General features: G+C 55.5%; 14 protein-coding genes and 1 pseudogene across 22 annotated transcripts in view; 11 read left to right on the top strand and 4 right to left on the bottom strand.

Annotated features, from left to right (window-relative positions):
• Nucleotides 1–31,718: 31,718 nt before the first annotated feature.
• UBE2S (ubiquitin conjugating enzyme E2 S) lies at nucleotides 31,719–36,176 on the top strand. Its single transcript, XM_004455465.5, has 4 exons — nucleotides 31,719–31,966; nucleotides 32,540–32,687; nucleotides 33,857–34,047; nucleotides 35,708–36,176. The coding sequence occupies exons 1-4, from the start codon at nucleotides 31,964–31,966 to the stop codon at nucleotides 36,035–36,037; spliced, it is 672 nt and encodes a 223-aa protein (XP_004455522.1). The 5' UTR covers nucleotides 31,719–31,963; the 3' UTR covers nucleotides 36,038–36,176.
• Nucleotides 36,177–47,718: 11,542 nt separating this feature from the next.
• RPL28 (ribosomal protein L28) lies at nucleotides 47,719–49,896 on the bottom strand. The gene is made up of 5 exons (XM_004455467.5): nucleotides 49,743–49,896; nucleotides 49,331–49,419; nucleotides 49,114–49,237; nucleotides 47,931–48,049; nucleotides 47,719–47,843 (listed from the first exon to the last, which is right to left on the bottom strand). Exons 2-5 carry the CDS (start codon nucleotides 49,409–49,411, stop codon nucleotides 47,754–47,756), a joined length of 414 nt encoding a protein of 137 aa, XP_004455524.2. The 5' UTR covers nucleotides 49,412–49,419; nucleotides 49,743–49,896; the 3' UTR covers nucleotides 47,719–47,753.
• A 1,021-nt stretch (nucleotides 49,897–50,917) lies between these two features.
• Nucleotides 50,918–55,545, top strand: TMEM238 (transmembrane protein 238). The gene is made up of 2 exons (XM_058280849.2): nucleotides 50,918–51,624; nucleotides 55,460–55,545. The coding sequence occupies exon 1, from the start codon at nucleotides 51,106–51,108 to the stop codon at nucleotides 51,616–51,618; it is 513 nt and encodes a 170-aa protein (XP_058136832.1). The 5' UTR covers nucleotides 50,918–51,105; the 3' UTR covers nucleotides 51,619–51,624; nucleotides 55,460–55,545.
• Nucleotides 55,546–56,889: 1,344 nt separating this feature from the next.
• On the bottom strand, nucleotides 56,890–59,122 carry TMEM190 (transmembrane protein 190). The gene is made up of 5 exons (XM_058280848.2): nucleotides 58,096–59,122; nucleotides 57,766–57,801; nucleotides 57,396–57,521; nucleotides 57,231–57,315; nucleotides 56,890–57,152 (listed from the first exon to the last, which is right to left on the bottom strand). Exons 1-5 carry the CDS (start codon nucleotides 58,202–58,204, stop codon nucleotides 56,927–56,929), a joined length of 582 nt encoding a protein of 193 aa, XP_058136831.1. The 5' UTR covers nucleotides 58,205–59,122; the 3' UTR covers nucleotides 56,890–56,926.
• Nucleotides 59,123–67,341: 8,219 nt separating this feature from the next.
• Nucleotides 67,342–74,760, top strand: GARIN5B (golgi associated RAB2 interactor family member 5B). The gene is made up of 11 exons (XM_058280847.2): nucleotides 67,342–67,502; nucleotides 67,629–67,783; nucleotides 67,858–68,116; nucleotides 69,761–69,788; nucleotides 69,972–70,036; nucleotides 70,113–70,225; nucleotides 70,298–70,350; nucleotides 70,438–70,523; nucleotides 70,608–72,397; nucleotides 74,489–74,572; nucleotides 74,662–74,760. The coding sequence occupies exons 1-10, from the start codon at nucleotides 67,353–67,355 to the stop codon at nucleotides 74,514–74,516; spliced, it is 2,727 nt and encodes a 908-aa protein (XP_058136830.1). The 5' UTR covers nucleotides 67,342–67,352; the 3' UTR covers nucleotides 74,517–74,572; nucleotides 74,662–74,760.
• Nucleotides 74,761–75,005: 245 nt separating this feature from the next.
• Nucleotides 75,006–75,934, top strand: COX6B2 (cytochrome c oxidase subunit 6B2). Its single transcript, XM_058279178.2, has 4 exons — nucleotides 75,006–75,120; nucleotides 75,264–75,411; nucleotides 75,591–75,691; nucleotides 75,769–75,934. The coding sequence occupies exons 2-4, from the start codon at nucleotides 75,282–75,284 to the stop codon at nucleotides 75,820–75,822; spliced, it is 285 nt and encodes a 94-aa protein (XP_058135161.2). The 5' UTR covers nucleotides 75,006–75,120; nucleotides 75,264–75,281; the 3' UTR covers nucleotides 75,823–75,934.
• Nucleotides 75,935–80,330: 4,396 nt separating this feature from the next.
• On the bottom strand, nucleotides 80,331–119,254 carry KMT5C (lysine methyltransferase 5C). Its single transcript, XM_071209455.1, is given in 10 exon segments — nucleotides 80,331–81,488; nucleotides 81,785–81,969; nucleotides 82,075–82,211; nucleotides 83,743–83,762; nucleotides 83,856–84,019; nucleotides 84,826–84,935; nucleotides 85,321–85,353; nucleotides 85,355–85,487; nucleotides 85,662–85,903; nucleotides 119,163–119,254. Coding segments are annotated over 9 exon segments (1,386 nt in total). The 5' UTR covers nucleotides 85,772–85,903; nucleotides 119,163–119,254; the 3' UTR covers nucleotides 80,331–80,994.
• LOC101446111 (popeye domain-containing protein 3 pseudogene) lies at nucleotides 91,323–92,533 on the top strand (annotated as a pseudogene).
• On the top strand, nucleotides 116,641–123,544 carry TMEM150B (transmembrane protein 150B). 2 transcript variants are annotated; one of them, XM_058280845.2, is made up of 8 exons: nucleotides 116,641–116,858; nucleotides 117,586–117,661; nucleotides 118,751–118,810; nucleotides 118,887–118,954; nucleotides 119,137–119,264; nucleotides 120,820–121,003; nucleotides 123,081–123,309; nucleotides 123,438–123,544. In XM_058280845.2, exons 1-7 carry the CDS (start codon nucleotides 116,681–116,683, stop codon nucleotides 123,287–123,289), a joined length of 903 nt encoding a protein of 300 aa, XP_058136828.1. In that variant the 5' UTR covers nucleotides 116,641–116,680; the 3' UTR covers nucleotides 123,290–123,309; nucleotides 123,438–123,544. The 2 variants fall into 2 exon arrangements, with proteins under 2 accessions (XP_058136828.1, XP_058136829.1); XM_058280846.2 differs by lacking the exon at nucleotides 123,438–123,544 and having other exon boundaries at nucleotides 116,759–117,288; nucleotides 123,081–123,337.
• Nucleotides 123,395–168,017, bottom strand: BRSK1 (BR serine/threonine kinase 1). Of its 3 annotated transcripts, XR_009181671.2 has the most exons (20): nucleotides 167,671–168,017; nucleotides 166,010–166,104; nucleotides 165,834–165,919; nucleotides 164,053–164,193; nucleotides 134,557–134,673; nucleotides 134,444–134,477; nucleotides 134,301–134,369; nucleotides 131,673–131,819; nucleotides 131,329–131,360; nucleotides 131,003–131,173; nucleotides 130,226–130,323; nucleotides 129,903–130,062; nucleotides 129,677–129,737; nucleotides 128,991–129,360; nucleotides 128,527–128,575; nucleotides 128,306–128,429; nucleotides 127,457–127,655; nucleotides 125,930–126,019; nucleotides 123,826–124,042; nucleotides 123,395–123,533 (listed from the first exon to the last, which is right to left on the bottom strand). XR_009181671.2 is itself a non-coding variant. In XM_058280841.1 (19 exons), the coding sequence occupies exons 1-19, from the start codon at nucleotides 167,804–167,806 to the stop codon at nucleotides 123,888–123,890; spliced, it is 2,334 nt and encodes a 777-aa protein (XP_058136824.1). In that variant the 5' UTR covers nucleotides 167,807–168,017; the 3' UTR covers nucleotides 123,395–123,887. The 3 variants fall into 3 exon arrangements, 2 of the variants coding, with proteins under 2 accessions (XP_058136824.1, XP_012379021.1); XM_058280841.1 differs by having other exon boundaries at nucleotides 123,395–124,042; XM_012523567.3 differs by having other exon boundaries at nucleotides 123,395–124,042; nucleotides 165,830–165,919; nucleotides 167,671–167,783.
• Nucleotides 168,018–172,768: 4,751 nt separating this feature from the next.
• On the top strand, nucleotides 172,769–186,780 carry HSPBP1 (HSPA (Hsp70) binding protein 1). Of its 3 annotated transcripts, none has more exons than XM_004454165.5 (8): nucleotides 172,769–173,026; nucleotides 173,366–173,666; nucleotides 176,830–177,034; nucleotides 180,416–180,640; nucleotides 182,611–182,766; nucleotides 182,903–182,999; nucleotides 183,161–183,272; nucleotides 186,335–186,780. In XM_004454165.5, exons 2-8 carry the CDS (start codon nucleotides 173,460–173,462, stop codon nucleotides 186,407–186,409), a joined length of 1,077 nt encoding a protein of 358 aa, XP_004454222.1. In that variant the 5' UTR covers nucleotides 172,769–173,026; nucleotides 173,366–173,459; the 3' UTR covers nucleotides 186,410–186,780. The 3 variants fall into 3 exon arrangements, with proteins under 3 accessions (XP_004454222.1, XP_004454221.1, XP_004454220.1); XM_004454164.5 differs by having other exon boundaries at nucleotides 172,929–173,026; nucleotides 173,369–173,666; XM_004454163.4 differs by lacking the exon at nucleotides 172,769–173,026 and having other exon boundaries at nucleotides 173,310–173,666.
• Nucleotides 186,781–189,770: 2,990 nt separating this feature from the next.
• Nucleotides 189,771–216,953, top strand: PPP6R1 (protein phosphatase 6 regulatory subunit 1). 4 transcript variants are annotated; one of them, XM_058280835.2, is made up of 24 exons: nucleotides 189,771–189,910; nucleotides 201,919–202,151; nucleotides 204,105–204,291; nucleotides 204,406–204,543; nucleotides 204,667–204,732; nucleotides 205,784–205,896; nucleotides 205,966–206,079; nucleotides 207,130–207,292; nucleotides 207,378–207,530; nucleotides 207,615–207,749; nucleotides 208,169–208,233; nucleotides 208,318–208,433; nucleotides 208,526–208,611; nucleotides 208,846–208,935; nucleotides 209,180–209,277; nucleotides 211,386–211,443; nucleotides 211,527–211,696; nucleotides 214,571–214,704; nucleotides 214,810–214,957; nucleotides 215,047–215,114; nucleotides 215,442–215,523; nucleotides 215,848–215,958; nucleotides 216,037–216,111; nucleotides 216,194–216,953. In XM_058280835.2, the coding sequence occupies exons 2-24, from the start codon at nucleotides 201,925–201,927 to the stop codon at nucleotides 216,195–216,197; spliced, it is 2,601 nt and encodes an 866-aa protein (XP_058136818.1). In that variant the 5' UTR covers nucleotides 189,771–189,910; nucleotides 201,919–201,924; the 3' UTR covers nucleotides 216,198–216,953. The 4 variants fall into 4 exon arrangements, with proteins under 4 accessions (XP_058136818.1, XP_058136817.1, XP_058136816.1 ...); XM_058280834.2 differs by lacking the exon at nucleotides 189,771–189,910 and adding an exon at nucleotides 190,722–190,796 and having other exon boundaries at nucleotides 207,166–207,292; XM_058280833.2 differs by lacking the exon at nucleotides 189,771–189,910 and adding an exon at nucleotides 190,722–190,796.
• A 747-nt stretch (nucleotides 216,954–217,700) lies between these two features.
• TMEM86B (transmembrane protein 86B) lies at nucleotides 217,701–220,499 on the top strand. Its single transcript, XM_004454179.5, has 3 exons — nucleotides 217,701–217,870; nucleotides 218,793–219,036; nucleotides 220,037–220,499. The coding sequence occupies exons 1-3, from the start codon at nucleotides 217,835–217,837 to the stop codon at nucleotides 220,417–220,419; spliced, it is 663 nt and encodes a 220-aa protein (XP_004454236.2). The 5' UTR covers nucleotides 217,701–217,834; the 3' UTR covers nucleotides 220,420–220,499.
• A 10,006-nt stretch (nucleotides 220,500–230,505) lies between these two features.
• On the top strand, nucleotides 230,506–267,579 carry PTPRH (protein tyrosine phosphatase receptor type H). The gene is given in 24 exon segments (XM_058279176.2): nucleotides 230,506–230,653; nucleotides 231,695–231,728; nucleotides 231,939–232,205; nucleotides 234,546–234,716; nucleotides 234,769–234,816; nucleotides 243,281–243,547; nucleotides 244,873–244,953; nucleotides 244,956–245,138; nucleotides 253,996–254,262; nucleotides 255,677–255,943; nucleotides 257,061–257,327; nucleotides 257,642–257,908; nucleotides 258,582–258,881; nucleotides 259,195–259,461; nucleotides 261,414–261,492; nucleotides 261,605–261,652; nucleotides 263,907–263,997; nucleotides 264,580–264,670; nucleotides 264,767–264,843; nucleotides 264,937–265,071; nucleotides 265,311–265,433; nucleotides 265,618–265,781; nucleotides 266,835–266,970; nucleotides 267,056–267,579. Coding segments are annotated over 24 exon segments (3,963 nt in total). The 5' UTR covers nucleotides 230,506–230,602; the 3' UTR covers nucleotides 267,338–267,579.
• A 351-nt stretch (nucleotides 267,580–267,930) lies between these two features.
• The window catches only part of SYT5 (synaptotagmin 5), a 5,761-nt gene continuing 733 nt past the window's right edge, over nucleotides 267,931–272,958 (top strand). Inside the window, 13 exon segments of the mRNA XM_071209453.1 lie at nucleotides 267,931–269,027; nucleotides 269,029–269,086; nucleotides 269,665–269,673; nucleotides 269,676–269,836; nucleotides 271,489–271,608; nucleotides 271,685–271,747; nucleotides 271,749–271,853; nucleotides 272,124–272,141; nucleotides 272,143–272,215; nucleotides 272,218–272,291; nucleotides 272,507–272,621; nucleotides 272,774–272,874; nucleotides 272,877–272,912. Coding sequence (XP_071065554.1) covers nucleotides 269,007–269,027; nucleotides 269,029–269,086; nucleotides 269,665–269,673; nucleotides 269,676–269,836; nucleotides 271,489–271,608; nucleotides 271,685–271,747; nucleotides 271,749–271,853; nucleotides 272,124–272,141; nucleotides 272,143–272,215; nucleotides 272,218–272,291; nucleotides 272,507–272,621; nucleotides 272,774–272,874; nucleotides 272,877–272,912 — 954 coding nt within the window. The 5' untranslated portion in view covers nucleotides 267,931–269,006.

Genomic DNA, 272,958 nt, shown 5'->3' with positions numbered 1-272,958 from the left:
TGAATTCTTTGGTTATCACCAGAGTGGGGTGGTGCGGTAGTCCATCTAAGTCCCAGGTTTCATCATTAGCGAGCCCTTCCCCACCCTCTCCCTTCCCACCAGTGCCTTAAAATAGCTGCAGAGGGATGGCTGCTTCCCCCCCCACCAGCTTTCCCCTCTCAAGTGTTAGTCTGCAGGTCACCCAGGCTGCAGTGAAGTGCTGATGTCAGCACGTGGTCACCACCTGCTGGATTTCACCTCCTGACACTCGTTTGCTGGGCTGGAGGTTTCTGGGGTGGGAGTGTGGGGGGGTGGTAGGTTGAAGGGCTGGTTCCACGGTCCATGGACACCACTGAAGCTTGCTCGTGTACTCTTAGTGTTTGACAGTAGATCCCTGGCGGGTGGGACGGCAGGGCTGCAGGGCCTGTGAAGCACAGCCTTCCCAACAGAGCGCTTCCCGGCGGATAAGCTCCCCACACCCCCATAGAAGGGCCCGGCTGAAAGCACCATCGGGGAGGGGGGCGTGGGCCCACATCGAGCTTGTTTTAACCTTCATTAAGACAGTCGCTCTGCTCTCCAGAGCATTTGCGCATATCTAGAACACTGTCACATATTTCTAGAATCCTGCCTTCCTCTTAATCACCAAAGGATGCGTCAGAATATCATGAAAATGTTAAATATATGTATTTCTATTTTGTTGTAAGTATGCAAGGTAGAGGAATTTAAGAGTGACGTAGGTGGAGGGAGACCATACAGTTTACACCCCCGTCTTTGCCAGTGCCCCCTACCCAAAATTCCTGAGGGGGTGTGCTTAGGGGCCCGTGTTTGTGCCAAACGACCTTGTCCTCCTGGCCATGCTGGACAAGCGCTGGATCTCCTACCTGGGAAACCGAGCTGTGAGCTGGGCTCAGCCAGCCGGATTCTCTGCTTGGAATCTGGAACTGGTGCCCAGACAGAAAAGGGCAGGCACGTTGGCTAAGGCCGTGACGCGCCGCGGGGTGTGAAGGTGGTGGGGGAGGAGCTCCACCACCAAACGGGCAGGAGTGGCCGCATCTCCATTTCAGAGCCCTGCAAGCGCCTGGGGGTGGGGGGAGAGGAGGCTGGCAGGCTGAGGGAAGCAGCGATAAGCTGCTCTCCCCATGCGGCAGTCAGCGGTGGGCTCCAGCCCCTGAGCAGCTCACTGGTGCCAGAAGGAGACCTAAAAATCTCCTTCACCAAGACCCAAGGTGGGCGTGGGCCACCTGCCGACCACGGCTTCGGAAGAGCTGCTTCAGATCCCCGGGGCACCGGCTGTGAGGGTGGCCGTGGCTCCAGCCCACCATGGACAAAGGGGAAGGACTCCAAGCCCCTGCGCAGCTCACTGGTGCCAGAAGGAGACCTAAAAATCTCCTTCACCAAGACCCAAGGTGGGCGTGGGCCACCTGCCGACCACGGCTTCGGAAGAGCTGCTTCAGATCCCCGGGGCACCGGCTGTGAGGGTGGCCGTGGCTCCAGCCCACCATGGACAAAGGGGAAGGACTCCAAGCCCCTGCGCTTGCCGAGCTGCGGGGGGCGGGAGAAGGGCTGCGCAGCTTTGGGGGCCGTGGAAGAAGCTCCTGGGGCCCTCTGCAGCCCCTCCCTCGTTCCGCCCCCTGGGCAGTCGGGAGCCTCTGTGGGCCCCTGGACTGTTCTGGCCTGGGAAGGACTGACTTGGGAAACTCCACTCTGGTGTACCCCCTCCCAGAATTTGCCCTCAGGCAGAAGCGGCTTGAGACAAGCAGTGTAGGAAACAACTGACCCCGAGGGTCTGGGGCAAAGGTTTTATACCCAGTAGTGGACCACCCAGGAAAGGGTGTACTCCTGGAAGTCAAGGGGCGTTCAAGCGCCTATGGACAGGGACCTCCCAGGGTCACTAGCAAGCACGAGCCAGGACACGCACAGGCCCTGGAAAGACAGCGCGGGAAGCAGGTGTGGCTCAGCTGATAGCGCGTCCGTCCACCACATGGGGATCCAGGGTTCAAACCCAGGGCCTCCTGACCTGTGTGGAGCTGGCCCATGCGCAGTGCTGATGCACACAAGGAGTGCTGTGCCATGCAGGGGTGTCCCCCGCGTAGAGGAGCCCCATGCGCAAGGAGTGCACCCCGTAAGGAGAGCCCCCCGTGCAAAGAAAGTGCAGCCTGCCCAGGAGTGGCACCACACACACGGAGAGCTGATGCAGCAAGATGACGCAACAAAACGAGACACAGATTCCCAGTGCTGCTGACAAGAATACAAGTGGACACAGAAGAACACACAGTGAATGGACACAGACAGCAGACAATGGTGGAGGGGAGGGGAGAGAAATTTTTTAAAAATTAAAAAATTAAAAAAAAAAAAAAGATAAGGGACCCTGCACTTGAAAATGCCTTGGGCAGACCTTCCTGGTAGAAGGGCTGACACCAAGAAAATCTCTGTCATATCACCAGCTGGTTACAAACCCAAGAAATAAATCCAAGAGTTAATACTTGAAAATATTAAAATGTACAGTGTGCAACAAAAGGTTACATGACAAACAAGAAATGATGGCTTGTCCAAAGGAAAAGGATTAAAAAATCCAGAAAATATCAACAAAGACATACTGGACAAAGACTTTTAAAAAATGATCTTCAGCGTGCCCAATGAGATGAAGGAAAACATAAAGAACTAAAGGATTGGGAAACGGACTTTGGCCCAGTGGTTAGGGCGTCCGTCTACCATATGGGAGATCCGCGGTTCAAGCCCCGGGCCTCCTTGACCCGTGTGGAGCTGGCCATGCGCAGCGCTGATGCGCGCAAGGAGTGCCGTGCCACGCAAGGGTGTCCCCCGCGTGGGGGAGTCCCACGCGCAAGGAGTGCGCCCGTGAGGAAAGCCGCCCAGCGTGAAAAGAAAGAGCAGCCTGCCCAGGAATGGCGCCGCCCACACTTCCCGTGCCGCTGACGACAACAGAAGCGGACAAAGAAACAAGACACAGCAAATAGACACCAAGAACAGACAACCAGGGGAGGGGGGGGAATCAAATAAATAAATCTTTAAAAAAAAAAAAAAAAAGAACTAAAGGATATGAGTAAAGCAGTGAATGGACAAAATAAGAACCTCCATAAAGAGACAGAAATTTTAAAAAGGAATCATTCAGAACCAGTGGAGTTGAAGACCACAATAACTTTAAAAATTCCCCAGAGGATTTCAACATCAGATTGGAGCTGGCAGAAGAAATAATCAGCAAACTCAAAGACAAGACAATTGAAATAAGTCAGGCTGAGAAGCAGAAAGAAAAAGAATCATAAAAAGCAAAAAGAGGGAAGTGGATGTGTTGAACTGATATAGCATCCACCTACCATACGGGAGGTCCAGGGTTCAAACCCAGGGCCTCCTGACCTCTGTGGTGAGCTGGCCCACACGCAGTGCTGCCATGCACAAGGAGTACTATGACACGCAGGGGTGCCTCCCACGTAAGGGAGCCCCATGCCCAAGGAGTGCGCCCCGCATTGAGCCACCCAGCACGAGAAAAGCATAGCCTGCCCAGGAGTGGCGCTGACACACAGAAAGCTGATACAGCAAGATAACGCAGATTCCTGGTGCTACTGAGAATACAAGTGGACACAGAAGAACACACAACAACAGGGGAAGGGGAGGGAAATAAATAAAACAAATCTTTAAAAAAAAATTTTTTTTAAGCAAAAAGAGCCTGAGACTTCTAAGATGACGTCTAACATACCAAGACATGCATCAGGGGGCAGGGGGAGTCCCAGGGCAAAAAGAAAGGGAGAGAGGGACAGAAGGAATAGTCCAAGAAATAATGACAGAGAACTTCCCAAACGTAGCAAAAAATGTAAATATGCACATCTAACAGACCCAGAGAACACCAAACAGGATAAACTTGAAGAAAGCAGAACCCACAACATACTGATCCAGCTATTGAATGCAAAGGACAAGGAGCAAGATCTGAAAGCTGCAAGAGAAAAGTGACATGATATGTACAAGGGAGTCCCAAAAAGATTAAGTGCCCATTTCCCTTCAGCAGGCAAGAAGGCAATAGGTTGAAACACTTAAAAGTGCTGAAAGGCAAAGCTAGTGCAGCTCAGTGGTCTGAGCACCTGCTTTCCATGTATGAGGTCCTGGGTTTAATCCCCAGTACCACCAAAAACAAAAACAATGAAAAACAAACTGAAGGGCTGAAAGAAAGCAATTGTCAACCAAGAATTCTATACCCAGCAAGACTTTCTTTCAAAAATGAGGGAGAGATTAAGATGTTCCCAGATAAGCAAAAGCTGGGGGAGTTTCACCACTAGACCTGCCCTACCAGCAATGCAAAGGGAGTTCTTCAGTCTGAAAGAAAGGGTCCTAAACAGTGCTTCAAAGTGGCATAAAGAAAGACCTGCAGTAAAGGGAATCATTTGAATAATTATAGATGCCAGTACTATTGGGTTTTTTGGTATGTAACTCCACTTCTTATGCACAAAAGGTAATGATAAATCTGTAGTTTGGGATGTAAAATACACAAAGATATAACTTGTAGCAAATAGGATGGGAGGATATAGGAACTTTGTATGTGTATATGTTGCTAATGATGTCAAGTTGGTATAAAGTCAAATACAATTGATACGGATTTAGGATGTTAAATTTTAAATCCATTATAACCACAGGGAAAACAGATGGAAAATATATCCAGATCTGCATGAGAAGGGACTCAATATGGTACAATACAAAAAATCAAATAAATTTGAAAGTAGGCACTAATGGAAGAATTGAAGGACAAAAAAGGTATAAGATTTACAAAGAAAAAATAGCAAAATGGCAGAAGAAAGTCATGCATTATCAGTAGTGACTTTAAATGTAAATGGCTTAAACTCTCCAGTCAAAAGCAAGAGATTTGGGGAGCAGATGTAGCTCATGTAGTTGAGCACCTGCTTCCTATGTATGAGGTCCCAGGTTTGATCCCCAGTACCTCCTAAAAAAAAACAAAAACAAATGAATAAACCAACTCTCTTTGGGGAGCAGATGTAGCTCAGTGGTTAAGCACCTGGATTCAATCCCTGCTATCTCCTAATTTTTTTTTTAAAAGGAAGAGATTTGCAAAATGGATAAAAAAAAGCGTGACCCACCTATATGCTGTGTACAAGACACTCACCTTAAGTTCAAAAACGTAAGTATATTGAAAGTGAAAGGATGGAAAAATATATATGCCATTCAGGCAGTAATCAAAAGAGACCTTGAGTAGCTCTACACTAATATCAGATAAAATAGACTTTAAGTAAAAACCAGTTATGAGGGACAAAACAGGTCATTATATACTGATAAACAGGTCAATTCAACAAGAAGACATAACAATTATAAATATACATATACCTAACAGCAGAGCCCCAAAATATATGAAGCAAATACTTATGTGAAGGGTGAAATTGATGGTTCTACATGTGTTTAATCAATTTTATTGATACCTATTAATAAAGCATATAATCCATCCAAAGTGTACAATCAGTGGTGTTTTGTATAATCACATAGTTGTGCTTTCATAGCACTCAATATCATTATTAGAGCATTTTCATCACCCCAATAATAATAAAAATAAACCAAAAAAAAGACAAAAAACTCTACCTCTTAATAATCACCTCTCAATCTCTCTGTGCTTCCCCTGCCATATATAGCCTCTATTTAGTTTCATCTAATTTATTTGTATTTATATTTCGTATAGATGGAGTCAAACAATATGTAGTACCTTTTGTCTAGTTTATTTCACTTAACATATTTTCTATTTTTTACCCTTAATGGGATATTATTGATATATTGCTCTATACTACTGTCCATAGTTTGCTTTGGTTGTATTTTTCCAGATATAATAACATTAACGTACATTTTTTCAGTTTCAAATAAAAAGTCTTATATATGCAATATTACCCATTTTCATATTTCACATGAGGTTTTGCTGTGCTATACAGTCCCATGTTACATTTTTTAGCTTTCCTTTAAGTAATATACATGACCTTAGATTTTCCCTTTCAACTACTGCCATAGCCATATAATAGCACCGCTAGTTTCAAACACTATGATTGGGCTTTCACCATTTCTAACCATTTCCCAAGATTTACAAACAACTTTTTTTTACCAGTTCTACACAGATGAACTTTCAATTTTCCATTCTCTAACCTCATTCTATTTTCTGGTGACCTATATTCTACTTATTAACTCCTTGAGTTTCCACAATATATTTAGTTCATAATAGCACAATCATACAGTATTTGTCATTTTGTGTCTGGCTGGCTTCACTCAAAATATTGTCCTCTAGGTTTATCAATGTTGTCATATCTTTCATGATTACATTTCTTCTTACAGCTGCATAATATCGCAGTGTATGTATATGCCACAATTTGTTTATCCATTCATTGGTTGATGGACATGTGGGTTGTTTCCTACTTTTGGCAATCGTGAATAATGCCACAAGGAACATTGATGTGCAGATATCTGTTCATGTCACTGCTCTCAGTTCTTCTAGATAATTCAGGGTCATGTGGCAAGTCTATATTCAACTTCTTTAGGAACTGCCAAACAGTCCTCCACAGTGGCTGTCCCATTCTGCATTCCCACCAACAGTGAACAAGTGTTCCTATCTCTCCATGTCCTCTCCAACACTTGAAGTTCTGTCTTTTTAATATTGGCCATTCTGATAGGTGTGAAATGATACCTCATTGTAGTTTTGATTTGCATTTTCCTAATCATTAGTGATGTTGAGCATTTTTTCATGTTTTTTTTTTCTTGCCATTTGTATTTCTTCTTTGAACAAGTATCTATTCAACTCTTTTGCCCATTTTTTTAATCAGGTCCTGTGTCTTTTTATTTTTTATTATAGCATCTCTTTATATATCATGGATATGAAACCCTTATCAGACATGTGATTTCCCAGTATTTTCTCCCATTGAGTTGGCTGCCATTTCACCCTTTTGACAAAGTCTTCAGAGTTACAAAAGTGTTTACTTTTGGAGGTCGCATCTATCCTGTTTTTTCTTTTGTTGTTTGTACTTGGGTGTAAGGTCCAAGAAACCACCTACCACAAGATCTTGAAGATGTTTCCCTACACTTTCTTCTAGTAGTTTTGTGGCCCTGGCTTTTATATTTAGGTCTTTGATCCATTTTGAGGTGCTTCTTTTATAGGGAGTGAGATAGGGGTCCTCTTTCATTTTTTTGGTTCTCCCAGCACCATCTGTTGAAGAGAGAGTTTTGTCCCACTAACATGAACTTGGTAGGTTTGTCAAAAACCAGTTGACTGTACAGGTGAAGGTTTATTTCTGGGTTCTCAGTTCTATTCCACCGATCCATGTGTCTGTCTTTACACCAGTACCATGCTGTTCTGACCACTGTACTTTGTAAGACGTTTCAAGGTCAGGAAGTGAGAGTCCACCCACATCACTCTTATTTATCTCCCCTCACCCCCCACTGTTTTTGCACTCCCTGTCTGCTCTCTGTACCTGTTCCTTGTGTGCGCATCTTCTTTTTAGGCGGCACCAGGAACCAAACCCAGGACCTCCCATGTGGGAGGGAGGCGCCCAATCACTTGAACCACCTCCACTCTCTGCTTCTTATGTCTCTCATTGTGTTTCCTCATTGTGTCTCTTTGTGGCATCATCTCATCGAGCCAGCTTACCACACCAGCCCTTTGCTTCAGCTCGCTATCTTGCTTCCCCCATACACTTTCATTAGTTATTGAGCTTTGTAAGCAGGCATTGAAACATTACAATGTTTTGTTGCACCAATTTTTAAAACTTTTAAAGTGCAACACATGTTATTTTTCTGAAGCAAACCAAAGATAAATTTCTCATGTTTCTTGCTGTCTGCTCTAGTGGCATTTGAGGGAGAATCTTTCATACATTTGTAGTGAATGAAAAATAAACCTGATTGTAAATCCTTCCTTTAAAAAAAAAATCTGAAACCATGTACCAGGTTTTTGGTTCAAATTGTGTAGCATACATTAAACTTTAAATTGCATTCTATTAACTGATAGGAATATATTTCTGTAAACACAGTTAAACTTGAAAAAATTCCTAGAAACATACAAGCTACCTACACTTTCTCCAGAAGAAATAGAAGATCTACCCAGTACAGTAACTAGTAAACAGATTGAAACATAATCAAAACACTCCAACAAAGAAACCCAGGAGCAGATGCCTCTGAGGGGATTTCACCAAACGTCCCAAGAAGAAGTAACACCAATCCTGCTCAAATTCTTCCAAACAATTGAAGAGGAGAGAACATCCCTAATTCATTCTACAAAGCCAGATAAATAAACCACAAGAAAAGAAAATCATCTCTCTTATGAATAAAGATGCAAAAATCCTCAACCAAATACTAGCAAACCAAATCCCACAGCACATAAAAAAAAAATTATATACCATGATCAAGTGGGATTTATCCCATGTATGCAAGGGTGGTTCAACATAAGAAAATTAATTAACGTAAAACAGCACATTAAGAGAATGCAGGGAAACAACCACATGATCATTTCAATTGACACAGAAAAGACATTTGATGAAATCCAGTACCTCTTCCAAATAAAAACACTTAGAGGGAAGCGGATGAGGCTGAAGTGATTGGGCTCCCATCTGCCGCGTGGAAGTCCCAGGTTTGGTTCCTGGTGCCTCCTGGAAAAGAAAAACAAGACAGCAAGCTGACGCAAGAAGATGATGCAACAAGAGACATGGGGAGGAAAACATAATGAGAGACACAGCAAAGTGGGACGTGGAGGTGGCTCAAGAAATTAGGTGCCTCCCTCCCACATGGGAAGTCCTGGGTTCAGTTCCTGGTGCCTCCTGTAAAAAGGAAGATGACACACAACAAATAGACACAGCAAGTGCAAACAATGAAGGGTTTGGGTGAAATAAATTAATTAAATAAATCTTTTAAAAATAACACTTAGAAAAATAAGAGTAGAAGGAAACTTCCTCACCGTGATATAGATGAAAAACCCACAACTAACATCATGCATAATACTAAATGGTGAAAGACTGAAAGTTTTCCCTCTAAGATCAGGAACAAGACAAGGATGCCCACTGACACCACTGTTACTCAACCTTGCACTGGAAGTTCCAGTTAGAGCAATTAGGCAAGAAAAAGAAATAAAAGTCATCCAAATTGGAAAGGAAGAGGCATATACATGGTTCTATATTCTAAAAATCCTGAAAAATCCACTCAACGCTCCTAGAGCTAATAAATGAATTCAGGAAAGTGCTGGGGTAAAAATCAACACCCAAGTGTCAGAAGTGTTTCTACACACTAGTAAAGAACAATCACAAGAAGAAGTTGTACTAGTCAGCCAGAGGGTGCTGATGCAAAACACCAGAAGTTGGATGGTTTTTATGAAGGGTATTTATTTGGTGGAGCTTACAGATAGCAGGCCATAAGGCATAAGTTCCTTCCCTCACCAAAGCCTATTTGGAGCAGGATGGCTGCCGACGTCCGCGAGGGCTCAGGCTTCCTGGGCTCCTACGTTCCCAGGCCTTGCTTCTCTCTGGGCTCAGGGTACCTCTCTTCCTGGGGCTGGCTTCTCTTTCCTCTGTGCGCTTACTTTCCAGGGCTCCAGCTTAAGGCTTCAGCATCAAACCCCAACATCAAAAACCCTCAACTCTGTCTTTTGCCATGTCTTTTACCTGTAAATCCCCACCCACCAAGAGGCGGGGACTCAATGCTCTAATCAAAACTCAATCATGCCCAGGTACAGATCAGATGACAAACATAATCCAGTATCTATTTTTGGAGTTCATAACTATATCAAACTGCTACAGAAGTCAAGAAAAAAATTCCATTTACAAGAGCAACTAAAATAATCAAATATCTTAGAATAAATCTAAACAAGAATGTAAAGGACTTGTACACATATAACTACTACAAACCAATAACTAGAGTATTTGTTAGAAGAGAGCAAACAAGATCTGAACAAATGGAAAGACATTTCATATTCATTCATCTCGAAAAAGAAGAATGAAGTTGGAAAACTCACACTTTCTGGTATTACAACTTATTACAAAGCCACATAAGAAAACAGCATGGGCCTGGCACAAGGATCGAATAGACCAATGGAACTAAATTGGGAGCTCAGAAATCAACTCTCACATTTAGAGTCAACAGACTTTTTTTTGGTTTTCTTTTGTTTCAATTTTTGTTTTTGTTTTAGGAGGTACAGGGGGTTAAACCCAGGACCTCTATGCGGGAAGCAGGCACTCAGCCATTTGAGCTATACCTGCTCCCCCAACCGGCTTTTTTTTTTTAAGATTTATTTATTTCTCCCCCTCCTCCGCTCCCCCCCCCCCCCATTGTCTGCTCTCTCTGTCACTCGCTGTGCATTCTTCTGTGTCTGCTTGTACTCTCATTAGGCGGCTCCGGGAACTGATCCTGGAATGGGAGGGAGGTGATTACTCTCTTGCGCCACCTCAGCTCCCTGTTCTGCTCTGTCTTATTTTCTCTGCTGTGTCTCTTGTCGCGCCATCCTGCAGCGCCAGCTCTCTGCGCTGGCCAGCACTCCTGCACGGGGTGGCTTCCTTCTGCTGGGTGGCATTCCCATGCAGGGGGGCACTCCTGCGCAGGGTGGCACTCCGCGTGGGCCAGCTTGCCCTCACCAGGACGCCCTGGGCTTTGAACCCTGGAGCTCCTATATGGTAGACAGCAGCCCAGTTGATTAATCTGTTTCCCCCACAACCAACTTTTGATAAAGGGGCAAAGACGACTCAACTGGGAGGTAAAAGCCCCTTCGACAAGTGGTGCTGGGAGTAGGAATGAAGGTGCCCATCTCACACTGTACAGAAAATCAACTCAAAACGGATCAGAGGTCTAAGTACAAGAGCCAGGACTCTGGACCTCCCAGGGGAACACGGAGGAAGCAGCTTCAGGCTCCCTGTTAAGCGACGGTTTTCACAGTGGTCTTTACACCCGAAGCACAAGCAACAAAGAAAGTATAGACAATAGGGACCTCATCTAAACTGAGAACGTTTGTGCCTCAAAGGACTTTTATCTTGAAAATAAAACAACCTGCCAAATGGGAAAAATATTTGGAAAACGCATATCTGATAAGAGTTTAATATCCAGAATATATAAAGAAATCCTTCAACTCAAAAACAAAAAGACAAAGAACCCAATTTTAAAATGGGGAAAAGGCTTGATAGACATTTCTCCAGAAAAAATGTACAAATGGCCAAAAAGCATATGAAAAGATGCTCAACATCATTAGCCATTAGAGAACGGCAAATCAAAACAGCAATGAAGGAAGTGGATGTGGCTCAACTGATAGACCATCCGCCTATGACATGGGAGGTCCGCGGTTCAAACCCCGGGCCTCCTTGACCCGTGTGGAGCTGGCCCATGCGCAGTGCTGATGCGCACAAGGAGTGCCCTGCCACGCAGGGGTGTTCCCACATAGGGGAGCCCCACGCGCAAGGAGTGCACCCCGTAAGGAGAGCCACCCCACACAAACAAAGTGCAGCCTGCCCAGGGGTGGCACCACACACACGGAGAACTGACACAGCAAGATGATGCAACAAAAACAGACACAGATTCCCAGTGCCACCAAGAATGCAATCGGACACAGAAGAACACACAGTGAATGGACACGAGAGCAGCCAATGAGGGGGAAGGGGAGAGAAAATAAATAAAATAAATCTTTAAAAAGCAACAACAACAACAACAACAACAACAGTGAGGAGGAAACAAATGTGGCCCAAGCGATTGGGCTCCCGTCTACCATATGGGAGGCCCCGGGTTCGATTCCTGGGGCCTCCTGGTGGAGGCAAGCTGGCCGGAGCTGTGGAGAGCTGATGGCCTGTGCCAGAGCTGGAGCAGCAAGATGATGCAACAAAGGGAGACGAATGGACAGAGAGCAGACAGCAAGCACAACAATAACAAGGTAGAGGGGGCGGATAATGTAAAAAACAACAACAAAAAACAGGGAAGCAGATGTGGCTCAAGCAACTGGGCTCCCGTCTACCATATAAGAGGTCCAGGCTGCCCCGCGCAGGAGTGCTGGCCCACGCAGGAGTGCTGGCCCATGCAGGAGTGCTGCCCCGCGCAGGAGTGCTGGCCAATGCGGAGGGTGGAGCAGCAAGAGGATGCAACAGAAAGAGACAGAGGGTGGCGGACTTGGCCCAGTGGTTAGGGCGCCGTCTACAACATGGGGGGTCCACGGTTCAAACCCCGGGCCTCCTTGACCCGTGTGCAGCTGGCCCCCACGCAGTGCTGATGCGCGCAAGGAGTGCCGTGCCACGCAGGGGTGTCCCCCGCGTAGGGGAGCCCCACACGCAAGGAGTGCACCCATAAGGAGAGCTGCCCAGTGCAAAAGAAAATGCAGCCTGCCCACACGGCGCTGCACACACGGAGAGCTGACACAAGATGACACAACAAAAAGAAGAGGACAAAGAAGATGCAGCAAACAGACACAGAGAACAGACAACCGGGGTGGAGGGGGAGGGGAGATAAATAAATAAATAAATCTTTAAAAAAAAAAAGAGAGACAGAGAGGAGAGACAATAAGAGACGCAGCAGGCCAGGGAGCTGAAGTGGTGGAAGAGAATGACCACCTCTCTCCCACCCCAAAAGGTCCCAGGATCGGTTCCCAGAGTCTCCCATTAAGAATACAAGTAGACACAGAAGAACACACAGCGAATGGACACAGAGAGCAGACAATGGAGGGAGGGGGGAGAAGTTTAGTAAAAACAAAACAATGAAGGGAACAGATGTGGCTCAAGCAACTGAGCTCCTGCCTACCACATGGGAGGTCCCAGGTTCATTCCCAGTGCCTCCTAAAAGGAAGATGAGCAGGCAACAGACAGACACAGCAAATGCAAATGAGGGGTTGGGGAGAAATAAATAAAATAATCTTAAAAAAACAACAACAGTGAGGGAGCGGAGGTGGTTCATGTGATTGGAAGCCTTCCTCCTACATGGGAGGTTCTGGGTTCGGTTTCTGGTGCCTCCTAAAAATAAGATGGACAGAGAGCACAAATAATGAACGGGCGGGGAGAAATAAGTAAATAGAATAAATCTTTAACAACAACAACAATGGAATACCACTTCATACCCAATAGAATGGCTACTATTTATTTTTTAAAACTAGGGACTCAAACAGACATTTGCACACCAATGGTCATAGCGGCATTATTCACAATTGCCAAAGATGAAGCAGCCCAAGTGTCCATCAACTGATGATGGATAAACTAAATGTGCTCTATACACACATGGAATATTATTCAGTGGTGAAAAGAAAGGTTCTCAAACATGCAACATCATGTTGAGCGAAATAACCAGACACAAAGGGACAAATATTGTGTGATCTCACTGATATGAAATACTAGAATAAGCAAACAGTCAGAATCTAGAATATAGGTTATGAGAGGATGGGGTGGGGTGGGGATAGGGAGTTAAGGCTGAAAATGATGGAGTTTTAATTTGGGACCATGGGAAAATTTTGGTAACAGATGATGGTGACGGTAGCATAACTCAGTGAACATAATTAATATTATTGTATTATATATTTGAATGTGATTAAAAGGGGGATATTTTAGGTAGTATGACTGTTACTGAATTTTTTAGAAGTCCGTGGAACTGCACAACACCGAGTGCAAAGCCTAAGTTAAACCACGGACTACTGTTAAGAGCACAATTCTAAAAATGCGCTTTCATCAGCTGTAACAAGTGCCCACCCCAGTGCAAGGTGTAAGCAATGGGGTGGGCTAGGGGAATCCCGCCCGTGACGGTGACTGTTCTGCAAGCCCACCACTCCTCCGGCGGTGAGGTGCGGTGAGAGGCAGCTCCCCCGGGCAATAGACAGGGGTCTTCTGAAAAAAGAGAAGCATGAGAGGGAGGGGAGTAGGGTGTGGAATGAAAGAGGGAAAAGGGAAAGGCTGGGTGAGGGTCCACGGCGCCCAGAGCGACAGCACCACAGGGACTTCTGCCTCCGGCCGCTGACTTCCCAAGCCCAGCTGGACACGCCAGAGGGGCTGGACGCGCTTCCTTCTCTGTCGTGCCCATTCACTCACTCGCTCAGCGGAGAGTTCTGGAGCATCTGCTGTGGGCCAGGCACCGTGCTGGGCGCTGGGACCCAAGAGTGAATAGCACGGAGCCCTGGTTCCCAAGGACCACGTGCGCCCTCACAACAGCAGTAACTGTTAGGGAATAATTAGAAAATCCAGAAAATCAGCCTCTCCTGAATCTTTACAGCTCGGCATCAACTGCTATTTGCATTTGCTACATTTCCTGCAGACTTTTATCCTCCTGTAAATAAACAAATAGGAAGGTAATAATGCAAGTGAGCTATTAAAAAACAATGAGGAAAGCGGATTTGGCTCAACAGATAGAGCGTCCGCTTACCACGGGCCTGCTTGACCTGTGTGGAGCTGGCCCACACGCAGTGCTGATGCACGCAAGGAGTGCCCTGCCACACAGGGGTGTCCCCCGCATAGGGAAGCCCCACGCACAAGGAGTGCACCCCGTAAGGAGAGCCGCCCAGTGCAAAAAATGTGCAGCCTGCCCAGGAGTGGCATCACACACACGGAGAGCTGACGCAGCAAGATAAGGCAACAAAAAAGAGACACAGATTCCCAGTACCACCGAGAATGCAAGCAGAGAAGAAGACACACAGCAAATGGACACAGAGAGCAGACAACTGGGCAGGGGGAGGGCGGGGAAGGGGAGAGAAAAATAAAACAAAACAATGAGAATGTTCCTTGTGCACTGGCATATAATTTCCAAGACTTATTATGGGGAAGTGGCAGTAGCTCAAGTGATTGAGTGCCTACTTCTATATAGGTCCGGGATTCAATCCCTGGTACCTTCTAAAAAAAAATACATATATATATATATACTTATTACGTATGAAAGCAAGACACAGAATAGGTATATTTACTGACTAGTTGTGTAGCACATGCTAGGACTGCACTTCCCTGTCCCCCCCTTTTTTTTTTTATTCATTTTTTAAAAATATTACATTCAAAAAATATGAGGTCCCCATTCACCCCCACCTCCCCCACCCCACCACTCCCCCCACAGTAACACTCTCCCCCATCATCATGACACATCCATTGCATCCGGTGAGTACATCTCTGGGCATCGCTGCACCCCATGGCCTGTGGTCCACATCATAGCCCACACTCTCCCACGTCCATCCAGTGGCCATGGGAGGATATACAATGTCCAGCAATTGTCCCTGCAGCACCATTCAGGACATCTCCAAGTCCCAAAAATGCCTCCATATCCCATCTCTTCCTCCCATTCCCCTCACCCAGCAGCCACCATCGCCACCTTTTCCACACCAATGCCACATTTTCTCGATTATTAACCACAATAGTTCGTGAATAGAATATCAGTAAGTCCACTCTAATCCTTACTGTATTCCTCCTTCCTGTGGACCTTGGCTTGATTGTGTCCATTCCACATCTATGTCAAGAGGGGGTTTAGATTCCACATGGATGCTGGATGCAATCCTCCTGCTTTCAGTTGTAGGCACTCTAGGCTCCATGGTGTGGTGGTTGACATTCTTCAACTCCATGTTAGCTGAGTGTGGTAAGTCCAATAAATCAGAGTGTAGGAGCTGAAGTCTGTTGAGGCTCAGGGCTTGGCTATCATATGGCCAGTCCAGATTCAAATCCCCTAGATATATCTTAAACCCCAGCACCAACTACAATTCCAGTAAAGTAGCATGAAAGGCTTGTGTAAAGAGATCCCATCTGAGTCCAGCTCCACCACACAGAAACACCAGCTCCAAAGAAGGGCCAACTGACATGGCAGTGAACTCCATCTGCCATGACCATAGAACCTGTGGGTCTCTTTAGCCCTCAAAAGAACCAACACCTGGGGTTGTATCTACTTTATCTGTCTCTGAGATTCTGCCTAGGTGTGCACAAGGGCAATCCCTCTGACAACCTCCAGACTCTCCTCTAGAGACTCATAGCCATATAAACTCATTTGTCCTCTCCACCTCCCCCTTACTTTAGGTCAAACAGCATTTTTAACTCCTGTTATTATATGTAGACAGGTATATTCTGCTGGTCCACGTTGAACCCCTAATTCAAGGTCATTCTCTAGTTACATCATCAGCTGGTACTTGGTAGTGACCCCTCGGTTCCCTGTCCCCTTGAAGTTAACAGTGTCCATGTCTCTTGCTTTGGCCAATGAAATGTGAGCAGAAGCGTCAATCCCAGGGAGAAGCTTGGAGAACCAGTGTGTGATTCCCCACGTTTTCTTTGCCCCCTGCTTCGGGAATAGGCAGTATTTTGGGCAGATCAGCCAGGGACCCAGAGTAAGGACAGTGATAAATGGAGACCTCAGTCAAGCCACGATGGACCTGTAGCATGAGTGAGAAATAAACTCTTTTTGCTTTAACAACCAAAGGTTTGGAGCTGCTTGTTACTGCAGCAGAGCATAGCCTCTCCTGGCTGATAGAGGGGGACTGGGGGCTGGGGCTTTTCATTGTGTACTCTTTTGAGTTACTGAATTTTTACCTCAGTAAAGGTATGACCTATTTTTTCTTAGGTAAACAAAATTTAAATTTAAAACAAAAACAGAGAAGGCTTTTCTGGCTGCCAACGTCCTCATGGAGCATATACCTGGCAATGAAAATGAGTACAGGGTGACAAACTTCCCGCTTTGCGCTGTGATTCCAGAGCACTTTTCACTTTTCACGCGGCCGCTACATGCCAGCCAACTACTCTAAAAAAGTAGCTCAACCTCTAAAACAGCAATCGAATCCACAGATGCCATACTTTGTATGGGTGAGCCAAGGGTGAGGCCTGACCTAAGCAGCTTTGCCTTGCATTAGGCTTCTGTAAGCTTACATTTCCACCATGTGCAGCTTGGCTGTCGATAAACAGCCGCAAAGCAGCTATTCTTAACCTGTACTTGACTGGGTGGGCTGGCAGATTTCTGAAACGCAAGCCAGATGTTGTGTGCACGTGGTTCTTTCCATTGTTAACATTTCATCACATTGCTTTACAGTGTTCCGTCCATATAAATGCTCTTTTCTTCCCCCAGAATCGTTTGAGATTCTGAAGGACAAAGACCCACGATGAAAAGATCACAGCCAGGAATTTAACACTGATAAAGTCCACGTTCAGCACCAACTGTCCCAGTGTTGTCCCCATGGCGATCTCTGTCACCACCGGCGCCCAGTCACCGCGCCTCTTTCGTCTCCGTTGACCTTGAGCGGTCTCTGCAGTCTCCGTCCTCGCGACCTTGACACGTCGTGAGAGTCCAGCCAGGCCGCTTTGCAGTGTCCACAGCTGGGTCTACCTGCTGTTTCCTCCTGACACGGCCCCGGCCCTGTGGTCCGGCTGGGAAGCCACGGGAACAGGCTCTCCTCCCCGCCGCCTTCAGGGGCCCTGTGCCGCGGGCGGTGCCCCTCCTGGAGGAGTGGGCTTTGACCCCTTGGTCACGGCGCAGGGAAGGCGCTGCTCGCCTCCTCTGTGATAGCAAGGAGCTTGGCGGCAGATACTCTGACGCTATGCCAATATCTTCTTCCTCCAACTTTCGCCTGCTGGTTTGGCCTCCGCTGACGATCCCCTACCTGGATCTACTCTTATTAAGATATTTGCCAGACGACGATTTTCTAACTTCCTCGCTCCTTCTACATTTAGTACTCAGCATTTGTGCGTCATTTCTCAGGGAAGAAGCTCCAGTACTGTCAGCAGATTCTGAGACGCCCATGATTCTAAGAACAAGGACAACAGTTTCACCAGAGTTTCGGTGACGATTGTCCCAAGGATGGCGAGGGGCTGTGCCAAACAGCAGCCTCCTGCCAATGGAGAGGGGTCGTCAGGGCAAAGGACGACTCAGACAAGTCCAGCCTGGTGAGAAACGAGCCTTTCTTTAGGGGTCCTCATCCTTGGCGGTGGGCTGAGAGACTGGGTCTTATAACGGTTGCTCGAGAGTAAAAGTAGAGAGAGGAAAGGGGCTTATTACGGCACGGGAGGGCGCCATGACTTCTACAGGATGCCCTGATCACGATCAAAGAAGCCATGTTCCTCACGAGGGAAAGGTCAGGTAGCTTCACTGACTTTTTAACATTTACTGATTCTCAAGCATTTGTCAGCTGAATCTAGCCTGCAGTTTAATTTAAGAAAAGGGGAGATGTGGTTCAAGCAGTTGAGTGCCTGCCTCCCACAGGGGAGGTCACGGGTTTGGTTCCCGGTGCCTCCTGAAAAAAACAAATACAATAGCAAACAGAACAAATGAAAAAAGCCAACTCAGGGAAGCTGATGTGGCTCAGTAGTTGAGCACCAGCTTCCAACATGCGAGGTCCCGGGTTCAATTCTTAGCCCTAGTACCTAAAAAACAATAATAGGGAAAGGTGCTCAACCTCGTTAATGATTTGGAAAATGAAAATCAAAACTACAATGAGGTATCATTTCATACCTGCCAGAATGGCCCCTATGAAAAAGACAGAGAACTACAAGTGTTGGAGAGGATGTGAAGAGCTAGGAACACGTATTCACTGTTGGTGGGAATGCAGAATGGGACAGCCACGGTGGAGGACTGTTTAGCGGTTCCTAAAGAAGGTGAATATAGGTTTGCCATGTGCCCCTGCAATACCACTGCTGGGTATATACCCAGAACTGAGAGCAGTGACACCAACAGACACCTGCACACCCATGTTCACAGTGGCATTATTCACAATTGCCAAAAGTTGGAAACACTCCAGGTGTCCATCAACCAATGAATAGATAAACAAACTGTGGTGTACATACATGGTGGAATATTATGCAGCTGTAAGAAGAAATGAAGTTGTAGAGCATATGACAACATGGATGAACCTGGAGGATATTATGTTGAGCAAAGCAAGCCAGACACAAAAGGACAACTACTGCATGATTGCATTACTATGAACCAAATATGTTATGTAACATATTGTACAATTAAAAAAAAATTATAGGTATCCTGTACAATTAATTGATAAATGTATGTTTTTATTCAACTGTTTTCTTTTTAGTTTTAGTTTATATTTTGAATTATTAAATGTACAAAATAAAGTTTAAAAATTTAAGGAAAGGACATTAAGAGCTGGGGGATGCTAAGTTGCCTATGCCACAGCTATCTAGAGTATTCTGTTCCAAGGTATAGGATGTTTTTTTTTTTCCATTTCCTATCAATAGCCCTTTGAGGTGCTGCATTTTTCCTACTATAATCAATACTTTGCAGAACATCCTTTTGCATATGACTTGGTATGGTTACTTGGTTTTCCTTTGACTTAGTTCCCGGGATGGGAGCCTCTGGGCCCAAAGGCGCGAGCGCTTTGAAGACGATTCTGCCCAATGTGAGCGGCTATCCCGGAGGGCTGTGCGGAGGCGGTGCCAGCAAGCAGGACGTGAGAACGCCGGCTGGCTCCCTCGCCAGCCCTGGGTACTGCCCGGGAACCGCGGTGGGCGTCAGAGGTGCTGGCTTCGCAGGCGTTAGAGGAAGCCCCACTGCTTCAAGTGCCTTTCGGAGCCGGCGCGCCGCCTCTAGAGGGAGCCCGCGCTCCACCGCGGGCAGCTCCACCGGAGGGCTCTGCCCGCACGACGGCTCTGCCCACCCGGGGGCTCCCCACCCGGGGCTCTGCCCGCCCGAGGGCTCTGCCCACCCCGGGGCTCTGCCCGCACGACGGCTCTGCCCACCCGGGGGCTCCCCATCCGGGGCTCTGCCCGCCCGAGGGCTCTGCCCACCCCGGGGCTCTGCCCACCCGAGGGCTCTGCCCACCCCGGGGCTCTGCCCAGCCGAGGGCTCTGCCCACCCCGGGGCTCTGCCCGCCCGAGGGCTCTGCCCACCCGGGGGCTCTGCCCAGCCGAGGGCTCTGCCCACCCGGGGGCTCCCTACCCGAGGGCTCTGCCCACCCCGGGGCTCTGCCCAGCCGAGGGCTCTGCCCACCCGGGGGCTCCCTACCCGAGGGCTCTGCCCACCCCGGGGCTCTGCCCAGCCGAGGGCTCTGCCCACCCGGGGGCTCTGCCCAGCCGAGGGCTCTGCCCACCCGGGGGCTCCCTACCCGAGGGCTCTGCCCAGCCGGGGGCTCCCCACCCGGGGGCTCCCCACCCGAGGGCTCTGCCCACCCGAGGGCTCTGCCCACCCGGGGGCTCCCTACCCGAGGGCTCTGCCCACCTGGAGGGCTCTGCCCAGCCGGGGGCTCCCTACCCGAGGGCTCTGCCCACCCGGGGGCTCCCCACCCAGGGGGCTCTGCCCACCTGGAGGGCTCTGCCCACCCGGGGGCTCCCCACCCGAGGGCTCTGCCCACCTGGAGGGCTCTGCCCACCCAGGGGCTCCCCACCCGAGGGCTCTGCCCACCCGGGGGCTCCCCACCCCGGGGCTCTACTCACCCGGGAGCTCCCCACCCGGGGGCTCTGCCCACCCGGGGGCTCCCCACCTGGAGCCCTGGGCACAGGAAGGCCGTCAGGGGCCATCAGGGGCGGCCACGAGCAACGGTGTAATCCAAGAGGAAAGCACTTTCTCGCGGGAAGACCCTGGACCTCACCTGGCAGAAGGGACAGCAGGTGAAAAAGGGGACCTCACCAGGCCTGCTGCGGGCCGGCGGCGGGAAGCCCGCCACACCCAGGCCTGCTGCGCGTGCTGGCCACCCCGGACCCCAGGGCGGGGGACGCCCTCCCGGGGTGGTGGTGACCCTGGACCCCCGGACCTGGGGCGCCCTCCCGGGGTGGCGGTGACCCTGGACTCCCGGACCTGGGGCGCCCTCCCGGGGTGGCGGTGACCCCCGGCCCGTGGGGCCCCCCCGGGTGGGGCGCGTCCTTCCCGCCTCTGCGCAGGTGTCCCGGGCTCAGAGCCGCCCCCTCCACTCCGTCCTCAAGGACAGTGTCCTGGTCTGTCTTGGGGCACCGCGTCCTCCACCCCCTTCCAGGAACCCAGCTGTTAGCTCGGGCTGTCCCGGGTTTACCACAGAGGGTCCCACCCGCGGGTGCCCATCAGACCTCGGCAAGCGGCAGGTGCCAGCGCCGCCGAGGCGCCGCTTACCAGGGCCCGCGGAGCGCCGGGTTGCCAAGCGAGGCCGCGTGTCCGTGTGTCCGGGTCAGGGGCCGGGGGCGTGGGAAATGCACAGCGCCGCGTGAACGGTCGTTGCTCCGGGGGGAGCTCGGGGCTGGCGGGGAAGGCTACGGCGGCTCCTCCAGCGCGCCCTTCTCGCTCGTTTTAACCTCCTCTCGATTGGTCTGACACACTGCATTGCCAGTACTGTGGGACTTTCACCACTGCCCATGCCCAGACCACGTTCACCACCCAAACCAAAGCTCACACCCATGTAGCCGAAAGTCTCCTTTCCCCTCCCTCCACCCCGGCACTCACTACTCTGCTGTCCCCAAGAATTTGCTTATTCTAAGTATTTCACAGAAGAGAAATCACACAATATTTGTGTTTGCGTCTGGCTCATTTACCGCAACACGATGTCTTCAAGGTTCACCGTGTTGTGGCGTGGACCAGCGCTCCACTTCTTTCCAAGGCCGGATGACGTTCAGTGTGTAGAGAGACGGCAGTTTTCCCATTCCTCCGCGGACAGACACTGGGGTTGCTTCCACCTTTTGGCTGTTGTGAATAATGCTGTAATGAACATTGGTGGACAAACAGCTGTCCGAGTCCCATGCTCAGTTCTTTCCGGTATCTACCTAGGAGTGCAATTGCCGGGTCATGCCGTAATTCTCTGTCTAACTTCCCGAGGAACTGCCAAACTCTTTCACACCGTGGCTGCACCATTTGACATTCACATCAACAATGGACGAGGGTTCCTATTTCTCCGCATCCTTGCCAACACTTATTTTCCGGTTGTTTTGCTTGTTTTTTTTTTTTTAAATAATAGCCATCCAACTGGTGTGAAGCAGCATGTCTTTAATAGCTAATGACGTTGAGCATCTTTTCATATACTTACTGACCATTTGAATATCTCCTCTGCAGAAATATCTATTCAAATTCTTGTCCCATTTTTCAATTGGGTTGTCTTCTTTTGTTGAGCTCTGGGAGTTCTTTATATATTCTGGATATTAAACCCTTATCAGGTATATGGTTTCCAAATATTTTCTACATTCTATACATAGTCTTTTCACTTTCTTGATAATGTCCTTTTCTGCACAAAAGTTTTAAATTTTGATGAAGTCCATTTTATCTAGTTTTTCTTTTATTGATTGTATTTTTGGTATAAAATCTAAAAATCCATTGCAATTACTCCATTACCACCTTTTTTAAAAATTCAGTTGCTTCTTTGTAGTGTATGATTTTAAATTTTAAATTTATTTTTCCCCACCGCCTTGTTGTCTTGCTCTTACTATGTCTTTCATCTCCCTTGTTTCTTTTTTTAGGAGGAACCAGGAACTGAACCTGGGACATCCGATGTGGGAGGGAGGCACCAAATCGCTTGAGCCACCTCCATTCCCTGCTTCGTTGTATCTCTCATTATGTTTTTTTTCGTTCTTGGGTCTCTTGTTGTATCATCTTGTTGCATCAGCAGCATGCCACGCTTACCTGTCACGTCAGCTTGTTGTCTTGCTCGTCCTCTTTAGGAGGCACAAGAAACCTCTGCTCCCTGCTTTGTTGTGCCTCTCAGGCTTTTGATTTTTTTTTTTAAGATTATTTATTTATTCCACCCCCCTTACTGTCTGTTCTCTGTGTCCATTCACTGTGTGTTCTTCTGTGTCTGCTTGTCTTCTCTTTAGGCAGCACCAGGAACTGGAGTGGGAGAGAGGCACTCAATCTCTTGCACCACCTCAGCTCCCTGGTCTCCTGCGTCTCTCACTGTCTCTCCTCTGTGTCTCTTTTTGTTGCATCATCTTGCCACACCAGCTCTCTGCATGGGCCAGCACCCCTGAGCAGGCCAGCACACTGCACAGGTCAGCATTGCACATGGACCAGTGCTCCAGTCAGGCCAGCTTGCCTTCACCAGGAGGCCCCAGGAATCAAACCCTGGGCCTCCTATATGGTAGACAGGAGCCCAATCACTTGAGCCACATGCACTTCCCTCTCATTATTTATTTTTTCTTCTCTGTCTCTTGTTGCTTCATCTTGCTGTCATCTTGACACACCTGCCCATCATGCCAGCTCACTGTCTTCTTTAGGAGGCACTAGGAACCAAACAATGGACCTCCCATGTGGTAGGCAGGAGCTCAATCACTTGAGCCACATCCGCTTCCTAACTTCTTTCTTCTTTGCTTTAAATTTTTAGTTTTTTTTATTACCTTTGTAATTACAATTAACATCTTAAACAAGGAACATTCAGTTTGACTACTAATCTAGTTTCAGAAGTACACAAACTCTCTACTCATATATATTTCCTCCCCCCCTTTCATTGTTATTTTCTCAGATTACATCCTTGTACATTGTAAGCCCATGCCCACTGACAGAGATTATGTTATTTTACATATTTGCCTCTTATTTGAGCAGGGGGGGTTGTTACAAACCAAAAGTACAATAATACAGGATTTTGTTTACCTATGTAATTATCTTTACCAATTCAATATTTTTTTATTTCTTCTTACAGTTTTGAGTTAGTCTAGTTTCCTTTTATTTCAGCCTGAAGGACTCCCTTGCACATTTTTTGTTGAGTAAGTCTTCTGGTAATGTATTCTTTCAGCTTTTGTTTATGTATAAATGTCTTAATTTCTCCTTTTTTTTAAAGGCAGTACTGTGGATTGAATCCAGGACCTCATACGTGGGAAGCAGGCGCTCAATCACTTGAGCTACATCTACTCATCATCTCCTTTTTTTAAAAGTATTTTTTGTTTATTACTGAGTCTCCCATCCTGAGATGGCTCCCTTATCTACCTGCTCGTTATCTGCTCATCTTATTTAGAAGGCACTGGGAACCAAAACTGGGACTTCACATGTGGTAGACGAGGGTCCAACTGCTTGAGCCAATTCCACTCCCTGCTGATTGTGTTGTCTGCTGGCTCCAGTGTCTGCTGGCTGCAGCAACCGCTTGTCACAGCACCTGCTCATTGCAGCAGTTGCGGTAATTGCTGGTTGCAGCATCTGCTCATCTTCTTTAGGAGGTATCAGGAACCGAACCTGGGACCTCCCATTTGAGAGGCAAGCACCCAACTGCTTGAGCTACATCGGTGCCCCTTAAATTTTTTTCTTATTTTTTTTCTCCCCAACCCCTCACTGTTTACACTCGCTGTATCTGCTCATCTTCTTGTTTCTTTAGGAGTCACTGGGAACTGAACCCAGGACCTCCAATGTGGGATGGAGGCACCTAATCACTTAAGCCACCTCTGGTCCCTGCTTTTGTTTTGTCTCTCATTATGGTTTTTTTCCTTGTGTCTCTGCTGTTGTTGTGTCATCCTGCTGCACCTGCCCATCGCACCAGTTCACTGTCTTCTTTAGGAGGCACTAGGAACCAAACTGTGGCCCTCCCGTGTGGCAGGCGGGAGCCCAATCAGTTGAACCACATCCACTTCCCTCTGCCTTCATTTTTGAAAGATATTTTGCCAAATATAGAATTTTTGGTGGACAGGTTTTTTTTTTTTTTCTTTAAATATGCCATCCCACTGTCTTCAGGACTCCATGGTTTCTGATGAGAAATCTGCTGGTAATCTTATTGGGGACTCCTCATTTGTGACAAGTCACTTCTCTCTTACTGCTTTCAAAATTCTGACTTTGGATTTTGACCATTTTGCTAAAATATTGTCTTGGTGTAGACTCTTAGAGTCTATCCTGCTTGGAGTTCGTTGAGCATCCTGGATGTGTATAATCAGATTGGGGAAGTTTTCCACCACAGTTTCTTCACATGCTTTTTCTTCCCGTCTTGTCCTCCTTCCAATGATGTGTATGTTGGTATGCCTCATGGTGGCCCCCGGGCCCCTTGGTGCTGTCCATTTTTCTTATATTTCCTTTCTGTTCCTCACCCTGGATAATCTCAGTTGTCTTGGCTTCAAGTTCACCAGCCCTTTCTTCTGCCTGTTCAAATCTGCTATTGAATCCATCTAAAGAATTTTTCATTTTAATTATTGTACTTTGCAGATCCAAAATTTTTGCTTGGTCCCTTTTTTAAAATTTCCGTCTCTTCATTTTGTTCAATGTTTTCCTACTTTCCTTTAATTCTTTGTATGTGGGTTCCTTTAGCTCATTGAACATATTTAAGAAGTTGATTTAAAGTCTTTGGCGGGAAGTGGATTTGGCTCAATTGAGAGAGCATCCACTTACCACATGGGAGGTCCAAGGTTCAAACCCAGGGCCTCCTGACCCGTGTGGAGCTGGCCCACGCGCAGTGCTGATGCGCGCAAGGAGTGCCCTGCCACGCAGGGGTGTCCCCCACATAGGGGAGCCCCGTGTGCAAGGAGTGCACCCCGTAAGGAGAGCTGCCTAGCACAAAAAAGGTACAACCTGCCCAAGAGCGGCACCGCACACACAGAGAGCTGACACAACAAAGAGACACAGATTCCCGGTGCCACTGACAAGAATACGAGAGGACACAGAAGAACACACAGCAATTGGACACAGAGAGCAGACGACTGGGGGGGGGCTGCAGGCAGGGAAGGGGAGAGAAATTTAAAAAAATTTTTAAATGAAGTCTTTGGCTAGGGAAGTGGGTGTGACTGAAGCAGTTGGGTGCCCACCTACCACATGGGAGGTCCTGAGTTCAGTTTCCAGTGCCTCCTAAAGAAGATGAGCAAGACAGAGGGCTAATACAATGGGCTGGTGCGGTGAGCTGATGCAATAGGATGATACAGTGAGGTAACGCACCGAAGAGACAGTTAGGAAACACAATGAGAGACACAACAGGCAGGGAATAGAGGTAGCACAAGTGACTGGGTGCCTGCTTACCACATGGGAGGTCCTGGGTTCAGTTCCCAGTACTTCCTAAAGAAAGAGAGCAGACAGTGAGTGCAAACGGGGGGAGGGAGGGGTTGGTTGTGTAGAAATAAATAATCTTAAAAAAATAAAATCTTGATTCCAGTGTATGAGCTTCCTTAGGGATGGTTTCTGGCAAATTCTTTATGAATGGGCCTTACTTTCCTGTTTCTTTGCGTGGCTTGTACAATTTTGTTGAGAAATGGACATTCTGAGTACTGTGTTGTTACAACTCTGGGAAGGCAGTTCCCCCACTCCTCTGGGAATTATCAGATTTTATGGTCGTTGAGGGCTGGAACCGTCAATTTATAACTTCTCAAAAACGTTTTTGCTCGCAAAAGGGGATGGAAAGAAAAAAAGAGAGGGAGAGGAAAAAAAGGTGTTGCCTCTTTGAGGTTCCTCTGCCCCACAAGGTACTACACATTGCTTGACCCCATCTATACAAATATAAATACAAATACACTAGAGCGACACAAGCAGACCAGCAACTATGTTCAGCAGGCAGAGCAGAGAGAGGCTGAGCGGTGACGAGCTTTCGCTTGTCTGATTTTTCCGTAATTATTGGAATAATGAAAACGCTCTAATGATGATTGAAGTGATGAGTGCACAACTATGTGATTATACCAAACACCAATGATTGTACATTTTGGGTGAGTTGTATCCTTTATTAGTATGGAACCATAGGGAAGACGACCTGGCCCAGTGGTTAGGGCGTCTGCCTACCACATGAGAGGCCTACCACATGACCCGTGTGGAGCTGGCCCACGCGCAGTGCTGATGTGCGCAAGGAGTGCCCTGCCATGCAGGGGTGTCCCCTGCGCAGGGGAGCCCCATGCGCAAGGAGTGCACCCCGTAAGGAGAGCCGCCCAGCGCAAAAGAAAATGCAGCCTGCCCAGGAATGGTGCTGCACACACGGAGAACAAGACGACGCAACAAAAAGAGACACAGATTCCTGTGCTGCTGATAAGGATAGAAGCCGTTACAGAAGAACACACAGCAAATGGACATAGAGAGCAGACAATTGGAGGAGAAGGGGACAGAAATAAATAAAAAATAAATCTTAAAAAAAAAAAAATAGGCGGCGGACTTGGCCCAGTGGTTAGGGCGTCCGTTTACCACATGGGAGGTCCGCGGTTCAAACCCCGGGCCTCCTTGACCCGTGTGGAGCTGGCCCATGCGCAGTGCTGATGCAGGCAAGGAGTGCCCTGCCACGCAGGGGTGTCCCCCGCGTAGGGGAGCCCCACACGCAAGGAGTGCGCCCCGTAAGGAGAGCCGCCCAGCACCAAAGAAAGTGCAGCCTGCCCAGGAATGTGTCACACAAGGAGAGCTGACACAAGATGACGCAACAAAAAGAGACACAGATTTCCGTGTCGCTGACAACAGAAGCAGACAAAGATGTAGCAAACAGACATAAAGAACAGACAACCGGGGTGGGGGGCGGGGTAGGGAGAGAAATAAATAAATAAATCTTTTTTAAAAAATAAAAAATTAAAATATGCAACCATAAAACTGACTTGATTTAAAATCGATTCCACTGCCGCTCTTCTCTGAGAGGGGTTGAATCGATGGCCGCCGCAGACCCTTGCCAGTGACCCGAGTAGCTGAGGACATCCGTGCTCTGCCACCAGAGGCCTCCAGCTGGGCTTGGACCATCCGGCCTTCCGGCCCTCTGGGCTGCAGTCCCCACCGCTGCCCACCACGCAGGCCAGGCTGGAGGGTGGGAGCCGCTGCCAGAAAGGCCAAGTGGAGGGACCAATTCTCAGAGCTTCCTCCTCGCCAGCTGTTACTTCTTACACTTGTGTGACTGCATGATTTTCCCTCCAAGCATGTACTTCTTTTTAAATTTAATACAGATAAACCAAAGAAATGAAGATTAATTCCCAAAACTAGAACTCAAAGTCAAGACAACTTAGATTTTATTGAACAAAGTAAATTCCCAGGTTACTAAGGTTTAACGAAGAAAGGGCAGCCCTGCCCACCGCCCGCCCTCCCACTGCCAATTCTGGACTCGTAAGCTGATTCCTACGGCCTCCCGTCCCTAGGCGCCTGCTGCTCAGTTCTCAGGTCTCCACATTCTCTCTCCACCCCCAAGGCTGCCACCCCACCTAAGCCACAGCCTCCGCTCCCAGATCTCCAGCGCTCCTGCTGAGCCTCCCCGATCCAGTGCCTACCCAGCAGCTCTGAGCTGGAGTCTCAGGAGGCACCAAACCCAGTCACGCCTCCCAGTCAAGACTCCTCCACGGCTCCCCGAGCCCAGGCCTTCATCACGGCCTTCAAGAGGCAGGGACAGCCCCTCTGCCCACCCCTCCTGGCTCAGACACCCCCCGTGGTTGGTGCTCTCCCTGCCAACCGCTCTCCCTGCCCCCGGCCTCCCTTCAGTTCCTCCCATCACAGAAGCAGTAGTATTTTTAATAACAGCCTTGAGGCAAAATTCACATACCACACAATTCACTCATTGAAAATGCGCAATTTAGTGGTTTTTTAGTATATTCACAAAGTTGTGCAATTATCACCACAATCAACTTTAGAATATTTTCATCACCTCAGCTTTAAAACCGTACCTATTAGCAGCCACTCCCCATTTCCCACCCCACTGCCAGCCCTCGGCAACCACTCATCTGCTTCCTGTCTCTCTAGGTTTGCCCGTGGTGGACATTCCATATAAATGAAATCATGCAATATGTGGTTTTTTGTTCCTGGCTTTTCACTCAGCATAAAGTTTTCAAGATTCATCCTTGTAGCATTTATTAATACTTCACTCACTTTTATTGCAGAATAACACTCCATTGTACGGCTATGCCACATCTTGTGTCTCCATTCACCTGCTCATGGCCTTTGGGCTGCTTCTAGGCTACCGTAAATAACACTGCTATGAACGTTCATGTACGAGATTTCGTGAGGCCGTGTGTCTTCATTCTAGGGTATACACCTAGGAGTGGGGCGGCTGGGTCACATGGCACCTCCATATTTAACTTTTTGAGGACTGCCAGACTTTTCCAAAGAGGCTGTACCTATTTTACACTCCCACCAGTTCGAGGCTTCTGCTTCTCCACATCCAAACCAACACTTATCTGTCTTTCTGAGCATAGCCATCTGAGTCGATGCGACATGGCAGCTCATTAACCCTGATGGTTAATGAAGTTGAATATATTTCATATGCCTACTAGCCATTTGTATATCTCCTTTGGAGAAATGTCTATTTGGATCTTTTGCCCATCTTAACTGTGTCATTTGTCTTTTTATCACTGCGTTGTAGGAGTTTTCTTTAGATTCTAGATATACGTACCTTGGCAGATATATTTGACATGTCCCATGCCCCCAGAATGGTATCTGGTACATAGTAGGTGCTCAACAAATCTGTGAAGGAGTGAACCCTGCCTGAGTCTCTGAGGCACTCTGTTAGGGGCTGAGGACAGGGTCCCTGTTCTCCCAGGGCTGATCTTCTAGGGGGAGACAAAGATAAACAGGTAAGTAAATAACTGCAAATTCTGGTAAACCATGAAGATCAAAGAAGGGGGAATGGAAAGAGTGTGGGAGTGAGCTGAGGGATGCTTCTCTGAAGGAGTGCCACAGGAGGGAACTGCCCGCTGGGCACGGGGAACGGCAGCTAACCCCGGCCTCTGCCGGCCTCAGGTGAGGAGCCTCGCCGACGGGCACCAGGCCAGGAGAGAAGCCCCACAGCTGGGGAGCAACTGCCCCAGGGCTTCAGGGCCTCCGGGCAGTTTGGGCTTTACTCAAACTGCAAGGGGGTGGGGGGTTCTCAAAGGTTTTAGCAGGGGCTGGGCATAGCTTTAAGCAGATTTTGTAGTTTTTTGGAACACGGCCACACCACTCGTGTGCATACTGGCTATGGCTGCTGTCAGCTGGGACAGACCGGATGACCCGCAAAGCTGAGAATATTTACCACCGGCCCTTTCTTTACAGGACAAGTTCGGGGACGTTTTGCGGGGGCCCCTTTCGCACCCCGGGATGATCTCACCCCAACGCTGCTGACTACTCTTCTCCCCATGCCCATTGCCCAGTCTTGCTGAGGCCTCCATGGGCCCCCCTGGACCACCACGGCTATCTCCTTGGCCTCCCTGCTCCTGCCCACTAGTCACAGAGGGGTCTGCCTGGCTCCAAGGCCGCCGGCGCATCCCTCCAGGACTAGAACGCCCCCTCCCCAGGGCGCGAGGGCCTGCCGTGATTTGATCGGCTCCTCAGCCCCTCCCCGCTGCCTCCCACCCTCCGCACTGGCCTCTGGTGGCCCCTGCCGGCTCCTTGGCCAGGTCTTAGAGCTCACTTCACTGGTCACTCTGATTGTATGCTTTCCCCCATAGTGCCCGCAGCCCCAAAGCCTTCCTCGGAAAGGCCTTCTCTGCCTGGCCAAGGTAAAACAGGAGCCGCGTCCCTCTCCAGCCCCCTAACCCTGATTCACTGTCCTGCAGAGGCCACCTCACTGGCATGACAGTGCCTGCTTCCTGTGCTGCCTGCCCAGCTGCCCCGACAGGGGCGCCCCGCATTTCACCCTGTGTACCCGCAGCATACACCGCGGCCACATGGGTGCTCAGAAACCGTGGGCGAGGTGTCCACAGTGGAGCGGAAGGACGGCCGTGACGGGTCACGTGTGCAGCAGGGCGCCCGGCACGCGGGGGCCAGCGGGGTAACAGGCACCGCCGCCCTTCGCAGCATTGGGGGGGGGGGTCTCTGCGGGGGGGCCTGGGGACCCCGCCTCCGGGACCCCGGGGTCTCTGTCTGCCAAATGGGCCTCGGCAGTCCCCGGCCAGCAGGCGAGCACTCAAGCCCCGGGGCGCGAACAGCCCGCGCGCGCGGGCCCTCTCCCCGCACGGCGGCGTCAGCAGACTCTGTGCCTGCCGCCCTCCTTTTCTGGGGTCGCTCTAGGAAGCTCCAAGTCAGGCCCAAATGTTGCTGCTCCTGGGAGGGCCGGGAAGGCCGTCAAGCGAGGAGGCGCTGCGTGGACGGCCCAGCCCTGGAGGCCACGTGCCTTCCGTCCTGCTCGCGGGGGGCGCGCCGAGGCCGGCAGCGGGCTCCCTCCCGGCCACTGTGCGCCCACTTTCCAGGCGGAGAAAGAGAGGCCCGGCGAGGCCCGCGGCCCGTCACAGGCCGAGCAGGCGGGATGAGGCCTCGAGCTCCGCGGCCGTCCTTCCCAGGGCCCATGCTCTCGCACGGCAACTGAGGCCCGGCGTCCTAGGCGAGGCCGGGCAGGGGCCTGAGATCACACTTTGGAGGGCCACGCCGTCCAGGCCGTCAGGGTCATTCTGCTTGGCCTTTGAACCTCCACAAAGCAGGCTCCGGGTCGTTCCCAGCACAAAATGGCGCCTCGGGGAAAACCTCGGCTCGATTTCCAGCGCCCACCCCACCGGCAGGGGCGGGGCCCGGGGCGCCGGGCGCATCTCATTTGCATATACAAGACCACGGATTTCGTTGGCCGGGCGCGGATTGGCCCGGGCTAAGCCGGACCCCACTGGCCCATCACATTTCCCCGCCTCCTAGTACCGCTTTCTCTGTCAGGATTGGCCCGTGCGAGGATCGTAACGCTGTCTCACGATTCTGCGTCCCTATTGGTCAGAGCGCCTTCCATCATCCATTTAAAACCCCCCGAGTCCCGCCCCCTACGCCCTGCTCGGGCTCCCAGATTGACCGTTACTCGCGGGCACGATTTCCTCACCGGGAGGACACGCGCGCGTACGCTGGGCCGTGGCTGCGTCGCGTTCAAACGGCCCAATCAGCGGCCGCATCGTCTCCCGCCTCGCCTTCGCCTCTTCTCCGCCTTCGCAGCCCCTCCATTCTCCGAGGGCCCCTTCCCGAGCCCCGCGCGTCCCCACTGGCCGGCCCGGCGTGTGTCCCCTCCCCAACTTCTCTCGCCGTTCCCCGTACCTTGCGGTGGGGGTTGGTGAGAGAGTCGAACGCCGAGGAACGTGCGCGTTGACGTCACGGCCCGAGGCGCGCCGCCGCGGGCCCGCGGGGGGCGTGGCCTGCGCGCTGGTATAAAAGCGCCGCGCTGCGCGCGCGGCTGGCTCAGTGCGGCCGAGCAGGAGGCAGCGGAGCAGCGGGCCGGAGCGCGTCGGGGCGCGGAGGCAGCGGAAGCGGAGCGAGGCCGCCGGCGCCTCGCCAGGGCCGCAGCGGCAGCAGTTGGGCCCCCCGCCCCGGCCGGCGGCCCGCAGAGCGCAGGAAGGGGGCCGGGGGGACCCGCCCCCGGCCGACCGCAGTCATGGTGAGTGCGACCGGCCAGGCCAGCGGGGGGCGGCCCGGGACTCGGCGGAGGAGGGGGCGGAGTTGCAGGGTGCTCGCGCGGACGGCCTGAGCGATTTGAAGGCCCACCCGGGGGTCCCGGACCGGCGGCGGGCCCCGGGGGCGGGGCAGGGCCGGGGCGGCCCGCAGGCCTCCTGGCGGGGAGGGCCCCGGGCGCCTCGTAGCCGGCCCGTGGGTGTCACCGGGAGCCAGGACGCTCCGCCGCCATCTCCGGGCGTCAGCTGGGTTCTCGAGGGCTGTCCTACCAAGATAAGGTGGGAGGAAGCCCCGAGTAGGTGGAGCCGCTGGGGGTCGGTGAAGGGGCTTCAGGGGGCTCTGGAGGCTTCTGGGAAGATGGAGCCACCCGGAAGTTCTCTTGGAGATCTTTTCCCTCTTCTAGTGGGATGTCAGATGGGGGGTTTGAGAAGCGAGGGACTAACAACATCCTGAGGACAGCAGGCTCTAGAATGGGGAGGCCCTGGCACCCCCAGATCTTGTGGGGGCGGGGGGTCAGACTCTACTGACCGCTCATCTCCCCTTTACTGTCGGTACCCAGAACTCCAATGTGGAAAACCTGCCTCCCCACATCATCCGCCTGGTGTACAAGGAGGTGACGACGCTGACTGCTGACCCACCCGATGGCATCAAGGTCTTCCCCAACGAGGAGGACCTCACCGACCTGCAGGTCACCATCGAGGGCCCCGGTGAGTGTCGGCAACCAAGGAGGGTGGGGCGGCTTCATCCTTAGAACAGGTGGCTGAGAAGCACCCATCGTAGACTGGACCTGCGCCAGGTGGAGGCCTCGCTGGCAGGACAGACAAACCTCTTACTCCCGAGGTGCTCAGTCTGGGGGTATGGGACCCCACAAATGACGAGTCATTCTGTACCTTTTCTTACATGAACAATTCCCGCTTGCTGGGGGAGCATCCACTGGAGCCCTGCTTATGTGGGTGACGCTTTCAAGTATGGCCTCTCTGGCACCTGAAGGCTAGGTAGGATTTAAGTAGGAGAAGGAAGAGGGGTGACACAAGTGAAGTCCTGGACGGTGGGCAGATGCTCTTCGTCAGGCTCCTGGGGACATGGTGGAGAGAAGCCGGCCCAGCGGTGCAGGGGGACGGGTGCAGTCGGTCGCAGGTGCTTGTGCGTGGCTATGTTAGCTTCCACAGAGTAACCCGAGGTGTTAGTGGAGCAGGTGGCTGAGGGACGTCGTCAGGAGGGCATCGAGGTGGTGACACTTACGGTGATGCAGTGCTGCATAAGTCTAGGGGTGAGGGTGGCAGAAGGGGAAGACAGAAGGAGCTTCACAGAAACAAAGCATTGAAAAAGTAGGGAAGAGATGTTTCTCTTTAGGGAAGCATTTCAGTGCCAATCCTATGCCTCTAGGGAGTCAGGAGAGGAACTGGTGGGTCTAAAGAGGTTCTTTCTGACTGGTGGGGAGGCTTGGGTTGCCAGGGGGAAAGGAGTCAGGTTTGGAAGCCCTGGAGGTTTGCTTTTGGGATTGGGGGTACAGGGCCTGAGTCTGCAATGACTCCCACATTTGGGGGCCTGGGCAAGTAGGTAAATGAGAGCATTTACTGGGGGAACAGCAGTGGCATTGACCACTTATTTTCTGTGGGACTTGCAGAAAGGCGGGTGGGTGTGCAGGTGTGCAGGTGTGCGGAGCAGTGTGCGACCAGGACAGTCAGTGGGGAGGAGAAGCGCGGCCAGGGTTGGGTGGTGGGGGCGTGTTTCCTGTGGCCCCTGGGAGCCTGGGTCTGTCCTCGGGGGCATTCCAGCCTGGGCGAGGAAGAAGCAGCCTTGGGAGAGCGGACCTTGGGGTCGGCTTGGGTGTGGGGAGCCCTGACTGGTTCTGACCGGTTCCTTCTCCGCACAGAGGGGACCCCGTACGCTGGAGGCCTGTTCCGCATGAAACTCCTGCTGGGGAAGGACTTCCCTGCCTCTCCACCCAAGGGCTACTTCCTGACCAAGATCTTCCACCCCAACGTGGGCGCCAACGGCGAGATCTGCGTCAACGTGCTTAAGAGGGACTGGACGGCGGAGCTGGGCATCCGGCACGTGCTGCTGGTGAGTTCCGGGGTGAGGCCACCGGGGCCCTGCCCCGTCCCAGTTCTTGCTACAAGATGAGCTCTCAGCTGAGGGAGCGGGGGGTTCCACGTCACACTCCAGGCATCTGGCTGTTCTGGAAAACTTGGAGAAAATTGGCAGTTGTGGTCTTGGGGCAGCCAGTGTCGCTGTGCTGAGTCCCCTTCACAAGGAGCAGGTCCTGGGGTGCGGAAGGGGCACTTGGCTCACAGGGCTCTCCTCTCGCTCCACGTGCCCTTTTCAAGCGTGCAGGTCAGTGGCGGTTAGTCTGTTCATCAGGTCTGTGCCACCTCCACTGTAATCCCAGCACATCCCTGCAGGTTTTGCCTCCCAGGGAGACGTTTGGCCATTGGAGCTGCGGGAGTGGGTAGAGGCCAGGGGTGCTGCTGCGCCTCCTGCGGAGCCCGGGCAGCCCCCAACAAAGCCCCCCAGCCCCAGGCGCCATCCGTGCTTCAGGCTGACCCAGCCTGCCTTACAAGAAAATAAATGTAACAGGGCGCAGGACAGGTGCCTGAGGAGCTGGCGGGAGAGTGGGGAACTGGGGGTTCCTGCAGGAGGTGAACTCAAAGGTCAGCAGGCGGCTCCCCTTCCCCTCCCCGGGTGGCAGCAGTGGCTGCTGAAGGGGGGTGGAGGTGAACTCACTAGCTCCGGGTGTTTCCGGTGCCCTCCAGGGCTGCAAGGGGCTCCTGCAGTCCTGTGGGCAGTTCTGGGCCTGCCTCGGATGAACCCCAAGAGGGGATGAGAATGGAGATGGACAGAGCCAGGGCAGGTCCCTGGATCCCCGTCGTCCCCGGGCATTTACAGCCTCCCAGTCACCGGCGCACCTGGTGCTGTCTCGGCCAGCAAGGGTAGGGGCCAGGGCGCCAACACCCGTCCTGAGGCTTCTCCAGAGAGCGTCCTCCAGGGCTGCTGGCGGCCGGGCTTCCAGGCGGCCTCTGGCTTGCCTCTGCCCGCAGTCTCCTCTCCAAGAGGGGTTCCCACCCCCTGCTGCAGGGCCCCCCAGCTTGCTGCTTGGGCCTCTGGGGCCTCCCCAGGCCAGGGCGCCTTCTCTGAGCCGGACTCCTGTGGAAACCAGGGAGAGCGCTGGAATTGTCTGTCAGGTTCTGTGGGAGGACAGCACGGTGGGGGTCCAGCAGCCTCGGGTCTGTGTTTAACAAGCACTTGCAGTCCAGCCCTGCGGCGCTGATCGGGTGGGGCCCAGGCCCTAGGGGCTGCGCGCTCGCTTAGAGCTGCACAGGGGCGGGCAGAGCCACAGCAGCTCTAACAGGGCTGCGCAAGTGACTAGCTGGCTTGGGCTTGCTGAGGGCCGGCCTTGGCGCTTTCTTAGCGCCCAGCAGGGGCTCTAGAAGCGTGCTGTTAAGCCATCCGTCCAGGCTTGCCCACAGCATCGGTTCCTTCCACGCACATTTCCCCAGCGCCAACTACAAACTGTCTCTGTCCTAGCGGAGGTGGAGGGCAGAGGATCCGGCGGGTCACACACTCAGCACCTTTACAGAGGCAGTGCCGCCAGTGGGGGTGGCGAGAGGCTGTGGGGGCTCCGCTCGTAGGGAGGACAAGACGGGGTGAGCTGGGCCAGCATGGGAGCCTGAGGCCGGCCCTGCCGCTGGCCTCTCCCACGCTGACCTCAGGCCCCGCCCCACAGACCATCAAGTGCCTGCTGATCCACCCCAACCCCGAGTCTGCGCTCAACGAGGAGGCGGGCCGCCTGCTGCTGGAGAACTACGAGGAGTACGCCGCGCGCGCCCGCCTGCTCACGGAGATCCACGGAGGGGCCGGGGGCTCCAGCGGCGGGAGGCCCGAGGCCGGCCGAGCTCTGGCTGGCACAGCCGCGGCCTCCTCCACTGACCCCTTGGCCCCCGGAGGCCCAGGAGGAGCTGACGGGCCCATGGCCAAGAAGCATGCGGGCGAGCGTGATAAGAAGCTGGCAGCCAAGAAAAAGACGGACAAGAAGCGGGCACTGCGGCGGCTGTAGTGGGCTCTCCCTCCTCCCCTCCCTTCTCCCCCAACCCCGCCTGTCTCTCCAACTCTGTCACTAAGTTATTTAAATTATGGCTTGGGTGGGGAGGGCATGGGGGCCTGGATTTGTTTTTCTAAATAAAGTTGGAAAAGTGGCTGCTGGGCCTGGTGGGCTCCCAGGACCGTTGTACCTCCGCGCTGGGCTGTGGCCTTCGACGTCTCCACCTAGCTGAGCAGGCCCAGGGTGTGGAGGTTCCAGCCGCCTCAGGGCTGCTGGGGTGGGGTGGGCATGCCGTTGCCCCTCGGGAGATCCCGGATCTCACGTGGAGGTGGGTGGGCCCCCGGGCTGCCTGTCCTGGGTGGGAGCAAGGTGCTGCCCCCCCAAGGCTCCCATTCCAGCCCTGGCGGGGATGAGCTGGTTGTGCGCCCCAGGCCAGCACAGCATGCCTCACCCACAGGCCCGCGCTCAGCCCGCCTCCACCTGCAGGCAGTCACGGCCCTGGTGGGCTGTTGTCACAGGTCCCAGGGGAGGAAAGAGCCGGGGCAGAAACAGGTGGGAGCGGGCCCTGGGGAGAAGCCAGAGCCAGCTCTGACTGGTGTTGCTAAGAACAGAATTTCATGGCCCCAGTGCCCAGCCTAAGACTGGGAGACATTTGCAATATGGATAGTCACATTGCTGGGATCCTGAATACAGAGCAATATGGTGATCAAGGAGAAAAGACAACAATGAGGCAAAATGGGCCAAGAATAGGAACAAGCAAGACAGCCAGGAAAGTACAGTTACCATAAAGCCAGCATCTCAGCTGGAGGTTGGAGATGAGGTATTCCAACATTACCAGCTTGAGGGGGGTGGAGGGTGTATGGGGACCTCATTTTTTGAATGTAACATTAAAAAAAATTGCCAGCTTGATATGGACACGGGGCAACAGAAGTGTTAGGTTGGTGCAGTCGCCTGGGAGAGCAATTAAGCGGTTTCTGTTAAAAGGGAAGATGTGGCCCCCTACAGTTTAGTAATCGCTTCTAGATGGTTCCACATGTGGGGACAGAGTTGATGGACAGCAGGTATTTACTACCCAAACCCTGAGGGGGAAAGAACTGCAGGAGAGCACAGTATGATTCCTTTCACGTGGGGTGGAAAACCAGGCAAACCAGTATTGCTTCCAGTTTAGGGACACTGGCTTTTGAAGAACACGCGTGCACACAAATTCAGAAGTGAAGAGGCTGTTATGCGGGGAGTGTCAACTATTTTTAAGGTTTTCAACTGGACTTAACAGTAGAGAATAATAGAACAACTTCCCACGCCCGTCCCAAATGCAACAACTCTCAATATTGTCTTAACAGCTTTGTTGGTGTAACACCTATTTTTTTGCTGTAGTATTTTCAAGCAAATCCTTGAAGCATTATTTTACACTTAAATACTTCCATGTTTCTAAAAAATAACTCTCCTTTAAAAACCTTGGTAACATCACGTCTAGCATAACCGTAATTCCTTAATACCCTCTAAAACTAAATCTATGCTCAAGTTTCCGATTGCTCAGACCTTTACTATGTTCAAATCAGTATTCAAAGACTAAGCCTTGCATTCGGTGGTTGTATCTCAAGTCTCTCTGAATCCAACACCACAAACACACACCCCCTTTTCTTTTCCATGCTCTTCTTTTCCCTCAAGTTACGTGGGTACATACGTGCTAGTCACCTACACCGTTTTTTATGTTTGAACTATTCAATAATTTAAATCCATTACCAAGTAACAAAACATGGGTAATTTATTTTGGACAATCTATTCCTGGAGATGGAATTACCTTTCTTGAGTAAGAATGAAAACTTAAAAGCTATCTAGGATGCTCCCTCCTCCCACGCTGGACAGCCAGTAAGATATTGAGGCAGTGATGTGTGACTTCTGAAGCGATGTCACAGAAGCCACTGTGGCTGCCACTCTGCTTCCTGGCTTTGGGAGAAGCCAGTGGCCGTGTTGTGAGGACACTCAAGCTGCCCATGAGGTCGTCAGCCACGAGTGCTCCATCTTGGAACCACATCCTCTGGGACCAGTCAGGCATTCAGATGTCAAAGCCCCAACCGCCACCCTGACTGCAACCACGGGAGACTGGACCCAGGGCCACGAGCTAAGCCACCCCCAGGCTCCTGATCCACAGACACTGAAATAATGTCATTTTAAGCCACTAGGTTTTGGGGTAATTTGTTACACAGCAATAGATGCCTAATAGAGTCACCTACCTTTAGAACAAATATACATCACTATTTCGAGGTATTACTAATAGGGTGGAATATGGGAAAAAATACATCTAATGCAAATTATGGGCTATAGTTAACAATAGTGGGGTTTTTTGTTTGTTTTGTTTGGTATCATATTTTTGTTTTAATTATTGCACAACAATTTCCACCTACATGCAGGTCCCAGACAGTGCTTAACATAATATCTTTTTTATTTGTTTGATTGTTTGTTTTTAGTTTTTTTAGTTTTTTAAAATTAAAGTTAATAGATCACAAGGAATGTTACATGAAAAAACAAAAATCAAGAAACATAAGAGGTTCCCATATAACCCACTCCCCACCCCCACCACATCATTTTTGTAAATTGTATTTTTTGAAGATATATACATCACACAAAAAGTTACACTAAAAAATATAAGAGGTTCCTGTTTACCCCCCACCCCCCACCCCACTCCTCCCACACCAACAACCTCCCGCATCATTGCAGCACACTCATCACACTCCGTGAACACATTTTGGGGCACTGCTGCACTACAGAGAAAATAGTTTACCCTGTAGTTCACACTCTCCACCAGTACATTCAGTGGGTTATGGCAGGATATATAAGGTCCAGCATCCGACCCTGCAGTATCATTAAGGACAACTCAAAATCCAAAAAATGCCCCCACATCACATCTCTTCTACCCTCTCCCTGCCCTCAGCAACTACTGGGGCCACTTTCTCCACCTCGATGCTAAAATTTCTATTACTCATCACAATAGTTTTATACTAGAATATCAGTAAGTCCACTCTAGTCCATATTTTATTCCTCCATTCTGTGGACCCTGGGATGGTGATGTCCCCTCCACCTCTAGATCAAGAGGGGGCTTAGCTTCCACATGGGTGATGGATGCAATTCCTCTGCTTGCAGTTGTAGGCACTCTTGATTCCCCGGTGTGGTGGTTGATCATCTTCACCTCCCTGTTAGCTGACCTGGGTAAGTCCAACGAACCGGAGAGTAGGAGTCACCACTCTGCTGAGGCTCAGGGCCCAGCTGGAACATGGGCAGTCCAGAGATTCAAGTCTCCTGAGTATGGACCATCCCTAGCGCCAACCACAGATTCAGTAAAAGTGACAGAAGAGGTGTGTGTAGAAAAGTCACATCAGTCCAGCTCCGTCACACTCAGGAGCACAAATTCCAAAGTAGGGCCCTCTGACATGGCACAGAGCTCCACATCCATCTGCCATGACCATATACCCTGTGGAGCTCCATAGCCTTCAGGAGAACCAGTACCTAGGGTTGTATCTACTTTGGCTCTCTCTGGGGTCCTGCTGAGGTGTGCAATAAGTGTGACCCCTCTGATGACCTCCCGACTCTTTTATTCAAGGTCTCTTTCTAGTTGCTTCTCCAGTTAGTGATTGGTAGTAATCCCTTGGCACTAGAGAGGCTCATCCCCAGGAGTCATGTCCCATGTTGGGGAACAATAGTGTTTTAATAGTCTTCAATTGTGACAAAGTTACCACACCGATGCTAAGTGTTAAGGTGAGAAGCAGATGTGGCTCAAGCAGTTGGGTGCCCACCGACCACATGGGAGGTCCTGGGTTCAGTTCCTGGTGCCTCCTAAAGAAGATGAGTAAGATAGCAAGCTGATATGACGGGCTGGCACAGTGAGCTGATGCAACAAGATGACACAGCAAGAGACAAAAGGAGGAAAACATAATGAGAGGGAAGCAGATATGGCTTAAGCAATTGGGCTCCCATCAACCATATAGGAGGTCCATGAAGTCAAGCTGGCCCATGTGATGAGATGGCCCACGTAAGGTGGTGGCCCATGCATAGTGCAGCCTCGCACAGGAGTGCTGCCCTGCACAGCAGTTCTGGCCCACACGGAGAGATGAAACAACAAAAAGAGGCACAGAGGAGAGACAATAAGAGACGCAGCAGACCGGGGAGCTGTGGTGGCGCAAGAGAATGGTCATCTCTCTCCCACTCCAGAAGGTCCCAGGATCAGTTCCCAGAGCCACCTAATGAGAACTCAAGCAGACACAGAAGAGCACAGAGAAAGCAGACAGTGGAGGGAGGGAGGAGAAGTAAATAAATCTTTTAAAAAACACACAAAATGAAAGACACAACAAGCAGAGAGCAGAGGTGGCTCAAGTGATTAGGTGCCGCCCTCCCACAGGGGAGGGTCCTGGGTTCGGTTCCTGATGCCTCCTAAAAGGAAGACGAGCACACAATGAAGAGACACAGCAAGTGCAAAACAAGAGGGTGCGGAGAAATAAATAAAATAAATCTTAAAAAAAAAACAAAAAGCAATTCAGAGAACAACATGAATTGATGTCTACCATTGCTCATCACACTTAAATGTTAATATAATATAGGTGAAATATTAATATGACTTAAAATTTTTAAATATGAACCCTTCCCATTCAGTTAATGGGCTTAAGTTATTTGGACCAATCAGATTGTTAAAAAAAAAAAAATCAGAAAGTGCTAAATCAATACCATAAAAGCATTAAGTTATTGACAAGATAGTAAGGAATATCTGGGCCAAAATGAAGAAGAAATCTTAGGTGTAAGATTTTAAGGTTAATTTGCCCTTAAGAAATTTGCGCATGTTTAGCTAGGACCCCCTCCCCGTTTAGCTAGGACCCCCTCCCCAAATGGTAACTCCCAGGATAAGGGTGAGCCCAACTAAATCTACACTCCTTCCTCCCACCTCCAGGGGTGCGAGGAAGAGTGGACTCGGGATTAAGCAAAGCAGATGAGAAGCAAAGGAAGGAGTGAAGGAAAAAGAAGGGAAGAAAACCCAAATCAGAAGGAATGCACATTTTCAGCCCAAAATTTTATCACGAGGGTGGTCTAAGAATCTCAAGCCTTGTATTTAGTATAAAGTGTTTCTACATGGAAGACGCAAACGTAATTCCTTTCTGAAGAAGGCATCTTCATTCTAGGCCTTGGGATACCTGTTCATATAACTTATCAAGGGCAAAGAGATGTACACAGAAAAATAGGACATCACAAGTGAGAACCAGCAGAAACTGACCCACAAGACAACAGAGACTGGAACAATCGGAACCAAATTACAAAACTACCATTCGCATGTATTTTAAAAACATTGAAAAGGCACTTGAAAGTTAAAAGAGGGAAACGGAGGTGGCTCAACCAATTGGGCTCCTGTCTACCATATAGGAGCTCCAGGGCGTCCTGGTGAGGGCAAGCTGGCCCACACGGAGGGCCACCCTGCGCAGGAGTGCCCCCCTGCATGGGAATGCCACCCAGCAGAAGGAAGCCACCCCGTGCAGGAGTGCTGGCCAGCGCAGAGAGCTGGCGCTGCAGGATGGCGCGACAAGAGACACAGGAGAGAAAATAAGACGGAGCAGAACAGGGAGCTGAGGTGGCGCAAGAGAGTAATCGCCTCTCTCCCACTGTGGAAGGTCCCAGGATCAGTAGAAAATGCAAGCAGACACAGAAGAACACACAGCAAAAGGACACAGAGAGCAGACAAGGCGGGGAGTGGGGAGGGAGGGAGGAGGAGAAATTTTTAAAAAGTTAAAAGAAACTATGAAGAGGAATGTAATATATTTGAAGTGAAATTAAAATGTCTAAAAATAAAAATGATCAAGATTAAAAAACTGAATGGGACTGGCAGTGTTTTGTATGTAGCTGCAGAGCAAATTAGTAAACTGGAAAATGGACTAGAAGAAATGAACCATAATGCACACAGAGAAAAAGAAAACAAAAATACACGTGCAAAATCTTCCTAACTTTTGGAATTAACACCCCACTCCAAAGCAAACTATAGCTCAAAGAATAATTTACAAGTAATATTAGAAAATATTTTGACTTGAATTATATTAAGGGCCAAAATTTGTGGGATGCATGCCTCTAAAACAGTGCTCAGCAGGAAATGTTAGCTTTAAATGCTTACATTAAAAAGAAGAAAGGCTTAAAGTCAATGAAATCAGCTTCCCAGCTTAAAAGGCTAGAAAAAGAAATTTAAATGCAAAGTAAGGGAAGGAAATAACAAAAAGCAGAAGATAAGAGAAAATGCAATTTCCCAATATTAGGAAAGGGATATCACTGTGGAACAGTGATAAACTTAAAAAAAAAAAAAAAGACATTAAAAAAAAGGTGGAGGCAGATATCATGGATAATTCAATGGCAATAAATTCAACAACTTAGATGAAAAGGACAAGTCACTTTAAGAAACACAAATTACCAAAACTGACAGAAGAATTAGAAAATCTGAATGGCCTTATGCCAATTAAAGACATTGAATGTGTGATTTAAAACCTTCCTACAAAGAAAACTCCAGACCTACATGAAAACTCCAGACCATGAGAATGGTTAGAAGTAAAAAGACTGGTAAACTCCACGTATTGGCAAGGCTTGGAGAACTGCAACTCCCATTCATTGCTGGTGGGAACACAAAACGCTGCTTTGTTGTTGTTTTAAAAAGACTTATTTTACTTCTCCCGCCGCATTGCTGACACCCCCCCTGCTCCTCCTCTTAGGAGGCACTGGAGCTGGGCCCGGCCTCCCGTGTGGGCAGGAGGCACCTACCGCTTGAGCCACTCTTCTCCCCAGAATACTACTTTAAAAGAATTTGGCCATCTCCTATAAAGTTAAAAACACTTTCCATGACCCAACATTCCACTCCTAGATACTTACCCAAGAAAAGGAAAGTATGTCTATACAGAGACTTGTCTACACATTCTCAAAGAAAAACTAGAAATAACCCAAATGTTCATCGACAGAAAAGTAAACAAATTATGGCTGATTCAGCAAAATATTGACGCACACAACAGGGATGGAACTCAAAAGCACACGCTGAGCTGAGCAGCGCAGACAGCTTGAATCCCCTTACGTGGAATCTTGAATAGGCCAAATCAATCAATGATGACATGACGGGAAGCAGGTCACTGTGGCGGGGTGGGGCTCTAGCCGGGCAGTGAGGTGCCTTGCGGGGGAGGAAACATTCCCGATTTTTATGGTGGCGGTGGTTCCATGGGTGCCGCATTTGTCAAAACTCATTCAAGCCATATACTGAGGCGATTAGAAACTGGAGGAAGAGACTTCTCCAAAGGGGAGACGCGGAGGGCCGGGCAGGGGTCCCGGCAGGGGTGCCCAGGCGCGAGGGCGCCGGCGCGGGCGCTGCGGCTGGCCCGGCCCGACACCTGGTCGCCTGGGGTGGGGAGGGCTCCGCACACCCCACTCTGGGGGAGGCCCGGGGGCCCCCTGGCGACCCCAGCGGGGAGGATTGCTGGAACGCGACGCCAGCGCGGCCCGGAGAGGAGACGGGCGCTCGGCAGGCCCCCGGCGGGGGCGGGAGGGCCGCGGCGGCGCGCGCAGGCCCGCCGAGGGCACGGGGCTCGCCTGCAGCCCGGCAGGAGCCCCGCAGCGCCCCAGGGAGAGGGCCCGGCGCGGGGCGAGCGCCCGGGGGCCGCGGCACAGGCCGGCCGTGCCCTGCGGCGGCTGGCGCTGCGCCCACGCCCCCCCCCAGCGCGGGGGACAGCGGGCCACGCACGCCCCGGACCCCCGAGAAGGGCCCCCACCGACCGCGGGCCACGGAAGCGCTTCCCAAAATAAAACCGCAAGGAGATGCCACTTCACCCCCACTAGGTGGCTTCCCCAAAGAAAGGGGAAGTAGCAGGGGTGGGCGAGAATGGGGCGAAACGGGGCCCTCGTGCGCCCCGAGCCACGGGCGCGGTAGCAGACGAACGAGACGGCGCGGGGCCGTGCGGGGGCCCCCGTGCAGCACCGCGCAGCGGGGCGCAGGCCTCTGTCCCGGGCTGTGCAGCGACAGTCGCCGCCCAAGGGTGCCCCAAGGCAGCCTCCCCGCGGCACCGACGCTGGGCAGGACCGCTGCGGGGTGGGGGCCGCCTGGGCTGAGGCCGCTCGCCGCCACCCCGGCTTCTACCCGCCCGATGCCAGGGGCACCTCCTCCCTCAGCTGGGACAGCCAAAAATGTCTCCAGATGTCCCCAGTGTCCCCACAGGGCAGAACTGCGGGGGCGAAAACCACTGCCCTAATGAAGCTTAAGCAAACCAGCAGGACGCGACTCATAAAGAAAGCGCGTCTGTGGCGAGCTCACCCACAGACCTTTCCATGCTCAATTTTTAATTTTTTTTAAGATTTTACTTTTTATTTCTCCGCCCCCCCCCCCAGTTGTCTGCTCTCTGTGTCCATTCGCTGTGTGTGCGTCTGTGACTGCTTCTATCCTTATTAGCGGCACCGGGAATCTGTGTCTCTTTTTGTTGTGTCATCTTGTTGTGTCAGCTCTCCGTGTGTGCGGTGTCATTCCTGAGCAGGCTGCACTTTCGCGCTGGGTGCCTCTCCTTACGGGGCACACTCCTTGTGCGTGGGGCTCCCCTACGCGGGGACACCCCTGCATGGCACGGCACTCCTTGCGTGCATCAGCACTGCACATGGGCCAGCTGCACACGGGTCAAGGAGGCCCGGGGTTTGAACTGCAGACCTCCCATGTGGTAGGCGGACGCCCTAACCACTGGGCCAAGTCCACTTCCCTCCATGCTTAATTTTTGCACCATGTAAATGTATAATCTGATGGTTCAGAATTCTCTATGCGAAACTTAAAATATAGTGTAGACATGAGAGTGGACATGGCTCAATTTATACAGCATCCGCCTACCAGATGGGAGGTCCAGGGTTCAATCCCCAGGCCTCCTGGCCCGTGTGGAGCTGGCCCTCGGGCAGCCCTGCTGCACACAAGGACTGCCGTGCCACGCAGGGATGTCCCCGGCATAGGGGAGCCTCACGCACAAGGAGTGCACCCCACATTGAGCCGCCCCACGTGAAAAAGCACAGCCCACCACTCCTTGGGGGCTAGAAGGGGAGAGATAAATCTTTTATTTTTTTATTTTTTATTTTTTAAAGATTTAATTCCCCCCCTTCCCCTGATTGTCTGTTCTCTGTGTCTATTTGCTGCGTCTTGTTTCTTTGTCCGCTTCTGTTGTCGTCAGTGGCACAGGAAGTGTGGGCGGCGCCATTCCTGGGCAGGCTGCACTTTCTTTCGCGCTGGGCAGCTCTCCTTACGGGGCGCACTCCTTGCGCGTGGGGCTCCCCTGTGCGGGGACACCCCTGCATGGCACGGCACTCCTTGCGCGCATCAGCACTGCGCATGGGCCAGCTCCACACGGGTCAAGGAGGCCCGGGGTTTGAACTGTGGACCTCCCATGTGGTAGGTGGACGCCCTAACCACTGGGCCAAGTCCGTTTCCCTTTTTTTTTTTTTTTAAAGATAATAGATGTATATATTAGTGTAGACAGACACAGGAAGACGTTTGCGATCATTTGAGTCCATCTGCTCAGAAGAATTTATGATAAACATTCATTAATTTTGTGGGTATGGCCAGCCAGGCTGTGCTCAGGCTCCGCGTTTGGTCCTTGAGAGTCTCCGATACCTGCCTGTCAAAGATGAAGGACGGAGGCAGAGGGGGGTGAACTCGCCCTCGGCCACCCAGCCCAGGAGAGGTGGCCGAGGTGTCGGCGCAGATGGAGCCGCAGCCCCCGCTCGGCCTCTCCGGGTCCTACTCTGCATCAGGTGCAGGACACTGGGACACGGCAGCCAAGAGAACAAGCCCTGCCCCCAGGGCCCCATTTCACACACAGGACACTGAGGCGCAGCAACCTGCCCCCATCCCCACGAGGTCTGGCACTGAGCGGCCACCAACCCACGGCTGGTGCCTTCCCTGGCTTCTGGCCAGGGGTGGCCTGACCTCACTGCGGCTGTTCCTCAGCATCTTACAAACCAAACTGTGTCCCAATTTCCATGCCAACGTCTATCACTAGCATGAGGTTTAGCCTGGCAGCTTGTCCCGCGTGGGGCAAGGGACATTGGGCTCCCCGCAGCAGGGCAGTCTTGTGGGCCAGGCCTGCTCCCTCCAGTCCTGCCTCGGTGCCCCGACCTCAGGCCTGCCTGCCAGCTCACCCACCCCATCGGTTAGCTTCTGCAGGTACAGGCCAGGAGACAACAGATGAGGAAACTGAGGCATGAGGTGGGGAGGGCCACGTTCCCCAAGCCACACGGGGAGACAGGATTTAAAACACAGGTGGCCCAGCAGGACCGTGTGGGCAAGGGGCTACCTGACTGCAGCAGCTGTCAGCAAGGAGCCTGCCCAGGGGACATCCGGCGTGGTGCGCAGTGGTACTAGGGAAGTGCACTGTGCGTGCCAGGCCAAGGTGGTTGATGAGGGGAGGGTCCCAAGCAACTTTGCTCTAATCTGACCCTTCTGAGTGGGTACTGAACCCAACCCGAGCGGGGCAGAGTGGAGGCAGGGGGCTGGGGAGCAGTGTCGGAGCCCCGCTGCTGTGAGGCCTGGGAGACGAGGGAGGCCCCAAGCGGGGACCCAGATGCTGAGGGGGGAGGTCGCAGTCGTGAGCCAAGTGGGCGGCTGGGGCACTGGGGCGAGAAGGCGCCATCCTGTCCCAGCAGAGATCCTGCCTCAGGACATACCCGCAGAGCCTGGTGCGCTGGCCGGGGGTGGGGGTGGGGGGCAGGCAACGGAGAGAATCCGGATAACAAGGAAGCCGGCCTCGGGGGTGGGGGTCAAGGCGATCCAGGCAGAGATGAGCAAGGCCCAGGGCTGGGGAGTGGCGAGTGACACCAAGTAGAGCCCGAGCCTGGCTGCAGGGAAGGCTGGCTGGGACCCCACTGCTGCAGGGGCACGAGGGGGACACACAGCAGGGGACAGCCAGGACAGGTGGGCCAGCCCTGTTCTTGGCCAAGAACCCTAGCCCTGCCGCCTGCCCCCCAGCTGGTGTCAGGGACAGGGACAAAGCTCAGGGAGCTGAGGAGCGAGCCATCAGGCCAGGAGTAGGGCACAGCTGTTTCAGTGCCCCCCATCCCACTGGAATCCTGGGAACACTGGAAACCCCGGGGGACACCAGAGGCCAGAGAGGAGGCTGTGAGCTGTCTTCAGGCCAGAACCCACCCTCCTCTCGCGAACCGAGGGCCTGTCCCCACGCCAGGGGCCCGAGGGCCTGGACCAGAGGTCAGAGCTCTGCTCGCACCCCTTGGCCCGCCACAGCCACTCAGACGCGTCACCAGGGCAGCCAGGGAGAGCAGGTCTCCTGACCGGGGCCAGCCTCCTGTGGGCTGCAGCTGGCCAAGTCCGCCGGGACCCCACGCCTCACAGGATTCAGACTCCATTCGGGAAGACCAGCAGGCGGCTTTGCCGCGTGCCACAAGGCGTGGGGGCCCACCCGCCTGCTCACCTAACCAGCAGCCCTCTGGCCCACCGGCCTCTTCCCGGCCTCAAGGTCTGCAGGACGGGAGGAGAGCGCCAGGGGCACGCCAACAGCCAGGACTTTTGCCACAGGCCCCGGCAGCCCGGGTGGGGTGCTCCAGGGGAGTCCTGCCTGCCCTCCCTGCCCGCCCACTTGCCCAGTGCCCGGTCCTGAGACCAGAGCGCGCTGGTCACAGAACCCGCGGGGCAGGGAGACGCACAAGGAGGCCAGCAATCCAGGAGCGCAGGACACCTTTATTGGGGGTGGGCTCAGGAGCTCTTGGTGGGGCGGGCCCTCTTCCTCTTCACCATCACGGGCTTCTGGCTGCGCAGGATGGCACTGGCTCTGCGGATGGCGGCCTGGGGGCGGGTGACCGCTCAGACAGCCCCTCCCCCCGGGGCAGCCCCTCGCCCCCCCAGGGCAGGCCCCCTTCCTCCCCCCCTCACCATGCGCAGGTCCGGGCGGTACTTGTTCTTGCGGATCATGTGCCGGATGCTGCTGAGGGTGGCCCTGGCGTTCTTGTTGATGGTGGTCCGCACGTAGGAGGTGGCCGGCTTGCGCTGGCCTGGGAAGGGCAGGCCCAGGTTCAGCCGGGTGGTCCGGGCTTTGCTGGCCTCCAGCGCCTACCCCCACCCGCCTGTCAGACACCTGCACGGCGACTAGCGTCCTCAAATAGCACCTCCACACCTCCACCTCAGAGGGGGAGCCTCTCGTCCCAGGCCACACGCACAGTGGAGCCACAGGGCCACCTGCCTCCACAGCGCCAGGGACAGAGGGCCAGGCAAGGCGCTGGGCAGATAACGCCACCGGGAGGGCAGTGCCCAGGGAGAGCCCCCTGGGCCCAGCGCCGCCCGCTGTGGAACAAGCCCTGGCTCTGCTGCAGGGATCAGCAGTGAACACCCCTGACGGGGTCCCAGAGCAAAGGACCACATAGCATCTGGGGGTTCGACCTTGGCTTTGCCTGAGCTGGTAGGTGGGCAAAACCTGATGTCCCGTCCCACACCAGTCCAAATCCTTACAACCCAGGAAGACGCCTATTAAACAACCCGAAAAACAGCAACAGGAGCTTTGAAATCCAGTCGCCAGAAAGGGGTCCAAAGGCCAGGGGGCTCTCGCTGCTGTGTGCACAGAAGAGCATGTGACACTGGACCAGAACCCAAACCAGCCCCATGAGGGACTAGGAAAGACTCACAGACCTTCTGAAACACCCGAGCAGATGACAAACGTGGAGACAGAAAACCCCGGCTCAATCCCCCCCACTAGATGCTCAAGGGAGACCTTCAAAAGGCCCATGTGTGCCAGACAGCTGGAGTGTGAGGGGGCCGCTCAGGTGCCTTCTGAGGCCACATAGAGACGGGGGTTCAAGCTGCTCAGTCCTGATGCCGCCGGTCACCTGCCTGTTTGCTCGCCTGTGGGGTGTGTCCATCCCACACCTGAGCACATCCTGCTCCTGTTACCAACGTTCCAGCCAGTCCTCACGAATCCCCACCCTCTGGGAAGTTCAGGCCCCAAGAGTTTCTTCACTTTAAAGTAGAGGAGAAGGGGGACCCTGCCTGGGGTCTCGAGGCTGGTAAGGCAGCCGCGACGGAAAACACTTCCCGCCCCGGCCCAGGCCAGGCACATGCTCACCCGATCTCCGCTTGAGGACCACCACGACCCCTTTGCCGTCGGCCGCCGGCTCCACGCCCACGGTCTTGCGGTGAATCAACCCGTTGTAGCGGAAAGAGTTGCGGGCCTTGAGGTTATTGGGCTCCTGGAAAGGACGGGTCATTGGGGGTCGTGAAGAGGCGACCGGGAGGCCCAGCGACCGGACCCGGGCCGCCCCCCCGCCCCGGGCCGCACTTACGGTGCTGTACGTCTGCTTGTTTCTCTTGATCAGGAAACTGGAGCAGTTTCGCACGACCATCCACTGCAGATGCGCGGACATGGCGGCAGCTGCCGAGAAAGGGGCCACGTGAACGACCGCAAACGGAGGGGCCGACCTCAGGCGACCGGGCCCCGTCCGGACACCAGGGAAGCGTGTGTCTGGGAACCTGGGGGCACGGGGGAAGCCCTGGGCGCGGAGATCTAGAACTCCGGCGGGCGGGTAGACCTCCGGCGGCGGGGTGAACTTAGGCTGCCGATAACTGCGGGGAACTGGGGGCGGGGGGCAACGACCGACTCCACAGGCCTCCTGGCGACTGGGGGAGCAAAGAGGGAACCCAGGCGGGGAACACGAGATGGCGGCCACGCCGGACTGACGAGCGCCCCACGCTCACCTCCTCTCCCCGCGGCGGCCGGAGACGGAAAGAAGCCGGCCGGGGGCGGGGCGACGCCTCTAATACCGCGCACGCGTTTCCGCTTCCTCTGCGGGCGGGCGGAAGCCTCCTCGCCCCGCCTCCTCGGGGGCTCGGGGATGTTCGGCTCTTTCCGCCGACCGGATGCGCCCGGGTCGGGAATCCTCGAAACTCTTCGGCTACAGACTGTAGGGCGTATTCTCGGTTGTGGAAATCCATCGTTCCGGGGGTGGTTTGGAAGTTTTCGGAATCCTACGGCTGGATTTCCGAGCGGAACGGTCCAGTTAGAGAGGCCCCGGATCCCCCGAGCCCCATTCCGCAGCGCTCGGCACACGACGGGCTCTCGGTAAACGTTTGTTTTATGAATGAATTTGTGAATGAGGGAACTGTTGTCCAGTTGCGGAATCTTCGGATGCTTCCGGTCTTCTTCGTAAGCTCTCGGCTATTCCCGATGAGGGAACCGAGGGCAGGCCGATCGTCTTCGGAACTCTCCGGAAACATTCCTCGTTGGGGCGTCCGCCGGCCCTTATCCGCCTGGGCACGGTTCGGGCCTGCTCGGAAACACTCGGTCTCCATTCGGCCACGCTCGGAACCCTTCGGCTGAGCCCCTCGGCTTCCCTCCCCCAGGGTCCCCTGAAAATAAAACAAACTCTTAAACAGTTCTGGGAGTTCTGGGAGTCTGGGGAGAACGTAGACGGAGCCTTCTTGCAGGCCGGCCGCCCCAGGGGAGCGTGCACTTCCTCACAGGGCGGGCTGCTGCTGGGGGGACGAGAGATTGGCAGTGGAGGCTCTGGGTGGGGCTTGGGGGCTCGGGGCCGGGACTCCCCGCCCCGGCCTGCCCTGTGCGCCCGGCGCGCCCCGGACGCTGCCTTTCTGCCGTCGGGGTCCCCTGGCCTCCCCGACAGGGGCTTAGCCGTGCGTCCGCGCGGCCTCCCCTCGCCCGTCTGCGCCCTTGCGCTCTCCCCGGGGGTCCTGACCGCGGGGGCCTCGGGGCCCGGGGTTCTCCAGGACCCTGCGCTCCGGGCCCGGCTCGGAGGCGGCCTCTCCCGTCCCGGCGCAGCTGGGGGGCCCGACGCCTGCCTCGCCCCGGAGGCCGGCCCTGAGCCGAACCGGCGGCCGCTCTCCGCGCAGCCCGCGCCGCGCCCCTGGACTCTGACCGCGGGCTCCCGGGGGGGGCGGGGGTCCCGGGCCGCACCCCCTGCGCGCCGGGTCCCCACGGGCCGCGCCCCGCCCCGCTCGGGCCACCGGCGGGCGCCGGGCACACCTGGCGCCGTCCCCGGGCGCGCCCCGCCCGGCCGCACCCCGGAGCGCGCTCTCGGCCGGCCCAGCCGCGGAGGTGCAGGCCATGGCGGCGGCGGGCGCCTCGCCGGGCCCCGTGTCCGGAGCGCCGGGCCCGCCCGCGCCCGCGCCCGCGGCCGGCCTGGGGCGCTGCCGGGCGGCGCTGCTGCTGGCCGTGGCGCTGGACGTGGCGGGCATGGCGGCGCTGCTGACCGGCGTGTTCGCGCAGCTGCAGGTGCGCGGCCGCGACTTCGGCGACCTGCTCATCTACTCGGGCGCGCTGCTCGTCTTCCTGAGCCTGCTCGGCTGGATCCTCTGGTACACCGGCAACATCGAGATCTCGCGCCAGGAGCTCGAGCGCGACTACGGCCTGCGGCCCTCGGCGCTCGCCCGCCTGGCGCGCAAGCTGTCCCGCCGCTGGTCGGCGCCGGCCTCCGGCCCCCGCGGCGGGCCCGGGGCCCCGGGAGCGCGCCGCCCGGCCCGCGCGCCCCCGCCGTCGGCCGCCGGCTCCCGCCGCGTGCGCCTGCAGCTCGCCACGCTCGAGGCCGGGCCCGGGGCGGCGGGCGCCGGCACCGAGTGACCGGAGGTGAGGGGGCTGCGGGGGGCGGTGGGAGAGGGGAAGGAGGGGCAGACCGAGACTCAGAGACGCGGGAAGGTGGAGAAACGGAGGGGAGAGGTGGAGACAGAGACGCTGGGGAGATGGAGACAAAGCAGGGAGTGCTGGAGAGACACTGAAGAGAGATGGAGAGGTGCTGAGGAGGAGAGACACTGGGGAGAGATGAGAGACACCGGGAGAGATGAGAGATGCGGGGAGAGATGGGAAGACAGTGGGAAAGGTGGAGAGACAGGGGAGAGATGGGGAGAGAGACAGCGGGGAGCTGAAGAGGTGGAGAGACAGCGGTGAGAGGCAGAGAGACGGGAGAGATGAGACACTGGGGAGATAGATAGTGGGGAGAGATGGAGAAACGCTGGTGAGATGGAGAGATGCTAGGGAAATGGAGACTCACTGGGCAGAGATGGAGAGACTGGGGAGATGGAGAGACGCTGGGGAGAGGGAGAAGGAGCCAAATGAAAGGTGGGAGAGAGGACGGGGGACTGCACCGGAGGAGGAGGAGATTTCAAAGGGAGAGTCTGAGAGAAGCAGAGCCGCAGCGGTTGGAGATGGAGTGCGGACGGCAGGGAGGTGCGCAGATTTGGGGAGCGGGCCGGTGAGGCCCCCCTCCTGTGGAACGGGGAGTCAGCCCAGGTTAGCCCCCAGCACGGGGCCTTGCTGCACGCCCACTGCCAGGCAGGGCCCGTGTCCGCCTCCCACCACCGGGTTTCGGTGGCCTCCACTCTGACCGTCCCTGCCCCTCAGTGGAGGAAACCGGACCAGAAAGGCCTACAGCTTGTAAGGGGGAGCTGGGATTCTCCTGACACGGGCTCTAATGAGAGAGGGGACCTAGTGAGGACGACAGCCGAGGCAGGAAGGTGGCAACACAAGAGGTGTGAGACACAGGGCAGACGCTGCCATTCCGTCTCCTCTGTCCCTTGGCCGGCCCTTCCATCCCTTTTCCTAATCGCACACACTCCAGGTTGCCCTCCTCCGCTCAAAGCCCGGCTGTGGCTACCCACTGCCCTCTGCTTGGCTAAGTGTAAGCACTCACCTTGACGTGGACCCCCACAATAGGGCCCCTTCTGCCTGCTCTACTGTTCCATCCCTCAGCCCACAGCCCACCCCTCTTCCACACCAAGACCACTGTCCGTGTTCTGCCTTACCCCAGGAAAGCCCTTCCTGTTTCTACTCTGCCCAGAAAACCCACGTCCTTTAAGACCCAGTCAAGATCCCTGCCTGTCTCTGGGCCTCTGTATCTTCCGAGTTGCCCCATCATTGCTTGCTGGTATCACTGGGTACCACATCTGGTGCTGTCTCCCCATCCTGACAGGGAGCCCCTTGAGAGGCAGGCTTGGTTCTCATCTTTGTCCCTAGCATTGCCAGCAAGGAGGATGAACTCAGGACATCAGAGGTTGCTGATTGGGTAGATGAGTGGGTGGGTGGGTGGGGGATGGATGGGCTAGTGGATGGGTGACTGGATGGATGGGCTGATGGATGGATGCACAGGTGGATGGGTGAGTGGTTGAATGGGCAGGTGGATGGATGAGCTGGTGGATGGATGGGCAGGTGGAACAATGGGCTGGTGGATGGATGGGTGGGTGGATGGGTGAATGGTTGGATGGGCTGATGGATGGATGGGCTGGTCAATGGATGGGTGAGTAGATGGGCTGGTGGATGGATGGGTGGATGGATGGACTGATGGATGGGCTGGTGGATGGTTGAGTAATGGGTGGATGGATGGGTGGGTGGATGGGCTAGTAGATGGTTGAGTGGGTGTATTGGTGAGTGGATAGATGGGAGTATGGGTCAGTGGGTGGATGGGCTGGTATATGGGTGGGTGGGTGGATGGGCTGGTGGATGGATGGGTGGATGGATGGGTGAATGGTTGGATGGGCTGATGGATGGATGGGCTGGTCAATGGATGGGTGGGTAGATGGGCTGGTGGATGGATGGGTGGATGGATAGACTGATGGATGGGCTGGTGGATGGTTGAGTAATGGATGGATGGGTGGATGGATGGGCTAGTAGATGGTTGAGTGGGTGTATTGGTGAGTGGATAGATGGGAGTATGGGTCAGTGGATGGATGGGCTGGTATATGGGTGGGTGGGTGGATGGGCTGGTGGATGGGTAGATGTGGTTGGGTGAATGGATTAGTGAGTGGATAGATATATCGAATAGATGGATAGATGAGGGATGGGTAGATGGATGGCCTGGTTGATGAGCAGGAGGTTCGGGTAGATTTGTGCCTGGATGGGCGGAAGAAGAAATGGATTCACAACAGAATCAGTTTCTCAAATAGGGGTTCTGTGGAATAAATAAACCCTAATGTTCTAAAACAGCTTTTACACTTGAACCCATGCCCCTCGGCGTGCACGCGGAACACACTGAACTGTTCCGTGAGAACTGAAGAAACGGCCACCCGCATCATACTCTATGTTCTGTGGCTCTGATGAGGACCCCGTTTAAGAAAGGATGAACGAGGGGAAGCGGCCTCTGACACAGAATTTGGCAAATAATGCCGAAATAGCCGCCAGTGGTTGAAGGCCTGTCCACCTGCCCCCAGCGGGCCACACGGCTACGTGTCCTCCACTGCTGGGCCCACCAGCAGAGACTTGGACTAGGCCAGCTTGATGTGGGCCCCTCTTGGAAGGAAACTGCCCCCCTTCGTGAGGAGGGTGAGGGGCTTCCAGCTCACAGAGGGCCCAGTACTGGAATTGTAGCTGGGGTGCCCACAGGTCCTGGGTGGCCCCCCTCTTCCCTGGGGCTGAAATTACGGGAGCAGACACGGAGGGCGACCCCGTTGCCCCACACACACACTTTGTCTTCCCGACTCTCCCCATCATTTTTTTTGAGGAGGGACCAGGCATTGAACCCGGGACCTCGTACATACGTAGCAGGTGCTCAGCCCTGAGCTACACCTTCTCCCCGTCTCCCCTTCATTTTTGCTCTTTGTTGCTGGCTCTGTCTCTCCACCTGTCTCACTAGCTCTGCATCTGCCTTTCCTTCTATATATCTGGGCCTCCCCCTCTCCTTGTCCCCCCCTTCCCATCTAGCACAACTGGGTCTCTCAGGCATGCTGGGATTGCAGGGACTGGGGGGTGGGGGGGCAAATGAACAAGTGTATTAGTCAGCTAAAGGGGTGCTGATGCAAACTACCAGAAGGCTGTTGGCTTTTATAAAGGGTATTTATTTGGGGTAGGAGCTTACAGATATCAGACCATAAACGTAGGTTGCCTCCCTCACCAAAGTCTATTTCCACGTGTTGGAGCAAGATGGCTGCCGGCGTCTGCAAGGGCTCAGGCTTCCTGGGGTCCTCCCTTCCCAGGGCTTGCTTCTCTCTGGGCTCAGCTCCTCTGTTTTCTCCACAAGGTCAGCTGTAGACTATCAGGTGAACAGCTCTGTCTCTCTCCCTGGGGTTTCTACCGTTGTCTAAGGAGCCATCTCTCTTCCTGTGTGTTCTTTTCCTGGCTCGGGTGCTCTCTTCCCAGGGCTTCAGCTCAAGACTCCAGCATCAAACCCCAAATCAAAACTCCAACATCAAAACCCCCAACTGTCCTTTGCCATGCCTTTTACCTGTGAGTCCCACCCACCAAGCGGCGGGACTCAGCACCCTACTACATGGCCCAGTCAAAGCCCTAATCAAAATGTAGTCACTCCCAGGTACGGTCCGGTTTACAAACATAGTCCAGTATGTATTTTGGAATTCATACTACACCAATTACTACAACAGGCATGTGGGTGTGGGGGTAGCACAGGAGGCAAGGACTCCTCCTGTACCCCCAGCTCTGAGCCCAGAGAGGCAGCTGACCCCCCTCCCTCCTGCAGGTGACTCCGCCCATCAAGACCCGGACGCAGTGGACACGCCTGCCTGGGCCCTTCTGCTCCTTACCTGGATAAATGGCTCTGCCTCAGCGCTGCGTGTCTGTCTGGGAGAGGGCGGGGCGGGGCGAGGGGAGGTCGCTGCCCACCCCGGCTGGCCAGGCCCCCAGAGGGACCACCGTGCCCTAAGGAAACCCGCGGCCAGGGGGCCTCGGGAGCCCAGCGCCGTGCTGGTCTTTACAAGGGGCCCGGGGCAAGGCTGTCGGGCCCAGGAACCCCTTGCTCATCCCTCGTATCTGCCCGTGTCAGTCGGGTCCTCAGAGAGGCAGACACCAAGGCGGGCAGAGAAGTCCTGGAGGACGTGCCTGTGGAGGTGTGCGGGGGCTTCAGACCCGCAGGCTGACGCCTGAGGAGGGGGCTCAGGGTGTCGGCAGGGGCCCAGGTCCGGGGAAGCACCGGCCCAGCTGTCCGTTCGAGGGGCCTGCTCCAGGACCCACAGTGCTCAGTCCCTGGCTGGGGACAGCCCAGGGGACTGGGGGCAAATTCTGGGGGTCCAGAGGGTGGGTGGACAGGAACTGTGGGCAGCTGTGCCCCCATATTAGGAGGGCTGAGCCGCCCCCAGCCTAAGCACCCCTCAAATGCAGCCTCCCCAGCCCAGGCCCCTCAACCCAGCCCCCCCAGTCCAGGCCCCTCAATCGAGCACCCCCAGTCCAGGTCCCTCAATCAAGCCCCCCCAGTTCAGGTCCCTCAATCGAGCACCCCCAGTCCAGTCCCCTCAACTCAGCACCCCCAGTCCAGGCCCCTCAATCAAGCACCCCCAGTCCAGGCCCCTCAATCAAGCACCCCCAGTCCAGGCCCCCCAACCCAGCCCCCCCAGTCCAGGCCCCTCAATCGAGCACCCCCAGTCCAGGTGTCTCAATCAAGCCCCCCCAGTTCAGGTCCCTCAATCGAGCACCCCCAGTCCAGTCCCCTCAACTCAGCACCCCCAGTCCAGGCCCCTCAATCAAGCACTCCCAGTCCAGGCCCCTCAATCAAGCACCCCCAGTCCAGGCCCCCCAACCCAGCACCCCCAGTCCAGGTCCCTCAATCGAGCACCCCCAGTCCAGGCCCCCCAACCCAGCACCCCCAGTCCAGGCCCCCCAACCCAGCACCCCCAGTCCAGGTCCCTCAATCCAGCACCCCCAGTCCAGGCCCCTCAACCCAGCACCCCCAGCCCAGGTCCGCCTCAAGCCAGCCCAGGCCCCTCCCCTAGGCCCCCAACCCCCTCATTCTGGCCCAGACCCGTCCCCCCACCACCCCCTGTCTAGGCCCTCGGTGATCAGGCCTGGTCCCCTCAGTGGCTCCCCCGAGCCCCTCCCAGGCCCACGCACTCACGCCCTGCGCACGTCCTCCACCCCCAGCCGGCTGTTCTCAGCGAGGAGAGGAGACGGTGCAGCTAGAAGCTGTGGCTGTATTGCGCCCGCCTGGGGAGCCCTAGTCCTCCTCTTCCTCCCCGCCCTCTTCTTCCCCCTCCCCACCTTCGGTGAGCACCGAAGGCTCCACCGTGCCCTCCGGGGCTGCCAAGGGGGCCGCGGTGGCGACCGTCGGGGCCACGCTCTCCGTGGCGCGGTCCTTGGACAGCAGTGACACGGTCCTGGACAGGTGGCATTTGCCCCGGAGGAAGCCCGGGACGTGCAGCATATCGCGGCGCTTGGCCCACCTGCAGGGGAGGGACACACTCAGCGCCCACGCGGCTCTTTGGGGGCGCCCCCGGGGGCCCCCGCCCCGCCCCACTTGCCAGAACAGGCAGACGCTGGAGATGAGGAACAGGAGCCCGCCGCACGTCCAGCCCAGCGCCCACATGTGCTTCCTCCGCATCGTCTCTGCAGGGGGAGGGCGTTGAGGACAGGGGCCCGGGGGTCCCGGCCGCCCCGCCCCGGGGCCCCGGCTGCCCCGCACTCACCGTCCGGCCGCTGGTGGTAGCAGACCCCGTCGCGGTAGCAGCACCGGAGGCGCAGGCAGAGGTTGGGGTTCTCGATGGCCGCCTGCCCCCCGCAGCTCTCCCGGTCCCACACGTCCCCCTCGCAGCCTGGGGACCGCAAGCAGGCGCCTCCGTCCGACCCGAGCCCGCGGAGCCAGGGGGTCCGGGCCGGCTCCAGGCGCTGCCCACCTAGCGCTTGTCTGGTGCGGGCCCCAGAGGCCCCGGCCCCCAGCCCTCCCCCCGCAGCCCCAGGTGCCCCCTCCTCCCTCAGACCGAGGTACCCCCGCCCCCTCCTCCTCTTAGACCCAGGAGCCCCGGGCTCGGCCTCTCAGGCCCCAGGGTCGCAGCTCACTCCATGGGTAGAAGAATCCCTGGATTCCATTCCCGTCTGTGAGAGGAAAAGGGGGGCGCTGGGCACTGCAGGGAGGCTGGGGGCTCTGCCGCAGCCCCGGCCCCTCCGCAGCCCCCCAGCCCCTCCTCAGAACCCCCAGCGCCTTCTCAGCCCCCACCCTCTCCACAGCCCCTTGACCCTCCCCACAGCCCCCCCACCCATCCTCAGACCCCCAGCACTCTCTGCAGCCCCCAACCCTTCCTCAGACCCGCGACCTTCTCCACAGCCCCCCGGTTCTCTCCGCAGCCCCCCGCCCATCCTCAGCCCCCAGCCCCTCCGCAGCCCCCTCACCTACTGAGCCCTGCATTAGCAGGAGAAGACCCAAAGCTGGGATCCCAGAACCCACCATGTTGCCTCCCCAGACCCCAGGGCCTGTGTGGGGAGAGGCCTCCACAGCCATCACCCCAGCAACCAGCTCGCCCCGCCCAGCCCCCCGGTTCCAGGTTCTGTTGCTAGGGAGGTGCTTCCTTGGCAACCAGGAGGAGGGGGCTTGAGGGGCGGGGGTCAGGCTGTGGAAGAGCCCCCTTGGCAGCCTGGGTGGGAAGGAGAAGGCTGGGGAGGGGGCTCCAGGGTGAGGAGCTGCTGGCCCCAGGCGCCTCCTTGGGCAGGAGAGGACCCTGAGACGCCGGGCTCACGACAGCGGGTTGCTGGGAGCTGCCCCCCGCAACCAGGGAGGGGCTCTGAGGCTCAGAATGCCTCACTGAGCCCCATTGTGAGGGAAGGTCTCCCCTGGCCACCGGGGAGAGGTCAGCAAGCGGGGGCTGGGGGCTGGGGCACGTCCCAGGGACCCCCTCACCCACCCGAGGCGGGACTTGTGGGGTTCGGGGGTCTCCGGTCCCACCAGGCCTGCTGCCTAGGGGATGTTTAGCGGGGGGTGGGAGTTTGAGATTCGGGTGACGGTGCCTGACGAAGTCATAGTGGTGGGAGCCCCTCTCCAGAGAGCCCCTGCCCTCCCCAGGTCTGGGTTTCCCCCTTCAGTGGAGTAAGAGGCCAGTCCGGGGATCCTGAAGCTTCCCTTTTGGTCTCCCCCAGCAGTGGGCGGGGGGCTTGGCTTCCGAGGGGAGGAAGCTGGATGGGGGCCCCGGTGGGACCTTGACCCCCAGTTTGCCCACTCCGGACGTCCAGCCGACTTGGCGGGCAGCGCCGAAGGAGCCTGAGCCCCTGCGGGCGGCCCGTCTCTGGGTGTGAGGCAGCAGCGAGCTGGGGACCCAGGCGCCTGTGCTAGAGGGAGGAGGGGATTTGGGGGGTCAGGACTGCAGGGTCGGAGGGAGGAGGTGCCAGGACCCCGGTTTCTGGGGAAGCCCCACACGGCTGACCCCTGCCCCCCCTCCTGTCCCTCCGGCCCGTGTCCTGTAAACATGCTGGTGGGTGCTGAGTGGGCCCCGGGCTGCCTCCGTCAGAGATGACACAGGGCAGAGGGGGCTCGGTGGGGGGCCGGGGGTGGGGGTCAGAGGGGTTGCGGGGCTGAGGCCGTGCAGCTGCTGACCCGTTTCCTGTGTCAACATCATCTGGACCCACTTCCCAATTCCCGGGATTCCGCAGGGATCAAGGAGGGGGTGGGGAGGCGGGGCTGCCCTGCCCTGGGCCGCGGCTTGGGCTGGGGGGGCCGCCGGCACGGCCCTCACCGCTAATGACAGGTCTGGGCCGCCTCTGTGGCCGGCCTGCCCCGTCACCCCCCAGAGGCCAGACAGGACCCCCCAGGGACAGACGGACACACAGCCTGGGACCTGCTGACCTCACACCCGGCCCGCCTCGCCCAGGGCCAACACATGCCCGGGGACCCCGGGAGCCTCTGCTGCCTGCCCCCCACCCCCGGTCTGTGCACCTCGCTGTTTCTGTGTGTCACAGTCATCGGGCCCTTCTCGGGATCCCCTGCCTCCCCGTCTCTCCTCGCCTTGGCTGTCGCGTCTCGCCCTCTTGCCCGCAGGAGGGGCTGGTGTCCCCACCCCGGGGACACCCTGGTGTCCTGAGCAGAGGCCCTCCACCCCACCCGCCGAGACCTCAGCCGCCACACTGACCCACCACCCCAGGGCAGGCAGAGGCAGGATGGGACTGGTTCCCAGAACCCCAGACCCTCCCCACACAGTGCTCCCCAAATTGCAGAGTGTCGAGACGTTTTTCTGCGCCTTCCTGAAACCAGGGTTTAGGACCTGGAGGGAGAAGGGGGCCTGGACTCCAGGGTCTGAGGGAGGAGGGCTGGGGGCCTGGACTCCAGGGTCTGATGGAGGAGGGCTGGGGCTCTGAGCTCCCGGTCTGAGGGAGGAGAGCTGGGGGCCTGGACTCCAGGGTCTGAGGGAGGAGGGCCAGGGGGTCTGAGCTCCTGGGTCTGAGGGAGGAGGACTGGGGTCTAGGTTCCTGGTCTGAGGGAGGAGGGGCTGGAGGCTTGGACTCCTTTGTCTGAGGGAGGAGGGCTGGGGGCCTGAGCTCCCAGTCTGAGGGAAGAGGGCTAGGGGTCTGGGCTCCCAGTCTGAGGGAGGAGGGCTGGGGGTCTAGATCCCTGGGTCTGAGGAAGGAGGGCTGGGGGCTGGACTCCCGGTCTGAGGGAAGAGGGCTAGGGGTCTGGGCTCCCAGTCTGAGGGAGGAGGGCTGGGGGTCTAGATCCCTGGGTCTGAGGGAGGAGGGCTGGGGGCTGGACTCCCGGTCTGAGGGGGGAGGGCTGGGGCCTGGACTGCTGGCTCCCCGTCCTGGTGGGGACTGGCATTGCCACAAGGCTATCGTTGCCCCAATCTCCTCCGGCCAGTCCATCCCCCAGGCTGCTGGCCTGAGTCACCTTGGCTGGCCTCACCGGTCTGGGGGGCGCTACGTCAGCTCTCCCCTCACTGACGCAGCCTTGGGCCCCCCACGCTGACTCAGCCGGAAATAGGCCCCCTGAGGGGCGGGGACCCAGTGGTCAGGAGCCCTGGGTCTGGGGGGTGGGGGGGGGTCAGGACTGGGCAGAGCCCCTGGGGGGCCCTCGAGGGGGTGGCATGACAGACCGAGCGCTCTCACCTGAGGGGATGAGCTCATCCCCCACCTGGGGGGCTGTGACCTCACCTCCCTGGGGCCCTGAGCAGGCGGCCCCCCACAGTGGCGGGGGGGTGGGGTGGGGAGGGGAAGCCTCAGAGCCCCCTGCCAGCCCAGCAGTCTCAGAGTCGGGGAGAGGGGCTGGGGTCTGCTCTGCGGTTGGCATGGCCACCCCTCAGTTTCTGTCAGGCCTGGGGCCTCCCCTGCCCCTCCCTCCCGCCTCCCCCTCTCCGGGACCACCCCCCACGCCCCCCGGCCTGTCCACGTCTCTCCAAGGCCCCCCGTCCAGGTCGCAGGCCCCTGGGCTGAGCTGCAGTCCCTCCATGACTGTGGTCCCTGCCTCAGTGTCTCCGTGTCACCCGCGCTCTCCCGCAGTGTCCCCTTCTCTCCCAGTGTCTGTCTGCCTGTCTGGATTTGTTAATAAACCTGAGGGGCAAGGACAGCGGCTGAGCCTGACTGCGCGCTGCGTGAACGCGCTCACGGTGCCCTCCCGGTGGCGTCTGGGGAGCTACTGCCTTCTCCCCATTTCACAGAGGGGGAAGCTGGAGGCGCGGGGCTGGAGCCGGTGCCCAAGGCCTGCCCAGCGTCCGACGCCCCTCGGGGCCCACTCCGTGTGGTTCTGTCCTCTCCACCTGCTTCATGGAGAAAGGCTGTCGGGTCCCGTCCCTACTGCTGAGGCCCCCTGCCCTGTCGCCCTGAGCTCCTCGGCCTCCTGCTCCTCTAGAGCCTTGGTGCCTGCATCCCCTGCTCCGGGCGGGCGTCTCCACGCGCCCCGTGCCCTGCTCCCCGCACCCTCCCCAGGAGAGCGCCCTGGCCGCCCCCCTCCGGGGTCTGCCTGGCCCGGGTCTCCTCGTCTCCACCCCTGCGTCTCCACGCCCCAGCGTCTCCGCCTGCCTGGTTCGGTCCACCTCCACGTCCCAGTGTCCCGTCTCTCCATGTCTCTGTCTCTCTGTCCCAGTGCCCCGCCTGCCTGTCGCCAGGTCTCTCCCAGCGCTCCATCTCTCCATGTCTCTGTCTCTCTGTCCCAGTGCCCCGTCTGCCTGTCACCGGGTCTCTCTCCCAGTGCTCCGTCTCTCCATGTCTCTGTCTCTCCGTCCCAGTGCCCCGCCTGCCTGTCGCCAGGTCTCTCCCAGCGCTCCATCTCTCCATGTCTCTGTCTTTCTGTCCCAGTGCCCCGTCTGCCTGTCACCGGGTCTCTCTCCCAGTGCTCCGTCTCTCCATGTCTCTGTCTCTCTGTCCCAGTGCCCCGTCTGCCTGTCACCAGGTCTCTCTCCCAGCGCCCCGTCTCTCCGTGTCCCCATGCCCCGTCTCTCCATCTGAGTCTCTCCCCCACGCCCACAGCTGCCCAGCCCGGTGCCCTGTCGCCCCATGGCTGCCTCTCCCAGCTCGGCCCCCTGCCTCCCGTCTCCCCGCCTGTCTGGGTCCCCTCGGACCCCCACCGCGCGGGGCCCCGCTCCTGAGCCGCGTGTCTGCCTGGGCCAGCCGAGGAGGTGGAGGGAGGGGACGCCCATGACCTCACCAGCCCCTCTCCGACCACCCCCCCTTTCCCTTTTCAACTTTTCCAACTTTTCCTTCCGTGCCCTCCTCGGAGTGCGAGGCGCTGAGCCCTGCGAGGCCGCCGGCTCCGTCTGAATGGAAAAGGCAGGCAGGGAGGGTGTGAGTCAGGATGTGTCAGGCCACCCTGCCCCCCGCCCGCCCCGGCCCCCTATATAACCCCCCAGGCGAACACACTGCCTCAGTGCCGCGGCCCTCGCTGCTCACCCGCGCACCCGCACATGCCGCCCCTCCCCAGGCCGCGGCCCAGCTGACCCGCGGGGCTCCCCCGGTGGCGGACAGGGAAGGGTTAAAGGCCCCCGGCTCCCTGCCCCCTGCTCTGGGGAACCCTGGGCCCTGTGGGGACATGAACAGTAAGTTGGTTCAAGTTCCTGGGGCGGGGGGGTATGGGGAGTGGAGGGGGGGTGCAGGGAGGGACCGGGGCGGGGAGGGCCGGGAGCAGACGGCGCGGAGGGGCCGGGAGCCGGCAGCAGCGACAGGGCGGTCCGGGGCCGAGGGCGGCGGCGCGGGCCCTGCGCAGACCCGGGCGCCGGGCAGAGGCGGGGGCGGCCGCGCAGGGCGCAGCGGGGCCAGGGGCCCGGAGCCCCGGCGGGCACGGAGGGGCCGACCCCGGGAGGGGATGCCAGGCGCCGGGGACGCCCGCGGCGGCGGCGGCGCGGCGGCCCGACGGGGAGGCCCCGGGGGGGAAACGGAGGCACGGCGGCCCGGCGGCGGCGGGAGGGAGAAGGCGCAGCGTGCGGGCGGGAGAGGCGCCGCCAGACAGCTGCGGCCCGGCCGACGGCGGGAGCCGGCAGGGGCGGGCCGGGGGCGTGCGGAGGGAGCGCGGCGGCCCGGCGCGCGCTGATTGGCCGGCGGCGGGGGATGGGCGGCGGGAGCCCCGGGCCCCGAGCGCGGCCCAGGTGCGCCCCGGGCTGCTCCCGGGCGCTGCGGCGCGGCCCGCCGGGGCGGGGGCGCGGGGCTGCGGGGCGGGGGTCCGGCCGCGGGCCTCGTCTCGGGCGGCCTCCCCTGCCCCCAGGCCGGCCCGGGCTCCCGGGGCCGGGGGAGGGGGCAGGTTCTGGCCTGTGCCTCCCCCCTCACGCCCCGCCCCGGGGCCCAGATTCCGGCGTCCGGGGGCGGACGGGAGACGCCCGGCCGGTCTACCCGCCCCGGGCCGCGTCTGCTCCGACGGGCGGGGCGGCTGCCGGGCGGGGGTGGGAGAGGGGCGCCCGCCCGGGCCCTGGCACCAGCCCTCGGGCGCTCCGCGCTCGGACTCCAGACCCCCCAGCCCCCTCCGGCCGCAGACCGTTCAGCCCCTCCGGCCCTCCTCCCTCAGACCCGGCAGTGGGCCTGAGCGCTCTGTCCCCCCCGCTGCCCCAGGTGTTTGCCGCCTGCTCCTGGTCGTGCTGAGCCTGTGGCCAGATCGAGCTGTTGCCCCCGGGCCGCCCCCCGGGCCCCCGCGGGCCTCCGCGGACCCTCGGGCCGAGCTGGACAGCACCGTCCTTCTGACCCGCTCGCTCCTGGCGGACACCCGGCAGCTGGCCGCCCAGCTGGTGAGAGGCCGCAGGGCCCGGGCCCAGTGCGCGGGTGACCAGGGCGCAGAGGCGGCTCGCTGCCCGGAGGGCGTCGGACCCCAGGGGGAGAGAAGCCTGGGGCGCCTGGGGAGGGTGGAGGGAGCCTGGAGGCTGGGCGGGGTCCGCTCATTGCTGCTGCCTTCCCCACCCAGAAAGACAAGTTCCCGGCAGACGGGGACCACCACCTGGAGACCCTCCCCACGCTGGCCATGAGCGCGGGGGGCGCTGGGCGCGCTGCAGGTGAGGGCTGGGGAAGGGCTGGTGCAGGTGTGGCGGAGTGGCGGGTGAGGGCTGGCAGAGGACACAGCCTGGTGCCCCTGACGCCCCCTCCCCGCCCCGTGCCCCAGCTCCCGGGCGTGCTGATGCGACTGCGCGCCGACCTGCTCTCCTACCTGCGGCACGTGCAGTGGCTGCGCCGGGCAGGTGGCCCTTCTCTTCGGACCCTGGAGCCCGAGCTGGGCGCCCTGCAGGCCCGGCTGGACCGGCTGCTGCGCCGGCTGCAGCTCCTGGTATGGCCCCCCGAGACCTCAGGACACAGTCCTTAGACCCTGAACAGCCAGCCCTACTGCAGGAAGCCTGCCCGGAGACCCCAAGTCCACCCCTGCCACCCCTGCCACCCCGGGACCACAGGGCCGCAGACCCGGGTCCTAGGCGGAGGCTCCAAACCACACCCCGAGACCCCAAGACCGCATAGTCCATGATGTCATGATCCCGAGACCCCAGACCCCCAGGTCCTTCCCGGAAACTACAGGCCTTGTGCCCAAGATCCAGAGACACCCGTCCCCCCGCGTAAATGCCAAGACTCCAGACCAGAGCCACACCCTGATGTGCGGATACTGGGGCCCCCAGACGCCCCAACGCCAGCCTTGAGATGCTGGTTCCCCACACCTGAACCCTGAGATCTCAACCCACAAGACCCCAGCCCCCGAGACTCTGGACCCCCAAACCCCAGGACCCTGGCTCTGAGCCCCAAAACCCCAAACCCTGCCTAGGAACTCTTAAGATCCCCAGGCGGTGGCTTCCAAAACCCCAGACCCAAGACCCCGAGACCCGGAGACTCCAGCCCCCCGTTTCTGGCCTGACTCCAGAGACCTAGGACCCCAAATTCCGGACTGAGTCCTGAGAGCCCCCTGGGCCCCAGGCGGCCCTCACCCCAAAGTGGCCAGGCCTAACCACGGAGACCCAGCCCCCGCCGAGCCCCCGCCCCACCAAGGCTTGGCTCTGGAACCCCAACCTTTGGACCCCCTGATCCCGAAGCACTCCCTGATGCCCAGGTACTCCAGAACCACGGGGCCCCGATTCTGTCCGTGCTCTGAGCACCCCTGCCCGGGACCCTCTCCCACCCCTGGCCTTTTGCTGACCCTCCTGTCCTCTTCCCACAGATGTCCCGCCTGGCCCTGCCGCAGGCGTCCCCGGCCCCCCCGGCCCCGCCCCCTGCGCCTCCTGCCTCCGCCTGGGGGGGCGTCCGGGCGGCGCACGCCATCCTGGGGGGGCTGCACCTCACCCTCGACTGGGCCGTTCGGGGGCTGCTGCTCCTGAGGACTCGGCTGTGACCCGGGCTGAGGCCACGGCCACCCCCAAAGCCACGTCTTATTTATTTATTTATTTCTGGGCTGGGGGGCACGGCGGCCGGACGACCCTCCCCCCCGTCATCTCCCCCTGGTTAGACCGGGTCCCTGGAGGAGACCCGGGTGGGGGCATCTGTGCCTTATTTATACTTATTTATTTGAGGGCGGTGGGGGGCAGGTGGGCTCGCGGGCCCCCCAGGAGGCGGGGACCGGGGCCCCAGGTTTTTGGTGCTCCGCCAGTCTGGCCACGGTGTCTTCCTAGCCCCCACCTCTGGGCCTGGAGGAGCGTATGTTATTTATTAAACAATTCCTTTTTTGTTGGGGCGGGGAGGGCTGAGGAAGGACCCCTGGGTTTTCGTATGAACATGAGACACCTTTGCGAGGCGCAGAAGGGGAAATTAAAGGTGTCAGACACGCCAGCTGCAGGGCCGATTTCTCTGGGGCCTGGGTGCAGCGGGGGTCCCCGAATCCCGGGGACCCGCGAGGGGCCAGCCGCCACGGGGTGAGACCAGGCCGAGAGTTACTGAGGGGCAGGGGAGGGGCCACTGAGCTACGTGGGGCGGGGTCTGAGTCTCTCCCAGAACATCCGTAAATGTTCCATACATGTTGAAATGGATGAAAGAGGCTTCCAGAAGGTCACCCCGGCCCCCGGTAGCACGCTTTTGGGAAATCCTGCAGCTGGACAGAGCAGCAGGCTGCGGGCTGTTGGCCTCGGCCGTGTTGACAGCAGCTGTGGGGGACGCTTGAGTAAATTATGGGGTCTCCACATCATGGAACACCGTGGAGCTACTAAACGGGACGCACGGGAGCCTGCTTGCGACGTAGGAAGCTGTGTGGAAGATCAGGCTGCCCGACCACGTGTGTGCTTGTTTATGGATCTACACGGGTTAAAACAACAACTCCCGGAACGAAACACACTAAAAGGCTGATGACGCTGGCTCTCTCAGGCTCCAGGGTGAGGGGTGGCCTTGTGGGCGACTTTCATTATTTGTGCTTGAATATCTTTTCCGGAATTTCTATCATCACTGTGTATTTTGCATGACAAGTTTTCACAAAATAAACACTATTTTTGGAACTACAGAACACTGGTCCCCAGAGCCCTCGAAAGAGTCACAGACCATTAGTCGGATGCCTGCCCTGGGTGCGGCCTCACACGTGGGGTTCGGCTCGCTGGATTCCCCTGGGCCCCCAAATCGCCCCCATTTTACAGGCCAGGAAAACTGAGGCTCAGGCAGGGGAGCGGGAGGCAGGGGGGGCGCCCGTCGTTGGAGGTCGGGGAGCTAGAGAGAGATGTGCTGGAGCGCGCGTCTTGCTCGGCGACCAGTCATCCACCCAAATGTGGCCCACGTGGGGAAACTGAGGTTCAGGCAGAGAGGGCAGGGCTGGGCGTGGAATTCGGGCCTCCCCTCTTTGAGGCACAAGCCCTGCCGCTGGTCATCCCCGCACGACAGTTACGACGCCCCTGGGCCTCGCGCTGCCCCCGGGGAGGGTCCCAAGTGCAGATGGGGGGGCGGAGGTGCCTCAGCCTGTTCTGGGGTCCCGATGGGCCCACCGGGCCCCCAAGAGTCTGGGTTGGGTTCCGAGAGGAGAAGGGACCCCATGGGCCCTGCAGAGTCCCCAGGAGACCCCTGTGTCCGATGAGGTCACAAAGGCCCCTCCAGAGAAGGCTCCTCCCCCAGCCAGGGCTGTCCATCCCTGCGGGGGCCGTGACCCAGGCCGAAGCCTCCCAGTCCCGGGACGCGCCGCCCCCTGCGGCCGCTGCGCTCCGGGCACCTGCGAAGGCCGAGGCCGGCGGGCTGGGGGGCCGGGCGGGACGGACACCTGGGTCCCGGGTCCCCGAGCCCACGCCCCACCCGCCCGGCCCGGAGCCACCATGAACCGGTTTCGGAACATCAGGTGCCTGCGGCTGTTCCACAGCCCCCCGAAGTGGGTGCCCACCCTGGGCCAGCTCCAAAAGACCCTCCAGAAGGGCGAGTACCTGCCGCTCCGCCCGCTGCCCATGTTCGAGAGTAACTTCGTCCAGGTGCCTGCGGCTGGGAGGGCTCGGGGGGAAGTGGGACCGGGGCGCCGGGCAGCTGGGGCGCAGGCTGGGGCGGCGGGCAGCGGCGGGCCGAGCAGTGGCCGCAGCCCCTCTCCCTGGCCACCCCAGGTGACAAACCACGGCGGCCCAGTGTACCTGCACCACAGAACCAACCGGCTGACCATGGGCGTGGCCGCCTCCCTGCCCGGCCTGGTGCTGCCGGACATCCTGCTGCTGGCTCGGCCGCCCGAGGGCGAGGAGTCCTCCCGCCTCGACCTGACCAGGTGCCCGCCCCGCCCCGCCCCCGCTCCCCCCCACGCACCTGCTGCTGGACGCGCCCCGCCTCCCGCCTCCCCAGGATGATCCCCCTGGACCTGGCCCACCTGTACGTGCACGACCTGGCCACCTGGCGCCTGAAGCTGCGCCTGGTCACGGGCCGTTACTACTACCTGGAGCTGGACGCCCCTGACGAGGAGCTGGGCTTTCTGTTCGACCGCTGGATCCGCCTCATCGACCTGCTCCGGCAGCCTGCCCGGGCCTGGGCCCCCCGGACGCTGCACTCGCCACCGCTGGAGCTGCGCCTGTCCGCGCCTCCCGCCTCCACCTGGCGCCTCCAGGTGGGGCCCTGACTCCACGGAATCCAGGGAGCCGCAGGGCCGGCGCAGGATTTCAGGAAGCCGGAAGGAGCAAGGGTCCAGAGCCAAGTCCAGGGTCCCCAGGAATGGGGCTGGGGGCTGGACTCCTGGGCTGAGGGAGGAGGGCTGGGGGCCTGGACTCCTGATCTGAGTGAGGAGGGGCTGGGGGCTGGACTCCTGGGCTGAGGGAGGAGGGCTGGGCCTAGGCTCCTGGTTCTGAGGGAGGAGGGCTGGGGGCCTGGGCTCCTGGGCTGAGGGAGGAGGGGCTGGGGGCCTGGGCTCCTGGTCTGAGTGGAGGAGGGCTGGGGGCCTGGGCTCCTGGTCTGAGGGAGGAGGGCTGGGGGCCTGGACTCCTGGTCTGAGGGAGGACGGGCTGGGCCTAGGCTCCTGATTCTGAGGGAGGAGGGCTGGGGGCCTGGGCTCCTGGTCTGAGGGAGGAGGGCTGGGGGCTGGACTCCTGGGCTGAGGGAGGAGGGCTGGGCCTAGGCTCCTGGTTCTGAGGGAGGAGGGCTGGGGGCCTGGGCTCCTGGTTCTGAGGGAGGAGGGCTGGGGGCCTGGGCTCCTGGTTTGAGGGAGGAAGGCTGGGGGCCTGGACTCCTGGTCTGAGGGAGGACGGGCTGGGCCTAGGCTCCTGGGTCTGAGGGAGGAGGGCTGGGGGCCTGGGCTCCTGGGCTGAGGGAGGAGGGGCTGGGGGCCTGGGCTCCTGGTCTGAGGGAGGAGGGCTGGGGGCCTGGGCTCCTGGTCTGAGGGAGGAGGGCTGGGGGCCTGGACTCCTGGTCTGAGGGAGGACGGGCTGGGCCTAGGCTCCTGGGTCTGAGGGAGGAGGGCTGGGGGCCTGGGCTCCTGGTCTGAGGGAGGAGGGCTGGGGGCCTGGGCTCCTGGGCTGAGGGAGGAGGGGCTGGGGGCCTGGGCTCCTGGTCTGAGGGAGGAGGGCTGGGGGCCTGGGCTCCTGGTCTGAGGGAGGAGGGCTGGGGGCCTGGACTCCTGGTCTGAGGGAGGACGGGCTGGGCCTAGGCTCCTGGGTCTGAGGGAGGAGGGCTGGGGGCCTGGGCTCCTGGTCTGAGGGAGGAGGGCTGGGGGCCTGGGCTCCTGGGCTGAGGGAGGAGGGGCTGGGGGCCTGGGCTCTTGGTCTGAGTGGAGGAGGGCTGGGGGCCTGGGCTCCTGGTCTGAGGGAGGAGGGCTGGGGGCCTGGACTCCTGGTCTGAGGGAGGACGGGCTGGGCCTAGGCTCCTGGTTCTGAGGGAGGAGGGCTGGGGGCCTGGACTCCTGGTCTGAGGGAGGAGGGCTGGGGGCCTGGACTCCTGGTCTGAGGGAGGACGGGCTGGGCCTAGGCTCCTGGTTCTGAGGGAGGAGGGCTGGGGGCTGGGCTCCTGGTCTGAGGGAGGAGGGCTGGGGGCCTGGACTCCTGGTCTGAGGGAGGATGGACTGGGCCTAGGCTCCTGGATCTGAGGGAGGAGGGCTGGGGGCCTGGGCTCCTGGATCTGAGGGAGGAGGGCTGGGGCCTGGACTCCTGGTCTGAGGGAGGAGGGCTGGGGCCTGGACTCCTGGTCTGAGGAAGGGACCTGGCCCCCTGAGCTGGTTGGCACTGGTGATGGCCCCTCCTGACGGCCCCCTCCCTGCCTGCAGACCTCATCTTCCCACTCCAGATGTGCAGGTGAGCAGCCCTTCTGCGTCTTCCCACCCCCTCCTGGTGTGGACAGAGCTCTGACCCTTGGGCTCCTCCTCCCTCCCTCCGCCCCCTGGCCGAGCCCTCGCGGGGTCTCCCGTCTGCCTCTCCCCCTGCCCCCAGCACGCCCCCTCCTGAGGGTGCAGACCCACCTGTGCCCCTGTCTTCCAGGCATGGCCGCCAAGGGCACCTTCCTGTACACGACGGTGACACCCCAGAGACAAAGGAAAGCCAAGGTGACGAGGCCCCGGCAGGTGGGTGAGGGTCCCAAGCTGCCGCCGGCCCCTGACCACCCCTCCCCGCCCCCGGCAGTCTCTGAAGCGCAACAGGGTCAAGTCTCAGGCGGTGGGTGACTCCGAGCCGCTCCTCTGGTCGCAGCTGGAGTTGGCCAGCGTCAGGAAGAAGTCCAAGCACAGGCATGAGAAGTAGGCCTGGGCGCCTGCGGGGGGCGGGGGGCGGCGGCCAGACACCATGGCCCCTTGAATCCGCTCCTGCAGGTGCCGTCCGGGCCGCGCCCTTGACCGAGGGCAGACCGAGATCCAAGTTTCCGGTAATGCGTGCCCCCACCCCTCCCCACCGGCCGCGGACCTGCCCACCTGCCGGCCGCTCCCCCGAGGCTCAGCGCGATCCCCCTTAGGGGACTCGGAGGAGCCCAGCCTCGTCATCCGCACCATCTTCAGCATCGTGTCCAGCACGGCCAACCAGAGGCCGTCCTCGGTCAAGGCCAGTGGCAGCTGGGGACGGCCTCCTGGGGTGCGGGGGAGGGGCTGCGGGCGCAGCCCCTGACCCCTCCCTGTGCACTCACAGAGCACCACTTCCGAGACCGACGCCCGAGAACGTTTGGCCGAGACGCCTTCCTTCTGCCTCTCTGGTGGCAGCCCCGACTTCTCCGGCTCCTGTGACCAGATGGAGCGGTTCCTGTTGCAGGAGGACATCGAAGCCCTCATGGACCCCACGTCCACCACCATGTCCTCCTCCTCACTCGGCCCGGAGGCACCCTGCGCCCTCTTCTACCAACCCGCAGCCTACGCCTCCCTGGCCAGGCCTGGTGAAAAGGCCAGGCCACTGCTCCCCCAGAGAGTCCACTCCGAACCTCTCATCTCTTGGAAGGCTCCTTTCATCCTTGACCAGTCCCAGAGGGCCCCACCTGTACCTGCCGCATCCCAGAGGGCCCCACCTGTACCAGTCTCACACCAGAAGGCCCCACCTGCACCTGCCCCATCCCAGAGGGCCCCAGCCGTACCCACCCCATACCTGAAGACCCCCGCCGTACCTGCCCCATCCCAGAGGGCCCCAGCCGTACCCACCCCATACCTGAAGACCCCAGCCGTACCTGCCACATCCCAGAGGGCCCCAGCCGTACCCACCCCATACCTGAAGACCCCCGCCGTACCTGCCCCATCCCAGAGGGCCCCAGCCGTACCCACCCCATACCTGAAGACCCCAGCCGTACCTGCCACATCCCAGAGGGCCCCCCTTGCACCTGCTGTTCCCCAGAAGGCCAGGTCCCTCATTCTCCCAGATAAGAAGTCTCCATTCCAGAAGGCTTTGGACCCAGTGACCCCACAGCCGATAACCCTCACCCCACCCATCCCACCAGATGGCTCTGCTGGTCTTGGCACGTTGCTAGGAGGGGACGTGCTTGAGAGGAGCAAGCCCAAAGGGAAGCCTGAGCTGGTGGTGGGTGCTCAGGAGGTGAACGTGGTAGAGCTGCGGACCCAGGCCACGTCCCTGGAGTTGCCCTTCACCACAGCCAGGGAGTCCGAGGAGGTCCTGATTAGCAAAAGTTGGGAGATTAGCCTGGAGGGCTTGACAGGTAGGAGGAAGTTGGAGGGCAGGGCCCACGGGAAGAAGGAGGAGTTCTCTCTGGACCTGGGAGGCATCAAATCCAAGGAGGTGGAGCGGCAGAAGAGATGGGTCAAGATCCAGGCGGCGGCACTTGAGGAGCCCCTCAAGGAGGACACCAGGCCCTTCTCCGTGGAGGGGCTGGCTCTTGCCAAGCTCATCATCATGGCCAGCTCCAAGGAGCAGCAACTGAGACCGCAGGCAGTGACGCTGCCATCCTGGCTCTCGTTAACGCCCAAGGGATCCGCTGTATCTAGGGAGGGCTCAGAGCTTTTCGACCTCAAGCAGGTGTCCTGGCTGGAGAGGACCCCAGTGGAGGTCAGGGAGCAGCCGGAATCCAGTGTCTGGACGAAGGAGAGCACAAAGCACTGGAGGAAGGTGGAGGAGCTGCCCCGGCACCTGATGGAGGATTCCAAGGTGTCCTTCCATGCCTTGTCTCCCTCCAGCAGCCCGAGCATGGAGAGCGGTCCCCGGCCGCCCATCGCTCTGCCTGCCACGAGGTGGGAGGATGTAGAGCCACAGCCCATCCCACTGACCCCCTCAAAGAGGGACGTCAAGGCCAGGATGTCCCAACAGCCTCTGAGAACCCCTGAAGAGGCTATCGGGATGCCCAGCCAGCCCTCCCTGGCCGTGACGGGGTCGTCCTCGAGCATGCTCTTCCCTGTGCTCGTGGGAACTGACAGCATAAGGGGCAGCGCCCCCAGCGTGCCGATGGTCAAGGAGGAAGCGAGGAGCTTTACTGCTCTGCCCAGGTACTTGGGGGTAATTCCTGCAAAGGAGAGATGACCACAGCTCTCCCCACTTTCATTCGTGTACCCGCTGTATACTGAGTTCTGACTACGTGCTGGGCATTTTTCAAGGCACTAGGGAGATAGCAGCAGGCGATGGGGAAGGGGTGCTCCTGGTAGCCGGGGGGGGGCTGCCAAACCCTCTACAATGCACAGACCTGCCCCCCATAGCAAAGAATCACCTGGTCCAAAACGTCCATAGTGTTGAGGTTGGAAAACTCTGCCCTAGAAGGAGGCTGTCAGACTATTTATTTTCAAAAAGTTAATTATACGGTACTTTGGAAGGTGATGCTCCTATGGAGAGAAAGAACAGGGGAAGGGGGTGAGGTTTGTGGGGCAGGCAGGTTGTGTTGAATGGCATGGTCTCACGCAGGTGGTGTTTGTGTAAATACTCAACAGAGGGGAAGGAGAAGCCCTGGGGACCTCTGGGGGGAAACATCCCAAGCAGAAGGAGCAGCCATGCAAAGTCCGTAAGGCAGGAGTGTGCACGGTGTGCTGGACCGACAGTGAGGTGCAGGCCCTCTGGAGCCGGCAAGGCGGGCAGAGGTGGCATTCGGCCAGAGGAGTGTCAGGTGGGCTGGACTGTGGCGGACCTTTAAGGCAACTGTAAGGAATTTGGCATTCCGTGAGATGTGGAGGGTTTTGAGCAGAAGAATGGCGGGACCTGACGTACACGGGAAAGGGCTCTCTCTGGAGTGCAGAAGATGTCGAGAACAAGGGGGGACAGGGAGGCGGCTGTGGCAATAACCAAGACAAGACACGAGATGCTGGTGGCCCGGGCAAGAGTAGAAGTGACAGGTATGCAGAAGTGTGATGTTCTGGGCCAACAGATTGGGTCATGGAGGGGAAAGGAAGTGGGCACTCAAGGGTGACTGAGGAGTTTTGGGTCCAAGAAACTCGAAGGCGTTGGTGGCCATCGGCAGCAAGGGGTAAGATCGTGAGTGGCGTGTGCTCTGGCCAAGAAGACCTGGAATTCCAATTTGGACCTCCTGATTCGGAGATGTCTAGGGAAGACCCTGCAGAGGCAGTGAGTTGGAAATGTAGGTCTGGGGTTTGGGGGTTATGATTTGGAGACAGATTAGAAGATGGAGGGAGCTCAAAGCTATCAGACAGGGGCAAGTATAGATGGAGAAGAGACAACACCCAAGGTGCTTAGAAAAAAGAAGATCCAAATTCAACAAGACAGCAGAAAAGCAACAGACTGGGGTGTCTTAGATGCCAAGTGAAGACGGTGAGGAGGGAGGGGGACCACTCAGGCCAAATGCTGCCATCAGGCCAAGGAAGACGAGGACTGAGATCTGGGCTCATCGACACGCAGATGGCGCGCAGTGAGGACAGCCTGATTGGAGCAGGCTTCAGAGTATAAAAACAGAGGAACTGATAAGCTCCAACGCGCGCGGACAAACCTGACAGCCCTGCCCTGAGGCAAGGAAGTCCCTCTCAGAAGAACACCTATGGAATGACCCCGTTCATACAAGATCTCCACAACAGGCAAATCCATGGAGACAGGAAATGGATGGGGGGCTGTTGAGGGGCACAGGATGGGGCACGACTGACGGGGGGATGAGAATGTGCTGGAACTAGGTGGAGGTGCTGGTTGCACCACATTGGAGTGTACCGAGTGCCTCTGAACTGTATGCCTTGAAAGGGTTATGTGGTGGATTTTGTGCCAGGTGCATTTTACAATTAAAGGGGGGGGGAGTTGGAGACAAGGGGCAGGCTAGTTCTTGGGAAGGGTTTGGCTGGTGGGGTTGGAGAGAAGTGGGGAGGAAGCGGAGACAAGAAAGGGCCTTTTCAGAGGACAGAGTGCACCCGGCTGCAGGCGTGACGCCTGATAGTGCACGTGGGGGGACCTGGGCCCCCGTCAGCCGGGGGTGGCATTCGTTTGTGCAGCAGGTGCTACGCCAGGCTCTGCTGCAGGCAGGACAGCGAGCTAGACAGAGCTCTGCCTCTGGAATCCAGCTCCCCTGCCCGGCGTCAGGCACAGCTCTTAGGGTCTCGGGGACCCCTCTTCCTGCCAGCTCCCTAATGCCCTCTCTTGCTTTCTCTCTCCAGGACGCAGGGTTCCCAGCTCCTGAAATAGCAGGAACCAGGGAATGCAATCTTAGTGGGCAAAGGGCCCAGAGGAGCCGCTGGCAGGTACAACTGGGACCCTCATCCTGCCCCTCCCCGGGGGGGGGGTGTCCAAGAGTCCAGACCCCACCTCACTCGATCATCTTCCCCCACAGGTCCCCAGGGTGCCATGTACCCTTCCGGGAAGATGCAGAGTGCAGAAGAAGCGGGGTGGGGGCTGCCCCTCTCCGGTAGTGACCAGAGCTATCTATCCCTTTCTACATTGGGAGGCGGGGGGCGGGGGGCGGGTGGGAGAGAGACTAATCCGCAGAGATTAAAGCCTGAGTCTGAGACTCGGCACACCCCGCCTCTGTCCCGTGTGTGCCGGCTCGCGGTCCCGTGGGTTCTGGCCCCAGGGCGTGGGGGTGGGGCCTCCACCGCCCCAGCGCGCGGTCCCGAACGTTCCCTCTAGCCCAGCGGCTCCCACTGGCTGGGGTTCCGGGGGTGCCAGCCAATCAGGCCTGGGGAGGGGTCGGACGTGCTGGGCTGGGACCCCTCGAGACGGCGCCGCCGCAGCAGCGAGGGGAGTCAAGGAACCGAGGCCGCTCAAGCCGCCGACCGTCGCCGCCAGCCTGGTGAGGGCGACGGCGCCGCAGGGGCCGGGCGGGGGCGGGCCCGGCGGGGGTGCCCTAGCCCCGGAGGCCGGGCGAGGGTCCGGAGCCGGTGGGGGTCCGGCGAGGGCGCCCCTCGCCCCACAGAGCCCCCTGGCGCCCCGCAGGACCGGCCTCCTCCCTGGATGTTGGATAGCGATGGCCAGAAGCCCCCCATTCTTCAGAAGCCCCCCAAGGGGAAATGGCAGACGCCGCCCTTCGACCCTCGCTTCCCCAACCAGAACCAGACCCGTAACTGCTACCAGAACTTCCTGGGTGAGAGCTCGCGGCCGGGCGAGGCGTGGGCGGGCGCGCGACCCCCGGAGGCGGGCAGTGGGCGCGGGCTGCCGGGGCCGGGGCCGGGGCCGGGCGGCGGGCTCCTGCTGCGCGGGGACGGACCCGCCTCGGGGACGGAAGGGGTGGCGCGGGACCGCTGACCCCGCCCGCCCCCGCAGACTACCACCGCTGCCTGCGCAGCATGAGCCGGCGCGGGAAGAACCCGCAGGCGTGCGAGTACTTTTTCCGCGTGTACCACTCGCTGTGCCCCATCAGCTGGGTGAGGAGGCGGCGGGGGCGGCGGGGGCGGCGGGGGCGGCGGCGCCCGGGCGGGGGCTGAGCCCGCTCCCTCCCCAGGTGCAGCGCTGGAACCAGCAGATCAAGGAAGGGACTTTCGCCGGTAAAATCTGACCCGAGGGTTCGGCCCCGGGGACCCCCATGTTCTACTGTCCCAGAGACCCCGGCCCCAGATCCGCCCCCAGCCCCAGGCTCCAAGCCGGAAATAAAGTCCTGTTGTTGCTGATGCTTCGCCTTTATGTCTGGCCAGTGATACATTGGGGTGGCGGCTCTCCCGGCGCCTGCGCCCCAGGAGCCAATAACGGGGGGCCGCTGCTCTGAGGGAGCAGCAGGCGCAGCTGCGGGGGGCTCCGGTAGGAGGCGACCTCCACTGGCTGCCGGTCACAGCGTGTCTGGAGCATAACTGCCGCCGCGTTAACCCTTAAGCGTACACAGACAGGGCTCCGGTCCCCTCCATCCAGCGCCCGCGCTTTTCCTGCTTGCGGGTGAGCAGACCTGCCCCCTCGCCGGCCCACGTGGCCGCGCCTCCAGGAGGGGTCCTGCGCAGGGCTGCCCGAGGGGCGATTGCCTACGGCTGCAGGTCCCACGTTCCGCTGACCGCCCCCTGGCTGTGGGCCGGACCTCTTTCCCTGTCAGCCGCCAGCCCAAGGTCCCCTCTGGCCCCCCCTCCAACCCGCCCCAGTGCCCAGCCCTGACGGACTTCCCTTGGACCCCCCAGGGCTGACTGCCCCCCCATCCAGCTCCACTTCCAGCTCTCGGCCTGCACACAAGCCCTTTGAGCCCCTGGCCTGGCCGTCTGCCCCTGCCGCCCCCCTCCAGGCTGCCGGCTCCCCGAGTTGGCGCGCAGCCCTCATCTGCGTTGTTCTCGGCACCTTCCCGTCCCACGGCGCCTGCCCTCAGCCGGGCTTCCCGCACCGTGCCTGCTCCGTGGGGGCCCAGGCCCCCAATCCTGGCTCTGCGTGCCCTCCAGACTGCCTGGCAGGCCAGGGAGTGACCCCAACAGAGCGCAGGGCCCTGGGCATTTGCGTTCCCTGGCCACCCTCCATGAAGGGGCAGTGGGTCCCTCGTTGCTGCCTCAGTGGCTCTCAAAGGGGACCTGGGGGTTAAAGGTCGCTCTGGCCAATCATGACAGCACGCCCTGGCAAGCCTCTTGGCTTCTGGGGGCCTCAGTTTCCCCAGGTGTAACACAAAATGCTCGGCGTCCTGTAGCGAGCAGGAGGGGAACTCAGAGGCGGGCGGCCTGTGCCCCTCCCACCCCCGCTGACCAGCTGCCCCTGCCTCTCGCTGTGCCCTCGGCACCCTTCACCCGAGACCTCAACCTCCCGGCTCCCACAGGGGCAGGGAAGGGTGCTGGCGTGCCCTCAGCGGCGTGGGGACTCCGAGCTGCAGGGCAGCTCCCCGGAGCCTGAGCGGCGCCGGCAGAGCCGAAGCACCCGAGTTGCAGTGCCGTGTCCCGGCTGGGTGGGCCCCAGGCCGCGTCCTGACAGGCCTCGCGCCTGCGGCCGCCTGTCTCCTGCCCTCACCGGAGCCCGTCCCGGGGTCCAGTCTCAGTCCACTGCCCAGACCGCTCCTAGCCTTCCTCCCCCGCCCCTTTTAAAATACTGTTTTGGTATCATATATACAAAGTATTTCTCTTGGGACCGTTTTCACAAGGTGCTGCCGCCTCCGGAGCTGCCCTCCCGGTGAGCGCAGCCTCTGTCCTCCTGCGCTGGCTGCTGGCCCTCGGCCCCACTTCAGGGCTCATCCCAATCGTCCTGTGTCAGAACCTGCTCCTCCTCGGGGCCGGGCACAGCCTGCATGTGGATGGGCCTCGGCTGCCCCTTGACCAGGCCTGGGCCTCCAGCCGTGCCAGGCTGTTCCTCCTACAGCCCTGGCCTGCACAGACCGCCGCAGGCTGCCGGGACCTGGGGCCCCTGCGCTCGCCCTCGCGGGCTCTGAGCACCTTCCTGCCCTCGGTCACCCCGGACCCTCCAGGTCCCCCCCCCCCCCCGCCCGCCAGCCACCGAGGGCACCGTGGAATACACCCCCGGCCCCCAGGCCCCGAAGGCACTGCTCCGGCCCCGTCCGACCTCTGCCCCCTTGTTCCCCTGCAGATCACAGAGCCGGGCCCTCAGCCCCCGTTGGCCACCTGCCTGGGCAAGCTCCCAAGCCCCTGTGCCTTTTCTTCTGAAAGCACGGGAGGGGCTCGCACGTCTGCTTCCCGGGCTGGGCGAGCCTAACCAGCCCACCTGTCCTCATGGGGCCGCCCTTGACCTGAGCACCTGTCTAAACACGGGCTCCAACCACAGCCTGCGCGGGGACCCGCTCGAGGGGGCCATTGGGAGGCATCTGGGGGCCCCGCGTGCCCCTGAGGGGCAGAGGGCACCCAGGTCCTTCTGGTTCCCTGTCTTTGGCCCCCAAGTTCCTGAACGGGCTCTCCAGGCCTCCAACCCCACCCGCCTCTGGACGCTCCACCCAGCAGCCCCTCCCCACGCCCCAGCTCCCCAGCAGCGCCCAGGCCCTGCCTCCTCACCAGCCCCGACACGGCGCCCGACACTTGCTGTTGAGGTCGCGGAGCCTGGAGGCAGCCGGTGCGCGGTGCTGTGGCCTCCGCCTGCCTCGGGGCTCCTTGCGTATGGAAGGGGGTAGCCCAGCGCTGGGCCGCTGCTCTGAGGACTAGGCGCCAGAGGGCGTGTGTGACCGGGGGCGCCTGTGAGAATTCTCGCCCTCCAAGACTGCTAGACCACTACCGTAAGCCAGAGGCTGACTGGGGCCAGTTATGCCCTCGGGGACACTGGGCAGTGTTGAGCCATTGTGGGTTGTCTCAACTGGGAGGAGGGCCCACTGGACCCAGCGGGCGGAGGCTGGGCGGCTGCTCAGCGCCCTGCGATGCACAGGGGACCCCACGTCAAAGGACCCGCCCCGGTGTCAGCGTGCCTTGGCGCAGACGCCCTGCTCTAACCGCTGGTGTTTTCTTTTTTTGGGTTCTGCACACTTTTAAGAATTTCATGAGCTCTAGACCTTCCCCCGCCCCAGAAAAACATATGTATGAGTGTACAGTTAGAAGGTTTAAAATTAGGTTCCAGGAAGCCCTCAACGTCCCCACCAGCCCAGGCTCAGGCCCCTTGTCCCGCTCCATCTTTGTACAGAAACGAGTTTTGAGGCAAACGGCCGGAGCCTGCGCAGAGGGGCAGCCTCCTTGGGGATGTGGCTCAGCATCCTGTCCTTGCCACTGGCCGACCCGGGGCCCTCTCTCTCTCACACGCGTGCCGGACATTGAGGGGAAACCAAAGGGTATAGCAGACTCTGCGCCGAAGACAGATTTCCCCTTGTGAAAGGAACGAAAAAGGCTGTTTTCAGTCACTACATGTAAGTCGGTTTAAAGTAAAAAGATTCCTGTTGTAGAAAACAGGCAGCAGTTCCTCAAAAGTTAAGACTCAGGACTGGTGTGTGACCCGGCAACTACCCTCCACGTACTGAAGGCAGGGCTGGACGGGCACTAGACCCGTGTCCTCGGCAGCCTCGTCACGAGGCCAGGGCTGGCAAGAGCCCGGGCCTGACGCAGGGGAGCGCGGGCACAAGCATCTGTCGGGAAACGGGCGGTGACTTGGCCACGGACAACGTTGACACACGATGTGCCTTGGAAACAGCGCTGAATGAGAGCCCGACATGGAAGGACGCAGAGCGTACAGCCTCGCTCAGCGAACACCCAGAACGGTGAACTCGGGACGGGACTCGGTTGGGGGTTGAGGGGCAGCTGCTGAGGGACGGGCTCCTGCCCTGGTGAGGCGGTGGCTGCACAGCGCTGCCGCGTCCGAGCTGCTCATTTACCAACGGTTGGTCCCATGTGCCTCTGCCCTCAGGGACACTGGGCAGTGTCTGGAAACATGGGTCAATGCGCTTTTAAAAATGCCCCCCAAAGCCCTGCCTTGAGCCATCCCCTCTTCCGCCCCCTGCCCACGGCCCCGCAGGGTCTCTGTCACCAGGGGCCAGGGATTCTTCGTCCCCGGTGCACCTTGGGGCCCACACTCTTCCAAGGCTGCCGACGGGGGATACCCGGGGGCCCGAGGCCCACATGTGGCCTGCGGAGGCCTCCGTGAGGTAGAGGCCCCGGAACGCGGGGAGGCGCCCCCCCGCAGCCACTGCTACAGCCACCTCTGACGGGACTTGTGCGGCGGCTGTGAGCTAAGACGGCGGCAGGCTCAAAACGTTAAATTAGGGCAAAAGAAAGGAGCGGCTTGGTCATCCCAGCCGCTTGTAGAGGCTGACCTGAGACACAGAACCGAGAGGCATCCCACCCGCGACCTCGCGGTGCCCGCCTGCGCAGCCTGGCTCCCACGCCCTCTCCCATGGCGTGGGACAGTGTGAGGCAGGGACCTTGCTGGAAATCAGGGCGCCACCTCCCGACGCAGCGACACGTGGGGCGCCAGCCCCGGAGTGCCCCGTGTGCAGCTGTGGGGGGCGCCCTTCCTCCTCTTAGGCCACACACCTCCCCCAGCCTTCCCGAGCCTCGGGCCTCGGCTGCCTGGAGCCCAGGAGCTCTCGGGGCCTGGGCCGCCCCTCTGGGCTCCTCAGGAAAACTGAGCGTCTGAGCCCCCCGACATCTCCTCAAAAGGTACATCAAAGCAGGAAGCTCCCGGGGGTGCTGCTTATAACAAGGATTTAATAAAATAAAATAAAAAGTTCAAGTGCTTCCAATCCCCGACATACCCATTCTGGTGTGGGGCAGGGGGGGAGCCAAGCCCCACGCCCGCAGCACCAGCTATAGCACCATGAGAAAGCTGAGGTCGCACCTGGCCTCCCTGAGACGGTAAGGAGGCACCCACCGCCCCCTCGACAGCCAGCTGCGGGCTCGGCCCGGCCGCCCGCGCCGGCAGGCTCTGGGGAGCGCCGCCCCCAGGCTCTCCTTTCTCCTGAGGCCCGGGCTTCTGGGGGAGACGCCAAGGAGCAGCCCCCACCCCCTTATGGCTTTGCTCCCTGGGGAGGGATGGGCTGCGCAGAGGCGAGTGGGGACAGATGGGCTCCTTCAGTCCTGAGCGGGGTGGGGGGCGGCGCACGGCCAGGGCTCCCTGCCGGGGGTGGGGGTGGCTCAGGGGTCAGCAGTCGCAAGACAGAGGGCCAGGGGCCAGCTCCCCAGGGTATCCAAACCAACCCCCTCGAAGGGTCAGTGCTGTGCTGGGTCAAGGGTCAGCTCCCTCCCAGAGGTCCAAGGCTCCTTCTCAAGGTCCGCGAGTCCCCGAGGATGGGGGCCAGGAAGAGACTCGGGGAGAGCCACCTCCTCTCCCGCCAGCCTCGTGCCCAAGCCGGTCACGGCTCGTCGCCGTTGACATCCAGGTCGATGGAGCCATGGCTGACCACCAGGCGCAGGCGCTTGGGCGGGGAGAAGGGGGCGAAGGCCAGAGCCCGCTTGGGGTCGGGTGCAGGGCCTGGGGCCCCCGCGGCGGGTGGGCAGGCTGGCGGGACGGGGGCCACGCGGCTCAGGTCCACGCGTACCACGGCAGGCAGCCCGTAGCGCCGGGCCCAATGCCAGTCCTGCTGTGGGGCCCAGCGGGCCCGGGGAGGCGCACCCAGGGCCACCAGGGCCTCTGCGTGCAGGTGGCAGTGCGGGCCGCAGCCCCCCCAGGGGTGCAGGGGTACTCGGGCGGCACGGAGCACGGGGAGCGCCAGGGTGCGGCGGGGCCTGGGGCGGCGGCGCCTGCGGGGGCGCAGCCGAGTCGGGGGCTGAGGCAGCCACTGGAGCCAGAGGGGCGAGACCGCGGGGCGGGCGCTGGAGGGCGGGAGACAGAAGGGCTGGCAGGCGGCTGCGGGGCCGGGGAGGGAGGAGAGAAAGGAGATGCCGGTCAGGGGCGGTGGGGGGCCAGGCTCCCGACCAGAGGGCCGAGCACCCTCTGCAGAAGGACAGAGCAGGCGACTGCTGCTCCGCCTGGACGAGGCAGGAGGAGATGGGGGCTGGGAAAACGGGGTCCAGGCAGGGGAGGATGGAGACGCACACTCAGGGCGCCGCGGCCAGGCCAGGCGGGAGGGAGGACGGGCACAGGGGAGCTGACCCAGACAGGCTCACGCGGTGGGGCGCCTCAGGGCCCCAGCCCCCGCTCACCACAGAAGAGGTCCCGGCGCAGCGGGCAGGGGTGGGTGCAGGCCCGCAGCCCCAGCAGGCCCTGCCAGGCGCCGCCGCGCTGGCCTTGCTGCAGCCGCCGCTTGGTCTCCCGAAGCTCGTACTTGTCTGGGAACCGCGGAGGTGCGGGCTCCTTGGGCCGCAGGCGGAAGGCGCCTTCGCCTTTCCTGGGGTGGGCGGGGCCAGGACGGGCAGGAGCTCAGGACGGGCCCTCCGGCCCTCTCTGGGCCGCAGGCTGCGCTTCCGGGCTCGCGGGCCCGCCCCCTGCCCACCTCTCACAGGTGTAGCATTCACAGTGCTCATTCTTCTCGCCGAAGAAGCCGTCCCCGTAGAAGCAAGTCACCTCGTCCCCGGGCTCGATGTCCCTGAGCGCCTTCACGCAGGCCGCGTTCCCGTCTGCAGGCACAAACTGGGGGCCGGCCGCTCAGCGCCTGAGCGCGGGCACCAGCAGGGCTGCCCGCCCCCGCCCGCCCCCCGCTCAGGGCCCCCAGCTCTGTCCTGGGGCCGACCGAGAGCCCCGGGAGGCTCCGTCTAGACCGGCACGGCTGGCTGGCCAGGGCCTGCCCCCACCGCACGCCCCCCTCCCCTGCACGACAGACCACCCTGCAACCGGTCCACAGCGGAGCGCTCGACAGTGACCTAAGCTGACCCCTGGCGGCGCAGTGGACACTCCCCGCCTCCATCACCTCTGCACGCTGTGGTCCAGTCCCTGGGATTCCCCTCTGGGGACGCCAGTCTCTGCGGAGCTGCCCCTCTCCCCTCGTCTGCCGGGCTCGAGGACCCAGGCCCCCTCCCCAGCCCTGCCTGACAAGCCTCCAGCCTTGCCTGGGGAGCTCTCGCCCCGGCCACGCCATAGGCCCCGCCCCTCGCCTGCTCCTGCCTCCATGCTCCAGAGCGAGTAGAGGCCCCGTCTGCCCGTCTATCCACTCCAGCCTGAGACGCGCCTACCACCAGCAGTCTCCTGCCCGCGTCTCGGCTTGCGGCTTCCCAGCGCCCTGTACCACTCTGACAGCCTCGCCGGGTCAGGCCGCCCCTGCCCTGGCCCCTCCCCACTCCAGGCCATGCTTGGCCCGGCACAGCCCCACACCTCCAGGCCCAGGTGTGCGCGCCGCCTACCCGGGCGCCCTTTCCCCAGAGCACCTTCTGCCTGGGCAGTCTAGGCGTCCTTCCACGCCTGGCTCAAGCCCACCAGCTCTGGGCGCTCCCAGTGCTAGAACCTAGAGGGAGAACAGGCTCCCTCCTATGCGCCCCCTGAGCTTCAACTGTGCTGCCTGCGCCCCGTGAGGCCCCAGAGACGCCCCCCCCGCTGCCAGCCAGCCCCGGCCCACACGTCACCAGCTCACGGGGGCAGCGCGGCCCCAGGTGGCAGGGTCACCGAGAGGCGCCTGGGGCTCTGCCTGCCCCAGCACCATCCTCCCAGCCCGGCCTCCTGGGGGTCACGGCCAGCGTGCAGCCCCCTTCCGCCTGCAGGCCCCCCACTCCTCACCCCTCAGCATGCACCCCGTTTCCAGCCCACCCTGCTTGATTCCTTCACTCTCACACCACTTCATTCCTGCTGCCCGCCTCAGCTTCCAATCACAGCCTCAGACACCAGGGCGCCTGGGGCCACGCATCCCGGGGGTCTCAGCCTCCGCCCCGGCAGGCCTGCCGACCATCCCCACCTCCTCAGTGTCTCTGCTGCAGACATGGGCCCTGGAGGGCAGGGAACTAGCCACCTCCTGCGCGCCCACCCCCACAGGCCCCTCAGGGGAAGAATGCCTCCGGCAGGGGGCGACCCGGGTCTGAGTGGGCTCTGGACAAATTGCCTGGTGATACTGGCCAAGCCGCAGCCCTTTCCACTTCTGGCAGCCTCTGGGGTGTCAAAGTGCTTGGTGCAGTGGGGAACACCGGAGCCACGCTCCCCTGGGCTCCCACCCACCCCCTGGGCCCCTGGGCCTTACCTTACAGTTGGGTTTGCAGTCTGCAGCCAGTCCGGGCCGGGAGAGAGGAGACACCGTGAGCAGCCTGGTGAGGGTCCCGGCCCCCGCCCGCCACCCGCCCGCCGCCCCCTCACCGTGGTTAATGAAGGCGGCTGGGCCCAGCCACAGCTGGGCGCTGCGCTTGCGGGTGGAGTACATGATGCTGAAGTCGTTCTCGCCGGCCCTCAGCAGCCCCTCGTCCGCCTCCCGCAGCTCTGCGATGCAGCCCACCAGCAGCTCCAGCTTTTCGTTCTTCTTCCTGTGGAAGAGCCAGCTGTCAGTCACGCTTCCTGGCGGCCGCTCCGGGCCAGGGGCCACTGCTCTCAGCGACAAGGGCTCCTTCCGGAGGATCCAACAGAATCCAGGGAGCAGGAGGTGCCCCTGGCATCTGCCTTCCAGGTCTTTCTCAGACCCGCCACTGTCGCCTTTTCTGTCTACACTTCCCAGTTCTACCAGCTGGTCTCCAGCAGAGAGAGAATCCGACCCGGCCCCTCTGCAGGGCCACCACTCCCCTCACCCAGGCTACAGCCAGAAGGCCTTTCTCAGCTCCCCCAGCCCAGCAGCAGCCTCCCACCCAATTCAGTGTGGACTCTCGGACTCTCGGACCCCATGACCTCTCTGCTGCGCACTCAGCAGCTGTGACAAATACCTGCACGTTTACCTGGTGAGCACCCGCCTTCGAGTCTCACTACTGCCCCACCCCCAGGCCGGAGCCCCACAGCACTTGGTGGTCAAGGAGAAAAGAAAGGCAGGTACAGGCCTGGGCGGACACCCTGCGGTCTCCTCGGCCAGCAGCACTGTGGCGGGCACGAGGTCTTTGCAGCCAGGCCCTCCCCACCGGGGAAGACGTTCCTGCAGTCCCCAGGGGACCCAGTCTCTCCCTGAGGAAACAGCCTCTTCCCCAGCAGCCCGACCACAGAGATCTTCAAGGCCTTTGCCGGATGTTTCTCCTCCTCCCCTCTCGGCAACCCCATCTAAGAAACGGGGGTCTCCTCTCTCGGCAGCCCTTGAGTGAAGGGGTGCCTCCTGGTAGGCGTGGGACTGCTAGTGCGAGCTCCCTCTTACCAGGCACGGGTAGACACGATCTTGGCTCCGTTCGTCTCCATGGAGTAGCGGGTACAGGGCAAGATGGCAAAGCCGCTTTCCGGCAGGAAGGCGCGGAGGTAGCGATAGACCTGGGGAAGGTGAGGGGTGGGCAGGGGTGAGGAGGTGGGGCGGGGACGTCCTCGGCCCCTCTCCTGGGTTCTGGGCCTGCTCTGCCACTGACTTGCTGTGTGGTCTTGAGAACCTCACGTCCCCTCTCGGGGCCTCAGTTTCCTCATCTGTCAAATGAAGAGGGAGGATCCATCTCAGAGGGCCCCCGACTCTCCTCTCCCAGGAGTCTCGCTCCTCCTCTCAGATGCTCCCAATGACTACGCAGGCGGGGAGCGCCAGGGGCTGCGCCAGGGGCTGGGGTTCTGGAGTCTCCGCTGCACAGGGCTGGGGGCCGGGAGAGGCCGCAGTGACAGCGACAGGGACGGGCCTGAAGGCCTGGGGTGGGGACGGGAAGGGCTCCCTCACGTGGGTCTTGAGGGCAGCCTCCTGCCGCGGGCCCCCGGCTCTGGAAGTAGTGGGCCATCCAGCCTCCCAGCGTCAGGGCCCGGTACGCAGCCTCCAGGTCCCGCTGCCTCAGGAAGGCCTCCAGCGCTGAGCGCAGGTGGTGCTGTCGCCGCAGGGGCGGCACGGGGCTGGGGGAGAGGGCACGCCTGGGTCCCAGGGCCTTGGCTGCTTTCCTCCGGGCCTTCCCGGGCCCCGCCCCCAACCCCCGGTGGGCGCTGAGGGGAGGACCAGGCTGAGGGGTGGCGGGGAAGGGCGGGGGTCCTGGGTCCCTCGGGCCCCCCCGCGCCCGCAGACCGCCTCACCTGACGTTCATCTTGTGGGTGCGGAAGCCGAGGTAGGGGTCGAGGACAAGGCTGGTGGCCAGGTCGTCGTTCTCACACAGCTCTCTGGCTGTCACTCTGTCCGGCCCCATGGTGCCCCACGGACCATGCTGCTTCTGGCCGGGGAGGGGAGCGGGGGAGGGGAGCGGAGCCCTGGCGCTGCGCTGGCCCCGGGCCGCTTACAGGCAGGATGAGACTTCGTGCCGACCCTTCGGTCGCCTCATCTACGGGAAAGGGAGAAAAGCGATGCCGGCCTCACAGGGGTGTCAGCGGAGAAGGGCGAGTCCCGCATCCGCGTGAGCGAGGACCGAAAGGCGAAAGGGGAGGACTGCAACAAGTCCTTCCCCGAGCGGAACCCCAGAACAAAGGGCAGTCCTTCACGCCATTCATTCCCGTTAGTGTCGCCACTGGACTCGGGAGCAGTCCCCAAATAGCACCCAGGCGCACACGCCTGCACGGCCAGGCACCCCGACACGTACACGCACACAGCCCCCCGCACATGCAGACTCACCGCCTCTCGTGGACCCCCCCACGCTCCCACCACTGACCCCCCCCACGCGTGTGCACATGCACACACGGTCCCTCCTGGCCCAAGCCGAGGCTGGCTAAATGGCAGTCTGGGATAACCTAAGGGCTAGGCACAGAAGGGGGGAGGGCTGTGGGAGGGGGGCCAGATCTGCTGCCAGGCCTGGCCGAGAAGGCCCAAGTCTCCCCCACGCCCGCCCCCACCCTCGCGGGTTGTCAGGAAGCTCTGGGTGAAGCCCCAGGCAGCCTGGAGTGCACGAGGGGAGGGAGGGCGTAGGAGGGATCCCCGCACCTGCTCCCTCTCCAAGGATTCCGGCGGGGGGGGGGGGGGGGGGGTGCTCAGAGGACAAAGGGGGGGGAAGAAAAAGGAACAGTGTGGCGAGGCAGAGCGTGTCAGAAACAGAAGGAAGGGAGAAAGTGAAGGGAGCAAGAGAAAGCCCTGGGGTGGCCTGTGGCCTGCTGGGGCCAAGGTGCTGGGAGCAACCCCAGGGGACAACATCAGCCAGGGGCGGGGGGGCAGCAAGCTCAGGAAGGCCGAGGAGGGCTGGGGGCCAAGGGAGAGGGAGCCCCGGGCCCGGAGCTGTGGGGAGAGGAGGCTGGAGAGGTGAACTTGGGCAAAGCCGAGGCGGGAGGGGCCGGGGGAGGATCTGGGGGTCCAGACAGGAGCCCAGCAAAGCGAGAGGGCAGACCTGGGGTCTGGGAAGGGAATGGGGGGGAAGCAGAGAGTGGCCTGAGGGCAGCCAGGGGGCACGGCAGGGTCTGGGGGTCGAGGCAGGAGCTGAGGAAAACGCGAGGGCAGACCTGGGGGGCCGGGAAGGGGCCCGGGGAAGGCCCTGCGGAGTGAGACCGGGGCCAGGCGAACGCCCCGAGGGGCCAGGGAGGGTCCTGGGAGACGAAGAAGGGCCCAGGGGCCGACGCACGAAGGGGCCGGGCCAGGGGAGGACTGCGGGTGCTGGAAAGGGTCTGTGGAGCAAAGGGCCCGGGGCAGGCCGGAGGGTGCAGGAGGGGCGCAGGGGTGCGCCGGGGGCGGCCAGAGGGGCCCGGGGCCCGCTGGGGCCGGAGACTGAGGCCCCTGAACGCGAGGAGGGGCTGGGCCCGGGCGCGGGGCGGACGGGGCTGGGGGCGACGGGGTGCTAAGGCGGCGCGGGGTGGGGGCTGGGAAGGGGCTCCGCGGCCGGGCCCCGCGCCGCCCCTCACCCGCTTCTCCTCCTCCGCCTCCTCCTCCTCAGGCGCCCGCGCCGCCGCCGCCGCCTCCCGCCGCCGCCTCCAGCTCTCGTCAGACGCCGCCGCCGAGCCTCCCGTCTGTCCGCCGGCCCAGCCCGCCGCGGGCCCCTATTGGCCCAGGCCGCCGCCACTCCTCGGTTGCCATGGAGCCCGCGTAACTCCCATTGGCCGAGCCCCGCGCCTCCCCTCCCTGCCCGCCCCCCCCCGCCAGTGCCCCCACAGGATCCCGCCACGCCCGCGCTCGCGTCAAGCGCCGCCGACTGCTGCTAGTGGCTCCCGCCGCTGTCCTTCCGCGGCTGCCGTGGAGACACGTCCCGCCCCCTACCCGCCCGGGCGCCCGAGCGGGGTCAGGTTATTCAGGTCCAAGAGGGTGGGCGCTGCCGGCTCCGACTCGCACACGATTGGCTGGCCGAGGCAAAGCTCATCCTGCCATTGGCTAAGGCCTCCGCCCGTCACCATCGAACCGTGACCTCCCTCTCCTCTTTCTCGGGAAACCTGCGGTCAAACGAGGGAGGCTAGCGGCAGCCGGCTGGGGGCTGTGCGCTCACTCCCCGCCCCGCCCAGCGGGGCCCGCGGTTGCCAAGGCGACAGAACTTTACTGACAGCTCAGCCCGGGCACAAAGGGCTCGTCACTCTCCCTGCGTCCCGCACCGCCCTGCCTCGTCCAGACCCCCCGTGTAACTTGGGGAATACCCACTCCAGCTCTGTAGGGCTTTCCCGCGTTATGGACGGGTCAGTTGGAGGGAGATCGAGAAGTGCGGAGACGGCTCTCCTCCCCCCCCCCCCCCCCCGCCCGCTTCATTTCTGGAGACGAACATATAATTAGCAATTCATAATAACGACGCCCCAAATGACCAACCCCGTGGGCCAGCTCTCTGCTGTAGATCTGTGCCCAGGCAAAGGGGCGGCGCACAATAGGGGCTTCGCTTACGCTGCTCGCACGAAGAAATGAATCAGTGTGTGACTGTCCACGCAATGCGGGGGATGCCGAGTTCCGCGTAGCTCTGTGACGCTGGGGAAGTGGCTGGCCCTCTCTGGGCTGCCCACCCTTAAACAAGGACCACCCTAGTTCCCCTCTGAGGGACGCTCCTTAACCCTTTCCCAGCCTCCCCGCCCCCCCTCGACCGGGCCCACCCCCAGCTCACCTCCCCCAGCAAATCCCTCTCTAGTCTCTCCTGAACCCCGGGTCACCCCCCAACCCAGGGGCCAGCCCGGGAGAAGGTGGCCGCCCCCTCCTGCGCTCCCACGGGCTCCCTCTTACTAGGCTCGGTGCTGGCGGCTGGGATTCCCGGGGTGAATTGAGCCTGAGACGTGTCCTGGAGCAGCCCTCGGTCTGGACGCTCGGCCACCCCCATCGCAACCACCCCAGCTCCCCAGCGAAGCAGAGACCCCAAGTGTGAAGGTCTCTTTAAAAAGACCTTGCTGGCGGGAAAAGGCCCGCGGGATGGATGAGTCTTCAAGAACAGCCCCCCCCCTCCCCGCTCCTCCCAGTACACACGCTGGAGACACTCTTGCACACGTGCACAAAAAGAGAACCAGAGGGCCTGCTACCACAGTACGTGTAAGAGCAAAGAATGGAAACGGCCCCACGTGCCCCCGCTGCAGACTGGGTGAAAGGGTCGTGATGCACGCACAGAAGGGGCCACCGGCCGGCCCTGAATGCCCACGGACCAGCGCGCCGCATTTCAACCTGGTCACCTCCCACCCCCAGGCAAACGCTGCTAGCAGCAGAAGCCGACGTGCCCTAGTGCCACGGGCTCGAGGTTTCAGAGCACATGCCGTGTGGACACAGGCTGTCAAAGTGCACCGACCAGCCTGGGCGGACGGACAGGGTGAGGAGGAGCTGTCCCTGAGGCTGGGGAGGAGGGAATGCAATCAGGACAGACAGGCCCGACTTGGCTATTTGCTTTTTTTTTTTTTTTAAGCCTGGAGGTGGAAACCATGAGTTCAGTTTACTACTATCCTGGTCCCCTACTTGTTAGAAATATTTCGTAAGTAAAAATAAAACTTGGGCACGCCACCTCCAATTCTAGGGAACAAGCGCTACGATATCTATGTACAACAGGTGTTCTTCAACTTTTTTGTTCCATGGATCCCTTTGCCAGTCAGGTGAAAACCACGGGCCCCCTACTAAGCCCATGCTATACTGTGTATTATTTAATGAACAGATCACACCTGCACCCACACGTCCCCACAAGAATCATGTTTTTTTTCGAATTTTAATTCGAGCTCAAGGACCCCGTGTTAAGAACCCCTGATGTAGAAAGATGTATAGGAAAAGTCTGAAGATGCAGCCGTAAGAGACTGGCTGGCCCAATGTCAGCACAGCCACAAGATAGCACAGGCATATCCAACCCATCCTGAGCTCATAACCCAGGCCAGCCACGGTGCCGGCAGCTCTGACGAGGACGAGGACGAGGACGGGGCCACCGCTTCCATTTTGGAGGGGAGCAAAGCGAGGCTTACAGAGGTGATGCGGCCTGCCCGGAGTTAACACCCCAGCCGCCAGGGTCTGGAGCTTGCAGCCCCAACTGCTGGACTTCACTGCCCAGGTCTAGTCTAGCTGCCCTAAACCTGTACTGTGGTTCTCCAGCCTCAGATGGTACAGTAAGAGTCACCCTGGAAAAGGAACGAAGCGGTGATTCACGCGACAGCGTGGATGAACCTGGAAAAGACAACACCGAGGAAAGAGGCCGGACACAAGAGGCCACAGAGTGTATCCCAACAGACAAATCCAGAGAGACCAAGCAGACTGGGGACTGCCGGAGGTGGGGAAGGGGAGAATGGGGAGTGACCGCTGCTGGGCACAGGGTTTCCTTTGGGGCATGGAATGTTCTGGAACTAGATAGCAGTGATGGTTGCACAACTTTGTGAATGTAGTAAATGCCACTAATTGTACACTTTAAAATGGTTAGAGGGCTAAATGTTATGTGATGGGTATTTGAGCATGATAAAAAAGCAAACACCTGCAAGAGAAAACAAGACGTGACCTCGGGGGTTTGGTTAACATACAGATTCCAAGGCAGGGCTTCCAGATAGCCTGCTTGCAGTGTGGCCCGTGGGTCAGCAGCGTTGGGGTCACACAGGAATTCAGTAGGAATGCAGGTTCTGGGGCCGCAGCTGAGCCCTCCCAGAATCACCGCGAGAGGAGATGGCAGAGCTCCTGAAGTTTGAGGCGCTCCGCCTTAGAAGAGCCGTCGGCCTGGGACCCCACTTTCGGATCAGACGCTGGAGAGCACCGCGGAACGGGTGAAAAGCGTAGATTCAGGGTGATCACGTTGGAGAGAAAAGAGAGGTCTGTTTCTACGTACATGTCAGGTCTGGGGAGAATTGTCTGTTTCCATGTATTGTGTAATAACACAACGTGAGTTGTTTGAAATAACATGGTGGAATTATGTGTTATTCACCAACTGTACACGTTGATTTGTGTGCACACGCTGACACGCACCGACACCTGCACACCCCTCTGTGCGCACACACACACAGTCATGCCCACACTCATCCCATCACCGCCTGGCTGGAAATCTGGCGATGGATTCACGCTGACGGCGTCAGCCCCCACGGCGGCCCCAATCTTCCCCGCCTCCTGATCCCGCCCCAGTACAGCTCCCTCTGCGCTCAAAAGCCGTGATCTGTGGGACCAACAGGATATTGCAAAAATGATGGTCCCAAAAGACAGCGCTCCCACCGTGCCCTCTTGCGGCTCTCTCTTCTGGGGGGGCAGTTGGTGCCGCGTCCAGGGGACCCTCAGGCCGCCCCACGGAGAGGTCTCCACTGCAAGGGACCAAACTGTGAACAGGCTGACAGCAGAGCGAGTGGGTGGCTGGGGCAGCGAGCCCTCCAGCCTCCGTCAAGCCTCCAGAGGACGATGGCCAACGTCTTGGCGGCCGCCTCATGAGCAGCCCAGCCGCGCTGACTCGGGGTGCCCAGAAACCGCACAGAAACCGCGGGACGTGAGCAGGGCTGGCATACTTAGGGCTGGTATACAAAGACTCAATGTCCTGGCGGGCGCAGGACCCAGGAAGGAAAGGAATTGGCAAAATATTTATGGACTACAATGAAATTGGAGCCCAAATGAACTTCAAAAAATGAGCATGGAGGGGAGCGGAGGTAGCTCAGTGGTTGAGCGCCTGCTTCCCCTGCATGAGGTCCTGGGTTCGATGCCCAATACCTCCTTAAAAAAAAAGAGCATAGGATTCTTAGTTTTTTTAAATCTATGCACACCGAACCTGCAAGAAACTCTAGTGTCTGGGCTTTCTCTGGTTTTCTGAGGACTGGGCAAAACTCTGTTGGTGGAAAAACGAATGACTTAATTACGTGCTTAAATATCATCTATAAGTGAACCAGAAGTAGTCCAGCTGTGGAGAGAAATTCAAGTTTATGGCGGCCCTAACTGAACACCCAGTCAGCACAAGCTAGAAGCAAGAGGCCAAGGGGACAACTGACCAACTGGCCGGTATTTCTCTGCAGCAGCGTCACGGGTGGCAGGGGACTCTCTGGCGGCCTCTCCGCCCTCCGTTGGCTAGGGCTGGCCTTCTCGTTCTGCCGTCTGGGCTGGGTGGGTGTCTGGGCAGCCAGTGTATTTTCCTGGAATTCTTTACTGTTTATCATCTGTTTAATGCAGTTTGTTACATCAAGTTCATGGCATAACCTTTGCCCGAGAATTCCAGGTGTTGCACAGCTGCTCCTTCCAGCCTCTGGGCATCCCTTTGTCCCTATTCAAAACAATGGGAAGAGGAGCTCTGTTGGGACAGGCATAAGAGGCCTCCCCTGATAGACGGTCCCTGCTTGTTTCTGGAAGGATTCGAGGGACCGTTGTGGAGGATTTCTGCATTACATTTCCCCCTCGCAGCTCCTGGATTCTCCTGAGTGGGATTCACTGAGACCCACAGAGGAAGGGATTTTTCAGGTAAGCTTCAAAGCAGAAGGGGACTGTAGATATGTCTCGGAGGACATTATATTTGCTCTTTGCTCAGCACCGTTACATCTCCCACCTGTTTCCAGTTTTAATCGGCAGTGACATTGTAAATAAACTCTATGCTTTGAGCGACAGAGTATATGTGGGGAAAAGATTCCACTACAATACTCAGTTATCCAACTTCTAGTGAATGATCACCCCTAACAGGATGTTTTTGGAATTCCAGATGATATTGTGCTGATATCAGAGTACGATATTTTATATTATTAAAAAAAGACTCTTATTCCCTAATGAAATAGCAAAATACAGAAAACCGAGCTCACTAATACATACGCTTTTTTAAGGAGGTACTGGGGATTGAACCCAGGACCTCATACATGGGAAGCAGGTGCTCAACCACTGGAGCGACACCTGCTCCCACTAATATATTTTTTAAAAGATCTGTTTATTTATTTCTCTCTCCATTCCCCCTCCCCCAGTTGTCTGCTCTCTGTATCCATCTGCTGTGTGTTCTTCTTGTCTGCTTCTGTTGTTGTCAGCAGCATGGGAATCTGTGTCTCTTTTTGTTGCGTCATCTTGTGTCAGCTCTCCGTGTGGGCGGTGCCACTCCTGGGCAGGCTGCACTTTCTTTTGCGCTGGCCGGCTCTCCTTATGGGGTGCACTCCTTGCGCGTGGCGCTCCCCTACGTGGGGGGCACCCCTGCGTGGCAGGGCACTCCTTGCGTGCATCAGCAGTGCACGTGGGCCAGCTCCACATGGGTCAAGGAGGCGTGGGGTTTGAACCATGGACTTCCCGTGTGGTAGACGGACACCCTATCCATTGGGCCAAGTCCGCTTCCCTGTGTGTTCTTCTGTGACCGCTTTTATCCTTATCAGCGGCACCGGGAATCTGTGTTTCTTTTCGTTGCAACATCTTGCTGTGTCAGCTCTCTGTGTGTGCGGCACCATTCCTGGGCAGGCTGCACTTTCTTTTGTGCTGGGCAGCTCTCCTTACGGGTACACTCCTTCCGTGTGGGGCTCCCCTACACGGGGGACACCCCTGCGTGGCACGGCACTCCTTGCGTGCATCAGCACTGCGCATGGGCCAGCTCCACACGGGTCAGGAGGCCCGGGGTTTGAACCATGGACCTCCCATGTGATAGACGGATGCCCTATCCACTGGGCCAAGTCTGTTTCCCACTAATATTTTTATAAATCATACTCAGGCAAGATGCCACTGCCCCGTTTTATTCATCTCCACTTCTGCACTGTGAATAAATTGCACACATTTTTCTCACCAAAATAACGCAAAACAAAAAAGTCAGAAGCCTTCGCGCAATGGCCCCCAAGGCCCGGGCCGCTCCGACCTTCTCTGCAGGCATCTCCCCACCTCTCCTCTCCAGCCACATCAGCCTCCGTGCCGGGTGAGCGTTCCGGTCTCCGGGTCTCCCTGCTGCCCTCTGCGCCCAGGAAGCTCTTCCCACCGCCCTCTGCAGAGCTCATCCCCTCGCCTCCTCAGGTCTCTGCTCAAATGCCACCGCCGGGGTCCTTCCCCGACCACCTCGACTCAACGAGCCCCCCGCCCCCCGCCGGGCCCTGCTTCAGGGCGCCAGGACCAGCGACATAATTTGTGGGGCCCAGTGCAAAATGCGGAGCCTCTTCTCCAAAACAATTCCTCGGAATTCCAAAACGGCAGCCACAGAGCACTAAACCAAGGCCAGGGCCCCTGCGTGCAGGTCGGTGTGCGCCTGCCCCAACACGTGAAAACAGACTTCGGTGAGGGTAGTAACTTATGCCTTAGGGCCTGGCATCTGTAAGCTCCTACCCCAAATACAGACCCTTTACAAAAGCCAACAGATTTCTGGTATTTTGCATCAGCACCCCTTTGGCTGACAAATACAGGGTGCAAAGAGGGCTGTGACCCATCAATTGGGAGAAACTATTTGCGAAAGGTATAACTGATAGGGGACTTGTATCCAGAATACATCAAGAATTCTTGCTATGATGTGGACCATTGACTATGGGGTGCAGAGATGCTCAGAGATGAACTTACCAGGTGCAATGGATGTGTCATGATGATGGGAGAGAGTGTTGCTGTGGGGGGCGGGGGCGGTGGGGTTGAATGGGACCTCATATTTTTTTTTAATGAAATTAAAAAATAATAATAAATAAATAATTAAAAAAAAAAAAGAATTCTTACAACGCAATGATAAAAAGACAAACTGTTCAACAGAACAACGGGTAAAGAATCTGAATAGACATCTCTCCAAAGAAGATAAACCCATGGCCAGCGAGCTCCGAAGATGCTCCGTGTCCTCAGGCCACCCCGGATACCACGCCACACCACTAGGGGCCCTGCAGAATACGACAGGCGCTGAGTGTGGGCGAGGATGTGGGCCAAGAGGAACCCTCAGCCACCACGCGGGGAGGTCAGAGGGGACAGCTGCTTTGGAAAAAGTCTGGCAGTTCCTCGCAGTGGCCGGCGATTCCACTCCTAGGCTCATCCCCGAGAGGACAGGAAACACACGTCCACGCAGAACCCTGGGCGGGTGTGCTCAAGCAGCCTTTGCGTGGTAGCCAAATGTGGAGACGAGTGCCCGGGGACTGGATAAACGCGGTGTGAGCCAGCGCTCCCACGGGGCCCTGGTGGGCCATCGAAAGGCGTTCTCGGACGCCAGGCAGTGCGGCCGCGCTTGAAGACGCTGTGCTGCATGAAAGAAGCCAGGCCAGAAGCCCATGCAGGGTGGGATGCCATTTATGTGAAATGCTCGGAAGAGGCAAATCCGTGGAGGCCAAAGGTCGATGAGTAGCTGCCAGGGCTGGGGGTGGGAGGAATGGGGCGTGACGGCTAACGGTTGGGGTTTCCTTCTGGGGTGATGAAATATTCTAAACTTAATTGTGGCCCTGGTTGCACAACTCCGTGAGTACACTACAAATATCAAATTGTTCCCTTTACATGGGTAGATTGGGTATGCTACCAAAAAACAAAACACACAAACTAGAATTACCATAGGACCCACCAATTCTCCTCCTAGGTATAATGAGAGAAACGAGAACATAGGTCCACACAAAAGCCTGTGCACAAATGTTCACAGCAGCCTTATCCACAATTGCCAACAGGTGGGGAAAGCCCAAGTACCCATCAACAGATGAGGAGACGTTAAAAAATGTGGCATATCATGCAAATGAATATTATTCAGCCACAGAAAGAATTAAAGTACCATCACATGCTACAAGATAAGATGGACCTTGAAAACATGATAGTAAGGGGAAAAAAACAGTCCTAAAAGCCCACATATTGTATGATTTTATTAACATGCAATGTTCAGAATAGTCAAAACTATAAAGACAGAGAGTAGATTAGTTGTTGCCTGGAGGTGGGGGGATGGAGAATGAGGAGGGGAATTGCTAACGCAGCTTCTTTTTTGGGGGGGTGAAAAGATCCTAAAATTACATACTGGTTTTACAACCCCGTGAATATACTAAAAATCACTGAATGATACACTCTATTTAGGTGAATAGAATTATATGGTAAGTTAATTATATATATCAAGAAAGCTGTTAAAGAAAGAAGGTTGTTATTTTTTATTATTTTTTTCAAGACAGGAGATAATACTCAAAACAAGACTGTAGGCTGAAAGGGAGAGAATGAAAAGAGAAACCATGAAGCGTGGAGGCAAGAGATTACTATTGTGCAAGCCTCTCCCCCCACCCCCACCCCGAAACTGGAAGCGGGGGGCAGACCCCTGGGGAGGGGTGGATCTTAGACCAGAGGAGTCACCGGAGCCCAGAGAAACAAGAGGTGGGCACAGAAGTGGATAAGTTTGTCAACCTGGTGACAGGAAGTTGAGTATCCCTATTTTATAGCATCTATTAATATGTCTCTAGGCTGGAGAAAGAGGAAATTCTAAATAAAACATTAGCAATCAGATCTAACAATACAACAAAAGGATGCCACATCATGGCCAAAGTAAGTTCCATCAGGTAGAGTGGTGACGGTACACCACACTGTCAGTGTAAGCAGCACCACTCAATTATACATCTGAATGTGGTTAAAAGGGGAAATTTTAGGTAGCAAATATGTTGCTAGAATAAAAACGAAAACAAAGTAACAACAAACAGGATTACAACACAGTGAACCCTAATGTAAACTACAGGCTACAGTTAATAGTACGTTATGGCGATATTCTCTTATCAGTTGTAACAAAGGTACCGCACTAATGCAAAATGCTAAAAATGGGGACAGGATATGGGAACTCTGCATTTTCTGCATGATCTTTCTGTAAACCCACAACTTCCCTAATGAAAAATAAAAATTTAAAAAAAGAAAGCAAGTTGGCTTAGCATTAGAAAATCAATCAATGTAATTCATCACATTAAAAAAAGTTTGATAAAATCCATCATCCATTCATGATAAAAAAGGAAAAAGAAAAATCTCCTTGTTAAGAATTTCTAGGGAAGCGGACTTGGCCCAGTGGATAGGGCGTCCATCTACCACATGGGAGGTCCACAGTTCAAATCCTGGGCCTCCTCGGCCCGTGTGGAGCTGGCCCACGCGCACAAGGAGTGCTGTGCCACACAGGGGTGTCCCTGCATAGGGGAGCCCCACACGCAAGGAGTGTACCCCGTAAGGAGAGCCGCCCAGCGCGAAAGAAAGCATAGCCTGCCCAGGAATGGTGCCACACACAGGGAGAGCTGACGCAACAAAGATGACACAACAAAGAGAAACACAGATTCTTGTGCCATTGACAACAACAGAAGAGGACAAAGAAGAACACGCAGCAAATGAACACAGAGAACAGACAACTGGGGTGGGGGGGAAGGGGAGAGAAATAAATTTAAAAAAAAAAGACCTTAAAAAAAAAAAAAGAATTTCTACAAAAAATCTAGAGCAGATTTGTAGGTATTTTTTCAGATTCATGTTCAATGGTAAAACATTGGAAGCTTTTCCTTTGAGATCAGGAACAAGACAGGGCTGTCCCCTTCATTTAACACTGTATTGAAGGTACTAGACAGTGTAGCGAGGCAAGATAGAAAGAAATGTAAGAACTGAGGAGGAGAATCAGAACCATCATTGACAGATGTGATTATATGCCTAGAAGATCCGAAATAAATTCTGGGTAAAATATTAGAGTTGATAGAATTTAGCAAGGTTGATCGACATGAAATAAATATACAAATATCAATTGTATCTCTTTGTCCAGTGTGTTGGGGTCCCCAAGACCACCCCATATTCAGAGGTCCACTAGAAGGATTCACAGGACTGAGCAGATGGTCGTACTCATGGCTAAGGCTTATTACAGCAAGGTAATAAGGAAAGACAGCCGGTCATAAAGAAAAAGACATAGTGGGGTCTGGGGACCCCAGGGGCAGGCTCCCCTGTGCTCTCTCCCTCGCATGAGGGGGTCCTGCAGGATCCACCTTCCTCCAGCAGTGGAAAGGCATCAATGCCTGTGATACTCTGGCCAGGGAAGTCCGTTAGAGACAGCCCCCTCTGCCTGGTACAGACCAGCATTCCAGGACTGCGGAAGGAAAGCAGGCATTCGGCATAAACCACGCTGTCTGCTCACGTGCTCTAGGTGCATTGAGCCACCCTTACTCGTTACCGTTACCGGATGGCTGGGAACATTCCCAGAGACAGGTTCCTAGGCATCAACCGGGAGCCAACCTTGCAAGCAGACCCTTTTGAAAGACAGAAGTTTTTTAAAAAAAAGGCTGTTAACCCTTTCCTGTACAACCAGCAACAAAGTTATACAATGAATTTTACAACAGCATTTATAAATACCATGCACCAAGGAATAAATCCAACAAAAGGTTTTCAGGAAAGTCTATACAATTTTATTGTGACCTTTGAAGGAGAACCTAAGGAATGTGGGGGGATATACCATGTTCATGGATCAGAATTCAGAGGGGAGATGGTGGTATGGAAGATTTAAGTGGAATGAAAGATGTTCAGGCCATTCTCTTCCCATCCTCCTTTCCTTCCCAACGTGGAAGTATGGCCACCGTGGTCAAAGACAAAGAGTGGTATGGGAGGTGAAGGAAGCAGGGGGTGGCAGAGATGGCTGACATGGTTGAGAATGGTCACATTGGGTAAATAAGCAAAGTGCACAAATAAGTAAATATATGAGCATAATAGGACCTATGGTTTTTTTAATGATGGAGAAGAAATATGCAAACATAGGAAAAAGGGGGACAGCTAGTGTATTACTCAGCCAAAGGGGTGCTGACACAAAGTACCAGAAATCTGTTGGTTTTTATAAAGGGCATTTATTTGGGGTAGGAGTTTATGGTTACCAGGGAGTAAAGCATAAGTCACTTCCCTCACCAAAGTCTTTTGCCACATGTTGGAACAAGATGGCTGCTGTCACCTGCCAGGATTCAGGCTTCCTGGGTTCCTCTCTTCCCTGGTCTTGCTTCTCCCCAGGCTCAGGGTTCCTCTCTTCCCGGGACAGCTTCTCTTTCCTCACAACCAAGCTCCCCTCTGTGCTTACTTCCTGGGGCTCCCACTCAAGACTCCAGCATCAAAACTCCAGCATCAAAACTCCAACTCTGTCCTTTGCCATGCCTTTAATCTGTGAGAACCCACCCACTAGGGGTGGGGACTAAACACCCTACTGACATGGCCCAATCATAGCCCTAATCATAATTTAATCACACCCATCAAACCCGGGTACAGACAAATTTACAAACTAATCCAATATCTATTTTTGGAATTCATGAACCATATCAAACTGCTACAGCTAGAAAGAACCCCGAGCTGTTGGACTGGAATTAGAGGTATGTAAATACACCCACAGCTGATGATAGATGGATAGGTAGATAGATAGATATGGATCAGAGATGGATGATAGATGGATGGACAAAGAGAAAGACAAATAGATACAGAAATAACTTTAGGTGTGTGTACATAAATATTTGAATATATGTCTGTGGTAGATTGAATTATGTACCCCAGAAAAACATGTCCTTAATCTTAATCCATTCATGTGGTGTGAACCATTGTAAATAGGACCTTTTGAAGATGTTATTTCAAGTGTGGCCAATTGAAACAGGATGGGTCTCAATCTGGGGTACTAGAGTGTCCTTTATCAGCTGAAGAAATTTTGATTGATCTCTGGGACTCTGGCCTCAAGAAACGTTGGTAGTGTCCGTGCATCTTTCTCTGTTCCTCTCACCTTCTCCCCTTCACTCTGAGGAGGCTGGGAGCCTCCAATCCTTGTTCCTGGGGCAATTCCTGGGCCTCAGAGTCCTGAGTCCCAAAAGAGACAGGGTCAAGTGAATATCACTCAGCATTAAAAAGGGAACGGTGGTGGGAAGATGGGGAGCAGGGAGCTCCAGGAATCAGGCCCTCTACCATAACAACTACCAGATGGGAACCATCTGAATTAGCACTTAAAAACTCACAGCACCCAGGAAAAAGCTGCAGGGAGAGGCTAAATACCAGTAAATTACGGTAAATACCAGGAAACTGCCCTCTGTACAGCGGCTAACATTGCCCAGTCCCCACTGCTGCTTGCTGCCCTTGGCAGAGCCTGCTGCAGCCAGAAAGGGACGTAAAAATCCACTTTTCTAAGCCCAGGGTGGGCATGGATGAGATCTCGCATCTTCCACGAGCTATTTGGGGTCTCTGGGAGCTTGGGGGCAGCCCTTGCTATCATCTAACCTGGTCAAAGGGGGAGGAGGAGAATTAAAGGCCCTGCGCTCCCTCTGAGCTGCGGAGGCGGGAGAAGGGCCACACTGGGTGCTCAGGCCAGGACGCCCAGCTTCGGGGCGTGGCGGAAGCAGCTCTGGGGTCCCTCCTGGCCCCTCCCTCGTCTCATCCCCGGGGCAGGCTGGGGCCTCCAGCACTCCCTCTGTGGGTCCCCGGCCTTCTCCCAGCCGGAAAAGACTGCCTGGGGAGCTCCACTCTGCTGCGTACCCCACCCAGAATCTGCCCTCCAGGCAAAAGCAGCTTGAAGCAATTCCTTCCATTGGAGGACACAATGGAGGCAGACCGCCTGGGGAAAAGGCCCAGCTGCGTGAAGTCCTGCAGTGCAAGAACCAGACCGGAAGGTGGAGGGCATTCCAACTCCTGTGAAAAGGGACCTCCTAGGGCCACCTAGCAAGACACAAGACCACGACAAGACACAGGCCCAGCAAAGAGAGCCAGGACTCTGCCCTCTGCATTCACCTTGGGCAGACCTTCCTGCTAGGAAAACTGATACTAAAAAAAAAAAAAAAAAATCTAAGCCCTTCCACCAGCTGGTTACAAACGTAAGAAACAGACATCTTAGGAAATCAATCCAAGAGTTAACATTGTAAAATGCTAAATCGTACAGCGTGCAACCAAAGATAACAAGACAAAGAAACAAGAAATTAAATGATGGCCCATTATCTTGCCACAGGAAGAGGATAAAAATCTAGCAAATGCCAGTAACCAGATTGTGGCCATACCAGACAAAGACTTTTAAAAAGTCATCGTCAATATCACTTCAAGAGATGAAGAAAAATACAGAAAAAGAACTAAAGGCTATCAGAACACAATGAATGACCAGTAGGAGAACTGCAAGAAGAGAAAGAAATTATAAAAAGGAACCAATCAGAAGACAACAGTAATGGAAATGAAAAATTCCTAGGAGGGTTTCAATGGCAGATTGGAGATGCCAGTAGAAAGAATCAATGAACGCAAAGATAAGACAATTGAAATGAGTCAGGCTGAGCAGCAGAAAGAAAAAAGAATTACAAACAAAGGAAAATACCTTAAAAGCCCTCTGGGGCAACATCAAACTTACCAATATATATGCATTATAGGATTCTAGTCTACAAAGAAGAAAGAGAAAGGGGCAGAAGGACTAATCAAAGAAGGAAGGAGAGAAAACTTCCCAAACTTAGTAATAGATGTGAATATGCACATCCAAGAAACCCAGAGAACACCAACCAGGATAAACGTCAAGAAAATCACCCTATCACATACATGAATCCGACTGTTGAATGAAAAGGACAAGGAGCAAGTTCTGAAACCTGCAAGAGAAAAGTAACACGTTATATACAAGGGAATCCCCAGAAGATCAAATGCCCATTTCCCTTCAGAAACCATGGAGGCAAGAAGACAGTGGGTTGAAATACTTAAAGTGCTGAAAGAAATTCATTGACAGCCAAGAATTTTATACCCTGCAAGACTTTCTTTCAAAAATGAGGGAGAGATTACGATGTTCCCAGATAAACAAAAGCTGGGGGAGTTTCACTAGACCTGCCCTACTAGCAATGCCCAAAGGGTTTCTTTTGAATAACTATAAATGTCAGTACTATTTTCTTTTGGTTTAAAATAATAAATATTTATCCCACAGTTTCTGAGGACCAGGAAACCAGGAGTGGCTTAGCTAAATGCCAGTACTATTGTATTGTCTTTTTCGGTATGTAAGTCTACTTCTTACTTTCTATAGGTGCTAAACTGAAAATGCACAAAAATTAATAATTCTGTGGTTTTGGACATACAACGTACCAAGATAGTAAAAAAAAAAAAGATGGGGGGGACAGAGGGGTGTAGAAACAATGTATGTATATGCCATTGAAGTCAAATTGGTATCAAATCAAATATTGTTATAGATTTAGGATGTTAAAATTTAACCCTATGGTAACCACAAGGAAAACAGATGAAATATATATCCAGATATGGGAAGTGGACGTGGCTCAACTGATAGAGCGTCTGTCTACCATGTGGAGGGTCCAGGGTTCGATCCCCAGGGCCTCCTGACCCATGTGGTGAGCTGGCCTATGTGCAGTGCTACTCCATGCAAGGAGTGACATGCCACACGGGGGCACCCCTGCGTAGGGGTGCCCCACGTGCAAGGAGTGTGCCCCATAAGGAGAGCCATCCCGCATGAAAAAAGCGCAGCCTGCCCAGGAGTGGCGCCGCACACACGGAGAGGTGACGCAGCAAGATGACGCAACAAAAAAGAGACGCAGTTTCCCAGTGCCTCTGAATAATGCAAGCGGCCGCAGAACACAAGCGAGCAGACAATGGGGGGGGGGGGGAAGGGGAGAGAAATAAAATAAATCTTAAAAAATATATATAAAATGAAATAAATATGGGGAGCAGATATAGCTTAAGAGGTTAAGCACCAGTTTCCCATGTATGAAGTCCCAGGTTCGATCCTCTGGTATCTCCTAAAACCAAACAAAAACCAAACCAAACCAAAACAAACAAGCAAAACAAACCAGTTCTCCTTTGGGAACAGATGTAGCTCAGAGGTTGAGTGCATGCCTCCCACGTATGAGGTCCTGTGTGTTCCATCCCCAATACCTACAAACAAACAAACAAATAAATAAGAAAGTAGGCATCACGGAAGAATGGAGGGACAAAAAAAGAATAACACAAAGACTAAATAGCAAAATGGCAGAAAAAAGTCTTGCATTATCAGTAGTGACTTGAAATACAAATGGGTTAAACTTTCCAGTCAAAAGGTAGCGCTTGATAGAGAGATAAAACAGCATGACTAAACTATATGCTGTTTACAAAAGACTCACCTTAAATTCAAAGATAAGTAGGTTGAAAGTGAAAGGATGGAAAAAATATACTTTGCAAGTACTCTCCAGAAGAGCTCTTGGGGGAGCTACACTAACATCAGACAAAAAAGACTTTCAGTGAAAAACTGTTAAGAGACCCCTCCCTCACACCATATGTAAAAACGCCTCCAAATGTATCAAATATAAGAGCTGAAACTATCAAACTCCTAGAAGAAAGCACAGGGAGCATCTTTGGGACCCTGTGTTGGGCAATGGTTTCCTAGACTTTATACCCAAAGCACCACCAACAAAAGAAACAATAAACAGGACTTCACCAAAATTAAAAACTTCTGCTCCTCAAAGAACCTTGTCATGAAAGTAAAACAACAACCTGCACAATGGGAAAAAATATTTGGAAATCACATATCCAATAAAGGATTAATATACAGAATATTAAAGAAATCCCCTTCAACTTAACAACAAGAAAGACAACCCAATGAACAAATGGGCAAAGACTAGAAAAGACATCTCTCTAAGGAAGACAGACAAATGGCCAGAAAGCACTTGAAAAGATGCTCAACATCATTAACCATCGGGGAAATGCAAATCAAAACCGTGAGATACCATTTTACACCCATTAGAACGGTTGCTATTAAAAAAACGGAAAATAAGTGTTGGAGAGGATATGGAGAAACTGGAACACTCCTTCATTGCAGGTGGGAATGTAGAATGTGCTGCAGCCGTTGTGGAAGATAGTTTGGGGGTTCCTCAGAAAGCTACGTATAGAGCTACCATATGACCCGGCAATCCCACCACTAGGTATATGCCCAAAAGAACTGAAAGCAAGGACTCGAACAGATATTTGCACACTGATGTTCATAGCAGCATTATTCACACTTGCTAAAAGATGGAAGCAGCCCAAGAATCCATCAACTGATGATGGATAAGCAAAATGTGGTAGAAATATACGCAATGGAATATTATTCAGCTATATAAAGGAATGAAATCCTGACGCATGCAACAACATGGATGAACCTTGAAGACATCATGTTGAGTGAAATAAGCCAGACGCAAAAGGACAAATATTGTAGGATTCATAGTCAGAATCCAGAATATAGCTTACCTGGGGATGGGGTGGGGATAGGGACTGGGAAGTCAAGGCCTAAAGGTACAAGCTTCCTATCTGGAATGATGGAAATGTTTTGAAATATGTATCTATCTGATTATGATTAAAAGGGGAAATGTTAGATTGCATATATTGTAGCAGAATAAAATTTTTAAAAAATTTTATTTAAAAAATAAAAAAATAAAATGGATAAACAAAATGTGGTATATACATACGATGGAATACTATGCGGCAGTAAGAAGAAATGAAATTGGGACATGTGATAACATGGATGAATATTGAAGAAATTATACTAAGCAAAGTAAGCCAGGCAGAAAAGGACAAATATTGCATGGTCTCATTAATATGAACTAAATAGGAAGAATAAACACATGGAATTAAAACCTAGAGTATAGGTTATTAGGAGATGAGACGAGGGTTAAGAAGAACTACTGATGCTTAATGTATGTAAAAGTTTTAATTAACTTGACTACAAAAGTGTGGAAATGGATAGAGTTGATGGCAACATATTACAGTGAGTAGCAACTAGTTTATAAATGGGATTGTGGCTGAAAAGGGTAGTCTGGGGAAGTAAATGTCAGTATAAAGAAAGCTAAAGAATAATCAAGGGACTGAATAACCCAGTGAACCCAGAGATGGATGAGGATTGTGGCTGGGGGTACAAATGCAAGAGGGTCCTTGTACGAGCTACAGCAGATGCACATCAGTATTGCAGGGTGGTGGGAATATGGAGAAGCATGGGAAAACTACAATTGGTGTAACCTGTAGACTGTGGATAACAGCAATACTATAATATTCTTGCATCAATGCCAAGCTGTACTGTGTTGATAATAAAGGTGTATGGAAAAAGTGCCAAATGTATGCTATGGACCATGATTGGTGGTAACAGTCTGATGATATTATCTCATAATCTGTAACAAATGTTTCACCATGCTATGGTGTGTTGCTGAAGGGGTGTTGTATGGGAATTCTACACATGTATATGATTGTTTTGCAAGTTCACAATCTCTGTAATGAAAATATATATATTTAAAAAATAGTGTGGATTGGGGGAGAAATACACCAAATGTAAGATAAGGACTATAGTTGGTAGTAATATTTTGATGATACTCTTGTGCAGTTTGTAACAAATGTTTCACAAAAATGCAAAGTGTTGCTGGAGGGGTGTTGTATAAGATGTTATATATGTTTATTTTGTAAGTTCAAAATCTTTACTACATACTTATTGTTTATGTATGTTCACGTATGAATGATATACTTCAATAAAAAATATATTTTAAAGAATCCATGGAACAATACTACACAGTGAACCCTAAGTTAAACTACGGACTTTAATTAATAGTACAATTATTAAAATATGCTATCATAAATTGTAACAAATGTTCCATACCAATGCAAGGTGTTGGTGGTGGGTGCTATGTGAGAATCCTGTTATTTTATGCATGATTATTCTATAAATCCACAATTTATCTAATAAAGAAAAGGAAAAAAAACTGTTAACAAGAGACAAAGACGGTCATTATGTACTGATAAAGGGCTCAATTCAATAAGAAGATATAAGAATTATAAATATATATGCAGAGACCAGAAACATATGAAGCAAATACTGACAGGTTTCAAGGGAGAAATTGACAATTCTACATTAATAGTAGGAGACTTTAATACACCACTTTGAATAATGGCTAGAACATCTAGACAGAAGATCAATAACAAAATACACACTTGAATGATACTCTAAACCAACTAGACCCAACACTTTAGCCAACAACAACGCAACAAAAAACACATTTTTCTCAAGTGCCCATGGACCATTCTCTAGGATAAACCATGTCTTAGATCACAAAACCAGTCTCAATAAACTAAAATATATTGAAATAACACAATGTACCTTCTCCAACCACAATGCATTGAAGCTAGAAATCAATAACAGAGGGAGAAATGGAAAACCCACAAATATGTAGAAATTAAAAACCATACTCAAGCAACCAATGGGTTAAAGAGGAAATCACAAGGGAAATTAGGAAATATCTTGAGGTGAATGAAAATGAAAATACAACATGCCAAAATTTATGGGATGTAGGAAAGCAGTACTGAAAGAAAAAATTATGACTCTAAATGCTTACATTAGAAAAGAAGAAAGATTTCAAATCAGAGACCTAACTTCAAAACTGAAAGAACTAGAAAAAGAAGAGTAAACTAAAGGCAAAGCAAGCAGAAGGAAACAAAACAACAAAGATTAATGCCTAGATAAATGATGTGGAGAAGAAAAGAACAATTGAATTAATACAATCAAAAGTTGGTTCTTTGAAAGGTCAATGAAATTGACAGATCTTTAGTTAGACTAACAAAGAAAAAAGAGAGAAGACACAAATAACTAAAATAAGAAATGAAAGGGAGGACATTCCTGTAAGAGGATACTATAAAGAACTGTAGGCCAACAAACTGGATAACCTATGAAATGGACAAATTCCTAGAAACATACAAACTACCGACCTTGACTCAAGAAGAAATAGAAGATCTCAACAAACCTAGCAGAGACTGAATCAGTTATCAAAACCTTCCAAAAAGAAAATCCCAGGACCAGACGGCTTCAAAGGGAATTTTACTCAGCACTCCAAAAAGAATCAACTCCAACCCTGCTCAAACGCCTCCAAGAAACATGCAGAGAGGAACACTCCCTAGCTCATTCCACAAAGACAACATCACCCTCACACCAGAGCCAGATAAAGATACCACACAGAAAGAAAATTACAGACTAATGTCTCTTCCGAACATAGATGCGAAAATCCTCAACAAGGGAAACGGACTTGGCCCAGTGGTTAGGACATCCATCTACCACATGGGAGGTCCGCGGTTCAAACCCCAGGCCTCCTTGACCCGTGTGGAGCTGGCCCATGCGCAGTGCTGATGCGTGCAAGGAGTGCCCTGCCATGCAGGCGTGTCCCCCGCGTAGGGGAGCCCCACGCGCAAGGAGTATGCCCCATAAGGAGAGATGCTCAGCGCGAAAGAAAGTGCAGCCTGCCCAGGAATGGCGCCGCCCACACTTCCTGTGCCGCTGACGACAACAGAAGCGGACAAAGAAACAAGACGCAGCAAATAGACACCAAGAACAGACAACTAGGGGAGGGGGGGAATTAAATAAATAAATAAATCTTAAAAAAAAAAAATCCTCAACAAAATACTAGCAAAGCAAATCCCATAGCATGTAAAGAGAATTAACACACCATGATCAAGTGGGATTTATGCCAGGTAGGCGAGGGTGGTTCAACACAAGAAAATCAAGTCATGTAATACACCACATAAACAGAATGAAGGGAAAACACAACCTGCTCACCTATATTGATACAGAAAAGGCATTTTTCAGAATCCAGTACCCCTTCCAAATAAAAACGCTTAGAGGGAAGCAGACTTGGCTCAACAAATAGAGCGTCAGCCTACCACATGGGAGGTCCAGGGTTCAAACCCAGGGCCTCCTGGCCTGTGTGGTGAGCTGGCCACACGCAGTGCTGATGCGCGCAAGAAGTGCTGTGCCATACAGGGGTGTCCCCCGTGTAGGGGAGCCCCACGCACAAGGAGTGCACCTGTAAGGAGAGCTGCCCAGCGCGAAAGAAAGTGCAGCCTGCCCAGGAGTGGTGCCGCGCACACGGAGAGCTGACGCAGTGATGACGCAACAAAATGAGACACAGTTTCCCGGGCCACTGACAAGAATAGAAGTGGACACTGAAGAACACAGCAAAAGGACACAGAAAGCAGACAACTGGGGGAGGGAGGGGAAAGAAATAAATTAAAAAATAAATCTTTAAAAAAAAAACACTTAGAAAATCAGGAGTAGAAGGAAACTTCCTCAACACGATAAAGAGTATATACGAAAAACCGACAGCCAACGTCACATATCATACTTAATGGTGAAAGACTGAAAGCTTTCCCTCTAAGATCAGGAAAAAGACAAGGATGCCCACTGACATCACGATTATCCAACATTGTACTGGAAGTTTAGTTAGGGCAATTAGGCAAGAAAAAGAAATAAAAGGCATCCAAATTGGAAAGGAAGAAGTTTTTCCCAATTGTAAATGACATAATCCAATAGACGAAACATACTGAAAAATAAACAACAAGCTCCTAGAGCTAATTAATTAAGTGAAGAGGTAGGGTCCAAGATCAACACCCAGGGAAGTGGACTTGGCCCAGTGGTTAGGGCGTCTGCCTACCACATGGGAGGTCCGCGGTATAAACCCCGGGCCTCCTTGACCCGTGTGGAGCTGGCCCATGCGCAGTGCTGATGCGCGCAAAGAGTGCCCTGCCACGCAGGGGTGTCCCCCGCGTAGGGGAGCCCCACGCGCAAGGAGTGCGCCCCGTAAGGAGAGCCGCCCAGCGCGAAAGAAAGTGCAGCCTGCCCAGGAATGGTGCCACGCACATGGAGAGCTGACACAGCAAGATGACGCAACAAAAAGAAACACAGATTCCCGGTGCCATTGACAAGAATGCAAGCAGACACAGAAGAACACAGCGAATGGACACAAAGAGCAGACAACTGGGGGGCGGGGAGGTGGGCAGGGAAGGGGAGAGAAATGAAAAATAAATCTCAAAAAAAAAGAAAAAGATCAACCCCCCAATATCAGTAGCATTTCTACACACTAGTAAAGAACAAACCCAAGAAGAAATCAAGAAAAGCATTCCATTTACAGTAGCAACTGAAATAACCCAATATCTAGGAATAAATCTCACCAAGGACGTGTACACAGAAAACTACAAAACAATGTTACATGAAATCAAAGAAGACCTAAATAAATAGAAGGGTGTTCCAGGTTCCTGGACTGGGAGACTATACATGGTTAGGACTCCAATTCGACCCAAAGTGGTTTATAGACTCAACCGATCCCAAGCAAAATTCTTCGCCGAAGCGGGAAAGCCCATCATCAGATGCACGTAGGAGGGCCCTCCGGCCGCGGAGCGTGGCGAGAGCACCGTGGGACCGTCGCGGCTGCTCTTCCAGGAGCGCGGCTCCAGCTTCAGGCGGGGGCCTGCGGGATTTTGGGGGCCGCACCGACTCTTCTGCGCCCACAGGCCCCGGCTCTGAATGGAAGCGCCTGCGGGACACGGTGGCGCTGCGCTTTGAGGGTCTCAACGTGGGAAGCCTCCTGCCCCTCGCCGCCCCCAGCGCGCCCGCCCTGGTGAGTCACCTCCTCGCCCGTGGACCAGCGCCCGCCAGTTCCAGGGCGGGCGTGGGGCACCTCTGGGCCCCCGGGCCTCTGGGACGCCGGTGCTCGGCGTGGGACGTGGACGCAGCTTCTGCCCGACGGGCACGACGCTCACCCCACCCAGGAGGCCACGGCACGTGGCAAAGCCACGGATGACCGCGGTGAGGACGGGCGGCCGGGGGGGAAGCACAGGACCTCGTGCTTGGAGAAGCCGGACGGGATCCTGACAGGGGTCCGAGCTCCCATGGGAAGACCCCGCCCAAGGCCTCCAACCTGGACCTGGAGCCCCGGGGGAGGCCCGGGCCGGCCCGCGCGCAAGCCCCCGAGCCCAGGACCGGCGGCCGGGGACCCCACCCTGCACCCCAGGATTCCTCAGGGCTTCAGCGCATGCAGGAGGCGCAGCAGCAGCTGCGGAAGCCGGGGCGTGAGATGCACCTGGCGCTAACGACCGGCGCGGTCTGTCCCCAGGGGCGGCGCGCCCGCGACGGCTTCTTCGCGCCCGGTGAAGTCCTCCTGAGGACCCAGTGGAAACTCCCGGGCATCCAGGATGCCCCCCAGGCGTCAACCCCCAGGGAGGCGGCAGAGCAGGAGAAGACCCGAAGGCCCTTTCTGGGGACCCAGCGGTTCCCTGGACTCTGCAGGGCCACCCTCTGCCTCGGGGCCACAGAGCTGCGCGGTGCACGGAAGGGCTGGGCAACTGGACGCAGTGGGTGGCAGGAGGGTAAGAGCCATCTGTGAACCGGAACTACTGACCACGCAGAAGTGAACCGAGAGGAGGGACACTTTTCTACACGTAGGATACAGCTCTGAAGCTGTAAGAGACTTGACCCAACTGAACAGGAAAAACTACAGACCAAAGCACTGTAAAGAAAGGACAGACGGAAAAAAACACCTGCAAAATATTTTAAGAGCTAATATCCAGGGAAGCAGATGTGGCTCAAGCGACTGAGCTCCCACCTACCACACGGGAGGTCCAAGGTTCAGTTCCAATGCCTCCTAAAGAAGACAGAGAGCTGGCACAACGGGCAGCCGTGGCGAGCTGACACACAACAAGGTGAAGCAATGAAACACAAGAAGGAAAACATAATGAGAGACACAAAGCAGGGAATGGAGGTGGCTTAAGTGATTAGGTGCCTCCTTCCCACATCAAAGGTCCTGGGTTCAGTTCCTGGTGCCTCCTAAAGAAACAAAGAAGATGAACAGATATAGCAAGTGCAAATGAGGGGGTGGGGAAGGAGAAAGAAAAGAAAGAATCTTTTAAAAATCGCACTAACATCCACAATATGTAAAGAGATCTTATAAAGAAATAAGAAAAAGATGACAAGAAAATTGGGCAAATGCCATGAACAGTATACCGAAAGAAATCCAAATGGCCAGTAAGCCAGAATTGATTGCAACTTCTCTAATAATGACACACAAATTTTTTAAAAAATGAGATGACTTCATTGCCTTTCAGAGTGGAAAAATGAATAAAAATATCAGATCCATTCTTGGTCCCTGGCACAGGAGGATACCCTGCACTGTTAGTAATGTAAAACCGTGCAGCCTTCTAGGGGTAATTCGATAGTATGTATCAAAATACAAAATCTTCCTGCCCTATGACCCAGGAGTTTAGCTTTTGGTTGGAGAAAGTTATAGGTAAGTAGATGTGCATAGGTGCCTTGTAACAGTAAAAAACAGGAAACATTATTACCATTCACATGGAAGGGACCCATTAAACAAATCCAGCACATACAGGGTCAAAGGCTCTATTCTAACATCTTGAAGAAAATTACAAAGAAAAACAAAATTTTTTAGCCTTTTTCTCTGCTAGTTTTATTCCTATAGGCTCAGCACCTTTTTTTTTTTTCTTTTCCGGGTTGTCTCTTAAGTTCTACCTGTTTTGTGTATCTTTCACCCTCAGACTTGAGGAACTAGATGCCTCTGGCTGGAACTCAGGTTTGGGCTCACCACGGCTCCCTCGCCTTCCTTTGGGGCATCCCACAGCCCGGAGCAGTGCCCAAGCAGGTCTGACCCTGCTATTTCCTAGCTCGTCTGCCTACCTCGTGGGGTTGTCATGGGAATGAGCACGGTCCCTGCATCAGGGGCGTGAGGCACCTGCTTGTTAAGACGTGCTATCTGCGTGTGAGCTGTCCACTTGCTGTGGCTCCTTTCTCCTCAGCCACAACTTAAACGCCAGGGTTGACCCGCAAGTGTGCAGTCAACTCCCACTCTCCAGCTCTTTGGGCCCACCCTGGACAAGTAACAAGATGAAGAGGATGGACCAGTCCCATCCTGAAAGCAGAATCAAGTGCAAGCAAAGACAGTCTGGGAAGTGGATGTGGCTCAAGCAATTGAGCTCCCGCCTACCATATGGGAGGTCCAGGTTCGGTTCCTGGTGCCTCCTAAAGAAGACGAGCAAGACAGTGAGCTGACACGATGGCCTGGTGTGGCAAGCTGATGCAACAGGAGACACAAGGAGGAAAACATAATGAGAGATACAACAAAGCAGGGAGCGGAGGTGGCTCAAACAATTAGGCGCCTCCTTCCCACACAGGAAGTCCTGGGTTTGGTTCCCAATGCCTCCTAAAAAGAAGACCAGCACACAACAGACAGACACAGCAAATGCAAAACAACAAGGGGCAGGGAGAAATAAATAAATAAAATAAATCTTAAACAAAAATAAATATGGACAGTACCATAGTATAACCTATTGAATAAAATAAGAATCCAGGACTCCATTAAATGTTAATAAATGAATGAATAAGGGAGAAGGAAAAGTTCTTCCTTCCAGTAGACTCCCAACTAATAAATAAATAAAAAAGAACAATTCCATTCCTCTGCCCCATAATATCTATATCCCCTCACGGCCTGCCGCAGTCAAAAATCCCTCAAGACTGAGGAGGGAACAAAAACAAGGGGGGAGGGTACTGCTGCCTACAGCAGATTTATTGTTTTTGGTTATTATCCTGTGTTAACTGAATAATTTTTAACACTTATATAAAAATTAAAATAAATTTTAAAAATTAAAAAACAAAAAACCACCAGAGTTGTTCCAGAGCCCAAAGTCCTTTTCATCGCTCCCTGTTTCTCAGGCCTAAAAATCACCTGGGAATCTAACAAACATTACCTCAGCCGGGGACCGAGGCCAAAACAACAGCCAGCTATCAATAATATGTACTTTTGATAAGACGTGGTGTGACTTAGGTGATGAATGCACAACAGTGTGATTATACCAAATACCACTGAATGTACACACTGGATGAATTGTATGCTTTATTAATATGCATCAATAAAATTTATTTGTTAAAAAAAAAAAGGTATATTGAAGAGTATGGGGTTCCAAATGACCAAAGCCATCTATAAAAAGGAGAATGAAATTGGAGGACTCACAGTTCCCAATCTTAAAACTTATTACAGAGTCACAGTAAGCAAAACAGCATGGGACTGGCACAAGGACAGGCACAGACCGATGGAATCACACTGAGAGTTCAGAAATCAACCCTTATATTTATGGCCAACTGATTGTGATAAGTAGGTGACGGCCACTCAATTGGGAAAGAACAGTCTCTTCAACAAATGGTGCTGGGAGAACTGGATGTCCATGTGCAAAATAATGAAGGTGGACCCCTATGTTATACCATATACAAACATCGGCTCAACAGGAAGCGGCTGTGGCTCAGGCAATTGGGCACCCGCCTACCATATAGGAAGTCCAGGGTTCAATTTCCAGGCCTTCCGGTGAAGGCAAGCTGGCCCATGCAGGAGAGCTGGCCCACGTGGAGAGCTGGCACGGCAAGATGATGCAACAAAAAGAGACACAGAAGAGAGACAATGAGAGACGCAGCAGACCAGGGAGCTGAGGTGGCACAAGAGATTGGGCACCTCTCTCCCACTCTGGGAGGTCCCAGGATCGGTTCCCAGAGCTGCCTGAAAAGAAGACAAGCAGACACAGAAGAACACAGAGCAAATGGACACAGAGAGCAGACAGTGAGGAGGGGGGGGTGGATAAGTAAATAAATCTAAAAAAAAAAATCAACTCAAAATGGATCCACGGGGAAACGGACTTTGGCCCAGTGGTTAGGGCGTCCGTCTACCATATGGGAGGTCCGCGGTTCAAACCCCGGGCCTCCTTGACCCGTGTGGAGCTGGCCAGGCGCAGCGCTGATGCGCGCAAGGAGTGCCGTGCCACACAGGGGTGTCCCCCGCGTGGCCCCCACGCGCAAGGAGTGCGCCCGTGAGGAGAGCCGCCCAGCGTGAAAAAGAAAGAGCAGCCTGCCCAGAAATGGCGCCACCCACACTTCCCATGCCGCTGACGACAACAGAAGCGGACAAAGAAACAAGACGCAGCAAATAGACACCAAGAACAGACAACCAGGGGAGGGGGGGAAATTAAATAAACAAATAAATCTTTAAAAAAAAAAAAAAAAAAATGGATCCACGACCTAAATAGAAGAGCCACATCTATAAACCTTCTAGAAGAAAATGTAGGGAAGCATCTTTAGGACTTTAGACTTTACACCCAAAGCATAAGCAATAAAAAAGAGATACATTAAAATTTTTGCACATCAAAGGACTATGTCATGAAAGTAAAATGACAATCCACCTGATGGAAGAAAATATCTGGAAATCACATATCCAGTCCAGTAAGGCTTTATTTGCTTATTTATTTCACTAGGTCCTGAGGATTGAACCTGGGACCTCGTATGCAGGAGGCAGGTGCTCAACCACTGGGCTACATCCACTCCCCCAATAAGGCTTTTTTTTAATTAAAGATTTATTTTTTATTTATCTCTCTCCCCTTCCCTCCCCCCCCCCCCCCCCAGTTGTCTGCTCTCTGTGTCCATTCGCTGTGTGTTCGTCTGGGTCCACTTGTATTCTTGTCAGCAGCACTGGGAATCTGTGTTTCTTTTTGTTGCATCATCTTGCTGTGTCAGCTCTCCATGTTTGCGGCGCCATTCCTGGGCAGGCTGCACTTTCTTCTGCGCTGGGCGGCTCTCCTTATGGGGCGCACTCCTTGTGCGTGGGGCTCCCCTACACGGGGGACACCCCTGCGTGGCACGGCACTCCTTGCGCACACCAGCACTGCGCATGGGCCAGCTGCACACGGGTCAAGGAGGCCTGGGGTTTGAACCCTGGACCTCCCACGTGGCAGGTGGATGCTCTATCAGTTGAGCTAAATCTGCTTCCCAGCCCCAATAAGGCTTTAATCCAGAACATATAAATAAATCCTACAAGTCAACAAGTCAAACAACCCAATTAAAAAACGGGCAAAAGACTTGAAGAGACGTTTTTCCAAAGAAGATGTAAAAATGGCCAAAATGCACATGAGAAGATGCTGAGCATCATGAGCCTTTGGGGAAAGGCAAATCAAAACTACAATGGGACACCATTTCACACGCACCAGCTTGGCTACTATTAAAAGCGGGAGGGAAGCGGATTTGGCTCAACTGATAAGGCATCCACCTACCACGTGGGAGGTCCACGGTTCAAACCCCGGGCCTCTTGACCCGTGTGGAGCTGGCCATGCGCAGTGCTGATGCACGCAAGGAGCGCCGAGCCACGCAGGGGTGTCCCCCGCGTAGGGGAGCCCCACGCACAAGGAGTGCGCCCCGTAGGGAGAGCCGCCCAGCACCAAAGAAAGTGCAGCCTGCCCAGGAATGGTGCTGCACACACGGAGAGCTGACGCAGCAAGATGACGCAACCAAAAGAGACATGGATTCTGGGTGCCGCTGACAAGAATCCAAGCGGACACAGAAGAACACAGCGAATGGACACAGAGAGCAGACAACTGGGGGAGCGGGGTGGGGAAGGGGGAGGGGAGAGAAACAAATAAAAAATAAAATCTTAAAATAAAAAAGTACTAGTGTTGGAGAGGCTGTGGAGAATAAGAACGCACATTCACTGCTGGTGGGAACATAAAATGGTGCAGCTCCTGTGGAAGGCAGTTTGACAGTTCCTCAGAAAGTTAAAAATAGAATTATCCTATGACCTGGAATCCCACTGCTAGGGATAAACCCCAAAGAACTGGGAGCAGGACATCTGCACACAGATGTTCACAGCGGCGTAATTCACCGTCGCCAAAAGATGGAAGCAACTCAAGGGTCCGTCAGCCAAAGAATGGATAAGCAAAATGCGGCTTAATCAGGGAACATTATCCAGTCCTAAAAAGCCACGGAGCCCTGGTCCATGCGACAGCCTGGATGAGCCCTGAAGATCTCCTGCTGACTGACAGAAAGCAGACACAGAAGGACAGATACTGTGGGATCTCACCATATGAAATATCAGGAAAAGCAAACTCCTAGAGCCCCAGGCTAGGCAGGGGAGGGGCGAGGCCGCAAATGGGCAGCGTTTCCATTGCGGATGATGTGAACGTTTGGTAACGGATGGTGGTGATGGTTGCACAACTTCATGAACATAATTAACTGCACTAGTTATATAATTTAAAATGGATAAAAGGAGAAATTTCAGGTTGTATGTTACTAGAATAAAGAAACTGCGTAACACAAACGGGGAAGGCTAAGTTAAACCATGGGCTGTAGTTAATACTGCAATTGTAAAAATGTGCTTTCATCCATTGCAACGAATGTCCCGCCCCAATGCAAGGTGTCAGTGATAGGGTGTTGGGTATTTTGTGCATGATAGTTCCATAAACTCACAACAAACAAGGAAGGAATGAACCTCTGAGACACGCTATGTGGATGAACCTTGAAAACACACTGAGTGAAAAAGGAAGACCCAAAGGGTCACAGGCTGTACGATTTCATTTCTATGAAATTTCCAGAATAAGCAAATCCATTGAAACAGAAAGTAGGTGTGCTGGTGGTCCAGGGCTGGGGGTGGGGAAGGGGTGGGGAGGGCGGGCAGTTACTGCTGAATGGACAGGCGGTTTCCTCTGGTGCTTGGAGGGATGGACACGTTTTAGAACAAGACAGAGGGAGGTGGTTGCAACCCCCTGTGAAAGGACTAAATCAGGCCACTGAACCTTGCTGTTCAAAATGGTTAATTGTACACTATGTGAATTTTACCTCAAAAAAATTTGGTAGAGCTGAGGGACGAGGAGGCAGAGGGCCAGAACTCCTGGGTCTGAGGGAGGAGGGCTGGGGGCCTGTACCACTGGGTCTGAGGGAGGAGGCCTGGACTCCTGGTCTGAGGGAGGAGGGCTGGGGGCCTGGGCTCTTGGTCTGAGGGAGGAGGGGCTGGGGGCCTGGGCTCCTGGTCTGAGGGAGGAGGGCTGGGGCCTGGGCTCCTGGTCTGAGGGAGGAGGGCTGGGGCCTGGGCTCCTGGTCTGAGGGAGGAGGGGGCCTGGACTCCTGGTCTGAGGGAGGAGGGCTGGGGACCTGGGCTCCTGGTCTGAGGGAGGAGGGCTGGGGGCCTGGACTCCTGGTACAAAGAGGAAGAGGCTGCAAGGTCCAGAGCCTTTCTGTGAGAGAGAGAGGAGTGTGTCAGGCGGAGGAAGTGGCCGGCCTGTGGGGGCAGGACTTTTGGATGGAGATGGCTCTTGAAGTCTTCCCTCCCACCCACACCCTAACTTTGGGGGAACTCCAGAGGGTTTACGAGAACAGATGGAGGGAAGGATATGGGAGGAGGTAGGGTCACTGCCTCCTTCCCCGAAAAGCCTAAAGGCAGCAACCAGAGAGGAGGAGGTCCCTAGGAGGCACGGGCGGGCCTGGACCGAACGCCTGCACTGCAGGGGGCCTGGGTGCCCGGGTACTGAGAGGGCAGCTCCGGGGCTGGACTCAGGTTTGGAGGGAGGGTGGGACCACACTCCTGCACCCCCAGGGCAGAGAAGGCTGGGGATCCGTTCCTGAGTCCCCGGGGAGCAAAGCTGGCCAGAGCTGGGGACTGTGGGTGCTGGGGAGAACCAGGGTGGGGAGTGTGGACTTTGAAGCCCCAGAGCTAAAGCTGCGGCGCTGCCTGCCCGGTCCCTGGGAGACAGGAAGTGGTGGTTTGGGCGCGAGGTCTTGAGGAGCGGCTGCCCGGCTCTCCGCGGAGCTCCTGGAGGAACCTGCCTCTGCTGGGTGACTGTCGCGCCCGCCCCGCGTCCCGGCCCTGCTCCCTGGACCCCTCACCCAGTGCCTGGCTCAGGACTGAGCGAGCCGGGGAGCTGTGAGGGGTGCGGTGGGGGACCGGAGGCTGAGGGGAGGAGCGGCGGGAGAGGCAGAGAACACGGGTGAGTTTCCGGGGGTGAAGAGGGACCAGGAGGAGCTCGGGGGAGGGCAGGAATTCTTCAGGGACAGGGGAGCTGGGGGTGGGGGCCTGGAAGGCCCGGAGAAACCCAGAGCTTTCTGGGAAAGCGCCCAGGGCTGCTGTGATCGGACCCCCGCCCCTCGCCCCTGCCCGGAGCCAATGGGCGAGGGCGGCCACAATCTGATACCCTGGACCCTGAGGGCTGGCCGGCCACCTGCCAGAGGTCCCTGAGGTCCCAGAGGTCCCAGAGTCCTAGTCCCCGCCCTCTCCTTCCCTGCAGGGCCCGTGATGTTCGGCTACCTGTCCCTGTTGCCGGTCTTCCTGGCCCTCTGGGGCACAGCCGGAATCTGGATTGTGTGAGTGTGGGTGCAAGTGTGGAGGCTGTGTCAGAGGGAAGAGGGGGCCTGGACGCCCGGTCAGAGGGAAGAGGGGAACTGGGTGCTTGGGTCTGAGGGAGGAGGGCTGGGGGCCTGGACTCCTGGTCTGAGGGAGGAGAGCTGGGGATCTAGACTCCTGGGTCTGAAGGAGGAGGACTGGGGGCCTGCCTGGGCTCCTGGTCTGAGGGAGGAGGGCTGGGGTCTAGGCTCCTAGTCTGAGGGAGGAGGGTTGGGGACCTGGACTCCCGGGTCTGAAGGAGGAGGGCTGGGGGCCCGGATTCCTGGGTCTGAGGGAGGAGGGCTGGGGGCCCGGACACCCAGCCTGAGGGAGGAGGGCTGGGGACCTGGGCTCCTGGTCTGAGGGAGGAGGGCTGGGGTCTAGGCTCCTAGTCTGAGGGAGGAGGGTTGGGAACCTGGACTCCCAGGTCTGAAGGAGGAGGGCTGGGGGCCCGGACTCCTGGGTCTGAGGGAAGAGGGCTGGGGTCCCGGACTCCTGGGTCTGAGGGAGGAGGACTGGGGGCCCGGGCTCCCGGTCTGAGGGAGGAGGGCTGGGGGCCCGGGGGCCCGGACTCCTGGGTCTGAGGGAGGAGGACTGGGGGCCCGGACTCCCGGTCTGAGGGAGGAGGGCTGGGGGCCTGGGCTCCTGGTCTGAGGGAGGAGGGCTGGGGTCTAGGCTCCTAGTCTGAGGGAGGAGGGTTGGGGACCTGGACTCCTGGGTCTGAAGGAAGAGGGCTGGGGTCCCAGACTCCTGGGTCTGAGGGAAGACGGCTGGGGTCCCAGACTCCTGGGTCTGAGGGAGGAGGGCTGGGGGCCCAGACACCCAGTCTGAGGGAGGAGAGCTGGGGGCCCGGGCTCCCGGTCTAAGGGAGGAGGGGTTGGGGGCTGGGCTCCCGGTCTGAGGGAGGAGGGGCTGGGGGCTGGGCTCCCGGTCTGAGGGAGGAGAGCTGGGGGCCTGGGCTCCTGGTCTGAGGGAGGAGGGCTGGAAGCCCGGATGTCTGCGTGCTTGGAGGGTGGGCAGCAGCAGGAGAAGTTGGGGCTGAAGCCCCCCCCCCTCGGCCTCCCACTCAGGTTCGCCGTGGCCGTGGCCAACAGGACTGTGGACCTGGCGAAAGGCTTCCCCTTCATCAGGTAGCCAGGGCGCTGAGGGGGGGAGGGGCGGGGGCGCTGGCCCGAGCAGCCTCGGTGACCCCTTCATCCTCGCCAGCCTGTGTGGCTCTTACCCGCCTCAGAGCTGCATCTTCAGCCAGTTTCTCAATATGGGAGCGGCCATGGGTAAATATCCCCCGCGCCTTCGGGGCGGGACTCGCCCCACCCGCAGCCGCAGGAGCCCACGACCCCGCAGCCTCCCCGCGGCGCGCCCCAGGCTCTCCCGCCGCTCCCCTCCCCACCCCCGCCTCGGCCGGGGACCCAGGGGTCCGGGGCCCGGGTCTCCGCCCACCGCCCTCTGCTCGCAGCCGCCTGGGTCTGCATTCTCCGTTACCACCAGCTCCGGGCCTGGGGCGTCGGGAGGCGGTTTAACCAGCTGATCCTGGGGTCGGGACTCCTCTGCGCCCTGGGCGTCTCCATCGTGGGCAATTTCCAGGTGAGACCGTCCGCTCCCAGAAGCAAGCGGCGTTTCGGCGGGCCTCCGTCGGGACTACGACTCCCAGCAGCCCCTGGGGCCGCAGGCTGCTTGGTTTGGGAGGGCTCATCCCCGCACGGCCCCCTGGGACTTGTAGTTCCCTTGGGGCTAGCGGTCCCTGGAAGGGCGCTTCTTTTCCTATCGCAAACGAGGGGCCCCCGCGAGGCGCTTTGCCTACATGGTCTGGTTGATCCCTGGGACACGTTTCTGCCCCGCTCCACCGTTCACCGGTGAATCGCCGAGGGTCACTCATTTCATGTTTGGCACCGAATACTGAGCGTGTGGCTGGTTGAGGGCGCCAGGCTGCGGGAGCTGGGTAGCCGATTTCCTTCCCTCTCCGCAGAAGCGCAGCGCTATGTCCTTCTCTTGGCCATGTTTTCCAGAGCGGCTTGGTGTGTGTGTGGTTTGTCATCTTCCAGGGGTGGTAGAAATGGACCCAGACACAGACCCCAGCTCCCACTGTCTTAACCTTTCATCCCGGTAGATATTTGTAAAACAAGTCAATGGACAAATGACAGGAGACCGCTGTTGATTTAAAACCTACTGTTACTGTATTCCAAACCTCCCTGCCTGAAGAAACTCCACAGGGTGTTGGGAAGCCTTGTTGATGCCTCCACCTCCTAAGAATTCCTCAGCTCATTTGCATAGCAGCTCTCATTTATGCCAGTGTTCCTCAACCTTTTTTTTTTTTTTTCCATTATTGGCCTGCCAGCTCCAAGGAGCCTTTTAAGACTTTTTCCTAATCATCTCCTCCCTCCATGAAATTTTAATATTTTAAAATGTTACTATAAGATATACTGTACACCTGTTTATGTAATTTAGCCTTTTTAAAAAAAGATTTCTTTATTCCACTCCCCCCACTGTTTGCACTCAGTGTCTGCTCTCTGTCTGTTCCTTGTGTGCTTGTCTTCTTTTTCAGAGGCACAGGGAACCAAACTCAGGACCTCCCATGTGGGAGGGAGGCACCCCGCCACTTAAGCCACCTCCACTCCCTGCTTGTTGTGTCTTTCATTGTTTCCTTGTTGTGTCTCTTCATTGTGTCATTTTGTTACGTCAGTTTACTGTCTTGCTTGTCTTCTTTAGGAGGCACCTGGAACTGAACCCAGGACCTCCCATGTGGGAGGTGGGCACCCGGCTGCTTGAGATATATCTGCTTCCTAATGTAGCCTTTTGGAAGGCCCAAACCATTATATAGCTAAGATTTTTTCAGCACTCCCTGTACCTCACTGGGGCAGTAATCGCCTCATCATGAAAGCAAGGTTAACTCCACTACTGTTTCCTGAGCCTGCTATGGACCCGGGGCTGTAGTAGGGATTGAGGCTACAGCAGTGAACCGCAGGCCTAGATCCCTGTCCTCGAGGAGTGGACTGTAGCCATTAGACATTATCAGTAAGCTCAAGACGGGGTGTGACGGCGTCCAAATACTGCCCGGTGGTTCGGCCAGGGCCCCCTCCCCATCGCAACCCTTGCTCTCCCAAGGCCTCCTCCCAACTCTCCCTCCTCCTCCTCCTCCCAGGAAAAGAGCCAGAAGCCCACGCATCTGGCAGGCTCCTTCCTGGCCTTCGTTGTGGGCATCCTGTACTTCTGGCTGCAGCTCTTGCTCTACCGGCGGATGAAGAGCCTGCCGCAGCCCGGGGCGCCCTGGGCCGGCCCGCTGCGCCTGGGCCTCTGCAGCGCCTGCACAGTCCTCATCGTGGCCAGTATCCTTGCCAGGCCGGGGGTCTCCTGCCCTCGCCTGCGGGGCTCCGCCCTCGGAGGCACCCCTTCTCTCTCGGGGCCCCCGTCTCCGCGCAGGGCACAGCGTCCCACCTGCTTCACATCCCGGACTCCTGACTCTGCTGCCTCAGTTTCCACATCTCCCGCATGTGGGCAGGAACGGCTGGCCTGGGGTGCAAGGAGGAGATGAGAGCATGTATGGGGGCGCTGAGGGCGGGGCCTTGCGCAGGGCCCATGGTGGGTGGATACCAGGTGACGAGGAGGGAAATGAGGGGGAAGGCCCTGCCCCAGTGCATGTGGACACCACCGTCACTGGCCGAGGCTACAAACCAGGGCTGTTTTCCAGGAGATCCGATGGTTAAACATCTACCAACACGTTTATTCCCTGCCCGTTCCTGCCCAGGCCCGGCCTCCCCGCCAAGCCCAGACGCCGGTACCATGCACCTAGGGCAGGTCTGGTCTCTGAGTCTCAGTTTCCACATCTATACAACGGGATCCTTGCTAACCAGGCAAAAGAACGTGCTTTATTTTTTGCCAGCTGCTTCTCTCATAATAATAATCATCGCGAGGAGAGCACTCTGAGAGGCAGGCTGAGGGCCCGGCACCACTCCCATCTGTGGGGAGGGTAGGAGAAGGGGCCAGGGGCTCTGGCCTTCAGAAGAGGCTGGGGGAGCGGCTGAGCGCCCGGCTGCGTTTGCTCTGTGCTTTCCCGGCACCATGGTCCCCTGGGAGCAAGAGCCTGAGTCCTGCAGGAGGGGCAGAAGGGCTGGGAGGGAGACCAGTCGACCTGGGGGTTCCCTGCTGGCACATCACAGTTAAGATCCCTTTGGGTGCTGGGAAGCCCGAGTGGGGCAGATAATCCGTGTGGCCGCGGGCTCCTTTTATGGCCTAAGTGTCCCCTGGAGTGGACAACAAGACTGCCTGCTGAGCGGGATGAGGCCTGGCTCAGGAGAGAGAGCCCCCTGGAAGGCTCGGCCTCGCACCTGCTGGATTCGGAGCCAGGCCTCGCAGTCAGCTGCTTTGGGCCTGGGAGGCAGGTGCGTGCAGGGGGAGGGAAAAAAGGCTAGACTGGGGGCAGTGAGGGCATGGCTGCTGGCAGGGCCACATCTAAGGGTCTCCAGTGCTTACATTTGAGATTCCAGGCTTGGGCTTCTGCCTGGGGGATAACGGCGCTACGGAAAGCTCAAGAGCAGGAGAGGAGCAGGGTCGGTTCCTGGTGGTAAGCGTTTGGGGGTTCACTCCTCCCCCTCCCTAAGACCCAAGGGGCCAGGGACAGTGTCTGTCCTACTGACCCCTGTCCCCAGCGCCGGGCACGTAGGGAGCTGGAAGGCCTTGAACGGCTGAGTGACACAACGCTCAAGCGGAGCCGGGAGGGGTGAGCTGGGGGCAGCTTGGCTAAGAGGAGGAGGTGGGATGCTCCAGCGACAGGGCTTCCGGGAAACAAGAGCTGCTTCTGCCCGCAGTGTGGGGCGGGGTGGGGGAGGCGTCAGGGCGCTTGGGCCCCAGGGGTGCTGGGGAGCCTGAGGAGGGATGGACAGACCACTGGGGGAGGAGCACGGCCAGGGGCCACTGACGGGATGGCCCCGCTGACAGTCCAGGGGAGTGGGCCAGCCGGGGGCAGCTGAGGCAGGCAGGACAGGGCTGATGACCAGGAGGCCTGAGTGCCGGCCTCGGCCAGCGAGGGGGTAGTGGAGCTGTCACAGGTGGGGACGCCCGGGAAAAGGAGCCGGTTCCAGGAGGAAGAGATGGGACTCCGTTTGGGGCTGCGGTCAGGGGGAGTGTGTCACAGAGCCCTGCGTGCTCGGATGCAGAAGCGAAGGTGCCCGGGGGGCCGGGGAGGCCGAAGGGGCGCCAAGGGACACATCCTGGGAAGGCGGGACTGCAGCACCACGGGACGTCCCCGCAAGGAGACGCTGAGGAAACAAGCTTGAGCAACCAGCAGTGGGCTACGGGCCCGTCGGGAATGTGCGGACAGGGCGACAGGCCCCGGCGGACGGTGGGGGAGGCCGGGGGGCCCCGGGGGTGCTCGCTCTGGCGCTCTGGCCCTTGACCTGGCCGCAGTGGTCGTCCTGCACAGCTGCTCGCTGCGCTCGGCCGCCGCCTCCTGCGAGTGGGCTGCGGCCATGCTGCTGTTCGCGCTCTTCGGCCTCCTCGCCGTCGACTTCTCCGGCCTGGACGGCTGCACCCTGGCCCTGCAGCCCTGCCGTGGCCGCGGCCCCCCCCCGCCCACCCCCGGCCCGCTGCAGGTCCAGCTGTCCCAGCCGCTCTGACCTGCGCCTCGTCATCGCCCGTGAGGCCTGGACTCACCCCCGGGGCCCTCGGGCCAGCTCCCCAGCCAGGGGCAGGCGAGAGGCCAAGCAAGGCCAGCCAGCCGGCCCTGATCGAGGCTATTTATTTATTTTTTTTTGCCGCCGGCAGAATCAGAGACGCGGACGCAGGCAGGATCACGCGAAGCCAGAATTCCTTCGGAGAGCAAATCCGCACAGATCGTCGTGGGGGTGGGGGGGCTGGAGGCTAGGAGGGGGCGGGGGAGGGCAGGGGGGGGCACAGAGGGCAGACGGCCCTGTCCGGATCTGCTAAGCCACCCCGACCAGCTCCCGTCCCTCCCCCACCCCACCCCGCAGAGATTGATCAATAAATAAAACAATAAATTAATCAATAAATAAAATAGAAAGAGCTCCCCCACCCCCAATCCCCCTAGATACCCCCCGCTGGGCACGGCCCCTTGAGCCCCATCCCTGCAGGGCAAGGCCAGTGTTTTTGTCCCCCCCCCAAAAAAAAAAAAGGTTCCTTGGGCCCTATTTACACATTCACAGTTGGGGGGCGGGGAAGGGGGTGGAGGGGGTCCCTCCCTCCCCGGCCCCGGGGTCAGGGCAAAGAGGTCCCATTGCTGGCCAGGGCCTTCTTGTCCTTGGGGAGGCCTCGGCGGGGGGAGCTCAGCTCGGGGTCCGGGCGGCCGGGCGGGGGCTGCAGGCTTCGGGGTGCTGTGCCAGCAGGCCGGGGCTGGGCCCCGTTCTTCTCATCTGCGAGGGAGGAAGGGTTCGGGTGGTCCCCGGGGCCGCGGGAGGGCCCCCCTCCACTGGTCTCCGTGACCCCCTGGCTCCTCAGGCAAAATCTTGAAGCCACCAAATCCCCCGGCTCAGGCCTCGAAACCTCGGGCGACGGTTGCGAGGGGGAGAAGCCCTAGCCACGAGCCTGCACCCAGGCCCCCTCCCACCCTTGGGAACCAGGCCACCTCGGACAGTTGCAGGGGGACGCCGCGACGAGGCTAGCTGCTAAGGGACAGGTCGCCACGGCAACAGGGGAGGTTGGGACCTCCCTCCCACCCCAGATCGAAGCGCTCGGGTGGGCCTGACGGGGGCCCTTATGTGGGCCGAGGTCCCCAAACTACTGCCACTTCCTCCTGGGGCCTGCGGTTGTGATCCAGGCCCTGTAGCAATCTCCAGGGGCCCTAACACCGCCCTCTCGAGAGCGGCGGGCTGCGGAGGCGGGGGAGCCTTTCCTTGGCAACCAGCGGGGTCTCGAGTGCCCCGGAGGGCCCGACCCTCTTGGTTGGCCCTGGCAGCCAGGCCCAGGGAAGCCCGCAGGTCCTGAGGACATTGGCGACGGCACGCACAGCTGGCACCGTCCCACGCACTGCAGTTCAGCAGCATCCCCCGCCTCCGCCCGCCAGGGCCCAGGCCCGTCCTCCCCACCCCCAGACTCCGTGGGAGGTCCCCTGGGGGACCCTGGGAGGACCCTGTGAGGGTGCGCTGGGCCCCTCCGAGGCATCCACCTTCTGACCCTCGCTGCCCCCGGCGAAAGAGCCGAGAGCTGGGACCCATGCCGACTCCCGACCTCAGAGCCGCCAGCTGGTGAACCGGCGTTTCCAGCCACCGAGCTGGCAGTGGTTGCTGCAGCCGGACAGGACCGCCTGCCGGGCTGCTGGGAGCTGCTGCTCTGGGCCAGGGCCCGGCGACTAGCCGCCTGCTCTCCTGAGCAGAAAGTCCCTGGGAACGCTGCTTGTCAGCGTCACCAGGACAGACAGACCTTTGCAAAAACTGCCAGTGTGGGCCCCAGCTCAGAGCCCTGGCTGCCAGGGAGTATCATCCCCCACACGGCAGCTGAGGCCGGGGAATGTCCATTTCCTGCACACGCTCAGCTTACGGCCCTGTTGCTGGGGCCCGCAGAGCCCTCGCAACAGCCAGGCCAGGGCCCACAGGCCACTGGAGCTGGACTCTCCCGCTGCATGCCCCATTGCCACTGCCCCGTTTTAGGACGTTCTGGAAAGCCCCTGAGCCCGGGCGCACTGGGGTGGGTGGGCTGCCCTCCAGCAGGACAGAGGTCTGGGGCCCTCTGGGGGACGGTGTACTGCTCCAGCACAGAGACGTGACCAAGGAGGGACCCTGCGACCCACACAGCCAGGCTCCTGACCTAGCAACGAGGCTGTCCGAGGTGGGGTCTCGCCCTGAGAACCTGTGTGGGGGTGTGGCCCTCTGTGGGCAGGACCTTTGGGGAGGTTTGTTACAGATAAGGTGAATCAGGAGGAAACTTGGACATGCTCAGTGTCCAGATGGGGCAGCAGAGACCGAGTTAGGGACTGCCAGCCAGCCGCCACCACAACGCTGCAGACTTTAGCCCGGGCGCGGCCCTGCTGGCGCCTTGACTTTCGACTTCTAGTCTCCACGAGACAATCACTTCCTGCGGTCTAAGCCCGCTAGCCCGTGCTGCTTGTTATAGCAGCCCTGGCAAACTCAGGCAGAGGCTGACTCAGGCCCAGGACGGCCTGGTCCCACTGGGCTCCGGGCACCTGCCCACGATGCCGCGGGGCAGGCCTCAGGAGACGACTTTCAAGAGGCCCAGCAGGTGGGCCGCACTCCCTGGGAGCCCCCCGCACCCGGGGGGTAGGAGAGGGAGCCGTGGGCACTCACCTGCCAGGGCCTGCACGGACGGCTGGTCGTGAGTGCTCAGCAGCTGGGCTTGGATGGTCTCCACCACTCGCTTGAACCGACGGCTAGGACCTGGAGGGCCAGGGGGCAGAGGACAGCTGGCCAAAGCTGGCGCGGGATGGGCCCCTCCCACCTCCCAACCCCACTTCCTCCTCCTCTGCGTCTCATTTTCCCACACTGGTGGGGCCGGCAAAGACCCATGGCTTGCCAATGGCACGTTGTGTCTATTTCTGGAACACGATTGAACTCAGAGGTTCCACAGAGAATAACAGCAGGTGTTGTTCTGTATTTAAGCAGTTACTTCTGCTCATCAGTTTCTACTTTAGGTCATGGGAAAGGCCAGAAATGTAAGAAGGATTAATGGGAAAAAGAAAACCCTTCAACTTGAGACCATGATTGTCACGGATTTAACTGAGTCCCCCCAAAAAGAGAGGCCAAGTCCTAATGCCCAGTTCCTGGCTCTGACCTCATTCGGAAATAGGGTCTGAAAATGTGGTAAGTTAAGATGAGGCCAAACTGGGTGGGCCCTGACCCAGTAGGACTGGTGTCCTTGTAAGGAGAGGAAATTTGGACGCAGTAAGACAGAGAGTGGCCAGGTGACACAGGTGGAGACTGAGCTATGCCACAGATTTCTGGCGAGCCACTGCCAAACCCTACAGGCTCCAGAGGGAGCACCACCCTGCTGACACCCTGAGTCTGCATTTCTAGCCTGCTGGACTATGGGGCAGAAATTTCCAGTCTACAGCCGGTTAGTCTGCAGTACTTCGTCACAGCAGCCCTGGCAAACCAAAACAGTCTTTAAGAGGAGGGGGGAAGGCCCCACTTCATTTCAGTGAGGGGACATCTGAGTGTGTTGCAATGCTTTGAGCACGCTCGTCTCCCAGCAGTGGCATCTCAAGATCAGTGGCAAGGGCAGCAGAGAGGTGGCACCCCACGCTCGCCGTCTGAACCGGGAGGCGAGGCATTTCAGCAGCTCACGTCTCCTGTGCCAGCTCCTGTTGGCTGCCTGGGGTCAGCGTGTCCGAGGCCACAGCTGAGCTCAGTGGGTAAAAAGGGAGGTGACAGCCTGGCCTTGTTGCCGGGGATGCTGCAGGAGAGCTGAGAGCAGCGCGCCGTGGCCATAAGCAGTAGGAAAAGCTCAGGGGCCCTAGGCTGACCCCCGCTCTGCCACATGTGGGTCTGGTCATGTCAGTCGACCTCTTTGGGTCTCGGTGTTCTACTCTGCAAAACGGGCGATTACCAACACCTCAAACACTGCTGGGAAGCACTCATGACGTAACGCACGTCAAGCACCCGGCCCACGGTAAATGCTCGTTAAATCCTGGTCGGTCAGAGGAGGAGAAAGAAATTCCCTGAACGGTGGCTGGAAAGGACAGGCATGTCTGTGCGCACAGGGGGCTCCCGGGAGTGAAGCCCAGCTGAGCACCATCTCCTTCTCCCTCTTGCTGCCTTCCAGCAGAACTGACCATCCCAGACACTGAGCAGGGCATCCAGTCGAGGGAGACTCACCGGAGATGAGAGTGAAGGTGACAGAGTAGATGCCACCGCCACCACCGCCGTCCCGCCGGGGGGTAGGCTCTGGCCCCTCGGAGGAGCTGATGTCCACCTGAAAGCGGACGGGCTTCTGGAAGACGGAGGGGCCGCCGCTGGCCTTGTACTCGGCCCTGAAGCTGGTCTGGGACAGCACGCTGTGACTCAGGCTGGGGATCTGGGAGGGGCGGGGGCACACGGATAGTTCTGGTCACCTGATTCCAGGCCACGGGTGACCCACCCCCATGGGTCAACCAGCTCCGCCCAAGGAACTGCAAGTCCCATCAGCCACTTGCTCTCCGCAAGGGCAGCCGAGAAGGCAGGGGGAGGCCCACCACCTCCTGGGTCTTGCAGTTTTCTCTGCCCTACTTACAACAGGGTATCAGAGGAATAGCCGAGCAACTGACACCCAGCTCCACGATGGCTCTGACGCCAAGGCACCAGCCCCAGCCCCTGCGGGCTCCCTGCATTTGTCTCAGAGCCTTAGAGCAAAGAGCCACAGGACCGGCGGCGGGCGGCCCTAAAGGATGCTGGGAAAAATCTTTCCTCCCGTCAAGCTCAGGTGTGGTGGTAGGGGAATGGCCACTCGCCAATCTTTAGGAGCACTGATAAGTGGAGAATTGGGGTTTGGGATGCCGTTTCCAAACCCACAGGCCCCAGGGTACAATATATCTTTTCTGCTGGCCTGCCCCCATGCCGACCACACCCAACCATGGCTGGAAAACTACAACTCCCATGAGGCCCAGGAGGCAGTCAGGCCAGTGGAAAAGGTGGTGAAGCCTGGGGGCTGCTGGGACTTGTAGTTCTGTGGTGTCCCAGGCCCCTCACCGACAGGAAGGCATGGACAATGTCCGCTTTGATGCTGCTGAGAGGTTTGTCCTTTAGCACGAGGAATATTTGTTCTTCTTTGTCCAAGGAGATGAAGTTCCCGAACCAGGAGCGTTTTGCCAGCCTGCGGGGGTATGGGAGGGTTGCGGGAGGGTGAGGAGGGGGCTAGGAGGATGGATTGCCCTCTCCATCCCCACTCTTCCCTTCTCTCTACCACTCACTCAGGAGAGGACTCTGGCGTCAAGCTGGACATCTCCTCCGCGGTGGGGACTGACGGGGCAGGGGTAGGAGAGCGTGGTCAACGCCTGCCCATTGTGGGGCATCCAGACCGCGGCCACCTCCTCCCAGAGCATCGAGACTCCTGTGCCCATTCACTTCCCAGTGGCTAAACCCCAAAGACACCCTGTTCCCTTGAGGGAAGCCCAAGGCGAGGCCACGCCCTTTGGGGGGCGGGCTTTCAAATCCGGGACCAATGGAACGCCGATTCGGAGAACACAGGGGGCGTGTCTCCAGGGGGCCTCTCCCCCTCGCCACGCCCCCTCTCCCCCACACCTTAGGGCCTGTGGAATCCGGGCTCCAGCCCCTCCCACGCCAGAGGCCCAGATGTTTGGGACCCCGTCCCCTCCCCACTTCAGTACTCAGGAGTCCAGGTGCCTAGGTCCCACCCCTCCAGGGACCCCCTTACCCTGCATCTTGCGCCGGTGAAAGCGAGGGGAGCCCAGGAAACTGTTGCGGATCGAGTTGAGACGACTCCTCCAGGCGGCTCCCCCGACGCCTCCGCCCGGACTGGGGGGTGGCGTTGTCCCTGGGGTCCCGGTGGGGCTGGCCCGGGGCGTGTGCAAGGGCGAGTGCAAAGGGGTCCCCCCGGAGGAGCGCGGGGAGCCAGGGGGGCCGGGCAGGGGCGTGGAACGGGCGCTGGGGGGCGGGGGCTGCTCCCCCGAGCCCCCACCCCGGGGGCCCCGAGAAGGCAGCGTCTGCGTTTTGGACGTCGGGGAGCCCCCGCCCCGGGCCTCGTCTCCAGCTCCCGGTTCCGGTGAAAAGGAAAAGACGGGACTCTGCGGAGGAGAGGCGGGTGAGTGGACTACAACTCCCAGGAGCCCCCGGGATCCCCAGTGGCACATTTTCCCAGAAGCTGGCCCCGGTGTATGCTGGGACTTGCAGTCCACGCTCCCCAACCCGGGGCCGCCCGATCCCACGGAGGTGGAAAGGGCCACGGACCACAATCCTCAGGAGGCTTGGGTCGCTGGCCCTTCAGGGAGGAGGCGCTGTCTCACCGCCTCATGGGAACTGGTAGCTTCTGCAGCCCCACCTTTGCTCCCAGTGTCTTCACCCCGCACCCCCTTCTCAATTCCAGGGAGGACCTGGCCTTACCCTGGGGCTGCTCAGGGGGCTGGAGGACAGACCCGTGGAGGCTCCACTGACGCTACGGGATCTGTTTCCAGGATGGATTGGGGAAAAAAAAAATCAGGTGGGAGAGTTTCAGAAGGGTCCAAGCCCTCCCCCTCCCAAGGTCCTCCCAGCAGAGAAAAAGAGGCTCAGAGAGGGGAGGGGCCGGCCCCAGCCACAGAGCATGCTGTGGGACGGGCCGGGATCCCACCTCTGGCTGTGCTGGGCCATCTCCAAGGCCCGCCGGGTGGGCACCGGGGAGCCCCCGCCCCCGGCATCCGTGATGCTCAGGACTTCCATGGACTTGCGCTCTGGCCGCCGCTTCCCGTGACGGCTCAGCATGGGGGAGTCCACTCGCTTCCGGGGCGGGTCTGGGGGCGAGGAGGTCAAGGTTCAGGAGATGGAGTCACCGGGCTGCCCCAAAAAGGGTATGGGCGAGGAAACTGAGGCCCAGGTCGAGGGCCCGAGTCAGGGAGTCCAACCCCTGGCAGCCCCTTCCCCCTTGGGGGCCAGGCCTCAGCCCCGCCTGCTCACCAACATCATTCCGGGGAGGCAGGTCCTGGTCCTCGCAGCTGGGGTACCGCTCCTTCCGATCCAAAAGCAGGTAATAGATCATCTTCTCCTGGTTCTCCCTAGATCGGCAGGAAGGGGGCCGGAGGCCAGAGGTCGGCGCCCAGAGGCCACCTCCGCTGCCTGCTGCAGGGCTCTGGGGCTCAGAGCGACCCCAGCCCTGCCCACCGTCCACCTGCCTAGGTGTGGACCGTGTTGCTTTCCCTTATCTGGGCATACATCTGGGCACGCCTACTTCACAGGACGTCCCGTTTGAGCTCCTCCTACCCAAGCTCCACCCCACAGCTTTCTGTGGATTAACCTGTTTAATTCGTAGAAAAACCCAATGGTGGCAGTGATACCCCTGGGCACCTTTTTGGAGGAGGGTCCCGAGCCCGAGCGGTGGAGCTGGGATTTGAACCCAGGTTGGTCCCGGGGCTGTGAGGCCCCAGGAGACAGGAGAGCGCCGCGTCCCCAGCACCTACTGCTCGCGGGCTCACGGTGGCCCCCTGTCAAGCCACTGGAGAGGGAGGGGGCGCACACGTGGCTTTTGCGTTCTCAGCCCCCTTTCCCGGCTCTGCCTCTGCCTCATCATCCACAGATACTTTCTCTGCCCCATTTTGTCCTTCTCCTGCCTTCTTCTCGCTGGTCCCACCGCTCGCCCTGGGTTCCGCGCAGGAAGGACCCCGCGCGGGGGCCTGGGATCCCGCGCCATGGGGCGGCGGGCGCAGGAGCCTGCGCGCGGGGGTTGGGGGGGCTCACTCCTCGCTCCGCAGCTCCCGGTGCAGCCGCTCGCGGTCGCGGAAGCAGCCCAGCGACGCCATGCTCTCCAGGACGTCGGGGTCCAGCTCCCCGTTGGACGGCAGGCTCCGCATGGCCACCCGGCGGCCGGGGGCGGGCTCCAGGCAGGGGTCCGGCTCGTGCTTCCCGCCCCTGCGCAGGGGACAAGCGGCCGTGGGCACCGGGGACGCTGCAGCCCGGCCCGGCCTGCTCCTCCCAAGGGGACGGGCCCCTCCTGCCTCTGACCCGGGAGTCCGGGCCCCCAGCCCCTGCCCGCTCAGACCCTGGGGTGCAGCCCCCGTACTCACAGGTACCAAGGATGCTTCTGAATTTGCTCGAGCTGTGGAGGGGGCGGGTGGTGGAGAAGCAGGGGTGAGGGGGCGCGCGCCCCGCAGGTGAGCCGCCGGGCGGCCCGGGGAGGGTCTAGCCGCCCCCTGGCGGCGCCTTCGCGCCTCGCCCCGCGCACGCGCAGGCGCACGCTCCCCAGGCCTCCCGCGCAACGCCCGCCCCAGTTGGGAAAGGCTGGTGCAGCCAGCGCCCCCCTTCCTGGCCCCCACCCAGCAGTGACGGGACACTCATGCTCAGGGCTCCCCGAGGGTTCCCTCCTCGTCACCCGCTGGCCCCTCCCCCTCTCTCGGGGCCCCCAGCTCACACTGAGCCTCTTCTCCGGCTCCACCTCGATCATGCCGCGCAGCAGGCTCTGGCAGTCGGGCGGGATGAAGTGCGGCATGTGGAAGACGCCGCGCTTGACCTTCTCCAGCAGCTGCCGCAGGTTGTCGTCGTCGAAGGGCAGCGCCCCCTGGGGAGAGCCACCGCGACCCCTGGGGGGAGCCCTCTGCGGGGCTCGGGGCGGCCCCCGCCCTCGCCGTGCGGAGGGGAAACTGAGGCACGGAGCGGCTCGCGGCAGAGCAGGGGTGGGCAGTGGGAGGCTCGGCCTTTAGAGCCGCTCGCGCGCACAGGGCTTCAGTCCTTCCCTCCACCAGGCGAGCACACGCCCGGAGGCCGCGTGAACAAAACAGGTCCCTGCCCCGGCGAGCTCACAGCCCCGTGGGGACAGCGGGGTGACCCAGCCGACAGCGGCTCGTCGTGACCGCGGTTCAGGGAGGCGACGGGAGCGGAGACCCGGGGGAGGCCGCGGGAGGCGTGAGTGGCCGAGCACGGGCTCGTGGGCCTGCAGTGAGCAGGGGTGGACGAGGGCGCCCGGGACACGGGCGGGGGCAGCCCGCTCGGGGCAGCTGGGCAGGGGCAGTGGTGAGGAGGACGCTGGCGCCAGCCGCCTGGGCCCCAAGCCTGGCTCTGCGGCCACGGACAAGGCGTGTCCCTGCTCTGAAAACAGAGGACAGTCCCTCCTGGCAGGAGTGCATCAGGGCTTCCCGCAGGGCCTGGTACACCGAGAGGACTCTACTGTCCACTGGGGTGAGAGTCAGCACTTGGCCGCCACCCCGCTGACCCCAGGTTCTGACCTAGCCGCTAGTGGCGGAGCAAAACCAGACACCTTTGCTGGGGCAGGTGAGAATGAATGCTGTGTATCAGTGTTAGAGGTTTCCTGACCTTGCTGAGTGTACTTGTCCTGTGAAAATACACAGGGGAGTATCAAATGGGACAGGGGCGCCGTGTACGCAGCCTCTCAAATGAGAAGAGAAGAGAGAGGGGGGTGCTAGCTAGACATAAATAGATGACAGGCGGACGACAGAATATGACACGTGTGACAAAGTTAAAAGTAAATATGGGTATCTGGGTGGAGGTGGATTGGAGTTGTCTGCATTCTTTTTGTACTGTGTTTGCACCTTTCCTGTAAGTTTGAAATTATTACAAAACGTCAAGCTTTAGAAAAGGAAAAAGCCCTCAAGTCGCTTCGCCTAGAACAGTGCGCAGCACGCCCAGCAGCTGGCGTCCAGCTGCCCAGTTCACGCAGAGCAGCCCGTCAACGACCGGAGCTGGTGTCTGAGTCGGGGAGTCGGGCAGCAGAGGAACGGCCGGGTCGCCGACAGGTGGGGACGCGTGCAGGGAGGCAGCGGGGCAGGGCGGGGGTCGGGTGACGGGCGCCCTGTGTAGCCAGGGAGGCAGGGGAGGTTCTCGGAGCAGGTGTGAGCCTCCGCCTACCTGCCCCTGGCGTCCGAGGCCGTGGCCAGAGAATGCATTGTGTAGGGGGGGATAGGGAGAGCGCAGCCCCTCCCCACTGGCCTTGGGGTCTGGAGGCCTGGGCGCGGGTCTGGCTGTCTGATGCCCTCACACTGAGCCTCAGTTTCCCCTCCACTGGGAAATGGAGATAACTTCCCTGCCGGGAAGAGCCGTGGTAGGGGTTAAATAAGACGGGGATGACGGTAAGGATGCATCGCTCCCACCAGCAGCAGTGATCATGTACTGCTCCGAGAGCGTACCCTGCAGCCCATTATTTAAGCACTCACCACTGCAGGTCACGTTAGCCTGCCCAGCGGGCAGGTGAGGAAACTGAGGCTCGGAGGGGCCAAGGTGATGGAGCGGGGATTTGAACTCGGGCTGCTGGGCTCCAGACCTGTGCTCTTAGCCACCGGCTGAGAGGGCCGAGGTCTAGGATGTCCTATTGGAACTCGAGTGGCCCCCCTTGTGAGCCCCTCGAAGGCAGCCCCCCCCATTCCCCTCGCCATCCCTACCCCCAGGTCCCAGCGTAGCAGCTGGAGACCCAGGACCGTGGGCTAGCCGCTGTCCACCCCTCCAGGGTGGAGAGGATCCTGTGCCGCGGGGCCGGCAGAGAGCAAACCTTTATCCATGCCGCCCGCGTTTACTGGGGCTCACTCGGCGCCCCCCTGGGGCTGCCGTGGAAGCCGAGCACAGCTGACCGAATGCACGCCAAAGAAGCCCCAGGCGCAGGCCCTGCTGTGACAAAGGGAAGCAGGCGCCCCTTGGGGGTTACACTGCTCCACGGGACAGCCCTGATCAGAGCCCATCACAGGAGGGGCGAGGCCAGCGAGGGCCTCCTGGAGAAGGGGACAACAGCTGAGCCGTGGGGGCGGGTAGGGACGGAGGAGTGCCCTAAGCAGAGGGAAGAGCAGTGCAAAGGTCCTGTGGTGAGAGCAAGGCTGGAATTCCCATGTGTGCACCTGCTGCCCTGGAGTCGTGGGAACAGCCCGTGCCCCAAGCCCTCGAGTCCTGCTGGCTGCCCCCTCCCTTCTGGGGGACCCCTGGACCCCTGCACGGTCCTGTGATGAAGAGTTCGTGCTGGGCAGAGGGGGCCTCCAGGGTCTGCTCCTGGGTGGCTGCCGCCTCCCCATCGTCGGGGCAGGGGACGAGGGTGCCTTACCACCAGCAGGGCGAAGAGGATGACCCCGCAGCTCCACATGTCTGCCCGCCGCCCGTCGTACTTCTCCCCCTGGAAGAGGGCCACGTCGGCGCTGGCTGCCCCCGCCGCTCCCAGGCGCCCTCCCCGCACCTCCCCGCACTCACCTTGATCACCTCCGGGCACGCGTAATGGGGCGACCTGGAGGAGAGCAGTGGTGTGAGCGTGTGGCGGCCCCGCCCCCCCGCCCGGGGCCTGGGGCGGCCCGGCCCCCACTCACCCGCAGCTGGTCTCCAGGAGGCTGTCCCCCACCTGCAGGGACGCCATCCCGAAGTCGGCGATGCGGATGTTGTTCTTCTCGTCCAGGAGCAGGTTCTCGGGCTTCAGGTCTCTGTGGCTAAGACAGGCAGGGCTCAGGCCTCCGCTTCCCCGGGGCCCGGGCCCACCCTCGGGGGCTCAGGCCTCCCCTTCCCTGGGGCCCGGGCCCACCCTCGGGGGCTCAGGCCTCCCCCTCCCCAGGGCCCGGGCCCACCCTCAGGGGCTCAGTCCTCCCACTCCCCGGGGCCTGGGCCCACCCTCGGGGGCTCAGGCCTCCCCTTCCCCGGGGCCCGGGCCCACCCTCGGGGGCCCAGGCCCACTCACAGGGCTCAGGCCTCCCCTTCCCCGGGCCCAGGCCCATGGGGGGCTCAGGCCTGCCTTACCTGGGGCCCGGGCCCACTCTCGGGGGCCCAGGCCCACTCACGGGGCTCAGGCCTCCCCTTTTCTGGGGCCCAGGCCAACTCACAGGGGCCCAGGCCCACTCACGGGGCTCAGGCCTCCCCTTCCCCTTGCCCCCTCCCCCTGGCCCTCAGCGGGCACTCTTGGAGACTTTCCTTCTGGTCAATTTCAAGCTTGCCCAAGTATAGAAGGAACCCATGGAGCCATACCCCAGCTCCAGCGACTAGCAATTCGGGCTCACTGCAGGCTCATCTGTTCCTGACATACTCTCTCCTTCCTCCACGGGATAGTTTTGTAGCCATCCCAGACTTCGTGTCATGTTTAAGTTTTCTTTCATTATAGTAAGACATCTACAACATAAAAGTCCCCTGGCAAGCCCCTTCGGTGGCATTAACTGCCCTCACAGTGTCCTGCTGCCATCCCCGCCACCAGTACCAGAACTTTCCATCAGCCCCAAGAGAAGACCGTGCAGCTTCGAGAGCGAGCCCCCGCCCCTGGTAACTGTCATCCACTGCTGGCTACGCGTCTGCGTATTCTAGTGCTCTCCTGCACGTGAGCTCGTACTGATGTGGGCTATGGGTGGCAGGCTCTTTGTCTCTTCAGAGGTAACCTAAACTATCTGTGACTTGTGGGTGTGGGATGATGAAAGGTTGCAGTCCTGCCCTTGGCGAGCAGGAGACAGTTTAACAATGCAAGGTCTATAAACTTTAAGTATTCAGGGGAAATGCAAAGCAACTATGCTAAAAGCTTATCGAATGCCTGAGGTCCATGCTAAGAGCTTACTAAGATGTGGAAATATATGCTAATTCAAGCCTATTGAGAACTGAAACAAAAGGACCATTTGGCCTTTCCTCTCTGTATAAAAGGGACTAAAAAATCTTGTTCGGGGCTCGGGATTCAAACAGAAGGTTCCCGAGTCCGGCTGGCCGTCAATAAACCATTTTTTCTTCTCAAAATCATTCCTGAGTCCTGGCCTTTCTATACTCAAGTAATTGAACTTCTCTCAAATTCTACAACATTTTTGGCGACTGCGAAGGGACAACAAACGAAGGCATTTTGCTGCCCCTTCCAAATCCCCGAGGAAGCCGGGAGGACTCGGGTGAACCCCAAATCTGGGCACCCCTGGATTAAATTTAATCCAGAAAAGATGTGGGCTCCACCAGAATCTTCCTGACAAAAATCGAGGGCAATGGAAGGTCTGAAGAGAAAGATTCTGGGAACGAAAAAGAACTCCGAACATGGAAGAAGGTAAGACTCCCTGGGTGAGCACAGTCTGGAAGGCCCTAGCTTTAATTGCTAGGAAGGGGAGGCTGATCACCTCCTGAGACAACCCTAGTAGCCCCAGAAAATTGGGGGGAAGCCGTTCTCTCTAGGCTTGGGAAAAGGAGAAAAACCGGGGAAAAGCCCTGGTGTTTTGGGTTTGTCTAACTGCATGTTAGAATCTGGTACTGGTCTTATATCCACTGAAGGAGTGGAGTCTTGATTTTAATAGGAAGGGCTATTTATAGGTTCAAGTCCTAATGTCCTGGAGAAAAACCGGGAAAAAGCCCTGGTGTTTTGGGTTTGTCTAACTGCATGTTAGAATCTGGTACTAGTCTTATATCCACTAAAGGAGTGGAGTCTTGATTTTAGTAAAAAGGGCTATTTATAGGTTCAAGTCCTAATGTCCTGGAAATTGGTCTAGATTAAAAAAAAAAAAAAAACTTGGTTACAGGAAAATGGATCGGCTTTTCTGGTGGAGCTTGGTCTGGGTGTAAAGTTTAAACAGTGGAAAAAGTCTAGCTGAAATCTTTTGTTATGGTGCTAAATTGTGAATGAATTCGCTTTATACCAAATGTTAAGTGTTCTGAGGTTTGTGTTGGCTGTGGGGGCAGCCGTGGTGAAAATATATATAAACTTGTGGGTCAGATTAGTGGCCTTTGTGCTTCTGTCTGTGTCAGCTCAATGCTAGTGTTGGAGTTGTGTCCTTATGTAAAGTAGAATTACAGCTGAGCTGGAGCCCTCCCTTGCCATTGGCAAGGGGGTGAAATGATTATGGGGCAAAACTGAGGAGTCTTGATGTTTGCGGAGTCTAGATGTTTGTGCATGCTCTGCTGTCTTGTCTCTGGTCTGGCCCTTTGCTGGGGCTTGGAGGCCATCTGTGTCCACGCCAAGCACCCAAGTTTGTTGGGAATGTCCCAGTCAGGGTGGCTGGGTCCCCTGGATAGTTGCTGAATTTGAGTAGGTTCTGTCTGCCCATTTTGGCCTGAAAGCTGGAAAGGGGGGAGCGGCTTGCCCCTTTACAGTGAGTCCACACCTTCTATTCATAAGCTGCATTCCTGTTTGATTGTTGTGCACCCGACTGCCTGAAAGGGGGGAAGTGAAGGGGGTGAAAAGCAGAATCAGAATAAATGCAGTAAAGTTCCCTCCATAGGGTGTCAAAGCCAAAATACCTTTGCATTCTGCCCAGGTTCTTAGAAGGTATTGTAGTAACTTTAAGTAAGAGAATGTGTTCTGTGAAGGTAAAATTTGTCTTAAGGGTATAAATAATTATAAAAGTTTTACAAAGCATTGTTTAAATTAAGGTATTTAAATGGCTAATTGCAGAAAGTCATTATTTAACAAAAACTGAATTGATAATAATAATAATAAAAGGCAATTTTATAACAAACTTATTCGGCAGCCAGTCTCCCCTGCCAACTTGCTTCCAAAAAAACTGTTTCTGGTATTACATGCTACTAAGTATTTAAAGTGAAGAATTGTTCATTATTTTAACAAGCTTGTTTAGTATTAGTGGCAATTATATGTTGTAAGAAGTTTGCCTGGTAACTTAGTATGTGGGATATATGGAGTGTGTTTTTATTGTTAAGGAAACATAAGATGATTTTGTCCTAAGATAAAATGATTGATTATTGGAAAGAGTAGAGTGTGGGACAAAACCTGAATGAATACTGAAAGTGTAGAAGGTTTGTGGAAGGAAAATTTTTATGATTAAAATTGAGTAAGATCAATATACAAAGAAAATCTTTTATCAAAATAGTTTCTTGTGCTTTAACCTCATCATTTCCTCAGTGTTTGAAGAAGAGTCTTACCTCTTTTAAAAGAACATTTATGTTCTAGAAATCAAATCCTGAAAAGTAGCTTTTTATTTCAAACTAACTGCAAGAGATTTATTGTTTTACTTTAAAGGAAAAATTAAAGTAATAGTTAAGTTCATTTAATGTTATAAGTCGAATGAAAGGTATTTAAAGGTGTTATAAAATTAATAGGTTTTAAAAAAATTAATAAAAACTGTAACTAAGAGTTAAAATCATTTATAAATGCATTTATATTATAAAACAGTGGAAAGACAATAACTGAAATTATAGCTGGGTGAATTTAGCCTGAAACTATTATTTAAGTGTAAATTCTAAACTAACCTTTCCTTTGTTTATGGTTACTTCAAGCCTAACCTCACCCTTTGCCTTTGCCTATGGTTATTTCATAATTGAGAAGAGCTGGGACATCACTGTCTCCTCTCCTGGTATTAGTAACCCTTTCTCTTATGAATTCAAGTGTAAACTAAATAAATTGCTGCGTGATGGAATAAGGTTAAATGACCACTGGAGTTTTATTATCTCCAAAATCAAAAAGGGGGGGTGGAGGGGGAGAAGTCTCCTGCCTTGACAGTCAGTGTTCCTAAGAGTGGCAATTCATGAGAGAAAGCAGTCTGTCTCCCTGAGGCTTCAAATAGCCTCAGTAAATATATATAAAATTAATCTTGTTGCTTATCCAAAATTCTGCTAGATTCAAAGTAAAATATAAAGTTCTGAAACAAAAAAATAGTGCTAAAGCATTGAGAACATTTTGGTTACAATCCATTAAGAAAGAAAATTCTTGTGTAAAACTGCATGGTCATAGTATAAAACTGCACAGTCATAGTGCAAATTAAGAAGAGTTTCAAGAGTCTTTGAAATGTTTTGCAGTCACACTTGTTTTGTAAGAATTAGAAGTTTAAAGTAACTAAAGTCATGTTGTTGTGTCAAACTATTCCTGTCTGCCTATTTGCTCAAATTGTTGAGGTTAAACATGTAGTTACAAGTAATATATATTTCAGGACCCCAAATTAAGCTAAACAGTATACAGAATAATGCAAATTATAAATAATATCAATGAGTTTTGTTTCTGTGTCTAACTCTTTGTGTCTGCCCATTTGCTCAGTGTATGTCTTCATACATTGGGATAATAATATCAAATTAACAAATGAAAATTCTTAAAAGAGCTCTATCCAAATTGTTAATTAAATATGCAGTTATATATGTAAATAAATATCCTTAAAGCCCAAATTAAACTAAGCAGGATGAAAAAGTCATAGAAATCTGATTATAGAAACAATTGGGAAAGGGCCTCCTCTTTGCAAGAGCTTTAAAGGCAAGACTAAGTGTAGCAGATTAAACCTATCTACTAGGCTAGGGAATTAAGAATCAGTTTGCCTGGTAATTTCCCAGTTTAAACCTTTTGTCAGCCATAAAATGTAAAAAACAAAGATTAGGTTAATTTTCACATAAGAAAAATGTTGATGTAACCCGGCGGCCTGCTGCCTCAGTCTCCCACTCCCGGGTTGGACAGCAGTGGAGGAGACCGGTTTAGGCCAGTCCTATGGGCAGTGGAAGGATGCCCAAGAAGGAGCTAAGTCAGTGCCATTTCAGCACTAAATTCTATTCCTTATTTGACAAAGGGGAGCAGGTAAAAACTAAAATGGTTGGAATGTGATAGAGGAAGCAGTTAAATCACAAACTTTTGTGTGGGAAAGTTAGATTTCAGATAAACTGTAACTTCTGAAGTATCCAATCTATGAAAAACAGAGGAAGAGCTTGCATGCTAGGCTTAGGGGTATAAATTGTGTCATTTTTCTTTGTTCGGGGCACCAGCCATATCTGGCTCTGTGCCCCTTCTTGCAAGATTGAGAATAAATTTTTTTCTTCTCCACAATCTGGTGAGCCTTATTTTCTTCCAGAAGATTTCTTTCCAACAAAATAAAGGTAATTAGTGGCTCTATTAACAAATTTCAGTAAGTAAAGGAAAGTCCATAAAAACTATAGAGAGATCTTTCCTGGGTTATGATTTTAAAAATTAAGTAATTGTGTAATCTGTTTTAAAACCTGGTAATCAGTATGCTTTTAAATTATTAATTTTCATAACTTAAAGAAGTTTTTAGCTTCCTGTAAGGGAAAAAGAGAACATTCCTTGCATAAACTATTATGGTTTCAATTTTATTTAACTTGAGTGTAATCTCCCATAGTTAATTTATAAACTAAATTAACATTATATATACAAAATCTTTAGAGTAATGAAAATTGTAAGTTCACATTGGTGAAATTAGGCTAAAGGAAAAAGATTGTAGATATGCTCTCTTAAATAAATAGAGTAAATTTCTTTGGTAATTGTAATTTAATAAGTTTATTTAAACATGAGGTGTCTAGTTAATGTGGTTATAGTCAATTATAAGGAGGTTGTAAAACATCTGCCAAACTGAAAATGTTTAAATAGTTCTAGTTCTAGAAGTCATTGTTAACTAAAACTTAGATTGGTATTGGTAGCAGAAATAACTTAATGATAATAAAACCTGTCTGAAGACCACCGCAAAGTACATATTTAAGTAAATGGTAATAAAAAGTTATCTTGATTCTATTGGAAATTTTCTGTTTTCATTTTAAAAATGAAAAATAATATTTTTCTTCTATTACTAAAGTACCTACTGTTATCTTCATAGTAAAATTGTGTAAGTGAACAGTCATTTGATATATGTGTTGCATTAAGTTGTTTAAAATATATATAAAAACAAGGAATAAACTTTAACATTGTCAAACTCTTGTGCATTCAAACCAGGCCTTGAATACATTACAGGTGGCCTCTCCATGTGAGTTACTGGCTAGGCTGGTCACTGACCCCTCAATTAAAAATATTTGCTATATCAGCCTCTGGTTCTGCTCCTGAAGTCGATGGAAACTACGTTGCAGTTTCAAGCTCCTGCAGCAGCCAATGATGACTCGGTACAGCCAAGTGTACAATGGATATCGCCTCCAGACTGGCACTGTTCCATAGTGCCAGAGAGCACTATGCACCAGGCTAGTAGAATACTGGAAATTCTCTCTAAGATCAAGGATGCTGCGACTTGCTCACTGCATTGAAGAACATGCTAAGTGGAGCCATGATACCAGGATACTGTAAGTGAAACTTAAACACAATTGGCATTATGGCCTGCTCTCATGGAGAGATAACATGTAAGGTATTACAAACCTGAAACTCAAAACTAATAATTGCAACTCTGAATCCTTATGCATTAAGTAATACATTAGTTAATATTAAGTGCTGTACTTTTATCCTGTACTAAATATATGCCTAATAATTGTAATGTTATCTTTTCTATTTTGGATCAAGTGCAGAAGTATATTAGACATGTTAAGTTCCTGGTAAAATCATTTTCTAAACAGTTAAAAACATGTCTATAGAATAAGGTGGCAGTCTCAGCCAGTCTCAGTCAACTTCTATATTCTACTGTACTCTGCTGTGTAGCAAAGGTGAGGCTTGCTTGCTGATGGTGAGTCACCTATTGAACAAGTCAAAATTGCTAGAAATTGTACAATTAAAACCAAGGTGTAAAAAAAAAACCTTTATTCTGTAGTTCTGATCACTCCCACAGGTAAAAACGAAGAGAATTTCCAACTTAGTGTTCTAATCCTGAGTGAAGCCAGTTGCCCAAGGAGTGCCAGTTCACCAGGAGCATCTGACAGAGCGAATGAGTGCCAATCATTGAACAGCTTGGAATGTGTCTTCAGACAAAGCTAAGTGTCTGTTGCAGTTTCTCTCTAAAGATGAATAACTTAAAAAAGAATATATATGCTGTTCCCACCAGCTTTTAAGGGGTGCCATCTTTATAGGCACCTAACCTTGTCTACCTCTGTAATCCAATGTGTCCTCTTTTAAAAACGGGTATTCCAAATTTTTAATTAAGTTTGTTTCTTTCAGAGTGAACATCTTATTAACCATATGAAAACTTCATCCAACTTCGTACAGAATGCCAGATCCATCTTCCCCCAGTTAGAATAAATTAAGAGTTTTACACCTTATTAGGCAATGACTACAGCCCATGGCCAGCAGGAAGCAGTTACAGAAAAGAGATCCGTCTCCCTTCAGCACCCCTTTTAAATTAAAGGTGTAAACTCTTCAAGGGTAAAATAAAATTAATAGATGGATCTGGAACCTGACTGGAAATCCATGTGAGCGCCGGTGGCCACAGGATGACTGCAGGAGGCCCCCGCCCCAGGATTCTGCTGTCCAGAATGAAAACTTCTAAACTCTTAAAAACAGTCCTGGATGCTACACTAAAGATTGATAAATAATCAATCAAAACAACAAACAGCCATCCACCTCATAGCTCCAACAATAATTATGCCAAAGCTTAGCAAGTTAAACTTTGGCAAAGGGGGGAAATGATGTGGGCTATGGGTGGCAGGCTCTTTGTCTCTTCAGAGATAACCTAAACTATCTGACTTGTGGGTGTGGGATGATGAAAGGTTGCAGTCCTGCCCTTGGTGAGCAGGAGACAGTTTAACAATGCAAGGTCTATAAACTTTAAGTATTCAGGGGAAATGCAAAGCAACTATGCTAAAAGCTTATTGAATGCCTGAGGTCCATGCTAAGAGCTTACTAAGGTGTGGAAATATATGCTAATTCAAGCCTATTGAGAACTGAAACAAAAGGACCATTTGGCCTTTCCTCTCTGTATAAAAGGGACTAAAAAATCTTGTTCGGGGCTCGGGATTCAAACAGAAGGTTCCCGAGTCCGGCCGGCCATCAACAAAACCATTTTTCCTTCTCAAAATCATTCCTGAGTCCTGGCCTCTCTATACTCAAGTAATTGAACTTCTCTCAAATTCTACAACAGTACGACATCTGTCCTCTGCCTCTGTTAATTTCCCGCCACGACGCCCTCAGGGATCCCCCATGTTGCAACACACTTCAGGACAGTTCCTTTTCAGACCCTGCCCCTCTTAGCCACAAATATTGGAATATGTATAAAGTGGGATCTTTTGAGGCAAGCGTGGTGTTGTTAGCTGGTTCTTAAAATATCGACACATCTTCATCCTTAACAATAACAACACTGCTGCCCCAAGTCCATCACTGTCTAGGCCACCGGGGTACTGGCCTCTGGACCCCTGTCCCCACGCTGGAAGGGGGGAAGTGAAGGGGGTGAAAAGCAGAATCAGAATAAATGCAGTAAAGTTCCCTCCATAGGGTGTCAAAGCCAAAATACCTTTGCATTCTGCCCAGGTTCTTAGAAGGTATTGTAGTAACTTTAAGTAAGAGAATGTGTTCTGTGAAGGTAAAATTTGTCTTAAGGGTATAAATAATTATAAAAGTTTTACAAAGCATTGTTTAAATTAAGGTATTTAAATGGCTAATTGCAGAAAGTCATTATTTAACAAAAACTGAATTGATAATAATAATAATAAAAGGCAATTTTATAACAAACTTATTCGGCAGCCAGTCTCCCCTGCCAACTTGCTTCCAAAAAAACTGTTTCTGGTATTACATGCTACTAAGTATTTAAAGTGAAGAATTGTTCATTATTTTAACAAGCTTGTTTAGTATTAGTGGCAATTATATGTTGTAAGAAGTTTGCCTGGTAACTTAGTATGTGGGATATATGGAGTGTGTTTTTATTGTTAAGGAAACATAAGATGATTTTGTCCTAAGATAAAATGATTGATTATTGGAAAGAGTAGAGTGTGGGACAAAACCTGAATGAATACTGAAAGTGTAGAAGGTTTGTGGAAGGAAAATTTTTATGATTAAAATTGAGTAAGATCAATATACAAAGAAAATCTTTTATCAAAATAGTTTCTTGTGCTTTAACCTCATCATTTCCTCAGTGTTTGAAGAAGAGTCTTACCTCTTTTAAAAGAACATTTATGTTCTAGAAATCAAATCCTGAAAAGTAGCTTTTTATTTCAAACTAACTGCAAGAGATTTATTGTTTTACTTTAAAGGAAAAATTAAAGTAATAGTTAAGTTCATTTAATGTTATAAGTCGAATGAAAGGTATTTAAAGGTGTTATAAAATTAATAGGTTTTAAAAAAATTAATAAAAACTGTAACTAAGAGTTAAAATCATTTATAAATGCATTTATATTATAAAACAGTGGAAAGACAATAACTGAAATTATAGCTGGGTGAATTTAGCCTGAAACTATTATTTAAGTGTAAATTCTAAACTAACCTTTCCTTTGTTTATGGTTACTTCAAGCCTAACCTCACCCTTTGCCTTTGCCTATGGTTATTTCATAATTGAGAAGAGCTGGGACATCACTGTCTCCTCTCCTGGTATTAGTAACCCTTTCTCTTATGAATTCAAGTGTAAACTAAATAAATTGCTGCGTGATGGAATAAGGTTAAATGACCACTGGAGTTTTATTATCTCCAAAATCAAAAAGGGGGGGTGGAGGGGGAGAAGTCTCCTGCCTTGACAGTCAGTGTTCCTAAGAGTGGCAATTCATGAGAGAAAGCAGTCTGTCTCCCTGAGGCTTCAAATAGCCTCAGTAAATATATATAAAATTAATCTTGTTGCTTATCCAAAATTCTGCTAGATTCAAAGTAAAATATAAAGTTCTGAAACAAAAAAATAGTGCTAAAGCATTGAGAACATTTTGGTTACAATCCATTAAGAAAGAAAATTCTTGTGTAAAACTGCATGGTCATAGTATAAAACTGCACAGTCATAGTGCAAATTAAGAAGAGTTTCAAGAGTCTTTGAAATGTTTTGCAGTCACACTTGTTTTGTAAGAATTAGAAGTTTAAAGTAACTAAAGTCATGTTGTTGTGTCAAACTATTCCTGTCTGCCTATTTGCTCAAATTGTTGAGGTTAAACATGTAGTTACAAGTAATATATATTTCAGGACCCCAAATTAAGCTAAACAGTATACAGAATAATGCAAATTATAAATAATATCAATGAGTTTTGTTTCTGTGTCTAACTCTTTGTGTCTGCCCATTTGCTCAGTGTATGTCTTCATACATTGGGATAATAATATCAAATTAACAAATGAAAATTCTTAAAAGAGCTCTATCCAAATTGTTAATTAAATATGCAGTTATATATGTAAATAAATATCCTTAAAGCCCAAATTAAACTAAGCAGGATGAAAAAGTCATAGAAATCTGATTATAGAAACAATTGGGAAAGGGCCTCCTCTTTGCAAGAGCTTTAAAGGCAAGACTAAGTGTAGCAGATTAAACCTATCTACTAGGCTAGGGAATTAAGAATCAGTTTGCCTGGTAATTTCCCAGTTTAAACCTTTTGTCAGCCATAAAATGTAAAAAACAAAGATTAGGTTAATTTTCACATAAGAAAAATGTTGATGTAACCCGGCGGCCTGCTGCCTCAGTCTCCCACTCCCGGGTTGGACAGCAGTGGAGGAGACCGGTTTAGGCCAGTCCTATGGGCAGTGGAAGGATGCCCAAGAAGGAGCTAAGTCAGTGCCATTTCAGCACTAAATTCTATTCCTTATTTGACAAAGGGGAGCAGGTAAAAACTAAAATGGTTGGAATGTGATAGAGGAAGCAGTTAAATCACAAACTTTTGTGTGGGAAAGTTAGATTTCAGATAAACTGTAACTTCTGAAGTATCCAATCTATGAAAAACAGAGGAAGAGCTTGCATGCTAGGCTTAGGGGTATAAATTGTGTCATTTTTCTTTGTTCGGGGCACCAGCCATATCTGGCTCTGTGCCCCTTCTTGCAAGATTGAGAATAAATTTTTTTCTTCTCCACAATCTGGTGAGCCTTATTTTCTTCCAGAAGATTTCTTTCCAACAAAATAAAGGTAATTAGTGGCTCTATTAACAAATTTCAGTAAGTAAAGGAAAGTCCATAAAAACTATAGAGAGATCTTTCCTGGGTTATGATTTTAAAAATTAAGTAATTGTGTAATCTGTTTTAAAACCTGGTAATCAGTATGCTTTTAAATTATTAATTTTCATAACTTAAAGAAGTTTTTAGCTTCCTGTAAGGGAAAAAGAGAACATTCCTTGCATAAACTATTATGGTTTCAATTTTATTTAACTTGAGTGTAATCTCCCATAGTTAATTTATAAACTAAATTAACATTATATATACAAAATCTTTAGAGTAATGAAAATTGTAAGTTCACATTGGTGAAATTAGGCTAAAGGAAAAAGATTGTAGATATGCTCTCTTAAATAAATAGAGTAAATTTCTTTGGTAATTGTAATTTAATAAGTTTATTTAAACATGAGGTGTCTAGTTAATGTGGTTATAGTCAATTATAAGGAGGTTGTAAAACATCTGCCAAACTGAAAATGTTTAAATAGTTCTAGTTCTAGAAGTCATTGTTAACTAAAACTTAGATTGGTATTGGTAGCAGAAATAACTTAATGATAATAAAACCTGTCTGAAGACCACCGCAAAGTACATATTTAAGTAAATGGTAATAAAAAGTTATCTTGATTCTATTGGAAATTTTCTGTTTTCATTTTAAAAATGAAAAATAATATTTTTCTTCTATTACTAAAGTACCTACTGTTATCTTCATAGTAAAATTGTGTAAGTGAACAGTCATTTGATATATGTGTTGCATTAAGTTGTTTAAAATATATATAAAAACAAGGAATAAACTTTAACATTGTCAAACTCTTGTGCATTCAAACCAGGCCTTGAATACATTACAGGTGGCCTCTCCATGTGAGTTACTGGCTAGGCTGGTCACTGACCCCTCAATTAAAAATATTTGCTATATCAGCCTCTGGTTCTGCTCCTGAAGTCGATGGAAACTACGTTGCAGTTTCAAGCTCCTGCAGCAGCCAATGATGACTCGGTACAGCCAAGTGTACAATGGATATCGCCTCCAGACTGGCACTGTTCCATAGTGCCAGAGAGCACTATGCACCAGGCTAGTAGAATACTGGAAATTCTCTCTAAGATCAAGGATGCTGCGACTTGCTCACTGCATTGAAGAACATGCTAAGTGGAGCCATGATACCAGGATACTGTAAGTGAAACTTAAACACAATTGGCATTATGGCCTGCTCTCATGGAGAGATAACATGTAAGGTATTACAAACCTGAAACTCAAAACTAATAATTGCAACTCTGAATCCTTATGCATTAAGTAATACATTAGTTAATATTAAGTGCTGTACTTTTATCCTGTACTAAATATATGCCTAATAATTGTAATGTTATCTTTTCTATTTTGGATCAAGTGCAGAAGTATATTAGACATGTTAAGTTCCTGGTAAAATCATTTTCTAAACAGTTAAAAACATGTCTATAGAATAAGGTGGCAGTCTCAGCCAGTCTCAGTCAACTTCTATATTCTACTGTACTCTGCTGTGTAGCAAAGGTGAGGCTTGCTTGCTGATGGTGAGTCACCTATTGAACAAGTCAAAATTGCTAGAAATTGTACAATTAAAACCAAGGTGTAAAAAAAAAACCTTTATTCTGTAGTTCTGATCACTCCCACAGGTAAAAACGAAGAGAATTTCCAACTTAGTGTTCTAATCCTGAGTGAAGCCAGTTGCCCAAGGAGTGCCAGTTCACCAGGAGCATCTGACAGAGCGAATGAGTGCCAATCATTGAACAGCTTGGAATGTGTCTTCAGACAAAGCTAAGTGTCTGTTGCAGTTTCTCTCTAAAGATGAATAACTTAAAAAAGAATATATATGCTGTTCCCACCAGCTTTTAAGGGGTGCCATCTTTATAGGCACCTAACCTTGTCTACCTCTGTAATCCAATGTGTCCTCTTTTAAAAACGGGTATTCCAAATTTTTAATTAAGTTTGTTTCTTTCAGAGTGAACATCTTATTAACCATATGAAAACTTCATCCAACTTCGTACAGAATGCCAGATCCATCTTCCCCCAGTTAGAATAAATTAAGAGTTTTACACCTTATTAGGCAATGACTACAGCCCATGGCCAGCAGGAAGCAGTTACAGAAAAGAGATCCGTCTCCCTTCAGCACCCCTTTTAAATTAAAGGTGTAAACTCTTCAAGGGTAAAATAAAATTAATAGATGGATCTGGAACCTGACTGGAAATCCATGTGAGCGCCGGTGGCCACAGGATGACTGCAGGAGGCCCCCGCCCCAGGATTCTGCTGTCCAGAATGAAAACTTCTAAACTCTTAAAAACAGTCCTGGATGCTACACTAAAGATTGATAAATAATCAATCAAAACAACAAACAGCCATCCACCTCATAGCTCCAACAATAATTATGCCAAAGCTTAGCAAGTTAAACTTTGGCAAAGGGGGGAAATGATGTGGGCTATGGGTGGCAGGCTCTTTGTCTCTTCAGAGATAACCTAAACTATCTGACTTGTGGGTGTGGGATGATGAAAGGTTGCAGTCCTGCCCTTGGTGAGCAGGAGACAGTTTAACAATGCAAGGTCTATAAACTTTAAGTATTCAGGGGAAATGCAAAGCAACTATGCTAAAAGCTTATTGAATGCCTGAGGTCCATGCTAAGAGCTTACTAAGGTGTGGAAATATATGCTAATTCAAGCCTATTGAGAACTGAAACAAAAGGACCATTTGGCCTTTCCTCTCTGTATAAAAGGGACTAAAAAATCTTGTTCGGGGCTCGGGATTCAAACAGAAGGTTCCCGAGTCCGGCCGGCCATCAACAAAACCATTTTTCCTTCTCAAAATCATTCCTGAGTCCTGGCCTCTCTATACTCAAGTAATTGAACTTCTCTCAAATTCTACAACAGTACGACATCTGTCCTCTGCCTCTGTTAATTTCCCGCCACGACGCCCTCAGGGATCCCCCATGTTGCAACACACTTCAGGACAGTTCCTTTTCAGACCCTGCCCCTCTTAGCCACAAATATTGGAATATGTATAAAGTGGGATCTTTTGAGGCAAGCGTGGTGTTGTTAGCTGGTTCTTAAAATATCGACACATCTTCATCCTTAACAATAACAACACTGCTGCCCCAAGTCCATCACTGTCTAGGCCACCGGGGTACTGGCCTCTGGACCCCTGTCCCCACGCTGGAAGGGGGGAAGTGAAGGGGGTGAAAAGCAGAATCAGAATAAATGCAGTAAAGTTCCCTCCATAGGGTGTCAAAGCCAAAATACCTTTGCATTCTGCCCAGGTTCTTAGAAGGTATTGTAGTAACTTTAAGTAAGAGAATGTGTTCTGTGAAGGTAAAATTTGTCTTAAGGGTATAAATAATTATAAAAGTTTTACAAAGCATTGTTTAAATTAAGGTATTTAAATGGCTAATTGCAGAAAGTCATTATTTAACAAAAACTGAATTGATAATAATAATAATAAAAGGCAATTTTATAACAAACTTATTCGGCAGCCAGTCTCCCCTGCCAACTTGCTTCCAAAAAAACTGTTTCTGGTATTACATGCTACTAAGTATTTAAAGTGAAGAATTGTTCATTATTTTAACAAGCTTGTTTAGTATTAGTGGCAATTATATGTTGTAAGAAGTTTGCCTGGTAACTTAGTATGTGGGATATATGGAGTGTGTTTTTATTGTTAAGGAAACATAAGATGATTTTGTCCTAAGATAAAATGATTGATTATTGGAAAGAGTAGAGTGTGGGACAAAACCTGAATGAATACTGAAAGTGTAGAAGGTTTGTGGAAGGAAAATTTTTATGATTAAAATTGAGTAAGATCAATATACAAAGAAAATCTTTTATCAAAATAGTTTCTTGTGCTTTAACCTCATCATTTCCTCAGTGTTTGAAGAAGAGTCTTACCTCTTTTAAAAGAACATTTATGTTCTAGAAATCAAATCCTGAAAAGTAGCTTTTTATTTCAAACTAACTGCAAGAGATTTATTGTTTTACTTTAAAGGAAAAATTAAAGTAATAGTTAAGTTCATTTAATGTTATAAGTCGAATGAAAGGTATTTAAAGGTGTTATAAAATTAATAGGTTTTAAAAAAATTAATAAAAACTGTAACTAAGAGTTAAAATCATTTATAAATGCATTTATATTATAAAACAGTGGAAAGACAATAACTGAAATTATAGCTGGGTGAATTTAGCCTGAAACTATTATTTAAGTGTAAATTCTAAACTAACCTTTCCTTTGTTTATGGTTACTTCAAGCCTAACCTCACCCTTTGCCTTTGCCTATGGTTATTTCATAATTGAGAAGAGCTGGGACATCACTGTCTCCTCTCCTGGTATTAGTAACCCTTTCTCTTATGAATTCAAGTGTAAACTAAATAAATTGCTGCGTGATGGAATAAGGTTAAATGACCACTGGAGTTTTATTATCTCCAAAATCAAAAAGGGGGGGTGGAGGGGGAGAAGTCTCCTGCCTTGACAGTCAGTGTTCCTAAGAGTGGCAATTCATGAGAGAAAGCAGTCTGTCTCCCTGAGGCTTCAAATAGCCTCAGTAAATATATATAAAATTAATCTTGTTGCTTATCCAAAATTCTGCTAGATTCAAAGTAAAATATAAAGTTCTGAAACAAAAAAATAGTGCTAAAGCATTGAGAACATTTTGGTTACAATCCATTAAGAAAGAAAATTCTTGTGTAAAACTGCATGGTCATAGTATAAAACTGCACAGTCATAGTGCAAATTAAGAAGAGTTTCAAGAGTCTTTGAAATGTTTTGCAGTCACACTTGTTTTGTAAGAATTAGAAGTTTAAAGTAACTAAAGTCATGTTGTTGTGTCAAACTATTCCTGTCTGCCTATTTGCTCAAATTGTTGAGGTTAAACATGTAGTTACAAGTAATATATATTTCAGGACCCCAAATTAAGCTAAACAGTATACAGAATAATGCAAATTATAAATAATATCAATGAGTTTTGTTTCTGTGTCTAACTCTTTGTGTCTGCCCATTTGCTCAGTGTATGTCTTCATACATTGGGATAATAATATCAAATTAACAAATGAAAATTCTTAAAAGAGCTCTATCCAAATTGTTAATTAAATATGCAGTTATATATGTAAATAAATATCCTTAAAGCCCAAATTAAACTAAGCAGGATGAAAAAGTCATAGAAATCTGATTATAGAAACAATTGGGAAAGGGCCTCCTCTTTGCAAGAGCTTTAAAGGCAAGACTAAGTGTAGCAGATTAAACCTATCTACTAGGCTAGGGAATTAAGAATCAGTTTGCCTGGTAATTTCCCAGTTTAAACCTTTTGTCAGCCATAAAATGTAAAAAACAAAGATTAGGTTAATTTTCACATAAGAAAAATGTTGATGTAACCCGGCGGCCTGCTGCCTCAGTCTCCCACTCCCGGGTTGGACAGCAGTGGAGGAGACCGGTTTAGGCCAGTCCTATGGGCAGTGGAAGGATGCCCAAGAAGGAGCTAAGTCAGTGCCATTTCAGCACTAAATTCTATTCCTTATTTGACAAAGGGGAGCAGGTAAAAACTAAAATGGTTGGAATGTGATAGAGGAAGCAGTTAAATCACAAACTTTTGTGTGGGAAAGTTAGATTTCAGATAAACTGTAACTTCTGAAGTATCCAATCTATGAAAAACAGAGGAAGAGCTTGCATGCTAGGCTTAGGGGTATAAATTGTGTCATTTTTCTTTGTTCGGGGCACCAGCCATATCTGGCTCTGTGCCCCTTCTTGCAAGATTGAGAATAAATTTTTTTCTTCTCCACAATCTGGTGAGCCTTATTTTCTTCCAGAAGATTTCTTTCCAACAAAATAAAGGTAATTAGTGGCTCTATTAACAAATTTCAGTAAGTAAAGGAAAGTCCATAAAAACTATAGAGAGATCTTTCCTGGGTTATGATTTTAAAAATTAAGTAATTGTGTAATCTGTTTTAAAACCTGGTAATCAGTATGCTTTTAAATTATTAATTTTCATAACTTAAAGAAGTTTTTAGCTTCCTGTAAGGGAAAAAGAGAACATTCCTTGCATAAACTATTATGGTTTCAATTTTATTTAACTTGAGTGTAATCTCCCATAGTTAATTTATAAACTAAATTAACATTATATATACAAAATCTTTAGAGTAATGAAAATTGTAAGTTCACATTGGTGAAATTAGGCTAAAGGAAAAAGATTGTAGATATGCTCTCTTAAATAAATAGAGTAAATTTCTTTGGTAATTGTAATTTAATAAGTTTATTTAAACATGAGGTGTCTAGTTAATGTGGTTATAGTCAATTATAAGGAGGTTGTAAAACATCTGCCAAACTGAAAATGTTTAAATAGTTCTAGTTCTAGAAGTCATTGTTAACTAAAACTTAGATTGGTATTGGTAGCAGAAATAACTTAATGATAATAAAACCTGTCTGAAGACCACCGCAAAGTACATATTTAAGTAAATGGTAATAAAAAGTTATCTTGATTCTATTGGAAATTTTCTGTTTTCATTTTAAAAATGAAAAATAATATTTTTCTTCTATTACTAAAGTACCTACTGTTATCTTCATAGTAAAATTGTGTAAGTGAACAGTCATTTGATATATGTGTTGCATTAAGTTGTTTAAAATATATATAAAAACAAGGAATAAACTTTAACATTGTCAAACTCTTGTGCATTCAAACCAGGCCTTGAATACATTACAGGTGGCCTCTCCATGTGAGTTACTGGCTAGGCTGGTCACTGACCCCTCAATTAAAAATATTTGCTATATCAGCCTCTGGTTCTGCTCCTGAAGTCGATGGAAACTACGTTGCAGTTTCAAGCTCCTGCAGCAGCCAATGATGACTCGGTACAGCCAAGTGTACAATGGATATCGCCTCCAGACTGGCACTGTTCCATAGTGCCAGAGAGCACTATGCACCAGGCTAGTAGAATACTGGAAATTCTCTCTAAGATCAAGGATGCTGCGACTTGCTCACTGCATTGAAGAACATGCTAAGTGGAGCCATGATACCAGGATACTGTAAGTGAAACTTAAACACAATTGGCATTATGGCCTGCTCTCATGGAGAGATAACATGTAAGGTATTACAAACCTGAAACTCAAAACTAATAATTGCAACTCTGAATCCTTATGCATTAAGTAATACATTAGTTAATATTAAGTGCTGTACTTTTATCCTGTACTAAATATATGCCTAATAATTGTAATGTTATCTTTTCTATTTTGGATCAAGTGCAGAAGTATATTAGACATGTTAAGTTCCTGGTAAAATCATTTTCTAAACAGTTAAAAACATGTCTATAGAATAAGGTGGCAGTCTCAGCCAGTCTCAGTCAACTTCTATATTCTACTGTACTCTGCTGTGTAGCAAAGGTGAGGCTTGCTTGCTGATGGTGAGTCACCTATTGAACAAGTCAAAATTGCTAGAAATTGTACAATTAAAACCAAGGTGTAAAAAAAAAACCTTTATTCTGTAGTTCTGATCACTCCCACAGGTAAAAACGAAGAGAATTTCCAACTTAGTGTTCTAATCCTGAGTGAAGCCAGTTGCCCAAGGAGTGCCAGTTCACCAGGAGCATCTGACAGAGCGAATGAGTGCCAATCATTGAACAGCTTGGAATGTGTCTTCAGACAAAGCTAAGTGTCTGTTGCAGTTTCTCTCTAAAGATGAATAACTTAAAAAAGAATATATATGCTGTTCCCACCAGCTTTTAAGGGGTGCCATCTTTATAGGCACCTAACCTTGTCTACCTCTGTAATCCAATGTGTCCTCTTTTAAAAACGGGTATTCCAAATTTTTAATTAAGTTTGTTTCTTTCAGAGTGAACATCTTATTAACCATATGAAAACTTCATCCAACTTCGTACAGAATGCCAGATCCATCTTCCCCCAGTTAGAATAAATTAAGAGTTTTACACCTTATTAGGCAATGACTACAGCCCATGGCCAGCAGGAAGCAGTTACAGAAAAGAGATCCGTCTCCCTTCAGCACCCCTTTTAAATTAAAGGTGTAAACTCTTCAAGGGTAAAATAAAATTAATAGATGGATCTGGAACCTGACTGGAAATCCATGTGAGCGCCGGTGGCCACAGGATGACTGCAGGAGGCCCCCGCCCCAGGATTCTGCTGTCCAGAATGAAAACTTCTAAACTCTTAAAAACAGTCCTGGATGCTACACTAAAGATTGATAAATAATCAATCAAAACAACAAACAGCCATCCACCTCATAGCTCCAACAATAATTATGCCAAAGCTTAGCAAGTTAAACTTTGGCAAAGGGGGGAAATGATGTGGGCTATGGGTGGCAGGCTCTTTGTCTCTTCAGAGATAACCTAAACTATCTGACTTGTGGGTGTGGGATGATGAAAGGTTGCAGTCCTGCCCTTGGTGAGCAGGAGACAGTTTAACAATGCAAGGTCTATAAACTTTAAGTATTCAGGGGAAATGCAAAGCAACTATGCTAAAAGCTTATTGAATGCCTGAGGTCCATGCTAAGAGCTTACTAAGGTGTGGAAATATATGCTAATTCAAGCCTATTGAGAACTGAAACAAAAGGACCATTTGGCCTTTCCTCTCTGTATAAAAGGGACTAAAAAATCTTGTTCGGGGCTCGGGATTCAAACAGAAGGTTCCCGAGTCCGGCCGGCCATCAACAAAACCATTTTTCCTTCTCAAAATCATTCCTGAGTCCTGGCCTCTCTATACTCAAGTAATTGAACTTCTCTCAAATTCTACAACAGTACGACATCTGTCCTCTGCCTCTGTTAATTTCCCGCCACGACGCCCTCAGGGATCCCCCATGTTGCAACACACTTCAGGACAGTTCCTTTTCAGACCCTGCCCCTCTTAGCCACAAATATTGGAATATGTATAAAGTGGGATCTTTTGAGGCAAGCGTGGTGTTGTTAGCTGGTTCTTAAAATATCGACACATCTTCATCCTTAACAATAACAACACTGCTGCCCCAAGTCCATCACTGTCTAGGCCACCGGGGTACTGGCCTCTGGACCCCTGTCCCCACGCTGGAAGGGGGGAAGTGAAGGGGGTGAAAAGCAGAATCAGAATAAATGCAGTAAAGTTCCCTCCATAGGGTGTCAAAGCCAAAATACCTTTGCATTCTGCCCAGGTTCTTAGAAGGTATTGTAGTAACTTTAAGTAAGAGAATGTGTTCTGTGAAGGTAAAATTTGTCTTAAGGGTATAAATAATTATAAAAGTTTTACAAAGCATTGTTTAAATTAAGGTATTTAAATGGCTAATTGCAGAAAGTCATTATTTAACAAAAACTGAATTGATAATAATAATAATAAAAGGCAATTTTATAACAAACTTATTCGGCAGCCAGTCTCCCCTGCCAACTTGCTTCCAAAAAAACTGTTTCTGGTATTACATGCTACTAAGTATTTAAAGTGAAGAATTGTTCATTATTTTAACAAGCTTGTTTAGTATTAGTGGCAATTATATGTTGTAAGAAGTTTGCCTGGTAACTTAGTATGTGGGATATATGGAGTGTGTTTTTATTGTTAAGGAAACATAAGATGATTTTGTCCTAAGATAAAATGATTGATTATTGGAAAGAGTAGAGTGTGGGACAAAACCTGAATGAATACTGAAAGTGTAGAAGGTTTGTGGAAGGAAAATTTTTATGATTAAAATTGAGTAAGATCAATATACAAAGAAAATCTTTTATCAAAATAGTTTCTTGTGCTTTAACCTCATCATTTCCTCAGTGTTTGAAGAAGAGTCTTACCTCTTTTAAAAGAACATTTATGTTCTAGAAATCAAATCCTGAAAAGTAGCTTTTTATTTCAAACTAACTGCAAGAGATTTATTGTTTTACTTTAAAGGAAAAATTAAAGTAATAGTTAAGTTCATTTAATGTTATAAGTCGAATGAAAGGTATTTAAAGGTGTTATAAAATTAATAGGTTTTAAAAAAATTAATAAAAACTGTAACTAAGAGTTAAAATCATTTATAAATGCATTTATATTATAAAACAGTGGAAAGACAATAACTGAAATTATAGCTGGGTGAATTTAGCCTGAAACTATTATTTAAGTGTAAATTCTAAACTAACCTTTCCTTTGTTTATGGTTACTTCAAGCCTAACCTCACCCTTTGCCTTTGCCTATGGTTATTTCATAATTGAGAAGAGCTGGGACATCACTGTCTCCTCTCCTGGTATTAGTAACCCTTTCTCTTATGAATTCAAGTGTAAACTAAATAAATTGCTGCGTGATGGAATAAGGTTAAATGACCACTGGAGTTTTATTATCTCCAAAATCAAAAAGGGGGGGTGGAGGGGGAGAAGTCTCCTGCCTTGACAGTCAGTGTTCCTAAGAGTGGCAATTCATGAGAGAAAGCAGTCTGTCTCCCTGAGGCTTCAAATAGCCTCAGTAAATATATATAAAATTAATCTTGTTGCTTATCCAAAATTCTGCTAGATTCAAAGTAAAATATAAAGTTCTGAAACAAAAAAATAGTGCTAAAGCATTGAGAACATTTTGGTTACAATCCATTAAGAAAGAAAATTCTTGTGTAAAACTGCATGGTCATAGTATAAAACTGCACAGTCATAGTGCAAATTAAGAAGAGTTTCAAGAGTCTTTGAAATGTTTTGCAGTCACACTTGTTTTGTAAGAATTAGAAGTTTAAAGTAACTAAAGTCATGTTGTTGTGTCAAACTATTCCTGTCTGCCTATTTGCTCAAATTGTTGAGGTTAAACATGTAGTTACAAGTAATATATATTTCAGGACCCCAAATTAAGCTAAACAGTATACAGAATAATGCAAATTATAAATAATATCAATGAGTTTTGTTTCTGTGTCTAACTCTTTGTGTCTGCCCATTTGCTCAGTGTATGTCTTCATACATTGGGATAATAATATCAAATTAACAAATGAAAATTCTTAAAAGAGCTCTATCCAAATTGTTAATTAAATATGCAGTTATATATGTAAATAAATATCCTTAAAGCCCAAATTAAACTAAGCAGGATGAAAAAGTCATAGAAATCTGATTATAGAAACAATTGGGAAAGGGCCTCCTCTTTGCAAGAGCTTTAAAGGCAAGACTAAGTGTAGCAGATTAAACCTATCTACTAGGCTAGGGAATTAAGAATCAGTTTGCCTGGTAATTTCCCAGTTTAAACCTTTTGTCAGCCATAAAATGTAAAAAACAAAGATTAGGTTAATTTTCACATAAGAAAAATGTTGATGTAACCCGGCGGCCTGCTGCCTCAGTCTCCCACTCCCGGGTTGGACAGCAGTGGAGGAGACCGGTTTAGGCCAGTCCTATGGGCAGTGGAAGGATGCCCAAGAAGGAGCTAAGTCAGTGCCATTTCAGCACTAAATTCTATTCCTTATTTGACAAAGGGGAGCAGGTAAAAACTAAAATGGTTGGAATGTGATAGAGGAAGCAGTTAAATCACAAACTTTTGTGTGGGAAAGTTAGATTTCAGATAAACTGTAACTTCTGAAGTATCCAATCTATGAAAAACAGAGGAAGAGCTTGCATGCTAGGCTTAGGGGTATAAATTGTGTCATTTTTCTTTGTTCGGGGCACCAGCCATATCTGGCTCTGTGCCCCTTCTTGCAAGATTGAGAATAAATTTTTTTCTTCTCCACAATCTGGTGAGCCTTATTTTCTTCCAGAAGATTTCTTTCCAACAAAATAAAGGTAATTAGTGGCTCTATTAACAAATTTCAGTAAGTAAAGGAAAGTCCATAAAAACTATAGAGAGATCTTTCCTGGGTTATGATTTTAAAAATTAAGTAATTGTGTAATCTGTTTTAAAACCTGGTAATCAGTATGCTTTTAAATTATTAATTTTCATAACTTAAAGAAGTTTTTAGCTTCCTGTAAGGGAAAAAGAGAACATTCCTTGCATAAACTATTATGGTTTCAATTTTATTTAACTTGAGTGTAATCTCCCATAGTTAATTTATAAACTAAATTAACATTATATATACAAAATCTTTAGAGTAATGAAAATTGTAAGTTCACATTGGTGAAATTAGGCTAAAGGAAAAAGATTGTAGATATGCTCTCTTAAATAAATAGAGTAAATTTCTTTGGTAATTGTAATTTAATAAGTTTATTTAAACATGAGGTGTCTAGTTAATGTGGTTATAGTCAATTATAAGGAGGTTGTAAAACATCTGCCAAACTGAAAATGTTTAAATAGTTCTAGTTCTAGAAGTCATTGTTAACTAAAACTTAGATTGGTATTGGTAGCAGAAATAACTTAATGATAATAAAACCTGTCTGAAGACCACCGCAAAGTACATATTTAAGTAAATGGTAATAAAAAGTTATCTTGATTCTATTGGAAATTTTCTGTTTTCATTTTAAAAATGAAAAATAATATTTTTCTTCTATTACTAAAGTACCTACTGTTATCTTCATAGTAAAATTGTGTAAGTGAACAGTCATTTGATATATGTGTTGCATTAAGTTGTTTAAAATATATATAAAAACAAGGAATAAACTTTAACATTGTCAAACTCTTGTGCATTCAAACCAGGCCTTGAATACATTACAGGTGGCCTCTCCATGTGAGTTACTGGCTAGGCTGGTCACTGACCCCTCAATTAAAAATATTTGCTATATCAGCCTCTGGTTCTGCTCCTGAAGTCGATGGAAACTACGTTGCAGTTTCAAGCTCCTGCAGCAGCCAATGATGACTCGGTACAGCCAAGTGTACAATGGATATCGCCTCCAGACTGGCACTGTTCCATAGTGCCAGAGAGCACTATGCACCAGGCTAGTAGAATACTGGAAATTCTCTCTAAGATCAAGGATGCTGCGACTTGCTCACTGCATTGAAGAACATGCTAAGTGGAGCCATGATACCAGGATACTGTAAGTGAAACTTAAACACAATTGGCATTATGGCCTGCTCTCATGGAGAGATAACATGTAAGGTATTACAAACCTGAAACTCAAAACTAATAATTGCAACTCTGAATCCTTATGCATTAAGTAATACATTAGTTAATATTAAGTGCTGTACTTTTATCCTGTACTAAATATATGCCTAATAATTGTAATGTTATCTTTTCTATTTTGGATCAAGTGCAGAAGTATATTAGACATGTTAAGTTCCTGGTAAAATCATTTTCTAAACAGTTAAAAACATGTCTATAGAATAAGGTGGCAGTCTCAGCCAGTCTCAGTCAACTTCTATATTCTACTGTACTCTGCTGTGTAGCAAAGGTGAGGCTTGCTTGCTGATGGTGAGTCACCTATTGAACAAGTCAAAATTGCTAGAAATTGTACAATTAAAACCAAGGTGTAAAAAAAAAACCTTTATTCTGTAGTTCTGATCACTCCCACAGGTAAAAACGAAGAGAATTTCCAACTTAGTGTTCTAATCCTGAGTGAAGCCAGTTGCCCAAGGAGTGCCAGTTCACCAGGAGCATCTGACAGAGCGAATGAGTGCCAATCATTGAACAGCTTGGAATGTGTCTTCAGACAAAGCTAAGTGTCTGTTGCAGTTTCTCTCTAAAGATGAATAACTTAAAAAAGAATATATATGCTGTTCCCACCAGCTTTTAAGGGGTGCCATCTTTATAGGCACCTAACCTTGTCTACCTCTGTAATCCAATGTGTCCTCTTTTAAAAACGGGTATTCCAAATTTTTAATTAAGTTTGTTTCTTTCAGAGTGAACATCTTATTAACCATATGAAGACTTCATCCAACTTCGTACAGAATGCCAGATCCATCTTCCCCCAGTTAGAATAAATTAAGAGTTTTACACCTTATTAGGCAATGACTACAGCCCATGGCCAGCAGGAAGCAGTTACAGAAAAGAGATCCGTCTCCCTTCAGCACCCCTTTTAAATTAAAGGTGTAAACTCTTCAAGGGTAAAATAAAATTAATAGATGGATCTGGAACCTGACTGGAAATCCATGTGAGCGCCGGTGGCCACAGGATGACTGCAGGAGGCCCCCGCCCCAGGATTCTGCTGTCCAGAATGAAAACTTCTAAACTCTTAAAAACAGTCCTGGATGCTACACTAAAGATTGATAAATAATCAATCAAAACAACAAACAGCCATCCACCTCATAGCTCCAACAATAATTATGCCAAAGCTTAGCAAGTTAAACTTTGGCAAAGGGGGGAAATGATGTGGGCTATGGGTGGCAGGCTCTTTGTCTCTTCAGAGATAACCTAAACTATCTGACTTGTGGGTGTGGGATGATGAAAGGTTGCAGTCCTGCCCTTGGTGAGCAGGAGACAGTTTAACAATGCAAGGTCTATAAACTTTAAGTATTCAGGGGAAATGCAAAGCAACTATGCTAAAAGCTTATTGAATGCCTGAGGTCCATGCTAAGAGCTTACTAAGGTGTGGAAATATATGCTAATTCAAGCCTATTGAGAACTGAAACAAAAGGACCATTTGGCCTTTCCTCTCTGTATAAAAGGGACTAAAAAATCTTGTTCGGGGCTCGGGATTCAAACAGAAGGTTCCCGAGTCCGGCCGGCCATCAACAAAACCATTTTTCCTTCTCAAAATCATTCCTGAGTCCTGGCCTCTCTATACTCAAGTAATTGAACTTCTCTCAAATTCTACAACAGTACGACATCTGTCCTCTGCCTCTGTTAATTTCCCGCCACGACGCCCTCAGGGATCCCCCATGTTGCAACACACTTCAGGACAGTTCCTTTTCAGACCCTGCCCCTCTTAGCCACAAATATTGGAATATGTATAAAGTGGGATCTTTTGAGGCAAGCGTGGTGTTGTTAGCTGGTTCTTAAAATATCGACACATTTTCATCCTTAACAATAACAACACTGCTGCCCCAAGTCCATCACTGTCTAGGCCACCGGGGTACTGGCCTCTGGACCCCTGTCCCCACGCTGGAAGGGCTGGGGCACTGCAGGCTCTATTTTGAGTGATCAGGAACTGGGTCATCCCTGGCGGCAAAGATTTTGAACATCGCCCCCTGGAGGTCAGTGCTTCTAACGTCAGGGTTTTCAGGCCAGCTCAGGAGGGAAGTGCTGGAAAGGGGAAAGGGCTGCCTTTTCATCCCCAAATCTGAGCCCCTCTGCCCTGACCCCCAACCCATCGCCAGCTCGCACCCCCGAGAGAGAGGTGGGCAGAGGTGAGGCTAAAAACGCGCTGGAGTCACCGTTTTGTGCTGCGGCTGGTTATTTCACAGCTGCATATTTAAAATCTTATTTGGGGACTGAAGGCAACTCTGTGAGGGAAAGGATAATCTTTTCAGAAAATGATGCTGGAATATTTGGACATTCATATGCAAAATATGAACACCTGCCCTTACTCACGCTATGCACAAAAAATTATCTGGAAGTGGATCACAGACCTAAACACAACAGCTAAAATCATACAACTTTTAGGAAAAAACAGCAGAAACTTCTAGTAGCCTCAGTTTGGGCAAAGGTTTCTTAAGACAGAAAAAGCATGAGCTAAAAAAACAATCAAATTAGTTCATTAAAAATTGAAAACTTTTGCTTTTCACAAGGCATCGTTATGCAAATATAAAGCAAGTCATAGACTGGGAGAAAACACTTGCAAAATATATATTTGATAAAGGGTTTGTATCTGGAGTAAATAGATAATTCCTAAAACCCAATATTAGAAAAAAGACAACCCAACTGAAAAATGGGCAAAGGATCTGAATAGATATTTTTCCAAATAAGATACACAAATGGCTAACAGCACATGAAAAAGGCTCAACAACATTTGCCATTAAGGAGAGACAAATCAAAACCACAATGAGGCAAATCTACCAAGTTAATGTTAATGGGACGATGCTGTCTCTTCAATAAATGGTGCTGGGAGAACTGGATATCTGTAACTAAAAATATGAAAGAGGACCCCTATCTCACTCCTTATACAAGAATCACCTCAAAATGGATCAAAGACCTAAATATAAAAGCCAGGACAATAAAGCTACTAGAAGAAAATGTAGGGAAAAGTATTCAAGACCTTGTAGTAGGTGGCGGTTTTTTGGACCTTATACCCAAAGCATGCACAACAAAAGAAAAAATAGATAAATAGGACCCCTCAAAATCAAACACTACTGTACCTCCCAGGACTTTGTCAAAAGGGTGAGAAGGCAGCCAACTCAGTGGGAGAAAATATTTGGAAATCACATGTCAGATAAGGGTTTAATATCCAGGATATATAGAGATTACAACTCAGCAATAAAAAGACAAATGACTAAACTAAAAAATGGGCAAAAGACTTGAATAAACTTTTGAAGAAATACAAATGGCAAAGAAAACACATGAAGAAATGTTCAACATCACTAATGACTAGGGAAATGCAATCAAAACTACAATGAGATATCAGTCACACCTATCAGAAAGACCACAATTAAAAAGACAGAGGGGAAGCGCATGTGCCTTAACGGATAGAGCATCTGCTTACCACATGGGAGATCCAGGGTTCAAACCCATGGCCTCCTGACCTGTGTGGAGCTGGCCCACGTACAGTGCTGATGCACGCAAGGTGTGCTGTGCCACGCAAGGGTGTCCCCCGTGTAGGGGAGCCCCACGTACAAGGAGGGCGCCCTGCAAGGAGAACTGCCCTGTGCAAAAAAAAAGCACAGCCTGCCCAGGAGTGGCGCCGCATACACAGAGAGCTGATGCAGCAAGATACGTAACACAAAGAGACACAGATTCCCAGTGCCGCTGACAGAATACAGGTGGACACAGAAGAACGCACAGTGAATGGACAAAGAGAGCAGACAACTGGCGGAGGGGAAGGGGAGAGAAATAAAATAAATAAATAAAAAGAACTACAAGTGTTGGAGAGGATGTGGAGAGACAGAAACACTTATTCACTGTTGGTGGGAATGCAGAATGGGACAGCCACTGTGGAGGACTGTTCGGCAGTTCCTAAAGAAGTTGAATATAGACTTGCCATGTGACCCTGCAATACCACTACTGGGTATATAATCAGAAAAACTGAGAGCCGTGACACAAATAGACATCTGCATATGAATGTTCATAGTGACATTATTCATGATTGCCAAAAGTTGGAAACAACCCAGGTGTCCATCAACAGATGAATGGATAAACAAACTGTAGTGCGTATTCACAGGATGGAATATTATGCAGCTGTAAGAAGAAATGAAGTTGTGAAACATATGACAACACAGATGAACCTGGAAGACATTATGTTGAGCAAAGCGAGCCAGACACAAAAGGACAAATAGACAATAAAAAAATTAAAAAAATAAATAAGTAAAGAAAAGGACAAATACTGTATGATTGCCTTACTATAAATCAAATACATTGTGTAACATAGTGTATGATTCAAAAAATTTTTTTAATGTATCCAGTACATTTAATTGAGAAATGGATGTTTTTATTCAACTGTGCTTTCTTTTTTTAAATTGTTTATATTTTCAATTATAAAATGTATAAAATAAAGTTAAAAAAAAAACCCACAAGGAGATACTACTTTATACCCCTTAGGATGATAGATAATAACAGCTGGGGAAGATGTGAAGAAACTGGAACCCTGTACACTACTGGTAGGGAAGCAAAATGGTGCAGCTGCTGTGCAAAACAGTCTGGGAGCCCCCGCAAACGTGAACCACTGAGTTGCCATATGGTCCTGCGATTCTGCTCCTAGGTGTATCCCCAAGACAACTGAAAACATACGTTGATGCAAAATTTGTACATGTATGTGTATGTGTATGGAAGCATTATTCTTAATAGCTCAAAAGGGGAAAACAACCCAAATGTCCAACGGATGAACAAACAGAATGTGGTCTATCCATACAATGGAATGGTATTCAGCCCTAAAAAGGAATGAAGTTCTGACAAATGCTACAACACGGAGGAACCTTGAAAGCATTATGCTGAGTGAAGCAAGCCAGACACAGAAAGGCCACACGCTGTATCATCCCATTCCTTGAGACGTCCAGAATAGGCAGATCCTTAGAGACAGAGCAGAGTGGTGGGTGCCGGAGGCTGGGGTGGGGAAACGGGGAGGGACTGCCAGTGGGGGCGGGGTTTGTCTTTGGGGAGCTGCAGATGTTCTAAAAGTAGACGGTGGTGGTGGATGCACAAGGCGGGACATCCTAGACCCCACTGAGGTGGACACTCCCAACGGTGAGATGCATGGGGCGTGAACTGTCCCTCCACAAGGACAACGGCACAGACTCGTCTGGGGCCGCACCACATTGCCCCGCATCGGCACGCGGGTCCCGGCCGCCCCCTCACCAGATGGAGTAGCTGTGGCAGAAGTCCAGCGCCGACACGATCTGGCGGAAGAACTTCCGGGCCTCCTTGGGGGTGAGTCTCCCCTTCTTTACCAGGTAGTCGAACAACTCGCCCCCAGAAACGTGCTCCAGGACCAGGTACCTGGGGGACACGAGGGGGTGGAGGGCTGGAAGGGGACCATGTGGGGCCCAAAGGGCCTGCTCTCCCCTTCCGTCAGCCCTCGCCCAGACCAAGACTCGGCTCCCACTGGCCCCTGGGGTCAGAATCCAGCTCCCCTGCGACCCGGAGAGGAAGAGACGCCGGTTCCCAGAGCTCTGGGAAACGGAAACTCGATTCCCACCAGGCTTGGGCAGCACAGCCTCCCCATGGGCTTTGGGGGGCCAAGGCTGTACTTGGACTGCTGGTTGTCTCAGGAGATAAGGCAGCGCCATTAACATTAGGGTGACATTCAGAGACCCCAGGTCTCCTGGGCCCCTGGGAGATAGAGATTCCCATTGGCCTCTGGAAAGCCAAGCTTCCCATGCCATTTACAATGGGATGCAGATAAAGAATTCTCATCTATCCTGGGCAATGGCATTCGCAGCGTGCACCAACAAAAGTCAACTTCTGTGAGCTAAAGACTACAACTCCCATCAGCCCCTGAGGGGTTAAAAAAAACCCTCTCAATTCCCATCAGCCTCTGGCACATGAAGACTACAACTCCCATCAGCCTTTGGGGATTAAAAAAAAGCCTCTCAGCTCCCATCAGCCTCTGGGACGTGAAGACTCCCAATTCCCATCAGTCACCTGGAAACTAAAGATCCCAAATCCCATCAGGCGGTAGGAGGCTAAAACTCTAATTCCCGTCAGCGCCTGAGAAACAAAAGCTCAACGTCTATGAGTTTCTGGAAAACAGAGTCCAATTCCCTGGGAGCCGTGGGAGCCGTGGGAGGGGAACGCCTCTGCTACGCCCGAGCCCCCGGGGTCTGTCCCTGGGGAGTGGGAGTGGGAGCGCCCCCCGGGGCAACAGCCTCCCCTCCTGCCGCCCCACCTGGGGAAGCCTGGGAACAGCTCCCACTGCTCTAGGGTTGAAGCGGCTTCGCACGGGGGTGGGGGGCCTGTCCTAGCCACCGAGGGAAATGGAGTCAGCCCGGCCCGAAGCCTGGCCGGGCAGGAGGGCTGTCCCCTCTCCTGCAGCCCGGCCCAGCTGTCCCTTGGGTCACCAGAGCCCAGACAAAGGCCCATTCTCTGGAGGACAGCTGGACCCCACCGCCATCCTTCCTGGGGGGTAACCAACTGAGAGAGAGACTAGGAACTCTTAAGGGGGCCCATTGTTGGGGTGTCCGGCCATACGGCACAGCGTTATGTTGGGGAAGGAGGGGTCCCTGATGCCCCAGGGTGGGATCTGGGAAGAGGTGGACTGGCAGGGCCTCAGGCCTTGTGAAGCCCATGGCCTTAGCAACCGGGGGCATCTGCCCTTAGCAACCGGGGTCTGGATCGGGGGAGAGAGGTGTTCCCTGCGGCGCAGTAGGGCAAGGGCCAGGCTGGGGAGGAAGGGGGGACGTGGCCCCTGGGAGCCCACCCAGGACGGCCTGTTCCTGGGGCGGTCCGGCCCTCAGCATCAGGTCCGGGGTCTGTGTGGGAACAAGGGTGACCCGTGTTTATCGGGGCACCCCCGTGCACTCGGCAGATCTGGCCTCCGGTGGCCAGGCCAAGAGACCTGAAGCTTCCTCGGGCCCCACAAGTCCCACCCTAGCACCTGGGGAGGAAGGATGGGGGGCCGGGTGTCTATAAATACCTACAAATATTTCTTGTTCTCGTAGACGTCATGGAGCTTGAGGACGTGAGGGTGTTCGATGAGCTTTAGGATGGCGATCTCCCGCTCCACCTGGGTTGGGGGGTGACAAAGGCACAGAGGTCATGAGGCCTCCCTCCCCGCACCCAGCCCCCAAGGGCCCCCCACCCCCACCACACACACCTTCATCAGCACCGACTCCGACAACTTCTCCCGGTTCACGATCTTGATGGCGACCTTCTGACCCGTGATGCAGTGGACCCCGAGTTTAACCAGCCCTGGGCGCGCGGGATTGAAACAGGCGATGCATTCCCCCAGCTCCTCGGACACCCCCCCACCCACCCACCCCAGCCACCCTCTCCCTCCTCCTTCCCATGCAGGCTGTTGAACAGGGGCCTGAATCACCCCGACCTGAACTCTTGGGGGCCGTGGCTCCCATTCCCATGAAATACAATCCCTTCCCACTCCCTGGCTTCTATTGCTTCTGATTGTCCATTTTCCCAAACGCCCGGTCCACCCACCCGCCACCCTAGATCTCACCCGATTCTCTGCCCTTCAAGTCTGCCTGCTTGATTGTCTCTCTGCAGATGCTTCCCTCCTGGTGACTCCATCGTCTTGGCTTTCCCAGTCTCTTTGCTTCAAACCTCTCGCTCTGAACCCACCAGATCCTGAACCCCCTGCAATTCAGTCCTGATCTCTGGGCAGCTCCGTCTCCCAACTAATAGAACCTCCTCCTTACCATCCTCCACCTACTCCCCAGCCCTAAGCCTTCAGTGCCCTCTTCTGATGGTCTTTCAGTAGCAGGTGTAGCTGTCAGCATGCAAATCCCCAATAGTCCAGACCTTTCCTCACCCCAGCCCCTCCTCCCTCAGACCCAGGCCCCCCCCCGCCAGCCCCCTGCACAGCTCCCCACCAGGGTTGGGGCTCTGACCCTCTCCTCTTCCTGCAGTCCTGGCCGTCAGCGTCAGCACAGACCCTGGGCCCACCTCTGTACCCACTGCTGGGGCCCTTCCTGCTCAGCCCTTCCGCAGGCAAGGGGCTGCGGCCCGGGACCCCCTTTGGAGCAGCGAAGGGTGAGCCCCTTTCCCACTGATGCGCCTGGGGGTTCCCTTGTCACAACCCTCTTTCTACCTCTCCATCCCTGGGTCCCACCCTTAGCCAGGTGCGGGGGAGGGGGGAGAATGCTGGGGTCCCCAGGGGCTGCACGCCCGCCGGCCCAGCTGTCTGCCGGGAGAGGGAGCGGCCCTGCTCGGCTCCAGCCCAGCGCGAGGGAGGAGGCTCCCGGGACGCGCCTGCGGGGGCACTGCAGCAGCGCAGTCCAGTCCCCGCCGCTCCCCGCCCGCAGGCCGGAGGGCCTTCCATCCCAAGTCCTGCAGCCCCTCCAGCCTTTCCCCCAATGGGCTTGCAGCACTGGGCCCCCAGCTGTCCTCCCTCAGACCAGGCGTCCAGATCCCCAGCCCTCCTCCTTCAGACTCAGGCGTCCAGACCCCCAGCCCTCCTCCCTCAGACTCAGGCGTCCAGACCCCCAGGTCCTCCCCCCTCAGACTCAGGCGTCCAGACCCCCAGTCCCTCCTCCCTCAGACTCAGGCGTCCAGACCCCCAGCCCTCCTCCCTCTGACCAGGCAGGCCTCCTCTCTCAGATCTGAGAACCCCAGTCCCCAGCCCTGCCTTCTCCAAAACCCTGGAGCAGGAGCCCCCAGCCCCCTCCATCCTGGGGACCCTTCTGTACCGGGGGACCCCAGGGCTGGGTGGCCAGCCCCTGCCCTTTGAATACCCTGCAGGCCGGCCCTCTGCCCCCAGCCCCCTGCCCCCGCCCCCGGTGCCCCCCCTGCCCGCCGGCTCACCTGTCTGTCCTTTGCCGAGCGTCTTCTCCAGCCGATAGGGACCCACATATTGGGCGTGCTGGGGTGGGTGTGGGTGTGGGTGGGGGAGGTGGTAGGCTGGGGAGCCCCCGCCCCCCTCCTTGGCCCCGGACGACATGGTGCCCTTGGCCCCGGCCCGACCGGCCCCCCGGCCGCCCCCCCTGCGGCCGGTAGCCCCGTCCCTCCGGTGGGGGCCGGCGACCGCTCCGTCCCGGCCCCCCCGGCTGCCCCCCACGTCTCCGGGGGTCCCCAGGGGCCTGGGCTGGGCCCCCCTCGTCGGCGGGCCGCGGAGCTGGGGGAGGGGGGGCTGGCCCGGGGGGGGTCAGGCCCCGGGAGTCAGCATGGCCCGGGGGGGCTGCGCGGCCCCCCCTCCCCAGCCCTTCCCCGGCCTCCCCCCCCTTCCTGCGCCTCCCCCCGCCGGGGGGGTCCGAGGTGCGGGCCGGCGGACGCTGCAGGCCGAGGTCCCCCCCGCCCCCCCACGCGCCCTCTCTCCTCCGCCTCCTCCTCCTCTCCGCCTCCCCCCGCCACCTCGTCCTTTCTCTCCGGCACGCTGACATCACCATCCGGGGACTCCGGGCCCTTCCCCAAAGTTAACCCTTTCGGAGGGGGGGCGGGGGGCAGGGGGCGGGCCTGGCGGCTGGAGGGATGCAGAGGGGGTGGGCGGAGGCAGCGCGGGATGGAGGGATGCTGGGAGAGGCGGGGGAAGGCTGCGGGCGAGGATGGAGCGGGCCGGGCGGCCGGCCCGGGCGCGGGCGCACAAAGGAGCTGGGGACCGGCGGGGCCCCGGGCGCGGGCGCACAAAGGAGCTGGGGACCGGCGGGGCCCCGGGCGCGGGCGCACAAAGGAGCTGGGGACCGGCGGGGCCCCGGGCGCGGGCGCACCAAGGAGATGGGGACCGGTGGGAGACGGCTGGGGACAGGGCACTCCCAGCACGGCGGGCAGGAGCGCGCAGGAGGGAAACCGAGGCAGGGAGATGCCGGGGACCGGCGGGAGACGGTTGGGGACGGGGCACCCCCAGCAGGGCGGGCAGGAGCGCGCAGGAGGGAAACCGAGGCAGGGAGATGCCGGGGAGCGGCAGGGCCGAGGTGCACCGAGTCCGGGTGGGGACGGAGAGAGGGGCCGCCGGAGGGGTGGGAGAGAGGCGGCGGTGGCAAGGTAGAGAGAGGGAGAGACAGGAGGGGGATGGAGAAGTCACCGGGAGGGACAGAAGCGGGAGGCGCAGAGGACAACGGGGTGGAGGACGAGCTGGGGAAGAGTGGAGGCAGGTGGGAGGGAAGGTGATGGGAAAACTAATAGACATGGGGAGAGGCGGGAGAGAAAGGGGAATGGTAGAGAGCCAGAGGTGCGGGGCAAACTAGAGAAAATAGAGGGATGTAGGAAAGGGCGATGGGAGCCCAGCATCGCCGCGGTGATCAGCCGCACTGGTGTATGCATGCGAATGTGGTTAAAGGGAAATCTTCCGGGCGTATATGTGTTACTAGAATACAAATGTTAAAATTTTAAAAACATCAGCATAGGCCTGTACAGCAGAAACAGCAAGCCCGAATGTAAACTATGAACTATAGTTCATAGTGAAATTATAATATTCTCTCATCCGTGGTCACCAAGGAGCCACACTCAGGCAAAGTGTTACTAATGGGATGGGCATATGGGAACTCAGCGCTTTCTGCATGATTTTTCTGTAAACCTGTAACTCCTCTAATTAAAAAGAAAATAGAGAGATAGGGACAGACAAAAGGAAAGACAGGTGAGGCGTAGCAGAAGGATGGAAGAGAGGAGAAAAGTTGAGACTGAAATGGGAAGAAATGGGGGGAGAAAAACAAAGATGGGTGGAGAGAGGGAAGGGGTAAACAGCTAAAGAGACAGAGATGTAGAGAAAAAGACCTATGGGGGGAGGCAAAGAGAGGGATGGTGTGGGGGCTGCAGAAGTACAGACAGGTGGGGGGACAGGCGCTGGAAGAGGGGGACAGCTCAGAGGGACAGAGACCAGGAATCAGAGGCAGATGGAGACAGGCATAGCGAGGGAAGGATGGGGGAATTGCTGACCCGACCCCCAAGCCCACCTGCCTGGATCTCCTTGGGCCAGGTCTGTGTCCCCACCAGCATCGGCCCCCCAATCCACCCAGAGCCCAGGGTGCGTCGTTGGCGGTCCTCCTGGACCTACACCTCCATCCAGGTGCCTCAGCGCTTCTGCAGAGAAACTTCTGGAAGTCCTCGTGACTTTCCAGAACCCTCTCTATTCCCTGCGTCTGCAGCGGGGTCACCTAGATGGTCATTTGGGCTCCAATATAATCCCTCGTCCCCGCTGTAGCACACAGCCGTGGTCCTGCACCAGGTTGCCAGACGGCCCCAGTTCCTATCAGGCACCCCAAGGTGTGAGGCACCCAGTTACTCCCCAAGCCGCCCGCAGCGCGCACCCCTGAGCCCTTTGGCTCCTGTGGAATTCCTGGTGAGCCGCGAGTCCTTACCGAGGCCCCAGCCTGAGGCAGGCGCTCTTCTACGTGGGTGCAGCACTGGCTAGCACACCAGAAGCCCCTGCCCTGTGGCACTTCCATTCTAGAGGGCGAGATGTTGTCAACAAGACACACAACAAAATATACATTATGGGGAAGGGGTTGTGGCTCAATGGATAGAGTGTCTGCCTACCACATGGGAGGCAGGGTTCAAACCCAGGGCCTGCTGACCCATGTGGTGTGCTGGCCCACGCGCAGTGCTGCAGCACGCAAGGAGCACCGTGCCACACAGGGGTGCCCCCTATGTAGAGGAGCTACATGTGCAAGGAGTGCGCCCTGTAAGGAAAGCTACACTGGACAAAAAGCGCAGCCCACCCAGGAGTGGCGCCGCACACATGGAGAGCTGACGCAGCAAGATGACGCAACAAAAAAAGATGCAGTTTCCCAGTGCTGCATGACGAGAATGAAAGTGGACACAGAACACACAGGGAATGGACACAGAACAGATAACGGGGGGGGGGGGGGGAGAAATAAATTTAAAATACACACACACACATTATGGGAGTGTATGTGGCTCAAGTGGTTGAGCGCCTGCTTCCCACACATGAGCTCCCAGGTTCAAGTGAGCCAGTGCTCAACCACTGAGCCACATCATCACCTGAGTTGGGTTTTTGGTTCGTTTGCTTGTTGTTTGGCTTTGTTTTAGGAGGCACCACGAACTGAACCCAGGACCTCCCGTGTGGGAGGCAGGCACTCAATTGCTTGAGCCACATCCACTCCCCAATATATTCTATGCTATTTAGAGAGTTTTGGCACTTGCGCAGAAGAAAACTCCAGCCAGGACGTGGGACAGGAAGGGCTGGGGGTGGTGTTGGTTAGATTCTGTTTCCAGGAGAGACCTGACCAATGAGAGCATACAGAAGGAAAACGGAGGCCAGGGGCCAGGGCACTGCATGTGCCAAGGCCCTGAGGCGTGTGCGCCCGGTGTATGGGAGGAACATGGAAGGGCCAGTGTGGCTGGAGGGGAGTGAGTGAGGGCGAGAGTCGGGGGAGACGAGGGCAGCCAGTGAGGGAAAGCAGGTGACCAGGAGGTGGGTTGGTGCCTGGTGTTTTGGTGTATTATTAAGGTCCATTTTCACTCTCCAGGGTCTTGCTATAGCTGATAATTTATATGGTCACCCCACCTATCAGTTATTGTAAAGACTACGGCTTTTATAGAGTACCTGAGAGTTTTCATTGAGACCATCGGGTTACACATGCAATTATACAATTACAAGTTACTTATACCTGTGGGTTACACATATATCATACATACAAACAGATGTGTGCATAGGTGCATGTAGATGGGGGACTGAATAATGCCCCCCAACGATATCCATGTCCCAAGCCCTGTGCCTGCTACCTTATATGGCAGAAGGAACTTTGCAGATGGGATTAAGCCCAGGCCCTTGAGATAGGCGATGGTCAGACGTCATCAGTGTCAGAGCAAAGTTCCTAATAAAAAGGAGGCAGGAGGGAAGATGTGGCGCGAGGAGGCCACGAGCCAAGGAGGGCAGGCCGCCTCGGGAAGCTGGGACAGGCCAGGAGCACCGGCTCCCCTGCAGCCTCCGGAAGCAGCGCAGCCTTGACTTCTGCCCATGAGATGACCTGGACTTCTGACCTCCGGGACTGTAAGAAAGGACACGGGAGCGGTTTAAGCCACCCAGCTCCTGGCGATTTGTTAGAGCAGCGGTAGGGAAGGCACCCAGGAGGGGCTCACAGGGGCTTTCTCCCAGGCCCTGCCTGACATCTCTCTTGCATGGGTCACACGTGGCACACACATGCCATATTCGTGCCATGCCATGCACACACACCACACACATGTACACGGTCGCACACACCACACAAGGCCACACATATGTCACACGTGTGTGCAATACAGCATGCACAGCACACACCTGCTGCGTACTCACACATCCCATGCACTCACATGCACATGTCACACACATACGTGCCATGCACACACCACACACAACACAAGTGCATAAACATGCCACGCACATGCCACACACAACCATATACCAACACATGTACATGCTATGCACACACACCACACACAGGCCAGGCACACACACGTACATGGCATACACAGTTCCACACGTGTGCGCGGCAAACCACACATGCACACGACCTGCACACACATACACATATGCCACCGCCCACCCACATGCCACAGCTACCACGCACACATACACATGCCACACACCTGCACATATATGCACACGGCACACACACGCACATTGGGGCAAGGCTTGGGTGGGGAGGCGGGGCCTGGAGGGAGCCTCTGGCTCGCCCAGGGGGCGTGGCCTGCTAGGGGGCGTGGCCTAACCGGGAGTGGCCGAAAGACCTAGAACAGGGGCGGAGCCTGAGGTGGCGGCCAGGCCCGGAAGGGAGAGAGCGCAGCTTAGGATCGGGGCGGGGCACACGGGTGTGGGTGTGGGCCAACCCGCGAGGCCCACCGCCGGCGGGGCGCCCGCCGGGGCAGGGGCGGGGCTTGCGTCGAGGAGGAGGAGCTCGTTAGGCGCGCGATTCGGGTCGCGAGGGGCGGGGCTTAGGCCCGGAGCGTGGCCTCGGAGGGCGGGGCCTACAGAGAGGGGCGGGGCTTGGCGAGGAGGGCGCGGGCCCTGGCGAGGAGGGGCGGGGGCCGAGCGCGGAATCGGGCCAGGGGGAAGGCCTTAGTGCCGGGCCTCAGCCCAGTCTAGGGCCCGGAGCTGGGTGGGGGCGCCGGGAACTTCCTGTGAGGCCGTGCGCATTTCCGGCCAAGATGGCGGCGCCCAGCCGTGTCAGGTGCGGGCCCCTCTGCTTTTAGCATCAGCAGCGGCGGCGGCGACTCGAGGCCCGGGGAGGTGAGATCCGACCCGCTCCAGCGCCTCTTTTCGGAGATGAGGGAGGAGAGTTTTTGCTTGGGAGACCAAACAGGGGGCCTGTTGCCGCGGAGGCGGGGCCGAAGGTTGCTAAGAGACTGGAATGAAAGCTGCCTACAGAGGAAATGGGAAAGAGGGCTTGTTGCTAGGGAGAATGGGAGGGGCCTGTTGCTAGGGTGGGAGGAGGGGCTTCTGGCTTTGGGGAAGGGTCCTTTTGGTATGAAGGAAGAGAACGGGGACCTGTGATTAAGGGGAGGTGCGGGCAGTGTGATTTGGGGTCATGGGGGATCACCGAACTCGCCTAAAACGCCGCCTTCTCAGCAGACTCCCAAGAATCGACTCGTCCAGGCGGCAGAGGTGTCTCAGCAGTGACCCCCCCCCAACACTTTCTTCCCTTCCTCCTCACAAACGACCCATGTCGGATCAAGGCTCGGGGGGCAGTCGCCTGCCCCTGGCATTGCCTTCGGCCTCCCAGAGTTGCTCCTCAGGGGGCGGCGGCTCTTCGGCTGGGGGCTCGGGCAATCCGCCGCCGCCGCCGCGCAACCTCCAAGGCTTGCTGCAGATGGCCATCACGGCGGGCTCGCAAGAGCCGGAGCCCGCTACAGAACCCATGAGTGAGGAGGTAAGTGACGGTGACCCGGGAGATTGGGGTGAGGGGTCTGGGTCCGGGTGGCTTGGAGGAGGAACTAGAAGCTGGGGTTTTCCCAGGTGATGGGGCAGGAGGCCAGCCGTGTGCTCAGGCGGGGAGGGGGTATTGTAGGCTGAAGGTCGGATCTCAAAGGTGTGGGGGTTGAGGAGTGGACCCCAAGATTCCCTGCACTGTGCTGGGAGGTGCAAGAGCCTCATGGTAAGAAGCAAGGGCTTGCTAGAGCCGGACAGACCTGAGTTCCACATGGCCCAGCTGCCTGACCTTGGGCATTTTAATCTTTTGGAAGCTCAAGTTCCTCATCTGCAAGCTGAGGATGATGATAACAGAAAGGATAACATTATTTTACAGGGAGGTTTTAAGGTTCCCGTTTAACTGGGGCTCCACTGAGCACCTTGTCCATTGACAGTGCTCCCGAAGGCAGCAGGGTGTACTCGTTAACGGCACAGGCTGTGTGCATAGACTGCTTAGGTTTGATTTTGGTCTTTGCCTCTTGCCGTCTGTGTGACCTTGAGCAAATCATAACTTCTCTGTGCTTCCTTGTTCTCATTTGTGAATAGTACTTACCCCATCAGATTGCTGTAAAGGCTAAGGACAATAGTTACTGAATCCTTTAACAAGCTATTACTGTTGACTGAAGCAGCGCTAAACCGTCTCCCACATGATGCCCTTGAACCTTTATATCCATGAGGTAGGAAACAGGCACAGAAAGGTTAATGCAGGATGTGACTATAGAACCTTCGTGTGAGTCCTTAACCTAGAGCCTGGCAAAAAATTCCAATAGTCAATTCCTAGCCCTCACCTTTCTTGACCTGACTGGAGCATGCGGTTGTCCCCTCTGCCTTGAAACACTTTCTTCACTTGGCTTCTGGGCACAGCCACCTGGTTTGCAGCTTACTCACTAGCCCTTCATTTCTTCCTTGGCTGGGTCTTCCTCCTTCCCCAGCCTCTTCAGGATGAAGTGCCCCAGGACTCAATCTGTGGATCTCTTCTGCTGTCTGCACTCCCTTCCATTGTTACTCACATTGCTTAGGGGCTTTGAGTACCTCTCTACCTTGACAACTCTCACATTTAGGTCTCTACGCCACTGGTTCTCGACTGGTGATGTTACCTTCCGAGGGACATTTGGCAAGATGCAAAGATCATTGTGGTTGTCGCAACTGGGAGAGGACTAGTGCTACTGGCATCTAGTGACCAGCGCTGCTGCTCAACATCCTATGATGTACAGGACAGCTTCCACAGCAGATTTTTTTTTAAATTAAATTTATTCCCCCCTCCCCCCTTTGTCTGCTCTTTGTGTCCATTTGCTGTTCGCTGTGTGTTCTTTTGTGTCTGCTCATATTCTCATTAGGCGGCTCTGGGAACCGATCCTTGGACCTTCCAGAATGGGAGAGAGGCAGTTACTCTCTTGTGCCACTTCAGCTCCTCTGTTCTGTTACATCATCTTATTTTCTCTCCTCTGTTTCCCTTGCTGTGTCATCTTGCTACGCCACCTCTCCACATTGGCCGGCACTCCTGTGCCAGGTGGCTTTCCCCCCATGAGGCGGCATTCCTGTGCGGGGCAGCTCTCTTGCATGGGGCCGCATTCCTGCATGGGCTGGCACTCTACGTGGGCCAGCTTGCCCTCACCAGGAGGCCCTGGGCATCGAACTCTGGACCTCCTATATGGTAGATGGGAGCCCAATTGGTTGAGCCACATCCGTTTCCCTCCCAGCAGATCTTTGCAGCTCAAAATGTCAGGGAGCGGAGGTTGAGAACCTCTACTCTTGACTGGACTTCCTCTCTGAACTTGCGGCCACCTCATATTCCACCTGGGATGTATATCAGAAACCTCAAACTTAACATGTCCACAGATGAGCTCCTAATCTCTCCTTCTCCCCACGTGCTCTTCACGGGGCCTTCCCCATCTTCTAGCTGCTCAGGATGCAAACCTTGGCGTCGTCCTGGAGCCCCATTCATAATCCGTCCGTGAATTGTCCTGGCCCTTCCCACGAAACAAGCCCAGGGGCCTGGCATTTCTTACCGCTCCCTCACTCCCGCCCTGATTCACGCCACCTTGCCTCTTCCTGGATTGCCACTGTAGCCCCCTGGGTGTCCCCGCTGCTGCCCTTGTCCCCCCTCAGTCGCTCCTTTTACTGATCTGTCAGGCCTCTCTGCTCAGAACCCTCCAGTGGGCCCCCCCTCTCACTCAGAGTCCCACCCCACTTACGCCTGCTCCCCACTCTCTTTTCCCCCCTCCCTTCTGTTGCTTTCCCTCTTGCTCCCTCTGCTTCAGCTATATCGGCCTCCTTGCCTGTCCCTCTGCCTGGAACGTTCTCCCAGCTCTCTGCATGGCTCGCTCCCTCACCTCCACCATTGCTCCTGTCACCTTCTTAACAAGGTCTTTGCTGACCACCCTCTCCAATTCTGCCCCTCGCCCCCAATTCCCCATCTCTGCCCCTTGTCACAGCACCATATTGCATGCTCCTTGCTTTGCTTATCTTGTTTCTCGTCTGCTCCCCAACTGGATGGTGAACCTCCTGGGGACAGGGGTTCCGTCTCTCAGCTGCAGGGCTGTGTCCTGAGTGCTCAGAGGAGTCGGTAACCTTGCAAGCATGCAGCAGGTGGTCGCTGGTTGAAGGGCCGGCACAGCCCTCAGCTGTCAGCTGTTTGTTTGTTTATTTATTTATTTATTTATTTATTTATTTATTTATTTATTTATTTAATTCCCCTCCCCTTCCCCGGTTGTCTGTTTTCTGTGTCTTTTTGCTGCGTCTTGTTTCTTGTTTCTTTGTCCGCTTCTGTTGTCGTCAGCGGCACGGGAAGTGTGGGCGGCGCCATTCCTGGGCAGGCTGCTCCCTCCTTCGCGCTGGGCGGCTCTCCTTATGGGTGCACTCCTTGTGCGTGGGGCTCCCCTACGCGGGGGACACCCTGCGTGGCGCGGCACTCCTTGCGCGCATCAGCACTGCGCATGGGCCAGCTCCACACGGGTCAAGGAGGCCCGGGGCTTGAACCGCGGGCCTCCCATGTGGTAGACGGACGCCCTAACCACTGGGCCAAAGTCCGTTTCCCTAGCTGTCAGCTGTTGTTGTTAACCACTGCCTTCTCCTTCCTTCTCTGCTAACAGATGTTTTCGTCTCCCCCCTGCCTTGTCTCTCAGAGGCGTCAGTGGCTGCAGGAGGCCATGTCGGCTGCCTTCCGAGGTCAGCAGGAGGAGGTGGAGCAGATGAAGAACTGCCTCTGGGTCCTGTCCCAGCCTCCACCCCCATCGGCCGGAGAGGCCGAGCTGGTCGCTGACCAACAGGAGCGCGAGGGCGCCTTGGAGCTGCTGGCCGACCTGTGTGAAAACATGGACAATGCCGCAGGTACCCGGGCAGTGCCCTGCCAGGGCAGGGGCTGCCCCTTCTGCCTCTTGCCTCCTCCTCTGCCCCCTCCCCAGGTCCAGCTCAGCCCTCCTCCTCCCAACACAGCACCTGTTCCGGCCCATGCTGCCAGGAGCCAGGCCCTTCTTTCACACCGCATAACCAAGCTGGGGGCAGGTTCTGTCGACTGCCCCTGCCTGCCCTGATAGGCACTGAAACGGGTTGTTTTTTCTTTTTGGCCACCGTCCTTCCCTGAATCTGAGAGGAGACTCTTTTGGGTGGGGCGATCAGGGAAGGCTTCATGAGGGCCAGCATTTGTTGAGAGAACTGGAGCAAGGCAGTGAATTGTCGAGTTATCTTTGGAAAAAAGCATTCCGGGAAGAGGAAACAGCCAGTGCCAAGGTCCTGAGGCAGGGGTAATGCGTGGAGTGTTCAGGAACAGCGATAAGGCCTGCCCTGCAGAGTGGAGCGAGGGAAGGCCCACACGGCGGAAAGCGAGGGCAGTGTGTGCAGGGCTCTCAGGCCGAGGAGGGGCTGTGGAGGTCTTTCTAGGTATCGTGGAGCTATGGAAGGTTTTTTTTTTGTTTGTTTTTTGTTTTTAAAGATTTATTATTATTTATTTCTCTCCCCTTCTCCCTACCCCCGCCCCAGTTGTCTCTTCTCTGAGTCTGTTCGCTGTGTGTTCTTCTGTGTCCGCTTGTCTCTTTTTTTGTTGCTGTTGTTGCGTCATATTGCTGCGTCAGCTCTCCATGTGTGCGGCGCCATTCCTGGGCAAGTTGGATTTTCTTTCACACTGGGTGGCTCTCCTTACGGGGCGCACTCCTTGCATGTGGGGCTCCCCTACGCGGTGACACCCCTGCGTGGCAGGGCACTCTTTGCACACATCAGCACCGTGCGTGCCAGCTCCACACGGGTCAAGGAGGCCCGGGGTTTGCATGCAGACCTCCCAGGTGGTAGGCGGATGCCCTATCCTTTGAGCCACATCTGCTTCCTTCCGTGGAAGGTTTGAGCAGGCGACTAATAAGCTCCCACCTCTGTTAGGAGAGGCAGAATGGGGGGTAGTTGAAAGCATGGATTTTGAGGCATCACTTCTTGGTTCAGAGACCCAGCTGTGCTGTTACTTGGTGGTATGAGCCCGGGCAAGTCCCTGAAGCTCTCTGAGCCCTCCGGAATTGTGAGGATGGCCAGAGGGCCACATGGGCATGTGACCGGTCCAGCTCAGGCCCAGGCAAAGCCGCAGGATGTGTGAGCAGGATGGGGCTCTGGGATGGGGGTGGGCTAGGTGTGGGGACCCCACCTCTCTGCTAGGAAGGTCCTGAGCATAGTCGAGGCTCTTGGTAGACCTGCTCCCTGTTCCCCAGGGTTGCACAGGCTTGTTTAGACCGAGGGCATCCCCCTCCCCATCCACAGAGTGGGTTTTAATGACTTAGCTCTTTCATTCGTTCTTCACTCGTTCAGGAACTAGCCATTCAGCTGCCACAACTGCCAGACTTGTGCTAAGTCTCTAATCAGGGTAGCAGTGATTGTCCCATCTTATTAGTAACCAGATAAATAAGAATTACAGCAGAAGCTACCACTTCATTCTGAGACATGCTGCAACCTTGAAAACATTAGGTTGAGTGAAATAAGCCAGGCAGCAAAGGACAAATAGTATATGATTCCACTTATAGGAAATGGCCAGAACAGACGAATCCGTAGTGAGTAATCCCATTAGTGTTTGCCAGAGAATGGGCGGTGGGGTGGGGAGAGGGAGCTGGGAAGCTGTTGTGCGATGGGTACATGCTCTTCTTTGAGGGTGACAAAGATGTTTCGGAGCTGAGGAGAGGTGGTGATTGCACACTACTGTGAACTGTACACTTGAAAATAGTTAAATGGCAAATTTTGTGTTACATGTCAACACAATAAAACTTAAAAAAAAGAACGCACCATTTCTCACCTGTCCTCCCACCTCTCTTTCTCTGTGTAAACGCACACGTTTAGTCATCTATTTAAAATGTTCTTTTCCTAATAAGTCTGCCCAGCGTTGGAGAAGATGTGGAAAGGGGAACGTTTTCCCACAGAGCTCTTTTCCTGCTATCATCGTTGTTTTTATTTTTATTTTTTATTTATTTATTTATTTATTTTTAAAGATTTATTTATTTATTTAATTTCCCCCCCTCCCCTGGTTGTCTGTTCTTGGTGTCTGTTTGCTGCGTCTTGTTTCTTTGTCCGCTTCTGTTGTCGTCAGCGGCACGGGAAGTGTGGGCGGCGCCATTCCTGGGCAGGCTGCTTCTTTCTTTTCACGCTGGGCGGCTTTCCTCACGGGCGCACTCCTTGCGCGTGGGGCTCCCCCACGCGGGGGACACCCCTGCGTGGCAGGGCACTCCTTGCGCGCATCAGCACTGCGCATGGCCAGCTCCACACGGGTCAAGGAGGCCCGGGGTTTGAACCGCGGACCTCCCATATGGTAGACGGACGCCCTAACCACTGGGCCAAAGTCCGTTTCCCTCATCGTTGTTTTTAATTGAGGGAAAAGTCCCATGGCGTGAAATCCACCAAGTTAAAGTGCACAGTGCAGTGGCTTTTGGCTCACTCACTGTTGTGCACCCACCGCCCCTTACCCTTCTTTCTCTCTGGGCTCGTGGAGCTCATCCCACCTGACACGCTGCGTGTTGGGGGCTTGTCCCACTTCTGCCCGGAGGCGCCAGCTCCCCTAGAACAGGGACGCTGCCCGCGCGGCCCCAGGCTCCAGCGGGCACCTCACTTGTGCTAGACCATGGCTGAACAAGCGTGGGCATACTGCCAGCCACGTGTCAGGAGCCTGCACGACACTCTCCCTCAGCACCCATCCCTCCGTCTGGGGGGCCACCTAATACCCCCGTGGGCCAGTGAGAGCCAGACAGCTCCAGGGGCCGCGTCGCCCCGTCGGTGCCCCAGCTTGGGGCCTCCTCCCTGCGCCTCCCACTCGCTCCCGCCACCAGCTGTCCCCGTCAGGCCCTCACGCACCCCAGAGGGGCTGTCCTGTGCCCAGTCAGCCCAGGTCTCCCCAATGGGGACGGGAAGGGCTTTGCCTGGAAACTCCCGGCCTGCCCAGGCCTGGCCCCTGTCCACCCTCTGATTTTTTTTTAAGATAGCATTTTCGAGATATAATCCACGCACCCTAGTAGGGTGGTTCTCCCCAAGGGGGCGTTTGGCTTGTCACCAACATGGCGGGCCCCACCTGGCCTGCAGTGGCTGGAGCTTGGGGCCTCACGCTCGGCACTGCCTGGACGGCCCTGCAGCTCAGAGCTTTGTGCCCCCAAGGCTGATGCTGTAGAGGGGTGCTGGCTTGGACGGACCCTGTGGCAGATCTGGGCTGGGGAGCCCAGCTGGCCTCACCCAGCCCCTCTTCCCTGCCCCCTGCAGACTTCTGCCAGCTGTCGGGCATGCACCTGCTGGTGGGCCGCTACCTGGAGGCGGGGGCCGCGGGGCTGCGGTGGCGGGCAGCACAGCTCATCGGCACATGCAGCCAGAACGTGGCGGCCATCCAGGAGCAGGTGCTGGGCCTCGGGGCCCTGCGCAAGCTGCTGCGGCTGCTCGACCGCGACACATGCGACACGGTGCGCGTCAAAGCCCTCTTCGCCATTTCCTGTGAGTCCTGGGGCCCGGGTGGGGACTGGGGGCGGGCACCAGCTGGCCAGGGCCAGGGCTGTGGGGCGGAGCTGGGTCTGGGTCTGTTTGGGGCAGAGGGAGCGGGTCGAGGGCCCCCTTCAGCCTGTCAGCCCAGATGTGCGTATGCGTGGTGAGATCGCTCAGCGACACTTACCCCTGCAGCCGTCGTAGGGGCCGATTCAGCGCGTTACGCACGTTGCCAGTGCTGCGCAGCCGGTACCTCTGTCCATGTGCAGCGCATTTCATCAAGCCTGGCACCCATCAGCAGGGACACCCCCAACCCCCGGCAACCCCGTCTGCTTCCGGCCTTGCGCTTTCTGGAAGCTCATCGAAAGGAATCATACGTTAGGTGGTCTTTTCTCTCTGGCCCCTGGCTCAGCAGCTGTGCGCTCCAGATTCAGCCCCGTTGACGTGCGTGTCAGAACTCATGGCGGGTGGCAGGTACGGGGCCCCGGTGGCAGGTACGGGGCCCCGGCGCCAGGGCTTGAGAGCGGAGCAGCGAGCGCGCTGGACGCCTGCTGTGGCGGGCTGGTGGGCTGGTGGGCGCAAGCATGCCGGCTGCAGGCCTCGCACTCCCGGGCTGCCCCGCCACGGTGGTACTGACTTTCCCGCGTGGTTCCTCGCCATGTGGGCGTCCTGTGTGCTGAGGCACGTTGATCACGTCCCTGGCCTCTGCCCCCAGGTGCCAGTGGCAGCCCCCCACAGCTAGACACTGCCAGAGCTCCTTGGTCCACGAAGGCATGGTGGCGGGGGCCCTGTGCAGTGGGGGCAGCCTTCACCCTTGTCTGACCAAGGGAAGGGACCTGCCTGGTGAGAGCGGTGCCTGGGTTGGGGGGCCAGGCTCTCCCCACCTGCTTCTCCCCACCTGCCTCGCAGGAAACAGGCTCCCACGGCAGAGGCAGACCCTGCCCTGATCTACTGGGGCTGAGGCTGGGGTCCCTGCAGGATGGGGTGCATGCTCCGGGGCACACTGGGAAGGCAGAGCCGGCCGCCGCTCATGTGCTCTGCCCTCCATAGGCCCGTTTCCTTTTTTAAATTAGCCTTTTACTTAACCCAGTATCCCCAAAGTGTCATCACTTTAGGAAGTAGCCAGTGTAGAATACTATTAAAGAGATCCCTTAGGTTCTTTTTCCATCTTTGTTTTGTTCTTTGAAACCCGGCGTTCATTTTACACTTAAAGCTCGTCTCAACTCAGACCCTCAAGTTCAATGGTGAACACAAAATAGTTCTACCAAAACAATGAAGTGGTGTTTAAGGGGAAAATGCTTCGCATGGCTCCCAGTTTTAACTTTAAAATGAAAAGAGCTTAGCCAGTGGCTTCCACGCTGGCTGTGCAGGTCTAGAGCCCCCAACACCGACCCTGTCCTGCAGGAGTGCGTGTGGTGCCCCCCATGTAAAGGCCATGCTCTGTGGCCTGGCTCTCTGGGCCTCAGCTTCCTCATCTGTACTGGGCTTCCGAGAACGCCCACCTCACAGGGGTAGAGAGACAGTGCTTCCGTCGGAGGGCGAGGGGAGATACAAAACCTGGCTCTGATGGAGGAGTACTCAGCCTTTTTTCCACCGAAAGAAGGAATAAAATTCTGATACATGTGACAACGTGGGAGAACCTTGAGGTCATGCTCAAGAAACAAGCCGAATACAAAAAAGACACATAGCATATGATTCCATTTGTAGGAAACATCCAGAACAGGCAAACCCATAGGGACAGGAAGCAGGTGAGTGGTTGCCAGGGGCTCAGGAGGGTGGGTGACTGCTGATGGGCACAGCTTTCCATTGGGGGTGACGAGAACGTTCTGGAATCAGCGGTGATGGTCGCATAACCCTGAATAGACTAAAAACCACCGAATTGTACACTTTAAAGGGGTGAACGGTATTTCCACTCACATGTACTTAAAAAAAGGTGGCGCCTGTGGAGCGTGGGCACCGGGTAAGGGGCACGGCCTCCGCAGGTCTGGTCCGGGAGCAGGAGGCCGGGCTGCTGCAGTTCCTCCGCCTGGACGGCTTCTCGGTGCTGATGCGCGCCATGCAGCAGCAGGTGCAGAAGCTCAAGGTCAAGTCGGCGTTCCTGCTGCAGAACCTGCTGGTGGGCCACCCCGAGCACAAAGGTGGGGCGGCTGGGGTCAGGCCCGGGGGTGGCCGTGGGGGCAGGCGGGCCAGGGCCAGGCGGGGGCAGCCCCGCCGAGGCGCCCAGGGCGGGCCCGGGGGGCAGGGCTGGCCTCTAAGCCCGCAGCCCTCCACCAGGGACGCTGTGCTCCATGGGGATGGTCCAGCAGCTGGTGGCCCTCGTCCGGACAGAGCACAGCCCCTTCCACGAGCACGTGCTGGGAGCCCTGTGCAGGTGGGCCTGTCCCCAGGAAGGAGGCAGGGGGCGGGGGCGGGGGCTGCCAGGGCAGCTGGGGGGCGACACGTCTGGAGGACGCAGAGGTGGGCAGCTGGGCAGGGGAGGCCCAGTGTGCCCGGCGGCCCGGGGGGTCTGAGAGAACTCTCCTGTCCCCCCAGCCTGGTGACAGACTTCCCCCAGGGCATTCGGGAATGCCGAGAGCCACAGCTGGGCCTAGAGGAGCTGCTCCGCCACCGCTGCCAGCTCCTGCAGCAGCACGAGGAGTACCAGGTACGTGGGCACGGATCCCTCCCGGCCCCGTGGCCCCCCAGCCCCGGGTGGGGAGGAGTCAGCCCTGGCCCCTGCCATCTCTGCATGTGCTGTTGTTTACATTTGCTTCTCTTCCTGCTGGGGGGTTGTCCCCGTGGCAAACCTCTCCAGCGCCTCCTAGGTGCTGGGTGTGTGGGAGGCGCGGGGCAGACGGCAGAGTGGGGGGCCGTGGCCCCTTCAGGAGCAAGCAGACGAATCCCATCAGCGTTTCAAGTTATTTAACCCAGTTATTTAAGTCCTGTTGTTTGAACATTTAATCGTCCGATATTTACTTGCATCCATAACAGATAACAGTTAACCAACAAATCCCTAATTAAATGTTGAAATAGCTACCTGACCATTTGAGTAAGTAATTAAGTTACCTCTGCACAAAGCAGTTTCTTCATGCGTTGACCTGCCCCGGAGGCGCCAGGCTTTCACCGAGCAGAGCACGTCCCTGCTCTCCTGGGACCACTGCGCTCCAGGCTCACCTCCCTGGCTGTGGGGGCCGGGCCCACAGGAGAGGTGCGGTCCCTGCCCCCAGGCGCTCACCCCCAGCTGGACGCCCCCGGGTGGTGCCTGGGAGATGCGTGCTGCTGGCGGAGGGGCGCAGGGGGCCCGAGCCTGGCCTGGCCTGGGGTTCAGCTGGGTGCTGGTCCCCCTGATATTTTCTGGCCGGTTGGCCGGCAGGCATCCTTTTTTTCTGTAACCCCTTGCGGCTTTTTGCGTGTTGTCTGCTCTCTGTGTCCATTCGCTGTGCGTTCTTCTGTGTCTGTATTTATTTTTAGTCCCCCCACCTTGCGGCTTGTGTGCTGTCCGCTCTCTGTCCATTCGCTGCGGGCTCGTCTGTGTTCTCGCTTGTCTCCCTTCTTTTGTTGCGTCATCTTGCTAAGTTGGCTCTCCATGGTGCCTGCGGGCTGGGTGGCGCTCCCGGGCGTGCAGGCTGCGCTCACAGGGGCGCCCCAGGACAGGAGCCAAGGGCCGCCTGTGTGGTAGACGGGAGCTCATCTGATTGGGCCACAGCCGCCTCCCCATCCTCTTTAAGTTTGTGGAGGTGTAACTGCCTCAGCTTTGACATGCGCACCCCTCTCCACGCGCCAGGCCCTGAGGCGGGTGCGGGGTTCAGTGGTGCACCCAGACGGACATAGCCGTGGTGCCATGGAGCCTGTGGGCTGACTGGGCAGCACACCGAAGCCTCAGCCTTGACCCGCCGCACGGTGCATGCCCCTGTGCGCGCGTGTGTGAGTTCTACCCTGGCGGGCAGGCGGCAGAGCCGCAGTGCGGAAAAAGTCACCTGGTGAGGGGTGGAGGCCTGCCGGCGGGTGTGCCATGCCGCAGGGAGGCCGGGAGCACGGCAAGCAGCCGTGGCTTTCTTGGCTGTTTTTCATTTCCTGAAGAACAGAGTTTGGTTGCAAAAGACCTAAGTGCCATGCCGTGCCCGTTGGGCCCTGCGGCTGAGAGCTGGCCGTGGTGCACCTGCCTTCCTGCAGCCCCGTGCTAGGGCACACACGACTTCTGAACAGAAAGTACCCGGGCCCAGCTGTGTTGTTCAGCAGTTTATTTCTCAAATTTCAAAATTTAACATATTGGAAGCCTTTCCAGACACGTATCTAGGTCTGCTTTACTCTTAACGTTGTGCAGTGTTTCCATAAGAGGGATCAGTGGCTTTTTTGAGCTGATCCCTCTTGTAGGTGCTTGGTTGAGTTAAAGTTTTACAAGTGCTTTTTGGGTAGGTCACCTAGCCACGCGGTTCGAGATTCATGATGCACGAAAGAGTATAGAGCGGTCTCATCCCACTGCACCCAGCGGTTCCCGGCGAGCTCCTGAGCTGGGTGAAGCACAGACCGCAGTCACGCGGGCAGCGCTGCCCCTCTGTGCAGCCAGCCTGTCAGACCCCGCGCCGCCCCGGTCGCTGCAGGGCATGGATGGACTCCTCGGGACGCCCCTCTGGTGGCCCTGCCTCTGCTGTCCCCACAGCACAGACACGAGGATCACCTTCTGCCTTATTTTGCTATGTGCGAATATACCCACAGGGCACATTTCTAGACGGGGAGGGAAAGCAGGGAGGAGAAGCTAAAGGGGATGGCGAAAGGGCTGAGGGTCATTTTGCTCCCTTGTGCCAAGGTGCCTCCCATCGAGGTGGGACCAGCTGACGGTGTCACCCGCCAGGAGGGAGCCGGGCTCCCCCACCCTGGCCGGGCCGCGTGGCATCGAGTGGCTTGACCCCCTGCAAGCCGATGGGCGAAAAGGAGTGGGCCAGTCTATTTGGCATTTGCATTTCTCCCGGGAGTGGAGGGGGACGCCTTCTCTTGTGAACTGTGCCTCGAGTCCTCTGTTCTTTTTTCTATTGGGTAGTGGGTTTTGCAGTTGATTTTTTTTATTGGGATGAAATACACATAATGTAAAAGTTACCAGTGTAACCATTTGGAAGTAAGCAATTCAGTGGCATTTAGCACATTCTGTTGTGCAACCTCTGCCTCTGCCTAGTTCCAGAACATTCTCATCACCTCAAAAGGAGACCCCGCATTCATTCAGCAGCCACACCCCTTCCCCCAGCCTCTGGCAACCGCCCACCTGCTCGCTGTCTCTGTGGCTTTGCCTGGTCTGGACATGTCATGTCAGTGGAATCAAACTGTATGTAGCCTCCGACTGTGGATTTTTCAGGCTTGTACGCATGAGCTCAGCTAGCCCTTTGGGACAGAGCTGCGGATGTTTTTTGCCCCAGCGTTTCTCCTCGACGCCGTTGGTGGTGTCTCGCCGGGCAGACCTTTAGGCCTGTGCAGTCCAGCCTCTCGGTGCTCCTTCTCGCCTACCGGTGCTCCTTCTCGCCTACCAGGTCTTGTGTCACCCCTGGAGAACTGGGGTCCTACCTGGGAGTGAGAAGGAGCCCAAGGGGCTGGTGTGGAGGCCAGTGAGTGGTGCAGCAGGGGGGAGGAGAAAGGGCGAGTCGTGGAGCTGAGCCCAGAAGGCCCTGGGCAGCTGGCGCAGAGGCCACTGGAGCGGGGGCTGGCCTCACACTCAGGCCTTGCTCTCACCCCATCCAGGAAGAGCTGGAGTTCTGCGAGAAGCTGCTGCAGATCTGTTTCTCTACCCCGACGGACGACAGCATGGACCGCTGACCTGCGGCTGCTCCGTGCCCCTTCCCGCAGGGGCCCGGGCCTCCTGCCCCCTCCCCACCCACAGGCCTTCTCCTGAGGGACAGCAGGGCCGGCCTGGGCCTGGGCTGGGGGCTCCCAGCTGCCCCTGCTCAGCCCTTGGAGGGGCGCTGAGAAAGAACCGGCCCTGGGCCACCTGGCTCTCGTGCTCACAGCCCCACTTCTCATCCCCACGGCCCCAGTGAAGGTGTTCCTCCTTTCCTCCTCCACTCCACCTTGTTGCCCCCTCTGGGGGTGCAGGGCCTGGGGAGGTGTGGCGGGACCCCAGGGGCTCGGGAGCCACTGAGGAGGAGGGAGCAGGCAGAAACGTGGGGATAATAAAGGTGTGACTTCTCTCCCGTCCTCATCTCCTTTCCTCTTCCCAGCCTCTGGGGCGTAGTGCTGGCTGCCCCCACGTCTCTGAATTCACCAGTGCTTGTGGAATTCCCAGCTGGGCGTCCAGGCCTCCCTCAGTGGAGGCCAGGTGTCTTTCCCAGCATCCCCTGCAGTGGATTACAGCCTGGTGACTCGGGCTGTGTGGGTCTGGCTGGCAGCTGGCGCCTGAGAAGGACTCCGTGGCTGGCGGGGCAGAGACGCTGGCAGCAGCGTCCTGCTCAAGGCCAGCGTGCGGCCATCACTGACCACAGAGCACCAAGCCTGACTCTCCATCCTGCTTGGAGGTCCGGGGGGCTGCCACCCGTCCTTTCACAGATTCCCTCTGTTTAGCAGAGTAGGTTTCTGTTAATGGCATCCAAGAGCCCTGCCCGAGGAAGCTGGCATCCAAGAGCCCTGCCCGAGGAAGCTAGTCCGGAGGGGAGACTCTGGCCAGATTCCTGCAGCCAGGATACCAACCTCAGACCAGACCCAAAGCCGTGCTCCTCCTCGGTGCCGTGGTTTCCTGGCCCCATTTGGTACCAGATTACTTACCCTTGTGTGTACAGTACTTTCCTCGTACTCTTGGTAACACAGAGAGGTAAATTCATTTCAGTTGTCTTCCCTTCTCAAATTCAGAACAACAGATTGAGGGGAAGCTGCAGGATTACAGATGAAGCGCCATCATCACCTCTGTTATTTTAGAGGCATTTAGATCGTGGCCCAGTGGCCCAGTGGCTACTTCACCCTTAGACAGAGGAACCCTCTGGTCTCAGGCAGCATTGGGCCAGCACTATCCTCGTGGGTAGCTGAGAGCAGGCCAGGAGACGGGCGTGCAGGGGCCAGCCTGGCTCCAAGAGCCCTTAAGGACATCATTTTTTAAAAAACCGGAAGGAGAATACTGGCAAACCCAAGGAGGCGACTGAGGACTGTGAAAATGACAAAGATTAAAGTGATTAGGAGTATGGGAAGGACAACTGCCTAATTGCCATTCTTTTTTTTTAGTCTTCTTAAAAAGATACATGGGTCACACAAAATGTTACATTAAAAAGCACTGTTCAGCAGATTTGCCCCCTCCCTTTCCACCTGTGAGAGAAGCACAATTCCCTGCTAGTGGTGGAGCATGCGTGCCTACCCCTGGAATTGGGCTTGGCCATTTGACTTGCTTTGATCAGCAATGGTTTGCAGACATAAGCCAAACAGACGGATGAAATGTGCTTCCAGCTGGGGTTGATCTCTTAGGTTCCTGCCTCTCGTTCTGAGACGGTACCTTCTGTGATCACATTAATGAATGCTTCTGATGGTGTGTCTGTCCTGCAGCAGTAGCTAACAGATACAAGGACCAAACAATATCACGTGTGACAAATACACTCAAATAACAAGGACAAGAAGGGACGTGGCTGGAAAATCAAAGGACAGAACCAGAGAGGTGGCAGTGTGAGAAGGACATTTCTGGCTTTGAAGATGGGGATGGGGCCTGAAGCCAAGGAAGGCAGATGGCTTTTAGAACCCGGAGAAGGCAAGGACATGGATACCAGAAAGAAATGCACTCTGCTAGCACCTTGCCCTTAGGCCAGTGAGACCCATGTCAGACTTCTCACCAGGTCTGTAAGATAAATAGGTGTTGTTTCAAACCACAGAGATCTATATCTCTGTCTACATATCAAACGACTGACATGGTAATCAGTGAATGCCTGTGAAAGTGACAAAGATTAAAGCGATTAGAAGCACGGGAAGGACAAATCCTTAAGTGCCATTCTTTTTTTTTTTTTGGTCTTTTTTTTTTTTTTAAGATTCATAGATAATACAAAATGTTACATTAAAAAAATATGAGAAACAAAACAAAAATGAGGTTCCCATATACCCCCCTCCCCACCACTAACTGCCATTCTTGACAAGAGAAAACGAATAGAACAGAGAAACGAATAACTAAAATGCATAAAATATATAAATGTCCCCATAATGCATATTAAAAAGGTTAAGTCCTTAGGCACATTTGTTCATTTGATCCTTACAGTGAGCGTGTAAGTTGGTAGGGTGGGGCCAATCGCCTCTATTAAAGTTGGGGAAACTGAGGCGCCGAGCCTTGTGCAGCAGCGGGGACCCGGCAAGCGTCGGCCCAGGCGGAGGCGGTCAAAAGGACCGGACAGGTGCACCTGGCGCCGGCGGGAGGAACAGGGGCCACCCGGAATGGATTCCCCGGGAGCTGGACCTTGTCGGGAGGAGACCGAGAACGGCGAAGAGGGCTTGCAAATGAAGCTGACGGGAAGAGAAAACCCGGAGCAGAATTTTCGCTGGGTTTCGGAATGGAGTCCTAGAGAAATTGGCTGGCGGCTCCGCAGCGGCGCCTGTGTATTGGGTTATCTGAGTTGGGTTACGGAGACCGTAGTCCTGAGTGGGCGCAGGCGCAGATCGAAAGTCCCGGCTTAAGGCGGCGCGGGCTGTGGCCGCCGTGTTCCGGGTGGGCGGGGTCTAAGAGCCGGGGCCTCGTGCGCATGCGGACCGAGGGGCCCGGCGCCCGGCGCTCCTGCGCACCGAGACGGCCGCGGGCGGGCGGGGCGTCCTGCGTGTTCCTGCGCTGGGGGATTGTGGGATCGTGGCGGAGGGAGCCAGGCGTCGGAGGCCTGAGGCGGACGGCGGTCTCCGGGAAGCCGGCCGGTTTGGTCAAGGGGCGGGTTAAGGAAGCGGGCCTCGGCCTCCGCCGGCCGCTACGCGGCACTGCGGCCTGTTGGGACGCCGGAAGACGACATTTTCCCGACCACCTCCTGTCTTTCTGCGGGGCGCCGGCCTGGGCCGGGGAGACCGGGGCGACTTCCCCCGCGCCCCGCCGAGGCCTTGCGCGGCTTCCGCGGCCCGGCCAACCCCCTGCCCGTCGCCTTCGAGCCCCGCAGGCACCCGCGCGACCCCCGGCCCTCCGCCCGTGCTCAGCCCCGAACTCGGAGGCTCTCGGCGCGCGGGGCCCCCCACTGATTCGCGGGCGCCTGCGCGAGACCCCGACGCCGCCCCCGCCCCCACATCCCGGGCCCCTAAGCAGGGGCCGGAGCCGCCGCCGGCGGGGCCGGGGGGGCGCCCCGATGAGCCCCGAGTGCGAGGAGCCGCCGCCCCCCCGCGCAGGTGAGCCGACCGCGCCCCGGGACCCCTACCCAGAGTGCAGCCTCCCTCCAGGATCCCCTGGAGCCCCACCGAAGTGCCCCTGGAGAATCCCAGCCTCTTCCCTTTCGGGTCTACCCCCATCTTCCTTCGGATCCTTCTCCTCTCTGGACCCCCCTCATCTCTCCCCCCGTATCCCCCCAAGTCTAGAGAGTAACCTAGGCCTGCCCAGAGTCTCTCCTACCTCTACCTCACCTCCTCTTGCCGCCCCCCAGCTCTTCCCCCTCGTTCCCCAACCCCTTCCTGGACCTCCCCCTTGAGCACCCTCATCTCTTCCCCCTAGTCTCTTCCGCCTTGTTCTTCCACCCCCAGGCATCTTCTCCCTCCACACCCTCACCTCTTCCTCCTCGCCCCTATCTCTGCCTCGCTCCCCTTCCTTTTGCCTTGCTTTCTGGAACTCCGTTGCCCTCTGGCTGACCCTTGGGCTCTCCAGATGGGGAGCCGGGCTTTCCCTTCTCCCTGACTGTGGCTTCCCTGCCTGGCTCTGGCTTCTTGGGCGGTGGGATTGAGGAACCGGCGCAGACTAGAGGAGCCAAGTCTTGGTCCCGTCTGTGTGAGATGAGGCCTGCTGAGGGCAGGGCAGGGTGCCCGGTGCTGGGCCTGGCCCTGCCCTGGATGGGGGCTGGGTCCCTGGGGAGACAAAGGCAGAGCCGGCCGGTCACAATCGCTGTGAGGTGTTGTGATGGAGGTAACTCAGGGTGCTGCGGGAGGCCAGGGCGGGCTGGGGGCTGGGGAGACTGGCTGGGCCCGTGGCTTTCACTGTCGAGGAAGGATGAGTTGCGGTTGACAGATGGAGTGTGGGAGGAAGGGCATTCCGGGGGGAAGGAGCAGCGCCTGCAAATATGTGAAGGTGGGAAAGTTGGGTTTCGGGCCCTGGGCGGCTCCACTGGAGAGAGTGGGCAAAGCTAGAGCCTCGAGCGGGACATTCGGGGAGGGTCTTTCTGGCTTGCTTTTTTTACACACAAGTACGCACATATGCTCATACACATACGCACATCTGTGCTGAGGGCACAGTCATTATCACTGACAGCAGCCCAAAAAGCAGGATGTTTCTGGAAAGGAAGATATGTTTTCAGATGTGGTGTACAGAGTTGTAAAGAAGCTGATTCGGGGGTCAGGTTCTCACCATCAGCACGCAAAGTGAACGCTGCCGTGACTCACATTTGCCTGAAGAGTCCGATGTGGGTTTGCATCCGGATCCTGTAGAGTAAGGCACAGGTGGCAGAGCCCACCACACCCTGGGACAGGCGCTTCCTGAGGGGAATGGCAGCAGGAATGGTTTGCTCTTTTTAAAATGTGCCCTCTTTGTTTGTTTTTAACTTTTTTCTAACATATATCATTTTGTGTATCTTGAACAAGACCATGTGATTCGATTTTTGGGGTGTTACAGCCCACTTGGGAGACAGCGAAGGCCAGTGGTTTAGAGCAAGACCTTTTGTCAGACAGACTAGGTTTCAGTCCTGGCTCTGCTGGGCTTGTCAGTCAAGACCTGTGTCATCTGGAAAGCAGGAGTCACGGGAGGGTCTCTCAGGGTGGTCCTGGGGGTGAGTTTGGTGTACTTAGAAGCCTTAGCAGAATGCAGGGCAGAGTGAGCGCTCCAGAATCGGGGCTTGTTAGTGGTATTATATTTAGCTTGGTAGCATCTGTCAGAGCTGTTCTCAACTCGGGTAGCTTTTGCCCCATCAGGGACATTTGGCAAGATCTGGAGAAGTTTTTGGTGGTCACGAGGACGCTTCTGGCACCTGGTGGGTAGAGGCCAGGGGTGCTGCTCAGCATCGTCAGGGTGCTGGAAAGACCCCAGCAGGGGGTCACCCCACCCCAGTGGCCCTTGTGCTGTGGCTGAGAGCCCTGAGTGAGGGAGTGCCTGTGTGCATCTGCGAGTTGTGTATTTTCATTTACTTTTGTCTTCCCCCACCACCATCTATAACATTTCATTTAAGAAATTTTTCAAACTTTTTATTTTGAAATGAATTCAAACTCATAGAACAGTTGCAAAAATAGTATGAGCCCCCATGCAGAGTATTCCAGCATAACACCCCCATACCCAGATTCACCAATTTTTTTTTAGGTACTGGGGTTTGAACCTGGGACCTTGTACATGCAGAGCATGTGCTTAACCACTGAGCTACACCCACTCCATGTCTCCACCAGTTTTAATGTTGTGCCACCTTTGCCATATCATTCTATCATCTGTATCTGTTATGTATTTTCTGGACATTTGAGAGCAGGTTGCAACTTCATAATACTTGGGCACTTAATTCTGCCACAAACATTTCTTAAGAACAAGTAGATGGCTTATGTAACTACTCTCAGTGCAGTTATCATGTTCAAGAGGTTTAACACTGATAGAAAAGTTCACAGTCTTATTTTCCTTTTTTTTTTTTTTCCTTATGTCCTTTTGAGCCTTTTCTCCTCCATTCTTAGTTCTCATCCAGGATTATGTATTGCATTTAATTGTCAGTATCTCTTTAGTTTGTCTTCCTTTTTTCATAATTGTGGAAACATATATATAGCATCCATTTTCCCATCCCAGACCCTCCCAAGCACCGTTCAGTGGGATGAAACATTCACAGTGCTGTAGCCCTCCCCACCACAACTTTCCCTTCACCCTAAACAGAACCCTACACCCCATTTTGCATTAACTCCTGACTACCCACTCCTCCCTCCCCCAAACTTTTTCTTCTCTAAGTTTGCATAATCTCTGATATTTTCTTTGTGGTTACCATGGGGCTTAAATTTAACATCTTAAAGCTATAACAATCTTGTTTATTACCAATGCAACTTCAGTAGCACACATAAACTATATTCCTATACCTCTCCACTCCCCCCCTTTATATAGTTTTGTCTCAGGTGACATACTTCTACATTGTGGGTCCCGAGCCATTGATTTCTCATATTTTATGTATTTGCTTTTTGTCTCGTGTAGGAAGTAAAAAGTTGAAATTACAAATAAAAACACAGTATTAGTGGTATTTATATTTACTCATGTTGTTACCCTCACCGAAGATCTTTGTTTCTTCATGTGGCTTCAGTCAGTTGTTTAGTGGCCTTTCAACCTGCAGAACTCCCATTTGTATTTCTAGTGGGGCAGGTCTAGTGATAACAAAGTCCCTCAGCTTTTATGTATCTGGGAACATCTTAATCCCTCCCTCATTTTTGAAAGACATTTTTGCCAGATATGGAATTCTTTTTTTAAAAATTTTTCAAAAATGTATCCCCCCTTCCAGTTGTCTGCTCTCTGTGTCCATTTGCTGTGTGTTCTTCTGTGTCTGCTTCTATTCTTGTCAGTGGCACCGTGACAGTGCCGCTTTCTGTTGCGTCACCTTGCTGCGTCAGCTCTCTGTGTGTGCGGCACCTCTCCTGGGCAGGCCGCGCTTTTTTTTTTTCACGAGGGGTGGCTCTCCTCACAGGGTGCGCTCCTTGCACCTGGGGCTCACCTACGCAGTGGACACCCATCTGGCAGGGCACTCCTTGAGCGCATCAGCACTGCGCATGGGCTGGGGTTTGAGCCCTGGACCTCCCATGTGGTAGACGGACGCTCTATCAGTTGAGCCAAATCTGCTTCCCTGGATATGGAATTCTTGGTTGGCAATTCTTTTTTGCTTTTAGCACTTTAAATATATCATCCTCCTGCCATCCTGCCTCCATGGTTTCCGTTGAGAAATCAGCACTTAATCTTATTGGGGCTCCCTTGTATGTGACATGCTACTCCTTTCTTGCAGCTTTCCGAATTTTCTTCTCTCTGGCATTTGGCAGTTTGATCATAAGACATCATGGTGTGTGTCTATTCAGGTTTATCCTGTTTGGAGTTCACTGAGCATCTTTGTGTTAAATTTGGGAAGTTTTCAGCCATTATTTCTTTGAATGTTTTCCCTACCCCTTTCTCTTTCTCTCTTTTCCTTCTGAGAATCCCACAGTGTACTCTTTTTTTTTTAAGGAGGTACAAGAGATTGAACCTGGGACCTCATACATGGGAAGCAGGTGCCCAACCATGGAGCTGCCCCCACTCCCCATCACAGTGTACCTTGATGATGTCCCACAGGTGCCTCAGGCTCTGTCCTTTTTCTTCCCTCTTTCCTCTTCTAGGCAGACTGGATGATTTCGGTTGTCTTAAGCTGCAGGTTCACTGACTGTTCTGCCAGCTCCAGTCTGCTGTTGAACCCTTCCAGGGAGTTTTTAATTTCTGTCACTGTGGTCTTCCAGCTCCTTTTCATCCTCTCGTCTCCCTTTTGATACACTTGTGTTCATCTTTCGTTCTCCTAATTTTCTTTTAGTTCTCTCCAGGTTTTCCTTGTCTTTGAACATATTCAAGACTTTTAGGAGTCGTTGTCTGGAACATCTCAGGCCTGGTTTTCCTCAATAATGCTTTCTAATGCTTTCCTCCTCCCCTTTGCCTGGGCAGTGGCTTCCTTTTTCTTTGTGTTTTGTAATTAATTTTGTTGAAACCTGGACATTTTTATATTTTAATGCATTACCACTGGAATTTAGACTCTGACCCTTCTGTTCCTTAAGCTTGCACCAGCTAGTGTTAGAACAGAGCTTTCCTTAAGTGCCAGGAGCTAACCGAAAAATATGGAAGAAAAGAAAACATCTTTCCCAGAGCTGCAGGTTGACCTGTGTGAGGGCTCTCCTTCATTGTGAGTTTAGAGAACAGTTCCGGCCGAAGCACAGGGGCTTCTTTGATTGTTCTGCTTCTGGGTTTTGTTTGGGGCATGTGCACGTGGCCATAGGAATTTCCCCGTTCACCTGGTTCCAAATGTCCCCTCTTCCCTAGGAAGCAGCTTCCTCACAGTCCTGGGCAGTGCACTGCCTGACCCGCAGCCAGCAGTGCCCTGCCCCAGGCGGCACAGCCTCCCTGCCCTGCCACAGCCGGAGCGTTCTGTAGGAGAGCTCTTGGGGCCGACTTCACGCGGAGCGCATTCTGGGAGGGTGACCCTCAGGCCACCCCAAACAGACCGGGCCAGACTTGCACGCTCCCGGTAGGTGTGTGACAGTGAGCTCCTCTGCCCGCTCCAGGATGGGACCCAGGGCTCGCGCTGGGAGCGTGCCCAGCTCCGCGCTGTGCGCGGGAGGGGCCAGCCAGGGCGCCACGAGAGTCTCTGCTTGTAAGTGGCCTTTTCCTTGCTACAGCACTTGCCCTGTTACTGTAGTCCTTTGGCTGTTCTCTGGAGCGTTGAGGAAGATGTCTCTGCCAGTTCTTGAGGTGGTTCAAACTTCTGGGGGGAGCAGACCCCTGAAGCCTCCAGCTCCGCTGTCTTGATCAGGACCTATTTTCATCTCCTTGGTGGTTAGTACTTAGCCCGTGTTGGGCCGTCGGGGACCTCTTCCCTTTGGAAGAGAACCTGCTCGCCTGTGTCTTTTTTTTTTTTTTAAGATCTACGGCTTAGTAACCTTAGCAGATCACCCTCCTCCTCTGGACTTCAGATTCCATGAATTCAGCAAGGACAGACAGCTCTTTCCTGGGTGGGCCTGCCACCTTCAAGGGCCAGGCATTTGACGAAATGGGCCTGTTGTTCACCAGAAGTTCCAGGTGCTGTCCTGGGGTGCGATGTGGGGAAGCAGGAGCAGGCCCCTAGCCCAGCCCAGGGAGGCTTCCTGCAGGAAGCGGGGTCTGCACGAGGCCTGAAGGGCCTAGAGGGAGCAGTGTGTGCCAGGCAGGGCAGGAGCAACAGGAGCGGCAGCCACGAGGTGGCGGGAGGTGAGGGGCGTGGCAGCTCCTGGGCTCAGCAGCTACCTGGAGAGGCGGGCTGCCCTCCTGTCCATGCCAGAGCAGGGGGTTTCCTTCCTGGGTTCTCTCCAGGAAGTGCCCCTGCTCCCTGAGAGGTGCTTCACAGGCGAGGAGCCTGTGGCTCATGGGCCTCTGTGCCGTGGCCGGGGCCGCACACAGACCGAGTTTGGAGTGTGGGCTCGGCCCTGGGCCTCTCTGGCCTTCCATCACGGGGCTTTCCTCCGGCTGCCCTGCCCCTCTGTTTTCCCAAGGCCTGGGGCTTCCTGCTTTTTTTTTCCTTTAAGCTTTTATTTTTATTTATTTCTCCCCTCCCCCCCCCTCGCCCCAGTTACTGTTCTCTGTGTCCATTTGCTGTGTGTTCTTCTGTGTCCGCTTCTATTCTTGTCTGCGGCACCGGAAATCTGCGTCTCTTTTTGTTGCGTCATCTTGCTGCGTCAGTTCTCCGTGTATGCGGTGTCATTCCTGGGTGGGCTGCACTTTTTTGCACTGGGCGGCTCTCCTTACGGGGTGCACTCCTTGCACGTGGGGCTCCCCTATGCGGGGGTCACCCCTGCGTGGCAGGGCACTCCTTGCACACATCAGCACTGCGCGTGGGCCTGCTTCACACGGGTCAAGGAGGTCCGGGGTTTGAACTGCAGACCTCCCATGTGGTAGGTGGACGTTCTGTCTGTTGGGCCAAGTCCGCTTCCTGGGGCTTCCTGCTTGACTGCACCTATGGCCACTTGGAGGGCAGGGCCTGACGGGGGCCCTGGACTCCACTCCGTCCTTGCCAGGTATCCCCAGTCTCTCATTTCCTGATTTCTCTGTGCCCTGGGGTTGAGCCAGAGGCACCCCCTCTGCACAGAGTGTGGTTCTGGGGTCTGCAGAGGTGCCCGGGGCTTCGTCTAACTGGGTTTTTGCGCAGCCCCTGCCAAGGCCTCACAGCTCCCACCTGTGTGGCCTTGGCCCGGTCCCCTTCCTTCTCTGGCCTCAGGCCTTCCCTCTCCCACATAAAGGCCCTGACACCTGCTTGCTGGGTGGTGGTGAGGCCTGCAGCTGCCTGGCCTCACCCGAAAGCCCGGTCACATGCAGAGGCCCTTTCCGCGCTCTTTGAAATGGGTGCCCCAACCGTCTCCAGGTTCAGCTGAGAGCTGTCAGGGCTTGAGGGGAAGTTAGAGGGAGGCTGCCTCACATCCTCAGAACCGCGCCCTGTGAGGGGCCGGGCGCAGGGCGCTGGTGGTGGCTAGCAGGCTCTCCCCCCTCCTTGGGCTTGCCCAGCCCGTTTCTAATTAGAGCTCCAGCCCTAATTGGAGTGGGCCTGTACTCCCGGGGCGGGCCAGTGGCTGCCGTGGCCCTGCCGTGCTGCAGCCCCAGCTGCTGAGGCTGGGCGGTTCCGGGGCCCATCCCGGGACACTGCCCAGACGCCTCTGGGCTCGTCGGCTCCCAGCTCAGGGAGGGCAGCGTGGCAGGTGAAGAGTCGGCCCTCAAAGGGAGCTGCAGTTAGGCCCAGCCTGAGCTGGGGCCGGGCTGGCAGGGGCCTGCCAGGGCAGCTGGTGTTCACGGCCTTAGGGAACAGCACAACCAGAAGCAAGAGGTGATGCTGGAGGCCCGGCAGAAGGAGAACTGCAGAGGTAGATTTCATTTTTAATGGCTTCCTTTCTCATTTATAATTTCCCCTCCTTCTGTTTGCAGCCCTTGTCATGGTTTTCAAACGGTTGCTAAAAAACCATTGGTAGTCACTTCCGTTTTCTTGAAGTTGCTAAAAGTTGCAAAGGGTGGGGGTGGTGTCTGCCGGAGGAGTGAATGAAGGGGAGTATTTCTGTCCTGTAGTAAAGCAGGTGGTGTGGGTTTCTCCTCGTGTTTTTGGTGTAGGCATCCTTAGGGTCATGGCTCTCCTTCCCTTGTGCCGGGATGTATGGACGTATGGACATATGGACCTGAGGGGCCTTGAGCCAGGTGTCAGCAGCAGGACGGGCAAGGGAGGGGCCAGTGCACCTGCCCTGGGTTAGGACCACCGCCCTGCGGTGGGCAGACGCCCCCTTTCCCGATGGCAAAAAGCGAACGAGAGGCTGAGTGCTGCCAGGTTGGAGAGAGAGGACAAAGCTACCTGTCTCCTCTGCTTCCCGGTGCTTCCTGCCCGGTCACGAAGGAGGGCTGGAGCGGGCTGAGCATTTGTGGCGGGGAAGGTCTTTTTTTCCTTTTTCTCACTTCTCCCTTCTGTGGAAAGCTTGGGGACAAGCTACCGGGGGGTCTGATCACCACCGGTCCGTTTCCTCCTTTTGGACTCCAGGTTTCAGAGGAGCGTCCGAGGTGGAAAGCTTGGGGGGGCCACGCCGAGGCCCTCCTCCCCAGATTGTGCCCTTCCTGCACGGCCCCACACTGCCTGGCGGCCCCCTGCCCCACTTCCTGGGAAACCGGGCTCCTGGGGAGGCCTGACCTGCTCCCCACGGCAGGCGGCGAGGTTGGAGCGTGCAGAAGGGATTTGGGGCCACGGCAGCAGTGCCTCCTCGGACCAGATGCTTTTAGACAGGAGCGGGTGGCTGGATCCCAGTGGTGACAGGCAGGGCGAGGGCCTCCGCCAGCCTGTGCCTCCTACCTGCACACCTCAACCCTGGAGGGCGGTGATGCTGTGGGGACAGGCGCCCCGCAGGTTTGCCTGGGAGTGACCTCCCCACGGGTCCTGCCAGTGGCTGTCTTGGGCCTTGGTGGCCCTCAGCTCTGCCAGGCCCACTGCGCTCTCAGGTCGGGTTATTTGGGGCCTGAGTTGGCCCTGTCCAGGGGGTCCTGGGTCAGTGTTTTTATTTTGTTTTGGGGGTAATAGCTTTATTGAGATATCAGTTTACAACTTTGCCATTTACAGTGTACGGTTTAGCAGTGTTCACATTGTCACGTTCACATTGTCACGCACCCACCATCTACAACAGTACCAGCACATGCTCGTCACCGCAGAGAGAGACCCTGTGCCCGTGACTCCGCCCCCTGTCCTGTCTCCAGCTGCAGCAGCTGCTTTCTGCCTCTCGTGGACCTGGCTTGGGCACTGTGAGGGCCTGGGCTGCCCCTTTCGCTTTGCCGGGACAGCTTTTAGCCATCTGGATCTCTCTTCATTTCTCTGGCCTCCAAGGGAAGAGGCCTGACTCTGGCCCCTGGAGATTCTGCCCCTGGCTTCTCCTGCCAGAAGCTGGCAGCGCTGTGAAAAGGTGGTGGCTGCCCCTGGAGGGCTCTGGTCCCGGGAACCCAGATCCCTTGTGGACATCGATCCTGTGAATGCCTCCTTGTCAAGGGGGAAACTGGGTTTAGGGTCTGTGGACAGGCAGGGACTTGCCAGCCACCGGAAGTGAGGGCTCGCCGAGTGTGTTCGCAGGGCAGCAGGCTCTGCTCTGTGTTCCCTCGAGGCAGCGGGGTTTTGCCGTTGCTCAGCCTGAGGCCGGAAGCAGGCACCCAGGCCCTGGCTCCGCGCGCCAGCCTGCCGCCCCCACTCCTTCCTCTTCCTCCTCTTCCGCCACGGTGGCCGTCACCCCTGCGGCCTGCTGACAGAGAGATACAGGCCTCCCTTCCTCCTTGCCCCTGCCGTGGGGGGGTTTGCGCCTCCCTCCTTATGATTTAGGGAGCCCTTCACATGCCCGGGGGGCCCGGGCGGTTTCATGACCCTGTGCCCCAGACAGCTCCACAGGCAGGGGTGCTTTGGAGATGGGGTGTTCGTGCACGGCTGATTCTGGGCCTCTGTCACCGCCCAGGTTCTAGACACTGCCCTGAATGACCACGGTGGCGGGACGGCGCTTCTGCCCGCGTCGTCACAGAGCCCTCAGCACGCAGAGCCGCTGAGGCAGTGCTGGTGCAGTGCAGCCTGGCCTGGCTGGCACGTGCCGTGTGGCTGAGGAAGTGCCGAGCCCAGTGTGCTCTGGGGAGGGAGTGGGCCAGTGCGGCTGGGGTGAGGAGGCAGGGGCGAGGGTCCTGCAGGCTCTGGGGGCCGTCCTGGGCAGAGGCAGCTGCCTGGGTTCAGAACGCCCTGGCGGGCTGGTGCGGTGCAGGATGCAGGGCCTGGGCTTTGGCTACGGCAGGGGGGTACCTGGCCTTCAGTGCGTAAGGGACAGGTGGTGCCTTGAGTTTCTGTCCGAGCAGCTAGAGGGGTCGTGGCCTGTGGGTGGACGAAGGTGAGGCATGAACTGCTGGGCCTCCGTGGGTGGGCCGCCTGGCGTGTGGCTGGGCCAGGGTGCTGGACGGAGAGGCAAGCACGGCGACGTGGGGCCTGGAGCCTGCCGGGCCCCTCTGAGGACTGGTTGAGCCCGCTTCTGCTGGCAGGACCTGTGGGTCACGGGCACAGGGGGCTGGGCGCGGGGAGCTGAGGGAAGGCTGCCTGGACTCGGCGCACATGCAGCCTTTCTGAGGTCCTGAGATGGTGGGCTGCCTGTTGCCAGGAATGTTGGAGCAGAGAGGGAGCCGCAGGGCTTGGGCTTCAGCTGCAGTCACTGTCAGTGTTTGCCGAGTGCGTCCTCCGCACAGGTGCTGGTGCTCCTCAGCCTGGTTGGGCCCACTGCCCTGGAGCACTGTTTCCTCCATGAGGTGGGGTGCGGTGCCTTCCTTGGGGTGGTTATGAGGACGGCTGTGATGCAGGGGGCGCCGGCATGCAGGTGAGGCCTGAGTCCCGGGCCCTAGAGGGGCGGCATGCAGAGAGCAGTGACCCGGGTGTGCTCGGGGGAGGGGAGGTCAGCAGGGGCAGGTGCAGAGGCAGGTGCTGATTGGAGTGGCTGGGGGCTCTCGGCCTTGGCGAGGTGGGGGCGCCTCTCTCTCTGCTGTGACACTTGGGGGGCTGTGGCAGGGTGTTCAGTCCAGGGGCAGAAGGAGGTGCTCGGGTGCAGGACGGCTGAAGGGCTGGAGTGGGCCCTCCGTGGGGGGCTCTGCTCCTCCCTGAAGCGGCCCAGCCTCAGTCCTCTGCCCTCTGCTCCTGGGGGGCCTGCCTGCCCCTGGCTGCCTCCTCCCCGGGAACCCCTAGCTGGGGGCCGGCATCTCTGGAGGAGGCAGGGCCTTCCAGGGTAGGTGCAGCTCCCGGCCTCCCCAGCTGGCCTTCCCGCCCCAGGCTCGTCCTCAGCGGTCCCCTGGAGGTGGCAGTGGCCTCTGGGGACTGAGAGGTCTTAAGAGGTGGGGATGCCCGTAGACGTGGGGCAGCCCCTCGGAATCACCATTTGGGGTCAGGCCGTCTGGTCTTGGAGGCGCTTACCCTCGTGGCTGTGGCACCCCTGGGTGCAGAGGGGCTGCTGGGGCCTCGGGCTGGTGGCCAGGCTCAGGCCAGGGGCCCCCGTAGGGGCTGCTGTGCTCTGCCGCTCAGCACCTTGGTGACTCTGGCCCCCGGCCATGCTCCTGGACCCCTGGTTTTACCTGCAAGGGGCTGGGTTGTTTTTATTTTGAGGAGCACCTGGGCCCAGAGCTGGGGGAGCAGTGTCCAGGCAGCGGCCCCACCTGGCCACCTCACGGAATTCCTTTGCTGCCTGTCCACGCCCCGCCCCTGGTCCTGGGTAACGAGCAGTCGCGTCCGGGGGACCGCAGGGTGTGGGATTTGGATTTGTCGAGCAAGCACGGGCCAGAAAGTCTGATGCCAGAGGCCCAGGGGAGCTGGAGAGTCCTGGATGAGCAGGGCTTGGGCTCCGGCCCCCGTGGTGTCTCGCCCAGTGTGGGGCCTGGAGGTCCTCAGGAGTGCCTGGGCCTGTGTCCACTTGGTCGCAAGGTCCGATGCCGCCCAGGGCCAGGCGTACGTGGGGCCTGAAGAGAGGCGGTTCCTGGCCCTGGGGAACCGCCGGGGCCATCTCGGTTTCCTTTGGCAGCTGCTGGGTCAGGGGTGACTGAGGGAGGCGGGGGGCTAGGAGAGGTGTTCAGGCCTGAGCACCCCCAGGTCTGGTACTGGACTGGCAGGCTGCTCTTGAGCCGGAGTCACAGGTCTGAGCTCTGCAGAGGGGGCTGTTCCAGGCTGGGGAGCCCCGAGCTGCAGGCAGCGGCTGAGCGCTGGTAGTTGTGTCTCGGCCCGCATGTCCTCCAGGGGGATGTGGTGGGTCCTCGGCCTGTGGTTGACTTCTGGACGGGCACCTTGTGCCCAGGACTGTGGTGGCGGAGGCCTTGGAAGGGCAGTCTGTGCCGATACCCGACCCTGCCCATTGTGGGGGCCTTGGGGCCGGGCCCTCACGTCCGCCCTCCCTCCCTTCCCCCTGCCCACCCCGTTCCTGGCATGGGGCCCTCTGCAGCCACTTCACCGACTAGTTCCCCTTGTGCCCTCCAGGGCGCCATGTTTTGGAAGTTTGACCTGCACACGAGCTCGCACATCGACACGCTGCTGGAGCGCGAGGGCCTGAGCCTGCCTGAGCTGCTGGACGAGGAGGACGTGCTGCAGGAGTGCAAGGTCGTCAACCGCAAGCTGCTGGACTTCCTGCTGCAGCCGCCCCACCTGCAGGCCATGGTGGCCTGGGTCACCCAGGAGCCCCCTGCCAGCGGCGAGGAGCGACTGCGCTACAAGTGAGCATGCAGGCATGGCCCCGAGGCCCTGGGCCGTCTGGGGCAGGCCTCCCCGCTTCCTTTAGGGCTGAGGAAACTGTGGCAGGGGAAGTCAGGCCGCGCACTGCCGCAGCTTGGCGGGGCCCAGACACACACTCTGGGTCCCCACGGGGCCTGCGCGCTGAGCCACACCACGTGCTATACTTGCTCTTCAAAGTTCTTATTCTGGATTTTTCCAGACATACCAAAGACGGAGGAAGTATCCTAATGAGCTACCCCCAGTTTTCCCAGAGCCATGTTTGGCCAGTGTTCCATTTGCCCCAGCTTCTTTCTTGCTGTTTTTTCAATTGAAGTTTCTATAGGGATGGTTATTGCCTTGCCGCAGTGGTGCCAGTCATACAGAGCCCTCCTGTGGGCCTGCGCGCTCCTCGGCACTGTGTGGTCTGGGCGGCGAGCAGCCCTGCCTGCTCCACCTGTGTAGGCTCCCCGTGTAGGCTCTCCCCGTGTAGGCTCCCCGTGTAGGCTCCCCGTGTAGGCTCTCCCCGTGTAGGCTCCCCGTGTAGGCTCCCCGTGTAGGCGCTCCCCGTGTAGGCTCCCCGTGTAGGCTCCCCGTGTAGGCGCTCCCCGTGTAGGCTCCCCGTGTAGGCTCTCCCCGTGTAGGCTCCCCGTGTAGGCTCCCCGTGTAGGCTCTCCCCGTGTAGGCTCTCCCCGTGTAGGCTCTCCCCGTGTAGGCTCTCCCCGTGTAGGCTCCCCGTGTAGGCTCCCCCTGTGTAGGCTCTCCCCGTGTAGGCTCTCCCCGTGTAGGCTCTCCCCGTGTAGGCTCTCCCCGTGTAGGCTCCCCGTGTAGGCTCCCCCTGTGTAGGCTCTCCCCGTGTAGGCTCTCCCCGTGTAGGCTCTCCCCGTGTAGGCTCCCCGTGTAGGCTCCCCGTGTAGGCTGTCCCCGTGTAGGCTCCCCGTGTAGGCTCCCTGTGTAGGCTCTCCCCGTGTAGGCTCCCCGTGTAGGCTCTCCCCGTGTAGGCTCTCCCCGTGTAGGCTCTCCCCGTGTAGGCTCCCCGTGTAGGCGCTCCCCGTGTAGGCTCCCCGTGTAGGCTCCCGGCCGTCGCGGTGCATCTTCCAGGCGTTCCCATCACCACAAGCCCCAGTCCCTGGCCCTCTGCAGCCCCTGGCCTGCGTTCCATTTGCAAGTCTTATTTCAGAAATGTCCTCTGATGGGATTCACATGGTAGGCACCTCTTGGGCCTGGCTTTTTTCCTCTGCACTAGTCTCTGGTGCTTCAGCCCAGCTCGAGTGTGGAAAGATGTGCACTTTCCTTTTCTTTCTCTTCTTTCACTTAGGCTAAGTAGTGAGGCCCCACGAGATGGGAGCTTGCGGCCTCAGAGGCCTCCGTGCGCACATGCTCCGGGGACCCTTGAGGCCCTGGTGTGCTTAAAGCACTGTCCAGACAGCGGTGGTCCCCCTGTAGTTCTCCGCACGCCTTCCTTCCTGGGCCGTGAGCCACAGGAGTGGGCTCCCCTGCCCACATGTCCTGGGCTCGGCCAGTGCCTGCCTGTTGGAGCAGGCACGGGTTGGGGGCGCTGTCCGCCCCTCCTGCTCCCGCCTGTGCTCTTCTCTTTGCTTCTGGCCGTTTGTGTGGAGGCTTCAAAGCTCTCCTGGAAGCCTGGCACCAGGCTGGGCTCTGGTGGGGGGTGGGCGTGTGGCCTGCAGGGTCCCGGCAGGGTCCGGTGTGGAGCCGCAGCTGCAGCTGGGTGGGAGGCAGGGCCTGGGCCGAAGGCGGCGGCATGGACGGGTGGTGGCAGACCAGGGTCGGGGAGCGGGAACCAGGGGAGGGTCGGGCCGGCGGCCGGGAAGACCCTCAGTGCCCTGGGAGCGGGCAGGGCAGGACATGCCCCGTGGGGGAGGCCCAGGAGCCCTGGGCTGGTGGTGTGGGCACAGGGGCTGGGCTCCTTCGGAAGCCCACCCTGCCTGCACCTGTAGGTACCCCAGCGTGGCATGCGAGATCCTGACGTCAGACGTGCCCCAGATCAACGACGCGCTGGGCGCCGACGAGACCCTCCTGAACCGGCTCTACGGCTTCCTGCGCAGCAGTGGCAGCCTCAACCCGCTGCTCGCCAGCTTCTTCAGCAAGGTCATGGGCATCCTCATCAACCGCAAGACGGACCAGGTGCGCCCGCGGGTGGGCAGGAGGTGGCAGGGGTCCGGGGGGGCAGGAGGACGGACGCGGGAGGCAGGTGTGCTGCGCGTGGCGCCTGGGCTGCCTGACCTGCCCCCCCCCCAGCTGGTGTCCTTCCTGCGGAAGAAGGATGACTTCGTGGACCTGCTGCTGCGCCACCTGGGCACCTCGGCCATCATGGACCTGCTGCTGCGGCTCCTCACCTGTGTGGAGCGGCCCCAGCTGAGGCAGGACGTGGTCAACGTGCGTCCCCTCTGCCCGACGTCCCCTTCCCCTGGGCTTCTGCCTGTGACCCAGGGTGGCAGGAGGGCAGGGCCACGGCAAGGCAGGGCTGTCGCCGACTGGCGCCCTGTCTCTCGTCCTCAGTGGCTCAACGAGGAGAAGATTGTCCAGCGCCTCATCGAGCTGATCCACCCGTCTAGAGATGACAGTGTGAGTGCCAAGGCCATGCTGGGGCGTCTATCTGTCCCTCTCTGGTCTCCGCGCCTGCTTTGTTTGGCCCCTTTGAAGAAACGCCTTGCGGGAAGTGAAGCGTTTTGAGAGCGCGTGTTGTGTACTTCATGACCGGGTGCCTGGAGGCCCGAGGCAGAGCCCGCTCCCCCACGACAGGACTTTGCACGCAGAGCCAGCCTTCCGCGGCTGGAGCGCCGGCTCGGGCCTCCTTTGAGGGGCAGGTCCCACTAGGGTCCTAGGGTCTGACCTGGCCCCTGTCTGGCCCCCACCACATGCTAGGACGGGGCCTGTGGGCTTGTAGTACCGTGGCTCCCAGGGCTCCCTTGGCGGCCGGGGTCGGGGGCAGCTGGGTGGGCTGTGGAAGCGCATCAGCTGCCGCTTGGCCTGGGTCCAGCCCTGCTCGCGGCGTGTTCCGGTATTGTATCAGCTCTGTTGAGCTCTGACCAGACCGCGTCACTCACTCGCCCGTGTGGTGGGGAGCTTAGCCGGCTCCCAGGACCTTTAGTACTCGTGCCATCAGCGCAGCCCACTTCTGAGGGGTCTGTCACCCAGAGTAATCTCTGGCGCTGGCAACGTGCGCTGTTCTCCCCTGCACCCCCGGCCCCGCGATGCTCAGCTCCCATCCAGTCCTTCTCTTGCTGGATTTACCCGTCCAGGGCTTCTTTGACCCCACGCAGTGTTTGCGTTGTTGGTCCGTGTTGTGGTGTGGAGCAGAGCTTGCTGCTTTCAGAGTCACACCCGTCACGCGTGCCGACCACCTTCCTTTTGACCTCACCTGCCCAAGGGCCCTCGGCATGCCCCCTGTGGCTGCTGACAGGTGCTGCTGTGGCCGCCCGTGCAGGCCGTGTGGACGCTTCCCGGCAACGGTCCTGGTTTCCCTTCCCCGGTCGTAGCGGCCCTCGCAGCACTTGGGCTCCTCTGTGTGTGGCTGTCCCTTCCAGGTGCTTGGCAGAACGGGAGCATACTCGTCCCTGGGCCTGAGGGCTCCCGGGAGGCCCGGCTCAGGCTCACCCCGTCCCCCCCCCACCAGCAACACTCCAACGCGGCCCAGTCCCTGTGTGACATCATCCGCCTGAGCCGGGAGCAGATGATCCAGGTGCAGGACGGCGCCGAGCCCGACCAGCTGCTGGCCACGCTGGAGAAGTACGTGCGGGGCTGGCGGGCGGCCGCTCCTGGGCCCTCGGCCCGCCCTTCACCCTGTGCTTGCTGCAGGCAGGAGACGGTCGAGCAGCTGCTGAGCAACATGCTGGAGGGCGAGCAGAGCCCGTCTGTCATCGTCAGCGGGATCCAGGTGCTGCTGGCACTGCTGGAGCCCCGGCGGCCCAGGTGCTTCCGCGCCGCCCTCTGGGAACCCTGAGCCGGGCCTTGGCGCCCATGGGCATGGCCTCCCCCAGGGCGGGCGACTCTGCGGTCTGCGCCGGGGGCCACGCTGACCTTCTGTGTGGTCTTCTGTTGAGAGGGGTGTCTGCAGATGTCCCCTGCAGGGCGACAGCCGTGCCATCACCCCTCACAGCAGCGACAGAGTTCTGGGAGGCTCCACTTCCTGCTTGTGTTTTGGAGAGGGGAGTAGCTGCAGCCGAGCAAAGTGCCCTGAGTTGCTCCGGTGGAGCTGGGGTCTGCTCCGGGTTGTTGGACCCCAGCAGCCACCCCAGAACCCAAGCACCTGACAGGCCGCCCAGTTTCCTCGGGCAGGTCCTTCAGCCCCAGGGGTCAGGGGCTCAGTTGTCCCTGCTGCCTCACCGCCCAGTTGGAAAGGCCCCTCCCCCAGTCCCAGCCCTGCGTGTCTGCTGCACCGTCCCCCCGGCCAGCTGGTCTCCCCTCCACAGCCCCATTGCAGCCTTCCCACTCTCCCCAGCTCGCACCAGGCCGCACTCCCTCCAGCCCCCGCCCCTCCCTGCTCATCCACAGTAAGCTGCGTAGTCAGTTGCTTCCCAGAGGAGCCACCCGAGCCCTGGCGGCTCCCCCCGTGCTGGCCTCTGTGCCCAAGGCCCTTGCGTGTGAGCAGCCCCGGGGGCAGGCTCCCGGGTCGTGGCTCACGGCCTCCGTCCCGTCCCCGCTGCGGGCTCCCGGGTCGTGGCTCACGGCCTCCGTCCCGTCCCCGCTGCGGGCTCCCGGGTCGTGGCTCACGGCCTCCGTCCCGTCCCCGCTGCGGGCTCCCGGGTCGTGGCTCACGGCCTCCGTCCCGTCCCCGCTGCGGGCTCCCGGGTCGTGGCTCACGGCCTCCGTCCCGTCCCCGCTGCGGGCTCCCGGGTCGTGGCTCACAGCCTCTGTCCCGTCCCCGCTGCGGGCTCCTGGGTCCTGGGTCACGGCCTCCGTCCCGTCCCTCCTGCGGGCTCCGGGTCCTGGGTCACGGCCTCCATCCTGTCCTCACTGCAGGCCTGACGCTGTGACAATGAACAACTTCTTCTGCAGTGTGGACGGGCAGTTGGAGCTCCTGGCGCAGGGCACCCTGGACAGCACCGCGTCCACCGCGGGCGCCCTGCACGCCCTGCGGCCACAGCTCAGCCACTTCCGGCAGCTCCTGCTGCAGCCGCCCAAGGTGCGCCGGGCGCTGCGTCGGCGAGGGCGCCCAGAACCAGCCCTTCTCTGCGGGCCTGGAACTGAGCCTCTGCCCTCCCCTGCAGCTGGAGCCCCTGCAGACCACGTGGGGCCACCTGGACCCGCCGCTGGGGAACACGCGGCTGCACGTAGTCAAGCTGCTCGCCAGCGCCCTGGGCGCCGGCGACTCGGCCCTGACGCAGGAGCTGCTGGCGCTGGACGTGCCCAACACCGTGCTGGTGCGGTGCAGGGCGGGGTGGGGGCCTGGGGGCGGGGCGGGGACCCTCGGGCACCAACCTGGCCGGTGCTGCCCCGCCCCGCAGGACCTCTTTTTCCACTATGTCTACAACAATTTCCTGCACGCACAAGTGGAGATGTTCGTGAGCGCCATGCTGAGCACGGGGCCCCCTCCCGACAGTGACCCCGAGGTGCCCGCCGCCAGCCCTGCTGTTGCACACGTGAGTGAGGGGCAGGGCTGCTCTCTCCAGGGGCACGCTTTCCTGCAGCGAGTCCTGGTCAGCGGCCTCGGGCCCGGGGTGTGGTTGGGAGAGGTGGGCAGCGGCGTCCTGGGAGGCGAGCTCAGAACTGTGCTGGAGCAGCAGCGGGCTGAGCGTGGCGGCCCTGGGAAGGGCTGGAGGCTATGGGGAAAGGCCAGGCGTGGCTGTGTGCCAGGAGGGGCCAGGGTGGTGGGTGGCCCCGTGCTGTGCCCACCCCTGGGGCATGGTGGTCGCTGCGGGGAGTCACCCTGGCCCCAGGAGGTGCCCTGCTGTGGGCGCTGGGTGTGGCAGCAGCAAAGCATGCTGGGCAGGCCGGCCCTGCCCATGGCGCTGGCTCCCAGCCCTCTTGCCCGCGGTGTCAGCTCCACCTCTCCTCGTAGCTGCTGCAGCGGTGCCGCCTGGTTGAGCGGATCTTGGCATCCTGGGAGGAGAACGACCGTGTGCAGTGAGTGCCTGGGCCACCCTGGGCCGTGGGGAGGTGCGCGCGGGCTAGCGCTACGTGCCACTGTGGCCCTCTGTCCGCACCTAGGTCAGGCGGTGGCCAGCGCAAAGGCTACATGGGCCACCTGACGCGGATAGCCAACGCCTTGGTGCAGAGCGCGGAGAAGGGGCCCCATGCCGAGCAGCTGGGGCAGCTGCTGAAGGGTGAGGAGACGGGGCTGGGCAGGGGCCTGCCTGCCTGCCCCGGGGTGAGCGAGGCCCCGGGGCGCTGACAGCTGTGCTCTCCCTGGGTGCAGAGCTGCCGGGGGAGCAGCAGGAGCGCTGGGAGGCCTTTGTGTCGGGACCCCTGGCCGAGACCAACAAGAAGAACATGGTGGATCTGGTGAGGCCTGGCAGGCGTGTGCCCCCTGTGCCTTCCCCCTGTGCCCCCACCCGCTGTGCCTCCCACCCGCGGGCTGTCTTTGTGGCGGCTGGGGGCTGGGCCCTTGTCAAAGGCAGGCACTCCTCCACCCCTCTCCTGCTTCTCTTCATTTCCGGCAGCCGGTGGCCCCTTCCCCTCCGCTCCTTTCCCCAGAGCTGCCTGCTGTCCCTGCCCTGACACCCCGCCCATCCCCAGGTGAACACCCACCACCTGCATTCCTCCAGTGACGATGAGGACGACCGCCTCAAAGAGTTCCACTTCCCGGAGGAAGCCGTGCTGCAGCAGGTGGGCTGGGCTCGGGGTCCCTGAGCACTAGGCCCCTACCCTGTCCCCAGCCCTGACCCTCCTTGGGCTCCTGCTGGCCCTGCCCTCCCCTCCTCTGGCCCTGCCCCCCAGTCCCGCCCCTGCTCCCTGGCCCTGCCCTCCCCTGGCCCCGCCTTCCCCTGGCCCCGCCTCTGCCTCCCTGGCTCCACCCCTAGCCCCGCCCCTGCACCCTGGCCCCCCTTCCCTGGCTGATCTGCCCCCACAGGCCTTCATGGACTTCCAAATGCAGCGCATGACCTCAGCCTTCATCGACCACTTCGGGTTCAATGACGAGGAGTTTGGGGAGCAGGAGGAGAGCGTGAAGTGAGTGTCCTGCCCGGCGCCTGGCGCGGCCCTTCTTTCCCTGCGGCCCCGTCAGCCAGGCCTCGCTCTCGTGCCCTCTGGGCCCTGTGCCATCCTCCCGAGCCTCTCTCCTGGGCTGCCATACCCCCAGGGTGGCACGTGCCCCCTCACACGTCTCTCCAGTGCCACCTCTGCCTGTGGCCCCCACCCCTCGCCTGCCCCTGGCACCGTGGTCACCTTGGTTTGAGTGTGCTTCTGCCCCCACCTGACCCCCAGCCTGGGTGTCACCTGTCCACCTCAGCCTTCTCTGAAACGCAGGCCGGGGGTTTGCCAGGGACCGCAGATGCTGGGGGGTGGGGGCCACAGGGACCCAGGGGTTCGGGGCCGTGCAGCCTCGGAGCTTTGTGTGTCCAGAGCCAGCCCCCAGCAGCCCGTGGGGCAGGTTCCTGCACGTGGAGCCATGAGTGAGGGGCGAGTGAACAGGAGCGCTTCTGGAGACTGAGTCTGCACCGGGGACAAGCAGGAGGGCGCCGCCCCTGAGCTCAGGCCATGCTGTGGAGGGGCCGGCTGGAGCAAGGCCTGGCCCAGCGAGGAGAGGGCCAGTGGGGCCGGGCGGGCCCAGCCGTGCCGGTGGCTGGTGCCTGGGAGCGGCCGAGGCTCCTGCCCCAGTGGGGAGCTTCCCATGGGCGTCCCTCGGAAGCTGTCGTGACCACGCTCTGGAGGGCGAGCCTGTGACAGCCCGGAAAACTGAGGCCCAGAGCCGCTCTCGGCTGGGAAACGCGCTCCTCCGCCCCAGGGCTGGGCTGCTTCCTGCTGCTGCACAGGGTGCAGGCCGGAGACCGTGTTTGTGGAGCCCAGTATGCCGGAGGCCTGGGCAGCGCTCCTTCCACACTGAGGGCCCTGGAGAGGCGTCTTGGTGGAGAAGACAGGCTGCTTGCTGCGAGGACGGTGCTGGCCAGCCCTTGGGAGCCAAAGGAGCCTCGTGGCTTCCTCCTCCCAGCGTGAATTCCAGTGGGTGACAGAGCTTGAGCGCAGACCAGCCTGAAGCGGGAGGGCTGGAACAAACAGTGGATGGGTGCTTCTGTTATCTCGGGCTTGGAGACGTCCATCTGGGACTCCCAGCCCAGGAGAGCCCAGCCGGCCGGGGCGGGAGCACAGTCCTGGGGTGGCCCAGGGCACCCGCTCCTCCTGCACACCGCCGCCACCCGTGCTCTGCTGCTCCATCTAGGGTGGTCCTTGACCTGCGTGAGCAGTACACACCCAGCACCCAGCTCGGTGCCCGGTGTGGAATGCTGGCCGCTGGTCAGCCGGCACTCCTTACGGGAGCGTGTGGTAAAGCTGCTGGCCCGTGGGGCAGGGTGACACGTGTGTAGACGCACAGAGCCCGGCGTTGGGGGAGAGCGGTGCAGGGCTCACAGAAGGTGAGGCTGCCGGCAGTGCCCGCTCTGCGTGGTCCTGTATGCCGACGGCCGTGTGGCAGCACGTTCGTGCTCGCAAGGAGCGTGCTCCTCCGTCCAGGAGTCCTGATTCTGTGGAACTTCTGGGAGAGGCAGAGCTGCGCAGGGCTGTCGGCGCTGCTGGTGACTGGAGCTGCTTGGGGCAGGTGCACGCTGTCCTGACGCCCCGGGTGTGCTGAGCGAGGGCAGCGGAAGACGCTGGGCTGGCCTCGTCGGGATCCTGCCCTCGTGTTTCCAGGGTCCCAGAGATGACTGTTCTGCCATCCAAGCGCTATGGTCCCAGCCCGCGAGGGCGCTTAGCCTGGTGTGTCCGTGCTCCTGGGGTCGCCCGGTGCCTGGCCCTGCACCTGGTCTGCGGTGCATTTTTGCTGAAGAAGTCGACAGCAGTAGAGCCCTTGGGCATTTTTTGCCAGTTTTCAGAAGTCGTGGCTGACCAGTTGGCTCAGCTTCCCCAGCCCCATGTGTTCTCACCAAGGACAACTGCTGCCATGCAGCCTGGCACGGCCTGACTTGAGCATGTGGCGCGGTCTCTGGCTTGGTGGGCTGGGTCCACCACTGGCGCATACGGCTGTCCGGTGTGTTGGGGTCAGAGCAGCTGCCTGCCGGGACGATGCCAAAGCTCGCCGGCGCTCCTCCCCCTCGCTCATGGGGCCTCTGGCCTTCCCTCCCCAGCGCACCTTTCGACAAGACGGCCAGCATCACCTTCTCCCTTAACGCCGACGATGAGAACGTGAGTGCAGCCCCGGCCCTCACGCGGCGGGGGGCGGGCACGGACTGTGGGCAGCACCGCCCACTCTGCCGCCCTCCCCATAGCCCAACTCCAACCTGCTGGAGATCTGCTACAAGGACCGCATCCAGCAATTCGACGACGAGGAGGAGGACGAGGAGGGCCAGGGGTCTGGGGAATCAGATGGCGAGGATGGCACCTGGCAGAGCCGCCCGCCAGTGAGGGGTGCGCGCCTGGGCCAGCCCCAGAGTGCCCGGTGAGTCTGGGGTCTGTTGTCCCCTGTGCCTGGCCGTGCCAGCACCCCCTTCCCACCTCCCTTCTCCCAGCTTCAGCACCACGGGGTCCCAGGAGCTCCTTTTGCCACTGTCAGAGGCCTCTTCAAACCGCTCTCCCCATTTGGGGGTGAACTGAAGAACAAAGAGGACATGGTGTGTGTGGGAGCTGGGGTGCTTTGAGTTTGAGGTGACAGCCACCAGGCGCAGGAGGCTGGTTCGCAGGTGGCTGGCTAAGCAGCCCCAGGCCGCCTCTTCCAGGGGTGCCCTCGCCTTCCCGCAGCTCGGCCTGCCTCTGAAAAGCACAATAGCTCTGCGCTTGGTCAGGGCTTCCCAAAGAGGTGGTAACGGGACCCCAGGCAGCCAGAGGAGGGCTGGCGGCCGCCGCGCCCATGCAGACATCCAGTGTGTTTCTGCAGCGCTGGCCAGCGCCGGAAGCCACAGACTGACAGGCCCACGCCCGTGTGTGCCGGCCAGCGCTGCCTACGCCCCAGAGCCTCTGGCCACAGACGTGTTCTAGGGGAGGGCGCTGTTTCACGTTCTGTCGATGTGCAACGTGCCTCGAGTCGAGTGCACAGGCCCTCGGCTGGCAGCTTGGCGGGCCCTGTCGGCACCCGGCTCAGGCGCAGGGCGACGCCTGGCCCCGTGCCCACGCTGCCACCTCGCCGCGGCCCACCAGTGCCTGCTGTTCCTATGTCTTGATCGGAGCCATCCCAGGGAGGGTGGAGTGGGTCCTCACTGGCTTCGATGGGCCTTGCCCCAGCGGCGGGTGCTGTGTGCTGGTCGTTAGTGCAAATTCTCTGGTGGTGTGGCGATTGGATTCCTTCTTTCTAACTGGGTGGTTTTGTTGTCACGTTGTGGGAATTCTTCATGTGTTTTGGATATAGTTAGACTTTTATTAGATACATCGTTTACAATTATTTTCTCTCACTCTGTTGGTTGTATTTTCACTTTCTTTTTAATACTTTCCATGTACAAAAATATTTAATTTTTATGAAGTCTGTTTTATTTATTTTTCTTCTGTTGCTTGTGCTTTTGGCATCATATCTAAGGAACCATCATCAAGTCCAGTATTGTGGATATTTACTACCACTCCGTGCTTTTTCTAAGAGTTTTATTGTTTTAATTGTTGAATTTAGGTCATTGATCCATTTTGCGCTAACTTTTTGTACATGGTATGAGAAGAGGGCCCGCTTCCCTTCTTCGGCTTGGGAAATCCAGTTTTGCCACCACCATTCCCTCGCGCAGTGTCCTGGTGTGCCAGGGCTGCTTCGACAGACACACCCGCCGGGTAGCTTGAGGAAGAGGAACCACCTGTCTCACCACTCTGGAGGCCGGAAGTCCAGCCTCGAGGTCATGACGAGCTGGGCCTTCTCCCCGAGGCTGCAGGTCTGCAGCCCCCAGGGCGTTGTGCCGCAGCCCCCAGGGCGTTGTGCCGCAGCCCTGGGGTTTCTTGGGTGGCAGCTCTGCCTCTGCACGGGGCCGTCTGCCTGGGCCTCTGGCTCCTCCTGGCTTCCGTGTCCAGTCTCTGTTTTCTGTGAGGACATTCATGGCCCCCTCGGTCAGTCAGCCACCTCTAAAATTCTACTCACAAATGGGTTCTCACCCCAGGAGCACGGGCTCAGGCTTGAAACGTGTTTTTTGAGGTACACGATTCAGTCCGCGGCACGTGGTTTTGGCTCCCTAGTTGAAAACCAGCTGGCCATGGAAGTGTGTGTTTGTCTCCACGTTGTTTCTGTCCCATTGGTCTGTATGCCTGTCCTCACGCCAGCACCACGCGGTGACGACCGCCGCTTTGTAGTGACTTTTGAAATAGGACCTCGTGAGTCCTCCAGCTTTGGTCTTCTCTTTCAGGGGTGTTGGCTGTCTGGGCCCCTTGCCGATTTGCGACCGGCTGTTCCGTTTGCTAGATCATGGGGATGTTGGCAGGGATTGCGTTGACCGCAGGTCTGTTGGGAAGCATTGCCGTCTCAGCCTCAAGGCTTCTCACGCGCGAACCTGTGTGTCTTGCCATTTATCCAGGTCTTCACTGTTTCGTAGTTTCTAGAGATGGTTGAGCATTTATTTTTCCTATTGTAAGTGGAACCTTCTGCTTAGTTTCACTGTGGGGTTGTACATTGCGAGTGTAGATTTTGTGACTTTGTGACTTTGTGTGTTGCACTGCATCCTCCCTGAGCAAGGGCATTGGTTCTCAGTCTTCTGTTATCTGCAGATAGAGGTGGTGGCTTTTTTTTCTTTTCCAACCCAGGTGTCTTTTATTTCTTTTTCTTGCCTAATTGCGCTGGCTAGCACTTCCAGTACAGTTGACTAGAAATGGTGTCGTTGGCGTCCTGATCTTTTGGGACACTTCAGCCTGTCTCCATTCAGCACGGTATCAGTCTTGGGTTTTTCATGAATGCCCTTTATCGTGTTGAGCAAGTCCCTGTCAGTTCCCAGTTTGCTGAGCGCTTCTGCTTCTCTTTAGTTGTGTAGAAACATATTCCTTTACGTTTACGTTCTTTGTCAGCTGTGCTGTTGGAACAGCCACCTGCACGTGGCGTTGTAGGAGCAGAGCGCGTGGCCTCACCACTCCCCGTTGACGGGCAGGTAGGCCGGGCAGCAGCCAGCCCGCAGTGGGCGGCTCGAGCGGCCACCTGAGCCAGTGCCTTCTGAGAGCCGAGTGCAGGGCAGAGGACGCCTGGCTCTCTGCCTTCACAGAGCCTCCGGCTGGAGAAAGGGGCCGGCGGGCTGTCTGGTCAGGGGCACTCAGCCGCGGCCTGCGCACGCCGCTGCTCCGCCCCAGCTCCGCTCCTGCGCTGTGCCGTGGGGCTGGCCCTCTGCCCCAGCCCAGCGGGTTCATGCAGCGGTTTCTGGGGCAGGAGTGGAGGCAGCACAGACAGTGAGGAGGAGGAAGAGGACGAGGAGGACACAGAGGAGGACGTGGAGAACGGCGTGCGCCACGTGGCCAGGGGAGGGGTGGCCTCCCCCCTGTGTCCCAGCCCCAGCCCTCAGGGTGAGTGTGCGGGGAAGGGCACAGCCAGCGTGGACGCCGTGGCCGGGCAGGGGGCTCTGCCTGCCTGCCGCGCCCACCCTCTGCTCCCTGTGCCCCCTGCTGCAGGCCCCAGCTGGACAGCCACCTTTGACCCAGTGCCTACGGGGACTGCACCAGGCCCCCCAGTCTCCGAGAGAGGGGGGTCGAGTCTGCCCCAGGGCCTCCCCTCCCAGAACCTGGCCACCCCTCCGGCCAGCAGGACCCTGCAGGTCAGGTGAGCACGGGGTGCGGCTCCGGCCCGGGGAGCAGGACTGTGCCCTGGCCCCGGCCCTGGCCCACTCTCTGGCTGCATCCCTCCTCCAGGTCTAAGGACCCCGCGCCCCCCTCAGCACCTCAGGAAGCCGCAGTCGGCCGCGCTGCCGAGCCCTCGGGTGAGCCTCCTGTGCTCTATGCACGCGGCGGTGCCTGGCGTTCCCCACAGCCCGCATCCCCTGTGCCCTGCCCGCACGTCCTGCCCCCGCTTCCCCCGCGTCCCCCACACCTGCCCCTCTGCGGCCTCTACATCCCGTGTCCCCCGTGGCCTGTGTCCCCTTTTCTCACAAGACCTGCACTCTCCTTGGCCCACCTGTCCCTGTCCCCCCGGGTTCCACGCGCTGCCTGACCCCCTCCGCACAGCCGGCCCTCCGCCCACGCCAGCCTTCCCTGCAGCCGGGCTCTTGGTCCTGAGCCTTGCCCTTTGGTGCCCTCTTCCTCCACAGCCCCCTGCCAGGCCTTGGTCAGTGTTGGGGACCTCCAGGCCACCCTCAACGGGATGCAATACGCCCCCAGTTCCTCCGACAGGTGACAGGGCCGGGCATGGTTCACTAGGGAGGGCACGGGGGCTGCTGTGCTCGTACCCAAGAGGCTGGCCCCTTGGCCGCGCCCGGAGCTGCCCACACCTTGCCTGCCAGGCCAGGTGCTGGCCTCGGCTGCCGGGGGTTCTTGCCGCCCCGTGCTCTCATGGGTGCTCACCCAGCAGTGGGCACCGCCTGTGCCATCTGACCCCCCAGGCCGGGCACTCCCCGGCACAGGGTTGGGGGCTTGTGTCTGGGCCTGCCGTGGCAAGACGCCAAGTGAGCGCAGCTGGGACTGGGGCAGCACTTGACACGACACTCCCATCCGCAGTGTTCCCGGAGACCCCTCTACCTCTGTTCCAGCCTCCGGGGCTCCCCAGCTCCCCCAGGCCACCGAGGGGGAGAAAAGCCCAGAGCCCTTGGGGCTTCCCCAAAGCCAGAGGTGAGTGGTGGGCACCGCCCGGGGCGGGACGGTGCCCGTGTGGGCGAGGAGTGACCGCCTGTGTCCCCTCCTCAACAGTGCCCAGGCCCTGGAGCCGCCACCTCTGACGCCCAATGGCTCTGCCCCGGGCGGGTCTGCAGCGCCGGGCTCCCAGTGAGTGCGGGCAGGCCGGGCCGGGGGCGGGGGTCCTGGGGGAGGCGCGCCCGCCCTCACCGCCGTCTTCTTCTGTTCCCAGGTAGCCGGGCCCAGGGGCGGGGCGGCCACATCGCCACACTCCGGCGGGCTCTGCCCAGGGCAGGGCTGGGCCGGGGTCCCAGGATGGCCCCCACCTTCCCGTCGACCAGTGCCACCCCTCCCCTGTCCCGCTCTCTCTTCTGGACTCCCAGGAGGCTGGTGCCAGGGAGAGGCAGGCCCCCATCCTACCCCGTTTGCACTGAAAAAGAAATTACGGAGCTTTGCCTCCGAGAATAAAGATATAGAGTCGGCCGAGGCAGGAAGGGACCTATGTTATATATTCTCTGTACGTGCAGGGGGCGGAATGGGGAGGCAGGGCAGCAGCGGGTGGGGCAGCCTCCCTCCTGCCCGCGCCCGGCACACTTGGCCTTCAGCTCAGGTCTCCCGGGGAGGAGAGGGTGAGGACACGGGCCGCAGGGCTGCACCTTCGCCCTCCCTCCCTGCCCCCCGACCCCTGCACTTTCACCCAGGCCGGGCGCAGAAGGGCCCGCCTGCCCAGCCCTGCGGGAAGGCCCTCCCCAGGAACATTCCCGGGGGCCTGGGCACACTCGCCGGCACCCACAGCTCCCTCCCACTCTGCGCCTCTCGTGGGCCAGCGGGGTCTGGCTGGGCCCCCGACCGTCCTGCGTGTCAGGCTCCAGCCCCGGCTGCCAAGTGGCCTTGTCCCCAGCCCTTCTCCCAAGCTGGCGTGGGTGTGAGCGTGTTCGTGCGGAGCTGTTATTTCATATTGCAAATATAAATAAAGGAAACGAGCGACGGCCCCTGGTGGTGCTGAGTGCCGGGTGGGGCGGGCGGGCCTGCCGCCCGGGAGCCCTGCGCCGGCGCTGGGCCTCGCCGCCTGTGGAAGGTTCTCCTGTCCTCCCTGGGCCCGGGGAGGTAGGGGAACAACTTTCCGGGGACAAAGTGCGCCCCGGGGCCCCCAGACGCCCCCTGCAGCCGCGCTGCCACCCCTGGCCACTCCGCTCCTGATGGGGGCCTGCCCTCCACCGCGCAGCAGGCGGTATTGGGGCTGCAGCTGGGTGGGAGGCCTCCACGCTCCCCTCCAGCCCCCAGCCTTGTTGCCAGGCACGGCCTTGCCTGTCGGGCCCTGCCCACAACCTCTGTGGAGTGAGGGCCCTGCCCTGAGCCCGTGGCCCCAGGCGCCCTGGTCAAGCGGGGTCACACCAGCGTCACGGGAACGTCAAAGGAGAGCAAGCGGGAAAGGCGCCAGCAGCCGAGGACGTGCCTTTGCTTGGTGGCATCCGCACGGGCAGTGGGTGGAGAAGACAGGCTGTGCCGCGTGCCCTCTGCCTCGGGCGGGAGAGGCGATTGCAGCACCCAGGGGTGGGGGCAGGGCACGCCTGGAGCCTGCTCTGGTCCACTCCCTCCTGCTGGCCTAAGCAGGACAGAGGGGAGGGCTTGGTGAGGCCCCCAGCCAGGCCGGGGCTCCAGGGACCAGGGATGGGCCCCTTATCAGTGGTGCCAGGCAGGGCCGTCCCCGGGCAGGGGGACATCTCCCAGAGCCTGGTTATCAGTCCCAGAGTCCACAGGACGCTCCTTTGGGTTAACGTGTAACCGTGAGGACACTTCCCACCCCCCAAAGCCAGCAGTGCCCAGACACAGGTGGCTGGGGGTGGCACAGAGCAGCACGGACACCAGGAAAATGGGGCTGCCGGGGAACCCACATCGCTCAGCCCAAGTGAGAGCTGGGGTGGGGGGTGGTATCCAAGCCAGGGTCCCAGAAGCCACACCCACCACGGGTGCCTGGTCCTCGAAGAACTGCTTGGGGTCTTGCCCTCCAAGGAGGCTGGGGGCCCAGAGGTCCTGGTCATCGAGCCACTGGAGAGGGTGATGGTTCTAGACCCAGCCCAGGCTCAACCTAGGGCTGGGGGCTGGGGGCCTGGTCTGAGGGAGGAGAGCTGGGCCAGGACTCCTGGTCTGAGGGAGGAGGTCTGGGCCTGGGCTCCTGGTCCCAGGGAGGAGGGCTGGGGCCTGGGGGCCTGGACTCCTGGTCTGAGGGAGGAGGGCTGGGCCTGGGCTCCTAGTCTGAGGGAGGAGGGCTGGGGCCTGGCCCCCTGGGTCTGAGGGAGGAGGGCTGGGGCCTGGCCCCCTGGGTCTGAGGGAGGAGGGCTGGGGCCTGGCCCCCTGGGTCTGAGGGAGGAGGGCTGGGGCCTGGCCCCCTGGGTCTGAGGGAGGAGGGCTGGGGCCTGGCCCCCTGGGTCTGAGGGAGGAGGGCTGGGGCCTGGCCCCCTGGGTCTGAGGGAGGAGGGCTGGGGCCTGGCCCCCTGGGTCTGAGGGAGGAGGGCTGGGGCCTGGCCCCCTGGGTCTGAGGGAGGGGGGCTGGGGCCTGGCCCCCTGGGTCTGAGGGAGGGGGGCTGGGGCCTGGCCCCCTGGGTCTGAGGGAGGGGGGCTGGGGCCTGGCCCCCTGGGTCTGAGGGAGGGGGGCTGGGGCCTGGCCCCCTGGTCTGGGGGAGGAGAGCTGGCACCTGGGCTCCTGGGCCTGGACCCAGTGGTGGCCTGGCTGGGCGTGGTCCCCAAAGGAGCTGGAGCTGTGGGTGCCTGCGTGGGCTGGGGGCTGGGCTAACCCAGCGGGCTCAGTGGCTCCCCTCTCTCCCCGGAAGCCCCCTCACGTCGCCAGGTGGCTGAGCCCCTTCGTCGTCACCTGCACCGTCTACCTCGTCTGGGTGCCCGAGGACCCGCCGTCCTGGCCTGGCGCCTTGGCCAAAGGCCTGCCCATGCTCTGCCTGGTGGTGTTCCTGCAGGCCGTGGCTCCGGGCGGGCGCTCCACCCGCCTCTTCCAGGGGGCCCTCCTGTGCTCTTTCGTGGGGGACATCTGCCTTGTCTGGCCTGAGGGCTTCCTCTACGGTGAGCGGTGAGCGGGAGCCTGCATGGCCCGTCCTGTGCCTTCAACGGCCCCTGGGAGGGTGGGCTGTGGCGCGGCGCAGCGAGTGCTGAGGAGGCAGGGCCGACGCAGTGGCCAAGGCAGACCGCGCCCTGCCCTCCTGGTGCGGCCACTGCAGAGAGGGGAGCCAGGCATGGAGGAGACCAGGAGGGCAGCAGGATGGTCAAGTGACCTCGCTGGGAAGGTAAAGTTTGGGCCTTGAAGGGGTGGAGGGAGCCAGCCCCTGGCTGCCAGGTGGGTGCTCCAGGCAGCAGAGCAGCAGGTGCCAAGGCCCTGGGGCTGGCGCAGTGCCCAACAGGCCTGGGGGCGAGGTTGAGGGGCTTGTGGGTCTTGGCAGGCAGACAGGTGCTCCCCTGAAGGGGGTTGCTGGGGGGAGCTTGTGAGCCCGGAAGAGCACCACATAGCACACGACCTTCAGTTTACTGGCCCCTGCTGTATTCAACCCTTGACCTCAAAGGTTTTTTAAAAATTGTGGAAACATCACATACATTTCCCCGTTTTAACCACTTTGAGGCATACAGTGGCATTAATTACAATGCTATACTATGGTCACCACCATCCACTACCAAAGCTTTCTAGTCACCCCAGAGACGCAGTACCTCGTAAGCACTGGGCCCCCACCCCGGGTGAGCTGGACTCTCCCTCCTCTATGCCAGACAGTATTTGTCCTGTGCCCCTTCTATCACTCGGCACGATGTCCGCGGCGTCCTGGTGTCCCCGGCAGCAGAACTTGACGGTCGTGCGTGGCCTGGGCGGGCCACGTTGAGCTCGCCCACGCTGGCTGGACAGTCTCCCCTGGCTGCTGTGCCCAGGCCTGCCTCGGCAGCCGCCCGCGAAGGCAGCCCAGGGGCGCAGGGCGGCCGGGGGCAGCAGGGGGCCGGGGGCAGCAGGGGGCCGGGGGCAGCAGGGGGCCGGGGCGGGGCCGGCAGGCCGGGCCTCACCGCGCTCCGCCCTCTGCCCCAGGCATGGCCGCCTTTGCGGGCGCGCACCTGCTCTACCTGGCGGCCTTGGGCTTCTCCCCGCTGCGGCCGGGCCTGCTGCTGCCCGTCCTCCTGCCCGCCAGCTGCTTCCTGGGCCTCCTGCGGCCGCACCTGCCCGCGCCCCTGGCCGCGCCCGTGGCGGCCTACGCGCTGCTGCTGGCGCTCGTGCTGTGGCGCGCGCTGGCGGCGGGCGGCGGCGCGGGGCGCGGGGCGCTGCTCTTCACGCTGTCGGACGCCGTGCTGGCCTGGGACACGTTCGCGCAGCGCCTGCCCCTCGGCCGCCTGCTGGTCATGAGCGCCTACTACGCCGGCCAGGCCCTGCTCGCGCGCTCGGCCGCCAGCGGCCCGCGGCGCAGGCCCGACTGACGCGGGGCAAGGCGCGGAAAGGGCCCGAGCGCGGGCTGCCCCCGCCCCCCGCGCCCCGCGCCGCGCGCCCCGCGCCGCGCGCCCCGCGCCCCGCGCGCCGCGCCCCTCGCCCCGGCCCCGCGCCGCGGCCCCTCGCCCCGCGCCCCTCGCCCAGGCCCCGCGCGCCGCGCCCCTCGCCCCGGCCCCGCGCCGCGGCCCCTCGCCCCGCGCCCCTCGCCCCGGCCCCGCGCCGCGCCCCTCGCCCCGCGCCCCGCGCCGCGGCCCCTCGCCTTGCCCCGGCCCCTCGCCCCTCGCCCCTCGCCCCTCGCCCCTCGCCCCTCGCCCCTCGCCCCTCGCCCCTCGCCCCGCCCCTCGCCCCTCGCCCCTCGCCCCGCCCCTCGCCCCTCGCCCCGCCCCGGCACCCCCTCCGCAGCCCCCACCCCGGCTCCGCGAGCCTGCTCGGGAAGACCCGCTCCCGCTCCGCCCTGGCGGGCCGCCCGCGCTCTCAGCGGCTCTTCACGGTCTGAATAAAGTGGGTGTTGAAATGGGCAGTGTCGGTTCTCGGCACCAGCGTGGGGAGGGCGTGGGAGGCCCGTGGGAGGGGCGTGGGGAGGGCGTGGGAGGCCCGTGGGAGGGGCGTGGGGAGGGCGTGGGAGGGGCACGGAAGGAGCGTGGGGAGGGCGTGGGAGGCCCGTGGGAGGGGCGTGGGAGGGGCGTGGGGAGGCCCGGGGGAGGCCCGTGGGAGGCCCGTGGGAGGGGCGTGGGGAGGGCGTGGGAGGCCCGTGGGAGGCCCGTGAGGAGGGCGTGGGGAGGGGCGTCCCCTGCCCACGAGCGAGGCGCCCGTGTCTGGGCGGGACCTCGGCAGGTGCCCGGCCGGCCCACGTGGGGCTGGCGATCCCGCCTCCAGGGGCAGAGCGTCAGGGAGGAGGGCAGCGGAGAGGCAGGACCGGGCGGGGCGGGTGGCAGGCGCTCGCAGGCGGGCGGGGCAGAGGTGCGGCCTCGGCGAGCTGCACCCCCCTCGGGGCTTCGGGTGCCGCCTGTGTGGGCACAGAGGCCCACGTTTCCTCTTGGCGTCCCCGTTCCCTGCTGGACATCTGGGGACGCTTTCAGCAGACAGGAGGCTTCCACGTTCCTGTGATGGCACCTGGGGACTTGTGCAGCAGGGAGGAGAGGAGCGCCCAAAGAGGAGGAGGAGGGGCAAGGGAGGACCCCGTGCTGGAGCAAGGAGGTCACTGGAGAAGGCTGCGCAGGATTTCCCACGGTCCCAGGCAGGAGGGCTGGACTGCTGATCTGAGGGAGGAGGGCTGGGCCTGGACCGCTGATCTGAGGGAGGAGGGCTGGGCCTGGACCCCTGATCTGAGGGAGGAGGGCTGGGCCTGGACCCCTGGTCTGGGGGAGGAGGGCTGGGCCTGGACCCCTGGGTCTGAGGGAGGAGGGCTGGGCCTGGACCCCTGGTCTGAGGGAGGAGGGCTGGCTCTTGAGGCTCCACTTTTCTGCAGCCAGGGCTGCTGCAGGCACAGGTCTCCCTTCTGTGGTGTCTGGAGGACGGCCCCCCTCCTCCCTGCATCCAGCCCCCCGTGCCCCCGTGACCCCTCGTCTGACGTCTCCTACTTCTCAAAAGCGCAGCTGACCACAGCCCGCCCTCCCCACCCCCCAGCTCCGGGAGGAGCTGCCACGGCGTGACCCAGAGAAAGGGCCAGAACGCCCACTCTGTCTCTGGTGGGGCGTGCGCAGGCCTCGGCCCTGCCTCCCCGCCCGTCCCGGAGCCTCCCCAGGCCCCCTGGACCTGGCCGGCAACCCCCATCCCCTGTCCTGGAGACCCCAGGAGGGTGGGGCCAGGGAATGCGACCTCCCTCCCTCCCCTGCCCACGCCCAGCCCTGTGCCCGCTCTCAGGCCCCAGCGCAGGGGCAGCCTGAGTGTGGAGGCTTGGCCCCCAGCTCCCTCACCGAGGTGGGTGGCCCCCTTCGGCCCCGCCCCTGGAACTGCCCTTGTCCACTCCGCGTGGGGACCGCGGGGGCCTGTGGCGGGGGTCGGCAGCGGCAGCCAGGCGCTCAGAGTCCACAGGCGCAAGGCGGCCAGTCGCACCTGGGCTTGGGGGAGGCGGGCCTGGGGCCAGGGGGCCTCAGGGCTGGGCTGGGGGCACAGAGGGACCCCTGATCCCCTCCCTTCCCCCCAGGCCCCAGCCAGGCTTGACACGCCGCGGTGGACACTCCCCAGGGGCCCAGAACCTCAGACCTCCGCCGGCATCACCAGTGGGACCAGAGAGGTGGCAGAGGCGGGTTGTGGAGCGGGGCCTGGAGGGGCGGGGCTTGTGGAGACCGCCAGGACCCTCCCTGTGCTCGGGCGAGACGGCCCAGCCATTCCCGAGATATTTTCATCTCCCAAACCCGCTCTAACGAGGCAACGCTTCCATCTTGCCCCACTCCCCAGTCGCTGTATTTGATTATTCCAGGTTTCTCGTACAAAGACTATCCTGCTACATTTGTCCCTCAGTCCCGGCTTCTTTCACTCTGCAGCACGTCTTCGGGGTTCAGCCACGCCGTGGCGGGGATCAGAGCTCCGCTCCTCCTTTGGGCTGTTAGGGCGCCATTGCACGGTCGGGCCCCGTCGTTCCCATCACGGGTCTGTGGACAAACACTTGGGCTGCTCCCCCCTTCTGAGTAGCCGCCGTGAACACAGGTGTGCCAGTGTCTGTCCGCGGCCCTCTTTTCCACGCCTAGGAGCGGGACTGCAGGTCCTGTGCTAACACGCTATGTTTAAAATTCAGAGGAACCGCCAACCCGCCTCTCACGCGGCTGCACCATTTCACATCCCACCCGCGAGGGATTCCAGCTTCTCCACGTTCTCGCCCAAGCACGTCAGCTCCCGTGCTTTCGACACTAGCCACGCTGTGGGCTTGGGGTCCTGTGGCTGTGGTTCTGATTTGCATTTCCCAGAATAACCACTGCCCTGGTCTCCGTTCAGTACTTTGGTTCTGTCGGCTCCTGACCTTTGTCCACATGGCATCGTGCAGCCTGCGGTTATTTGAGCCCCGCTTCCTCCACTCGGTCCGAGGCGGGTCCTTGTGGTCACCTGTCCTTTTTATTGCAGTGTGGACTTTAATCACGTGAACAGATCCTGTGGAGCTGATGAGCCGCATCGGGTCATGAATGTGGAAAAAGCCCCGTTTCGGAGGTGACGGTGTGGACACTTTCCCACGCCCCCGCTCCAGCCGTCCCTTCTCTCCTAACATCCCGTGGGCACGGGCCTCTGGGCAGGGCAGGGCAGGGCGCAGCGCCTCACGGATCGCGCCTCTCCCCGGGGCCGGGCTGCGCTTTCCCAGCCTTCAGAGGTGCCTCGCGCGTCTCCTGCCACCCCTAGTTCAGGACCGAGGACAGCGGCCGGGGGAGGCGCTGGACCTAAACTCAAAGGGCAGCGAGGGGAGGGGATGGAAGCCGATCTCAGGGGTCCGGGATCAAGCCTTCCTTGCTCTCTGCTGCGGATCCAGCCCTCGGCTCTGGCGTCAACCACAGAAGATGATCAATGAATATCTGCAAAACGTCAGCATGAGAGCTGGGGACAGGGGCGCGCTGTGGGACGCCCCATCCTGCGGCCCCACCCCAGACGGCGCCAGGGTCTCCTTCCTGGCCGCCCTGCGCTGGGGACAGCCCCCAGCCCCGGAGCAGCCGGCCTCGCAGGGCGTCCCCTGCCCTCAGGTCTCTCTACCTGCGAGCTGCTGACCGCTTGTGCAGGTGGGGTGCGAGGAACCTTGGTCCTGGGGAGGTGAGGGGCAGGTGCTCCACCTTCCTTTCTCCTGAGCTACCAAAGCACTCTGCCCTGGCCCGAGTCAGAAGCCATTTGGAGAGTGGATGGAAAAAGCATGTTCTGGGGCAAGCGGATTTGGTTCAACTGACAGGGTGTCTGCCTACCACATGGGAGGTCCAGGGTTCAAATCCTGGGCCTCCTTGACCCCTGTGGAGCTGGCCCACGTGCAGTCCTGATGTGCGCAAGGAGTGCTGTACCACGCAGGGGTGACCCCCGCGTAGGGGAGCCCCACGTGCAAGGAGTGCACCCAGTGAGGAGAGCCGCCCAGTGCAAAAAAAGTGCAGGCTGCCCAGGACTGGCACCGCACACACAGAGAGCTGATGCAGCAAGATGATGCAACAAAGAGAGACACATTCCCAGTGCAACCGAGAATGCAAGTGGACACAGAACACACAGTGAATAGATACAGAAAGCAGACAATGTGGGGGGGAGGGGAGAGGAATAAATAAAAAAATAAATCTTAAAAAAAAAAAAAGCATGTTCTGGGGTGGAGGGAGGGATTTACCTAAAGGCAGGCAGGACCGGTATGCCTAGAACACCTGGCCCAATGCAGGTGACGCTCCTGAGAGCGCCTGTTTCTCTTGCCCTGGAAGATACTCTGGAGGGCGGGGATACAGCCTTGTTCTCAGAGGACTGGACAGAGAGGTAGCAAGGCCATGAGAAGAGACAGCGCGAGGGCGAGCCTGGAAGAGGTGGTGAGAGCGTCCTCAGAGAGGCGGCGGCAGAGTCTCGGGCTTCAAGAACTGGGGTCGTTCCAGGCACGGGCTAAGACCCTGGGGTCGGAAGGGATCTGGAGAACCTCAAGGGATGTCAGTGATCCTGTGTCACCGGACGAAGGCTGTGGATGGAGGCGGCAGATGAGCTCGGCGGGGGGGGGGGGGGGGGGGGGGCAGGCTCTCAGGAGGGGGCACTGGGGCTGCCCCGGGGCTCCCATCCGCTCAGCCATGTCCTGGCCTCTGGGTCCACGTGAGGAGACCTGAAAGGGTTTGGGCAGGAGCCAGCGGGGTCAGCTGCCTGTTGGGACAATGCCCCAGAATGTGATGCAGGAGATGGACCCGGAGGTGGCAGGGGAGGCCAGAGAGGTGGGTTGTCCTGTTTTCAAAAGAATCCACATATTGCCCTGTCCTGCATACATTATCTCACTTGACGGATTCAACACTGCTGCGAGGAAGGCCTTTTTCTCCCTGTTTTGTAAACAATCTGCGGCTGCTCCGAAAGGTGGAGCCAGTTTCCCAGAGTGGGGAGCCAGGTCTAGAGAGCGGCTCCGGCTCTGAACACGCCTCGCCCTCACCGCCGTGGGAGAACGGCTCCCGGATGTCCACGCGGGACTTTGTTTTATGTTCTTGAGGTTCAGGGCCCCGTGAGTAGTCCATGATGGAGCAGTGGGAAGACGGGGACGGCGTTTGTTCCTTAGGCCGTCTGTTAAGTCATCTGTCTATGACAAAAGCCGCCACCTGCTAAGGAGCAGGAGGCCCGGCTCTCTCCAGAGCCGAGAACCTGCTCGGCAGGCCTGCACTTGCACACCCTCCACCGCCCAGATGCGCATCACGGTCCAGCACGGGCGGGGAGGCCAGCTGGCCAGGAGGCCCCTTCCCCAGGGACCGAGCCTTCACGACTCCTGGGAGGGAGGGAAGGGAGTGGGGAGCTGTGAGCCTCCTCCAGCAGGCCGGGAAGAGGGAAAACGTGGGCTGGATTGGACTGGCAAGGAGGCAGAGGAGGGAGGCATGAGCAGGTTGGGAAACCCAGGGCATGGCAGCAGCACGAGGCCCAAGAGGAGAAATTCCAGACTAGAGCCCAGGAAGCGGGGATGGAGTGAGCTTGCGTGCCGAGCAGGACTAGGCCACTGGCCGTGGACTCGGACAACTTGGTGCTCTTACTCAAATTCAGATTAAGGAATATTTCCTGAGCTTTCACTTGTGCCCAGTATGGACTTGGCCCCTCATCTCCAGAGATTAATAGACTTGTCCATGGCTTCAAGTAGCTCCCACTTTCTCGAAAGGAAATAGAAGTAGAATGAAGGAAAAACAAATAACACAGACAATGTCATGTTGTATTGCAATGAGATATACTTAGTTTGGTTCTGAATACAGCAGGGAATACTCAGCTTTATCTGAGGTCAATCAAAATGAAGTTTTACCCAAAACTAGAAGGAGAAGTAGGCATTGGGGAGTGGAGAAAGAACGTAGCAGCCGGTAGCAGTAGCGTGTGCAAAGGCCACGGGGTGAGGGAAGTGTGCTGTGCTTAGGAGAGGTGTAGGTAACTGGACCAAAGGCTAGGAGAGGAGGCTGGCGAGGAAAGTGAGTCAGATCCCCAAAGAGCTCAGATGCCAGGCTAGAGGTATTATTCACTCATTCATCCTGTAAATATATATATTTTAAGATTTATTTTATTTATCTCCCCCACCCCCTGTTGTTTGCATTCACTGTGTGCTCTCTGTGTCTGCTCATCTTCTCTTTAGGAGGCACCAGAAACCGAACCCGGGACTTCCCATGTGGGAGAGAGGTGCTCAGTCACTTGAGCCACCTCAGCTCCCTGCTTTGTTGTGTCTCTCACTGTGTATCCTCTTAGTGTTGCACATCTTCTTGGGTCAGGTCGCCGTACCTGCGCGTTGCATCAGCTCATTGTCTTGCTCGCCTTCTCTAGGAGGCACCAGGAACCAAACCTGGGACCTCCCATGTGGTAGGCAGGAGCCCAATCGCTTGAGCACATCCGCTTCCCCTTCAAATATTTATTGAGAAACTAGTAGGTACTTCCAAGGGTCTATTCCAGCGGGGACAATTGGCTGCCGAACAGTGAGGATGTGGCCATGTGTGAAGTCCTACAGGGAGATAAGATGGCCAGGTTTCCAGGGAGACAGGGAGCGGATGAGGGTGTGCTGCTTTCCCTGCCAGGTGTAAGAAACTGGTTTATTCTTGCCTCCAGGTGGCGTGGAAAGCATTCTGCAGTTGCTTAGCTGCCTGCCCAGTGCCAGGGGCCGTGCTAGTTTCTGAAGGAGGCCTCACAGCGGGGAGCAGCCCCCTGAGGTCAGCACCCCAGGTAGACTCACATTACGGCGCTGTCGGTTCACAAGTCACGCGGCGGTGGCTTTCTGCCCGCAGGGGCCCAGGGCACAACCGTCTTCGCCCGCGGCCAGCACCAGCTGCCGCCGACACGCAGCCCGAGTTCAACCCACAGCCGGGGACGCCGGTGCCGCGCTGTCCCCCACGGCCGGCCTGCGCGGGGGTGACCTCGCCCGGCGAGCGGAGGGTCTGAGTTTTACGGGGACACTGACCGTTCCGCACGGACGGGCCGGAGGAGGGGTCTGGTCACCAAGAAGACGCCAGAAGCGGCGCCAGGTGGCCTGTGGGGCGGGGGCGTCCTGAGAACGCTCCTCTGCGGCGGAGACGGCGCCCCGGGCCCCGCCGCTCCCGCACCTCCCGGGCCGCCCCAGCCGGGAGCCGTGCGCCTGGGGCGGCGAGTGCAGGGAACCGGAAGCCGAGCCTCACGCCGCAGGAACACGCGGCGGAACACGAGGCCGCGGAACCCGCCCCGGAACCCCGTGGGAACCGCCCCAACCGGCAGGCGGCGTGAGCACTCCATTTGGGACGAGCTTTCTTCCGGGGTCAAAGGAAAGGCCGGACACCCTCAAGGGGCCTCATCATTGGGCCCCTGGGGAACCGACAGGTGGGCTGACCAATCAGAGCAGCAAACAGCCGGGGCCCCTCCCCCAACGTTAGCGCGGGGCGGGATCATCCTGGTTTAAAAAGTACCCCCCACCCAGCGCTCTCCCTGCCCCTGGCGCTGCGTGATCTGCTCTTTTCCCCGTTCCTCTTCTCCTCGCCCAGGGCCCTCAATAAAACTACTGGCATAACTAAACTGGCATGTTCTTTTTAAAAAAATTTATTCATTTATATTTTAAAGAAACTTTACATTTCGTAAATGTTCCATAAAAAGAGAGGGGATTCCTGTATGCCCCACCCCTCCCCTTCCACGCTTTCCCACTTTCACAGCATCCTTCATTAGTGTGGTACATTGGTTACAATTGATGAACACGTATTGGAGCATTGGCACTAAGCGTGGATTGTGCTTTACATTGTAGTTCACACTCTCTCCCGCAATTTTGTCATTTATGACAAAATATGTAACGGCCTGTATCTGTCATTGCAACATCACGTGGGACAATTCCAATGTCCTGAACATGCCCCCACCTTACACCTATCCCTTCCTCTCCCTCCCCTCAGAACCTCAGGTGGCCACTGCCTTTATATCAGTGATACAAGTTCTTCCATTGCTAGTGGCGTGTTCTTAAATTATTTTATGTAACATAGCCAAGAACCTAGAGGAACAGGAATTCAGGCTTCAATTCCTGAATTCCTGATACACAGAACCTACGAGACAATAAACCTTAGTCACTGTGTTAAGCCACGAAGGTGTGGGGTAATTTGTTACACGGTGACAGATGACTGATACACCTGAGTATTTCGCCACAGCCTTCTAAGGTAGACAGGATTTTTCAGCAACAGGCACAAGGAGCCCACACAGGTGGTAAAGATGTAGGCTTCCAGGCAACCCCACCCCAATGCCCGCCCTCTGCGGGAAACAAAGGCACTTGTGGCCAATGGCCCGTAAGGCAACAAGAACTTGCTGAGAAGTGTGGCGCCACGCCCACCCAGCCCTAGGGGTCTAAAGGGGAGAACCTCACCGGGGCCAGGCATTGTTCTAAGACCTCCCCTCCCAACTTATTCTAACGGGGTATGCCCACTTTCTATGGGCGAGAAGCTCAGTCACTGCGCTTTGGTAACTTCTTAAGGATAAGGGGCGACCTTTTCAACCATGTGGGCTCTGGACCCCTCTCTGTTTAGAGGTGGAGTGGATGTCACCATCCCAGGGTCCTCAGGATGGAGGAATAAAATATGGATTAGTGGAATCACTGGTCTTCTACTATACACCTATGTAACTCTAGCAATTGAAGAAACTGCAGCATTGATGTGGAGCAACTCAGGAGCTGCTGAGGGCAGGGAGAGGGAAGAAGAGATGTGATGTGGGGCATTTTCAGGACTTGGAGTTGTCCTAAATGATATTGCAGGGACAGGTGCTGGACATTATATATCCTGCCATAACCCACTGAATGGACTGGGGGAGAGTGTGAACTACAATGTAAACTATTATCCATGCGGTGCAGCAGTGCTCCAAAGTGTAGTCACCAAATGCAACGAATGTGCCACGATGACGAAAGAGGGTGTTGATGTGGGAGGAGTGGTTGGGGTGGGGGGGAGGTATATGGGAACCGCTTATTTTTTTTTTTTTTTTTTTTTTTAAAGATTTATTTATTTAATTCCCCTCCCCTCCCCCGGTTGTCTGTTTTCTGTGTCTTTTTGCTACGTTTTGATTCTTTGTCCGCTTCTGTTGTCGTCAGCGGCACGGGAAGTGTGGGCGGCGCCATTCCTGGGCAGGCTGCACTTTCTTTCGCGCTGGGCGTCTCTCCTTACGGGCGCACTCCTTGCGCGTGGGGCTCCCCCACGTGGGGGACACCCTTGCGTGGCACCGCACTCCTTGCGCGCATCAGCACTGCGCATGGCCAGCTCCACACGGGTCAAGAAGGCCCGGGGTTTGAACCGCGGACCTCCCATATGGTAGACGGACGCCCTAACCACTGGGCCAAAGTCCGTTTCCCCTATTTTTTTTAATGTAATGTTTTTTTGTGATCTATGTATCTTTTTTTAAAAAAGGAAATTAAATGAAAAAAAAAAAGGGTAAGGGGCTAAGCAAAGGCAGGCAAGGAGGCTTGCAGGGCCTGCTTGGTGGGCTGTCCTCAGCCAGGCGGCGTGTTCCACGGGGGAGTCTGCAGGGACGTGCTGTCCCCGCTCCGGGGGGGCTTCCGAGCGGGATCCTCACGGAGAAGAGAAAGGCCCCACCTGGTGGGGAGGTGGAAAGAGCTGGGCCCGCTGCGGGGATGGCAAGGGTGGCCGGCGCCTGCGGAGAGGCCCAGGGGCCGTAGGGCAGGGCTGGACCCAGCCTGGTCTCCCTGTGAAATTGTCCGGCTGTGAGACGAGGGGTCAGACGACCGCCCTCCCGGGGGCCCCCTGCTGTCTGTGATCTTGGGGCGCCCACCACAGTGGGGGCTGGGAAAGGGGCTTCTGTCAGGAGGTTTACTTCCCTGGAGGGGGAGGGAGCCTTCTGGGGCAGAGTGAGGTCAGCCGAGGGTCCTGGAGAGCCCCGGCCAGGGGAGCAGGTAAGAGTCCCGCTCGGCCTCGGGGCCTGCAGCCTCCACTTCCTTCTCCTCCCCTTCCTGCCCCGGCCTCCAGGCTCACCACAGGGCTGGGAAAGGGGAAATTCTTGAGGGTAAAGTCCAGCAGGTGGAAGGTCCGGGTGAGGCTCCTGGGTCCCTCTGCAGAGCCCGGAGGAGGCAGAGCTGGAGACATGCCCGGCGCAGACGGGGCCCGCGGGGCCTGGGGGTGCCTGCTGCTCCTGGTGAGTGCTCAGAGGGCGGGCTGGATGTGGACTCCTGTGACAGCGACCGACCTCAACCAAGGGAGGAGTGAGCAGGTCCCACCTCCGCAAGCAGGAAGGAGGTGTCTTCAAACCTTAGAGCAGGGTCTGGGGTGAGAAAGCTCGGGTTCCCAGCAAATACAGTTGAGCTCAAAAACACGCAGGAGTCCAGGCCCCAACCCTCCTCCCTCAGACCAGGAGCCCAGGTCCCAGCCCTCCTCCCTCAGACCAGGAACCCAGCCCCCAGCCCCTCCTCCCTCAGACCCAGGAGCCCAGGCCCCCAGCCCTCTTCCCTCAGACCCAGTGGTCCAAGCCCCCAGGTCTCCTCCTTCAGACCAGGAGCCCAGGCCCTCAGCCCTCTTCCCTCAGACCAGCAGTCCAGGCCCCCAGCCTTCCTCCCTCAGACCAGGAGCCCAGGACCCCAGCCCCTCCTCCCTCAGACCAGGAACCCAGGTCTCCAGCCCCTCCTCCCTCAGACCCAGTGGTCCAGTCCCCGAGTCTCCTCCTTCAGACCAGGAGCCCAGGCCCCAGCCCTCCTCCCTCAGACCAGGGGTCCAGGCCCCAGCCCTCCTCCCTCAGACCAGGAGCCCAGGACCCCAGCCCCTCCTCCCTCAGACCAGGAACTCAGGCCTCCAGTCCCTCCTCCCTCAGACTCAGGAGCCCAGGCCCCAGCCCTCCTCCCTCAGACCAGGGGTCCAGGCCCCAGCCTGCCCTCAGGCTCTCCCTCCGCTCCCCACTCTTCCACCGCCCCCTGCCCAGGCCTCCAAGGCTGTTTTCCAGGAAGTGGGACTCAAGGTTTATCTCTGGCCTTATCGGTCAGGCTGACCCGAGCTCTGCGAGCTCTGCGTCCCCCGGGCTCCGCCCTGCCATGCGCCCGGTGCACAGGAAGGGTGACCTTTGTCCCAGCCCCGCCCTGGAGGAGGTGATGTGACTCAGGGGGTGGGGGCTCGGATCTGGGAGGGGGCCGGGCGGCCCACCTGCCTGCAGTCTGCCCTGGGGTGACCCCTCCTCCACCCTCCCCAGGGCCTGTGCGAATGGACAGGGACGTCGGCGGCTGGTGAGTGACCCCTGCCTGCGCTCCCTGCCCTGCCGAGGGCCGGGCCTCAGGGCCCCCGGCCCCTGGGAGATGGCTGGCCCTGTGGGAACTGGGACCCTTGAGGGAGCCCTGGGAAGGGCCATTTCTGGATTTAAAGCCAGAGCCGGCCGTGCTGGGGGGCAGTACTGACCTGTCCTCTGCTCACAACAGACCCTTTTCCAAATTTCTCAGCCCTCAACGCAGTCAGACACCTGGCGGTGGAGAGTCGGACCAACAGCTCCATCACGCTGAGCTGGGCGGCCCCCGAGGGCCCAGGGCCGGGCAACTACACCTACTGGGCCCAGTGCACAGGGCAGGGGGGCCGAAACGAGACCCGAAACACGACAGACACCAGAGTCACCGTGGACGGACTTGAGCCCGGGACCTCGTACCAGTTTGAGGTGTGGGCAGAGAAGGACGGAGCCTCGAGCCCCAGGGAGCCTCTCAACGCATCCACAGGTGAGGGGCGGCCACCGCGTCCCCTTTCCTTCCCTTTTTAAGGGACGTGGTGGTGGTGGTTGGGAACCAGCTGAGAGCCTGGCAGGTCTCTGGTCCACGCCTCCTCGGGCTCCGCTGAGCCAGGCACCCCTGAGCTCCCGGGAGAGACGCGCCCCCTGGGGCCGCTGGCTCAGGAGATGCACAACAGGTGCCCACGGGCCCCCAGCCTCCGAGGTGGGGCAGGGTCTAGGGCTCCTGGAATCTAGCCCATAATACTAGGGAACGCGTCTCCTTAGCGACCAGGGCTGCCTCAGGGCCAGGCCCGTGCCCTGAGCTCTGGGGGGTGGCGTGGGCGCCGTGGAAACGGCCTCTCCTCCCCCTTGCAACAAGCCACGGTCCTGAGGAGGGAGGCCCAGAGTGTCCCCCCTTCTGGAGGCGAGGGCCGTGGACCAGCAGCTCCCGCCGTACTTGGGGCCTGTTGGGAACGAGGAGCCTCAGGCCCCTGCCCAGCAGATCTGCCTTAACTGAGGCCCCCGTCAGTGGATGCACGAGAAAGGTCCAGAAGCCCAGGGCTAGAGGGCGTAGTCCAATAGAGGCAACGTAAGGCACACATGTGATTTTATTTTATTTTATTATTTTTTTGGATGAAGTCCCAGGGATTGAAACTGGGACCCTGTATGTGCCAAGCAGGGCTCAACAACTGACCTATGCCCTCTCTACTACATATGTAACTTTTTTTCTCCTGCCCCCTCTCATTGTTTGCGCTCGCTGTGTCTGCTTGTGTGCTCATCTTTTTTGAAGGCACCAGAACTGAGGCCGGGGCGTCCCATAAGGGAAGACAGCGCCTAATCACTTGAAGTGCCCCTGCACCCTGCTTTGTTGTGCCTCTCATTGTGTTTTCCTCCTTGTGTCTTTTTGTCATATCATCTTGTTGGCATCAGCTCGCCACGCCAGCCTGTCATGTCAGTTCACTGTCTCGCTCAACCTCTTTAGGAGGCACCGGAAACTGAACCCAGGACCTCCCAAGTGGTAGGTGGGAGCTAAACCGCTTGAGCCACTTCTGCTTCTCCATCTGTAATTTTTTTTTGTATGTATTTTTTGAGACTTATTTATTTATTTCTCCTCATCATTTGCACTTGCTGTGTCTGTTCATCCTCCTTGTTTCTTTAGAACATGCCGGGAACTGCACCTAGGATCTCTGATGTGGGATCTCTTCAGCCATATCTGTTCCCTGCTTTGTTGGGTCTCTCGTTATGTTTTTTCTCCTGTGTCTCCTGTTGCGTCATCTTGTTGTCTCAGCTCACCGTGCCTGCCCTTGCGTCAGCTCACCGTCCCACCCATTCTCTTTAGGAGGCACCAGGAACCTCTGCTCCTCCTTTGTTGTCTCTCATTATGTTTCTCTTCTTGTGTCTCTTGTTGCGTCATCTCGTGTCAGCTTGCCATGCCTGCCTGTTGCGCCAATTTGCTGTCTTCTTTTTTTTTTTGTTTTTTTTTTTGTTTTTTTTGTTTTTTTTTAAAGATTTATTTATTTATTTAATTTCCCCCCTCCCCTGGTTGTCTGTTCTTGGTGTCTATTTGCTGCGTCTTGTTTCTTTGTCCGCTTCTGTTGTCGTCAGCGGCACGGGAAGTGTGGGCGGCGCCATTCCTGGGCAGGCTGCTCTTTCTTTTCACGCTGGGCGGCTTTCCTCACGGGCGCACTCCTTTGCGCGTGGGGCTCCCGCACGCGGGGGACACCCTTGCGTGGCACAGCACTCCTTGTGCGCATCAGCACTGCGCATGGCCAGCTCCACACGGGTCAAGGAGGCCGGGGGTTTGAACCACGGACCTCCCATATGGTAGACGGACGCCCTAACCACTGGGCCAAAGTCCGTTTCCCTGCTGTCTTCTTTAGGAGGCACCAAGAACCAAACCACAGACCTCCCCTGTGGTAGGCAGAGCTCAATTGCTTGAGGCACATCCGCTTCCCCCTATCTGCAATTTTAAGTGATTTAGCAGTCACATTTTAAAAAAGAAAAAGAAGAAACGGGAGATTAATTTTAATATATTTTATTTAAATCAATATATCCAAAAATTATAAATTCAACAGGTAATCAATAGTAAAGTATTAAAGAGACCATTTACATTTTTTATTTCACACCAAATTGTTCATGATTTGGTGTATGTGTTACACGTGGGCACGTCTCACTCTGGACAACCCCACTTCACGTGCTCCATGGCCACACGTGGTGGCTCGTGGCTGCCTATTGGATGGCGCAGGTCTAGGCCATCGAGCCCACACCTACTGGGCCCAGAAGTTGAGAAAGAGCTGGAAAATCTGAACCAGAAACCAAAACTCATGTCCCCTGTCGCCCCTATTTCCAGCCCCCAACCCAGTCAGACACCTGGCGGTGGAGAGTCGGACCAACAGCTCCATCACGCTGAGCTGGGCGGCCCCCGAGGGCCCAGGGGCCGGGCAACTACACCTACTGGGCCCAGTGCACAGGGCAGGGGGGCCGAAACGAGACCCGAAACACGACAGACACCAGAGTCACCGTGGACGGGACTTGAGCCCGGGACTCTCGTACCAGTTTGACGTGTCGGGCAGAGAAGGACGGAGCCTCGAGCCCCAGGGAGCCTCTCAACGCATCCACAGGTGAGGGGCGGCCACCACGTCCCCTTTCCTTCCCTTTTTAAGGGACGTGGTGGTGGTGGTTGGGAACCAGCTGAGAGCCTGGCAGGTCTCTGGTCCACGCCTCCTCGGGCTCCGCTGAGCCAGGCACCCCTGAGCTCCCAGGAGAGACGCGCCCCCTGGGCGCTGGCTCAGGAGATGGAGGATAAAATGTCTATGGCACCTCCAGCTTCTGACATGGGGGATGGCAGGCTCTAGGGCTCCCCGTAATCTAACCCATCATACTAGGGAGTATCTCTCCTTAGCAACCGGGGCAGTTTCATGGCAAGGGCCTGGGACCCTGAGCTGTTTGGAATGTGGAGACTGCCTCTCCTCCCCTTGTCCACATGTTTCCTGGTTTGAGGAGGGAGGCCCAGACCATCCTACCTTCTCCACGTTTATTCCATGATCACCAGCACTTGCTTTCCTCGGGCCTGTCAGCAATGAGGAAAATCAGGCCCCTGCCCAGATATGCCTTTATGGAGGCCCCCAGTGAGTGATATGCACCTGAAAGTTCCAGAAGCCGGGGTAGACAGAGGGCTCCAATAGTAACCACTCGTATTGTGAGCCACTCGTGTAATTTTAATTCTCTGGCTGCCACATTAAAAAGATACAGGGGGAAGTGGATTTGGCCCAACGGATAGGGCATCCTCCTACCACATGGGAGGTCCGCGGTTCAAACCCAGGGCCTCCTTGACCCGTGTGGAGCTGGCCCATGCGCAGTGCTGATGTGCACAAGGCCCATGCACAGTGCTGATGTGCCATGCCACGCAGGGGTGTCCCCTGGGTAGGGGAGCCCCACGCACAAGGAGTGCACCCCATAAGGAGAGCTGCCCAGCATGAAAAGAGCGCAGCCTGCCCAGGAGTCGCACCGCACACACGGAGAGCAGACACAGCAAGATGAGACAACAAAAAAGAGACACAGATTCCGGGTGCCACTGACACAAACGGACACAGAAGAACACACAGCAAATGGACACAGAGAGCAGACAACTGGGGGGGTGGAGAGGGGAGAGAAAAAAAACAGATACAGGGACGTCCAAGATTTCCAGGAAGATGGTGCACTGGAATGACACGGAACTGTCTTCTCCAGCAAAATAGCTAGAGGGCTGGCTGGAACAGCCTCGAAGTAGATCTTCTAGGGTTTAGGACACCAGGAGAAAGCTGGACACTGTTCAAAGGAGAGAGGGACAAAGGAGGGAAATCGCAGCAACAGAACTGTGAGTTGACACCAGCAGCTGCTGCGGCCGGTACCATCCTGCACAGCAAAGACAACGCAGAATTCTCAGGCCTCTGGGCCTGTGACTACAGACCAAGGGGGCTCCGAGGATCTACCACCCCAGGAAAGGGGAGAGAGAGGGGCACAGCCTAAGGCTGACTCAGCTTCTAACCCACAAATTTATTCAGCTGTGACCCAGGAGCCCTTCCAGGCCAGGGGGGGGCCACATCGTTTGTCTTGGGAGCTGGCAAGGGGCTAAAGAGATCTCTCCCTCCCAATCTCCTCTCCTAACAAGGACTGATCGTTGAGGACTCAGAGGGGCGTGGGAATAGTTCTGACTGGGGTAAAGGGTGGGGGCTGCCGGAGAAGGCTGGAGAACTGTCTCAGAGAAAGTTTGAATTACAAGGCGTACAGCCTCCAGGGAGAAAACTCTGGCACCTCTGTAGCCTCCCCCCAAGGCCCTAGGAAGTGTCGGTACAACCAGTTACTCGTTCCAGTGCAGGAAAATCCTAGCAATCCAGGTCGAGCCGAGAATCCAAGAGCAGTGGAAATACACAGCCTCCTGCCACTAAATCCCTACAAAACATAACGCAATTGAGCATGTGAGTAAACTACATCCTAATCAGAAGCCTAGGTAGCAACAAAAATTATGAGCCACACTAAGAAAATGGAAGACATGGCCCAAGAAAAGGAAAGTATCAAAGCCCCGGAAGACAGGCAGAATCTGAGAGCCCTCATCAACGAGGTGCACACAAATTTCCAAAGTCAGATTAATGAGTTGAAAGACAATATGGTCAAAGAGGTAAATGACATCAAGAAGACACTGAGTGGCACAAAGAAGAATTTATAATCCTGAACAGAAAAGTAACAGGGCTCATGGGAATCAAAGACATGTTAGGTGAGATCAAAAACACATTTGAGGCACAGAAGAGCAGACTCGAAATGATAGAAGAAAGAGTAAGTGATACCAAAGACAGAACAGCTAAAATTGAAGATAGGAAAGAATGGAAAAACTTGAGCAGGGGCTCAGAGAGTTGAAAGACAACACAAAATGCAACAACATACATGTCATGGGGGTTCCAGAAGGAGAAGAGAAGAACAAAGGGGCAGAAAGAGGATCTGAGGAAATCATAGCTGAAAATTTCCCAATTCTCACAAAAGAAATGAACTTACATGTCCAAGAAGCACACGGTAGCCCAATCAGCATAAATGCGAATAGACCTACTCCAAGACACATATTACTCACAATGTCAAATGTCGAAGAGAAAGAGAAAATTCTCAGAGAAGCAAGGGAGAAGCGAACCATCACGTACAAGGGCATCCAGTAAGACTTAGTGCAGATTTCTCTTCAGAAACCATGGAGGTGAGAAGACAGTGGTATGATACAATTAGGATGCTGAAAGAGAAAACCTGGCAGCCGAGAAATCTTTATCCAGCAAAACTGTCCTTCACATATGAAAGTGAATATAAAATATTCACAAACAGACAGAAACTAAGAGAGTTTGCAAAAAAGAATCCACCTTTGTGGGAAATATTAAAGGCAGTCTCAGAACCTGAAAGAAAAAGACTGGAGAGACAGGCTTGGAGAAGAGTATAGAATAAAGAATAGCAGAAAGGATAACCAAAAGAGTAAAAATACAGATATATGGCATATGAAAACCAAAGAATAAAATGGAGGAAGTAAATAGTACATTTACATTAATATCATTGAATGTGAATGAATTAAACTCATCAATCAGGAGATGCAGGCTTACAGAATGGATTAAAAAAACATGAGCCATTCATATGGTGCTTACAAGAAACTCACCTTAGACCCAGAGATACAAACTGGCTGAAAGTGAGAGATTGTAAAAAGATACTCCATGCAAATAGTAACCAGAAAAGAGCAGGGGTAGCTATTTAAATATCAGACAAAACAGACTTGAAGTGCAAAAAATGTTATAAGATATATAGAAGGTCATTATATATTAATAAAAGGGACAATCCACCAGGAAGATATAACAGTCATAAATATTTATGCACCTAACCAGGGTGCCCCAAGATACACGAGACAAACTCTGGGAAAACTGAAGGCAGAAATAGACATCTCTACAATAATCACTGGAGACTTCAACACCCCACTCATATCATTAGATGGAACAACTAGACAGAAGATCAACAAGGAAACAGAACTTGAACAATATGATAAACAAGGTAGACTTAACAGACATATACAGAACACTGCCTCCAAACTCAGCGGGTTATACGTTCTTCTCAAATGCCCACGGATCTTTTTCCAGGATAGACCACATGTTAGGGGCACAATGCAGCTCTCAATTAATATAAAAAGATTGAAATTACACAAAGCACCTCAGATCATAGTGGAATGAAACTGGAAATCAAGAATAGATGGGAAAAATTAAATAAAAAAATGTGTGGAGGCTGAACAACACACTCCTAAATAATCAGTGGGTCAAATAAGAAATTGCAAGTGAAATCACTAACTATATTGAGACAAATTAAAACGAGAACACTAACGGGGCAAGGAAGAGGATGTGGCTCAAGCAATTGGGCTCCTGTCTACCATATAGGAGGTCCAGGGTTCGATGCCCAGGGCCTCCTGGTGAGGGCAAGCTGGCCTGTGTGGTGAGCTGGCCCATGCAGAGAACTGGTGCAGCAAAACGATGCAAGGAAAAGAGACACAGAGAAGAGATAATAAGAGACCCGACAATCCAGGAACTGAGGTGGGTGCAAGAGATTGATTGCCTTTCTCCCACTCCAGAAGGTCCCAGGATCCGTTTCCAGAGTTGCCTAATAAGAATACAAGCAGACACAGAAGAACACACAGTGAATGGCCACAGAGAGCAGACAATGGAGGGAGGGGGGAGAAATTAATAAATAAATCTTTAAAGGAACACTTATGGGATATAGCAAAGGCAGTCTTGAGAGGGAAATTCATAGCCCTAAATGCTTATATTAAAAAAGAAGAAAGAAGGAAGTGGACTTGGCTCAACAGATAGAGCATCTGCCTACCACATGGGAGGTCCACGGTTCAAACCCAGGGCCTCCTGACCCGTGTGCAGCTGGCCCACACGCAGTGCTGATGCTTGTAGGGAGTGCTGTGCCACGCAGGGGTGTCCCCCGTGTAGGGGAGCCCCACGCACAAGGAGTGTGCCCTGTAAGGAGAGCCTCCCAGTGTGAAAAAAAGTGCAGCCTGCCCAGGAGTGGCACGGCACACATGGAGAGCTTACACAGCGAGATGACGCAACAAAAAGAGACACAGATTCCTGGTGCTGCTGACAAGAATAGAAGTGGACACAGAAGAACACACAGTGAATGGACACAGAGAACGGACAACTGGGGCGGGGCAGGGAAGGGGAGAGAAATAAATAAAAAATAAATCTTAAGAAAAAAAAGAAGAAAGAGCTAAACTCAAATATTTAACTCACCTACTAAAGAAACTAGAAAAAGAACAGCAAACCAATCCCAAAGCAAGCAGAATGCAAAAATAATTATAAAGATCAGGGCAGAAATAAATGAAACTGAGAACAAAAAAACAATAGAGAAAAATCAACAAAACCAAAAGCTTGTTCTTTGAGAAGATCAATAAAATTGACAAACCGCTAGCTAGACTAACAAAGAAAAAAAGAGAGAAGATGTAATTAAATACAATCAGAAATGAAAGGGAGGAGATTACAACTGACCCCACAGAAATAAAAAGAATGATAAGAGGATATTAGGAGAAACTGTATGCCAACAAGCTAGACAACCTAGATGAAATGGGACAAATTCCTAGAAATGCACAACCAACCTACACTGATGCTACAAGAAATACAAGAACCTAAGCAACCAATCACATTTAAGGAGATCGAATCCATCATCAAAAATCTCCCATCAAAGAAAAGTCCAGGACAAGATGGCTTCACAAGTTAATTCTATCAAGCATTTCGAAAAGAACTAACACCAATCCTGTTTAAACTCTTCCAAAAAATTGAAGAGGAGGGAAAATAACCCGACACATTTTATGAAGCCAGCATGACCCTAAAACCAAAGCCAGATAAAGATACAAGAAGGAAAGAAAAGTACAGAACAATCTCTCTAGTGAACATAGATGCAAAAATTCTCAAAAATATTCTTGCAAACTGAATCCAACGACATATCAAAAGATTTATACATCACGACCAAGTTGGACTTATTCCTGGTATGCAAGGTTGATTCAACATAAGAAAATCAACATAATTCACCACATTAAGAAATTGAAGGAAAAAAACACATGATCATCTCAATTGATGCAGAAAAGGCATTCAACAAAATCCAGCATCCTTTTTTGATAAACACAATTAAAAAGATAGGAATAGAATGAAACTCCTCAATATGATAAAAGGCATATATTGAAAAACCCCAGGCAACATCATACCCAATGGGGAGAGGTTGGGAGGTTTCCCTCTAAGATCAAGAACAAGACAAAGATGCCCAGTGTCACCATTGTTATACAATATTGTACTGGACTAGATGTTCTAGCTTGGGCAATTAGACTAGAAAAAAAAATTAAAGGCATCCAAGAAGGAAAAGAGGAAGTAAAACTCCCCTGTTTGCAGATGACATGATCCTGTACTTAGAAAATCCTGAAGTATCCACGACAAAGCTACTTGAGCTCATAAATGAGTTCAGCAAAGTAGCAGGATACAGGATCAAAACACAAAAATCAGTAATGTTTTAGTATACTAGTACCAAACAATCTGAGGAGGAAATCAGGGGGAAAAATCCATTTTTAATAGCAACAAAAAGACTCAAATACCTAGGAATTAATTTAACCAAAGAAGTACAAGACTTATATGCAGAAAACTACAAAACAATGCTAAAAGAAATTTAGAAAGACCTAAACAAGTGGAAAGACATTCTGTGTTCATAGATTGGAAGAGTAAATATCGTGAAGATGTCAATCTTACCCAAACTGATTTATAGACTCAATGCAATATCAATCAAAATCCCAACAGCTTCCTTTACAGAAGTAGAAAAGGCAATTACCAAATTCATTTGGAAGGGAAAGTGCACCCGAATAGCCAAAAGCATTTTTTAAAAAAGGAGTGACATGGGAGGAATTTCACTGCCTGACCTTGAAACATATTGCAAAGCTTCAGTGGTTAAAACAGCATGGCACTGGCATAAAGATAGACACATGGATCAGTGGAAGAGAACTGAAAACCCAGAAATAAACCATCACCTTTAGAGTCAACTGGTTTTTGACGAATCTACGAAGTTCATATTAACGGGACAAAACATTCTCTTCAACAAATGGTGCTGGCATTACTGGATATCTGTTACCAGAAGAATGAAAGAGACCCCTATCTCACTCCCTACACAAGAATCAACTCAAAATGGATAAAAGAACTAAATATAAATGCCAGGACCATAAAACCACTAGAAGAAAATGTAGGGAAACATCTTCAAGACCTTGTAGTAGGTAGTGGATTCTTAGACCTTACAAAGCATGCACAACTAAAGAAAAAATAGATGAATGGGATCTCCTCAAAATTAAACACTTTTGTACCTCACAGGACTTTGTCAAAAGGGTGGAAAGTCAACTGACTCAATGCAAGAAAATATTTGGGAATCATATATCTGATAAGGGTTTAATATTCAAGATATATAAAGAAATGTTTATATCAACAATAAACATTAACAATGAAAAGACAAAAGAGGCGGCAGACTTGGCCCAGTGGTTAGGGCGTCCGCCTACCACGTGGGAGGTCCACGGTTCAAACCCCGGGCCTCCTTGACCCGTGTGGAGCTGGCCCATGTGCACTGCTGATGCGTGCAAGGAGTGCCCTGCCACGCAGGGGTGTCCCCCGCATAGGGGAGCCCCACGTGCAAGGAGTGCACCCCATAAGGAGAGCCGCCCAGCGCAAAAGAAAGTGCAGTCTGCCCAGGAATGGCGCCGCACACACGGAGAGCTGACACAACAAGATGACACAACAAAAAGAGACACAGATTCCCGTGCCGCTGACAACAACAGAAGCGGACAAAGAAGATGCAGCAAATAGACACAGAGAATAGACAACCTGGGGGGGGGGGGGGAGAGAAACAAATAAAGAAATAAATCTTAAAAAAAAAAAAAGACAAATGATCCAATTAAAAAACGGGCAGAAGACTTGAACAGACATTTGTCCAAAGAAGAAATACAAATGGCAAAAAAACACACATATGACGAAATGTTCAACATCACTAATGATTAGGGAAATGCAAACCAAAACTACAAAGAAATATCATTTCACACCTATCAAATGGTCACTATTAAAAAGAGAGAACTACAAGTGTTGGAGAGGATGTGGAGAGATAGGAACACTTATTCACTGTTGGTGGGAATGCAGAATGGTGCAGCCACAGTGGAGGACTGTTTGGCAGTTTCTAAAGAAACTGAATGTAGACTTGCGACGTGACCTGGCAATACCACTACTGGGTGTATGCCCAGAAGAACTGTGAGCAGTGACACAAATGGACATCTGCACACGGATGTTCATAGAGACCTTATTCACGATGGCCAAAAGTTGGAAACACCCAGGTGTCCATCAACCAATGAATGGATAGACAAACTGTGGTCTATTCACATGATGAAATATTATGCAGCTGTAGGAAGAAATGAAGTTGTAAAGCATATGACAACACGAATGAACCTTAGGACATTATGTTGATCGAAGCCAGCCAGACACAAAAGGACAAATACTGTATGATTGCATTACTATGACCCACATACGTTGTGTAACATATCGTATGATTAAAAAAAAATTTATAGGTATCCAGTACATTTAGTTGAGAAATATATAGTTTTTTTAAACTGTGTTTTCTTTTTAGTTTTTAATTATTTATATTTTCAATTATTAAATATACAAAATAAAGTTTAAAAAAAACAGGGGAGATTAAATTTAATATATTTTATTTAAATCAATATAACCAACACAGTGTAAATTCAACAGGTAATCAATATTTTAAAGTATCAAAGAGGCAGTTTACATTCTTTATTTCCTACCAATTCTTCATGACGTGGTGTATGTGTTACACGTGGGCACGTCTCACTCTGGACAACCCCACTTCACGGGCTCCGTGGCCACACGTGGTGGCTCGTGGCTACCACATTGGATGACGCAGGTCTAGGCCATCGAGCCCACACGTACTGGGCCCAGAAGTTGAGAAAGGGCTGGAAAATCTGAACCAGAATGCAAAACTCATGTTCTCTGTCTCCCCTATTTCCAGCCCCCAACCCAGTCAGACACCTGGCGGTGGAGAGTCGGACCAACAGCTCCATCACGCTGAGCTGGGCGGCCCCCGAGGGCCCAGGGCCGGGCAACTACACCTACTGGGCCCAGTGCACAGGGCAGGGGGGCCGAAACGAGACCCGAAACACGACAGACACCAGAGTCACCGTGGACGGACTTGCGCCCGGGACCTCGTACCAGTTTGAGGTGTGGGCAGAGAAGGACGGAGCCTCGAGCCCCAGGGAGCCTCTCAACGCATCCACAGGTGAGGGGCCGCCACCCGCTTGCCCTTTCCTTCCCTTTTTAAGGGACGTGGTGGTGGTTGGGAACCAGCTGAGAGCCTGGCAGGTCTCTAGTCCACGCCTCCTCGGGTTCCGCTGAGCCAGGCACCCCCTGAGCTCCCAGGAGAGACGCGCCCCCTGGGGCCGCTGGCTCAGGAGATGCACAACAGGTGCCCACGGGCCCCCAGCCTCCGAGGTGGGGCAGGGTCTAGGGCTCCTGGAATCTAGCCCATAATACTAGGGAACGCGTCTCCTTAGCGACCAGGGCTGCCTCAGGGCCAGGCCTGTGCCCTGAGCTCTGGGGGGGTGGCGTGGGCGCCGTGGAAACGGCCTCTCCTCCCCCTTGCAACAAGCCACGGTCTTGAGGAGGGAGGCCCAGAGCGTCCCCCCTTCTGGAGGCGAGGGCCGTGGACCAGCAGCTCCCGCCGTACCTGGGGCCTGTTGGGAACGAGGAGCCTCAGGCCCCTGCCCAGCAGATCTGCCTTAACTGAGGCCCCCGGTCAGGTGGATGCACGAGAAAGGTCCAGAAGCCCAGGGCCAGAGGGCGTGGTCCAATAGAGGCAACGTAAGGCACTTTTATTTTATTTATTTAGTTTTATTTTATACATATCAGGCATTGAAGCTGGCCCTTTTTACCTGAGAAGCAGGCTGCCCAACCACTGAGCTACACCTGCTCTGCTACATATGTAATTTTAAATACTTTGGTAACCACACACAAAAAAGCAAAACCAACAGGAGATATTCGTTTTAATACATATATTTTAAATCAATATGTCCAAAATATTATCAATTCATAGGTTTTTTCTGTTCTTTTTTTTTTTTTTTTTTTTTTTTTTGAGGTATTGGACATGGGGATTAAATCTGGGCCTTGGATTTGAGAAGCCAGAGCTCTACCACTGAGCCACATTGTCCTAGACTTGTATTGTTATTTCTTGTTTCTTTGCTTGTTGCTTTTTGGTTTTGTTTTGTTTTTGGCAGGCACTGGGGACTAAGGCCAGGACTTCCCGTGTGGGAAGGAGGTATTCAACTGGCTGAGCCACATCTGCTCCAAATCAGTTTCTAAAGTGTCATTCTTTATTTCCTATGAATTCTTCATGACTTGGTGTATGTGTTACACGTGGGCACGTCTCACTCTGGACAACCCCACTTCACGGGCTCCGTGGCCACACGTGGTGGCTCGTGGCTGCCATATTGGATGGCGCAGGTCTAGGCCATCGAGCCCACACCTACTGGGCCCAGAAGTTGAGAAAGGACTAGAAAATCTGAACCAGAAACCAAAACTCATGTCCCCTGTCGCCCCTATTTCCAGCCCCCAACCCAGTCAGACACCTGGCGGTGGAGAGTCGGACCAACAGCTCCATCACGCTGAGCTGGGCGGCCCCCGAGGGCCCAGGCCGGGCAACTACACCTACTGGGCCCAGTGCACAGGGCAGGGGGGCCGAAACGAGACCCGAAACACGACAGACACCAGAGTCACCGTGGACGGACTTGCGCCCGGGACCTCGTACCAGTTTGAGGTGTGGGCAGAGAAGGACGGAGCCTCGAGCCCCAGGGAGCCTCTCAACGCATCCACAGGTGAGGGGCGGCCACCGCGTCCCCTTTCCTTCCCTTTTTAAGGGACGTGGTGGTTGGGAACCAGCTGAGAGCCTGGCAGGTCTCTGGTCCACGCCTCCTCGGGCTCCGCTGAGCCAGGCACCCCTGAGCTCCCAGGAGAGACGCGCCCCCTGCGGCCGCTGGCTCAGGAGATGGAGGATAAAATGTCTATGGCACCTCCAGCTTCTGACATGGGGATGGCAGGCTCTAGGGCTCCCCGTAATCTAACCCATCATACTAGGGAGTATCTCTCCTTAGCAACCGGGGCAGTTTCATGGCAAGGGCCTGTACCCTGAGCTGTTTGGAATGTGGAGACTGCCTCTCCTCCCCTGTCCACATGTTTCCTGGTTTGAGGAGGGAGGCCCAGACCATCCTACCTTCTCCACGTTTATTCCATGGATCACCAGCACTTGCTTTCCTCGGGCCTGTCAGCAATGAGGAAACTCAGGCCCCTGCCCAGATATGCCTTTATGGAGGCCCCCAGTGAGTGATATGCACCTGAAAGTTCCAGAAGCCGGGGGTAGACCAGAGGGCTCCAATAGTAACCACTCGTATTGTGAGCCACTCGTGTAATTTTAAATTCTCTGGCTGCCACATTAAAAAGATACAGGGGGAAGTGGATTTGGCCCAACGGATAGGGCATCCTCCTACCACATGGGAGGTCCGCGGTTCAAACCCAGGGCCTCCTTGACCCGTGTGGAGCTGGCCCATGCACAGTGCTGATGTGCACAAGGCCCATGCACAGTGCTGATGTGCCATGCCACGCAGGGGTGTCCCCTGGGTAGGGGAGCCCCACGCACACGGAGTGCACCCCATAAGGAGAGCTGCCCAGCATGAAAAGAGCGCAGCCTGCCCAGGAGTCGCACCGCACACACGGAGAGCAGACACAGCAAGATGAGACAACAAAAAAGAGACACAGATTCCGGGTGCCACTGACACAAACGGACACAGAAGAACACACAGCAAATGGACACAGAGAGCAGACAACTGGGGGGGTGGAGAGGGGAGAGAAAAAAAACAGATACAGGGACGTCCAAGATTTCCAGGAAGATGGTGCACTGGAATGACACGGAACTGTCTTCTCCAGCAAAATAGCTAGAGGGCTGGCTGGAACAGCCTCGAAGTAGATCTTCTAGGGTTTAGGACACCAGGAGAAAGCTGGACACTGTTCAAAGGAGAGAGGGACAAAGGAGGGAAATCGCAGCAACAGAACTGTGAGTTGACACCAGCAGCTGCTGCGGCCCGGTACCATCCTGCACAGCAAAGACAACGCAGAATTCTCAGGCCTCTGGGCCTGTGACTACAGACCAAGGGGGCTCCGAGGATCTACCACCCCAGGAAAGGGAGAGAGAGGGGCACAGCCTAAGGAAGCCTAAGGCTGACTCAGCTTCTAACTCACAAATTTATTCAGCTGTGACCCAGGAGCCCTTCCAGGCCAGGGGGGGCCACATCGTTTGTCTTGGGAGCTGGCAAGGGGCTAAAGAGATCTCTCCCTCCCAATCTCCTCTCCTAACAAGGACTGATCGTTGAGGACTCAGAGGGGCGTGGGAATAGTTCTGACTGGGGTAAAGGGTGGGGGCTGCCGGAGAAGGCTGGAGAACTGTCTCAGAGAAAGTTTGAATTACAAGGCGTACAGCCTCCAGGGAGAAAACTCTGGCACCTCTGTAGCCTCCCCCCAAGGCCCTAGGAAGTGTCGGTACAACCAGTTACTCGTTCCAGTGCAGGAAAATCCTAGCAATCCAGGTCGAGCCGAGAATCCAAGAGCAGTGGAAATACACAGCCTCCTGCCACTAAATCCCTACAAAACATAACGCAATTGAGCATGTGAGTAAACTACATCCTAATCAGAAGCCTAGGTAGCAACAAAAATTATGAGCCACACTAAGAAAATGGAAGACATGGCCCAAGAAAAGGAAAGTATCAAAGCCCCGGAAGACAGGCAGAATCTGAGAGCCCTCATCAACGAGGTGCACACAAATTTCCAAAGTCAGATTAATGAGTTGAAAGACAATATGGTCAAAGAGGTAAATGACATCAAGAAGACACTGAGTGGCACAAAGAAGAATTTATAATCCTGAACAGAAAAGTAACAGGGCTCATGGGAATCAAAGACATGTTAGGTGAGATCAAAAACACATTTGAGGCACACAAGAGCAGACTCGAAATGATAGAAGAAAGAGTAAGTGATACCAAAGACAGAACAGCTAAAATTGAAGATAGAAAAGAATGGAAAAACTTGAGCAGGGGCTCAGAGAGTTGAAAGACAACACAAAAGGCAACAACATACATGTCATGGGGGTTCCAGAAGGAGAAGAGAAGAACAAAGGGGCAGAAAGAGGATCTGAGGAAGTCATAGCTGAAAGTTTCCCAACTCTCACAAAAGAAATGAACTTACATGTGCAAGAAGCACACGGTAGCCCAATCAGCATAAATGCGAATAGACCTACTCCAAGACACATATTACTCACAATGTCAAATGTCGAAGAGAAAGAGAAAATTCTCAGAGCAGCAAGGGAGAAGCAAACCATCCCATACAAGGGGCATCCAGTAAGACTTAGTGCCGATTTCTCTTCAGAAACCATGGAGGTGAGAAGACAGTGGTATGATACAATTAGGATGCTGAAAGAGAAAACCTGGCAGCCGAGAAATCTTTATCCAGCAAAATTGTCCTTCACATATGAAGGTGAATATAAAATATTCACAAACAAACAGAAACTAAGAGAGTTTGCAAAAAAGAATCCACCTTTGTGGAAAATATTAAAGGAAGTCTTAGAACCTTCAAGAAAAAGACTGAAGAGACAGGCTTGGAGAAGAGTATAGAATAAAGAATACCAAAAGAGTAAAAAGACAGATATATGGCATATCAAAACCAAAGAATAAAATGGAGGGCGTAAATAGTACATTTACAGTAATATCATTGAATGTGAATGGATTAAACTCATCAATCAGGAGATGCAGGCTGACAGAATGGATAAAAAAAACATGAGCCATTCATATGGTGCTTACAAGAAACTCACCTTAGACCCAGACATACAAAGTGGCTGAAAGTGAGAGATTGTAAAAAGATACTCCATGCAAATAGTAACCAGAAAAGAGCAGGGGTAGCTATTTAAATATCAGACAAAACAGACTTGAAGTGCAAAAAATGTTATAAGAGATATAGAAGGTCATTATATATTAATAAAAGGGACAATCCACCAGGAAGATATAACAGTTATAAATATTTATGCACCTAACCAGGGTGCCCAGGATACACGAGACAAACTCTGGGAAAACTATAGGCAGAAACAGACATCTCTACAATAATCACTGGAGACTTCAACACCCCACTCATATCATTAGATGGAACCACTAGACAGAAGATCAACAAGGAAACAGAACTTGAACAATATGATAAACGATTTAGACTTAACAGACATATACAGAACACTGCCTCCAAACTCAGCGGGTTATACGTTCTTCTCAAGTGCCCATGGATCTTTTTCCAGGATAGACCACATGTTAGGGGCACAATGCAGCTCTCAATTAATATAAAAAGATTGAAATTATACAAAGCACCTCAGATCATAATGGAATGAAACTGGAAATCAAGAATAGATGGGAAAAATTAAATAAAAAAATGTGTGGAGGCTGAACAACACACTCCTAAATAATCAGTGGGTCAAATAAGAAATTGCAAGTGAAATCAGTAACTATATTGAGACAAATTAAAACGAGAACACTAACGGGGCAGGGAAGAGGATGTGGCTCAAGCAATTGGACACCTGTCTACCATATAGGAGGTCCAGAGTTTGATGTCCAGGGCCTCCTGGTGAAGGCGAGCTGGCCTGTGTGGCAACCTGGCCCATGCAGAGAACTGGTGCAGCAAAACGATGCAAGGAAAAGAGACAAAGAGAAGAGATAATAAGAGACACGGCAATCCAGGAACTGAGGTGGGTGCAAGAGATTGATTGCCTCTCTCCCACTCCAGAAGGTCCCAGGATCCGTTTCCAGAGTTGCCTAATAAGAATACAAGCAGACACAGAAGAACACACAGTGAATGGCCACAGAGAGCAGACAATGGAGGGAGGGGGGAGAAATTAATAAATAAATCTTTAAAGGAACACTTATGGGATATAGCAAAGGCAGTCTTGAGAGGGAAATTTATAGCCCGAAATGCTTATATTAAAAAAGAAGAAAGAGGGAAGTGGACTTGGCTCAATGGATAGCGCATCTGCCTTCCACACGGGAGGTTCACGGTTCAAGCCCAGAGCCTCCTGAACCATGTGGAGCTGGCCCAAACGCAGTGCTGATGCTTGTAGGGAGTGCTGTGCCATGCAGGGGTGTCCCCCGTGTAGGGGAGCCCCACGCACAAGGAGTGTGCCCTGTAAGGAGAGCCTCCCAGTGCGAAAGAAGGTTCAGCCTGTCCAGGAGTTGCGCGGCACACACGGATAGCTGACGCAGCAAGATGACGCAACAAAAAGAGACACAGACACAAGAATAGAAGTGGACACAGAAAAACACACAGTGAATGGACACAAAGAACGGACAACAGGGGCGGGGCGGGGCAGGGCGGGGAAAGGGAGAGAAGTAAATAAAAAATAAATCTTAAAAAAAAAAAAAGAAGAGCTAAACTCAAAATTTAACTGACCTACTAAAGAAACTAGAAAAAGAACAGCAAACCAATCCCAAAGCAAGCAGAATGCAAAAAATAATAAAGATCAGGGCAGAAATAAATGAAATTGAGAACAAAAAAACAATAGAGAAAAATCAACAAAACCAAAAGCTTGTTCTTTGAGAAGATCAATAAAATTGACAAACTGCTAGCTAGACTAACAAAGAAAAAAAGAGAGAAGATGTAATTAAATACAGTCAGAAATGAACGGGGGGAGATTACAACTGACCCCACAGAAATAAAAAGAATAATAAGAGGATATTAGGAGAAACTGTATGCCAACAAGCTAGACAACCTAGATGAAATGGCACAAATTCCTAGAAATACACAACCAACCTACACTGATGCTACAAGAAATACAAGAACCTGAGCAACCAATCATATTTAAGGAGATCGAATCCATCATCAAAAATCTCCCAATAAAGAAAAGTCCAGGACCAGATGGCTCCACAAGTTAATTCTATCAAGCATTTCAAAAAGAACTAACACCAATCCTGTTTAAGCTCTTCCAAAAAATTGAAGAGGAGGGAAAATGACCCAACACATTTTATGAAGCCAACATCACCCTAAAACCAAAGCCAGGTAAAGATACAAGAAGGAAAGAAAAATACAGAACAATCTCTCTAGTGAACATAGATGCAAAAATTCTCAAAAATATTCTTGCAAATTGAATCCAACAACATATCAAAAGACTTACACATCATGACCAAGTTGGATTTATTCCTGGTATGCAAGATTGGTTCAACATAAAATCAACATAATTCACCACATTAAGAAATTGAAGGAAAAAAAACACATGATCATCTCAATTGATGCAGAAAAGGCATTCAACAAAATCCAGCATCCTTTTTTGATAAACACACTTCAAAAAATAGGAATAGAAGGAAAATTCCTCAATATGATAAAGGCATATATGGAAAATCCCCAGGCAACGTCATACCCAATGGGGAGAGGTTGGGAGGTTTCCCTCTAAGATCAAGAACAAGACAGAGAAGCAGACTTGGCCCAGTGGTTAGGGTGTCCGTCTACCACACGGGAGGTCCAAGGTTCAAACCCTGGGCCTCCTTGACCCGTGTGGAGCTGGCCATGCGCAGTGCTGATGCGCACAAGGAGTGCCCTGCCACGCTGGGGTGTCTCCTACGTAGGGGAGCCCCACATGTAAGGAGTGCGCTCCGTAAGGAGAGCCGCCCAGTGGGAAAGTGCAGCCTGCCCAGGAATGGTGCAGCACACATGGAGAGCTGACACAGCAAGATGATGCAACAAAAAGAAATACAGATTCCTGTGCCGCTGACAACAGACGCAGACAAAGAAGAAGATGCAGCAAATAGACACAGAGAACAGACAACCAGGGCGGGGAGGGAAGGGGAGATAAATAAATGAAATAAATAAATCTTTAAGAAAAAAAAAAAAGAACAAGACAAAGATCCCCAATGTCACCATTATTATACAATATTGTACTGGACTAGATGTTCTAGCTTGGGCAATTAGACTAGAAAAAAAATTAAAGGTATCCAAGAAGGAAAAGAGGAAGTAAAACTCCCCTGTTTGCAGAGGATATGATCCTGTACTTAGAAAATCCTGAAGTATCCACGACAAAGCTACTTGAGCTCATAAATGAGTTCAGCAAAGTAGCAGGATACAGGATCAAAACACAAAAATCAGTAATGTTTTAGTATACTAGTACTGAACAATCTGAGGAGGAAATCAGGGGGAAAATTCCATTTTTAATAGCAACAAAAGACTCAAATACCTAGGAATTAATTTAACCAAAGAAGTACAGAACTTATATGCAGAAAACTACAAAACAATGCTAAAAGAAATTTAGAAAGACCTAAACAAGTGGAAAGACATTCTGTGTTCATAGATTGGAAGAGTAAATATCGTGAAGATGTCAATCTTACCCAAACTGATTTATAGACTCAATGCAATATCAATCAAAATCCCAACAGCTTCCTTTACAGAAGTAGAAAAGGCAATTACCAAATTCATTTGGAAGGGAAAGTGCACCCGAATAGCCAAAAGCATTGTAAAAAAGAAGAGCGACATGGGAGGAATTGCACTGCCTGACCTTGAAACATATTGCAAAGCTTCAGTGGTTATAACAGCATGGCACTGGCATAAAGATAGACTCATGGATCAGTGGAAGAGAACTGAAAACCCAGAAATAAAGCATCACCTTTAGAGTCAACTGGTTTTTGACGAATCTATGAAGTTCATATTAACGGGACAGAACATTCTCTTCAACAAATGGTGCTGGCATTACTGGATATCTGTTGCCAGAAGAATGAAAGAGACCCCTATCTCACTCCCTACACAAGAATCAACTCAAAATGGATAAAAGAACTAAATATAAATGCCAGGACCATAAAACCTCTAGAAGAAAATGTAGGGAAACATCTTCAAGACCTTGTAGTAGGTAGTGGATTCTTAGACCTTACAAAGCATGCACAACTAAAGAAAAATAGATGAATGGGATCTCCTCAAAATTAAACACTTTTGTACCTCACAGGACTTTGTCAAAAGGGTGGAAAGTCAACTGACTCAATGCAAGAAAATATTTGGGAATCATATATCTGATAAGGGTTTAATATCCAAGATATATAAAGAAATGTTTATATCAACAATAAACATTAACAATGAAAAGACAAAAGAGGCGGCAGACTTGGCCCAGTGGTTAGGGCGTCCATCCATCACATGGGAGGTCCACGGTTCAAACCCCGGGCCTCCTTGGCCCATGTGGAGCTGGCCCATGTGCAGTGCTGATGTGTGCAGGGAGTGCCCTGCCATGCAGGGGTGTCCCCCGCATAGGGGAGCCCCACGTGCAAGGAGTGCACCCCATAAGGAGAGCCGCCCAGCGCGAAAGAAAGTGCAACCTGCCCAGGAATGGCACCACACACACAGAGAGCTGACACAAGAAGATTATGCAACAAAAAGAAACACAGATTCCCGTGCTGCTGACAACAACAGAAGTGGACAAAGAAGACGCAACAAATAGACACAGAGAAAGAAGGGGAGAGAAACAAATAAATAAATACATCTTAAAAAAAAAAGACAAATGATCCAATTAAAAAACGGGCAGAAGACTTGAACAGACATTTGTCCAAAGAAGAAACACAAATGGCAAAAAAACACACATATGACGAAATGTTCAGCATCACTAATGATTAGGGAAATGCAAACCAAAACTACAAAGAAATATCATTTCACACCTATCAAAATGGTCACTATTAAAAAGAGAGAACTACAAGTGTTGGAGAGGATGTGGAGAGATAGGAACACTTATTCACTGTTGGTGGGAATGCAGAATGGGACAGCCACAGTGGAGGACTGTTTGGCAGTTTCTAAAGAAGCTGAATATAGACTTGCGACGTGACCTGGCAATACCACTACTGGGTGTATACCCAGAAGAACTGTGAGCAGTGACACAAATGGACATCTGCACATGGATGTTCATAGAGACATTATTCACAATGGCCAAAAGTTGGAAACACCCCAGGTGTCCATCAACCAATGAATGGATAGACAAACTGTGGTCTATTCACGTGATGGATATTATGCAGCTGTAGGAAGAAATGAAGTTGTAAAGCATATGACAACACGAATGAACCTTAGGACATTATGTTGATCGAAGCAAGCCAGACACAAGAGGACAAATACTGTATGATTGCATTACTATGACCCAAATACATTGTGTAACGTATCGTATGATTAAAAAAAATTTTATAGGTTGTATCCAGTACATTTAGTTGAGAAATGTATGTTTTTTAAGCTGTGTTTTCTTTTTAGTTTTTAATTATTTATATTTTCAATTATTAAATGTACAAAATAAAGTTTAAAAAAAACAGGGGAGATTAAATTTAATATATTTTATTTAAATCAATATAACCAACACAGTGTAAATTCAACAGGTAATCAATATTTTAAAGTATCAAAGAGGCAGTTTACATTCTTTATTTCCTACCAATTCTTCATGACGTGGTGTATGTGTTACACGTGGGCACGTCTCACTCTGGACAACCCCACTTCACATGCTCCGTGGCCACACGTGGTAGCTTGTGGCTGCCATATTGGAAGACACAGGTCTAGGCCATCGAGCCCACACACACTGGACCCAGAAGTTGAGAAAGGGCTGGAAAATCTGAACCAGAAACCAAAACTCATGTCCTCTGTCTCCCCTATTTCCAGCCCCCAACCCAGTCAGACACCTGGCGGTGGAGAGTCGGACCAACAGCTCCATCACGCTGAGCTGGGCGGCCCCCGAGGGCCCAGGGCCGGGCAACTACACCTATTGGGCCCAGTGCACAGGGCAGGGGGGCCGAAACGAGACCCGAAACACGACAGACACCAGAGTCACCGTGGACGGACTTGAGCCCGGGACCTCGTACCAGTTTGAGGTGTGGGCAGAGAAGGACGGAGACTTGAGCCCCAGGGAGTCTCTCAACGCATCCACAGGTGAGGGGCGGCCACCGTGTCCCCTTTCCTTCCCTTTTTAAGGGACGTGGTGGTGGTGGTTGGGAACCAGCTGAGAGCCTGGCAGGTCTCTGGTCCACGCCTCCTCGGGTTCCGCTGAGCCAGGCACCCCCTGAGCTCCCAGGAGAGACGTGCCCCCTGGGGCCGCTGGCTCAGGAGATGCACAACAGGTGCCCACGGGCCCCCAGCCTCCGAGGTGGGGCAGGGTCTAGGGCTCCTGGAATCTAGCCCATAATACTAGGGAACGCGTCTCCTTAGCAACCAGGGCTGCCTCAGGGCCAGGCCCGTGCCCTGAGATCTGGGGGGTGGCGTGGGCGCCGTGGAAACGGCCTCTCCTCCCCCTTGCAACAAGCCACGGTCTTGAGGAGGGAGGCCCAGAGCGTCCCCCCTTCTGGAGGCGAGGGCCGTGGACCAGCAGCTCCCGGCGTACTTGGGGCCTGTTGGGAACGAGGAGCCTCAGGCCCCTGCCCAGCAGATCTGCCTTAACTGAGGCCCCCGGTCAGGTGGATGCACGAGAAAGGTCCAGAAGCCCAGGGCTAGAGGGCGTGGTCCAATAGAGGCAACGTAAGGCACACATGTGATTTTATTTTATTTTATTTTTTGTTTTAATATGTTTTAATATATTTTAATTTATTTAATTTATGATTTTAATTTTTAAAAATGTCTATTATTCTATTCTATAATATTATTCTACCTCACCTCGCCTCACCCTACCCCACCCCATGGAATCCAGGATCTTGTGTGAAGCAGGCTGCTCACTACTGAGCTACGCCTGCCCTGCTACATATATAATTGTATTTGGCAGCCACATTAAAAAAACAGAACAAAACTGGGGAGATTAATTTTAATGTATTTGAGTTAAATCAATATGTCTAAAATATTACCAGTTCAAAAGGTAATCAAATTTTTTTTAGGTATTGGGGTAGGGATTAAACTCAGACCTCATATGTGAGAAGCCAGAGCTCCACCATTGAGGCACATCAGCTCCCCAGAGTTTTTTTTCTTCCATTTGTTTGCTTTTTGTTTTGTTTTGCTCTGTTTTTAGCAGGCACTATGGACCAAACCACAAACATCCCATGTGGGAAGGAGGCGCTCAACTGCTTGAGCCACATCTGCTCTCAATCTTTACCTTTAAAGTATCAAAGAGGCAGTCTACATTCTTTATTTCCTATGAATTCTTCATGACTTGGTGTATAAGTTACACGTGGGCACGTCTCACTCTGGACAACCCCACTTCACGGGCTCCGTGGCCACACGTGGTGGCTCGTGGCTGCCATATTGGATGACGCAGGTCTAGGCCATGGAGCCCACACCTACTGGGCCCAGAAGTTGAGAAAGGGCTGGAAAATCTGAACCAGAATGCAAAACTCATGTCCTCTGTCTCCCCTATTTCCAGCCCCCAACCCAGTCAGACACCTGACGGTGGAGAGTCGGACCAACAGCTCCATCACGCTGAGCTGGGCGGCCCCCGAGGGCCCAGGGCCGGGCAACTACACCTACTGGGCCCAGTGCACAGGGCAGGGGGGCCGAAACGAGACCCGAAACACGACAGACACCAGAGTCACCGTGGACGGACTTGAGCCCGGGACCTCGTACCAGTTTGAGGTGTGGGCAGAGAAGGACGGAGCCTCGAGCCCCAGGGAGCCTCTCAACGCATCCACAGGTGAGGGGCGGCCACCACGTCCCCTTTCCTTCCCTTTTTAAGGGACGTGGTGGTGGTGGTTGGGAACCAGCTGAGAGCCTGGCAGGTCTCTGGTCCACGCCTCCTCGGGCTCCGCTGAGCCAGGCACCCCCTGAGCTCCCAGGAAAGACGCGCCCCCTGGGGCCGCTGGCTCAGGAGATGCACAACAGGTGCCCACGGGCCCCCAGCCTCCGAGGTGGGGCAGGGTCTAGGGCTCCTGGAATCTAGCCCATAATACTAGGGAACGCGTCTCCTTAGCGACCAGGGCTGCCTCAGGGCCAGGCCTGTGCCCTGAGCTCTGGGGGGGTGGCGTGGGCGCCGTGGAAACGGCCTCTCCTCCCCCTTGCAACAAGCCACGGTCCTGAGGAGGGAGGCCCAGAGCGTCCCCCCTTCTGGAGGCGAGGGCCGTGGACCAGCAGCTCCCGCCGTACCTGGGGCCTGTTGGGAACGAGGAGCCTCAGGCCCCTGCTCAGAAGATCTGCCTTAACTGAGGCCCCCGGTCAGGTGGATGCACGAGAAAGGTCCAGAAGCCCAGGGCCAGAGGGCGTGGTCCAATAGAGGCAACGTAAGGCACACATGTGATTTTATTTTATTTTTGTTGTTATTATAATTTTTATTTTTAAATTATTTTTTTTATGAGGTACTAGGGATTGAACCTGGGACCTTGTATGTGCCCAGTAGGGGCTCAACCCCTCACTGACCTACACCTGCTCTACTTCATTTGTAATTTAAAATTTTCTGGCAGCCACATTAAATCAGAAAAAGGGGGATTCATTTTAATATATTTTATTTAAATCAATGTATCCAAAAATTATAAATTCAACAGGTAATCAATAGTAAAGTATTAAAGACCATTTACATTCTTTATTTCCTATGAATTCTTCATGATTTGGTGTATAAGTTACACGTGGGCACGTCTCACTTTGGACAACCCCACTTCACGGGCTCCGTGGCCACACGTGGTGGCTTGTGGCTACCATATTGGAAGATGCAGGTCTAGGCCATGGAGCCCACACCTACTGGGCCCAGAAGTTGAGAATGGGCTGGAAAATATGAACCAGAATGCAAAACTCATGTTCTCTGTCGCCCCTATTTTCAGCCCCCAACCCAGTCAGACACCTGGCGGTGGAGAGTCGGACCAACAGCTCCATCACGCTGAGCTGGACGGCCCCCGAGGGCCCAGGGCCGGGCAACTACACCTACTGGGCCCAGTGCACAGGGCAGGGGGGCCGAAACGAGACCCGAAACACGACAGACACCAGAGTCACCGTGGACGGACTTGCGCCCGGGACCTCGTACCAGTTTGAGGTGTGGGCAGAGAAGGACGGAGCCTCGAGCCCCAGGGAGCCTCTCAACGCATCCACAGGTGAGAACCTTCAGGGCCCACTTCCTATTTTGGTGAGAGGTTCAGCCCTTCTGGGCTCTGTCCTCTGCGTCTTTAAGCTGTGTAACAGGACCCGTGTCCCAGGTGCGTCGCAGCCACACCTGGGGCCCGGCGCTGCCTGGAGGAGAGCATGACTGGAAGCCTCCTGGCCCTGAGCGTGCGGCTGCAGGAGCCCAGTCCTCTCCAGGTCCCACTGCCGCAAGTGTTTCTTAATAAGCGGAGCTGCCCGGGGACAGAGCAGCACACTCCGCTCGGGGACTGGGACGTGGAAACCCTGACGCTGAGGTGTCTGTCAGTTCCCAATGCAGTGACAAGTCTCAAGATGCAGAACCAAACTAACAGCTCCATCACCTTGAGGTGGACAGCTCCGCCGGGCCCTGACCATCCACCCTACACCTATGAGGTCCAGTGGTCGGGGGATGGCCCCGTGAAAGAGAACCGAAGCACCGCTGTGACTGGGATCACAGTGGACCACCTGCAGGCTGGGAGCCAGTACAACTTCACTGTCTGGGCTGAGAGGAATGGGATCCGCAGTGCCGACCGGAATCTCACTGGGGCTACAGGTGAGGTACAGTCCAGTTCCAGAGGGGAAGGAAATGCGGGGGGTGTTGGCAGCCTCCTTGAAATGAACAGTGCTCAGGTGACACCGCCTGGTCTCGATGGGCATCAGGCTTATAGGTCCAGTTCCAGGCGTGTCTTTTCTCATAGCCAGGGCTGTTCACAGAGAGGGGTTGTCTCTTTGGCCTTTGGGAGATGGGATCTTTGGGTCCTGGGAGAGCCCCTCGGGATACAAAAAAAGTCATGAGCCGGACACTAACCAGCAGCTTGTCACAGTGAATTAGGTGACTCAAGAGGGTTCCCTGCCTCTCAGTCCATGCCTGGGGGGTTCCCAGGCACGAGAGGAACCACAGTTACCCCATGGCCAGGGCTGGGCTCTTTAACCCTTGGCCACTGGGACTAAGAGCAATCAAGGTGGCAGCTCTGTCTAGAAACTTGGAGTGTCCGAAAGTGAACAAGGGCCCTGTCCTGGGCTGACTGCGGGAGGGAGAATGTGTAGAGGGGCGGATGGGACCCAGGGCTGTCCCTGGGGGGTGGGAAGGGCGAGGGTTTCCTGGTCCCCCCACCGGGCCGTGGGGTTCTGGCTGCTCGGCACGCAGAGCCATGGATGACTGGGCAGCTCAGCTCTGCTTCGAAGGGAGGCAGTCGGCAGTGAGAGCTCTGACCCACACTTCTCAGTTCCCAACAAGGTCACAGATCTGAAGAATGAAACTCAGACCAACAGCTCAGTCACCCTGACGTGGACCCCCCCTCAAGGCCCCCCCTCTCAGTTCTACGTGTACCAAGTCCAGTGGGCCGGAGGGCCACAATCCCTGCGGGAACAAAATCCCCAAGGAGCCCAGGCCAATCAGACAGATAAGACCAATGCGACTCGGTATGTGGTGAAGGCCCTCGAACCCGGGACTCTGTACAACTTCAGCGTGTGGGCAGAGAAGAACAACGTGTCCAGCCCCACTCAGAGCCTCCAGGCAGCCACAGGTGAAAGGGCCCCCTCTACTTCCTGAACGGGGCTTAGAGCAGACCTGAGGGCAGGAGTTGAATGGACTACAAATCCCATCAGGTCATGGGGCAATGACCCTTTGAGTTACAGTGATACAGAGCCCAAGGTATCATGGGAGTTGTAGTTTAAGGGATGCCATTTGTGACCATTTGGGGAGGCTAGCAAATAGGTGAAGACGAGCTATTTCGGTTTCGGGGAGGAAGGGATGGGCTTTTTCTCAGAGAATGGGCATGACGGGTGGGGTGGGGGTGGAATGGCCCTTCACTGACTCCTCCTGTTCCTCCTGCCCAGTTCCAGACTCCGTCACCATCATCTCCTGTGTCAGCATCTCGGGGGGCTACGGGGTCATCCTGACCTGGTCCTGCCCCCAGGGAGGCTACGAGTCCTTCACGTTGGAGGTGGACGGTCGGCAGGAGACCCACAACCGGTCATCGTGTGGGAGTGGTGTGTCTGTGTCAGGTCTCCAGCCCGCGCAGTCCTACCTGGCCACCCTCAGGACCGTGTCGGGCGGGGTCATGGCCCCCTCTGCCTCTGTGACCTGCTACACCGAGAGTGCAGGTGAGCGGAACCCCGCAGGGAGGCAGCAGTGGTGAGCGCTCGCCAAGCCCCCCAGGCCTGTGGTGAGAGAGTCTCGCCCTAGGAATGGGGTCCTTTTTTGTTTCTTTTTCTTGTTGTTGCTGTTTTTTCATCATTTTATTGAGATACAAGTCACATGATATACCACTCACCCACTCAAAGTGAAAAACGCATTGGCTTTTAGTATAGGCACAGGGTTGTGCATCCAACACCACAAGCAATTTTAGAACGTTTTCATTTCTCCACAAAGAAACTCCACTTTTCTTAGCATCGCCCCCTAATCCTTCCATCCCCCAAGCTCTAGGCAGCCACTAGTCTACTTTCTGTCTCTATAGATGTTCCTATTCTGCATATTTCATGAAAAGGGGATCATACAATACATGATCCTCTGAAACTGGCTTCTTTCACTCAGCATAACGTTTCAAGGTTCCTGCACGTTGCAGCGTGGGTCAGCGCTTTGTTCCTTTTTGTGGCTGAATACTATTCTATTGCCTGGCTATAACTTGTCTTGTTTATCCATTGGCCAGCTGATGGACATTTGTTTCCACCTTCTGGCTCTTGTGGATAGAGCTGCTATGAACATTCCTGCACAAGTTTTTGGGTGAACGCATGTTTTCACTTCTCTTGGATGTATACCCAGGAGCAGAGTTGCTAGATCATATAGAAACATAGGTTTAACTATTTGAGGAATTGCCCAGACTGTTTTCCAAAGTGGTTGCACCATTTTATATTTGGCAACAGGATAACTTGAAGAACTTTGAGCCTCACACTCAGGGAGGTTCTGATTATGTACCATTACTGTGGCCTAGCCAATCCTTGGGACAATCTCTTACTTTCTAGATATGAGGGTCCCTTATAAAATTAGGTCTTCAATTTGGCAAGGCAATGATAAGTAGGTGCTTCTCCAAACCAGACTCTACTGGATCCCATTCGAGGGGTGTCTCTTTAGCAAAGGGGAGGATTTGGACAGAGCCTCTAGTCCAGTTCTGTGGCCCTCCAGATCCATGAGGCCCTCCAGCCTCCCCACCCACCCAGATTGTGTAAAGCCCTGCTAGGACCTGTGGACAAGCAGGCTCACCCAGGGCTGTTGAGAACCTGCAGCCTGGCACCAGCTGGCCAGTGGAGATGAGGCATTGGCTGGAGTTTACCCCACACCAGGCTTCTGAGGACAGATCCTGGGAGAACTGTCCCCATCAGAGCCACCAGACCTCCGAAGGCCCCATCCCCTCCCAAACAGGACCCCTGAGAAGACAAGGTCTCAGATCTAGGCAGGGCGCCACTGGCATCCAGTGGGTGGAGGCCAGGGAAGCTTTCAGCATCCTGCAGTGCACAGAACAGTCCTGTCTGCAAATGAGCAGCCCAGAAGGCCAGACGTGCTGAGGCTGAGAAGCTCTTCTCTGGTTGAGAAACCACTGCCTGGCACGGAGGGCTTCCTGTCCTTCACGGTGGAATAAATAACTGCCATGTCCCGTGCGCTGTCCGAGGTGCTGAAACAGCAGTCCTGTCCACAACACACAAGGCTGCACGTGCCCGTGGCCCTCTGGACATTTGGGGACAGACGACTCTTTGCCGTGTGCACCATCCCTGGCCTCCCCCCACCCCCGATGCCAGTAACACTCTCCCTTTGGTTGTGACAACCCACAGTGTTCCCAGACATTGCCCAGTGTCCCCTCGGGGGGGAGGGGGGGGAAGAGGGAGCTGACTCGCCCCAGCCGAGAAACACTGCCCTGGATCAAAGAAGAGATTGCTCTTCAGCACCCAGGTCCCTGGGAGATGCCTTTGAGCCGGGCTCCTGGAGAACAGGAAGGCGAAGACGACAGTTTGGGCGGGAGGTGATCTAGCACTGGTCCCGCTAGCGGTTTTGGTAGAGCATGGAGACAAGAACCCAGCAGGTAAGACCTGCACTAATGGCTCCCGATGCCTTCTGCCCCCAGGAGTGATTGCCGGGGCCATAGTCGGGGTCCTCCTCTTTCTCGCCTTGGTGGCCGTGCTGATCTTCTTCCTGAAGAGAAGGTGAAACTCAGGGAGTGAAGGACTGCCCGGGGTGGAGGTGGGGAATGGTGAGGATTCCTGGGTGCAGCCTCACTCCCTCAGCCTTTCATCCCTCTTGATGTCCCTTTCCCAGGAAAAGGAAGAGCCAGGAGAAAGTAGCCTTCAGGGATCTGGTCGTCAGGTGAGCAGAAGGTTTTGTGGACCCCCCAGAGGAACCACTGTTGGGTCAGGCCAGCGGATGTTTGCTGGTCAGTCGATTGGTCAGAGGCCAGGACAGTGAGTCCACCTGGAAGGGATGCATGCATTCTGCAGATGGGACCAGTGACTTGGGGTCACCCCTGGTCCCAGTGCCGAGACATTCATGCGCTCAACAAATATTAGATGAGCGTCAGGTATGCATCAGGCACCATTCTGTGTGCTGAGGAAATATTGGGAAATTAAAACAAGATTCTTGCCCTCATGCTCTCAGATTCTAGTGCAAGAGAATGTTCAAAAACAGGCTGGGTAATAAAGAAGGTGGCACACTTGGAGGCAGAGCAGGAATCAGGGGTAGGATAAGGTGGGGGGATAAAATGTTTAGATAGGATGTCCAGGCAGAGACTTACTAAGAAGATGACTTTTGAAGAAAATGAGGGAAGGAGCCATGTGGATAGGTTGGGAAACGGCACTGCAGGCAGAGGCCGTGCTTGGTGTGCTTAGTGAATGTGGAGCACTGCTGGGCCTGAGCAAGGCCGATGGAGGGAGAGGAGTGGAAAATGAAGGTATGGCTTTATTCTGAGATGGGAGATGATGTTGGAAGGTTTTGGAACAGACCAGTGACACCATCTAACACATCTAAGAGGCAAAGGCATCAGTGTAGGGAGACCAGGGCAGAAGTTTATATTAATCCAGGCAAGGGGCGATTGTGTCTTGGACGAGAAGATAGTAAGAGGTGGAGATGGTTGGAAGTGGTCAGATTCTGGGTACATTTTGCAGGATGACACAATAGGATCTGTCCAAAGAATGGACATGTGCTGTGAGATTCAGAGAGGGCTCACGGGGGATTCCAAGGATTTTGGCCTGAGCAGGTGGACAGCTGGAGTCCCCACGCCTTGATACAGCAGGACTTTGGGGGGACGGATTTTGGGACAAGTATCAGGAGCTCTGTTGCAGACACGTTAAATTTCAGATGCTTATTAGGCATCCAAGTGGAGAATTGAATGGACAGTTGGATAAATAGTTTTGAGGCTCAGAAGAAACTTTGCACAGACGTCTTCATCCCTCTCCCTCCTCTTTCATAATTGATCAATAATCAAATCTCTGTGAGAAAGATCACCGTGGGATTGGTAGAGAGGAAAGGATGGGGAAATAAGGGAAGCTGGGAGGCCAGGCACAAAAGGATGAGTCCCAAACCTAGGCAGCGGCCTTGGAATCCAGGTGCATGCGGTAGAATGAGTACAGACGTGGGAGCAGCTGAGGCCCAACTTATTTGCTGTAGCACCTGTCTTGGCCAGCACCCACAACCACTAAGATGGACCCTTCTGCACCCCACTCTGTGTCGCATTCAGCACCTGTAATATATTGTTAAACCTGTTCGATTCCAAGTCTGGCCCCACCTGTGTGCTGAGCATCTTGAGATCAGCAACCTCAATACACATTTTTGGATGTCCTGGTGAGACCACCCTGTAGCACCTGCAGGGGGGGTGTCCAGGAGGCAGGTGGGGAAAGAGACCTGTTCTCAGGAGAGTGAGAAGTAGGACCTGGTGAGGGAGATTCAGAAGTCACTGACATGTAGGTTGAAAGTGAAGCTATAGGAGTGGACAAAGCCGTCTAAGGAGGCTGTGTCCAGGGAAAAAAGGTTTGGCCATAGACCCTGGGGAGCACCTGCCTTGTAGGATGGGCAGAGAAAGGAGGGGCAGTCGAGGAGATGGAGAAGCAGCAGCCAGAGAGGAAGGCGGCAAACCAGGAGAGGGTGCTCCAGAAGACGGTGGATCTAGAAAAAAAGGACGGTGAGTGGCCAGGTGAGGGGAGGCAGAGAGGTGTCCTTTGGATTCAGAGCCCAGGAGGTCAACGTGACTTTGGAAAAAGATGTTTCTTGGGAGCGGGGGCGTTTCAAAGCCAGGCCACGGTGAGGTGGGTAGAGGAAGCGGAGGGAACCGGTCCGCTTGAGAGAAGTCTGCATGTGCAGGGGAAGAGACAGAGAGCTGGAGCTGGAGCTCCGTGGGGTGGAGGGATATTTTAGTATGGCATGTTTACGAGTGGAAGAGAAAGAAGAGCTGGTACCGACAGAGGAGAGAGGAGACCTGGGGGCTGGAGGTCCCTGCGAAGGTGGAAGGGCTTGGACTCAGAGCCTGGAAGCAAGGGAGGGCCTTTAGTGGAGAGAAACAGCTTTTCTGTAGCCCCAGAGAGCAGGGAGAGAGGATGCTAACCCTTCCTTCCATACCCCCCGCCCCCAGCGTCTCAGGAGACATCCTTGCGGAAGACTTTGCCGACCACGTCAGGGAGAACGAGAGGGACAGCCACTACGGCTTTGCAGAGGAGTACCAGGTGGGTGAGGGCACAGGGGCCCGCCGGCCCCCAAGACCCGCCCCACCTCTCCACTGCTCTGGGAATCGGTGGGCGCACGGCATGGATTTCGTTAGATAGTAGAGAGCCCCAGGCACGGTGGCCCTTTCGAGACAGTGAAATCTCGTAAAATGGAGATGGGTATTTCAGCAAGCCCCAGTTCGCCTGGGCTGCTAGGACAGGTACGCCCGGGGAGGGGCTTTCGCGAGAGGACCCCCCCCGCCTGGCGGTTTGGGGCTGGACGTCCAGCCTCGGGGGTCTGCAGTGCTGTGACCGCGTCCTTGGCTCTCCTTGGGTATGCCCCTTCCCCTCTCTCTCCCGCTTCTCCCGACTGCGTCTCCATTTCCTTCGCCTTATAAAGACCGTATGGGCGGAGGGCCCCCAGGGTTCCAGGTGGCCTCGTCTGAGCAGGGTCTTAGAAGATCCCATTCTCAGCCGAGTCCGCTCCAGGGCACCGGGGCCAGGGCTTGACCGTGGCTTTGTGGGGCCCGCGATTCCACCCGGGGTGCCCTCGCGGCAAGGGAGAGGCGCTCCGGCCCCCACGGCCCCCTCTGCCTCCCCCAGCAACTCACCCTGGAGAGCGAGGATCACTCCCAGGTGGTGGCCTCCAAGCCAGAGAACAGCGCCAAGAACCGCTACCGGAACGTGCTGCCCTGTGAGTCTCCCCGCGCCCCGCCCCGGCCCCCGCGCGCCCGCCACCCCCTCCCTGGGGCGCGCCGCCCCGCCTGCCTAACGCGGGCCCCTCCCCTAGATGACTGGTCCCGGGTGCCCCTGCAGCCCCTCCCCGGGGAGCCGGGCTCGGACTACATCAACGCCAGCTTCATGCCGGTGAGGACGGGGCGGGGGCCGGGGGCTGCCGACCCAGCCGGGCACGCCGGGGACCCGGGGGGACCGTCACAGCCCCCTGCCCTCCTCCGCCAGGGTCTCTGGAGCAGCCAGGAGTTCATCGCGGCCCAGGGCCCCCTGCCCCAGACGGTGGGCGACTTCTGGCGCCTGGTGTGGGAGCAGCAGAGCCGCACCTTGGTCATGCTGACCAACTGCGTGGAGTCGGGCCGGGTGAGGGGCGGTCCAGCCGCGACCCCGACCGCAGGGGAGACCCGGCCCAGCCCCTCCCTGAGGAGGGCCCCACCTCTGACTCGGCTCCCACGAGGACCACCCGCTGGGCCAGGAGGGAGGGGCCCCCTGGTGGGGTGATCCCACCCCCGGGTGCCCGGGGGCGGGCCCCGTTCCCGGCACCGGACAGAAGGGCCTCGGGGAGGGTGCGTCGGGCGCCTCTGACCCCAGCCCTGCCCCAGGTCAAGTGCGAGCATTACTGGCCTCTGGACGCTCAGCCCTGCACCCATGGCCTCCTGCGGGTGGCCGTGCTGGGTGAGGAGGAGAAGGAGCACTGGACCGTGCGGGACCTGCAGCTCTTCCACGTGAGCGCCCCCCTCGGCCCCCCACCCCGTGGCATTCCGGGCAGCCCCCGGACCGCGCCATGGGGTGCGAGCTTCTTCCCGCTCCTCCGAGGGACCTCAGTACTCCCAGGGGTCCCCACCGGTCACAGATCCCAGCCCCCTGCCCCTCCCCAAGTCGCCCTCACCAGACCCTCCTTCCTTCTAGATGGACAAGCAGAAGGCTCTGTCCGTCCGTCAGTTCCACTACATGTCCTGGCCAGACCACGGCGTCCCCCACTCCCCAGACCCCTTGCTGGCCTTCTGGAGGGTGCTCCGGCAGTGGCTGGATGAGAGCGCGGGGGAAGGAGGCCCGCCCATTGTGCACTGCAGGTGAGAACCTGCCCGGCCCCCCTCCCGGACAAAGCCTCCCCTCAGGACTCAGAAGAGGGGGTTATGCGGGTTCCCGGGAATGAGTCGAGAAGGTGGAAGGAAAGAGGAGGTGGGGGAGGAGGAGGAGGTGGGGGTGGGAGTGGGGGAAGAGGGCAGGGGGAAGGGGAGGGGAGGGGAGGAGGGGTGGGGGAGGTGGGGAGGAGGAAGTGAAGGTGGGGAGGAGGTGGGGGAAGAGGTGCAGGAGGCAGTGAAGCACATTGAGAGAATGAGGAAAAGGACGAAAAGAAGAAACAAAGATAGAGAGGCAAATGGGGCAGAAGCAAATGCGGAGAAGGAAGGAAGGAGCCGCAGGAGCACGCAGCCGCCGCTTTTGAGAACCATTTAAAGCACCTGCCTGGGCTCAGGCGCTGGGGCCCCACGCCCTCAATTACTGTCCAGACATTTACCTGAGGCCTCCCTTTTTGAGAGGTCGCCGAATCCATCAATCGCAGGGGGTGAGGGGGGCTTCCCCCAGGGGGCAGTCCTCTGGGGCTGGGGCTCTGCTTTTGGTGACAGTCCACGCCGATGGAAACCCGTGTGTCAGTTGTGTGATGCAAGCGTCTTAGCCCCAAGCTCGCCCCGTCGGCAGAGCCTCACGGCAGAGGGATTTCGCAGCGAGGAGATCCAGGGGCAGAGCTTGGTGCGTCCCGCCTGGGCCGGGCGGGCCTCTGCCCTCTGCTGGGCCGCGGCCTCTGGAGGTGCCGCCGGCACAGCGTCCGTGCCCCCCCGCCCCGTGTGGGACGGATCCTGCCTGCGGTCAGGGTTACCACCCTGGGGCTCGTCCGTGTGTGAACCCCGCTCTGCCCCCCCTTATCTCCCCTCTGCTCCTCGCCTGGGGAGGGCCAAGCAGCTGAGAAACTCCCTCGAAACAGAGGTGCCGCATCATTAACTCCCCGCGTCAACGGGGTCCCCCGGCATCTCACCGAACACCACGGCCCCCGGGTGCCCCGCAAACAGACCCCTCCAGTTTCAACACCCCCCTCGGGGGCCTGACCCCTTCCTCGCCCCGTCCAGCGCTGGCGTGGGCCGCACCGGCACCCTCATCGCCCTGGACGTCCTGCTGCGGCAGCTGGGCTCCCAGGGCCTCGTGGCGCCCTTCACCTTCGTGAGGAAGATGAGGGCGAGCCGCCCCTTGATGGTGCAGACGGAGGTGACCAGGCGGTGCGGGGCCGGGGGGCTGCGGGGCCGGGGCTGAGAAGAGGCCCCGGCCCTACCGCCCTCTCCCCCCTCCCCAGGCCCAGTACGTGTTTCTGCACCAGTGTATCTTGCGGTTCCTCCAGCAGCCACCCCCAGCCCCAGCCCCGGCCGAGAAGGGGCCCACGTATGAGAACGTGTCCAGCCTGATCTACGAGAACCTGGCCGCCCCTCCAGGCCCAAGAGCAGGAGGCCTGAGGCGGCGGGCGCGTGGACCAGGCTGGAGCTCTCCTTCCCGCTCAGCCCAGACTCGTGCCCCCCAGCGGCGGGAGGCGGGCCTGGGCCCTGGGGGGAGGAGACGGGCGGGAGCTGGGACTTCCTAGTTCCTTGAAGGAGGAGGAGCGGTCCCGGGCTCCAGGGTCTCAGGGAGGCTGGAATTCCAAGGCCCAGAATCCCAGCGGCGGGGGCAGGGGCAGGCGGCAGCCTGTCCAGCTTTTCTTTAGAAACCTCATCAGTCTTGCCCGAGCTGGGTTGAGAGGATCCGGTCGGAGGCCCCTGCGCCTCCGCTGCCTGTACATATTGTTCTTTCCCTCCCATAATTTATTAAATCACTCTTCTCCCAGGAGCCGATTGCCCCAGTGGGTTCCTGGGTCGGGAAATAACATTGGGCCGGGGGTGGAGTTTCTGAAATCTAGGTGCTGAGCCCTAAGGAGAGAGCCAGAGGGACCCAAAACTTGGCACCTGCGAGAAGGTGGGGGGTCCGGGCTCCTCCCTGGAGCTCGGGGCGTGGGGGCTTGCCTGCTGGGCCTGGAGTTAGGGGGGCGTGGAGGGCTGAAGCGCTGCAGTCTGGGGAGGAGGGGATCGGGTGGGCGCCCGACGGCGGAGAATCCCGGGCCCCGCGAGAACCATCCGTGGGCGCCAGCATCGCGGTTTCCCGGCAAGGGGCGGGGAGAAGGGGGGGGGCCTGGCGCCTACCCGGGCCGAGCCTGGCACGCGCGCGCACACACACGCGCGCACACACACGCGCGCGCACACACGCGCGCACACACACGCGCGCGCCACACACGGCCCGGCTCCGCTCGGGCGCCCCGCCCCGCCGACGCCGCGGTCAGCACCGGGGGACAGCGCCCCCGGCCGCGTGCGGGGACCCGGCGGCCGCGCGCCCCGCGCCTCTGCCTCCGGGGAGGCCGCGTCCGGCAGGTAGGAGCCGCCGGCAGCGCCTCCGAAGCCCCGTCCTCACCCCCACCTAGAGGGCGGGAGGGGCTCTGATGGGGGGGTTGGAGCCGGAAGACGGGGGCACCGGGACTTAGAGGCAGGTGCGGAGACAAAGGGCGGGCGGGAAGGGCGGGGCAGGCAGGGGGCGCGAGGGAGGGACCCCGGGAGCCGAGGGCTGACGGCAGGCGAGGGGCGGGCAGAGCCGGCGCGGGCGGATACAGGAAGGCGCGTCCATTTGGGGTCAAGAGAGAAGCGGAGAGCCAGGGCGGCCACGAGAACAGGTGCGGGGCGCGGACTGGCCGAAGAGGATGTGGGGGGCGAGCGGAGGCCCCGGCGGGCCCCGCAAGGCGGGGAGGGGGAGCCTGCGTCTCCACACCCAGGGCCAGGCGTGGCGCGCGGGGCCACGGGCCGTCCCCTCACCCTCCGAGGCCCGCGGGGGTCAGGGTCTGGGGTCCCAGGCCGGACAGGGCGGGCCGGAGCCCGCCGGGAAGCAGCTCCCGGGCGTCAGCCCCGCCCGTTGTCGTGGCAACAGCCTGTTGCCCCGGCAACCAGCGGTGCTCCCCACCCTGTCCGAGCCACCCCGGGATGGTTCCCACGCCCTCCTCCGCCCACTTCCGGTTCAGGCGCCGGGGAGGGGAGGGGGGGGAAGGGGCCAGAAGTCAGCGGGGTCCCTGGGGTGCCTTGGAGGGGGGGCGTCCCTTTGGGATGGGGCTAGATCTGGGAACCCCAACTCCAGCAAAAGTCCTGTGTGGCTTGGCCTCATTGGCTGCATGGGGGGGGGCGGGGGGCTAGGGTGCCCGAGTGCCCCCGCAGAGAGGACCGCAGCACGCCGCGCCCATGTTCCCGGAGCCCGCGACCCCCCGGGCCTGCGGCGCCCGCCGCGCCTCCGGACTCCAGCCGCCTCGGCCACGGCCCGGGTGAGCGGGGCCCGAGCAGGGAGGGCGCCTGGCGCTTCCCCCGGCCTGCGCTCGGCGCGGGGCCGGCCTGGCGGGCTGGCGAAGCCGGGTGGGGAGGCAGGTGGGAACCCCGGGCTGGAAAGCGAAGCACAGGAGGTGTGGGGGCGGGGGGGGGGGGGCGAGATGGAAGGAAACCCCGGATCGGATCGAGGGTCGTGGAATGGGATGGCACTGGGGTTGGTGAATTGGAAGGTCCACCTCTCCTTCCTCTTTATGGATGGCGAAAGCGAGGCGGGGAGGGGGCAGGGCTTCTTCTAAAAGGACCAGGGTTTGGGCAGACGTGAGGAAGGGGGTGGGAGAAAGGAGGGAGTCGGAATGAATAGGCAAGAAAATCTGGCTGGTGTCAGCCTGGGTTAGGGTATCGACTAGTGTTATAGGGGCATCGGCTGGACGCAAAACACGGAGTAACTGGACTGGAAGCGGCTGCAGGGAAAAACAAGGCCGGGACTGCCGCCTGCTCATGTAACCTGACCTGAGCGGTCCAGCTTCCTTCCCAGGGTCTCAGTTCACCTTGTCTCCTCACCCCCCACCCCCTGCAGTGCCCCCCTGGCCCTGGCCGCAGTCGTGCTGGTCTCGGGCCTCCTCATCTCCAGCTGCTGTTTCTGCCTCTTCCGGAAGCATTGTCGGAGGCGGGCGGGCAAGAAGAGGCAGGCTGAAGCCCAGGTGCACCTGCAGGAAGTGAAGGAGCTGGGCCAGAGTTACCTGGATAAGGTGCGGCTGGGCCCAGCCCCGCCCTGCCCCTTTGCCCCTACCCCACTTCATTTGCTCATCTCCTATGTGCTAGCCCTAAGCTGGGCCCCCGGGACCCAGAGATGGGTCAGACCTCGTCGCTGCTCTCCAGGAAGCTCCTGGTCTGGTGGGGGAGTCCAGCTCTGGCACACACACTCACAGTGGAGGGGGATGTGTGCCATATTCGAGGCAGAACAGGGAATTATGGGCGCTCAAGAGAAGGCTCCCATGGCCTAGAGCATCAGCGGAGACTCTCTGGAGGAGGTGACCTCTGAGTCAAGGGGCAAACAGCTGCCTTGAGCAGAGAAGGATGCTTCAGGCAACAGGAGGAGGATCAGGAAGCTGAGGCTTGGGATCCAGCCCTCAGGCACATCTGGGGACAGTGAGCCATTTTCAGAATGGCCGGGGTGTAGAGTATAGATATACTGTGCTCTGGAGTGAAGGTTCTCCACAAAAAGAGGGCAACTGGGAGCCACAGAAGAGTTTTGAGCAAGAGAGGGACAGGGCCAGATGGGTGTTAGGATGAATCCTCTGGGACACTTGTGGATTTGGGACAAGCAGACCAGGAGGTTGGCATGGCATTCCCGAGAGGAGGAAATCTGAGTTGGGAGAGGCCATGGGCGTGGAAAATAAAAGGCCACTGGTTCAAGACTCGGAGCATTAGGCCACTGCGTACAGAGTGGAGTGACATTTGCTTGGCAGCCAGAGAGCACCAGGTTTCCAGCCCAGAGGGACCATTTCCCAGATGTGTAACCTTGGGAAGGTCCCTATCCTTTCTGAGTCTCAAGTTCATGGCCGGTCACTAGTCGTTCCCCTCCTTCCTTCTCAACAAACATCTGTTTTCATTATTACCCCATAAAGAATGTCCTCTAGGGGCCAGTATCCAGCTCTATGCCCTATCCCCTAGGCCAAAAAATGTTCAAGGACCACCTGGGGTCCTTATTGAAAATGCAATGTCTGGACACTCTGTGCCAGACCTGCTGAATCAAATCTCTTGTGTCCCCATTTGACTATGCTGCTCAGGGAGATTCTGATTCACACTAAAATTTTGAGAATTGCTGACCTAGGTTAATGAGAAGCCTGTGATTTTTGTCATTCTGCTTCAGAAGGGCAAATACACAGTAAATATGCCCTTTCTTCTCTTTGTTTTGCTGTGGCAAAAATCAGCCACCCAATACATCCAGTAGCATGTGAAATAAAATCTGTATTTTTTTCAGTGGGCAGGATTAAGCTTTTTGTTGACACATTTTCATTGATGCATTAGTCAGGATAGGCTTGGCCAGGATGCAGTAACAAACAGCACCTGAAATTTCACACAGTACAGTGTGGATCATCATTTAACTCTCCCATAGCAGCACTTGTTCAAATTGGCAAGCACGCTGCATATATGTCACCCACTTCTAATTGCCTACCCATGGCAGACATGACTAATCAAACATACTGGCACAGCAGTTACTACGCCTAGTCCCTGCTCAGGGCAGACCTCACTAGCCAAATGCCAACTCTCTGCTTAGACTGAAGGGCCTCAAGTGCTCAGGTTTAGCCCAAGGGATGTGTGAATCCTTGCGGTCTGTTCATGGAAGATACTCCTCTCGGAGGAAGACTTCACCTGCCTTCGCCCCTGGCTCCCTAAGGTGCAGCCAGAAGTGGAGGAGCTGGAGCCCGTGCAGTCTGGACCAGGGCAGCAGGTGGCAGAGAAGCGTGAGCTAGGACACCTGCAGTACTCACTGGACTATGATTTCCAGAGTGGCCAGGTAGGTGTGGTGGAGGGGAGGCTTTGGAGAGAGCGTCCAGGGGTTGCCGCCCCTCACTGCGGCTGGGCCCCCGCAGCTGCTGGTGGGCGTCCTTCAGGCCAAGGGTTTAGCGGCCTTGGACCTGGGTGGCTCCTCGGACCCCCTACGTGAGTGTCTACCTGCTGCCAGACAAGCGGAGGCGGCACGAGACCAAGGTGCACCGGCAGACGCTGAACCCACACTTCGGGGAGAACTTCGCCTTCAAGGTGAGCTCCTGCCCGCCCTCAGGCCACCCTGGGGACCACCCCCTCCAGCTTCTCCTGGAGGCAGCCCCAGCCCGGCGTGGCAGCTCCCAGCTCCTGGGGTCATTCCACTGGGCCTCCGGTTGCCGCTCTGGGGCACCTCTGGCCTGGGCTACGCCTGTCCCGTCTGGGTTCCAGTGACCCCTTGACGCCCCGGGGAGCCCTTGCTGTCCTGCCCACCTTCGCTGTGCTGCGCGCTGCCTGCGCTCTGACTCTCTCCTCCCGCTCCGGCAGGTCCCCTACGTGGAGCTGGGGGGGCAGGGTACTGGTCATGGCCGTGTACGACTTTGACCGCTTCTCCCGCAACGACGCCATCGGGGAAGTGCGCGTCCCATGAGCACGGTGGACTTGGGGCGGCCGCTGCTGGCCTGGCGGGAGCTGCAGGCGGCCCCGCGGGAGGAGGTGCGTGAGAGCCCCGCCCCCCCAGCCCCCGGCCACTCTCAGGACAGGGACCCCAAAGGCTCCCAGCCTTCCAGCCGCCGAGCCCCGGACCCTTGGGCCGTACCACCGAGTGCCTAACTCTGGGCCGTTCCATTCCAAGGCCAGGGCGAGGAGTGAGGTGGGAGAGGAGGGTGGACACGGGAGTGGGGGGTGGGCGCCTCGCCTTCTTTTAGCAGGAGAAGCTGGGGGACATCTGCTTCTCCCTCCGCTACGTCCCCACGGCCGGGAAGCTCACCGTGATCGTCCTGGAGGCGAAAAACCTGAAGAAGATGGACGTAGGGGGCTTGTCAGGTGCGCGGGAAGCGACGCAAAGGGGGGGGGATGGATCTCTGCCTGAGATCCCGGCAGTTTCTGGGCTCTGAGGGTCTCTTGGGGCAGCGGGCGGCCCAGGCTGCCCACAGGGTAGTGCGGGGGTCTGATCTGCCCGTCCCCCCTCCCCCCAGACCCGTACGTCAAGGTGCACCTGCTGCAGGGGGGCAAAAAGGTGCGAAAGAAAAAACCACCATCAAGAAAGAACACGCTGAACCCCTACTACAAGCGAGGCCCTTCAGCTTCGAGGTGCCCTGCGAGCAGGTGCAGAGTGCGCGCAGCCCCGCCCTGCCCGAGCCCCGAAGCCCCGGGGTCCCCG

Source organism: Dasypus novemcinctus, chromosome 18 (genome assembly GCF_030445035.2).
Source record: "Dasypus novemcinctus isolate mDasNov1 chromosome 18, mDasNov1.1.hap2, whole genome shotgun sequence".
In the NCBI taxonomy this organism is placed as follows: Eukaryota; Metazoa; Chordata; class Mammalia; order Cingulata; family Dasypodidae; genus Dasypus; species Dasypus novemcinctus.
This window is presented reverse-complemented; position numbering and strand designations above follow the sequence as displayed.

Coding starts and splice junctions, on each gene's coding strand:
- COX6B2 (XM_058279178.2), top strand. CDS start 75,282: ATGTTGGATAGCGATGGCCAGAAGCCCCCCATTCTTCAGAAGCCCCCC. Junction 75,412..75,590: donor CTGCTACCAGAACTTCCTGG/GTGAGAGCTCGC, acceptor CCGCCCCCGCAG/ACTACCACCGCTGCCTGCGC. Junction 75,692..75,768: donor CGCTGTGCCCCATCAGCTGG/GTGAGGAGGCGG, acceptor CTCCCTCCCCAG/GTGCAGCGCTGGAACCAGCA.
- TMEM86B (XM_004454179.5), top strand. CDS start 217,835: ATGGGGCTGCCGGGGAACCCACATCGCTCAGCCCAA. Junction 217,871..218,792: donor ACCCACATCGCTCAGCCCAA/GTGAGAGCTGGG, acceptor TCTCCCCGGAAG/CCCCCTCACGTCGCCAGGTG. Junction 219,037..220,036: donor GCCTGAGGGCTTCCTCTACG/GTGAGCGGTGAG, acceptor CCTCTGCCCCAG/GCATGGCCGCCTTTGCGGGC.
- BRSK1 (XM_058280841.1), bottom strand. CDS start 167,806: ATGTCGTCCGGGGCCAAGGAGGGGGGCGGGGGCTCCCCAGCCTACCAC. Junction 131,174..131,328: donor CAGAAGCATCCTTGGTACCT/GTGAGTACGGGG, acceptor TCCCCTGCGCAG/GGGCGGGAAGCACGAGCCGG. Junction 128,576..128,990: donor TCACCGGCGCAAGATGCAGG/GTAAGGGGGTCC, acceptor CTGCCCCGTCAG/TCCCCACCGCGGAGGAGATG.
- HSPBP1 (XM_004454163.4), top strand. CDS start 173,325: ATGGGGGATCACCGAACTCGCCTAAAACGCCGCCTTCTCAGCAGACTC. Junction 183,000..183,160: donor GTGCTGGGAGCCCTGTGCAG/GTGGGCCTGTCC, acceptor CTGTCCCCCCAG/CCTGGTGACAGACTTCCCCC. Junction 183,273..186,334: donor AGCAGCACGAGGAGTACCAG/GTACGTGGGCAC, acceptor CACCCCATCCAG/GAAGAGCTGGAGTTCTGCGA.
- PPP6R1 (XM_058280833.2), top strand. CDS start 190,737: ATGGAGTGTGGGAGGAAGGGCATTCCGGGGGGAAGGAGCAGCGCCTGC. Junction 208,234..208,317: donor GAGGAGAACGACCGTGTGCA/GTGAGTGCCTGG, acceptor GTCCGCACCTAG/GTCAGGCGGTGGCCAGCGCA. Junction 215,959..216,036: donor GGGCTTCCCCAAAGCCAGAG/GTGAGTGGTGGG, acceptor CCTCCTCAACAG/TGCCCAGGCCCTGGAGCCGC.
- TMEM150B (XM_058280845.2), top strand. CDS start 116,681: ATGGAGGGAAGGATATGGGAGGAGGTAGGGTCACTGCCTCCTTCCCCG. Junction 117,662..118,750: donor ACAGCCGGAATCTGGATTGT/GTGAGTGTGGGT, acceptor CCTCCCACTCAG/GTTCGCCGTGGCCGTGGCCA. Junction 119,265..120,819: donor CCATCGTGGGCAATTTCCAG/GTGAGACCGTCC, acceptor TCCTCCTCCCAG/GAAAAGAGCCAGAAGCCCAC.
- UBE2S (XM_004455465.5), top strand. Junction 32,688..33,856: donor GGTCACCATCGAGGGCCCCG/GTGAGTGTCGGC, acceptor TTCTCCGCACAG/AGGGGACCCCGTACGCTGGA. Junction 34,048..35,707: donor GCATCCGGCACGTGCTGCTG/GTGAGTTCCGGG, acceptor CCCGCCCCACAG/ACCATCAAGTGCCTGCTGAT.
- RPL28 (XM_004455467.5), bottom strand. CDS start 49,411: ATGTCCGCGCATCTGCAGTGGATGGTCGTGCGAAACTGCTCCAGTTTC. Junction 49,238..49,330: donor ACAAGCAGACGTACAGCACC/GTAAGTGCGGCC, acceptor CGTCCTTTCCAG/GAGCCCAATAACCTCAAGGC. Junction 47,844..47,930: donor ACCGCCCGGACCTGCGCATG/GTGAGGGGGGGA, acceptor ACCCGCCCCCAG/GCCGCCATCCGCAGAGCCAG.
- TMEM190 (XM_058280848.2), bottom strand. CDS start 58,204: ATGGCTGTGGAGGCCTCTCCCCACACAGGCCCTGGGGTCTGGGGAGGC. Junction 57,522..57,765: donor GGGATTCTTCTACCCATGGA/GTGAGCTGCGAC, acceptor TGCGGTCCCCAG/GCTGCGAGGGGGACGTGTGG. Junction 57,153..57,230: donor TCCAGCGTCTGCCTGTTCTG/GCAAGTGGGGCG, acceptor CCTCCCCTGCAG/GTGGGCCAAGCGCCGCGATA.
- TMEM238 (XM_058280849.2), top strand. CDS start 51,106: ATGGCGGCGGCGGGCGCCTCGCCGGGCCCCGTGTCCGGAGCGCCGGGC.
- GARIN5B (XM_058280847.2), top strand. CDS start 67,353: ATGAACCGGTTTCGGAACATCAGGTGCCTGCGGCTGTTCCACAGCCCC. Junction 69,789..69,971: donor TTCCCACTCCAGATGTGCAG/GTGAGCAGCCCT, acceptor CCTGTCTTCCAG/GCATGGCCGCCAAGGGCACC. Junction 70,524..70,607: donor AGAGGCCGTCCTCGGTCAAG/GCCAGTGGCAGC, acceptor GTGCACTCACAG/AGCACCACTTCCGAGACCGA.